The 235,533-nt window shown below is 39.9% G+C and overlaps 9 protein-coding genes and 1 long non-coding RNA gene across 44 annotated transcripts in view; 5 read left to right on the top strand and 5 right to left on the bottom strand.

Moving 5' to 3' along the window:
- The window catches only part of LOC121671040 (collagen alpha-1(III) chain-like), a 23,271-nt gene extending 1,078 nt beyond the window's left edge, over nucleotides 1-22,193 (top strand). Inside the window, exons 1-3 of one of the 3 annotated variants that reach the window (XM_042042218.1) lie at nucleotides 24-430; nucleotides 8,377-8,476; nucleotides 21,541-22,193. In XM_042042218.1, coding sequence (XP_041898152.1) covers nucleotides 94-430; nucleotides 8,377-8,476; nucleotides 21,541-21,577 — 474 coding nt within the window. In that variant the 5' untranslated portion in view covers nucleotides 24-93 and the 3' untranslated portion in view covers nucleotides 21,578-22,193. Of the gene's footprint in view, nucleotides 1-23; nucleotides 431-8,376; nucleotides 8,477-21,540 lie in introns of those variants that run through there. The other 2 variants (XR_006018366.1, XR_006018367.1) reach the window with 2 other exon arrangements.
- A 29,887-nt stretch (nucleotides 22,194-52,080) lies between these two features.
- Nucleotides 52,081-82,745, top strand: CD99 (CD99 molecule (Xg blood group)). Of its 4 annotated transcripts, none has more exons than XM_042042250.1 (11): nucleotides 52,081-52,277; nucleotides 72,073-72,111; nucleotides 72,455-72,505; nucleotides 72,984-73,016; nucleotides 73,934-73,975; nucleotides 74,128-74,160; nucleotides 75,494-75,577; nucleotides 77,078-77,119; nucleotides 77,655-77,765; nucleotides 78,585-78,641; nucleotides 81,088-82,745. In XM_042042250.1, exons 1-11 carry the CDS (start codon nucleotides 52,217-52,219, stop codon nucleotides 81,111-81,113), a joined length of 579 nt encoding a protein of 192 aa, XP_041898184.1. In that variant the 5' UTR covers nucleotides 52,081-52,216; the 3' UTR covers nucleotides 81,114-82,745. The 4 variants fall into 4 exon arrangements, with proteins under 4 accessions (XP_041898184.1, XP_041898192.1, XP_041898202.1 ...); XM_042042258.1 differs by having other exon boundaries at nucleotides 52,083-52,277; nucleotides 78,588-78,641; XM_042042268.1 differs by having other exon boundaries at nucleotides 52,084-52,277; nucleotides 75,494-75,565.
- Nucleotides 82,746-83,932: 1,187 nt separating this feature from the next.
- On the bottom strand, nucleotides 83,933-86,820 carry LOC121671066. Its single transcript, XR_006018372.1, has 3 exons — nucleotides 86,676-86,820; nucleotides 85,784-85,817; nucleotides 83,933-84,164 (listed from the first exon to the last, which is right to left on the bottom strand). It is a non-coding gene; the product is annotated as an uncharacterized LOC121671066 (long non-coding RNA).
- Nucleotides 86,821-87,103: 283 nt separating this feature from the next.
- Nucleotides 87,104-106,125, top strand: XG (Xg glycoprotein (Xg blood group)). Of its 3 annotated transcripts, none has more exons than XM_042042461.1 (10): nucleotides 87,104-87,183; nucleotides 87,270-87,476; nucleotides 95,426-95,467; nucleotides 95,803-95,859; nucleotides 99,503-99,538; nucleotides 102,054-102,119; nucleotides 103,002-103,058; nucleotides 103,702-103,740; nucleotides 104,022-104,141; nucleotides 104,339-106,125. In XM_042042461.1, the coding sequence occupies exons 2-10, from the start codon at nucleotides 87,416-87,418 to the stop codon at nucleotides 104,353-104,355; spliced, it is 495 nt and encodes a 164-aa protein (XP_041898395.1). In that variant the 5' UTR covers nucleotides 87,104-87,183; nucleotides 87,270-87,415; the 3' UTR covers nucleotides 104,356-106,125. The 3 variants fall into 3 exon arrangements, with proteins under 3 accessions (XP_041898395.1, XP_041898403.1, XP_041898389.1); XM_042042469.1 differs by having other exon boundaries at nucleotides 87,113-87,173; XM_042042455.1 differs by lacking the exon at nucleotides 87,104-87,183 and having other exon boundaries at nucleotides 87,190-87,476.
- Nucleotides 106,126-107,491: 1,366 nt separating this feature from the next.
- Nucleotides 107,492-127,759, top strand: GYG2 (glycogenin 2). 5 transcript variants are annotated; one of them, XM_042042425.1, is made up of 10 exons: nucleotides 107,621-107,705; nucleotides 108,164-108,326; nucleotides 113,911-114,052; nucleotides 115,776-115,950; nucleotides 117,203-117,365; nucleotides 117,903-118,029; nucleotides 118,937-119,159; nucleotides 121,483-121,623; nucleotides 123,329-123,439; nucleotides 125,330-127,759. In XM_042042425.1, exons 2-10 carry the CDS (start codon nucleotides 108,320-108,322, stop codon nucleotides 125,489-125,491), a joined length of 1,251 nt encoding a protein of 416 aa, XP_041898359.1. In that variant the 5' UTR covers nucleotides 107,621-107,705; nucleotides 108,164-108,319; the 3' UTR covers nucleotides 125,492-127,759. The 5 variants fall into 5 exon arrangements, with proteins under 5 accessions (XP_041898370.1, XP_041898348.1, XP_041898359.1 ...); XM_042042443.1 differs by lacking the exon at nucleotides 107,621-107,705 and adding an exon at nucleotides 113,051-113,188 and having other exon boundaries at nucleotides 108,044-108,326; XM_042042436.1 differs by lacking the exon at nucleotides 108,164-108,326 and having other exon boundaries at nucleotides 107,492-107,705; nucleotides 123,315-123,439; nucleotides 125,330-125,416.
- A 5,959-nt stretch (nucleotides 127,760-133,718) lies between these two features.
- Nucleotides 133,719-156,672, bottom strand: LOC121671070 (arylsulfatase D-like). 11 transcript variants are annotated; one of them, XM_042042317.1, is made up of 12 exons: nucleotides 156,586-156,614; nucleotides 155,683-155,730; nucleotides 149,531-149,724; nucleotides 149,056-149,196; nucleotides 148,169-148,290; nucleotides 147,146-147,268; nucleotides 144,616-145,039; nucleotides 143,593-143,729; nucleotides 140,899-141,033; nucleotides 139,310-139,472; nucleotides 138,421-138,542; nucleotides 133,719-134,630 (listed from the first exon to the last, which is right to left on the bottom strand). In XM_042042317.1, the coding sequence occupies exons 3-12, from the start codon at nucleotides 149,722-149,724 to the stop codon at nucleotides 134,260-134,262; spliced, it is 1,932 nt and encodes a 643-aa protein (XP_041898251.1). In that variant the 5' UTR covers nucleotides 155,683-155,730; nucleotides 156,586-156,614; the 3' UTR covers nucleotides 133,719-134,259. The 11 variants fall into 11 exon arrangements, with proteins under 11 accessions (XP_041898251.1, XP_041898238.1, XP_041898264.1 ...); XM_042042304.1 differs by having other exon boundaries at nucleotides 156,567-156,604; XM_042042330.1 differs by lacking the exon at nucleotides 155,683-155,730 and having other exon boundaries at nucleotides 156,586-156,672.
- Nucleotides 156,673-156,737: 65 nt separating this feature from the next.
- On the bottom strand, nucleotides 156,738-175,880 carry LOC121671127 (arylsulfatase D-like). Of its 5 annotated transcripts, none has more exons than XM_042042382.1 (12): nucleotides 175,555-175,880; nucleotides 173,163-173,212; nucleotides 172,484-172,633; nucleotides 170,465-170,586; nucleotides 168,924-169,046; nucleotides 165,440-165,863; nucleotides 164,565-164,701; nucleotides 163,188-163,322; nucleotides 162,612-162,774; nucleotides 162,197-162,318; nucleotides 161,560-161,904; nucleotides 156,738-156,847 (listed from the first exon to the last, which is right to left on the bottom strand). In XM_042042382.1, the coding sequence occupies exons 2-12, from the start codon at nucleotides 173,186-173,188 to the stop codon at nucleotides 156,738-156,740; spliced, it is 1,857 nt and encodes a 618-aa protein (XP_041898316.1). In that variant the 5' UTR covers nucleotides 173,189-173,212; nucleotides 175,555-175,880. The 5 variants fall into 5 exon arrangements, with proteins under 5 accessions (XP_041898316.1, XP_041898323.1, XP_041898308.1 ...); XM_042042389.1 differs by having other exon boundaries at nucleotides 173,163-173,260; XM_042042374.1 differs by lacking the exon at nucleotides 175,555-175,880 and adding an exon at nucleotides 175,106-175,410.
- Nucleotides 175,881-189,560: 13,680 nt separating this feature from the next.
- On the bottom strand, nucleotides 189,561-213,186 carry TNFSF13B (TNF superfamily member 13b). Of its 3 annotated transcripts, none has more exons than XM_042042586.1 (7): nucleotides 210,385-213,186; nucleotides 201,607-201,785; nucleotides 201,418-201,523; nucleotides 193,490-193,546; nucleotides 193,036-193,148; nucleotides 192,788-192,938; nucleotides 189,561-191,112 (listed from the first exon to the last, which is right to left on the bottom strand). In XM_042042586.1, the coding sequence occupies exons 1-7, from the start codon at nucleotides 210,467-210,469 to the stop codon at nucleotides 191,000-191,002; spliced, it is 804 nt and encodes a 267-aa protein (XP_041898520.1). In that variant the 5' UTR covers nucleotides 210,470-213,186; the 3' UTR covers nucleotides 189,561-190,999. The 3 variants fall into 3 exon arrangements, with proteins under 3 accessions (XP_041898520.1, XP_041898513.1, XP_041898503.1); XM_042042579.1 differs by having other exon boundaries at nucleotides 201,607-202,019; nucleotides 210,385-210,424; XM_042042569.1 differs by lacking the exon at nucleotides 210,385-213,186 and adding an exon at nucleotides 207,002-208,027 and having other exon boundaries at nucleotides 201,607-202,019.
- Nucleotides 213,187-214,470: 1,284 nt separating this feature from the next.
- ABHD13 (abhydrolase domain containing 13) lies at nucleotides 214,471-221,544 on the bottom strand. Of its 6 annotated transcripts, XM_042042527.1 has the most exons (4): nucleotides 221,041-221,357; nucleotides 219,703-219,738; nucleotides 215,897-216,052; nucleotides 214,471-215,669 (listed from the first exon to the last, which is right to left on the bottom strand). In XM_042042527.1, exon 4 carries the CDS (start codon nucleotides 215,632-215,634, stop codon nucleotides 214,621-214,623), a length of 1,014 nt encoding a protein of 337 aa, XP_041898461.1. In that variant the 5' UTR covers nucleotides 215,635-215,669; nucleotides 215,897-216,052; nucleotides 219,703-219,738; nucleotides 221,041-221,357; the 3' UTR covers nucleotides 214,471-214,620. The 6 variants fall into 6 exon arrangements, with proteins under 6 accessions (XP_041898461.1, XP_041898480.1, XP_041898443.1 ...); XM_042042546.1 differs by lacking the exons at nucleotides 215,897-216,052; nucleotides 221,041-221,357 and adding an exon at nucleotides 221,418-221,544; XM_042042509.1 differs by lacking the exons at nucleotides 215,897-216,052; nucleotides 221,041-221,357 and adding an exon at nucleotides 221,418-221,467 and having other exon boundaries at nucleotides 219,703-219,734.
- Nucleotides 221,545-221,618: 74 nt separating this feature from the next.
- On the top strand, nucleotides 221,619-225,923 carry LIG4 (DNA ligase 4). 3 transcript variants are annotated; one of them, XM_042042493.1, is made up of 2 exons: nucleotides 221,619-221,700; nucleotides 222,309-225,923. In XM_042042493.1, the coding sequence occupies exon 2, from the start codon at nucleotides 222,323-222,325 to the stop codon at nucleotides 225,059-225,061; it is 2,739 nt and encodes a 912-aa protein (XP_041898427.1). In that variant the 5' UTR covers nucleotides 221,619-221,700; nucleotides 222,309-222,322; the 3' UTR covers nucleotides 225,062-225,923. The 3 variants fall into 3 exon arrangements, with proteins under 3 accessions (XP_041898427.1, XP_041898418.1, XP_041898432.1); XM_042042484.1 differs by having other exon boundaries at nucleotides 221,636-222,179; XM_042042498.1 differs by having other exon boundaries at nucleotides 221,637-221,715.
- The last annotated feature ends 9,610 nt before the right edge of the window (nucleotides 225,924-235,533 follow it).

Here is a 235,533-nt window from a genome sequence, read left to right on the forward strand (position 1 = left end):
TGGGCTCCGCGGCCCCGCCGCGGCTTCAAGCCCGCCCTGCGGCGGCGGCGGAGTGGGGCCGGGCGCCGGCAAACTCAGGCGCGGGGGCGGCCCATGGGGGACAGGTGTCAAGCGCCCGGTTGCCCTGCAGGTCTCCGACGAAAGCCATCCACGGAGGAGGGAAAGTTGCGGGCGGGACGCGGCGGGCGCCGCCGCCCCCGGCCCCAGGGGGAGCGTGCGGGGGCAGAGGGAGCAGCGGGCAGCGCGGGCAGCCCGGCCGCGGCAGTCTGGGACCGCGCCGGCCGGCGTGTTCCGCCCAGCCGAGGTGTTCCCTCCCCTCCCAGCCGCTCGCCCCCTCCTCCCTCCTCCTCCTCCTCCGTCGCCGCCGACGCCTCCTGCGGCCCCCCCGCCTCCCGTCGCCGCCGCGTCGCGGGGGAGCCCCGCAGCCCGGGTGAGTGCTGTGGTTGTAACTGCAGAGGGGTGCGAGGGAACGGGATTTCCTTTCCCCGTCTACCCCCTCCGCCCGCACTTGGCATCTCCATCGCCCACATTCCCCATCAGAGACCGACCTGGAGCGGGGCTCGGCGGCAGGGAGGACGTTTTCTAAGCAGAAAGGTCACTCCTCCCCACCTCCGGTAAATAAAGGGGTTTTTTTAATTCAGGCAGGTCGGCATGGGTCACAGCCTGCCAAGTTTCCCCCAGCATCTCTGTGGCCTTTGGCACATGTACCAAAGGTGCACCAGGACAGATAGCGTGAAAATAGGACAGGAAGATGGAAATTGGATGAAAGATCATCGCTTGCTTATTCACCCCCAGCAGTAGCTCTGGTTTAGCTTTCAACTCACCCCCGAGTTCCGTAGCGCCAGAAGTGCCCGTGTAGCGGCACATCACATGCACACCAACCTTGGCACTCAGCGCCTGAAGTGTGCCCAGACTCCTGCCTGCCCGCCCGGCACAGCTGACCAGGACCAGGCTTTCGGGCCAGGAGCCAGGTGCCCCAAGACCAGCCCTGTGCTGGGAGACAACCAGAGATGCAGGCACCCTTCCCTCAGGTCACCCAAGCAGGTGGTTGGCGAGGGCACCCTTGGTGCAACACAGGCTGCTCACATGGTGTGAGCTGCTTCTGGTACAATGCAAGGACTTGTCACCTTTGATCTATAGTGGGGACAGACCAGGTGCATCTTCACAGAATGTGCTTGCTGGATTTCAGTTCTGAGTGCAGTTATATCAAAAATACAGAAACACAGAAGAGCGTCATTGAACCGTGTAAGAAAGGGCTTAAAGAAACCTTGAGACACCATCCCTTAAGAAGGACAAGAGCAACTTTATCAAGAGGGAGAAGGAAAGACTAAAACTTCAATATATAATAAGTGGATAAATGAAGGATAATCAAATTTGAGAGGAAGAAGGTAAGATACTGCTATACAGGCATTCCAGGCATAAATACTCTAGAGGAAAAACTGTTATTAATGCCGAGCATGGGGATTTAAGATGGAGTGGAAAGAAAGTAGGAAAGAGAAATATTAGGATCTTAAATAAGGAGGTCTCCGATACAGTGAAATGTCTAAAAGGTATGACATAATATCTCTAAAGCATGTGTTGCAGGACACATTACTCAGTTTTTCAGAAAAGCTCAGCTTTTTTGTGCAGGAGGAATGGTTGGCTCTTTAGGGATACCCACCACAGCACTTCTGTCTGTAATGCTTTAGTTCCTCATCTGCAGTATTCAGATGGCCATTTTTCCCACCTTTTTCCTTTGATATGAACACCTTCCCCTGCAAGATTTTCACTGAACCTTTTTTATCTTTTGAAATTATTACATCTTGTTTAGAGCTGTAGTGCCACCAGGGTGTCAGTACCAAGTTCATACAATGCAGCTTGGACTCCAGACACCAACTGTGCTCATTAGTTTATCATTTCCAGTTCAAAAGAGTGATAGATTCTGGAGGCAGATGGATGGGTTCTTGTGTCCAATTCTTTGAGACAAATGCTTTCTAATCCACTTGCCGGACATTAGTATTTCCTTTGTAGAAAGGTGTCATTCCACATAGAGTAGTGCTTCAGCTGATTCTCACACTCAAGCATTTGTGCATTGCCATCAACCTTCCTTGGCTTGTCAGCTCCGGATAAAGTGGTACCAAACCTGGCAGTGCCAGACACAGCAGCAGCAATGGCAAGGGATGGCTGATAACCTCCGTACTTGTCAGCATGAGAAGCAAAATAATGCACCATCATTTCTGAAACCAAAATGTGATTGATTGTATAACGCGCAATCTGTTCTGAACCGGTTTTAAAATCTGTTTGTTTAATTTGCATGTACTTACGCACGAGGGCATCCCTGAGTAATTAAAAATATATAGCATCTCCGTGTTTGATGTTCTGTCACTGGTGGAGCCTGAGCCAACACAGAAATCACAAGTTAAACAACAAATATATTGCCAAAGCTGTCCTTAGTTAAGAAAGCTGATTTAAACAAGGAAGTAAACATAAAAACCATCTTAGTTTTCAGATGTCTTATTAGTAAGCAGCAGGGAAGAAGGAAATCAATCTTTGCCAAGTGAAGAGAGATAACAGTGACAGAAAAATCATTTTAATTTCCACCTAGTAAGCTGATATTAAACAGGAATACTAATACATGCAGCTTTTAGTTTTCTCTTTCTCGATTCCCTTTGAAAATGTGCTGCAGCAAATACACATTTGCAAGGAAGAACATGCACAAAAGATGGGTAAAAAGACCCACAGCCACATCATAATACAGGCAGCTTTAAATGCCCAAATTAAATCCAGTGCTAAGGTACGGGATGCTTATGCGACGTAGATGGCACAAGGAGACCTGGCTGTTTCTCGTTAATTTCACCAGCAATCCTAGCCAAAATGAAGTTATCCTTGCTCCCTGTTGGCTCTCCAATCCTCCTGCCAGGATGTTTATTCAGACCTGCTAAAATCTGTTGGAAAGGCAGGGTCAGTTTTATATCCCCAGGCTTGGACAGTCTGTGTCACCCTAGATTCCACTAATGGGAGCAAATCCTGTCGACTCATGGTACATCCCTGGCCTGGGAGGAGATCCGAAGCCACTGGATTCCCGGGAGAGGGCTGCAGTGTTTGTGAAGGAAACAACCAGTGGTGTGTGCTGGTGGATAAGGCTTGTACAGACAGAGATTGCTGCTTGGAGAAGTTGTAACTATTAATCTTCTCTCACTGTAACCCCAAAATTGGCAGCAATGCAAAACAAATGTGTTTCCCTCTTTCTGTAAGGACAGGGGCAGATTGGGCAGGACACTGATGAGTTGAGGTTGAAATAAATCAATGAAAACATCTAACAAGCCTAATCCCTTTATTTTTTTTAGGATAGTTACTTTTGCATATAATTTCAGGGGTGTCAGTGAAAGGCTTGTGATTGACACTGGTGTTAGCTGGAGGCAATTCTGGTGCAGACAGTCAAACACAGACTGATCATTTCTTAATATGATCTCTTATTGCATGCCCAGTTTCCAATGGCTTCACGGGAGTTTTAAATGCAAGAAAAATATAAGGAGACATTTTCTGGTTTATTAAAATGATTTCCAGACTTACAGAACAATTCCTTGGAGAATGAGTGTCAGAAACATGTCTAAGATGCCCAGCGAATGCACATAGCTAACTGTTCCTGGAATGTGTCTGAATTGAAGAGGGTCCCACATGTTAGAAACACTAAAGGCAATTGTGAACAAACAGGCTTGAGAGCAGCAGTTTGTCTGGCATTGCTGCACAGTGCTCAGTGCATGTTAATTTACCCCAACTCTCAGTCTATTATCTTAAAAATGGATATATTCAGTAGTTTTTGATGTAGAAGTTTTATTACTCACTAACTTCAACAAAACCAGAATTTTACCTAGTTACAAGAAAGTACAGTTAAATTAGTGAAAAATTGAGTCTAATCTACTAAAATAATACTTGAATGTGAGCAGAAACAAAGGAAAACACATTGTTTAAGGGACTGATGTGCTTTTCAGAGCCTTCCACCTCTATAGCATCTTTCAAATCATTTCCAAGCCAGAAGTGATGGAATAACTGCCTGGCAGCTACCTCTGTAGCTTTAGTGATTTTTCTGAGTGGATATATGTCTATATCATAAAAAACACTGATGCAAGTGGCAGTAATTAGATTGGACAAATCCATAGATTACATGTCAGGCTTCAAGTATTGCTTTTTAGGCCAAAATGCTCTGTTGCCAAGACCGTATCTGTTTTGTGAATTAGAAGAGGATTATCAACCATCTCACATTTCATGATGATGGACACAACATAAAAGCCTGGGTAGACATGAACATGCAGCATGAAGAGCAAACAAACAGAACAAATCTCCCTCTCAAAAGAGTGAGTGAGAAAACAAGATCTGAGTTATCAGATACATTAATTAATGGACCTCCCTTTGGTCAGCTATTTGGATGAACCAAAGTAATGAGAAAAATCATAGGAGTTCATAACCCATATGCATTATTCAGAAGATGCAGTTTAATATAAGGGGGTGTAAGAGTTTACAGTTTGGAGAAATTCACAGCAAGGAGAGGTATGAAATAATGGTCATTTATGGGGAGAAGAAAAAGCACTTATTGGCCACAGAAAAGAACAGATTAACTGAGTATTCGTCACAACACAGTTCTGAAAAAAATTGTTCTTTATAGAATGCTTGAGAGTAGAAATGCAGGCTGGAGACAGGAGTTACATATTGTCAGGCTGCATCATGTCAGTAATACCCTCCTGGGGTACTGGAGTTCCACTTTCCAGGTTAGAGTGTTTGGGAAAAGAAAGGCAAGAAAAAGCAACTAAAATTACTCAAGGCTGTAAGAATGGAATCTTTATCAAATCAAAGCTTCAAATTGGGGCAGAAAATCAGGTAGCTCTACTTTCCCAAACTCTCTTGAAGCTACTGATACGAGCCCTCCTCTGTTTTCAGGGGACATAACAGCAGAGGATGGACAGATCTGTTTGCCTTTCGGTTTACTTAGAGGCCCTCTGGGCCTCTCTTAGGGCATCTGGCTTATGTCACAGGCAATTTCATTTGGGGTAGTGTTTGTGCTATTCCCTCACACACTACTGGCTGCTCCTGATCCAAACTCATCCCAGAAAAAGAGGGAAGATGGTTTGTGTGATGATGCAGGAACTGGCACGGCCTGGCCGTAGGGACCATACTCACTGTATTCCCCAGGCTGAATTTCATCCTGCAGCTAGCTGAGGTTGTTTTTGATGCCAGCTGGATTTATTCTTGATGCCATTGTCTGCTACAGTGACTTGGGGTTTCTGAGAGACCACGAGTGTCCCTGTGGTTATGCAGTGGGGTTGAGACTTGGGAAAGCTCAGTCCCACTCCTGCCTGTGGCACTGCTTTGCTATCCAGGTTTGGGTGATTTACTTAATTCTTCTGTCCAGGAGGAGTAGAAAGTGGATGTGATTGCGCTGCTGTATTGTTGTGAATGTAACTGTGAAATACTGCATGTTCTTGAATATCATCCTTTTTCAGATATCAGCCAACTGTTACTGCATCTTAGGGAGAGTAACATGTGATTTGACAGGTACACTTCCCTGACGAGAAAAGTCAAGCTGTTTAGAGAATGAAGGTACTCCTAAAATTGCCACTTGCACAAACCCCAGCTGCACTTTTGTTCTTCAATTTTATCAACAGGAATTTGAAAACCTGGAATAAACTCAGCAAGCAATTTAAGAAAAAGGAGGTTCAAAGGAGTTATCTCTGACCTAATTGTCCATGAATGCTTTTGATACATGTCTTTTGGATCAGAGGACAGAAGAGAGCTTATGTTAGGCACGTGTCCATCCTAAGAGGTAGCTAATATGGCTCAGCTATGTTACCATCAGATTTCAAAAGAGAAATCTGATGAAATTTTAATGCCTTCTCCTTCCTACCTGGTACAATGGTGGAGAAGTCTATAAAAATATTTGGTTTTGTTTGACTCTTTTCAAATATGCTAACCGGGTTTTTTGGTTTTTTTTTTTTTTCATTTAGTGCAGGGAGAGAGAAGTATACCAATTAATTAGACCCTTCCCTTCCCTTCCCTTCCCTTCCCTTCCCTTCCCTTCCCTTCCCTTCCCCTTAGCTCATCCTGTACACTCCTACACGAACATCTTATAAATACCTTGGATCATGGATTTTTTATTTGCACTGAACTGAAATCTGTCCTTTTATATCATATATTTGGAATGAAAAATCTCTACTGGAAACCAAACCCGAGGTGAACTATTTGGAAAACACCTAGGAGCTGCCTGACATCATACTGAGTTCAGTGGAAGAGCTGGGGGAAAAGATTTCTTTTGGTTTTGCATGTAGCTTTAGAGAATCCCTAATGAGTTAAAGATTTGGATATTGGACATTAAAACAGAATCCTTTCAACTTTAAATCATTTTCTTTAGCCAGTGACCACAGAACTGGACTTTAGGACTGATAGTTCCACTCACCCAACCATTAGATACACAATTTTGCTCTGATGGAGATTGGCTCCAACAATCAAGCTGTCATTTAAAGAGAAGAAGGATGTCCTGAAAAAGAGTGATAGCTCATGTGCAGTGTGAAAGAGATTGATATGCCTAGCAAAAGGCTCTATCCTGGGTCTGCTTGAAAGATGAGGAACAATGTATTCTGCAGGGAGTTGAACTAGTTTTCTATCTATCTCTTGATAGTAGTAAAGAGACATTAGACATGGTCACTGTTAAATGCTGTTACCCTTTAATGGCATTTGGATTTTCCTCTGTAGATTTTTCTTTCTGCAGGAGTCACGTGTTTATGTTCAACTTGCTCCTCTGTTTCCATGCCATAAGAAGTCAAACTGGCCAGCTAAGAGAAATGAATCCAAAGCTTGCCTGAGGAGCAGGTTAATACCTCTGGTTTGATGGGTGCTGGCAATATGTTGTGCTTTCTTCACTGTGTAGCAGAGTGGCGTTGGTGTCCCCTCATCAGGGCCCCCATTGCTTTGAGCATTTTTTCTAAGAGCTAGCAAAAGGCAGCCTGTGTTTGGAGTACAATCAGAGGAAAGCCAAAACGTGTGTGCAACAAATAAGGCATTGGGAAAAGTAGGTCAGGGCTGGTCATGACAGAACCACTTGTTTAAGCAAATGGGCAGGATTACCAGGTTTTGACCAGATCAGTCCTGAGTGAAACATTTAACTTGGCTGAGAAGCTTTGTTTATCACGGCATCTCAGGATCCTCTCAAAGCACCTATGTTTACTAGCAGATGCCCAGACATTGACAGGATGAAGCTTTAATGAAGTTTAGGAGGAGGTGGAGACTGTTACTAAATAGGAGACTGAATTTATTCAGAGCAAATAAAAGTTTGGTTTTAAGAAGTGTAATGAATTCAGCTAATTCAACTTATTCCCACATAACTACTAGCAGAAATTTCTAACATCCAATAACCTGTTGTGAGACTGGGAGAAAATATTTTTTTGATGGTCTAAAGAAGCCTTTCAAATTCAAGTTTGACCCAAGTATAGCACTCAGAATGCCAGATCTGTCTTTAAGGATTTTATTATTTTTCCTCTTCATTGCTATAGGCTGCACTGTGCTGCAGTAGGGGTGTGTTTTCTGAAACAGATATTAAAAAAGAAACCATATAGGGATGCACAGTACAAGTACTGAGCACTTTTCCAAAAGCATAGGCAAAGAAGTCAAGAAAAGTGGATTTATGTTCACTTCAAAGCACCATGCCTGATTATCAGGTGAAAAAAAGAAAGATAATGGTGCAGCATGATCAGTAACAGATGAGGATTTTGGCTGTGTAAATGCTATTTTCCTATCAAGATCACACTGTCTCCCTTCTGAGCCCAGAGCATGTGCACTGGCTGTCTTCTCAGGCTCTCCCTTTCAAAGGGGCAGCTCAGCTCCGGTGCATGGGTCAGATGCAAGCTGGGGAGATACATCCAGAAGGTTTGCGTGCCTGCAGCCTCCTGAGCAGTAACATCCCACCAATTCCTCACCAGCATTTTACGAAAGAAGCACAGTTTGCTGCACAGCAGAACTTATCACCTAGATTTTGACAAAGCTAGTCACAATAGCTTGGCACTTTTAATTGAACTTTATGGAAATCTCGGTAGTTAAGTTTGCCTGTCTGTCTTTTAACCATACTGTACTTTAGGGAAATACTTCATCATGGAAAAGAGAATATTCTTACCCCTTCAAGGGCATGGATGCTGGAAAGCAGGAGGGGAATTAAGGGGGCATATAGTGGATTGTTGAGAATTTTCTGCTGTAAAAACTTCCAAGGAAAAATATTAATCTGCTAAAAACAAGCTCCTGGTGGAAAAACTTCAGAACTGGAAAGAGCATTTTGGTTTACACTGGGAAAATGGGCATGTTGGTTCTGCCATCCCTAGCCAGATGAATCTTACCAGCTGTGCTCTCTGCCTACAGGATTTTATCAGAGGCTCGCTGTGGGGCTCCAGAATGCTTCAGTTCTCCACCGTCTTGACCCTTCTCCTGCTTTTTTCTCTCTGGTATCTAGCCAAGCAGGGTAAGACTACCATAACCTACATTCCCACTCTTGAAGTTTAAATCATCTCTTTTTGTAATGTCACCTTACCTTGAAGTATAGTTCAATGGGCAGAGGTGGAATGCATCAGAATTGGGTTCAGTTTCCTACTCTGCCCTGGGCTCCATGGATAATGCTAAAGAAGTCACATGGCCTGAAGACATCAAATAGGGATAATAATAACTCCCTCCATTAGAGGTAAGGGTCTCAGGATAAGCACAGTAGAGGCTATGAGTAGCCATATATGACCAAGAATGGAGCATATCAAAGCACAGATATGTATTGTCATCAGAAAGAGGAACAGCTCCAGGGACAAGAGCTTGAAAACTGCCTACCTATGCTGTAGTCATTAAAGCCATCCTGAAGGCAGGCAAGGGAAAGTTAAAAATAAGATGTGCTCCTGATGCTTTGGGGTTTTGTGCCTTCTGCATTTGAAACAAGTTGTGGAAGCTACAGCTGCAAACAGCGGAAGCAGTGTTCTTTGCCCGGTACGACCAGAACAATCGTGCTCCATGGTGTCTGTGCCAAGAAGGAAAGGCCAGATCTGACCTGTGACCCCTTTCTAATGTCAGTGGTAGGTGCCTGTGGAAAAAATTAAAAGCTTAAAAGATATTCCTTGTCAGTAAACATTCCTCTGAGGAATTGTGCAGAGCAGAATATGGAAGTGAGGGAGAAAGCTTCAGTGTTGGAGACAGACACCTTCCTACATTGCAGCAGTCCGCAATACTATGAGAAGATTTCTTTTTACACTGGTGAAGCAAATCTACAGTAGTGTGTAAAAGTAAAGCCTGCCAAATATTGAGGCCAACTGATTTCAACACAAAAATGAAGCTGCTAGTTCTCATGTCTCATGGGCACTGAATATTTTTTGTTTTAGCACAATGTGCTAAATGGTGGTTTTGGTACAATAGAGTACAGGTTTTAAAAAGTCTGAATATGGATCAGACTTTCCGACTGTTCAAGTGTCTGCAGAAGATTTTGTTGCAAAATCTGGAACCAGACATGATATTCAAACATGAAATACAAACCACCTTCCAGCATCATACCTCAGAAGTCATTAAATGATCGTATTTTTGTATCAAGGATAAATTTAGGAGATAGGCTAAACTTTACTGAAATTGTCAGTTACAAATGTATCATGTTTGCCTTCATAAAAGATAAAACTAGCAAGATTTAATCACAGTTTAATTGATTAAATTAAGTTAATCATTTCTCTTAACTAAGGTTTAGAGTCTAACAGGAAACAGTTCAGACTCTTTCCTTCCGTATATCTCTGGACAATCTCTGCTAATTTCCTTTATAACATTTCTTACATTTTTCCCATTTTGTCAAAAACAGGAATTTATTTGGCAAAAGTATTGACATTTCTAAGTTACTGCACATAACAAACAAGTGGTATGAGAGCCAAGAGTCTTGAAAATATGTATCCAACATTCTGTCCTTTGCTCATACAGTGCTTTACACAGGATTATTTTCATCCTTTCCCTAGTGTAGGAATTGGGAGACCTGCTCTGAAACTTTGCAAGATCAAAACAAGAGTAGAAGCTAGAATGGGAAAGCGGCAGAAAATCAGGTTGCAAACACTTTGCAATTTTTGTTTGATTTATGCCCTTGCATTTGCATGACAACATTTTCAGCTGAATCCTGCACCATTAATGTCAGTGAACTTCTATCATTAATGGTCAGGAACTTGCTAGAATGTTCTGATTTTTATATTTTGCTCTTAAATTCTTTATCTGCTCTTCTTCCCTGTTCCATAGCTATTTCTCTGTTGATCTGGTTGTTTATATTGAGACCAGTGATGCAGCATTCAGCTACCTCCAAAGTTTGCACCTTGATCTCGGTAATGTGTTAAGCTAATGAAAACCTAGTTGTAGAGGCAGGTTGCTGAGTAACAGTAGTTTTGAAAACATGTAATAAGATTTCTACTTGGACACTAGTGAATTCTATCAAGAAAAGAGAGATCTCGGCAGGGAAAAATACCCGCATAGTACCAGTAATTCCTAAGGGTGCCTGCTGGGTTGTTTTTTTCATTCATTTCTTCCTGTCTGAGAGCTCCACCTAATGGAATTGGAAGGAAGGTATCAGCCTTTCAGATTTCCATTAAAATCCCTCTCCTTACTTCCATGCTGTTGTTCGCGTGTTGCCAGGATGGAGTGTGGGAGGAGGTGCATCCTTTGACTTTTGGAGTAAAGTACAATTAGTGAACAGGAATTCTGTACTATGAAATCTCCTTTTTTAGTATTTCAGGGTTTGAACATACTGCAATTTCTATAAAGGCAAATTTAATATAGTTAAACTAAATGTCTCTGAATTTTTGCACTCAGTTTGCTTAGCTGCAAGATCTGTTATCTTGCACAGTCAGGGCTTCTTAACTGTGCATACCACTACTGCATAACACTGCAGCACTTTTCAGGGGTACAAAATAAATAGCTTGCAAGATCAAGGTCGGAATCTGCAGACAGAATAAATGAGACCATAGGACAACTCATATTCACACAAACTGAGGAGAGAATGCTATTGTTGCTGCTCTGAAGACATTGGTGGCAGAGTATTCCCAAAGATGGCATTTCTGCCATCAGTATTACCCCTGCAGAAATAATGAATGAGTGCCCCTTCCCTCTGCCCTCACTGAAGTCATGTATAATCATAAAAATCATGAACCTAGCTTTTATATTATATTGATTCCAGATCTTCATTTTTTTTATTTTTGCTGCAATAATGTTTTCAAGCTTTTCTTTGCAATAGGGAGGGGGGTAGATATTTTCCCTTTTTGCAGTGAAAGCTGAGATCCTCACAGTAAGCAAGATACTTTAGTATCCAAGACCTGAGGGACATGATGTAGAACATCATCAAACCTGCAACCTATAAAACCCAAGACAACTGTGTGTAATATTTTTAATATCTTAATCCCATTACTGACAAGCTGTTATTTTGCCTCAGCACAGAGAGTTAAATCAAACAGAAGATGTAACACGGTCTGCAAGAAAAGCAAAGCAGAATGAATCCTTGAAAATGCAATGAGGATGCTGTTTGTTGAGAAATACGGTTTCCTGATACCTGTCAGAAAAAGAACATTTTACTCTTCCAAGTATATAAGCCAAGGGATGCTACGTTAGAAGGAGGGCTGTGGGTGCTGACAGGTGTCCAAGGAAAGAGAGAGAAAAGGCCATCAGCAGACAGGCAGTTCTACAGATGTTGAGAGAGAGCAGCTGAGTCAGATGCTCTGTATTCAAGGTTGTAATGAATGGCTGGAGGTCAGGTAAAGGGAAATATATCCAGACAATTCTGACGCTTTAAATACCATGTCAGTATGCCAGGACTCACACAGTAGTATTATTATTGTATCGATACTGTTACAAATATTGTATTATAAGCCATGGTAAACTGCCTCAATTCAAGAAGGAAAGAAGCACTCCAATAAAATCCCTCCGTGACTTGGTAGAAAAGGTAAAGAGGGCACACTATTGCAAATTTCAACTTATGAATGGAACTACTTGATTCTGAGGATGTACGAGAGGGAATAGACTGTGGAAAATGGTAAGCTCACTGTGGGAAGATGACAACTAAAATTAGAGAAAACTGGGAAGTTGTATTTAAATTCTAATGAAAGTTATAACAGTACAGAAATTATAGGGTGAAATGCAATTGCTACTTCCTGGATGGAATGTGGTTGGCATGCATGAAACCTTTTCCACATTGACTCCCCACACATTCAACCTGCAACCTTAAGCATGTGCTGAGAGGGATGAAATGGAGGGTAGAGCATCGTGGAGACATCTCAGCCAGGCTCTGTAGTAATCCTTGCAGGGATTACTACTCGATGGTATCATGTAGCCAGTGAAGTGCACAGCACCTGCCAGCCAGGGGACACAGGAGCAGCTGTGTTGCTGCTGAACCAGCAACTGTGGCAAAATCGCTCTCCTCAGATGAACTTGGTTCATTATAATCTCATTGTAATATTAACACATACCTCCAAGGTGTGCCCACCTCCAAGGTATGATCACGCCTCACTGGGCATGTGCTGAATATTTTACTGACCATAGAGCATGGTGCTAAAAACACCAAGGCTGTGGGTTTGAGGCCTGTATGTGTAAGAGCTGGACTCGATGATCTGTCTGGATTCCAACTCAGAACATTCTGCTATTCTGGAATTTAAGAGCAAATTGAGAGAATTTTACACCAATCAGTAACAAAAGTATGTATGACTGGTGTCACTTAAGCTCCACCCAAAATGTAAAGAAATAGTTAAGAATGAGAAGAAATTATGGAAGACTCTACCATAACTTTTGAGATCAGCTGACAAGGCTGAGCCTGTCTTCTTCTCCACAGGAACGCCTATTGGATAAGAAGAAACTTACTCTATATGTGCTGAATGATTATCTCAAAATAGCTTTCACTGGTGATTACAGCTTGTCTGTCTATTGCTTTAAATTTGGTTTTTGCTATCAACTGCAATCTTCTAAACTTATCTTTTCACAATTTTCTATTATCAGATTGTTTATTGATAAAGTGTGTTATTCCATAAACTGTTCAGTGTGTGTCCTTCAAGGGTGCTAGCAGTCATACTCGATAGAAGGGGGGACATCCAGGAGGGGGTTCCCATTCCTAAATTGTTGTAAAGGATTCAGCTCTGATTCGTTGTCAGCGCATGCCCCTGAGCAAGTCAATTGAACTGTCCTCCAATACAGCACACTGATCAGTGGAGTCCCCATAATGGGACACTGGTAGACTGGGCAGGAACAAGGGTCTCAGCTTTCCTGGGGCACCCACAGACCAAAAAAACCATAGAGGGGTGAAGGAAACCCCCCTTTTATGTGACATTCACATACTTGCCCTAAAGAATGTATCATGCTGCCACTGCTGGTGTCAGAATAATGGTTGTAGGGACCGCTGGGGTGATCCACATGGGTATTTCTACATCCCTGTTAAATCCTGTGTTTGTTCCTAGGGATAAGTGCAGAAATAAGGGTTTGTTCTGGAGGCCTTCCTTATGTGTCTGTGTAAATTTGTACTGCTCTGAGAAACTCAGAAATGACACATATGGCCATGCTTACACTTTTAATGTGGTGAAGAAAAAACATAAGGGTGTGAGTTTCCCAGAACACCACTCCTCGTGATTGCTTCTTGCCTCAGGCTGGAGCTAGGAGAGGCTGCTCCCGAAAAGCTGTGAGGAAACAAAAGGCTACAGGTACTACAAGCTTTCTTCTTGGCAAGGAGGCATAGACAATTCCTAGAAACGAGCAAGCTGACACCTACTTCTAGCAATAGACAAATTTTAAGTCATCCTGTGCCTAAAGTCTATGTAACATCTCATGTTTCAGTTCTGGTACATTCTGATTTGCCAAGTGGACACTCAAGAGCAATACCACAAATAATAATATTTCATTCAACAGTGTTTCCTATATTAAATGGAAACTGAAACATGCTGTGGGAAATGGAATGCTTTTTTAAATGAAACTTTGTATCAATTCAGCTACCAGGCATCTTGGACTGTGATAGTCTTATTTCTGGATTATTTTATTCCTTACATAGAGCAACAATGACTGAGCTTCACCTCATTAACTTTATGTGTCTGCAGTATTGTGACCATGTCTGAAGCACATCTGAACTCCCTTTGCTATCCATGGAGGGAAATAAGCACTTTCTGGTGTACCACCCATTTTAGAAAGCAACTTTAGCATGAGGTGTGTTGCTTTGTAGAAAAGGCCTTTTCATTACACAATAAATGGAGTCTAGGCAGCTAATTCAGATGTTTATGTCCAGCCTTGGTCTGATGAATCATGCTCCTGATGCCTACACTAGAGTGCCATGTGCATTTGGAAGAACAGCATGACTGTTTCAGGTGGCTGACTTCCAGTTCAGTATTACTGAGAAGCCATAGAATAAAGCAGTCTCTGCTTGGGAGGAAAAAACCTGTGAGAGGTCTGGAAAGAAGCAATGGTGAATAAAATTTTCTGAGATTTACTTCTCAGTTGTTCCACTGCCCAACCCCGTGACTTCTACTGCCAACAACAGCTGCTTCATGAGGCACCACGGTCAGGCTCATCCTTCTGCCCTGGCCCAAAAGTTCCCCAAGGTGCAGTGAAGTTCTTATCCTGTCAGCTCTGTGGGGTTTCCCCCCAAGTGGAATGTGCAGAGAAATTTTTGTAGGAAAGACAGTATGGTTGACTGCAATATGAGGCTGATTCAGTGCTCCAGCTAAAGTCCCATAGGGCATATGTTAAAATTGGCAGATGATGCAGAACTCATTCCATGTGATTCCTGCCATAGCTAATACTTCAAAGTAGCTGATTTCTGCTATGTCATATGCCTTTTTTTTCATGCATGTCCTGCTTCACTCCTTTTCCCTGCTGCAGCTCCTTCTTGCCTCAATGTTTGCTTTTCTTCACTGTACTGTATCACTGCTGGGCCTATGCATCATTTATGTGGTAGCTGTGTTTTTTGGGGTTGTGCTGCAATAGAGAGACAGTATCTGAAAAATGGGATTCAGCAGCAGTGCAAAGATACAGCTTTTCATGGATCTCAAAAAAAGGATTGTATAAGATGCACTGATCTTTTTACCTGCTTTTATTCTGCCAAGGATCTAAAATCAGTAAATGCTGCAACCGTTACTTAAGAAAGAGGAAATTAATACAAATGTGAAGTCAACTGAGTTGTAAAGATCAGACTCATTCTTTCATCTTTGCAAAAATTGTTCATACACTGTTGATGGACATGAAAGTAGTTTAGCTGTACTGCTGCCTCTAAAGCTTCAGCTACACTAGTAAGTTAAATATGCAGAGGATTATTCTCTGCCAGGGGCCAACTGACCGTGAAAACCTGCACCTTTTGAGCTTGCAGACATTGACAGCAGCATGGTTACTTGCACACAGTGTATCTGGACTGATCAACAGCCTGTGCTGACCCCTGAGCCATGCATTCAAATTCTTTGGGCATCTCTCAGGCTAAAACAGTGACCTGAAACATTTTAAAAGTTTGAAAACACATTCTCAAGGTGTGTTTAGTGTGAACTGCCCACACATGGCCTCAATGTCCAGCCCAGTGTGACTGTCATCCGAGTGTTCTGCTGCAGGGTCAGGTGGTAAAGGGGTGTTTGGCAGTAAGCAATCATGGGGAAAATAAAACTGTGTGGAAACTATGCTGAATCCTGAAAGTGACTTTTATTGTTACTGTTTTAATCTTGGTATTCAGCTCATGAGTCATCATTAATTCAAAATTTATGAAAATTGAAACTTTATAAACAAGTGACACTTCAAACTGAAGAACAAATTGTTAACATTTCTTTTGTAGTGATTAATTCTATAAAATTTTAAATCTTAAAAAAACTATAAAAGTCCTGTGATAAAATTTATAAGGATATGGGAATATCTGCAAAAAACTATGAACAATTGGTAGATTGTTCTGCCAATTACTTATGGAAATATGTATTCCATAAATATGGAAGTATGTTTGGTATTATATATCTGCTCACATGAATATTTTTTGCATAAACTTAGAATTGGAAAAATCTTGTGATTAAACTGATTAAAAGTAACATTACTGCAACACACTTCTGTTAGAATAATTTCTTTTTTCTAAGTCAACAGCTTGTAGGCTGATCTATTTATTTCTTTAGGGAGTATCAACTGTGCCAAAGAAAAAAACTGTCTGCTCTGAGAAGTTAAATTATTTCCCTGGCTAAAGTCCAGAGACAATATTGTTCTGTTTGAAATACGCAGGCAGATTGGTGAGATCTATGCACCGCCCCTCTTCAACTTCACAATGTGAACATCTCTAGGGAGAAGTCCAAAGGCTTTTGTATGTGAACACAGGGAGAGAATAGTCCTACATACCATCCCATGAGGACTGAAGTGGTGATTTTGGAGCTGTATGCTGTCTCAACCTGCCAAATTTGACTTATAATACATTTCAGAAGGTCACCTGTGAAAGAGTTCAAAGTAGGAAAATGAAAACAAATCATAGTCAAAAATAAATCAATTTGGAGAAAACTGAGGATTCTCCCACTTCCTTGCCAAATTAAAAGATGAAAAAAAAAATTACTTCTGTCTGGTCAAATGAAACATCCTTCATTTAGAAGAAAAGATTTCATTTGTTTCTGTGAAATTTCTGGGGGAAACAAAGGGATTTTTATTAAAAACAGAAGTAAACATCAAAATCAGCAATCTAAGGTGCTATAATACATGCATATTAACTGGAACACAGAAGTGATTGAATGAATCAGGTGATTTGTCCTTGTGGCGGTTATTAATATGCATAAGGTCTGACATTCTTTCCATGCTGCAGTGCAGGCTACTTTGAAGTTTCTTAAATTTCCCACTGCCATGTATTTCTTAACCAGAAGCAAATCTGTTCTTTGAGATGAACCTCTATGATTCTATGAAATCGATGTTTCTTTTCCTGCCAATGTAGCACATTATGAAACACCACTGAAGAACTCACTTTACTACCATTACCTTCAGAAGCATGTCTTCCACTGACTTTACTGAGAGCAAGATGGGTATTGCTACAGAATACAATATTTTCCTATGAAACCAAGATCTGTGCTGACTTCAGTGGAAAATTTTCCTGCTAATGGAGCATAGGATTGAGTAAGATGATTGTGTTTTTCACCTCGATGAAAATAGAAATGATGGAATTGCTTTCCTTAGCTCATCTTTTGTAAATAATTTGCTATACTGCAATGATATTTACTTTGGGAGTATAATTTAGTAGGCCAGAAATTTTGAAATGTAAATATTAGAGCCTAACAATCTGATTTAGTTTGAATGTGTGACAGCAATTGGTTAAGTTCTTCCAACCCCCTGGATGCACCAGGAGTGCTTTTACTTAAACTTAGTCTAAAAAAACAAGTCTGGTTTTGTAGACACATAATTTTAGTAGCTAGAAAATTATTAGATATTATTCATACCATCATTTGAATCTTTCTTAGCTGGAGGATAAGATTATGGGTTCATATTCTGTATTTGTGCTTGAAAGTTATTTGTTAATATTTTATGTTTATTAATAGACCAATAAGAACTTCTGTACTGTGCAATATTTGTATGGTGTTCTTAGAAGAGGTTTCTAATTAGACATGATGCAAATACTTCTTGTTCCTGCCTGAACATGAAAGAGAACAGCAAAATTTGGGGAAAAAACCCCAAACAAAACACTGATAAGGGATCAACCCTACATGGTATATGGTCCTCTACTGTAGAAGCCTTCAAGAAGAGAATTTCATAGGGAAACTCATGAGATTTCACCAGTGGCTTTAATAGATTTAGAGAAAAGCCCACAGCAAACCCTGCTGGAAGACACAGAGAGAGGAGCCCAGGCAACTTTTCTGAGTCTGCCATCACATCTCTTCCTGCTCCCAGCACCTGCTGGAGGTAGAACTCCTGAGGTGCTGGTCAATCATACACAGCATCTCAAGTCACAGAGAGAAGGGAGAGCTCCAGAGCCCAGCTGCCCACTGTGGTGCTGACCTGGGTGGCACATTTCCCAGCAGCAACGGAGCCCCTTTCTCTCTCAGGGGGAACTTTGGGCCAGAGCAGCTCTTGCAGCAGAGTCCCTCGGGCTGCAGCAGCATCACTGCATAGAGCAGCTGCTGCACGTGTTGGTGGTAATTCAGTTCTGCAGAATACTCTGGTCTTAACCAAACTATTTTTGCAATCCATGCACTGGGTCTAAATGGAAGATGGCTGTGGCTTTGCTGCAGTGGATGGCAACTGCCAACATAGAGGAAGGAGGGTTTCTGTGTTTCTGGGACTGTGTTTCAGGGTCACGGGTTTTCAGCTTCAGCCCAGCTGGGCATTCTAGTTTTAATGCAAAAGCACTTAGATTCAATTAGGCCAAACTATAGGAAATCATTAAGAGCTCAAAGATTTCTAAATTAGATCTAGCTGAAGGGTGAAATGTACATTTTCACATAGCAGGCACAGCGTCTGCCAGGGGAGGTCTGGCAGGGCCGTTCCAGCTCCCTGCTATGTGACAGAGGGAAGAGAACTTTAAGCGGCTTGAGGCATTATATAAGATCAAAAATAGGGTTAGAATGAAATAACAATTACAAAGTGCTAATTGAATCGTGGGCACAGTGACTGCTGGAGCTAATTAGAAAGGGACAGGGATGTGTGTGCACCAGTCTCTCACTCAGGAAGGGATTTGCCCCAGTTCAGGTTCTTCGCATCGCTTGATTTCCACTCAAAGCAGCTACTGGCAGACAGAGAGGTGTTTGGCTAATACAATTTCCCATCTAGGCATTTTAACATAGAACACTTGAAGGAGACAAGGGCTTAACAACATGCAGTATTCTCCCATGACAGATTATTCAGTTTAAAACTGATTTATTGCAATTTAGTGCCAGGCAAATGAGAATTGTCCTGCAATTGTACATAGGCATGGCAAAGCTTGAATGCTTCTAAGACAAAAAAAACACAAAGCAAAAAGCTTGTTGGCCAAGTAAAAATTAAAGAATATTAACAACAAAATTAGATAATGTTGTCAGCTATATCCAGTATGAAGAATTAAGCTTCCCTTCTTTTTTTTATACATTTATTAGGTATTGATTCATTTCCATATAGTGTAGTATACCTTGAACAACAAAATCAAAAGCACTGCAAAACTCATTTTTACCTTTCTGAAGCTTATTATGCTTTTGTGCTTCTTATAATGTAGATACTGTAAAAGAATCATATGCTATTATGGATGATTTATTCATACTTTTCTTTAAAAAGGGAGAAAATGGCTGTGTTACCATTGAAATTTTTGGCTTTTTTTGCTATTCTTCTGTGTTGTCATTTTATCATGAAGTAGAGCAGACAAAGCCACTTGCTAAATAACAACACCTCTCTCTCCTAAAAGCAGGAAATGGGAGGAAGGAGAGCTTGCATTAGAGGGCTGGCTACTGAGGAAAAAATAAATCACAGCACAACTTCACCCACTGTTACTCAGTGTGAAATTAAAGTAAGATCCTTCACAATTTCTTGGCTTCAGAAACATGTATACCTACTTAAGTATTATGTGTACTTAGGTACGCACAAAACTGAAGCATGTGTTATGTCCCACTGCCTGAGACCTGTAGAATCAATGGATACTGACACTGACTTGGAAGGGGACAAAAGTGGGAGGAATTTTGCCCACTTGTACCATTAACTCTCTGAGTTTTCCAGTTTAGTAATGTGAAAAATGTTAGAGCAGGAACACACTACATACTTATTAACCATTTATACAATTTCTACCAATTAATTTGCTTCCAAGCATCACAGCTCTCCTTTTTTTTTTTTAGTGTATTAGCCATAATTATAATTGATTTTCATTGCCCCTTCTGTAAATCATGCTTACAAAAAAATAAGGAACTTACTGTTATCTTCATGTTGAAGCTATGTGAGTGGAGATCGCTGGTAAAAGGGGTGCTAGGAATTCATGAGAGGGATGACAAAGTGACAGAATGGCATTGATATATTTGCTAACTCAGTTTTTATTTCCATTGGTTCTTGTAAATATCAAATCTGTATAAATTGTTAAGTCAATATTGTAGAGAAAAACCACTGGGCAGCTCAAGGAAAAATGAGAACAGTTTCTATCATTTCCCGATTTAACATAGAACCAATCTATTGCAGCTCTTCCCAGGAAAAGAATATGTTATAATGATGCAAAAATGATGTCAGAGACATAAGCACAATGAAATCTTCTAGATATGTGTCTTTAACAGCACCTAGGAGCCAAGCCATAGACTGAACTGTGACTTGGGATCTGTACAGTTTGAAGACTGCTCCTAACCAAAGAATTTAGGAAGTGTATATGGTAGAGGAGATACAGCAAGGCTGTTAGACTGAAATAGGCCTTTTTATGCAATGCCTTGTGAGACAAGCATGTGTAAGACACATTTTTTTGACCATGTTAGGCCAAAAAGAGACAACAAAAGAACACACAAGTCTGAGAAGACAGGGATGGTGTAATGAACAGATGCTGCTTCGTGCAGGAGAAAGGAACCTCGTCTGCATATGGCTCCGTGCCTGAAGACTGAAGAGCAGGTCCTAAATGCACAGGCCACTCTGACTGTTTCTTACAAGAATTTTAGGAATCTTTCTAAAAGAATAAAAGTAAAGCACATTTTCTTTAGCAAGTTTATCTTAGGAAATTAAATAATGGTAGAAATTCAAGCGTCATCAAAATAGCTCAGCATAATTAGCTACCTCGAGACCTTCAGAATTTATTTGCTTGCCTATCACAATTTCCAGAAAGATAGGAGAAAAAACAGACTTCTCTAGGCTGACTCAAGCAATGCTAAGTAGAGGAAATGTTAGGCAGAAGTGCAATTACGTACATGATCATATTACTCCAAATATATATTGATTAAGAATATGTAAAGTTAGAACAGGAGATCAAACCAGGCCAACAAAATGAAACAAAAATTTGCTAATTTCCTTATATGCTTGTACGAGTTAAACATTTCCTTTCTGTCCTATCAGAGAAACAAAGAAAAATAATTTTCTTAATTGATTTAATCACTGCATTTACAGGTTAGGATTTTAAAGCTCATAATTTTTCTTACAAGCTGAACAAGGGATTGTTGATTTTATGGGCCTAGTTCATTTGTACCCTGTCATAATCTCTTGCCAATTTATTTTCCTATAATGTTAATGCCATCCTATGTACTCCAAGCAGTGAGCTCAGTAGCTGTGGCAAGATCCTGGAACATTATCCTACAGGTGAAGCATTTTCCAGTTGGATTTTTAAGGACAAACGAAGCTTCCAATCTTGGATGAGGTTTTACTGAGCTCCCCTAGATGGCACTCTGTATGGATACTACTAAAACTGCCGCAGTAAATCTTTCTCCACCTCAGCTTTATGTATTTTGCTAACCAATTACTCCAAAGTCATTGTAAAGTGAGGGTGGAAATACAATTTCCATCTTCAGAAGCAGTAAAAGATAAAGCCAAGGGGGGAAAAGTAATATTCACAGTGCTTTGTGCACCAAATGGGGTTGGAAAGTTCTGCTTCTAGGGTCATAATCACATCATCACTGATTGTTCTTTTCTTTTTTTGATCTTTGTTTTTTTTAGAGGTGATCCCTTTTGTGCCATCTTGCCACTGGCATAACTACAACATGAATGGCTCTGTTTTTGCAGCAATCTCACAAGCTGGAAGAAAGCAACTCGCTAACAGAAGTTTCATGCCACCATTGAGTGTCTTGTTTGGAACTATAATACTAACAGAGAAGGATGCTTGATTTCTTGTTTCTGACACTTCACCAGCTCCAGGAGGGATTTTTTTCTTTGGTGGTGAAGGTGCTAGACTTTTACAAATCCCCTCTTCTTCATTTTTCTACCATCTTCTGAATGCCTAGCTTGCAAGTGGCATGCCAGGACAGCATACTTCCAGTCTAAAGGATTAAAAAAGGAAGACTGTTTTTCTGTTCAGCCTGAATTTTGAGCATAACCTAGAGGAATATGTGTGGGACTGTAAATGCTTCCCCCTGACCACTTGGCTGTACCTCCTGGTGCCTGAGTGCATACCCTGAATATGCTGGCTGTTGGGGGACAGGTGGGCTGCAGGATGAGGTGCTACCCTCAAAACCCTTGCTCATAAAACTGTAGTCTGCAAAATGCTTTCATAGCTTAAAAATGCAGCTTGCTCGTGATTAAAATTTTGTAGCCAGACACAGCATGTAAAAATTCTAGGCTTATTTTCATTAATACATTCTATGAAAACAAAACTGAATGGTTATGTTCGGTGTCTGCTTTATCTTTTATTCAAAACAGGACACAGCAACTAATGAGAAAAGGAATGAAACAGAGCTACCATTTCAAGGAAAAATCTAAACAAATCCTAATTTGCAAATAACTTTCACCCAATGTCATGCTGTGAACTAGAAAGAAACACAAGAGAAGAGAAATCAACAACATACAATCACAGAATCACCAATGTTGGAAGAGACCTTTAAGATCATCAAGTTCAACCATCAACCCAGCACCACCACTGCAGCCCCTAAACCAGTAAACCATCACCCAGCACCAGACCCGGGCACCGCTCAAACACCTCCAGGAATGGTGACTCCAACACCTGCCTGGACAATGCCTGTCTCAGCCCAATGCCATTTCCTCTGTTCCTCTCACTGCAGGCACAGTAGAACAGACCGGCCCCCACCTCACCACACCCTCCATTCAGGTGGTTGTAGAGAGTGATGAGGTCCCCATGAGTCAGACCCTCCTCACAAGACATATTCTCTAATCCTTTCATGAGCCTTGCTGCCCTTTGCTGGACAGTCTCCAGCACCTCAGTGTCCTTTTTTACAGTGAGATAAAAAAGAACTGAATGCAGTATGTGAGGTGCTGCCTCACCAATGCTGAGTACAGGGGGATGATCCCTTCCTTAGTCCTGCTGGCCACATTCTTGGTACAAACAACAGTTTGTATCAGCAACAATTATTTGCCATAATCTTGAAAATAAAGGTGCTAGGAGGACAATCCCATTATGAAAGAGTGAAAGGAGTAAGAAAGTTTGAATTTTGAAGTCACTGTCAACAATTTTACCAAAACAAGAAAAAAAAAATACTGTCTCAAGGCCTGAGCAGAATCTTTAGGAGTCCAGAGAGCTGACCCACATGTCTGAGATTGGGTTCATCATGGCAAGGTGCCTTACTCCTGGTCCTCTGACCAGAACTTTTCATTGCCCAGGGGACTGTTAGTTATCATGGGTTATTCTGGGATGGATTTTTCATGGTTGTTTGCATACAACAAGGACAAGTCTTTCTAATTTCTCAAGCAATTGCTAAGTATCTTTTTAAAACTCTTCCACTTGCAGGTCCTGACACTGAGAACCACTAGGAATCATTGAAGGCTTTTGCCAAAATGGGGAAGGAATGCAACAGAAAACAATGGGGTTTAAGGTACACATAGTTACACAAGCAAGGCCCTTGAAGTCAAAGAAATGAAAAAAACCACCACATGAATAATACTGTCATTCTGTAACCCCTCCCAGATTCAAAGGTTTGCCCTCAGTTGTTTGAGTCAGTAAACAGGCTCTCAAGATCCAGCCAGTGAAAATGAAAACTAGTGCAGTGGTGTGTTTAAAAGCAGCTTGTGTATTGAACCTGATCAGCCTATTTATCCTCTTTATCACTTGCAGAAAGCCCAACTGCTGTCTCTTGAGAGGCAAATAATTTAGACTGTGTCTAGGAGAGCTGCGATCTAAGATAAATGGCTGTCATCAGAGTGATAGAGTGACACATACGAGTGGTGGAGCCTCATGATGGCAGTCTGATTGCTAGTTTGGCATCTCGTATTATCTGTGCTAGCATAAGAACAAATTTCTATAAATACGTGGTAGAAAGGGTGCAATTTGTTCTTCATATAATACCTTTTTTATGCTCTAGCGGAGCCAACTGAGTCGCTGAAGTATCAGCACACTGTTACAGTGCTTTTTAAAGAAGTATTCCCACAGAATCTGGAATTGTGTATGTCTCTAATTATTTTATCATCAACATTTGTAAGTCAGTATTAGCACCCTGCTTCTTGCAAACTGCAGCTTAAACCCAAGAGCTAATATAAGGTGCTCTCAAAAAATCAGGCTGCAGAGGATTCAGGCTGGACTTTCCAAAACAGTGGGAAGATTTTCCCAGAGTTCCTCTGCATCTCAGTTGCTTCTTTTTCAACTGTGAAGCATACAATCTCCCACTCCCATGGGAACAGTGCGATGGCAAATTCATTCAGTGTCTTGAAGCACCTATATCATGGAACAGAGAAAGCGTCATGGAGAACAGATACATCACACAAGCTGGGCTGGAGTAATGACCAGTGAACAAGGCAAGAGGCTTCCCACAGAGCAGCACTCTGACAAAGGAAATAGCTGCTCAAGAAGTGATTCCTTCCCCCCTGGGCACAGTGATATACCAGGACCAGTGGGAAAAACCCCAATCTTTTTAAGACTTACATCACACTACAGATTCCCAAATGGTACAAGACAGCATTTAACAGCTGCAAAATGTGCACCCCCTGTATATCTTTACTTTTGAGACAGTAATTGTGTAACCTTGCCGAAGTACCATTAACAATTTGATTAACATTACTGAAAACCTCTGTTGGCACAACCATGGAAAAGTAAAAACTGGAGTCTTCTTAAACTACAAAGATTACCCTGATTAAAATGAACTTTTCAGCTGTGTTTATCCTGCAAGTCCAAAACTCTGCATTTTTCCCTGCTGGAAAGAAGCTCACAGCTTTGCACTGGAAAAGCTGTGCACTGCCTTGTGCTGCTCTGTCAGTATTAATATAAGGTTATGAAGACTTGGCATACTTCTGAAGGAAAATGTGATAAACACATTGAAAATTTATTTAGCCAGCTCCCAACCCTTATCATGTGCTTTCCCACAGTTAGTGACTAAGGGTCCCTCTTCTGTCTTGTATCAAGGACCAATGGGAATTACATTTCACAAAGAAGAAGAGAAGAACCACAACTGTGAGTGCAGTACAGCAGGAGATGTGTGTTATATATAGCTCTGTCCTGGTAAGTGTGACACCAGTGTTCCTGAACACCTTCATCATGTTTTGATTGACAAGGGACTCAGAAGCACACAATCCACACCAATTCTTTGACTGCCTTTGTTGACTAAGGATATGCAAAGGAGTATCCTGCTTAGATATTCTTAAAAATGGCTCTATTAAACGGCTCTATTGAACAGTAGGGAGGGAACATCCATGCAGAGAACTGAGCATAATGCTCAGTGTTGCCTGTGTGGCTCTCCCAACAGGTCCCAACAAGTTTCAGAGAGAATAAGGCACTTTGTGGTGCCACGGATACCAGTGTTCGAAGTACAAACATAAAACAAGCTTTGTCTACAGGGAGATGCAGGCAACGTCCTAACTCTCTGTGGAATCTGCAGATAATATTTTGCTTTAGCTAGAAAGACTTTAGTTGTCTTTCAAAGAAGTGTGAGTGTAAGGTAACTCCCTTTCTTCATGGAGTCACTTATCTGATATGGAGAGAGCTCAAGTCCAAACGTCCTCTCCCCAGCACTCATATCCCAGAAGTGCATCATGTCCTGTGAGATATGCTCCTGTGAGGTTCTCTAAAACTCTTTTGTTTATTTAAAATTTCACTGGATAAAATTAAGGATCAGAGGTAGAGTAATGCAGAAGGCTGCACACTGCATCTGCAGGAGGCATGCTCTCTTTTCTGAAGACAAGGAGCTTTAATCATTTTTTATGAGGTAAAAACCCACACCAAAATTTGAAAGATGGCAATGAGAGTGTTACTATGAAAGGATAACCTCCTGCATACCAATGAGAGTTTTGCAATGCAGGTTTTAAATGTTGGTTCAGCTTTCTTTGGTCTTCTTTAGATTGCGTCATATGTAAAGTTAGAGAAGGAATTAATAGCCAGTGTTTTTTCTTGTCAGGTTTTCAGCATATGAAAAATGCTCCATTTTTGGTAAAAAGCATTTTTTTCTTTTCCTTTTTGTTTGGCCCATATTTTTTGGTTTCCTGGCATGTGCTGAAAGGCCAGAACTGCCCTTCTACTTCAGTTTCTGGATCTGTTTGATTTCATCAAACATCTGCAGATTTTCCATGCCTCAGTTCCTCCATGTAAACCACAATCTTGAGATATCATTAGCTGAAAAGTATGAAGAAAAGAATGAGGATACTGGCAGTTTGGAGAGCTGGCAGGGTTGTATTTCTGGAAATTTTATTTCAAAGCATTATTAAAAAACTTGTCAGTTTGTACAGCTTGTTGGTAGCCCAAAGGCATACTCAGGAAAAGGGAGGTTTTATTTATATGGAATATAAACTGTAAGGCCAGGTAAAGAGGTATTGTAGTGTATTCTTAACAATGACAAAGAGGGGATGGAGAAGGAAAGCACTGCTGATATGCCAGAGTATTAAATCATATTGTTTGCACTGGTCTAGGTATATTTTCTTTTTCTGCTCTAACTAGAATAACTCTTCAAAATTCACCATTATTCCAGAAGTGGGTGGAGTTGATAACAGTGGAAAAGTTAATTTTGGAAGAAAGAATTGTGAGTCTTTGGCATGAAGCCAGATACAGTTTGGAAAGCAGAGGCTGAATTATGGAGGAAGTGGTTTTTCTCTTGGTTTTGGTTGGGTTGTTTTTTGTTTTTTTAATTTAATCTCCAATGTGTAGAGCTGGACCAGAGCAGCTACCACTCAAAAATCTCCCTTAAAAGATGAACAGGACTGTATGCAGTCTTTTGCATGTTGGTATCAGCTTCCCCTGCTAAGTTTCTACTTTGCAACCTCATCATAAAATTTCACACTGGGTTAAATTTTGGCATGATTCAGAAGAAGATGAGCCAGGAATTAATGAAGAGGAAGATTCAACAATGTGATAACCAGAAGCTAATGCTGCTTGAAAAATTGGGGTAGGGGAAAAAGGAGAAAGGGAAATGCTATCAGCAGAAGCTATTTGCTCTTCTTCATTTCTTTATAGATCTATTCCTTGTAACTGCAGTTCTCCAAAGAGATAGTTTTATCACTCATTATTTTTAGCAACACCAGTTGCTTCTGTGATTTCCTTACAGTCTAGTTATCAAAAAACTTCTGGAGTTTTTGAATATCAACTGCTAACAAGAGCCAAGTTTTGCTTATAAAGCCAGTTAGATGAAAATGCCAGATTCAAAGGTTGAATACAAAAGAATTTGTATAATTGTAAGTTGAGCTCATCCATAACAAATGTTAGTAGAGCAGATCTTTTGTTTGCCCAACCGAGGCATTCACCTCTCTTAAGCTCAGTCTTGCTACATCTCTGCTACAGCTGCATAGTAAAAAAAAAAAATAAAACCTCTTGTAAAAAAATCCAGCAATGCTTTCCTTGGGAATATGCATTCATTACAGTGATTGCACAGCACTCTGACTGTGTGTCCTTTTGCTCTTTACTTGTTCTCCAAGGAGCTGGGATTAGTGTTAACATGACATCCCAGCTAGCTCAGAAGCTAGTCCCTTATTACAGGTTCTACTCTGCATCTGAGATGAGACTGCATGTCTTATTAAGCACTGGCCTTGTGATGTGTGCTAGGAAAGTCATAAGTTTTATATTCCTAAAACAAAGAACAAGCTATCTTGTCCTGGAGTTCTCTCATAACAAGATTTTGCTGCACAAAATTCTAACTAGTTTCCTTCCTCCATCACTCACCTAAAAGCCTCACCTAAAAGGCCACTAAAGTGATTTCTTAAAGGTTTGTCAACAGCTGTTCCCTTCCTATGACTTTCCCCTTGTGGCTGTTGAGTGAAATAACTTTCTGTAAGAGAAAAGCAGATGAATCATGATTATTTTCCTCTCATCTTATGAGCCATCAGTGTTTATCATGTAGACCTTACAATCACTAGGGATGACAAATGCAAAGACAATGAAGTCATCACCTAATTTTGAGGCCCATTTACCTCTTTAGCTAAAGGGAAACAGTACCTGGCTGGAAATAGAGGGATTTTTCATTTTATACGTAAGACAGGCAATTGTAACTGAAGTACAATAGAGCCTTCAGAGGGATATAACCATGGGTTCTTTGTTCCCCCCAATGATGTTCTAACAATTATGTATAAGTAACGCAAGGTAGCAAGTGAACATTTCTGCTCACCCAGTGCTGAAGCAAAAGTGTGTGCACAGCTAGTGGTTTTCATCAGAATCTTAAACACTCAGTCTCTGACTGTTCAGGTTGTTACAAACTGCTCTGTAAATGGCTGGGTTATGTGACCTCTGTACAATGGCTGGTTGCTTTTTTTCCCCAACAGAATGTGTCTGTTATCTTCAACATTCTTAAAGAGTTTTTCCTGATTAGAGATCTAACATTGCCAGCTGTATCTTCCTGATAACCTCAGCATGCTCTGGGGTCACTGAACAAGTCACATGCACATTTTACATAGCCACAGCTTACTAATAAAATTCATGCTTTTGGCAGCACTTTCTCTTAATATATATTTAATTATGGCAATGCTAATAGTGATCTCTTAAAATTTGAATTCAGAGGTAGCCATAAGTACATAGTGTGACCACAAAGGTAGGGGCTCTTCAAAATCTCCCTTGAGGAGATGTGGGAGAGAAAGGGAGACAGGTAGTCTCCTACTCTGCCCCTCCACTGCCTGATGTGCTGGAGAGGAAACTGAAGGCACCCCTCCTGTCAGTGACTTGCCATGTCCCACCACTGCATGCAAAAGTCACCCTCTGCATCTTCACCTCTAGCTCGGACACATCACATGGCTCCAAGAATGCCAGCCTCCATTGTGACCAGAGGCCTTTTCCCTCCCCACCAGAGACCCAGTAGTCGTGTATTGATTTAGCAGGGAGATCAGTGAGTGGCTTGTATGCAGATGGCTGTCATGTGAGGGTGACTTTGCTTGGGACAGGGTGTTGTGCCATAGTCAACTGTCTTCCCATTGCTACAGCAGAGATCTGAAGTGCTGGTGGGTCAGCTCCTGAACAGCTGCAATTTACAGCATGTGTTTTTCTGGTTTACAAACAAGATCTGTCACAGCTTTCAGGTCTGTAAAGGACAAGATGGGTTCAATGCACCAACTACATCCAACTGCAAGTTGTCTGATGAGAGAAAAGGACACGAGCTGATCACTAATCTTTCTCTCAGGCTTCTGCTTCCAGTATGTTCCTTCCAGTCAGATGGAAACAAGATGAAACTTTGGAAGACTCAAGTGGTATTGAAAAGAAAAACAGGGCAGGAGCAGTGCCCAGAGGAAACATGATGGAAGGAGCCCTGGAACAGGGAGATGAAGAAAAGGAACTTTGCTTAGCTTTCTTTCTCCTTTCTGAGAGGCTTCAAGAACCTCCCTCAAGATTTACATCTATTGGACAAGTTATTCTTAACAGGAAAAGTGAAGGGCCCACTCCAGGAATTAGGTCATACATTCCAACTTCCTGGCAATAAATAACGGAAAAGGATCTGAGTGAAGGTATCAGTCAACACAAAGATGTGTTTTCTTCCTTAAAGCCAGGAAGTCCAGTCTATTTTTTCTACTGCACTGCTGTCACGGCTTAACTGCAATCACTAACAAAGTACCACACAGTCACTGGCTCAGTCCCCACCCCAGTGGGATGGGGAGGAGAATCAGAAAAAGATGAAACCCATCAGTTTAAATAGAACAGTTAAATAATTTAAGTAAAATACAATTAAAAATAATCACCATAGTAGTAATAATGAAAAGGAGAGAGAGAGAGAGAAGGAAAGGGAGGAATAAAACTGAAGAAAGACAAGCAATGCACAATACAATTGCTCAGCACTCGCTGAACGATGCCCTGCCAGTCCTCAAGAAGTGATCAGCCCCTCTTGCCCAGCTCCCCCAGTTTATATACTGATGTTCTGTGGTATGGAATATCCCTTTGGCCAGTTTGCATCAGCTGTCTTTGCCATGCTCTCTCTTTGCTTCTTCTGTACCTGCCCACCGGCAGAGTATGGGAGCCTCAAAAGTCTCTGACTTAGAGTAAGCACTACTGAGCAACAAAAATCCAAACCACAGCACTGTAACTTAAATTCATTTTATCCCAGCCAAACCCAGGATGCCTGCTCTTGTGAATTGAAGTATCAATGACTCCTTCAGAAACACTGGGAGGTTATCTTTTAATTTCACTTGGCAGATCACAAACTTTATTATAAAATTTGTCTATTGAAATTGACAATTTCTTTTTTAATGAGTGTTTATTGATTATAATTTCTAATTTTTCCCCTGTTCATTCAACTCTGACATAGCTGTGCCTTTTGGTCAATATCCACTTCCTAGTAGCTAATCAACTTCTACTTGCAAAATTCAGATTTTATCAATTTATTTTAATATGGCTATTTTCAAGGAAAAAAAAGAGAATGTAAACATTTCAACAAATATTTTTAATACAAAACTAAACACTCCAAAACCAAATCCAAATTAATCTCAGCAATCCTGATCACCATGTAATATTAATTACTTGGTGGCCATTATTCTCATTTTTATCTGGACTCTGCACCTCTGCCCCATGTGCTTTTGCTCAGCCTAGAAGCCTCTTGAGGTTATGTAGCTCTACAGTACAGTTATGGATGGGAGGGCTGCCAGTACTAGTGCAAAGAGAACACTCAGCAGTACAGTAGTCCTGCAACAGAGCCACAGAAAAAATAAGAATATTAGCAGATCTCTCACAACTCTCTCTTTTCAGTATTGTGGAGTTATGCATTAGACCAGTGTAAATCTGCAGGGGTTCTATTTGAAAAAACTGAAGTCAGAAGAAAGCACACAGAAAATCAGGTTTTAAAAGAGGAAGCTTTCAGAAAAAGATATAATTCTCTAAACAAAGCCCAAGAGAAGATGCCCTGTATCTGCAAATAAATAGGAGTAGAAAATAACCTACCAGAAGTAAACCCATTCTTGGTGAAAAACCTCCTCTAGGTTATCTTGTAAAGTCAGATCAGGTTTACTTTAATAAGGCATAAAAAGCCATTTTCAAGGTCAATAGCATCTTGTTGAATAGGAACTACTAGGAGCCTTGATTGATGCCTAATGGTAGTTGGCAATATGATGTGAGATGAAGGAATTCATAGCACCCATGGGAAATTATAAAACAGTGTCAGCTTTCTCAGAAATGAGAAGTATTCTTGTAGAAAAGTTAGAGGAACAAACCTCTAAATCAATTACCCCTACTGACCCCTGCAGCCAAACCAAGCCCATCAGAGGATCTTTGAAAAAAACCCAGCCAACCAACAAATCTTCTGGCTCTACTTGTTCATTTAATTTTAAGTAACCAACCTGTTTGGATCCTTTGGAAATCCTAGGTACCTCATGCCTGTGACATTACTCACATGAGTAGGAAAGAGTCTCCCATCTCCAGGATCTTTATGGAGTACTTAAGTGAGTGAGAGTGCATGTTATTTTAAGAAACAAACAAGCAACCTCAGGGTGGGGTGGATGTAAACAAGGAGGGTGGAAGGAGAGTTATGACAAACAGGAGATGGGGATGAATCACTGAAAGTCATGTGATGGAAATGCAGATGGCATAAGAAAGAATTTCCAGAAGAGGAAAGCAAAGAATGCTTATCACCATTTTAAGATTTTGAAGATTTTACGATTTCATCAACATTTCCCTGCCTCTGCTGTTTTTGAAGCAATCAGTCCATGCCAAGAACAAGTGGACCTGCCCTCTCCCTAAGAAGTCAGGATGGTAGCTGAGATCAGCTGTGGATTATTCCTAAAACAGTTGCTAGTTTTCATCCCTGAGCTGAGCAAAGCCTGAGGAAGTTCTTGGTTATAAAATACATTATCTTCACAGTTCAGATGTTTAATTCATATCCACTGCTCTGCTCAAGGGCTGGCTGTTAGTTCTAGATTCCATGCAACTTCGTGTGGAGCCTCAAACAGATGTGACATGCTGTTAGCATAATTCAAAAATCTCTGTATATTTTTTTTGTCCTAACTTTCCTCTTGAAATCATGTGATTAAGAGTAGACCTCCTTTTGTTTTTTCAATTACAACTCTTCATTGTCATGGTTTCAGAGAAATAGTTAAAAACAGGAACCGTGAATGCTAAGTACAGAATATGGTAAGATAAAGTACATGATTCTAAGTGACTACTGTAGTTTTGTAATAATCCAGAGTTATTTGATGATCAGTATGAGGCTTGTCCTGAGCAGCCTGCTCTGGATGACCTGGCTTCAGATGGGGGGTTGGACTAGATGATTTCAAGAGATGCCTTCTGACTTCAATAATTCTGTAATTCTGTATTTGCAATGTCAGACTCTTCATTATGATTGTAAAAGGGTTCATCTTATAAACAGTAAAAAGACCTGGTTTTTTTCTGTTGCTATGTTCCAGTCATTTCCCAAATGTTTCCCCTGTAGTAGTGAGTGTGCGAGTGCAATACCCTCACATACAAACACAAAAACAGATGGTTCTTGCTCTTATCTAGCCATGAATAATGACTTGGGTATGATAAAAAGTAGAACTGGAATTTCTTTTAAATACCTGTGTCAGAATGATAATTTGAACCAATATGAAGATGACATTTCATTAATTGTGTTAAGTCAGTGACAAAGACAAAAAGTATGAATGTGCCAATCTCATAGTTCTCTCAAAAGCCTTTATTATGCACCTCTGATATGTCTTGTCTCCACCAAGGAGGTAGGGAGATCTGAGAAATAAGCCTTCACATGCCCCCCATCTCCCACAGTGATCATGCCTGTGTGTGGATGTGTGATGTTGCCTTTCCCTGGTCTTAAAACTAAGAACCAGACACGGTTTAAGGGAAAAGGGGTTTTTACTTCAGTATTTATTTAAGGATCCTTAAGGTGCACGACTGTGTCCAGGTGGAATGCACCGAAAGGCACCCCGAAAATGCACACATGCGATGGATCGCATACACAGTTTATAGACCTTGCAAAGTAGCATATCTATCAAAGATTCCCCAATGAGAAGCTTAAATGAATAGCATGATATCCCCCCATCCCAAGGAATTCCCCCCTGGATGGACTATCTCAGTTTACAGGATGTGTTTTAGAAAGGACCTTGGTTTCTCAGGATAGCATAGGGCTTTCTGGCCCCAACTGTGAGGCCTCCAGGATGTTTGGTCTCCTGGCTTAATGGAATATTAGGACTATGCTAAATTATCAGGCTTAAGGAATTACAAATATGCATGCTAAAAGCACTGAGGATACATAAACGCTATATAAAAGGGTATATAAGAGGTATATAAAAGAAAAGGCAAAAAATCACCATGGTATCAGTGAGAGTCACGGTATTTCAGAAGACTCTTAGGACACTGGCACACGCTGGCACCATTCCCAAGCAGCCATGTGTGAACATCTTTGAGTACATCACCTACAGAGCCTGAGCATTGTGAACCTGAAACACAGTAAGAAATCAGTAGAATCAATTGCACTTTGAGTTCTATGAAAAAGATAAATCATGGGGTACTACTTGCATTAAGGTAAGCAATCACACCTTGCCATTTGTTTCAAAAGGTGTCTTTCATGGAGTCCATTAAGTTGCTGAAGCCAGTGGCTTCAGAGTTCTAGTGAAACTGTAAACAATAGTCCAATATGTACCACTAGCTTTAGAGCAACTCTTTCCAGCATTTACTTTCTGCTCTGAGCACTGTAGGACTAAGGAGAGTAGTCTAATTGCCTTTCATTAGTCAGATTTCATGTATTTTACCAGGAAGACTCAAAATCTTTTGTTTTTTAAGATAAAAGCGTGGAGAATTTTTGAATGCAAACATCTCTATGAAGCACACTTGAGACTGTAATCTACTTTTGGAGGACAGTAGAAAATCTTATTAATAGACAATTTAAAAAAAAAATTCTTCCATTAAAAGCTGTTACAATTTGTTCAATATACTGACTGCCCAACAAAGAAATCCTGCAGGAGAGAGAACATTAAATCTAATTACCAAAGACTTGGAGTTCAGAATCCATAGTTATCATACCAAAATCCAAGTTCCAACAAAATATTGTGAGAGAACAGAATAGATTAATTGAAGTTGTTTGCACCCTCTCTTTACAGAAATCATAGGCTATTACAAAACTAGTCCTATTTGTAAAACAACTGAGTGCCGAGGGCACACTGAATCATCACTATGCCAGAACCACAAATGTCAGGAATGGATGTCTTGCAGGGAGGGCGAAGCAGTAGTCATGAAGCTGTGAAGATTATTTTGCACTTGCTGATCATCTTTAATAGATATATTTTACCCCTTCTCCCATTCAAAATGAAGGATGTTATTTCAAATTCTCAAGTTCAACTAAATAACACCACAGAAGGAAAGGTCACAATCTGAAAACAAATGTCAGCATCTATCAGCATTTTCACTAGCAGTTCTCTTTATCTGAAAAGCTACTCAAACTGTTTCACTCAGCTGGTTGCAGTAATAATTACTTATTTCTTTACTATGTAAATTTAAATGCTTATTCAAGTTCGCCACAAAAACCATATTTCTGTGGCTAAACAAAACAGTCCTTAGTTTATGGACTGTTTGCAAATGAATGAATCGCAACTAATATTTCCTTGATGTATTACACTGTGCATTGCAGTGCTTCAACATGGAGAGTATACGAAACTGACTCAGCTGGTACCTCAGGAGCAAGTCTGTGGCTGGAAATGCTACTTCTCTGAGCCTTCCAATAAAATTTTCATATTTAGCATCTGGAACAGCATCAACTTCATCTGGTTCTTCCAATACAAATCTGGCAACATGACTGTAGTGATCTCTTTGAAAATCACCATCTATCAAATGGTAGGTTGCTTTACTTGACATATATGGAAAGTTTTACAAAATGACATGTTCCTAATTTTCCACTCATCTAGTGGGAGTGTTCATGCATTATCATTTTACTGAAAAACAGAGCATTTTTTCTAGCTGCAAGGATAACCTTGTTCTCTAAACTGATTAAACTCTTTTTGTGTGTCCTTTTGCCTTGGGAAAACAAAGTAGTATAAATGAACAAGGACCACAACGCTAAACAGAACAACAATAACATTTGTCTCTTGTTCAATCATATTAATCAAGTGCTAATAATGCACTTGTAGTGAATATGTACAGAATGCTTTCTCTTGTGTTTTGGTAATTGCTGATACAAGCCAGGAAGTATGTCACTGGCCTTCTTGGTCATCTGGGCACACTGCAGGCTCGTATCCAGCCAGCTGCCAACATACACACAGAGCTCCTTTTCTGCTGGGCAGCTTTCCAGCCACTCTGCCCCCAGCCTGTAGCACTGCCTGGGGTTGTTGTGACTCAGGTGAAGGACCCAGCACTTTGACTTGTTGAACCTCATACCACTGGCCTTGACCCATCAGCCCAGCCTGTCCAGATCCCTCTGCAGAGCCTTCATACCTTCCTGCAGATCAACGCTCCAGCCCAGCTTGGTGTCATCCGCAAACTGGCTGAGGGTTCACTCGATCCCCTCATTCAGATCATTGATGAAGATATGAAACAGGGCTGGCCCCAGCACCAAGCCCTGGGCAACACCACTGGTGGCCGTCTGCCAGCTGGATGCAACTGCAGCCACCACCGCTCTCTGGGCCCAGCCATCCAGTTTTTACTAAGAGAACAATGCACATGTCCAAGTCATGGGCTACCAGTTTCTCCAGGAGAATCCTGTAGGAAACAACATGAAAAGTTTTAATAAATTCCAGGCAGACAACATCCACAGCCTTTCCTACATCCACTAAGTGGGTCAGACTGTCATAGCAAGAGATCAGATGGGTCAAACAGGACCTGCCTTTCCTAAACCCATGCTGGCTGGGCATGATCCTGGTTGTCCTGCATGTGCTCACGATGGCACTCAAAATGATCTGCTCCATGACCTTCCCCAGCATCAAGGTCAGGCTGGCAGGCCTGTAGCTCCCTGAGTCCTCCTTTTGACCTTTCTTGTAGATGGAGGTCACACTTGCTAAGGTCCAGTCAACGGGGAGTTCCCTGGTGAGTCAGAACTGCTGGCAAATGATCGAAAGTGGCTCAGGGAGCTCTTTCACCAGCTCCCTCAGTACCCTACATCCAGGTGGTGACCACACAGACAATGAGGAACAGCAGATATATCATGATATATCAGATATATCAATCTTACTACTCCAGAATGATTTTGGAAGCATCACAGAAGCAACATACACAAAAAGATAAAAGATAATAAAGTATGCTTTTTTACTCTGCCTTTTTACTTAACTAGTTATCCAATTTTATTTTCTCTAGAGTGAATTTTCTGCCCAGGAATCAAAATTAAGTCCAAAAGAAGGTAGCTACATTCTAATTGTAAAAACCTCTTTTTCAGGACAGGCAGGAAGCAGGATGATTTCCAGACATCTGTGAATCATAGCATGCAAAGAGAAGACAGATGGGCATACTTACTCGGCAGAACTTTTTTATAATTCGGTGTAACTACTCTCTTAGCTTTTTCCTTAATTACATTGACATGAGGTGAAAAGAATAACAGGTCCTAGGATGTTTGACTTGGATTTGCCCTGATTTGTACAACTGTAACAGACAAATAGTTCAGGATTTGTCTGATTTTAACAGAGGTTAGGACCAGATAAAGACAGAGATTTAAATAAACCCATTACTCACATATTTAGGACTCCATTTCTACGAATCACATTTACAAGACATTCCATTGAGAAGGGGACTTAGAAAAGCTTGTACTCAATGGTGTCAGTTCTAAAAATCTGCTAAAACCCTCTTTGTCATTGTAGCTTTAAAATATATTTTTAGTACCGTGTTTCACTACCCTCAACAGTATCAACCCACCAGAAAGTTATGCATGCATAGAAGACCTGGAGGCTCAGGAATAAGGTTTAAATATTATGATTTTCCATCAGCAGAAAGGATCTGACGAGTTCGACTGCAGTGGAAATGGGTTGCTATTGCCTAACCCTGCCCCAAGCACCAAGTTTTTGGCTTGCAAATGCTCCCAAGAACCTACTTACTGTTACTTAATATCCTATTATCTAAGAGCAGTATTTTTGTATTCCGCTCAGTGTGCTGCATGCTCCTCCCAGAAACACAAAACAAGCTTAGTTCCAGTTTGAGAGAAGAAAGGCCATATCATACAATCAAAAGTCCACTGGGCAACAGCTCCCCTTCCTCTCTTTGCAAGTCCTCACCTAGACACAGATGTTTTAAGATTTTCTTTTAAACCTATGGGGAATTATAAGATAGAGTTGGGTTGTGAGCTGTAAAACCTGCCTGCAGAGGCACATGGCAGCACAAAGGAGCCCTTGGCAGCACACAGAGGCTTGTCTCCACCGGGCCCTGGGGGGAGGAGGTGTCACAGGGCAGAGCCCTAAAGAGAGGAGCCTGCCCGGAGCTGACAGACGGGTGAACAGTGAGTGATCACCCCATAGAAGGACACTGAGAAAGTGTGCTGCTGATGTGGCAACACGGGATAGGTCACGCCATATAAGGAAATACTGTGCCTTAGAAAAATGTATAAAACCAACTCAATCCTTTGAATAAACGATTCAGATTCCCCTGGGTCCAGGATTCAATTGCCGACAAAACCCAATACCTAAGATTAAAAAAAAAAAAACAAACAACAGAGGCAAACCACCTATGATTGTTCTATGCTTTCAGGTGGTAATAAATTAATTTTGTTATCTGGGTGATATCTGGGAACAATGAAAATAGGAAGCCTCTGGTCTGCAGCTGTGCTGATCTTCAGCTCTCTTCAGAGACCATCTATTGCAGCAGGGCTAGAGATTTAAATAGTTAAGATTCTTCACAAACCATAGGTGCTGTAGGAGTTAGAGCTTTGCCATACATAAATACTGCAGAAGAGAAAGAAATAGTACCTGCCCCTTGGCAAGACTTTCTGGGCTAGGCTTATTTATTTGGACTTTGCTGAGTGTGCAGTCTTAAATGGATAGTCCATGAACTCCTCTTACCTGTTTTTTTAGCCTCTATGAATAAAAAAATCACAACCTGTGAAAAGATTAGCAGTGTTTTCTCATTGTTGATAAGTCAGAACCCAGTCAACCAGTGTAGTACTCCAGGTTTCTGCTGGTTAAAAGGCTCTCAGAGTCTTAATTGATAGAAATTTAAACTCTCAAAGTTTCACAATGGAGCAAATCTCCTTCTGAGGGGATGATAAACTGTAGTGCTTGGTATGGTGCCACTCAGCAGACATTTAGTCAGTACCAGCTAGGACTCAGAAAACAGTCACTCTTGACTGAAGTTTTGAGGTTTTCCTCTGAAGTATTTTACCAAATCCAGAGCATGCAGAATTTCTGTGAGAAGTGAGGTCCTCCACACTGTCAGGAGAACTTATTCCCTAAGAAGCTGCTCTATTGCTGAGTGAAGCTCTCTGGAGGAAGGGAAGAAAGTTCAATCTTTGTTCAGCCAGAAAGTTCAGACCCCTCCACAGATGCAGCTGGGGGCTGTACACTGCCCTGCACAGCTGCATCTGGCCTAAGCAGGCAGCTGGGATCTGCCAGCATAGCAGGAGAACAGAAAATGCCGATGACTAACACTTGACACTCACACCCTTGCATTACTTCCAGTTTGACTTAGACGACACTGCCCTTTCCTGATATTTTTGTCTTGCCATACTCTCAGTCACTTCCAGTGGGTAATGTATCTGACACGTTGATTTTTGTTATTTAGCATTTGATCTTTTGACAAAAGTCAGCATTTGGTGCCCAGCAGGCAGTTTTAGGACAGCTGAAGTGCTGTCTTAGCAATTACAGATGAGCTGGTTATATCACACAAAAGCCTTTTTGTGTCATGACTAATTTCAGATCCTCCCTGTTTCTTATGCAGATTCCAGCCTTGCTCCTTCACGAACAGCGAATTAAATTCTATGCCTGCATTTCCTTCTGGCTTCTCCTCTGAGACACAAACTTATTCAGAACAATCAGACAAGCTCAGGAGGCAACAGAAAGACAACACCAAGAGCACTTGCTACCCACCCTGCAAGAGTCCTTTGCATTTCAGTGCATGACTGTCCCTGGCACTGCAGGACTACAGGAGCCAACCTTCTTCACATACCTGCACCCTTGGTCAATGGCCCTCTTTTTTTTTTCCTGTTCCCAAGAAAAGTGTCCTGCTAGGACAAACTGTAGATTGCACTCTCCTGCCCACACTGAAATTTCAGCTTTCTGTGTTCCCCTGCATGTTCTGCTTTGGAAGGAGAAGCAACACCCATGTCAGGTGAGTATCTGTACAGCTCTGGTACATACAGTGGTCCTGACTAACCTCTGCAGAAGGATATTCCTCTTCACAAGTGCAGCAAGGGTTGTTACAGAATTTTATCTGGCCTTTGCACTGCTCTAGCCTCGTACATGCAAATGCCCGATACTGGCAAGAAAAATATAAGAGGAGGTAAAGGGAAAGTATGATTGCCTGCCCTATTTATATGTTTATTTATTTTCTAAATGAAACTAATGTACACACAGGTGTCCTGTTCCCAGATTCAAATATGAAAAATTAACTTATTTTACTGTGGCCAATTTGGGGCAAAACAAGGCTACAAAGAGGATATAAAAGAAAAAATAATACATAGACCCTACTGAAAAAAAGACTTCACTTCTCGTTTAATTCTGATGGGACAGCTGTCTTGCAGCTTCTGCTGCTCTGAGTAAATCTGGCAGATTTCTTCACTGACAGAGTATTGCTTTCAGAAGCAAAACTTATTTTGGTTACAGCTCATTACTCACATGTTTCTTTAAATATTTAATGAAAGCAACATCAGGTGTGTCAAAAGGCACTCCTTATGACTGCTTCTGCAATTACAAAGCAAGTCTCCTAGATTCTATTTTCTCTTTACTTGGGTAGATGAACTCCTTATGTAACAAACATGCCTTCAATTTCTGAGCGTCTGTGACTATATTTACATCAAAGGACAGACATACTCCACAGCAGGACCACAACAAATTCTGATTCCCAGTCACCCTGATTATGGGATTTCCTGAAACATCCTGCAACTATCTCGCATGCTTAACTTTTCAGGAGAGAGGTGTATCTGGGTCTCCACCTTACTCAGTACAGAAGTGGTGCAAAGTGGTACATCCAAAGCCAAGGTGTGGGAATCATTCCCAGGTTCCCCTGGTAGGAACGCAGCTTGTGCAACTGTTGATGGAACCTTTTCATCTGCTTGAGAAGAAAGAGCATGTTTTCACCACAATTCAACTATCTCTCTGTTGTGTGTGTCTCTCTATCTCCCTGCTTTCCCAAAGACAGACAGCAAGAGTACCAACATATAGCTTTGTAGTCTGAACTTGAGAAATTAATACTGCCTTTTCCAGGAACACTGGAATAAAATCTTTTGAACTCCATCTATTACATATTAAACAGTAAAGGAAAAAAATGCTGAAGAACCTCAATGTTCTCTCCCAGTGCCTTCCCTGGACTATTTTCACTTTCATCCTGTTGCCATTGCTCTAAGTTTCCTCAGACTGCAGCTCCATAAAGTGCCACTGCCAGTGTCTCTTCCAGTTCCCCATTTCTAAAGAAAGACAAAAGGTTGCCTTGGCTTCACTCACTACAACACCTTCACTCAATACAATTCCTTTCCCAGAACCTCAAGCACCAAGCACCATGCCCAAATCTCTCAGAGCCTTCTTCTAGAGTGCTCTGAAATCCAAATAAAAGCTGACATTGAATTCTTCTTCCTGATCTTTCTGCTTGTCAGCACAGGCTAACTTCACTCAGCCAATAGCAGGAACACTCCCTTAGCCCTATCCTCATCTGAGATGTATTTAAGCAACCAGTCAGCTGCTTTGAACAGCTACGCAACATTGAAAGCAGAGAAAATATTTTAAATTCTATGCTAAGCCTATAGAAATAATTATAGAAGTATAATCAACATTAAAAAATCACACTGAATATGACTGAGTATGTACTAGGGAAAGCAAAATCAAAATTATAGATATTCTAGCATAGAATTTATAAGAGAGACACAGAAACAATCCAGCCGAGCACTGTGGGACTTGCCTCCGAGCTAAAGATCTGAAAATGCTTGGTCTTTAAACTAAACATTTTGTGACCAACAGTTATTTGGGACCAGCTTTGTTAGTAAGATTCACAACAATTTAAGGAGAAAGGTGCAATAGCCTGAGGCTGGAAATCAGCAATTTTTTTTCCTACAGTTCCTTTTGCATTTAGTCAAAAGATTACAAGTCCAGTGCAGGGGAGCAAAAAAAAAAAGACAAAAATTTTCAGCTTTAGTTGCTCACAGCAACTATGCTGACCTTTTCCAGACAATTACATAAACCAGCAATGATAAGCAGTAGGGATCCCTATTAAAATACAACCCACAGCTTTTGTATGTGTGCATGCCTTCTTTTTGACCCACAGTTACTGGCTACACAAAAGAAGATTTTATGAAGAAAAACAACAGATATGACAAATTCCAAAAGAAACCAACTTCCAAATATGAGCAGCAAGCATAATCACAGCTGAATCCAGCATTTGCTTAATTCACCAGGGATGGTCTGAGGCATTTTTTATCCTTTATACTCAACTCAAACTAGGCATGCCAGTAAAACCCCATTCATCTGTTTCATGAGTCATAAGCATCTTTGTTCCGTGCGCTTTGCTGACTGTTTCCTCTACTGAGGGTGGAGAATGTGCTTTGTATAAAGTTTCAACTTGTGTGTGAGTTCTCTCCGGCAGAGTGCATGTGCCCTACCCAAAAGACCATTTTCCTTTACAACACATTGCTGCAGCTGAAATCAGCTGAAAAATCTCAAGCAGGAAATCCCATAACGTGAACTACGGAGTTGTGCTTCCAATAGATCATATTGCTCATTCATTGTGCCTGCTGGAACTCCTGTTCCTCTTTTCCCAGCCTTTGCAAAGAAAAGGAAATAGCTGAGCAGGCCTTTGGTAGCTTTCTTTTTAACATACAGTGTAGGCAGCTGTATCTAACAAAGGAAGTAACTAAACCTAGCACTAGTGTTGCTTTGTTGGATCACCGATACAGTGATTGAGGTTGGGAAATAAGTTGTGGTGGGTTTTCTTTCACAGAAATCACCTTTCTATGGAAAAAGAACAGTTCCTGCACAGTCTGGAGGAAATCAGGTATCAGATCATGGCTACTCCTCTTGATGTCTCCAGCAAGAGCAGGCATTTCTGAGACATTCCCCAAATAGTGTTTGAGGATGGCAGCATAAACGAATGAACCTTTTTTCTTGAAAACAAGCTCAAAAACACAATCAGTAAAGGCCTCATAGCAACATAAAAATGCATCCTCCTCTCAGTGCAAAAAAAAAAAAAAGTCCAACTTCTGAAGGAACATACTTCTGAGGATGTATAGCTAATTATTTTCTTCCACTCTTCCATTGTCTACTAAGGAATGTTCCTGAGCTCTAAAATAGCTCCACACAAAATGAATGCTGTTGAAATAATGAAGTGTCTGCAAGCCAGACACCTGAGAATTTGATCAAGTGATCAAGTGATGATTTTTACCTTCCATATGATAAGGATATAAACTTAATCTAAGTAAACTTATTAGATTTTGTTATATAGCAAATTATTTGTATCAATCTCATCTTTTATACTTGTAAAATCCTTTATACCATTGTACAAATGCCTCACTGAAGAAATGCTGAGTGCAGGGGAGAAGGCAATTTATGGTATACTGTGAATTACACTGGTAATTGAACATACTTGGAAACTTACAGGAAACTTAGAGTTGTATAAAAAAATTAAAAGTTATATAAATTATTATTTGTAAATAAAGGCAAAGAGGCATGTGCAAGAACAGCATAAACTTGACATTCAGCTGTTGCCAAAACTGGTGTGCTGAGCTGATGTTTTTCTTAAATCCCATTGTGTTGAGTTTAAAAAGTTCACTGCAAAAGCACTGGGTGAGAACAGAACTTGTCAGGTCAGATGCATGTTTGTCCATTGCTTCACCCTCTTAATGCATCCTCTCCTGCCCAGCATTACTTCTGAAGCAGAAAATTCATTACCAGGAGACAAATAGATAAGCAAATCTTGATTTTCCTTCTCATTAGCCAGTTTTAAGATGTGAACACTAGGGCCAGTGAGCAGAGTTAATGCAGCAGAGAAAAATGCTGTGAACCTGAAGGTGTTTCAAAATATTTTCAGCAGTGCATAAGACAGTAAAGAAGAGATTCTTCTACCTCCTCCTCAGTGCTGTCTTCAGAAAGTGGGCCAGGAATCTATTGTAGAGAATGGCTGGCAGAGAAGGGAGGAGACCTTTGTACAAAGTTAAGTCTCTGGAAATCCGTGGGTTGTTGTTGCTATGTCAGAGAAACAAAACATTCTAAACATCTGCTTTTTCCTGGTGGTATCAGTTTTGTGGTGGCAAATTCCCCCAGCACCAGAATGTAACACAGATGAGGCTCAGTGTGCTGCATGCTCCTGCTCACACAACCTCTGCAAAGATGTTGCAATAAAGCTTTGGTCAGCTTTTCAGCTGTGCTAATTTCAGCTGTGGAGGCTGAAACGTATCCTTCCTGCTTCTGTATCCAGGAAGACAGAAATTATGTTTATGCTACCTGTGGTTTGTTCAGGTCATCCAATGCATCTGCATTAGGTGTTTCCAAGGACTGCACCAGACACATTTTATCTTGTTTAAAAAATTAGAGCTAAATTTTGGAAGTTTCAAGGGTGTCAGTCCACTTGTAGAGCTTGTAGGAAAGAAATTAGAAGAAGAGATTTTAGTGTTTCAAGATCACAAACCAGGAATAGAAATAGAAATCTCAATTCGTAATCTCCGTATTTGCATCACTAAACAATCAGTGTCTTTGCTCAGAATGTGGAAAGTCCTCTTTGAACCTTTATACAAACCAAAAATAATTTTGTACATTCTGTACTCTAATATAAAGGCAGTGGAGGTCTGCAGGACTGGGCTCCTTTAATTATAAAAAGACAGCTCATTCCCCATAATCACATTGCCTCACAGAATATTCACAGAGACGCTAAGGGCACCTTTCTCTGCCTCTCTGCAGTGTTCGTCTAAACCACAGGCCACAGCTGTCCCCAGTGTCCCATTACATGGTAGTTTCCTATAGGAACCCATGCTAACAGGATGCATATGGAGGGAAGGGACTGAGGTGGTAAAAATATATATTTGGCACACAAAGCACAGATGTGAACACACATTTAGTTCTTACTAATGTGCAGGAAGAAAGTAATTATAGACTTCTGTAATATTTTGCATCTTTGAAAAGATTCTCCCTGGCACATATATCACCAGATGCTGACTAGAACTGGGGACCATCTATAATAAAATATATAATTATGGCAGAAATGCCCTTCACAGATGCATAAACTTTACTGCCCTTCTGATATATAAGCTATGATCAACTGATGTGTTCCACTTTCTTATCTGGTTTTGAAGTGCTGAAGTCTGTCACTTCACTCAACACAGTCCAGGCTGAAGCATAACAAACCATACTAGTCATTAGGGTTTGGCAACAAATGAGATGCAATGTAGTCAATAGCAATGCAAGACCCCATCAATATGCATTTGTGCTTTTGATCCCTCCTCCACATCTGATATCACTATGTAGTTTTAGCTTTTTTTAAATCTTGGCAAGCATATAGCTTCAGATTTTACATTAGAAGGCTGCAGGGGAAGGGTCTGCAGTTAATCTCTCTCCCAACATGTTCTCCTCTCTGACTTCATAGCACCAGACATAGCTGGGGGTGCTTAACATTAAAGCTGTGGTGAATTCCTTTGCTGGCTCCTGTCTAGTGCTTTCAGCTGACAGCAAGGGAAAGTCTAATTGACTCTTCCAATTACTCAGATGCAGAAGAAGGAGACAAGGCAACAAAATGAAACAGTATATGGGGAAAAGAAGGTAAAGCAATGATAAGAATGGCAAAGAATAATAACTAAGATTTTTTAACTTGGTAAAAACAAGCCCCATAAGCGAAAATCTGGCTCTATCAGTACCAGTAAGACCTCATTCCAATTCCCCACTCCACTCCCCAAAAAAAAGGCAAGAGGATTTGCTGTCATTTGTTTAAGCTTTCTGATAGCACTCTGAGCACTTAGGAAAACAGCAGCATAAAAATAAATGAGTCACAAAAATGGATGTGGGAATGACAAATGCATGAGCTATTTTTCTCAAGTGATGCCTGCTTTCCACGTTTCTTAAATTCTGTGGAGAAGTTATTCACAGCTAGTGTTCCCAAGGCAGGAACAGTTATTCTAACTTGTTTTGTGAACTCAAATTTTATGTGTTCAAATGGAAAATGCTGTATTGTTTGACTTAACAGCTTTTCCTAAATTACACAGGCAGGAAAAGGGGGTGTTCCAGCTGTGTGGTTTGTATTTCACATGCATACCATTTTGCCATTTTGCCTTGTATTTATCTTCTTTTTTTTGTTTTTAATTTTGCAATGCAGTAAAATGTAGACAATCAAGAACATTATCATTTTACTTTAGAAAGCTGCACTGTCTTTTTTTCTTTAGATAATAAGAGGAAAATATTATAAAAAAAACTGTTGTGAATGTTCTTGATCAGAATTAAAGTGTAGATCTGCCTCCCCAGATCTCAGCATTAGCAACAAAACCACATATAAATATGTATATATTTATTCATAAGATATCCTTTAAGGGGAAAAAGAAAGAGAACTTGAACTATTTAGGCTTACTAAGTGCCTTTCTGTTATATATATATGCCTTTTTTTTTTTCTTTGTGGCTGTTCAAAGGGAGACGGGCAGAAATGAAAAGGAAGCAAATAATTAGTAGAGAATTGGAGGAAAAACTATTACCCTCTGTAGTCTGGAGGAAACCCCCAACCTACAGTTTTACTCTTGGCCTTCAACTAAATTTAAATTACTAGTTTCCAAAAAAAAAAAGTCTAAATATGAATCAACTGATTAATTAATGAAATATATTATTGCTCCTTGCAAATTAAATCATGTAATAATTTTAACTGCTTTGAACTTCTTCTCAGCTGGACCACAATATCACTATCAGTAACTCCTCGACTCTCTGCTTTCTCCACACAAACATCTAGACTTCCCTATCATTACGCCCTTCTTTCCACCACTGTGGTACAGACTGCAAGGGAAAGGATACTAACAGCCCTCCTCTGGGAGCCAAACTCAGGAAATTAACTTATTTTCACCAACAAAGTGCACAGGAACAGCCATGTATTTCTGTGTCATGACCCAAAAAAAAAGCTCTCTGGGCTGAGGAGGGAACCTCATGAGCTGGCTGATCGGCATCATGGAGCACAAAGATACAGACTGTCATTTGCTCCTAAACAGGTGATGAGATAAACCACAAGAAAGATCTTAAAGCAGGAAATCCACTCCGATGCTGAAAATTATTTTCTAAATGAGAATTTAAAGTTCTCAAAGGGAAATAAGAAAAATGGTTTCCTAGCCATCTTTTGAAGCACCCACCCCATTAGGGGGACATTTGACTATTTGGATTCATTTGTTCCTCAGACCATGCATGACTAGCAATGTGTTTAGTTCTCTTGTGTGTGAGATCAGATAGATTCTGGGAATTCCCATATTTAAAGCACTGCAAGTTTCTCACAGCCATGATTTTGCATTCATGTTTATAGCTATGTCTTTTCTAGAATAGTGTCTTCCTGTCTTCATGAACAGGCACCAAATTGAGCATCTTTCCCAACGCATGCATGACTTGAGTTTCTTTTGGTCACTGAGTCCGTAGCCAGGCTGCGCAACGACAAAGACCACTGTCTTTCAAACTGTGCTAGGGCTTGAAGCATAAATTTAAAAGATTTAATCATAGAATGGTTTAGATTGGAAGTGATCTTAAAGATCATCTAGTTCCAACTCCTTGCCATGGTCAGGGACACGTGCTAAATCAGGTTCCCCTATCCTCTCACTACAGTCCCTGATGAAGAGTTCCTCCCCCTCTTTCCTATAGCCCCTTTAAGGCTAAGGCAACAACTGTACGCTTCATAACATACTGGAGCAGCTGCAACACAGGAATAAAATAGTTTATTCCTGTCAGGCTGTAGATGGCTGAAGTTGCCAACAGCATTTGCCACAGCATCTTAATGAAGGCGATCTAAGCAAGGAATACAGAGAGGTTTTTGTTTTATCAGTGGAGCTCAAAAGATTTTGCCCTGATGTGATGCATCTTGCCTGCTTTACAAAAGTCATTACGAACAAAATGCCTTCACAAATGGCTGCTAAATTCTTGCCATGATTGTCAGATCTGCTGGCCTCTTTCAAGAACCCAGCTACACCCTCACCGTGTTTACGAAACTGAGCAGTCACATAACCCATCCTACATAACAGAGGTGGAGATACAGAAGGCAACAAACCATGGAACAATAATTAGTTGTCATTAAACCTTAGCTTTATTCCCTGTTCTAAATCAGTTCTTTCGTCCCGGGTCATCAGCACAGCACATTATCTGGGATTATCTCAATGGACATTCCTAAATCCTGGTCATTTTAATGTTCATGCAGTTGGCACCAAACTAACAGCCCCTCAAAGGCCACTGATCCAGCTCACGTCTGGTGCAGGTGGCCTTGTAGCCCACACTGCAGGAGGCTTCAGCTGAATGGATCAGAGGCCATGCGAGAAAGAAAGCCCTAACAAGCCCTGGTTACACAGTGCTCCATCCCTGAGGCAGTGACATGTATGACTGCTTCCTTCCATTCTTACAGGAAAGCTGTTTTAGGAAACTTGATTCTGAAACAATGAGACATGCAGCCTTGATCTTGAATGGAAGATTTTCAAGAATAAAGGAACCTTCTCCTTTTTTTTACTGTCTAGACAATGTCAGTATTGGGAATACCACAAGCATTGCTCTGTTACTGAATATGAAGGCATTCCAACTCTGTTTCACTTCTTGTGAATATAACAGTTTATGACAGTGAGCTATTTTTCCTTTGAGGAGAAAATGCAAATTGGAACAAAAGTCTTAAATAGGAAATGTTTAGATAATATGGCAAATGGCAACGGTATCTGAGCAACTAAAACATATACTCACATGTTTCTGTTTTATAGAATAAAACACCCCTAATATATGTCAGGAGTGCCAAAATCACATTCATTTAGACTTGGAAGGATGCAGCTCAATCAAACAGTGTAAAATCAATGTGGCACTTACCTGTTTAAGAACTGCTTCAGTCAGTTTTCTCTTTCTCTCTGAAGACCAGAGACAAGCAGAACGTAGCATCAGGAGAAATAACATACAAAGCATAAAGTTATCATCTTAGTTATCATCTTAAAATTTAATTATTTTGTTCTTAAAACAAAAAGAAAGAAAAAAAATTGGACATCAGAGGTTTTTTCAAAAGGAGCAAACATTTCATTACTAAAATGTCACTTTGCCAAAAAGAGAGGAAAGGTATTACAGATTTTCTTTTCAGTAAGTTAAATATTTACATTAAAATAAAAGATGCTTAAAATATTCAAAACAAAGCTTCATGGTAACATGCAGAGGATTTTTTTTTTTTTTTGAAATGGGTTGTGCATGAAAAACAGTATCTCTCTGTTTCAGATAAAATAAAATATTAGTTAAAAAATTCTTTTAAGATAAATAAATTATTTCCCTTATGGAACTAATCTTTGATGGCATCCATGTCATAAAAGAGTGGTTACTTTATAAACAACTTTTTGCCTAATGTCTCTTCAAATGCAGATAAGTATGCAGAGAAATTATCTATAAAATCATATTTCTTTTTATGAACTGTTATGAAAAAAAAGTGTAATATACTTTGGACATAGAAAGGTATTTGGATAGTTACTGAAAGACAAAGACTGACAAAACAAAGTACAAAAATATGTGGGGAGAATCTGAAAAGGAAACAATACCCAGCTGGTATTTATAGTAGGAGAAATGGGCTGAGCTTTAAAGGAGATGGGCTCTCAGTTGCCATAGACCTTGGTGCCAAACTATGAAAGCCAGTGCTGAAAGTCATGTAAGCACACTGCAATTATTGCTGCTATTGGAGGGAACAAGAGGTACCAACAGAAAGAGGACATTTACTGCAGGAAAAGCTGAGGTGGTAAAGATCAGGTAATTAGCCTTTGTAGAAGTTATTTAGGATCACCTGCAGAAAGTCCTTTCTGAAGCAATATTTGTTATCAAGCAGCTGATTGTAGAGGAATCTAGTCTGCTTCCTTGGGAAGAAACACTTAGGCTAGAGTATCTCAATGCCTGCAAGGCAGAGAGCATTGGAAAATAGCTACCAAGAGGGGAGCCTGAAGATATTCTGGAGCCTCTTTGGACTCTTTTTTATTCTGAATATATCCTTAGAATTGGAAATACTACTGTCACTTTAAAAAACAAAACCCAAAATCCAACCAAACAAAAACCAAACAAAACTGATATAATTTTTATAATTTGTGACCAAAGATCAAATAGGGCTTAATTATGTTTTTAACACATTCTTGATACTTAACCCTTTTTAAAAATAACCATGATTGTATTGACTGACTATAACACATTGGTTTGTTTGTGGCTCTAAAACTCCATTTACTGATAAAATTACAGGAAACTTTGCTGGTGGAACTAGCCCCTTCTCACAGCTCAAGATGAAAACATTGGGAGAAAATAAAGTGTTATATTTGACTTTTAGTTAAAAATACATACTAATGTAAACATTTATATCCTCACAGCAAGAAAAAACCTAAAGATCAGAGCTCATGCTTCAGTAGATGCCATGACAGAAACCAGAGACGAAACCCTGCCCTTCAATTTGATTTCCAAATGAGTAAAAAACATGAGATACATATGGCAAATACTCTTCTAGTATGTCCTGTTAGATGGAGCTACAGCATTAACACACCCAAATATGCTCCTTGGATGTGTGTGTTCTTGGCCTCACAAAAATTGCACCTGAAATATAGTCATTACAGAGTATTGCCAAATTCTGGTGAATTGTAAAAGCAAAAAAGGCAAAATAATTTCCAGGGTTATTTTCATACCAATTTTATACTAGTAAGTGAACACAAGTATGAATCAAAACATGGTTTGCCAGTCCTGCTCATCTCCTTTCTTTTTTCCCCAGTGCTGTCTTTGTTTGTCTGCTTCACCCTCCACAGACGGTGGCTGTGGCCCTCTGATGGCAAAAGGTGTCTCTGGGGGATAGAGCAGGAAGGTTTTCACTGCTCCATGAAGATCTGTTTTTTAGCAATTAAAAATCTATTTGTCTTTCCTTTGCTTCTTTGGACATCTGGAGAGTTATGATGTTTCTGGCAAGGTTGAAAACTCATAGGTAAAAGGGGAAAAAAGTTAGGGTGAGGTAGTAAAAGAGCTACAAGGATCTTATTTCAGAAGAGGAATTGGGGGAAACTGAGAAGAAAGAACATTTACCTTCATAGCTCAGAGATAGCTCTTCAGCTGTGCACACCACAGATTGTGTTCAAGTTTGAACAGTTTCACCTGGGTTTACAACCTCCAGCCTTCATTGTGATGCTGTATAAGGCACATTTTTTCTTCAGGTCAAACCACAGACCATGCATGTCTTTTTAAGTTCCTGTTTTTTTAGAAAAAAGCCATAAGTCAACCTTGTCTCCTTCCACGGCATCTTCAGATCAGGAAAATGCCCAAGCTATCTGCAGAGACTTCCAGGTAGAGGCTATGGACAGGACAGAGACACAGTAAAAGACCTGATAGGACAACCATTGCAGGCTGGGCAAGAAAAGGATATGTGGTATTGGAAGAAGTGGGTCTCAGATTATGACTATGACTCAGACAATAAGAAAACCTGCCTTATTGCTAAATTATTTTGATTTTTACAGATGAGTTGGCTTTAGATGTGAAACAACAAACCACATAGAAGAGCTGGTAACAACAAATCAGGAACTTCATTTTCACAAAATACCAGTGAAATTTTCAGATCACAAGATTAGTAAGACTGAAAAAAAATTACCAGATATTTATAAATCTGGAAAATTTATTAGCCATAAAGTGGCTAGTACCAGCTAGTTGTGCCCCTTCTAAAGGATTGAACCAAGTGGAAAACACAAGCTCTAGTACAAGGCAGAGTTATTTCATGCCTGCTCTGACAGGAAATTGCTTTTACTTCATCTGAAGATGGCAGCTTTGATGAAGGGTGATTTTAGCAACAGGAAGCTACACGGAGGGCCCTGACCTGACATGGTAATGTCCGTGAGATAGCTAGGTTTTCTCTGTCAGCACTGCAGTTCTTGGGCAGGAGGTATGTTTTGGGATGATGTGATTAAAGAAGTGTGCAGTAGTCTGAGGAGTACCAATTCTTGTTCTTTTTGGCAAGGGACCAACTTCTTAGGTGATTCTTAACAACAACCATAAACACTCTGTTAAAGGACATCCTTTGAGCAATGCTAATAATTTCCTGTGTATGTGCACATAGCATTGATGGCAAGATCCATACTGATGGATTACACAATGCATGTGTACATATCAATCTTACCTTCTAGGCTTGGAGTCTGGCAAAAATGGTAGCTGCTAACCACAACATAATGCCAACTTCAATACTACTCCTGCAAAACTCAGATATTTTAATGAAAAAGCTTAATTTAGAACACTGTATAATTTAAAGTGTTTTTATTACTACAGTTAAACTCTTATGCCTTAGGGTAGATCTAAAAGTGGCCTGACTAGGCACTGTCAAAGAAAAAAAAGAAACCCCCATTAATTTATGAACTGGTGACAATGACTTGACATTCCACTTTTCCGGCTGGCAAGGTCTTACACATGCTAAATAACAGGTATGGACCTCTCTACGGAAAGTACCGGCCTATGACCACTGAATCCAAGTCAGCTGCGTATCACCAGCTACCTTCTAAATCATACTGTGTGTGTCGCTGTACTGTTTATCATCCAGTCAATAACCAATGCATACCTGGCAAGTGAAAAACCAGGATTTGGGGAGAGAGTATTTTTCATACATGCCCCTCAACACAGCGCAGCACAAGTGTCAATATTGTTCTGACCATGACCTGCAGCAGAAGCAGCGCTTCAGGCTGCTGCCACAACGTTTGGACACACCAGTGCTCAGCTGAAGGCATTCAATATACACACAGTACAAAAAGGCTCCTTTCGAAGCCCCGCTCGGTTCGCGGGCAGGCTGCGCGGCAGCGGTCAGGGCTCAGCAGCACCGCGGTACCCCGCTCCCTCTCCATCTCGGCCCACAGTGACAACCCAGCTCCCGGCCTCAGCCGGCGGGGCCTGGGGCTGTCCCAGCTCCGCAGCTGGAAGGAGGAGCCCCGGGGCGCGGCGGCGGGAGCGCGGTGGGGCGGTGTCCCGGCCCCGGGGCGGTGCCGCCCTCGGCGCCGCTGGAGCAGCTGCGGCGGTACCGGGAGCGTCTGTCGGGCAGCGGGCGGTGTGTGTGTGTCTGTGTGTCTGTGTGTTTGTGGGGCGGACAGCCATGCGGCGCTGGAGGCTCCTTCTCTTCCCGGTGCTCCTCGCCGTCCTGGTCTCCGTCAGAGGTGAGGAGAGGTGGGAGTTGAGGAGCGGTCCTGCCGCGGCTCGGGAAGGGAGCGCTCCCCTGCCCCGAGTCCCTGGGGCGGGGGCCGAGCGCTGCCGCTCCGCACGGTGCGGGCCGGCGACGCGGTCCCGGGACGGAGGCGGGCGGGTCCCCGCTTGGCCGTGTCTGCCCGTCTGTCCAGAGCAGGGAAACGGCGCTCTCTCTCTCCAGCCCTTCTTTTTTTTTTTTTTTTTTTTTTAAATAATCTCATTTAATCGCTGGAAAACTATTCCTGAGCTTTCCGCCCCCCTTCCGCACTGGAACTGACTGGTTTAGCATCTGCGGTCAGTACGTCGTCCTCGCCCCAGTAGGATGCAGGGGGGTCCTTGAAGTGGGTTTCAAGTCGTGGGGAGCTCGGCTGGAGTGCGGCTTCCATTTTAGGAAAGAAAGCGGAGCTACGGGAGTCCCAGGGCATCGGATAGTTACTCACCAGAAAGTCTGCCGTCACACGACAGCCTTTTAAAAAATAAATGTGGCAAAACCGCAGGGTAAAACACGCTGGTAGTTTCCCTGAGAAACTTCACATTCCTTCTGTATTTATCAGGGACGATTTTCCTGAACCCTGATCAAAAAAGTGCATATGTAATAGCACATTGGTATTTGGTAAAAAGAAACATTTGGGGGTGGGGAAAGTAGCAAAGTACGTAGTTTTTTTTTTCCAGGCGGAGGACTGCTGAACTGGAATATGCAGCCCATACTGTCATTTCCCATTTATATGACTTGTTTCTAAGACATCTCTTTCTTCTTTTACTGTGTTAGTAAGCACATTTGCTGCTATGTCTATGGTATTTTCTTTCGGGTACTTCATAAAACCAACACTTCTAATCTTATATATCTACCTTTTCACTGTAGAAGAGAAGGAAAAATGCATGTTCCTAACATTGATTGGAAGCTGTAGATAGTGCACATATGATGCCAGATAAGCAGTTTGACAGCAAGCCTGCTTGAATTCAGTTCTGCTGTGGCCCTGTTGTGGTCTTGACTTGTCGGTTAGCAAAGCTGAGCTCTTGGAAAAATAGTACCATTTTTACAGAAACCACCTTTAAAACTGACAGAGAACTCAGGCTGCTTATATTTATCATCTTAGTACTTGGTGGAAAACTTCCTCCTTACTAATGCAAGCAGTTCTCACAGTCATGGACAGCAAGATCTTTGCTGTGATGCTCTTAATAAATGGAAGTATTTTGGGCCACTGAGAAATAGTCTTTCTAAACTTTTTGCCAGGAAGTGTGGAGATGTAAAGAGATGTCTGGATTCTGCTTTACTGGAGGGAAGGGGCACAGCAACTGCCTCTAGGGGTCTTGTTTTGAATTCTGAGGAAAATGATACTACATTTTAAACAGATTATTTTAGAAAGCTAGTTAATTTATATGAGTACTGGTTAATGTCAATAATGCAACTGAGTAGATAGGTTATAATTCCTTTGGACACTTTTTCCTTAAACCAAACGTGTAAGAATTTGAGAACTGCTGAGAATGTCAGCCTGGGGAGGGTGGGGCCCTCCAGGGGAATTTCAGATTTGTGCTCGTGCAATCTTAAATGACAAAGGCAAAACCTGAATTACATGCTTTTGAAAAACTTAATTTCACTGTTGGTAGGCTGTCTGTAGCCTGAATTTGCAGAACTCCTGTAGAAAGTTAAGTGTTTTGCTTTACCAGCTGTTCAGGTGTCGTGCAACTGTGTGGAGGTGAGTGGTTTCGATTCAAGCAGAAGAATCTGTGCTCCAGACTGATAACTTCATATTGGATCATCCATTTTAGGCACAGAAAAGTTGTTAGTGTGAATAATAGTGAAACCAATATTCAACATATCAACAAGGATTTGAATGCATTATTAAGCAAGGGTGAGCTGTGTAATTTGAACTTGCTTGGAGAAAGAGCACACGGTTTTAACCTCAAAGCTGGTATTCAAGTGTTGTCTCATGTGCCAAGTATGAACTCTGCCAGTCTGGCAGAGCTGGAGTTTAGGTACCATTGGGGCTGTATCCATAGGGAGGTTGAATGCGAGTTTTTCTATCGCCAGTTTCTATAGGCAGTCTGACATCTTTCCCCTGCTGAGGAGTGGTATCTCTCTGTTTCTCTTCCTCCTTTGTTTGGTCTGGTGCCCATCGAGGCCTGCACTGAGATGATTCATCTTGGTAAATCAGCAGATGACTAATCTGCATTGAGTTTGCTCTGCAGAGTGTTTGATGGTTGTTCTTGCCAGCATAAGGGAGTGGCAGGGCCTAGCATGGGAGAGTGGAAATGAGGTGTGGGGACAGGGAAGGAAAGGGTAGGAGGCTTTCTGCTGTGGCTGGCTGTGAGGTAGGAGACCAACTCAGCCATCTTATACCTGCAAAATCATCAGGTTAGCCCACTGTCTGATTTGAGGCATGTGGTTTTCAAAATGCAATGCAAGAAAAAGCATTAGGCAGCATGACTTCTGTACAATGTGTATGAAGACCCCAGCAGATGAAGAATCAAACAAAAAACACCCTTACATGATACTCCATGTATGGACTTGATGATAAGTTATGATGATAAGATATGGTCTAAACCAACCTCAGTGATTCTCTGTAATTCTGTGCATGATGAGCAGCAAAAAACTGCTGCATTCAGACACAGGGCTGAAAAGTCTCCCTTATCTACTGGAGAAAGATCAAGGCATGTAAAGCTGTCTGCGTACTGAGGACCTGGAGTTTGGACTCTGGGATATATGGTTTAAGTATCTGTTGCAAGAATTGGGTAGAGCTTGTTGCTTGAAACACATTTGCCAAAAGGACTCCCGGAGGTGAGCAAAATACAGGCTGGAAAATGAGGCACCCATGTTGTAAGATCAGTAGCCTGGGGCGAAATGTAGGTGGAGATCCCTTCTTTCTGAGACCTCTGTAATTAGAGGGCCCTGAGCAAGGGAAGGAGCACTTGTGCTCCTGACTTCTTGATGAGGCAGGTCGGTGTTGAGAGAAATGACTAGTTGGATGAAAGATAGTGAAATGATCCCTGTCTGTAATCCAGTAGATGGAGCTTTCAGCGGGGACAGGGAGGTGCTGCGGGGACTCCTGGAGACTGAGCTCTGCTTTGTGGGCTCTGGAGTTGTTTGCCTTTGAAATCTGATTTTAAAAACCCAAACAAAACCACCACAAATCACCACATAGTTTTCATTGGAACAATTTCAGTAGCGGTGCTAGAGTGCATACATGGCAGCATGAACTTTAAAAGTGCAGCACATGTTTCTCCATCTTTCTATATTCTCTAATGTGAAATAGCTAATAATTATTTTATGTGGTGTTATATAAAATGGCTGCTGCACTGTTACGTCACTGCAGCAATCCTTAAGCTTTCCTTAGGCTGTAACTGTTGGTTACAGTGATTTAATTTGGCAAGAGTTAAGTGTGACTCAGCCTACTGCCATCCAGCCAAGACCAATTTCAGTATTTTCCTGATGTTACTCTGGTTCATATGATTGGGTCGCCTGTGCTTGAGCCTCTTGCCTGCTTTAACTCTTGCTGTCTTGAACTTCTCACTACAATCACCTTGTATTTCATCAGGTGTCATCTGTGTTAGTAAAATGCAATAATAATAGTACTCTCTGGTTAAGATCATTTTGACAGGAGTATTCCTCTTTCTTCTAGCCTTTTGCAAACTGCTTTTGCATCCTCTGGCACAGGAGCTTGCTCTTTGGAGTCTAGTAAAAATGTTTTGAGAGAACGTTACGAGAAAACCAGTCTCAACTCATGGAACTTTTACTTAAATTAGCTTTCTGTCAATTAATACAAACGTCTATTCATGGGTTTGGGAATTGAGAGAAAAAAAGTGATGCATCAAACCCTAAAGGCCCTCCCTCTTCCCTGGTTTTATTTTAAGCCCAAACAACCCTACCCACTCTGTATCAGCTTCCCTGGTTTTCATTGCAGGTTGTGCTCAGCCCATCTTCTGCTCCTTTCCTGGGGTTAAATGCAGAGCAAGAAGGTTGTAAGGAGCTTAATGGTGTCTTCCTGCTGCTCCTTCATGCTTCATGCTGATCTTCCTCTGCTCCTCTTTGCTTTTTGGTGTCCCACCCTCTATGAGGGTCACTTATGGTCCCTCAGACCTGTCACTGTTCTGGTGTGGGTGGCCCTGGCATGAGTGGCCACACTCCCTCAGGGGTATCTTTGCCACAGTACCTCCAGGAAGTCTCCTATTGGCGTGGAACCGCTACTGCCCAGAGCACATCGACAGCCACATATTCCCTCTGCAGTGTCCCTCTGTGAGTCTCTCAAACCATGTCCTCGTGTGTCTCCTGTCCCTGCTGGCTGACTCTTTATGTGTGCTCAAGCAGGAGTACTCTGTGCTCCCATGACCCATTGAAGGTTTGGTGTGCGCTGGCAGTGTCAGTGCCACCATGACACGACTGTAAGTGGCACAGGGCTGTTCATGGCCTCTTCCCGGACAGGGCAGCCTGCTGCTGAAACGCTGCCAAGCCCATGTCCTGTACTTCATTGAACCATACAACAGAATCACAGCATGGTTTGGGTTGGAAGGGACCTTAAAGATCATGTCGTTCCAATCCCCTGCCATGGGCCTGGACACCTTCCACTAGACCAGGTTGCTCAAAGCCCCTTCCAGCCATGCCATGAATACTCCGGGGATGGAACATCCATTCAACATGTTCTTGAGCAGCATGTACCCAAGAATTGTTTGGACATAAATCTTAAAATACTTACATCTTGTGTCTCCAAAACACATGGCATGGTTTTGAAGTAAATTATTTATGGTACATAACAGCACATATCTAATTTCTTTTTCATTTTCTCAGAGGCCTCCTAGTAGGTAATTCCTGGTCCTCAAATGATAAGGACTTCTTTCTTAGAGATTTCAATTGCTGCAGAAGGATAGACACAACCTTGTGTCTCAATTCTGGTGTCCCAGGGGCTGGCTGGTACTCTGTCACCCAGTTGAAATTGGGATAAATGGCTTTCTGCAGGACTGCTATGATGGGTTCCTGCGTTTTTGTTAACTGGCTCCCCCCCAGCTTCATAGAGTTGAGATTCCCTCTTCCTGGAGTGCAGTTTTGAGTGAGACATTGTACAGGTCTACCTTTCCAGATGCCAGGGGATTAGAAGGAATATGATACACCCGCTCTGCTCCACAGTCTTCCCCTCTTTCTTCGACAGCTGTGGTTTCAAGATGATTACTGCTGAGACTAGTCAGGGCTGCATTCTGTCATGCCAACACACACATATGTTTGTTGCATCTAGGGTGCCACCCACCTATGTTATCTTTCCAAGAAGACAATCTTCTAGCAGCCCTTGTCTGAGTTTGCTGCTGCATGGACACCACTCCTACTGGTATTGTGAAGATAAAGGGGGCTGATCTACTTGCCAGGCTACAGGAGGCTGTGTACATGTATTCTCAGGGCCACTGGGGCTCCCAGGCATGTTCTAAGGGGAACAAAGGCCATTGCTTCTGCAAATTCATGGCAGCCTCTTCAGCATATAACTTGTCGCATGCTGGGGCATTTTATAGCCAGAGTTCAGCCTTCTTTGTGTTGATTTACTGGCTTCAGATTAATCAGGTTGGGGAAAGACAGAGATTATCTGGTGCCCATTGCTTAGTACTGTTTTGAAGGTTTTTCCTTTAATCAATATATCATCAATACTGTGGAAAAATTCTCCAGAGATGTTGCTTTGAAGCTTTGTGGATGATGCCATGGAAGATGGTAGGGCTGCATTTCTACCCCTTGTAACAGCCAGTTCCAGATGTATTACACACCATTCCAGGTGAAGGCAGTTGGGGTCTTGTTTCTTCAGCAAGAAGGATTGAAAAGAACACTTCTACAACACCAGTTGTAATATACCAGCTATATTTTTTGGCTTCTGGTGCATGTAAGAGCTGTAGTGGGCCTGGAACTCCATCATTCAAACGTCTGCTGTTTTCTGTCACTCTCCAGTGTGCTTCTGGACAGGCTGAACAGCACTGTCGTAAGGTAAATGCATTTTTAGAGTCTCCCTCCCCTTGTTTTTCCAGGGAGTCAGCTGCTAATTACTTTTTAAATCTCATCCGAGTCCCCTTAATCAGTTCAGTACCTCTTTCAGCAGATTATTTGCATAGCTAAGGTAAGAGCAACTGAGCCTGAGTACCTGCAACATTGCTGGGGTGACTCAGTAGGAGTCCTGTAGCTGGTTCCCTCCAGGACAAAGTACACTGCCTATACCTAGAATGCCTTCATGCCTCATCTGTCCATCTGCAGTGGTCAAGAAAGCCAAGCCCAAGGAGAGTAGGGGCAGTGGCAACAAGTAGGGGCTACCAGCCTTGTCTCTTCAAACTGAGGCTCCCTTGCACTAGAGGTAGGCAGCTATCTTCCCCACTTACTCTATGAGTAACTACTCATTCATCACTACTACAGGGCAATAAGGTGCACTGAGCATCGGTATCCTTTAGGACATGGTGTAGATAGGGCCAAGTGTGTGGCCACCTTACCGAGACAGCCCAATAAATTCAGTTGTCTGCACCTGCTGGTAGTGCAGTAAATTCACATGGATTGTCAGAACAATATGTGGCCCAGAGGCTGGGGCAGGAGAAGGCAGTGGTTGAACTGAGTGCCAACTCAGCCCTCTGCTCACAACTCTGTTACCCCGACACAACTCCAGCCAGCAATGCTGCATCCCTGGAGGACCTTCCATTCAGTTTGGTCATACCCTCTCTTTTTCCGTTCAGGAGCATCTGAATGGAAAAGTAAGTCCCAGCATCCATGACAGGGGCATACAGAATTCCCATTTCCCAGAGCACTGATGGGAACTTGATATTACCCCTGGACTTGCTGCTAATCCTACAGCATGCACCCTGCAAGTTATTCCTCACACAGTGAAGCAGTGTTCCAGTTTGTGTATCTTGCCCTTTGCCTGTCTGTCTGTTTTTTATCAGCTGCTGCAGAAGGTCTCTGTGCCACCTTGCAAAAGCATATAGAGGCAGCAACAGCAGCATTGAGACAGCTTTTCTGCAGACTCAGGACCCATATTGCAAAAGCTAGTGTTTGGAAGGTTGCTTGGTATCATACAAGGTAGTTTTAGTTTACTTTTCACTGAAAAAACCCGAATTGTTTCTCTATATGTTTGTAAATTCTAGTGTGGGAAAGATTTCCCAGCTTGCTGCAGAAAATTTGTTGCTCCTTCCACAGGTACAGTTTTCACCTGAAAATAAATGCAGTGATAGTCATCATAAACTCCTTTTAAGCTGGCTTAGTCTCTGCATTTGATGTGACTGTGAAGCCCAGAATAATAAGATGCACAAGATTGTTTTTACAAAGAATTCCAAAAAGTCATAAGGCAAATTCCTATGAAAGTCCAAGAACTTATTTCTTTGTGGTGTAAGGCCTGTTTACAATAGTTTTTCTAAATATTGAACAGGTTTCTAAAATACAAGACAGTTCCTTTAAAATATATAGTTGACATGTCAAATGCAGGAGTCATTCAAACGTGTTTTGGGAAAAATATAATTTTGAAAGAAAACATTTAGATTTTAAGTCAGGTCTGATCACACAACATCATTGGCTTTATAACAAATGCATTTGGTGTACTTTGTGCACATTTCAGTCACTTGTGAAGCATCCACATACTATAAACATCTAAGAAATGGCATCTTTAACCGTACTTGTAGAATGAAGGCCTCTTGACTGGGACAATAGTTCGTTAAATGCAGATGTTAATTCTGCTCTACTTTTCTCATAGCTTGCATCCTGTAAAACTCCCACTGGATCTCTTCTTGCTTCCAAATTTTTCACAGGAAATGGTATCCATTTCTTGATGTGTGTAAAGTATCCAGAAAGCTCATTTCACTCTGAGCCAAATAGTTTTAATCATGGTAAAATAAAACTTTGGTTTTAGGATAGCAGTTGTTCTTTCATCAGTTAAAAGTAATAACTCAGTATACAAATTAATCTTTCTATGAAGTAGAAGTTCTTTTTGATTAAACACCCATCAGTTTAATTGGTAAAAATCTGATTTTAATTATAAAGCTGTCTTTGTATGCTTTTTTGCTTAATCACAGAAAAATGTTGCTTGTATATTTTCTGTTCGTAAAGAAGTCCAATATTCTGAGGAAAACATAAAGTGAAAATTTTTTCACCTCTGGTATTTCCAGGAAAGCAAATCCAAGCAATATTGGGAGGATTACTGATCTTACAACTGACACAGAAATACTACACTCTAAACCTTCTGTGTTTGGAAGAAGTGCAGTTAGAATGTTTAGACTTACATTTTACCAGTGCGTGTTTGTTCCCTGTGATTTGGAGGAAAAGACTGAACTTATGTGAAGAGGAAAGGAATTAGTGGTGATAGTAGGGGTAGTAGAAGTGAGATGTGAATAAAAAGTAAGTGAGGCGATTGTGTTGGGTAGTATACAGTGTTTATTACAGCTGATGCTATTGTTGGACAAACCGGACAGCTCTAGAGTCACACAAGTCCTTGTTAAATTTAGAAACAAGAAATTTCAGGATAAGCTTTGGGGGAGGGGCTTGGAGAAGCCTATGCAGAAAGCTTTTTTTTACATTTTATATCATTATCCTTCCATCTGCTCATTCTTCCCTCACCTTCAGCTATCCATACCTGTCTGTATTTTTTCTCCTCAACACCAGAAATGCCTTCCTGCCTACTCTGTGTTTCTCATTCCATCCAGGATGCCAGGCATCTTGCAATTGGATCCCGAATTCAGTAGTTGCTTCATCCTCTATTCCCTGCTCTCTCCTTCCCCAAGTTGCAAATGGTTATAGAGATATCTCTTCTTCACCTCAGAGCTGTCGCTGCTTGTCTTAGCCAGCAAGTTTGCAATCTGATTTACAATATTCTTCTTCTCTGTTCTCACAAAAACGTTCAGCTTTCCTTTTTTCTAATTTGGACTTCTGTAAAGGTCAGCTCTTTTCTTTGTATACTAAACAGATGTGGAACTTTTTTCCCTAAACTTCAGGCAAGGCTTGTGATTCTTGTGTGGCTGTAGTGAGCTGACAACTCCTCTGCATCCAGACTTCTCCCTCTCTCTCTCTCCTTCCTCTTCCCTGCCTGCTGTTGCTTCTACTCTATCCCTTGGACATTGCCATTGTATCTTTGTCACTGGCTCCATTGCCAGTCCTATATCTTGGTACAGCTCCTGCAGCTTGCAATTCTTACCTGTCCTGCATCCATTCCTATTGCTTTCCTGTGGTGTTCTATGAAATGATTAAATTTCTAATAAATGAGCAAATTTATAGTGCAAACTGAAGTCTGGCGTGTGTAATGGCAGCCTGCAAGTGATTAACACTGGAACATAAAATCTAGTTTGGTTTTAGGAGGTGATACAGAATCAAAGTGAAGATGATGAAATTAATTCTTAGAGTGGACATGGAGAATTCTTGTTAAAGGTTTTGTCTAAATATAACAGTAGTACTTTCACAAGATGCACTTGAACTGGAAATGCTTACAGTTCCACTGTGAACGCATTCCAGCTGTTTTTCTGAGCTCATGAACACACTGAAACTCCTAAGAACATATCCTTGGTACAAAAGGGAAGATTTGCCTTTTTCCTCAAGTACTAAAGGATAGGAAGTTGAAAGAAAACGTCTCAACCTTCTTTTAAGAAACAAAACTTACGCCATGTTTCTGGCTTGCCGTGTATTTGTGCCAACTCCTAGGATTTGAATCATTGCAAACACTGTGCTGAGTCTGGTTTCCTCAACCCACACCTTCCCCACAGGAAACCCTTGTCATAAAACCCAAAGTCTTCCTCTTCTTTTTAGCACAAGAAGTAGTAGCTTATGTCAAGTACACAGATTGAAAAGCCTGAAGAGTCTTTTTAGCCATAACTGAACAAGCCACAATGAAAATAAAGTCTGGTAAAACAAAGTCAATTTTACTGTTCAGTTAATGTTTCTGGTTAGATTACAGATTTTGTTTGGACTTTACTATTAGTATACAAACTGTATTGAATTGGTAAGGTGACACTGAACTGTGCCATAAATCAAATCCCTCCTGATGGGAGAGAATTTTCTAAGAGTCCTTGCAAGGAGTTTCAAAGATAAACTGAGACTTTTCCTGGAGTTTCAGTGCTGCCGGATAGTTGTTTATTAAGTCTTGCCAGAGGAGCAGAGCCACTAGCGTGACCCAGGCATAACATAGAGCACAGAAAGCAGAAGAAAAGTCTAATTATCAAGATTTACACAGCCTTTTAAAGATAATTTAACCAATAGTTACTAAAAACGTATATTATTTTCACTTTCTTACCAATTATTCAGTAACATGGGCAGGAACTGCACAGTTCTCTATCCAGTCGTTCCAAACTACTTTTACTGCAGAACATGGAGTAGTAGAAGAAGGAGAAGAAGGTGTAGAGAACAACAACAATCCTCCATTTTGATATTTTTTACTCTTATTTATTTACTACAAAGAGAAGCCCAAAACCTCTAAAATTTTTCACCCTGTGACAATCTTACATAGTAGTCTATCACCTAATTCACACCCCTGTATTTTCTAGTTCTTGCCTGATTGTGGGTAATTTTTTCCAAGGTTGGAGGTTAAAACAGTGTTGTTCAGGGGGGTAAGAACCCTTAAAAACAGGCAGAGAAATATTCTTGGCACTCTGGGTTCCTACACTAAGGAAGGTAAAAGAAGCAAGCTGTGAAGTTGTCAGCTTACGAGTATCAGCAGACGTAAGAGTTCTGCTTACTGTGAATCCTCACATCAATGTGCTGCTATAAAAATAACAGTATTCTTGATCTGGCTCTGTACGCATTGCAAGTGTGTATTTCAAATAAACTTTATTTTAAAGAAGGAATATATAAATGTGTTAATTGGTTAATTTGTCCATTAATTTGTTCAGCATAAATTAAAATTTAACTTTTTTTCCTTGATCAGAGTGAGGATTATTTACCAGTCCAGCAGTTGAGATTTTTGGCCCAATGCCTATACCAATTATTACCCAGTGTCTGCTAGATCACAAATTTTGGTTTCTTAGTACTTCTTCATTTCTTGTGGTAAAATTTTACTATGTTTCATCTAATGCAGGTTGCCCTCACCTTTTGCACCCTGAACCTTGCTGCTGCACTTTCTTTTTTTTCCTCTGAGCCCCCCACCACACTGGGAGTACTCTTTCTTCCATTCCTCCCTGCCCCAATCCAAGAGGTTACCAGAGAGGCAGTGTGAGGATGCAGACCGAACAAAATGCTGGTGTTTCCCGACTGTTGTGGAGTGAAGCCTTTAATCTTTCATCTTACACATCTTATCACTGTATAAAGTGTTTTACTGGTTTGGGATGAGCAGAGAAAGCATGCAGCCCTTGAAGTCATGCCCCAGACATCACACGATTGCCCTGAAAACACTTCTCCCTTTCTCTGCACTAGACTGGGCAGGGTACTGAGCTGTAGAAATGCATGTAGAGGTTTGACTGCTTGTGATGTGGCCACTGTTTTGAAGTACATGCTTCAGGCCAAGAGGTTTCACGGATGTCAGTCAGAAAGATTCTTGTCAGGAACTGCTGAAGCTGTTGCTAGATATAAGGGCAGAAAACCTCAAGTAGTAACAAGATTCTTTGAGACTGGAAGAGGGACAGGTGCTGACATACTGGCTTTGACCTTTGGAGGACGTTATGAAAATTTGCAACAGGCCCTTGCCAACTGAGGAGGGGGGCTAGGATGCAAAATGCAGAATTACAAGAGTAAGTACTTGTATGCATGAGGTATACTAGCCAAATTGGGCCGTCCTGAATGTGGTTTTATACATGGTTCTTTTAGCTTTCAAATGTTGAATATAAGACAATTAGACTAGTTGCTAGACACCCACAGTACTGTATACTAATCATATGGAAAGCACCTATATTTCTTGCTGCTTTTCAACTAATCCAGACATTCTTGGAATCAGATTCAATTCAGTTAATTATCTATGATGCCAGCCAATACTGGAAGGGTTTTGAAGAGGTGTTAGAGGGGTTAGGGTGCTGACATTATGTTGGTTGCTCAGGCATGTATTTTATTAACTCTAAGCTTCTAAGAAATAAAGTAAGTATTTACAGCATCAAGCTGTCCTTTGGTTTCCTTTACTTAAGCATCATCAATACCAAAGTGTCCAGTAAAATTCCACTACCACGTTGTGTTGTAATTTAAAATGTGAACTAATATACATTAACAAAATAATATACTTTTATCTTACAAAGACTGATATAATAGTTAGGGAAGGGAACTTATATAACAAGAGTAAATGTGAGCCTTGTGGTCAGAATGCACCTGGTTATGGAAATTCAGGCTATGTGAGTAGAAGCTGCAAGGCTTGTCAGCTTTGTGAAAGCTTAAAGTCCTGTCTGTTGAGCAGCTTAAACTTTGAAGCTGTAGACTGTAAGCAACATGTAATTAAAGAATTTTGGTATCTTAGGCTTACAAAAAGTGATCTACTGACATTTCTTATGCCAAGACAGAACTTCAAAAGTGTCTGAATGCAAAGCAGGTGTGTACTGCCTGCTTGATCTTGGTGACATTTGAGAACAGGTTTTCTAAAACTGCTTCAGAGCTCCTGATCCAACCCCATGACCACAGAGGCAGTGGTGCAGATCAGAGGGGTCTTGGCCCATTGTGAGCCTCCCTAGAGGAACAGTGGTTACACTGAGACATGGGGAGTGGGGCAGGGGTACTCCTTGCCTCTCCAGGAGGTGAAGGACTGGGCTGGCTTCAGCAGGTGCTCTGTTGATGCAAGAGAAGGCAGTGGCTCTCAGGCTGGCCTTGATGACATCAAGTAATGTCGTGTTTAATGCAAAGAGTGAAATCAGTATGGTTTAGGGTTGCTATGAGGAAGGTGCCATGAACTCAAGACCAGTTACCTAGAAGGGTGAAAATTTCAGCATGCAGGAGCAAGAACTAAACAAGCTTTAAATAACTTAGGCAAGGTGATTCAGTCAAACATCTGTGGCCTTTGTCAAGGGTATGCTGCACACAGATGCAGACAAGCCCATGCTTCTGTCTGCCAGTTGTATTTTGCTTTAGTCCCTGAATTGACACAAGAGGTAACTTAGTATTAATTAAAACGCTCACTTATTTTAGTAATGCATTTATGTTTGGTCCTTCATGAAGATGTTAAAGCCATAAATTATAACGTTCAGTCTCCGACAGCATGGAATAATACTTCAGCTCTTTCCAAGCTGCTGTTAGTGTCTTGGAAGCTCTTTTAATCTTAAGGAGAAGCTCTGGGATCTGTGGCTTTTCTGTTTGATGTTGTTTGGCCACTGAGTGCCATCACCAAACATCCCAGATGTAGTTCAGAGGGAAAGTGGTCACGTCCATTATGGGCATGAAGAGTTAAAAACTGTAAGAAATCAGACTGCAGTAGACAACTCATCCCTGGTTTGGTTGTGATTAACATGTCAAGTATTTGCTTTTATTCTTGATATTTGATTGAAGGGATTCACAGGAGTTGTTAGTTTTGCATAGCTCTCTTTTACCCCTTCTCATAAGCAGCTCAGCATTTGGCAGGACTGTTGCCATCATGTTAATTCTCTAGCTTTGCAAGTGACTCAGTTCTTCTGTGTGCTTTCTGCTGATTTAGAGCTATTTATTCTGTCCTCTTATTCCTATGTCAAATCCTGCCCCAGAAAACTCTGCTTGTAGTGCATAAGATCTCTGGGAGCTCCATTGTATTTTCCTACTTTCTATAGCTTAAAGTGGCAACAAAAGTTACCCAGTCCACAGGAAATTTTTAAGCAAGCAAAATTCCCCAAACTGTGCTTCAAAATGTGAGGTTTTTTTCTTCTCCAAATGTCTTATTTTACCCTGTTTTGTTTAAAAACTCTGAAATTGCTAGTTATTTAAGTAAATAATTTTGAATCAGAATACGGCCTTGTAGGCTTTTTAAAAATATGAAATTTCCATTTTTGGACAGAAGAAACAGTAATTTGAATATTAAAATAAATCACAAATAAGTCTAAAACCCTTTGCTAGCAGGCAGATCAGGAAAATATTAGGCCACGTAATTGCCTAACTTTTTACGTATTGTGTTTTCAAGATGGGTGCAAATAAAGTAACTTTTCAGCGAAGCAGCTTTTGGATCACTGTACAAAAAATAAATATGATCATTATTAGGTTAGTCTTACACATTTCTTTGAAGAAGAAATAAATCCTTTTATTGGTTACAGCAGAGATCTAGCTGACTTTAATCCCATTGGTTACATTAGTGAATGTTCCAGATGTGCGGAAAGCAGACACTCCCCCAGATGTAAAAAGTGATCTTTGCTTTTTTTGGCTGATTTACAGCTGTTATCCAAGTTTGGGGCACATTTATTTTAGGTAGGAAGGGGCTTCATTTGCTAAACAGATTTTTATGCAAAGTTTTTTGTTTTCCCCTGCTCTGCAGAGAAACCAAACCTGAAAAGCAGCATTGATATGTGGGTACAGAGTTTGAAACAAACAGTGGGATTTAATTTCAAGAGACTTTGGGCAGGGCTAATTATAAACTGCTGCTTAGCAGTGGGAGTAAACATCTCAACAGCATTGCCTGGCGCAGATATCTTGCCTGTAAACCTGTGCACTGGCTGAGAGGAAGGAGTACAGTTTTAAGTACTTCCACTAGCTGCCTACCTCTGTGTGCTTTTCATGTTCCAGGTTCTCCATTTAAAGCCTTAGAGGTACCGTCCTTATAGTAAGATATGGAGAACCAATTCACCCTTCTCCCAGATTTTTTGTAATTAAACTACCCCTCTTGGTTTTGCCTGCATAGGACATTGAAGCAAATAATTATCTGAATGTGAGCTGAGCAGTAGAAGTCTTCTACTGTACGTAACTAATGCCGATGGGGCAAAACCTGTATTGAAATCAAGTGCTGGTAAGCTTAAAAAACAATTGGAAGGGGTGTGATGTCTATGTTCTCTTATTTAAAGTGTTTCTTGAACAAGTTCCAATGTGTTGGCCTTTTTGTATTTTCTACAGGTTCTGTTATGGTTAGGTGTTGCATATTTCTATTCCTTGTGTTTTCAGTCCCCTGAGAAGAAAGACCACAAGATATGGGAGTATAAAATCCAGTTAGCCAGTTTTTGTTGTGGAAGTTGGAGAATTTGCTTTTTGCCTGAGTTTATGCCTTTGTGGCTACCAAGATCCTTGTCCTGCAAGAGGGCTGCCAGACCTCATGTATACTCCACAGAGATGAAAGGCCTCTTTGAGCTCAAGATTTTTGCGTAGGTCATGAAAAGAAGGGTCTAAGGAGCAGAGCAGACAGAAGTTGGGCAGTCACAGACCATATGAAATTTAACAAGAGCAAGTGCCAGGTTCCATGTCTGGGATTGGATAACCCTGGTTCTCTGTACAAACTGGAGGACGGGAAGCTGGAAAGCAACCTGCAGAAAGAGATCTGGGGGTTTGGGTTGATGGCAAGTTGAACATGAGTCAGCAGTCTGGCAGCCAGAAGGGCCACTTGTGCCCTGGGGTGCATCAAGAACAGCAGTGGTGGCTGCTCGAGGGACGTGGTTGTCCCACTTTATTCTGCTCAAGTCCTTGTGTGCAGTTTTAGGTGCCTTAATGCAATAAACAGGTTAAAACTACTAGAGTGTGTCCAGAAGAGAGTGACCAAGATGGTGAAAGGCCTCAAGGGCAAAACCTACTAGAGTGTCTGAGGTCACTTGGTTTGCTCAGCCTGGAGAAGAGAAGGCTGAGGGATGACCACACAACAGCTTCTCCAAGGCAGGCAACAGAGGGGCCCGTGCTGTTCTCCTCTCCCTGATTACCTCCAAAAGGACATAAGGAAATGGAAGGAAGCTGCCTCAGGGGAAATTCAGATTGGACATTAGGAGAGAGTTCTTACCTGAGAGGATGGTTGGTCACTGGAACAGGTAGGAAGGAATTGGACATGGAACCAAGCCTGACAGTTCAAGGAATGTCTGAATGAGGCTCTTAATTATCTGGTTTATTTATAGTTAGTCCTGTGAGGAGCAGGGTGTTGGACTTGGTGATTCTTACGGGTCCCTTCCAACTGGAGATACTCTTATGATTGTAAGTCAGCCACTGATGGAATAGCAGCTGGTAATGTCCAGCTGTGGGATGGAGACAAGATGACCACTGTCACCGGGTTCATAGGCCTACAACTGGAAGACCAGTTGCAACATGCAGACTGTGGGCACCCTGTGGTGTGCACGGCCCTAGGGAGAGGAGGGAAGGAAGCAGAAGAGCACTGGTATTTTTAGGAAAACAAAATTGAAGCAGTCTATTTCTCAAGTCAGAAAGTTATGTTTGTGGTGATTCATCACCAGTCTCCTTCTTGATGTGTCACCATGCGTATGACTAATAGAGGAACTTTCCAAAGCTCCCGTTGCCTTCTGCAACAGAATGTAAGTGTGACTTACCTAATACTGTAGCAGGAAGTATCTGGGAGCAGCAGCAGGTCTTTGCAAAAGGTCTTTGCAGTCTTACTTGCTTACTTGGATCTCTTGAATACCCTCTAGTTCTTCAGCTAATCAAAACCTATGTTTGCTCTTTTTGTTTTACCTACTGTTTTCCCCCCCAACTAACACAAACTATGTTGGTTACTAGGGACAGCCTGCTGGAGATCTGTCTCTTGAGATCCAGGTATTTGAGCTACAGACATGAAAAGAAAATAGTGTAGATACTTCTGAAGCATTCTTGAATCTGCTCATGCCCCTAGGAGCTAGAAATACCTGCTGTATTGTGCTTTATATGCAGTATAATACATACTTTACTTGTAAATATCTTTGTTTAGACTTACAAAATGTTCATAAGCTTAGTTGCTCTGGGTGTTCCTTAAATCTGTAGAGAGTGCAGCATATTCTTGCTGACTTTTCTTTCTTGGACCCTGATAGTCCTTTATTCTCGTTCTTTAGCTTTATCTCTTATTTTCTAATTACTTATTTCCTGGAACCAGCTGAATCATTACTGAGCTTTTCTCCTTTTAGGCTAAGTCACTGAACTTTTACTTCAGTTGGACCCACCCATACCAAAAGTGGAGTGAGTACATTTATAAAAGCAACTTCTTTAAAGACATAGGAAGGTTTGTCATGAACAGTGGAGAAACACGTTTCTTTGCTGGGAAAGCCAGCTTCCAGCACCTTAGTGTGCAGATTATTGTAATGAGTTCTATAAGCTAAGTTTTGACATTTTTTGCTACATTATCTCGAAAAGTAATGTATATGAGGAGCCTGATATCTTGCTGCATGCTTGGAAAGCAGAATTTTGGTTTCAGAATAGTAATTCCAGTCAATAAAGCATGATTTTTTTTAATCGACTCTCAAATTTGTTTATTCCTCTGTCAAAGCATTTTTTTATATGAGATTGGCAGTCAGCAATCTCATCCTAAATTATTTCTCTGTGAGGCTCATGTGCAAAATCCCTTAAAATAGCAATGTCACTGAAAGCACCCCCTTTTACAAAGGTTTCCTCCTCTTGAGGGAAACTGCTGCAGCTTAAGCCATTCAGAGTTCTTGGACTAAATTTTTTGTTGGCAATGGGAAACTCTTCATATGGCCTCTTTTCTGCTCCAGGTAAAATTTCAGCTGCACCAAAGCATAAAGTTGAGTGTATGCGCTTGTTTTTTCCATCTGCCTGAAGAGAAACAGGGCTCCTGAAATACACACAAACCAGAGTAACGTTCATTGTCTTAGTGATAACACCTTTGACTTTGAGACAGATGGTGTTAACAGTTTGTGATGGTCCCTCCTCTGGGTGCTACTCTGGTGGGGTGTTTTGACTAGTGTGCATCTTTAACAGATTCCTCTGCCTGCCCTCTTGGACTACCAAATTCTGATCAGGTCCTGTCTTAGGCATACGTCCCAGAGGACTGTAGCCTGAGAGGTGTATGTACTTGAGAAAACAAGCAAACTAGAATTCAGGTTTGAGGAACAGCTATGCAAATACCTCTTAAAATTTCTTATGAGTGCTTTGACCTTTTTTTGCCTGTTGATACGGAGGTTTCTTGGTGTAGTCTAACCAAAGGAGTAACTTCAGAAGTGACTGGCATTTGTGTCTTAGCGCCTGATAATTTTACGGAGGTTTATAAAATTGTATTGCAAGTTGATGTAGATTTCAGATAAATGACCTGCAAATATTTTGCATTTTTGGAAGTAGTTTCTCATGAGCTAAGTATCTAAAAGAGCTTGTGGCCTCCATCTGAAATAAAGAACACCAAGTAAAGTATCTTCTTGCTTTCTATTCAAGACCTATACCTACTTATTTTATCCAGGAGATTTTAAATGTGCTTTGCTCGTGCACCACAATAAAGCCATCAATTGCCTCTGTTTCCATGAAAGGGCTTGTCACAGACCAGGCAGGGCTGTCTCCTTTACTTGGCTGTGAGCAAGGTGGTTTTCAGTTCAAATGTTACAGTATGGGAATCACTTCTTAGACTTCAGATTTCAGTTTCTGCTGTAGCAGCTCAGTTGGCCAGACTGCACACTTTTTTTATTCCATTCCAGTTGCTTCCCTATTACAGGGGAAAAAAAAAATCTTACTCTCCTTTCTTTTCTGGGGAAAAAAAAAAAAGCATTATTAGTGCAGTTATCTGAGAAGGAAAAGGGATTTCAATTTTGACCTCAGTTATGATAAAAGATGTCACCAGGTATATGAGCATCCATCATTCCTGGTATTAGACTCATGATTTGTCTTAACTTGGTCTGTCATGTAAGTGAAAGTAGCATTCTGCTTCTGGTTTGATTTTGATGTTTATTTTTTATTCCTTTCTTCAGGCTTTGCAGTAGCCAGTTCTGATGCCTCTTGGGTAGTTACATTCTTAGAGGAAAAGCCAGACACATCAATTCTTTATTGCAGGTATCTTCTGAATTAAGGCAGTTTCAGTCTGGAAATAATTTTTTCTCTGGCTGGCTTGACACTCAGTAGGTAGAAGAAGTCTTCCAGCTTCTGTGGGGCTGAAGCAGTGTATTCAGATGTCTTTTTCTTGAATAGGTGACACCTACTTTCAGACCTTTTTCTTATTCCATGCTTCAGTGAAAGTAGCGATGATGAAAAATCAGAAACAACCCAAGCAGTTGTTTTAGCTATCTTAGAAGCCTCTGCTGCTGAGATCACACCACTGTATTCGTGCTGTGAAGCCATTTTGTGTCCTGTATGTATTGTGTTGGTGTGTTTGCAGTTGGCTGGGTAAGCAGCAGTAATTCTAGCAACTGATTTAATACAGCAAGAGACTGTTCTTTTCCTAAGGACTGAAAATAGAATCTAATCTCCCTGGAGCGGAGACCCCATAGTGTTGCCAGCTGCATTTAGCTGTGTTTTAGGAAGTGGAGAAGACTGCCCAAGATCATGTGTGCTAATATCTTAACCACCTTCATACTGCTAACCCTAGTTAGGGGGAAAGGCAAGTCCTATAAACACATGAAAATTAATTTTTAATGCCAAGATATTGAATCTATTACATAACTTTCATAATGGCCTTTGTGCCCCAAGGCTCTTTTTCACACTTGAATCTTGTATGTTCTCACACATTGGAGCTGTCCCCCAGCTTATTTTGTGGTTCAGTGGAAAGAAGGGTGGGAAAGAATATGCTGTGGATGGCACTAAGAAAGCATGCAATAGCAGTGGCAAGAATAAAGTGCGTTATTGACTGCAGGAATGTATGTTCCAACCCTTCAGGTCATTTCTATAGAGCCAATTTTTAGTGTGGTTCCTTTTTTTTTCTGAAAAAACATAATAGTTACCTGGAGAAATAGAGAAGAATGTCTGCCTCGAAATACTCTTCTAGATTGACTCAGCAAGCAGAAAACATACCTCAAGATTGATCAGAGACATGTTTATGACTTCATTAAATGTTGGGTTTGAGTAAGTGTTTCTTTTATCTTCTACAGGCCAAGATGACTTCTCCTTAGGAGATGCACTTTTGGAAGGTAGGCAGGAAAATTGTGGCTGCTCTTTTGACTTGTTTATTTCCAAGTATTACTGCATGACCAAGCATGACAACTTTGCTACATATGTTTTGTTCAAACCTCAGTGGAACAGTTCAGCCATGTGTTTGTCAAGATGCTGACCACATTGAACTCAAATTTGGCTTTGGAGCACTTAAAGATTCCACTTAGAGGCAAAGTTGTCTTGCTGTATAGATTTGATCTTGTGCATTTTGTTGTATAGACATGTACTTACATTTGTCCTTTGTCCTTCATGTAGCTTCTGAACAGTGTGTTAAATAGTATTTAATTTTTTTTTTTTTATTTCCCTAACCATACCTGACAGGAACTACAAAGAAGCCTCTTACAACTCAGAAGACACCACCATCAGATTCAGGTGAGATCTAATTGGCTTGTAATGCCTTTTACTGTAAAATCAAGTGTAGTGTGCCTACTAATTTGAGATCCTGAATTTTTCAATTCAGTGGTGCACAGGGTTGTGATATTTCTGTAATATAAAGCAGTTCCCTAACAGCAAAAGGGATTTCTTCATTTTGGAATCTGCTTTCAGAAATGTACTTTGTGATTTCACAAGCTTAAAGACCCTGCGAGAATCCCTTCTGTTGGCTTTCAGTTTGCATGTTTGGAGCTTGCTCACCTTGAGCTGGCCCTTGGCAGGTCCCATATCTCCAAAAGCAGCAAGTCACTTGGCAGGGAATGCCTGGTAACTCTGTGGAGCTTTCCTGTGAGTCACTGATGAGTGAGCACGTCATTCCATTCGTGGAGAAAACATTGTGAGGTTCATTTTGTGTAAAAAGTAGTCTGACTACTTCAGTTTTTGCATTATATGTGAAATTTCCCTTCTTTCTTTGTAGATGATTTTGACTTGGTCCATGCTCTTGGTCCTGGTAAGTATCATATTTTCCTGGATACTGCTCAAATGTACCTAGTGCAATGTCTATCCATCCTTTATGACCTAAATATAATAAGGCACTGAGTTGATTAAGATAGCAGACTGTAGATAAAAATAATTGCAGTCTAGTTATGTTTGTTAATCTTAATTTTAAGGTTCTGGATCACAAAAACTGTAGGAATTTCAATAATTGTAGCCAGCTTCTACTTGTTTCATTGCTGTGTTTTCACTAGATGGCACTAATTCCATAAACTATTACTTACGGAAGTAAATGTTAAATCCAAACTAATCTCTCCCGTTTCAGGAAGTATTTTTAGTAGCACAAGGAAACCTTGATCTGTTAGAAATAATTTGAAGGAAATTCAAATGTGAAGGCTGTGATGAAACAGTACAGAGATTATTTCTAAGATCTCTTATTTTCCTATTTTGTGGCAAGCCAAATGAAGTGTCATTGTGGGGACCATATGCCTAGTTCTATTCTGTGTATCTTGCCTATTTTTCAAGTGAGGTACCAAGCTTTTTATTTGGTTTAAACCTGGTAATTTTAAAAGAGAAAACAGCCAAGTAATTGGTACCTGGTAGAAAATGTCAAAGAAGTTTAGCCTTTGAAATCAGATGTACAAGCTAAAATGCTGCATAACACTGAATGAGTTTTTCTGTGTGTGTTCCATCCTAGCAAGGATCTGACATGCCGGTTAACGTGTAGCAGGAATACTCTTAGTTGCATCAAAACTGTGTTTAGCTAAAATAACCAAAGAAATACAGCATTAACTAATGAGAGAAATTGACATGGGGAAGTTTTGATAAAATGTTTTAGGTCAGATCATCTTTCAAGGTCACTGCATGCTCTGCTTTTGGTTTCTTCACACTAGTAATTTTGCTCAATTTATTCTAACTCTTATTTGTCTATAGATGATCCCAAGCCACCTCCTCCTACAAATCCTAGAGACACTGGTAAGACTGATCTAACAGGAATTTCTGAACTGTAGAAGAGTATTTGTTAATCTCTCCTAGTCCCTTTGAACATTACGGTACTATAGTCTGGTTTTTTTATCTTAACATTTTCTTCTGTTTTTTTTTTTCCTAAATCTCTCTTCTGTGATTAGATAACCCCAAGCGAGATCACCCTAAAGGCTCTGGTAAGGCTTCTATCACAAACTCCTGGTTTTACTGTCTCAGTTACACTTCTAATAATTGATCCTTGTTAATTGCCTGCTATGTATGTCAGGTGTGGCATACATCAAACACTGAAGACTGAGAAAAAGTTGCCTTGAAAATAAGCTTTGCACCAGTCTTGAAATTCTGTAACAGACCTGTTGAGTTGCTTTCACTTAAAAACAAGGTGGTGTGGGGAAGAGGCAGGATGGGACAGTGTGTGTGTGTGCTTGGGGCAATGCTGTTCTTGGCTGCCTATGGTAGAGCACCCATCTATTGGACTGAGTTCTTTCTTCTTTACAAAGTGAATCCCTTCTAGTCATGCTAAAAAGTGAGTAGGAACTGCCTATGATCTTTATTCTTAAAGGACCTAAATTAAAGGTAAAGCTCCAAGTTAAAGGGCTGCTTCTTTTTTTTATTTAAAGGCCCAGTTAAGAAATACAATTATTTGTGTTTGAAAGATAGGTTTAAGATACGTGTCCTTCCCTGCCTGTTCTCTCTGTCTTTGCCTAACCCAGCACAAAACAGAATCAGATGCAGACATGATAATGCCATTATTCACAAACATGGTGGTAAAGAGCCCTGAAATGCAAGCCTCAGTTCTTGTTCTTTTACCTGCCTGATTTGCAGCAGATACTTGAATTTGAGTCTTGCATGCCTCAGTACAGTGCTTTTGGCACCCAACTAAAATATCCTCTGATGCAATACTTGTAGTTTTTCTGCTCAAACACATGTGCTTTGCGTAAACTAAATATTCATTTGGCAGTAGAGGGAAGGAGGAGAAGGTACCATGAGGGAGACAGGAAGGCTCCATGAGGTAGGGCTTAGTGGAAATGGAGAGGCACTACTTCAATATCCTGCAATAAAGGGAATTACATTTGGACTGTTTGTGACTTAAAGACCTAACTCTGAAGAATCATTCACAGCTGCAGCCTTGAAAATAAATGGTCATTTTCTGTCCACGTTCTTTCTTTGCTTTCTCAGGATAGTGAGATTTGGGCTATTAGTGTTTAGCAGCTTATAGAGCTCCTTGCTTGCTTAACAGGATTTGTGCAGTACTACCTGCTCTTGGACCTGACTTCCCTCAGTTGTTTAGGAAGTCCGGAGAAAGAAGTGCTGCTGTCAAACTGTGAAGTGCTGAGCTGAAGGGACTTGACATTGTGAGGGCTTTTTAAATGTTGCGACTCTGGTGCTGAGCCTAAAACCACCACAAATTCAGTCAAATGGTCTTGAGAAAATTTCCATGTTTCAGTATGCCTTGGTGTGTCTTATTCACTGAACTTAAAGCATGGTAATGTTATTTGCATTTTTTTATAGACACATTAAGTGATTTTGATCTATTGGACGACAGTTTACCAAAAGGAGGAAGTGATGGCAGTGGCGGCAACGGTAAGATAGCAGGTTGTGCTTCATATTGTTTCTATGGCTTTGATAAAAGCTTGCCCACAGGGTGGTTAAACATGCTCTAATTTGTAGCACCTTTGGTTTTGGTATCTGAAACTTAAGAGCATACCTTCAAGTTCAAAAGTAATGTGTTCTGTCTCTGCCAAAAATACCCCCAAATATTTAAGGGGTAAAACTGGTCTAGAGCAAAAACTTTCAGTGATTTTTACTGTTACACTAAGAAAGATGGCTTCTAAAACTGAAATGTGAATGTGGTATTTATTTTAAAATTCACCATGAATATAGTTTTTAAGGTCATCCAAGTGCTATTTTTGATCTTCTGTCACATACTCTCAGTTTCTTTTAGTTCTTGTAGTCAGCAAGTCTAGGAGTGGGTCAGAAGAGGGTCCACCCTATGTTCTCAAAGATTTCCTTTGTCCCACAGGATGAACTGATCTTTACACTTCCAAGTGATCCTTAGTTTTCACTTCTTTATTGTGGTGGTGGTGAGGCAGGTGAGAGGTGAGGAGGTGAGAAGTTGTGGATGCCCCACCCCTGGAAGTGTTCAAGGCCAGCTTGGATGGAGCTCTGAGCAACCTGGTTTAGTGGAAGGTGTACCTTTCCTGTGGCAGAGGGTTTGAAATCGCTAAGATCCCTTCACCACCGTATGATTCTATGTAGGGTGTATCTACTCTGAGCAGTATAAAACTATTTCATAGCTTGCCAAACTTTGTTTGGTGATTTTCTAATTGCTATGGTGCAGCTCAGTACAAAGATGGTCATTGGAACCAAGCTGCAGTAATGATCATCCTTAGGATGGTGGTGCTGGTTGTCCTTAGGATGGGGCTGGTCATCCCTGTGTGCATTACTGCAATTTTACTATTTCCAGATCAGAGTTAGTTTAACTATCTTAATGGAGTTTGAGACGTGCTAATGGTTACTGACTTCTCTGGAGAGTTGTCCTAGATACACTTATGCTTCTTTTTTGGGTAGCTTTCCTCTTCCAAGATTCCTTTGGGGCAGTACTTGAAAATTGGAAGGGGCGAGAAACATGAGTGGAGACTTTGTGTGGTGGTTTCATCTGCACAGGTTCCTGCCTCAGTGGTACAGGTTGCATAGTGACAAATATACTTAGTATTTACAGAACTTCTGGCTTGCTTGTGGAGAGAATTGCAGTGGGTGAGGCTGGGATTTTGGGAAAGATAGTTGATTCCATGGAAATACAGCAGAATGTTACTCTGAAATTATATGAGTGCTCTGCAGTGGTGCACAAGCTTATTAAACCAGATTTCACAAATGTTCCGTGCTCATTTTGTAGAAGTGCTGAGCACTCAAGGCTGGAGTTGGCACTGCTCTAAGTCATGCTTTGAAAACAGAAAGTTTCAGTGCTGGTTTAGCACATATGGATATAATAGATGGTTTGTAATTTTGCATAATTAATATAACAAAAGGTTTGTCAATTAATATATGAGTGTTCTTTATACATATAAAATGTAAACTCTCCCTTCATTTTTACAGAACGAAAGGGCCCAACTCCAAAAAGTGGCCAAGAAAATGAGGGTAAATACATGAATTTGTGTGAATGATGGTGTTTGGATGTATGAACCTTGTTTTCTTGGGGTTTCTGTATTGCTAATCTTCTGCTAGAATGGTCACTACTGGGAGTGTCACTACTGGGAGGGTTGCAATTAAAAAGCTTTTGTGTAATCTGGAATTCTTACTTTCAGACTCTGCTTCCATAATCCTTTAAAGTTTCTATGTTGCAAATGATTCCTAAGTGTTAAGATCTCAGAGATGCTGGTGCAGTGATTGCATGCATACAAAGTAGATACAGCTATGAAAGGGTAGCTTTTTTAATTAGTGGAACTTAAAACAGGCATGCTTAAGTTCCTTAACAATGGGTATTGCTAAGAAATCACTGGTTATAAAATGAGAGGATTCACTTTTCATTATGCACAGAGTTGATTATTACATTTTCATGTAATTTCAGTTTAATGGTTTTTGGAAGTGTTCACAGGGTTTACTTTGAGACAATACAAGTTTGACATGGCTTTCAGTTCCGAAAAGTGTATACAAATGTCTCTGTTTTTCTCAGCTTCTCAGGGAGCAATAGCTGGAATTGTAAGTGCTGTGGCTGCTACTGTGATTGGAGCAGTATCTAGTTTCATTGCTTACCAGAAGAAGAAACTCTGTTTCAAGCAAAGCGGTAAGAATTCCAAATTAGTTTTGTTTCCTACTGTCTAAAGAGAGGCAGTTTGTATTTATATGTGGACTATAAATTGATCCTATGCATAAGGTAGTTGTAATAGCCTAGTGAATTAATGTTCACAGGGAGTAACCTTTCTTACTAGTCATCTCAGACTGAAGAATTGCTTGCCCCAAAATTAGAGTTTCAAAACTAGGAGGACTTGAAGCCTTACATTTCTTAACATAAAAGTACTTCTTGCTAAAAAATAAGCAGGAGAGACTGCAAAATACACTTTTTAAGGAGAATCATGTGGAGGTTGGGGATTAGAGACCTTTTCTTGCTGAAAAATACTTTGTAATTTCTAATTTTGTAAATTTTGCCTTTATGTCTTCACAAGATGCTTGCCTACTTACCAGTTTAATGACAATTTACCCCAAAGTTCATCCCCAAATGATTCTTCTGCAGTCACCTATTGCTTGCTTCCTTTCCACCTAAATAAGATATAATTTGGATCAGAGAACTTTGGGAGCACTGTGGGTGGTAGGAGGGGCAGAAACTTTGGTTTTGTCTGTTTCAGTCTTTCTGACTGTTTAGTGGAGGGACAGAGCAGCCATTCAGCGAGGCACTGCTGTTTTGTAATCTGGGAAGTTTGGAAACCTTTCAGAGTAACATCTGTACCATGCATGTTAAAATTAATGTGCAGAAAAAACAAGGGCAACTCAACTACTATCAGTAGCCCATTTTCTTCACTGCTGTTTCTTCTCTCAAATTATCTCTATTTATCAAGAACCTCAGATATAAGAGAATTTGAATGCTAAACTTCTGGTTTTTTCCCAGCAGATGAAGAGAATGTGAATATGGAAAGCCATAGAGGAGCGCAATCTGAGCCACCTGGTAAGACAAGAATTTGATGAAAGATCAGCTCTTTGGTGGGGATCCCATTAAATGCACTTTATTGACAATAGTGTAGCCAGCAGGACCAAGGCTGTGATTGTCCCCTTGTACTCGTTGCTGGTGAAGCCACATCTCGAGTGCTGTGTCCATTTCTGGGCCCCTCACTTCATCAAAGACACTGAGGTGCTGCAGCATGTCCAGAGAAGGGTAATGGAGCTGGGGAAGGATCTGGAGCACAAGTGTTGTGAGGAGCGGCTGGGGGAGTTGGAGATGTTTAGCCTGGAGAAAAGGAGGCTCAAGGGTCATCTTTTCACTCTCTACAACCACCTGTAAGGAGGTTGCAGCCAGGTGTGTGTCAGTCACTTCTCCCAGCTAACACGTGATAGGACAAGAGGAAGTGGCCTCAACTGTGCCGGAGGAGGTTTAGATTGGATATTTGGAAAAATTTCTTCTTTAAGAGGGTTGTCAAGCATTGGAATAGGTGCTCAGGAAAGCGGAGGAGTTGTCATCCCTGGAGGTATTTAAAAGATGTATAGATGTGGCACATAGGGACATGGTTTAGTGGTGGGCTTGGCAGTCCTAGGGTAAGAGTTAAAATGACTAATCTAAAAGGTCTTTTCCTACATGAACAATTCTGTAATTCTATGATTTTACCATGACAACAAACTTAGAACTGAATCAAGCATTAAGTTCTGACAATATGGCCATTCTTCTCTAGTTTTTTATTGAACAGATTGGTTTATTGCCTTGAGAAGTCGTTGAAATGTAGGAGCTTAGAGAAAGTGAATAATTGAATTTTCTCTGCAAAAATGTTATCAGAGGCAATTGTGAAAGCACAAGCCTGCTCCTTCAGTGTGATAGATAACTGCAGTTGGACGTTTGTTAGTGTATTATTTCTGATTGGAATCTGAAAAGTTTTCTAATTATAAACTGATACAGAACACTGCAAGAATGCATATTAAAAAATTTATGATATTTGGACAGAGATGAAACTACACTTGAGGCAAGGAGGACTGAACTCACTAGCATATTGTAATTAAAGCATTCTCTGTTGTGAACAGAGAATGATTCTTGTATGAAAGAACCATCACATAATTAATCTTTCTACAAAGGTGAGAGCTGTGGAAGGATCTCTTTTAAAGCAACAAACACTGACAACCTCACCCTTCCATGTATGGCTGTGTAGGGGACTTGGCTGATGGAACAGGCAATTAGCTCCAGGAATCTGTGGATAGAACTGGAGGAAATGGTGTAGGTGAAAACTTGGCCTTCTAGCCCGTGTAACTGATCAACAAGGGAAGAAGCACTATAACCTATAACCAGTGCTGAAGTTCATTGGGTGGTTTTGAAATACTGATTATTAAAATCTCAAAGAAGTGTATATTTGTAGTATGTTCTTCTGTGAGTTTAATCTAAAACCTGCAGAACTATTTCTGGGGTTCTTTTATATAATTAAAAAAATAATTATACCTTATTTCTCTCAGGTATTGCATCAGTTTTCTATAAGCTTCCATCTGGTTCAATATCTTCTTTATAAACACTTTAAGCTGTTAAATATATAAAACTCTCAAGTACAAAACATTTTCTTGTGACTGGCTGTAAGGACTGAAGAGACTCAGGTATCCTCAATTCAGCTATGCATTAGTGAAGCAAGTAGTACCATTCAAAGACCTCTACCAAAGGCAGTTAAAATATGAGCTGTAGTTGGGTTATGCTAAAATTCTCAGAACTCAAATGTGAAATGCATCAGTTGATGCATACTTTATTTTAACCAATAAAGTCACACTTGGGATGTTATCATACATGGTTCTACCTACATACTGATGTCATATTATGTCCCAAATTTCATACCTCTATTATATTTTGCAGCCAAGCATGACCATGTGTTGAGCTAAGAGACTGGACAGCCATGGTCAGCATGGTGCTGCTCCTGATATAAATTCTGGGAGTCAGCAGATGTTAGTTTTGCTTCTGGTTAGAGATGTACCTGCATGGCTTCCAGTTAGAAGCAGTCTTGCAGGTCAAATGGCATGGCATAATAGGTGTGTGTTTTTAAAATTTTGTGTAGACCTGTCTTTGACTTCCTGAAAATGTAGTTAACCTAGGAACTTCCTTTCAGTAACTTATTTTTTGTATGAGTTACGCAGCCTGTTTGCATCTGCAAGAGCTGCAAGCCTGAGCTCAGTGCTGGGTTACACTGCAACTGTAGATAGCTTCCCTGATATAGTAGGATGTGGTTATTTGAGTGAGAAATCTGGGATGTAATATCCCTTGCTATGCAGCCTATTGGCTCCACAGAATCAAGCTTCTGCTTACCTGAATTTATCACACAATGTCAAACATCTACTGAAAGTTTGTTGACTGCATAAACTACTACACAGTAATGCAGAACTTAGATTGTATGCTAGCTTAGTGCACTAATCTTGAATTGTTTTTCACTTTTCAGTTCAGCGCACACTTCTGGAGAACTAAATTAAAGAGCGATGAAGAACATATCTTTGGAACTGGATAAACAACCTGCATTCTGCCTGAAAAATAAAAAAAAGGAAACAGAAAAAGCATAACATAAACAGCAGAGTCTGAAGTTTCATGAGAAAAGAGTTCTTGTTTGAAACACCTCTGGGACTGTGACTTAGAGCTGAGTACTTCTGTATGGTTAGCCCTGTGAAGCATTGTTGCACACCAATACATGGCCTTAATGACAAGAGTGTAGAAGTATGTTGTGCCTTCACATTCTTTCCTTGACTCCTCTGACAAATGGGTGTGTCTCAAGTGCATGCAGTGTGTTTAACTTTTCCTTACCTTTCCGAAAACAATATACAATTATGGTTTTTTGTTAGTTACTGCTCTCAGGCAGTAAAAGCATTTTTTTCAAATAAGCTGTACTCAGTGAGTGGACCAACCAACCAACTTGGTGTATTTTGTGGGCACCTGAGAGCAAATGGCTCGCTGTGTATGGATGGTGGATCTGGGTGTGGGTGCTGGTGATCCAATCTGTGTAGCTGCCTGGCCAGCTGCCAGGGAAGAGATACTTGTGCGTGAGCATTCAGGAGACAAAAATTCTGTTTTGTTTTTAGATTTTTTTCGTTGCATCTGTCTGGTACAGATTGAGAAAACCCAAAGTTAATGCACACAGAGCTGTCAACCTTTCTGGCTCTTCCTGCTTAGCAAGTACTGAGCTGGTCAGTTGTGGAAAAGCCTGTTTTGCAGATCAGAACCATAATTGGACTTTGTATTTCTGGCAACATTGATGTTTGGCATTGTCTAAACAGTTGTGGATGAAGTACTTGGGAATGGGGATTAACATCTTCAGACTTCCATAGCCAAAAGCTTAAGAGAAAATAGTGCTGAATTCAGAAGGCTTATCATACATGTGTAAGGGACAGAAACAGTACTACGGTTCCAAAGTACCAACAGCAAGACTGACGAGAACAAGCCAACCTCACTCCACAGACATCCACTGAACACTAGAAATAGCAAACATGTGAGAAGTGCTTTTGGACTTGTGAAGGATTCCCCTAGGATGATGACCTGTGGTTGCAACCTGTTCCTCTGAAAGCACTTGTGACCCGTGCTGTGGTTCTTGAAAGCGACAGGAAGGTTTCAAGGATCTGTGGAAATGTGGAAAACTACAGTTCATAACAGCTAAAGGACTAAATCTGGAATAATAATTAGTTCTGTCTGGAAGGAATTGTCTGACCAGTTTTGTTGGCTTTCATTCTAATTGTTTTAAATTTTCATGCAATTTTACCGTATGTGTCTTATTAATGGGCTTCAGCCACCTGACAGAGTTTTACAGGAAGATGACATTTCATGGAACATCTTAGAACTCATTAATGAATTTGGATATTAAACCTGTAAATATATCTGTACATTCAAATATGAATGTATGCCAGGGATAATTCATTTAAGAATTTCTTGTACATGTTTCTTAGCTTGCAACAAAGCCTTACACAAATTTTAGTATTTTATTATGGAATTAATTTGTCTCTTTTTGCCCCACATCTGCTTTTAGTATACAAGTGCTAAAATCATTAAGTGTGTTTGAGAGTGCAAAACTGATGTCTATATAACCAGATACATGAATGCCAAGCATAGAGAAAACAGAAGTCAGTCAGTGTTTGTTAGGGATAGAGTGGCAGGAGGAGCTCAAACTTGCTTTTCGCTAACCAAGATTCTTGAATCCTTTTTCAGCTTTTGTGAGCCTAAAAATTATTAAAACCTCCTATCAACATTGCAATTTTTTCTAAAAATAAATTAATAAAACAAAGGTTTATGTGTTCTTCTTTGTAGTAGTTCTGAAAATAAAAAACTTGGTGCTCACACATCTAGGGAAGGATCCTTTAAATAGTTTGTCTTGCTGCTCCATCAGCAGCTCAGGTTTATTTCATACAGACATTTTAATCATTTTAGATAGAAGTTGACCAGAATCGACAAAGCTTTGAGCTGCTTTCAGGAGATGCTCACTGGTGTGAAATGCAGAGAGGGCATCTGTCTGTGTGAAGGACAGGCATGGCTTTTGAAGATTTGGTAACCCAGAATTTACTGAAAATATGCCCTTAGAAGTCTTCGTATGGGCAAACTTAACGGTGTTCAATGTTCTTCATCCAGTTATCATCAGATCCTTTAGCAGTAGATGCTTTGCAGGGCCATGTGCTGTCTCACCTTCTGATGTGAGAGGACCATAACTGAATGAGAGGGCAAGGCAGGGGTAGCCAGGTGCCTAAATAGTAACAAATTTACTGATTTTTCCTATTTACTGATCTGTGCAGTTACGACTCCACAGTCTGGAGTTGTGGAAGATGGAAGAAAGACTGGCTGCTGCTGCCTGGTTATGAAAGGTTAAACAGAAGGGTTGAAATTTCAGTCTCTTCTCTTGTTGTGAGAAGGTGCCAATTTATGGGTTTGTGTTACTTACCAGTGGATAAAATGTAGCAGTTCACTTTTAGTTATTTGGGTGATATTTGCTATGTTGCTACTTGCCATGGAAACGTTGATCTTGTTTCTTTCTTGCACAACTGGCATTTCCTTACAGAACTAAATATCCTAATTCATTGTTTCTCCCATTCATTGGGACAGGAAACATTATCAGTTAACACTTATTCATCACTCTACTGAAGTAGTTCTGCAGTCATCTCCCACAGATCAGCTGCTGCCCATCGTGGCCTTTTGAGCTGCCATTGACTTTCAGATTTGGAATTAATGTGGTTTCTGTACATGTTTCAATGACACTGTGCAGTGGAATGAAAAAATACTGTCCTTTTTAGGTCCAAACTGCAAGTTCACCCCAGTGAGGTACCTTTACCATTAAACTGAGTTAACATCGATGGCAACAAAGAGTGCTGTCCTGTTCCTGTAACACATCCTCTTCACTTCCGTTTCTTATTTCAGTCTACCTCCTTTGAGGATGAGGAGGAGTTGCCATCAATTATAGGAGGAAAAATAATCAAAGCAGGATCTTGTTGTAGAATAATATGTCACTTTAGCTTTTACAAGGTAGCTGCAGCGCCAGTTTAGTTCATCCTGTTGGTGGAAAAGACTGCTTGAAAAATGTTTTGACGGTTTTCAAAGGCAATGTTCATTTCAAATACTTACCCTGATTTATCCAAATGAATTCATTGGGCTGTGCAAATGAAAACAAGGAATTCTTAAGCATAACATTTGGCAGCTTTTTGCTGTAGCTCTTATTTGTGCTTATTTCAGTATCTCTGCAAAATTTTGAATGCTAAGAAAAACATTTTAGTCAACTTAGTTTTCAATGCATCTTGGACTGAATTACACTTCCAATACTGCTTTTCTCTGTTGTTTTGGGTTTTTTTCACTTACTCCTTTTGGAGACCACCTCAAACACACTGTTCTGTATGTGTTTTTCACTTGAGAAGATTATGAAGTAAGCCCTAACCTTTTCACAAGTTGAAAATATTACTTAATTTTTGCTCTTTTCTGTTACACAGATATAAAATGAAGTGAAGAGATTACTAGGAATGGGAAAAGAACTTAAATGGAGCAAACCCACAGTTTTCCCAAATCCCTGCATTAGGAGTACTTTAAGAACCACAAGAATAAAATACAGGTTCCTCCATCTGCTTGTGAAAAATCATTGAATCTGTAGCTAGTACATAGTAATTGTATTCTTCTGTTGTCAAGAAATTGTATCACTAATTCACTTGTGTGTTTGGCTTACATTTAAATTAATGGTTTGTATTACTGGATGGTTCAATATTTTAATTAAAATACTGCTGTTTTTATGACAAAAGATGAGTAGTGTAGGATATAAGTGGCATTCCCAAGTAGTTCTAGTGTGTAATTCAGTTCTTTCATCTCCAGTAGACACATACAGCAGGTTACCCATGCCAAAGAGGGCAGTGTCTAACCTCTGCCCACAGGAAGATGGGACTGCCACTGTGATGAGTGAACTCTTTTTCCCTTTTAGCTTGTCTCATCTAAAAGAGGCCTGGTGGGCTAAAAGTATGTGGTGTAGAGAACAGACATACGTACTGGCTCCTTTTCTACCTCCATTTGCATTTCCAAAATATTGGGGTTTTCCTTGAAAGACAAGTAAAAAAATATAGGCTATTCATCCACCTTGTCAGGTGAATAGTAGGCAGATCTTTGTTTTCCTTTACACAGAAAACAATGGGTCAATGATTTTTCAAGTGCTAAAACTGCAATTTATGGTACGGTGTTAGCCCATATATTTCTTTTTAATATACAATATTTTTTACTTGCTATCTTGGGCAAGCTGTTGCATATTTTTGACAGCACTGAGATCAAGAAGTTCCTGCAATGCCCCCAAGAACAGGAGTGGGATAAGCATTCAAGACATCCTGACTCCTACGCTAGATCCACTCCTTCCAGTGCCACCCACCTTCATATTGTTTTTATTTAGCTAGATGGGGCAATAGTTGGCTTCAGAAGAATTGAACAAGAAGTGCATCATCTTCAAACTCCCTCTGAGAATGTTCAATACCACAATGAAGTTGTATCAGCAGTGAGACCGTGCATTTTGGGAAGACTTCACTTGCAGGAACAACTGTTTTAAACTAAAGCTACTGAACATATGCGAGCTGTTTGGACTTCCCTGGGACTGGTACCTAACCTTGCCAACATTCCCATTCCCTTCAGGCAAATTCATCACTTACATGAAGATCAGCATGTGGGCGTGCTTTTGGTATTCTGGAAAAAAAAAATAAACAGTGGATTTATGGGATTGCTCCTTTCATGGTATAGTTCTTGTTTTAACTGGCTGGAAGAGTCACCTTTTCAGCCTAAATGTCCTTAATTCTTCTGAGACTGAGCAATTGGCCCTGACGTGGAGAATGATGATACCCAAATTGAACTTTAGAGCTTCTATTAGTAGCTATAAGCCAGACCTTTATAAACCATTCTGCTGTTTCAAATTTGGGCAGGGGAGAGGGAGGGAGTTGACCTACTACAACATCAAGCTTCTTGAGGATCCAGTATCACCAAGTTCTATCAGTCCATCTTATGTTGCTGCGTCTGTTTTTTGTAGTTAGCATAAAAGCATGAGTTCAGTTCTATGTTCTGGGTAACTCAACAGAAATGCAGCTGGGGGCAGCCTGTGCCCCACATCAGACTGAATCACCCAGCAACAGCACGAGTGTTCAGATTGGCCACCCATGGGAGCAGAGTCCTGAGCTATTTGCTGCCCTAGACAGAACAGCCCTGACAAAATCCCCTGCAGCTTACCCCCCAGCACAAGGGAGGATGCACACCAGTCACCCTGCTGGTGCAGGGCACCAGGGTGATGGCTGCAATCCAGTTCAAAGGACAAGCATGTTGGCACATGTGTTTGCTAGAGAGATGCTATGACAAAACTGGATTAAAATAACATCAGTAATTTAAAAGTATGTCCATGTACAGATAGATACATGACTTTTGTTCATTTTCCAAAGCTTTGTATCATCACACTCAACTCCATCTGACATATCTCCAGGCAGGATATGCATGAATATTTATATTTAAAAAAACCAAACTAGATCAATAGAAACAGTAATGATAGGCAATGTTTACCTGTGAAGATAAGCATCCACTGGGGAGCTGAGCATGCTTCAGTTCAGTAGTCCAACATCACATTTTAAGTTTATAGAACTAGATTTTTTTGTCATCCCTCTGTAGCCCAATCCAAGTTGCTGCAAAGCAGATTCTTAACCCCTTACTCGAGCCACCAAATTAATGAATCGGATGAACGTTAAAACTGAAAGGATTGCCTTTATCAGCTTTTATTGCTGAGCCAAGAAACAAGCAGGGAAGTGATGCTTTGAGGACAGAGTATGTCTGAGTGATTCTTTCAAGCAGCTTTCAGAGAAGGACAGTCTCCCCTTACAAGCTACTTGAGCTCCCACAGCACCACACCCTGCTTTGAAGGTGAGGATGTCAAACAGGTTTGCTTTCCCCTCTGGAAAGGAGGTGGATCCAGAGTGTTCTGGCACCCTCCTCATTGGGTGCTGCCGCTGCTTCCCCAGCTCCATGCTTCCTGCCTGGGCAATAAATAAGTTTCTTTGAGCACAGGTGGCACCTTGTATGCTGCTCACAGCTTGGCTCTAGCAGGGTTGCTTGCTTTTGTTACCTGTCTGGTACACAAAAAGGTTTCTCTCTCTCTTGCAGAGCTTGTGTGTGGTGGTGAGAAACCTCTTCGGACAGAGCTGCTGATTACAAGTGTTTCCCTCAAACCTTGGCACTGCAGTTGCAACATCTACCATCATTGCTTGGAAAAAACCAACCAGAGCAATCAAGACACTGCATAGAAGAGCATGAAGAAATTCAGAAATATTTTTCTTTTGTGCCTTGGCTTCCTTCTAGTCCATGTAAGAGGTAAGTGAGCGTTACCTAGGCTTATTTAAAGGGCTAGATTATTAAAAATGAAAAAAAAAAAAAGACAAAAATCCCCCAAACAACCTAAACCCCCAGCCCCTAAAAGGGATGCTTGTTTATTTGGAAATGCTTGCTAGCATTTTTTTTTTGTTGCTACTGTTTCATGAGTAGCATTCAAAAGTGTCTATATGTACTTCACGAGTTTCTAAAGAGATACATATCTCTTGGATGATTGCTAATAAGAGCTATGCTAGTTGAAGTTTGTTTATTATAATTTCTTATTTTCTCGCTAGTGTTGCTTCCCTAAAATGATTCACAAGCTTAGGCTTGAGTATAAACTTTTTTAAATGGAAGCTGTAAAATGAGAGTTTCCAGGGGAGCTTACAGTTTCTAAAGACATCCTTAATCAAATACTGACTTCATGTTTTAAAGCTTTTCTTGGTTATTGATATTTTGAAACCTATGAGTTTTATTGTAAATACGAATTCTGATTCAGTTTAAAGATCATGCTTTTATATTGGTGCATATGCTTTAATAATTATAAACTAATAGTTTATTAACCTTAGTCAATGTATTTAGGACTAATTAAGAATTGAATACATTTTGTATATATTTTTTGATGAATAAATAGCAATAGGGAAAATGTAGCATTTTTGTACTGAGTCATTTTACTGTATTCAAACATAATTTCTTTCAGCAAAATATTCTTTCAAACTTTTCTTGATGTCAAACCAAATAGAATTGTCTTTGTGTGCATCAGCCATGTGGTGTACTTGTAACCTTTTCTTTTTTGTGTATTAGCAATACTGCAGAAACTTTTAGTGCAGTGTTGGCTGCAGGAAGAAATCAGTCATTAACCGATAGCTCCAAAATAGCAGCTGCTGCTGATCCTCCCACCACCCTGTATTTAAACGAAGTCCCTAGGAGATCTTGCAGTGATGGTCAGTGAAAAAAACCTTGTCTTAACTTAGTTCAATGGTTTGATTTTAACAAATGAGGAATTATTTAGAGCTCTTCAGCAATTAGCATGGCATAGAAAGAGCAGAGCAGTAGGACTGTGCTGGCCTGCACATTCTGTTGTGAGCAGTGATGATTCATGCAGTCTGACCTCTGGCATGCAAACTTTCTTGTTCTGCAACTGTCTTATGTTGAATAGCTCAGTTCAGACAATCTGAGGCTAAGCAAGCCAATTTGCATATACTCTACTATTTTAATTACAAGGATAGTCAGCCTAATCATTCTTCATTTATACATGTGCTAATTTACAGCCAGTTCAGGCTCTGCTTTGGGGAAGAAGTCATTGCAGAAAGTTCCTGTGGGCTTTGGGCACAGTCTCATGACTCTGGAAACTATTTAATCCACTTTGACAAGCAAAATTAATTATTTTAACTCTGTTGCAACAGATGCTGAATTTTATCATCAAAGTATTCCCCGTGTTTCAGGGGATATTCACAAGAACATCTTCGCAGTCCCAATCAAGACATGATACAAGAAAGGCTTGACCATGCTGGTGAAAAGCTGGTCTAAATTCTTGTGACAGGAATGATAGGGCATGACTCACCCTTTTATAGGCAGCTTAATTATTTTCTAAATTGTAATCCTCTGTCATAGTATCTATAAACTACTGGGCCACCACAGCCAGACCAGATGACATCATTCCTCCTCATCCAGCATTTCCTTTGTGTCCAACTATCTTGAGTTAGTTGGCTAGACTACCTTGACGGACACATCTCAACAGAAGCATAGCAGAACCAAGAACTGTATTGCACAAGGAAAGTGAAATCTGATACAGGTCAGAAACATGTGCTCACTGCAGTATTCCATTTTTAGCTACACTCTCTAGCTTTTGTAATTTCTAGACTTAGATAGGTTACATGAAGGCTCCTATATATTTGAGCTTCAACAACGAATTGTCTTGAGAGGCTTTTAGCCCAATCTGAATGAAATAAACTTTACAGAAACTTCTTCCACTGAATTTCATGGTAACATCCCTCATCAGTTCCTGCAGCTTGGCTGATCTCTGGTAATTCAGGTTTGGCTGTGTCTACACTGCCCATTTAAGGTGTGCTCAGACACAAGTCACGTTGCTCCCTGTTAACAGAGATCATGCATCTGTTTGAAACACTGGTCACATTTGGGTCACAAACCTGTGTGCACACCTGCAATGGGGAAGCTATGCAACCTGGGGGCTCTCCTGTCTATGGACCTGGAAAGCAACTGAGACTCTCACTCAGACCTGACTGCTCAGAATGCTCCTCAGGTTCCCAGTATAGATATAATCTATATAATCATGGTCTTTAATGCTGACTGATAGATCACATGTTTAGCCGGTGACAAAGACAGTGCAAAGACTGATGATATCTGAGATGGTTTACATTTACTTGATCAGATATTAAATGCTACATAGGTAAAGGGAGCAGCATTTATTGCTATTCAGTAAACAACACATCTCTGTTCAGCTAAGGCTTACAAAGTTTTGACTTAAAATCAATTGTAGTCTCAGTTAATTAGCTGTGCACTTTATGGGGAAAAAATTGTAGACTTGTTTGGATTTGAGACCCTATGTGGCTTAGTTCTACGAATAATGTAGTTTTCACTGGAGTTAAAAGAGCAGGAGAGATGAAAAATACAGTCCTGTTTTTCTAACACTGCTCCATGTAGCTGCAGTCCTCACTGTTGCTCTGTGTGAGGTCTCTGTGGACGTGCTGAAGCATTTATGGATTCAGCAGGTAACAAATTCTCTTCTGCTGGCTGCCAAAACTGTTTCGCTCCCAAGACCTGAACTGCAATTATCCACAGGCATGTCAGTGCTATCAGCTAAGGGTGTGATTGCAGTTTGAAAAATCGACATACCTGAACTGGTTGAAGCACTAACAACGGCAGAGCTGTTGCAACATCAGAGCTTGGGAAGAGAAAACAACTATTGTAGTTACTCAGCTTCTCAGGTTCACTTTTTAAGCATTGCTGCCACACTGCAAGCCTGGTAGCAGTGCCCAACCTGACTGAGTATGTATTTTTAGCTTATTTGCACCAGCAATTGCCAATTCCTTTCCATCCCATTGAGGATAAAAAATAACAAATAAATGTCAGAATTCTTTCAAGATTAGAAATCAATAAAAATAGATCTTTCTGTGGCATTTTGCCTCATAGTTGGAGGAGAGAGATTCAGTTTGTTTTGATTAGAGTCTTCCTTCCTTTCCACAGGCTGACATCTATGAACGTTATGGGAAAATACTAAAAATACTTAAATATGACCTGTAGTACAATATCGCAAACACACTAGCCTATCTGAAAGAAAGGCTTGGATGGGTTATGAAAATATAACAGTCCCACTTCCACTGAATAAGCTTTGCCTGTTACCAGTAGATTTTTAATTCCTGAAGAATTTATGCAAAAGTTAAATCACAGCAATGTATTTTCAAAGGGCAACAATGCTACAGATTAAATGATAGGAAAGGCCAGAGTAAGCATTAAGATTAGCAGGCAAGTTAAAGTCCTTCCTTACATCCCTGGTCTTATTACAGCAGTGGTGAAGGAACCAGGGGCTATCCATATTGAAGGTCAAGAGGTGTTTTGCATGCATTTTACTGGTGTACTTGGTATGAAAGTGGGACGAGGAACATTAAAAGACACTCTGTGAGCAAGAGAAACAGCAAAGCCTGGCATCTCCCTGACCACCTAAATATTTGGTTCCCTCTGTTGTGTCCAAGCTACCCACCAGAGAAAGTGGGGATTAGCCAGCTGGTACTTAGGCAGAGAGTGGTCACTCAGAGAGCCCAACACAGCTGTTGCCTGTGCCACACTAAGGATTTCAGCAGGAATACTCATATAGGTCTCTTGTTTGAGTACAGTTCTCATGTAATGTGACCATCATTAAGCCTGAGACTCTCAGACCAAGTGGCTGAAAAGGGCTGGCAGTTTCATGAACCTGTAGTGACAAAGAGAAGCTTTGGATTAAGAGCCCACACCACGGGCTAAGCTCTGCTGCCTCATGACACAAAGCTGAAATTCTGAGATGCACAGGAACATGTATGGTGTTCCTTCATGGAAGATCCCATTTCTTTTGCTCTGCCTGCGATTTTACAGCACACACCAGCTTCTGAACTCACTCTGAAGCAAAATACAGAAAATTATATGTTTTATTTTAGGTTTGCAGGGCATATCATATCATAAAGAACATCAGTTACCTTTGAACAGCAAGGCAAATATCGTAGAAGATTTTCTTTTGTGTTTAGTGAAGCTATGTTGCACAGAGCTAAAGCAGTACTGCCACTCCTACTTTATTAGTGCATCTTAGTTGCTGCTGATTACTTAAATATGTTCTTGTATGAATAAGCGAGACAGTCCTTTTCATGTCCCTTGCATTTAAACTAAAACCAGAAGTGGCCTAGCAAAAAGCATGAAGTCAATAATCAGGTCCACATATTGTGGTCTATATACTGGACCTTGGATCTTAATTACAGATTTTAAAGCATACTCATTTTCCACCCCAGCGTCAAGGGGTTGTAATGGCAAACATTGCTTATGGAAACTAAAGGTCCTTGAAGGAAAAACAAGCTACAGTAACCTCATCAGCAAATATGGATCATGAGGCTATTACATGAAAGAAATAGTACCTGCTCATTGAGATTTTGTCCACAGTGTCCACTCTGGGGTGTAAACCTTTATGTTCTCCCAGAAGTGAGTAATTTCCTTTAAACAAACATAATTGCTTCCGGAATAAAGTTGGACCAGTACACGGGTATGTTCCAAATCACATGCATGGGAAAATACATCCCATTTTCTCATTATGAAGGAAATAAGTTTCTTGATTGTATTAAAATCAGAAATGGTCTGTGCAAAGAATAACTCACCATTTCAGCTTAAAAAACCCCATAAAATGAGTCTCACTAGTGATTTTGGTAACATATTATTCCCTTTTAGAAAATTTTTGTTCTCATTTTTGAGTCACTGACTTTTTTCTTGGTCTCTGCCAGCTTCATAGTGTTTTAAGCTCATTGTCTTCATGAAACAATTCCTATTTAATTACAATGAAGAAATCATACTCATTCATGCCTTTAAATACTGTAAAATCAACTTATTCTTCCTTTCTATCTTGTTCACAATTAGAAGTTAGTTACTTCTAATTTATTTGTCACACAGGTAATCTCATCCCTATCACTACTAGCAATGCACCCAAAACCAATGAATTTAATCATCTTAATGACAAAATTATTTATCTAACACACATGCACGTATATGCATTTTAGATGTGTGTCCAGAAACATGTAAAACACATACAAACACATTTTCTCATGGATTTTAACTTCCTTTTTGATATTAGATTATGCATATTAAAAGCCTGAGAAGTTAATTTCATTTGTCACACAACCTGATCCTCACTTAGCAATATTCATTACTGCTTTATTTAAATCTGCATCACTTTAAGGGCCACAAGCTGTGTTCATATGGATCTAGTCCAGGACTGAGCCTACTTATGGAGATTAAAAATTGCACAGTGATGTCGTGGTGGCCTTTTGTCAGAAAACTTCTGACTGCTGTTGTCATGACCAACTGATAACACTCACCTGCGGAATACAGCCTTGCTCCTCGTAAATTCTACTCAAACACTGTGGGACCTCAGACCCTTGTGATCAAACAGATACATGGTTAAAGGGTGGGGGATCCATTCAACATTTAGATAACAAATTAAACCATAGACAAAAGATGCTACTGTCTACATTTGTGACTAGATATTTCAGAAAACTAATGTTCAAAATTTGTGAACACCAAATGCACATGTGCCTGAGGACATGACTTTGCAAAGACTGTTTTGTGGTGTTCAGCAGGAGCTTATGGGCATTTTCTCAAATTCTCTGTTATGAGTCATTGAGAACCACCCAACATAAAAACATTACTACAGTCATTTTATTTCTATGTCAAAACAGGGATACTCCCAGAAAAAAGGTTAGAAGTAATGCCAAGAAATAGCATACTAGCTGAAAAGCAGCAATAGAAGAGATAACTGGGAGATAATACCACCTGCAGAGCTAAATCTCTTTGTAACTTTATCCACATTAAAACAAAACAAAAAAAACCAAACCAAAACAAACCAAAAAACAACAAGGCCAACAGCAACAAACACAAAACCCCCAACCAATTAAAAACCCCCAATGGAACAAAGCTGTTTCTGCCCCACTAAAATTTCTTTCATTCTCATTTTCTTCAGTATATTTCCAACTCTACTATGGAAGCTGATCTCAAGAAAAAGAGATTATGTGGAAAATTAATTTGTTTCAGTCCTTTTGTTCTGTGGGGAGCTTCACTAATTTATTTCCCTTGTCATTTATCTTCAGAGTTCTCTGAAGTGACTGCAGTTCCTATTGAGCTACGTATCCTCTGAGAATCTAATATGGTTTTGTTTTTAGACCCACCATTATGTGGATGAAGTCTGAGCTGTTCAGCTATTTAACCAACTGTTATCCTCCAAAATTAGATTCTTAAAAATGTCTAGGTACCGTCTCAGGAATGATAATGAGCATTTAAAATTCTGCTCAACAGAATCTTACTCCTTGTGGTCATTTGATGTTATTATCAGAGGAAGTTGGTATGGAAGTCCAAGCAGTATTTTGGTTTATTGCAATATAATTTACCATGCTGTACAGATGTCCTCATACAAACTGCCCATCTGTCAAGGGTTGCATTTACATGGTCAGAGATTTCACTGTGGATTCCTGTCTTAATCCCAAGCAGTCATTCTGTGTTGGTGCCCTTTTCTTTTCATTGCTTGGTTTATCGTTAGAAATAATTTTTTAAAAAATCAATACAAATAATTTCTGCAGGAGATTTTCAGTCTTCTTTTTTCTCTTCTTAAAATTTCTGTAGCTTTCTTCTATTTCTCCCTTGAAGTCTCAAAACAATACCTTTTGCCTTTTCCCACCTTTTCTATAACAGAACAGACCTACAATAGGGGAGGGAAATGTTGGTATTGTCCAGAAGGGACAGAAGGTGTTAGTAACTGTTTCAGTCTGTTGTTTTGCTTTAGTTCTCATGTAGTTGAAAGCATCTGCATCATCTTTCTTGAATTTCATATTCTGGTTAGATTCCACCTTCTATTTTTATTTTTCCTTAACTTCAAAGAAATATTACGCCTGAAACTTTTCCACAGTCTTCCTTCACAAGATGATTTTGTCACATTCTCTTTACAGCATTAGGACCTCAGTAGTTGCTTTCCATATTGTTAGTTCCTGCATGTCATGACCTGTAACAAAGCAGCTGGTTTGTCCAACAGCTCTTCAGTATTACAAAATTATTTCTGATGACCCTAGTTCTGATTATGGTTACAGAATTATTCCTGATGACTCACTCCAACAAGAAATGGTCTCAGGCACTGATGATGGTGGTATCCTGAAGCAATGGGGTTCAGGTCAGACAGCCTCCTCCAGTACTCTGGATGCTGATCAAAAATGAGGATTTTACCCGAAGACAAAATCAAAGGACAGTCAGGATTAAGTTGCTTGTACTGATGGCACTGAAGAAATGCTTCAGAAAAATAGAATTTGACCATATAAGTCAAGGCAGGAGGTCAGCCTGTGGGTAGTGTGTCTGCACGAAGATCAAAGTGTTCCATGGCTGGGGTGACAGCCCACGGGCAGCAGCTCAGGGCCCAGTAAGGAAGGGCTGGTGGTGTTTGCATAGCAGGTGAATATGATAACACAAGAGAGCAGCTTCTCCTTGGCCTATCTGAACAAACAACTTCTTTGAATTAAATGGGCCCATGTCTCACAGCCATTCAGGACTGCACTGCGCAGGGATGACAGCTGACAGCTTGTTCTCTGCCTGCTGCTGTTTGGATGGGTCTTTCTTTTGCCTCTTCCTGGTGTTCTGGCTCCATACAGAGCCATCAGGTCAGGAGGTCATGGAAACTGCCTGCTGACTGACTGTCTTTTCTTCTGACACACTCTTTCTAGGTCAAGGTGATTTTGATTTAGCTGATGCCCTTGACCACCCTGGTATGTAAATTTTCTATCTTTATTTTACTATGGTGTTTGCACCCAATAATAACTCTTAAGTCTTTTTCCTTGAGGAATAGAATGTGAAGTGTTTACTACTTAAGTTAAAGATACACAGAACTGGAAAATGCTAGATTTCAAAGTTTCTATCATGAAATGAACATTTTCTTTAAAAAAAACCAAACAAAAAATAGCTTTGAAAACACATCCCTTCATTTTTGGCTTCTGCTGTGATACATAAAGATTTATTGAAAGCAGCTCTCTACATTTGCAGATACCTGCTTTTGTTAGGTTGAAGCTGTTATTGTTTATTGACATGTCATTGTGTCCAACAGATGACATAATTACCAGGAAGCCTACAGTGATCAGAAGACCAACAAGACCTGTGCTCAGTGAGTAATAAGTAATGGGTCATAAAACTGATTTTGTATATGTGAGAAGCTTTCACATGAGGTTCTTCATCATATTTTCCCTTGTGCTTTAGCTGAGATAATGTGTGGATAATAGCTGTCTGCTTTATGTAAAATAAGTGCTCTTTTGACAGTTACCCATTACCTGTCTTCAGCTCTTCCAGTAAAGTGTTAAAGCATGGCTGGCCAGGCATGGTATTTTATCTCCTGAAGATCTTCTTCATACTTTTCTAGATTGTTCTGAACTCCCTGGGGAGTATAACAATGGGTAACTTGCTAAAAATGGCTAACTGTTCCTCTACTTTTTTTCCCTATTATCCTTACTTTTCTGTATATTTATTCATGAGGCCTGATAACAGACATGGAAAAGATCCAGAAGCAAGTTGGGGGTATCCTTTCTTCTCACCATTTATTTGATTCATATTACCTAGTACTGATTGCTGCAATCACCTGTGTCAGAAAGGAAAAAAGGTTCTGAAGAGTGAAGAGCTGTAGTCCTGAGAATGCCAAACAACAAATTCCAATGAACACTTGTTAATGTTGAAAAAACCCAAATTCCAAACAAGAACAAAATTGGATTTGTGATGGAACAATTTATGACAACATAGAGTTGTTTTCATCTAAACTACGCTGCAATAAATTTCTGTCTATCAAACAAGATGCTTTAATTGGAAAATGCTGGATAACATTAGCCCACACAACAACGTTAGGTCTTTTTCTGGACAAACTTGGCAATAAGACTTTAGGTGCATGAAAGTAGTTACATTTTCCATGCAATTCTCTGGCTCCCTCTTTGAACAAACAGGGGCAATATTTTGTGAAAGTGGTAGTTATTATATACTTTAAGGGCTGCATTCTTCCTTCCAACTTCATTTGGCAAACAAAGTTTGTGTCTGGCCTAGATTAGAAGTGTTTGTCTAATTTAAAATATTGCACTCAATGTGTATTTGTTCCTATCCTAATGCAAACATTTCAAGTAAGTTATTTGAATTGTGCCCTAAGATACTTTATCCTTGGTCATGCTTAAAGGTAGCTTAGGGATGCCAATATCGACATTGAAGCTGCCTAAGTCAGGTGAAAGGAATTTTTATTTTTAGGGACTCCTAAATCTGTTAGAGATACAAACATCAAATAAATATTTGCCCTAACCAAATCCACTTCACTAATTTTTGGGCAGGAAGAACTCCATGTTTTCCAGACTCTTTCAGAGTCTCTTTCAGCACTACAGAGGACTGCAGAGAGTTTAGAAAAAGAAATTAAAACTTCTTAAGAAAACCCAAGCCCACGGTGTTACAAATCAATTATTGGAGTCGGAAAGTGCAGAAAGATGGTACAAAAGTATGTTCTAGCATCTGCATAATGCTTCATCTTAACTTCAGGGTGTCCCCTATGTCTCATTCAGAAGTGAGGCCAGCTGAGATTTTTGTTCAGCTGAGGCCAGTTACAGGCAGTGTCCCCTGGGCATCCCATGCACCTCTGCCCAGTTGAAGGTCTCCTGTAGGCCCCTCCCTAGTGTAACAAAATTCATCACAAAATTTAATGGAAGGTTATGTTTATTTACAAATCTCAAAGTAAGTTGATGTTTACCCACTCACATTGTTCCTGCATTCTATTTAATTCAGCCATATCCTCACACCCACATGCTCATGAGCACCAAGATGTGTCTGGTGAGCATTGTGTGCAACATGAGACAAAGCTTGCCAGCTACTGAGCTCTTACCCTGTCTCTGTGCTTCTTCTTGATCAGAAATGACAAGTAGAATCCACAGATCTTTTATATCCTTTAGGAGTAATCAGGTATTATAGAGAGGTCCTTTATTAGAGACCATAATATTTCTCACTCCAGTGTCTTGGAACCCTTGGTCAGGTTGCTGCCCACTGTCTTTTTTTTTTTTCTTGCTTGTTCAGAGTACACAAGCTATGTGCACAGATTTATTTTCTAGGTGGACAATCAGGAAAAGTAGTAATATACTGCAGCCTTTGGTGTTAGAATACCTTTCTGCTTTTCCTCTGCTGACAAGTCATCTGTGCTGTCATCAGAGCACAGGCCTGCTGGTTTTGACAGAAACAACACATTCCTCAGTTTTACTGCTGGGAACAGTGACCTTTATTGTCTGTTCTTGTAACACTTCGCTGTTTTTTCTGGTCCCTACAGACACATGCATTTCCATTTTTATTAAATTCATATCAACCTTAGCATTTCTGCAACAAATCTCTGCATGAACCCTCCAGAGTGGAACTTGCAGTTCACCTGAATTCTTCATCCCAATAATAAATTGAATCCAGTTTTCAATTTATTGCTTCTTACAGTGTTAGCATTTGACAGGTAAAGGTATTTTTGAAATGCAACTCTCTGCTGGGCAGTCACAGGGAGGTTCAACACCTGACAAGAGCAAACCAAATCATGTATTATGAATTTGATTATTTTCCTGCCAGATTTCCTGGTGACATCAAAACATTTCTGAGTTGTTATGCAAATGAGACTAGATACTGTGCAAAAGCAGCTTCCCACTCCTCCTGGATATAAAGAACAGAAGAAAACAGACTTCTGCATGGTGATTTTCTTGTGTTTTGCAAATTCTGACACACATGTAATGAAAAAAAGTGTTTAATTGAGAGTCTATCTAATTGTCTGTGGTAATAAGCACTGTTACCAAAATTTAGAGAGGTTTTACTGTCCCTTTTCTTCTGATTTACTGCATCACTCCACATTTATAAGCATCAAGAAAGGGATTCTTGGAGTTATGACATCCATCTAATATATTTGTCAGAACTCACCATCATTCCATATACACCTTAAATACCACCCACATATTCATATCCACACCTGCATGTTAGAAACAGAGCTCCTCTTTATGCACCTGCAGCTCATGGAAAAAATTTTATTGGATGGAAAGGTTCCATCCCAGGTTCAGCACAACACATGTACAGCGCAGGGCAATGGTCACAGCTTGTTGATTTACTGGGTAACATGCACGTACAGACATTTAATTCTATCTAAAAACCTTTATAGCTCAGGCAAAGAAAAACAGACTGTCTCCCAACCTCAGACAGGTGCATATGATTGCCTGAAGCAAGGGGTCACCATGACCCTCACGTAGATTAGGTGATTCAATCTCTCCCCAAGTAGGTTTATTGCTCCTTGGTATTTGTTCTTGAAATGGGTATTCAGTTTTTGCAGTTCAATAAATTACACTTAAGCCAAACATACATACACCAATTTTAACCACAGACATAAATGTTAATAATTAAGTGTATTTAAGAAATGGATACAGTCACATATTTTAGCAAAGATAATTTTATTTTTTTTACTTGCACGTATATTAAAGAGGTATTGATCTTGATTCAACTGTAAGATTTATTTTGACATCATTTAAATCAGGAAAAAACCTTCATATTTTGAGTAGAAAATACTGTACTGTTTGTCAATTAGTGTGTGGGGAAATATTAGATTCTATCAGAGTTTTCGAGAAAAGTGTGGTAAGTTATTTGAATTTGTGGGACTGATCTGAAAAAGGTGCTTGTCAAACATTCAGTTGAACACATTCTAATGAAAATAACATTTCATTTCCCTCAAGAATTGTGTGTAATTCACTTTTCTACATCTTCCTCCTATTCATTTTTAGACAATGATCTACATTTAGGAGATGCTCTTGGTGGGGGTGAGTACTCTCTTATTTCCTTGACTATAAGGGGATTTTTTCTTTCATAGTCTTTTTCTGAGCTCTGCCTAATTTGGAAAAAAGAGATTTCAGTACTGCAGGAGGTGCTATGGTCATGTGAGTCATTACAACTCATGTACATGCAGCCCTTCTGCCTGAGGCTGCCACGCAGTGTCACCAGCTACCTTTGAGAGCTTCCAGCTGCCCTACCTTGCATGCACTGAAGTTAACTGGGGCTTCCTGTGCCATAGCAGACCCCCCCAGGCATGGCCCATTCACTGTGGTGGCTCAGGGTGGAGTCCTCTGACAGAGGCTTGATGATGGTGATGGCTGTAGTTTCTTCAGCTGCCAAAAATGAGCCTGCCAAAGAATTAGGAATCAGAGGTAAGACTGGATGGAGAGGTTTGAGCTTCTTGTGGCTCTGCTGATGGCAAATTAGAAATTCAGGAAGGAATGTTTCAGAGATGAGCACTGATGATACAGCCTAAGTTTGAAGCAGCCAAGCTGTTGTAACATGCTGTTAACTTCCAGATATTCCCATAACATCCAGATCTGACCTAGGAAATATTCATAGTAATGTACTGAGCTGTGCAGACATGTGAAATCCTTGAGGTTGGGAATTTGTACACCAAAGTTTATTTAGCATGTTTAGAGATGTACCAAGGATGTGAAGTACTCTAGAAAGGTTCTTGAATACTGAAGTTACCCAAAATGCAACTAGTATTGAATCAAAGCCAAGAATTCCACTTTAATCACAGCCACACAAAAGATCAATTACTTCTCAGCACAGATCAGTTACTTCAGCACAGAACCTCTGAATCAGCTGCAGAGGTCTGGTTTACTTATGTTTCAGTCTTAGAGAATGAAACCTTTTATATTGGGGTTTTTTTTTCCCATTTCCATGTTCCCCTGTGGTACTTCAGGCCTTCGTTTGAATGACATGTAAGTCCACACTTTACAAAGCTGAATATAATTTTGTTAATAATTCCCATGTTTATATTGTCATTTGTTCCTCCCTGTACTAATTGTTCCATTCCTGCAAGTTTTTAATGAGTACTGTTATGAGAGGATAGGTTAAATATATTGAGTAAATAATTAATTAATAGCTTAAGTATCTTCATTAACCAAATCTTTTCATTCCAAGGATGGCAAATTGTGCTTCCCTTGGTTTTTATTTATTTGTTCTATTTTCAGTTCAGGTTCTTAAATGACCTTCAGACATGGTATAATGAGGTTAAAGTTATGTCTCTTGTTACCAGTACTTCTGAAGACATTATTTTTTCACCAGCTATGCCATACAATATGTCTTCTTATGCTTAGAGAAACTAAGTGCAGCATCACAACAGAAATGAAAAATGGGATTGGGGGTTTTCTGCTTTTGTGCCACAGTGAGTCTTAGTTCATGACACAGAGAGCTGGAAGAGATCAAGCCCTTCCTCTACTGAATATAATTAACTGGGCAAAGTCTGATTCAGCAAAGCTTTACGACTCTACCTAAAATCCATTGACTGTAGGCTACACTCACTTGAAGTTAAGCATATACCTAAATAATTTTCTGGATCAGAACCTAAATGATGGTCAGAAACAGAAGCGTATTTAGCATTGTATTTAGCAGCTAGGCAAGAATAAAACACAGCAAAAGGGCATCTAGCATGTTTGGAAGGTGAAAGATACAAGGACGGGGAGGGAAATTGCTATTTATTTCTGTGACCTAATTTTGATTTGTGCAGAACTAAATTCACTGCCTGGCTATGAGAACAGTTAAATATGTGATTGATTGGTTGAAAAAAGGATGGCAAGAGAGGACCTACTCTATACATGCAGAGCAGCAGCCCTAGATATTAAATTTGGCAGCCCTTGATACTCCAACACTGTATATGCAGTTTGGAAAGTGCTTTTATTCATCAGATCTCCTGCTCTATCCAATGCATCTCGTTCTAATCCTTTGGAAAAAATTAAGGCTAACTGCTAACACAAAGTTCTAAACAACAACAAAGCTGAAGTCTGAGTTCATTTTGCACAGATCAAGAGCAGGAAATTCATTATGCATTAGATAAACTCAGCATCTGCTAGATGAAACCTATCTGCAGGCCTTATTAATACCTGCTGATGGCAATGAGATAACCTGTTGCCTCCTGCGCAGCCTAGAACACCAGCTTCTCTCTTGGCTCTGAGTAACTGCACCACTGACACCCACAGTGACACATGGTGCCTCCCAGCTGTCAGCTTTAAACAATGTTAGCACTTGCCAGAAATACATGAAATATTTTCCTTCAATGTTTTTGTGAATTATTCTCCTCTTTTGAAAATATTCCCTGTTCACTTCCAAGTCAGTTTTTGTTGCTAGATATTTGTTGATATAGTGCTTAAGTCTTTTAAATTACTGAGAAGGTCCTTTTACTAATTCATGGGAAGACAAGTTAGAAATAGGTATAAAATGTCAAATTATCCTACTCTTTATTTACTGTTCCCAGTTTTGCCTGTTCAACCATCTAACAATATTAATTATCAATAGGTGACATCTCAAGAAAACCTTTATACCCACCTCTACCACCACGCCCGGGAAGTTATGGTAATTCTGGTAAGACTATTTGTTCTTAAGAAAATGCAGCGCTATGAGCAGACATTTTGAATACTTTAATCTCTTATTTCTGTAGTAATAGTTTTTATCATCCTTTCCCTACATCTTCTTTGGCAGTCACTGTTTATGACCCAGTGTTTGGAAAGCTTGTTTCTGAGTTTTAGTGTTGGTACCATAAAGTTTTTCTGCCTGCTCAAAATGTGGGACACTGTGTCCTAAGTGGCACAAGACTAACATTTAATCTTGTTTGCGTTTTCATTTTGGGTGTGTATACACTGAACTATGTGAAGGCTCAAATTTGACATCTAGCCACAGGGCAGGGATAAATCTGTGTTCAAATCCATTTGAGATGTGCATCTGAGATGGCCCTGGGGCGTACAGCAGATGGGGATGGGCAGCCTGTATTGCTTTTGAGTTCGGTTCCAGACACTCACTTAAATAAAGTAAATGTGGCATATCTATTCTGGCTTTCACCCTGTACCTCTACTTACTTTGGGTGTGGCTGTAGTGGTGAGCCATGGACAGGTCCTTCTGGAGTCCTCCCTGGAAAGAACCCACTGACTATCTGCTTCAGGGATCACTGGGACTCAAGATGTCCATGTTATATAAGGATTTGTGTTACTGAGGGCCCAAGACCACGTATCTCACAACTACCCAAAACAGACACAGAATTTGTAGACACCAGCAGTGCCAGTACTTCAGCTTTCAGGTGAATTTTGGCAGGTGACCATTCAGTGCAAGACATATGACCCATCCACCATGTTGAAGCTGGGATTTCAAAGGTTCCTCACCTCTCCCTAGAACACTACAAAAGGAGTGGACAAGGGAGCTGAAGGGGTTACCATTGTAGAAAATTTTGCAGCTGGAATCTTTATCTTGCAGGGGGTTTTGATGACTCAGATCTCCTTGATGGGAAGCCTTTACCACCGGTTATAACAGGTAGCCTTTGCCAATTTCCCTTGCAACAGCTTCCTAACACCTGTAAACTGGAGCTGGTTGGTTTTGCTTTAGTGGTAATCTGCTTGTCTCTGAAGGAATAGGAAAAGACTCTGCTATTTTTATTTAGGTTAGTTATCCTTCATGAAAAAATATGGTTTGGAGCCTGAAGCTAAATCTTGAAACATGTTCCAAAGCATGCTGTAGCACTCTGGCATATGCCAGAAGCCTGCAGGTTTTATCCCTTTGAATTCAGCAAGGAAAGTCCCAAAGCAAGGGGCTTGCTGAAGTAGATGGACCAAGACTAAGATCTTGATGTAAACTACTGATGAAAGATCTGATTGTCTGGAAGTAGAGAAGAGATAGAGTATACTGGCCTCCCTGTGAAATCAGCTTGATGTAGAGTGTTACATATGATCCTTCTATTAGATGATAACATTCATGACCAAAAATGAAGTGTCAAGAGGAGGAACAGTTATTCCTCTGGCCAGCACAGCTATCAGTGAGGAGTGGAAGGGCAGCTCCTCTCTTTCAGTCCTGTTGGGCCACCCCTTTTGCCCTTTGTATGTCACACTTTGCTGAATAAAGACTTAGTTCTCAAAACATGATGACAAATATTTCGATTAAACTTCACCCTCTATTCCAGGAGAAGAGGAGCATCCTTTCAATCATGGAGGGAACACAGGTATAGTAAATAATTTACATTCTTCTACAATTGATTTCTGATCTTCATGAAATATTAAAATCATGTTGGCCCTCTAAAAGTAGCACATATACTAAATTAGGCTTTAAGACACTATTTTCACATCAGCTGTAATGTAACACAATTTCTATTCATCTGCTTAATTTTATTGTTTCACAAAACTATTTTCATAATTTGGGAAAAGCACACTTTAGTAGACAATATGCTTAAGACAAACCATCTAAGTGCCTCTGAAAAAAACCCTTCTCTTTCTTTTTCCACAGATTCAGGATTAATAGCTGGAGTTACATCTCCTGTAATTTCTTCTTTTGTAATACTGGTTGTTGGATCAATAGCAGCCTACACTGCTTACAAGAATAAGAAACTTTGTTTCAAACCACGTGGTAAGGCCCAGTTTTCCACTGATTTAGTGCTGAAGTAGATGGGAATTTGACAAATAATTGCCTCTGCCACCACAGAGGTGCCTGACTCTTGTGGCTCTGTGTGTGGAAACCAGCCCAGGTGCCCCAGATCAGCCTCAGAAAAGCTGGAAAAGATCACCCGCAGTGGAAATACTGAATGTTCAATATTCATTTTTCAGGTGGGGCTACAGTGTAAACAACTGAAAGGAGAATTGCTCTCATCACAGGTTCCTTTGGTTGGTGACATTCTACATTGCCATTTGGACAGAAGAAAATCTTCCTTAACGAACATTTTCTTGAGACATTGCAATCCTGCTCTCTCTAACCTGATGTCACTTTTGCACCTCGAGCTTTATGTCATCAAAGATATGCTTAAAACATCCAGAGATTGTATTGCACTCTCTGACCTGAATTCATAAAGGTTGGATACGGATTTGGACTCAGAAGTTATCTTAAAGAAAGAAATCAAGTTTGATATAAGCTAAAAAGGGAAAGATTTGGGTTTGTGAGGATTCAAGTCACCAAATAAATTTTTTTTCTGTTTTCAAAATTAGCCAAAAAACTTCATCCTTCTGATAGAATAGGAATAAGGAGTTTGCCGTTTCCCTTAACACTTGTTGGGTTTCTCCAGTATATTTCTGTAATGATTACTGTTTAAAGAAAATTTGTAGTTGTATAAAGGATTAAAAATTTGAATGCCTTTACTTTGTATTTATGTCTGAATTTTAGCAAAGTGAAAGGAACTATAGCTAGAAAATTCATTTTTAATTTTATAATATATTGAAAAGATTATGTATATTGACAAACCACTGTTTAAAACAAAATAGAGAGGAACACATGGTAATTTTATTTATTTATTTATTTAATTGATTAATTACTGAAATGGTATTTAGCTCTTCTTAGGAACTAGAATTTCACATATGTGTAATTTCTCTTCTTGAAAACTTAGGCCCTACTCTAAGAACCTTTGAAAGCATTCATCTAGCAAGACGGGTTTTTAAAGAAATACTTCTTATTCGTAACTTCTGAAAAGGGAAAATGGGTACAAAGCTTCTTCTGATTCATTTAGAATGAGTTTGTCATGCTTCATTCTCTAAGCTCCAAGTCACAACAACTTTTAAACTTCATGCTATGTGGAGGTGTGGTTACATAGTTTTTCTAGCAAGACTATTTCATGTCTTTCCCTCATTCCTGATCAGCCTTGCTGGGCTAACAAATGTCCTCGTGTAGACAAACCTATCACAAAAACTGACACTTTTCCTGTCTCTGCCTTCATTTAGCTAACTGAATCAAAAAAACAGCAAATGAATGAAATACAGTTGAAAGCTGGTAAAACTAGCAGTTTACTGACAAATCTGCAATACAGCCATTTTAGCTAACTTTTTAAAGCATAAGGAAATCAGTGTGGCTTTATCTTCATTTTATATGCCAAGCATGTTTTTTGTTACCAAAATTCCTTTCAGATGGAGGTAAATATGACTTTGTGTTTAGAGGAATACATATACTAAACATGTACTTTTTCATGAAATAAAATACTATTTGTCTAAATTATATTTTAAATGGGTATATATCAGTTTCTTGCTTAGATGACCACGATTTTTTTTTTTTTTGATTCTGAAAGAAATTATAATGTACATCAGCTTAAACATAGAAACATCTTGACAACATACAAACAAATGAACACCTTTGTGGCTATCACTTTTAATTTATGAATGAGAAAATATTTTTAATATGGTGTGGTTAATATGGTTTAAGGACATTTAATATTTCTTTTAAAATAATAATCTTCCATGTTAATAGTTAAAACAGATTGATATGTATTTTGTCAGGTAGGCGTAAAGATTGGATTAATGAAATGATAAGTGTTTTGCTGTTACAACTTCAGTGGTTTGTTCAGCCATGAAAATACATATTTTGCTTCTTTCTCTTCAAAATTTTCAATAAACACCTACTGTGTTTTATCTAAGATGATCTATGTTTTGTTTGTTTCGCTTGCTACTTTCTGGAACATATGAGGACTGATATGTTCTATATACAAGTTCAACTATGTCCCACTAGGATAAAGAAGGAAATGCTTCAAACTAAAGAAAAATTACAGGAATAAAAAAACCAAAGCAAACCCAAAAAAACCAAAACAGCTTAAAAAAAAAAAAATAGATAATTGTCTAGAGAAGGATCTACAGGCAAAATTTTTGCTTTTGCTATGCTATGAAAATTTATTTAAAATTGTTCATATTTTCAAAATAATTTATTACTTGTGTTGATGTTAGCCCCCAAGCAGATTTATTATGGAGAATTTGAGCAAAACACATGAATCTGAATGGATAAACCCTGACTACCCAAGTGTTTAACCCTCTGAAAATCTTTGGTCTAATTATGTCAGCATACACCCAATATACCAATATACCAGTGTGCAGCAGTGTGCACACTTTTAGGTGTTAATTTCCGTTTTGACTAGAATGATGAGATGATAACAAATTTATAGTTATTGAAATAACTATTTCTATTATTATTATTTCAGGTAATTGAGGGGTTATGTAGGGAAGCTCTAGTGTATTTAAGTCTGGAGGGGAAGGAATGAAGGAATATAACCCAGCTGTTAGAACATCAGAATTCTAGCTTGTTTTACTGGCTCACATATTTAAAATCCATTCTATAGCGTAAAAAAATTTACTGGCACACAAGTAAAACAGAAAATCACCTAAATGTAGACTTCACTTTTATTACCAAGGAAAAGCTTTTTTCAGTCCTCCAACTGAAATACAGATGCCAGTTAAATTATCTACAACAGTAATCTTGCTACTCATTAACATGCTGTTTATTTAACTTGTCAATATAAGCCAAAGGTGAACACAGATCCCGGAGAATTCTGTTTCTGTGGGATAAATAAAACTTCATTTCCTGTGTGTTTATGTCCTTCCTTCCTTTAAACACCTCACCACTACTACAGAGCAATGACAACCTCTTCTCCAGTGGACCTCTAGGATTCTCCCAGGGTGTGAGGGAACAGATGCTGCAGCTTCGAGTGGCAACAGAGATCCCTTGCAAATTGTTGGAAAAAAAGTTTTAAATAGTTGAGTGGTACCATTGGGCATTTTTTTCCAGTGGTACACTGTCTGAATTTGTTGACCTCTGCTACACAGATACTGATGTTCACAGCACATTCTGACACAAAAATGCCTCGGATGAACCACAACAGCTTAAAATTACCTTGCAAAGATATTGCATGGCTGAATTACGTCACAATTACATGGCTTCTAAACTAGTGGCAAAAGCATGCTGTGCGAATAAATGTGCATTTATGGAAATATTTATAGCCCTCTGAATAGCATAAGCTCCCTGAAAACATCTACTTGCTTATCTGGGTGACAAGTTACCAGACCGCGTGTTATCTGTAGGGAATAGGATGGCCCCCGAGAGTTAGGTGTAGACTCTCTTCACTCACGGTGAATCCCGTGTATCTGGGTGACCACATGCCACGCTGCAGTCACCCTACTCATGCTCCGAGACCTTTTCCCACGCTCTGCCACCTTCACCATCACAGAGGTTGGTGTTTCCCTCTGGGCGCTGCGCGACGGAGCCTCCCCGAGCTACGTCCCTTGCTCTCGGTTTCTGCACATACGTGTGTGTGCTGGGGAGGCTTTGTCGCAGCGGCGGAGGGCGCCCAATGCATCGGGCGGGATACGGGACGGGACGGGAAGGAACAGAAGGAAGGGGAGGCGAGGCGAGGGTCTCTCCCAGCCCGGGGTGGGCGCAGCCGGGCGGCGGGCAATGGAGGAGCCGCGCCTGGAGGGGGGCAGGTGCCGGGCCGGGGCCGGGCCGAGCCGAGCCGAGCTCCGGGCCGTGGCCGCCTCGGGAGCGGGGGCGAGCGGGGCACAGGGGCGGGCGGCAGGAGGGTGCGCCCCTCGCAGTAAAGCCAGCGCCCGGAGTGGGGACGGGGTGGGTCGTGCCAACCCCCCCGCCACGGTCTCCGCCGCTAATGCCTTTTCTCTGCTGCTGCGCAGGAGTCCCTGCGAATGTAATTCACCTGCCAGTGCCTCCAGCAGGAAGGAGGCTAATCCCCTTGCGCGGTTTAGCGGCCCCCCCGCCTGCAGGTGAGGCGGCCGCAGAGGTGGGCGCCGCGCACCGAGCCCTGCCCGGCCGGCCCCCGCCTGCCCAGCATGTCCGGTGAGTACCTCCGCCCCGCAGCCCCCCGCCCGGCTTGCCGTGAGCAGCTTCTCGGGGCTGATGGGGCCGATCGGCAGCCCAGGCTGCACCCCCCGGGGCTTTTGCCCTTCTTTCATCCCGGTGCGGGCGAGGGTCTCTGCTGTTTTCTTATCAGCGGAGTGCTGTGCTGTAATTAGCAGCTTCAGAAGAGGATTTTAACTGTCTGGGTGATGGGGCGAAATAGCTGAACTCATTTATGTATTCTGCTTGTACGTACAGCTTGGCCTGCTTGGGTCTCTGCGTGCTTTCCTGGTGGATCCCCGGGGTGACAGGCTGGGGTTGGTTGCCTCAGTCTAAGGCAGGTTCAGAGAAACCTTTCTCATGCCCCTTCTTATACAGCATTGGTATTGGTCTTAATCAGTTATCCTTAAAGCCATGAAGTTTTAGGGCTAATCACATGGGGTGGGTGCAGGTACCGTTCTGTTTCTTGAACCTACTCAACTTTTTCCTTGGTTTTGAGAGCAGCAGCTCCCACAAAGCTTGGTTTATGGAACCGTTTGAATGGTGTCAGGCATCTGGACAAATGGATCCCAAGTTTGAATTCATGTATGTGGCACTTCAGCACCAGGAGGATGCAGAAAGCAAATCTGCAAATGAAAAGATTAGAGAATTGTGGTTTTGTTTGTTTAAGGGTTTTCTTTGGTTTTGGTCTTTGGGGTTTTTTTTTTTTTTTCTTTTCTTTTTTTTTTGGTTGGAAGGAAGGTGTGGAAAGACTGGAAACATCTAACTAACTCTGGATTGCTTAAGCGATTATTACTAATAATTATTACAAATTATTACCATTTTTCAAACTCCTATATTACAGTTTTAGGTGCTACGCTTATTTGCATCTTATGATATTGTTGCATTAGAGTTTTCATGAGCATCATTTACTATCCATTGAATACCAACATTGCAGGGTCTTGAAGCAGAATGTAACAGTTCTTAACTGAAAGACACATAATAAAAGCTACACAGAATTGGAATCAAGTGCTCTTCCAACACAACAGCAGTAATCCTGTCTACTAAAATTCAGTGATGTTTTAATAAAAGATAAGAGAGAGTCTGGTTTTGGATGAGGCAGAACTTCATTAGGCCAAGAGAAATATTGTATGCCATTGAATGTCAATTTAAATTCTGTAATAAAAAGTTCTGTGTAAAGTGTTTGCTGTTTATCTTCATTAGTAACATAAATGTTTCTACTGTTAGACCTAAGAAAGCATGGGAATTAAAATTTCCAGCTGTCATTTGTTTACTAGGGCAAGAACTGCCTCTCTGCTGGAAACTTGCATAATAATTTTTGGTAGGGGTCTGACTCAGGTTATTGTCTGACACCATTGTTCATTTTATCTACTTACAACAAAACACTTCTTGACTGCTTATAAGGTCGTGGGTATCAGCAGGAGCAAACCTTGCTGTTCCAGGATATGGTTGTGCTAGGTCAGAGAAGTGAGAAGCCTATAGCTTGTGTTATCTTTTGGGTAGTCTAACACATCTTCACTGAGACATGCTTCTGGGGGAAGATCCATAGAGACCTTCGTGTGGGAGAAGGAGTAACAAAATTGTTGTCAGGGAACGTGCTGTGAGTTGGAGCTGTGTTATATCACTGTCGCTTGGGATTTGAGTGGGGTGCTTTGCCTCAGTGGCACAGATCCAGGCTGCAGCCTGCTCATCCTGCAGATTGTCTCTGGAGTAGCAGGGGGAAGGTTACAAAAGAGCAATAGATGTATCGGGGAGGGGTTTAAGAAAGCAGTTGTACAATGTTGGTTAGTATGAATGGCAGTAGGCGCTGGGGACCTAACCAGCCTGCTGCAGGCTTTCACTTATTGATTTATCTGCTCTTGGTTTTGTGCATAAGATGACAATGTGTTACTTAGAATGTTTTTACAGAAAAATCATAACGTATGAGAGTCTGGTCTCCTGTTGCCATTTTGCAGTGGGCAGCTTGGTAAAGTTGAATTGTTACTCTAGGAGCTACAGCTGGAGCACATCTCTCCTTTGTCTGTCTGAAGAAATACAAAAATATTATTTAAAAGCTATGTCTAGTGGATTATGAAAAAAACCTCCCTACTCTTCTTAAATTTGTCTTGAATTTGGCAGGTGCACTTGAGTCACTCAGAGCTTGTTATTATCAGTCACTACTGCTTCTCAAAATGGATACCTGGTGTTTGTTAATTCTCTTTTTCTCTTTGAACATCAAAGTGAGCACCACCCTGTCTGTTTGCTCTGTTTGTACTCTAAATAAACCTTTTAGGTGCCCTAGAATTAGTTTTCATGCCTGTCGAAGAATTTTGCCTCTGGCAGTGTCAGAGGTGCTACTTCTATGAGTAAGTAGCATAAAAAGTTGGTGATCTTGGCTAAAAAAGCTTTAACGAGTTCCACATAAGATCACCCTGTCTGTACTGATTCACATTACTTTTGCTGTCTTCTCTGTGTAGCTGCAGAGCAGGTTCTAGAATAACTCAACAAGTTACTTCCTTGAAAATCCCTATTTTGTTCTAAGAAACTTATTGTTAAGTAATGAAACTGAGGAGCTACTACTGATGATAATTAATTTCTTAATTTGCACTATCACGTGCTGTGTGGTAATCCAGACAAAAGAAATGAGCAGATTTATGAATTCATATGACAGGGTTTTAATGGGATTCTAGTTGTACACTTACTTTACTCATAGTTCACTGATCGTAAGTGGTATTATATTAGCCATAAGGATCTACAGCTTGAAAACAATTTGCTTGAAAACTTAATACCCCTAACAGTGGGTGTTGTCCATTAAAAATCTTATTGTCATTCAGCACAAAGAATTAATGTTATGCTTAATGGTTTCTCGACACTTAAAAAAAACCCCCCAAAACAAAAAACAAAAACCAGTTGCAATGAATTTAAATACCTACACCTCTGGCTTTCAAACTTAAAGAAGATTTGATCTTTTAAAGTCAGTGAATGAAACCCTGTGTACACTAGATTTCATGCACTGTCCTTGATTTCAGCTAAATGGAAGCTTTCAGGTAAAAAATTTACTTCCAAGAATGTATATGAAAACCTGATCCTCAGTTATAAAAATAAAATATTTACTTATAGGCTATATTCCAAAGAATTTTATAAACAAGGCAAGTCAAGTAACACTTCTTCCTTGAAAGCAAGGATTAGATGAAAGAAAAAGTAATGATAAAATATTTTGATTTTAAACCCCCTATGGATCTTTAATGAATTAGTGATAACCCTATATGGTTTTCAGATTGCTAGGATATGTTTCTCTCCTTGCACCAGAAATATTTTAATGCTAAATATTTTCAGTCAATAGTTTTATTATCTATTTAATTATCTCTATAATGATTCACTGTATTAAGAAGGCCATAACATGTATCCCACATCTGATTCTCAAAACAGACAGGTTTTTTTTTATTTTTGTGAGGTATCTGAGAGTTTCTTAGAAGCAACAATTGTTTGTCACTTTGCTTCCTTGTGGTTCTGACCACGGGGGTACAGGGCATGAAAGCATTTGGAGGATGTGGTAATTTTCCATACGAGCTTGCTGAACTATTTAATGAGTAGTTTGTGTATTTCTATATGTATTACTTAAGTAAAGATTCAGCTTCTGTAGCTAAAAGAATTTGCAAAAGCCATGTGAAGATTGTGTTCAGTTTTGTGGTTGCTGTTTAAAACAGTATTTTAAGATTGGAACTCCCACTCATTTTGCAATTTGTTTTTCATATTAACCTAACTCCCACATTCCTCTCAGTACTTGTTTTATTACTTTTCTTTGGCTGAAGATGCTTGTTGCCTAACACAAAACTGCTTTTCTTTCCTGACTTTTTGCATCTTTTCAGAGTAATTTTATTGCTGAAGTAGCCCTCAGTGGTTTTCTGGTTTACATTGATTTTTATGGATGCTTATATTTATTCCTTTAACCTTCTGGAAAATTGCAGTAGGAGCAGTTTACTTCACATCTGTCATTTTAAAGCTACTACTTATTCGTTGTTTTCTGGAAAGCGCATAACTTGCTTGAGCTGTTATTATAATGGCAGATTTGAAAACTCATTTTTTCATTTTCTTCATCTGGAAATTGTGATCAGAATTGTTACTGGAGTTTGCTTAGCTGTGGGCTTTGCATGGATGATTTGGGGTTTTTTTGGCCAAGTTTGACGCTTACTGGGATTCTCCTGAGGTGCAGGGATGTGTGGCAATGTCAGCAGATGTAAGGTATGTGTGTTTGAAATAAAGCTGGCTGGCTGGAGATGAGTGAAAGAAGGCAAAAAGTGGGGGGAAAAGGCAGCACACCAGTAGGTATGTGTTTTGCTCTGGATTTGGAGGATGTGAAAAATAAAAATACTTAGTATCTGTTAGCTTATCACAGGCATCAACCATACTTTGTTGCATACCGTGATGAAAGTTCGGGGTTAGAACTCATTCATTTTGGCAGCCGCTGGCTGAGGCAGCCATGAGGTAATTTGTTGAGTTCTCTGCAACTTGTTCTGTGAGATTCTTTCCTAGTGTTTCTCACAGACCCTGGAAACTGTATGACAGGTTGTTTATGTTGGTATTGTTTGGTTGTTTTAATTTATTTAATGCAATTGCCTGTCCCTTAAGATGATGGTGGTTCTAAACAAGTATTTCAACACAAGTGTTTATTCAAGTTCTGTAGAGCTCAGTGGAGTTCCCCTCATCTGTGTGACCTGCTCATCTTGTTCTGGTTAATTTTGCAGCCTAGAATGTATCATCCTTCTTTTCCGAGGAGGCCGTTCACCTTGCTGAGTTACAGGTTCTCCCCAGGAGAGCTTCGTTTGGTTCTGGCACAGGGCAGAGCTGAAGAAGCAGCCCCTCGTGATCCTGCCACTGGCCTGGTATCTCTCCTAAATACATTGCCTCCTGTCATGCAGGAGTTTGGTCACTTCCTTTTTTATTGTAACTTCTTTTCTCATGTGTTTCTTGATAATGAGGAACACTCCTAAATTTCCTGAAGTTACTTGACATAGGGATCCTCAGCTTCTGGGAGGTGTACTGATCTTCCTACAGGTGAACTGTAGGAATTTCTCTGTACTTGTTCAGACAGCACCAGGTACTGTACCCCAGTACAAAGAAAGCAGAGCAAAAATAATGTTGGGTTGATTCAGTGGTGTTATGGAAACAACATTTCTGGCTAGTACTCAACATCTTGTTCTTTCCCTCAGCTTTTGGCACTGCAAAAACAAGAACATTTTCCTTATTGGTTTTATTATACTACGTTTGTGAAATATAAAATCTCAATATGCACAGATCAGCTTTTTTCATTGGTATTATGTTTAGGCAATAAGACTTAGGGAATTACTTGTTTAAGGCTAACCCAAAACCTGCAATTGTGAAAATCAGGCAAACAATAATAAAAATTAGAAACATACATTCTGCTCTCACTGGATTTTCTAATCAATTGTGTCTTTTGGGGGGAGTCTGTGAGAGAAGAGAGCTCATCACAGGAGCTGCAGGTTGTTATAAGCTGCAGATTGTTGTTTATCTGGAAGAGGAGGGAGCCTGCTAAAAGGGCTTATGTTAAAACTGTAAAGTGACTCTTCTGAATATTTTTTTTCAGTAACAGATCAAGCCTTTGTGACCCTTGCTGCTGATGATGTGTACTGTCAAGGCGCTCTCGTTCTCGGACAGTCATTGAGGAACCATAAGACATCCAGAAAATTAGCAGTTCTAGTTACCCCAGAGGTTTCCAGTGGGATGAGGTAAATGTTAATGTGTATTTGAAGATTTAAATAATGGAAGAATAACCAACAGCATGGAAGATTTAAATAGGTTTCTGTGGATTTCACAGCATTATACCTAAAACTTCCCCCTTGGCTAGTGATTTCTAAGAGGAGTCTCAAATAAAATCTGTTATAAGCTCCTAGGCCTAATAAGAATTCACTTGCAGAAGTAGAGCTTGTGGCTGGAATTTGTCTCATAATTGAGAACACAAGCTGAAAATTTGGAACTAAGGTTTTAGTGTCTTGCACTACTGTTTTTTCCTCCAATTTTTCTCTCTTAGAAAGAGCAAGATACATAACCACCTGTGACATCACAACTCTTCATACACCTAAGAGCTCAGTTTCACATGACTAATCTTCTTAAAATATTGGTGGACACCTATCATGATAAGAAATTAATTTCTTTTTGCTTTTTTGTATAAATCACTTTGCAGTTTGTGTTGTGATTCTACAGGCACTGCAGAATAGCATTTACAGAAATCTTATTGAGTCTGAACTCAAGCCCTGTTATTTGGAGGACTGTGACACATGTTAAACGGCACATGCCATGCCACAGCAACTTAAACTCTTAGTTCTGCTATGTCTAAGGAAGTGTGCAAGCTCCTGTTTTCTGTATGCCATGTGAATGTATTTGCAATGCATCTGGCTCAAGAAACATATTTTTGCTGTGGCTGGATGCACAAAAATCTGTTTTTACAGACTTTTGAAGTATGGAAATTGTCAGAACACTGTAACCTTCCTCAGGGAATACAGTATCCGTTTGATGCACCTGTCAATACTAAGTCTGTAATTCTTTTCATGCCCATTCCGTGGGAAGAAAAACCTTTATAATATAGATTTTAAATAAAGGACAGCATTTTTTTTTTAAAAAGTAGATCACTGAAATATACTTCTAAAAATCTGTACTGTACCTAGTTCTTTCCCAGTTAATTCCTGTTCCTTGAAGATCAATCAGGCAAAAACTAAAGAGCCTGAAATCTGGATTTCAACTAGCACAGGCTTTTCTTTTTCTGTATTTGTGAGACAAAGAGGACTTTGATTATAATAGTGTAGGGTAAATAAATATGTTTAAAAGACTTTTTTTTCTTACTTCTTGAAGGAAAATTACCTACTTTGGTGTTACCTACAGAATTCTCATGAAATGCATGCATAGAAAAAAGATGTTTAGCTAAAAGTCTTATTTGAGATGCTATATAGTAGTGAGGAGCTATATGTGGTGAGCAAGTATATATGCACCTTATAAAAGTTGCAGTTTTGAAGCTGTGTGTACTTGGGCACAAGAGGTACAAATGAGTGTGCTGGCAGTGCATGTCTCACCCTGTAAAATGCAGAAGGAACAGTATGGTGCTGTTCTTTAGAATCAGTTGTGCAGGATGAAAGCTGCTTTAATTTCTCTTGGTGTTTCTATGGGAGAGAAGTGACTAAAATAAGAATTGTTTTCTCCTCCATAGAGCAGCTGTTGCTTTTGAGATGGGCTGGTCCCCATAGTGGAGGAGACCCTGTTTCATGGCTTGATAGCTGCCACTGCAGTAGGCTGTTTGCAAAGACTTTTCGTTTCTGACTTCTTACTCTAGCCAATCAATCTAGCTTTGGTTATTGCCATAATTAATGTGGTGCTGGGTGTCACTGTTTTCACGCCTGAAGCAAACTTTGATGAATTTGTCTAAATTCCCTTCTTTCTCTCCACTGCTCACTCTGGTAGGTCAGTCCTCAGCAGTGTATTTGATGAAGTGATCGAGGTGGATGTGCTTGACAGTGCTGACTCAGTCCATTTGGCTCTGATGCAGAGGCCAGAACTGGGTGTAACCTTCACTAAGCTTCATTGTTGGACTCTTACTCATTACAGCAAATGTGTCTTCATGGATGCAGACACTTTGGTGAGTGGAGTGGGAGCCATGGAAACATTTGTGTCTGTCTCTGTGGGATGCTTCCTTGTCAGGCAGCGCACTGGCCTGTGAAGTGACCAGATTTGCTGGCGGTCACAAGGTCGCAGGAGCTCCATCCTGGCACGTTTTAGCAATTCTCACAGTTGTGCTGGCTGCATAAAAATAAATTCAGTTTGGAGAGCAGCCTCAGGACTGTCCTCAAGAGAGATCACAAACTCTATGCACTGGGTCTTCTGACAGAAATTTAAAATAGATCTCTCTCACATACATTTGTTTGGAATTATTCTGGTCAGGAAGGCAGGATGGTTTTAAAATGGAAAAAAAATCCCAGACACATTAATTATTTTTTTTTAAGTTTTTAGATGTACAGAGGTAAAAATGGCCATAATTTTGGCAAGGACAGTCATGTCAGCCTTCCCTTGCGCTTTCATGGCTCACTTTGAAAGACTGGGATGCATTTTAATTTAACAGGATTTTATTTGAACTAGAAACCAAATTAACTAATTCTTCTTGAGGAGGAAGGCTTATGATTTCTTGCTTTACATTAAAGGAGGAAGGCAAATTTTTGTCTTTGTTTTAAATTCAATTAAGTAATCTTACTTCTAAAAAATTTTCTTCTGGTTTTCACTGGCTCAGTTGTAGGTGGGGTCCTGACTTTCAGTGACTGCACAGCTGTCTTTCCACAAACTTTAGAAGTTATCTGGACCTTAACCTGATTGATTTTCCCACTTCCTTGTGAATCTTAAAAGAAAAACGAAAAACAAATCACTGAACTTAAGTTACATTAGAAAACTGGTAGCAAGACACAGTTTTTCTACTACCCCTTTAGTCAGTCTGTTGCTTACTAAAATGATTTAGATTCCCAATTTTCATCCAGTTCTGTTGTAGTTACCAAGAATAATGGACTATGGAAAGGTGAGTTAAGAAAGAAGTAAATTGTGTGTTTCCATGGTATAACATTTAAAGGGGCCATGGATGGTCTCCAAGGTTCATAAAATAATTTCACAGGCTTTGCATTTTATCAGAGAAATCATGGAGAAACACAATTTATGTTGCCTTATTATATTAAAAATAAAGGTTCTGACCCCTAGCATATTTTACAATGCCCCTGCTTTTATGCTCTGCAAGCCGTATATATACGAGGCCAAACTAGCAATTTACTCCATTGGTACTAATTTGACAACGCATGTTCTAGACAAACATTTGCTCTAACATTTTTTTCTCTTTTCCTACTCTCCCTAAGGTACTTTGCAATGTGGATGAGTTGTTCGATCGAGAAGAGTTTTCGGCAGCTCCTGATTCTGGCTGGCCCGACTGCTTCAATAGTGGTGTATTTGTGTTCCGGCCCTCCTTGAGGACTTACAACCTCCTGCTCCGGTTTGCTGCTGAACATGGCAGCTTTGATGGTAAGGGTCAAGGCTCAAGGAATGAAGTGCAAGACAGTTTCCATGCTATCAGGCAGAATAGAGGAAGGCAGGAGTTCTCTAGGATTTATCGAATTGTACCCTACAAGAATTCAAGGTGCAGAACTTTGCCTCTTACACTGTATTTAAGGCCTGTTGTCTTGCTATGGACTGTTCTTCCCAGAAAAGAGCAGTGAAGGGACATGGTGTCTGAGTCTTGCTAGGTAAGTTTTAATTCTGCTGTCTGGCTTAGGAGAGAGAAACACAGCTGATCTTCAGTCTTCTGCTCTGAGGGACACCAAACACTACTCTTTTCTTCATATATTACAATAGAACTTCATTTACACTGAACTTGCATTGGAGGGAGTCAGGTATTATTCACTTCTACATGCTCACAGAGCCATATTTTCAAGTGCAAGTTGCAGTCCCATGAACACACCAATCTCATTCCCCAGTCTCACTGCCATCCTTGGATGTGAAATTTTGATACAAGTTTGAGTGTACACACGTTACGGTAATACTGTTCTATGTATTCTTTAGGAGGTGATCAAGGCTTGTTGAACAGCTTCTTCAGCAACTGGGCAACAGCAGATATTGGCAAACACTTGCCCTTCCTCTATAACTTAAGCAGCAGCTCTGTATACACCTATGTTCCTGCTTTCAATCAGTAAGTAATAACACTTCTGACTGACTGTAAACCTCTGGAGTTTGTTAACAAACATCCTTTCATAGGAGAGAGTAATAATGGTGAATTTGGTTTATAATAAATGGCAGTATCACAAATGATCTCATGTAGAAACCATGCAGTAGAAGCTTAAATATAAGGTGAATGTATGGACACAGGGAGAGTCCCAGAGTTGGCTACACTGTCTTTTATGTTCTTTCAAAGAAGCTTCTTTCATTTTTGACAAAATGTAATTATTTTGGCATTAGGTTCTGACAGGTTTACTTTTAAGGTTGTTCCTTTGTTCTTGAGTAATTTCTTAGGGAAACAGTTGGCATTGCTTAAATTTTTTTGAGCCATTCCTTAGGTTCTTCTATGAAATGAAATTTGTGCTACTAATTATATGACTCCAGACAATGCAGTTGAGAAACTTTTCTGGTAAAAGGCAAGTTGGATTTAGGGTGTAATGAATTTCTGTTCCAGTTGCATAATACACTCTAACGGGAAGATGAACTTAGGCTGATGTATTTATTAGTAATTTTTAATATGGGATCAGTAATAACCAATTTTGGTGATTAAATATTTGAAGTTATATATATTTGTTTGTGAATAGAGCATGAAGGAGGACTGGAAATAGTACTGCATGAGCTGGTCAGTTTTCTTCATGAACTTTTCTACTGGAATCAGTAACTGGAAGCAAATGGCAGTGCAACTTTCTGTTTTCTGTATGTTAAAACACGATGAATTAAACCAGAAAGATAGAAAAGAATATCAATATATATAATTTCAAATGTGTTGCTGTTGCAAAATGTTAAATTACCTTACCTGCAAGTAAGCATGTTTCTTCTAGGAGTTTATATCAGCTTAAAAAAATATTTTATGTGTAGACCTGTATGTTTGATCTCTACAGTTTTGGTAGAGATGCCAAAGTTGTTCACTTCTTGGGAGCAACAAAGCCCTGGAACTACAAATACAACCTTCAAACAAGGAGAGTTATGCAGGATGGCACCACCTCTGGATCTTTTCATCAACTGTCATTTCTTGCCCTCTGGTGGAATATATACAGTGCTAGTATATTGCCTTTGTTGGAAAAACATCAAAAGATGGAAGACTCAGAATCTGAGGAATGCAAGGTAACTGATAAGGGGTTAGTGGGAATATGTTGGAATCAAAATGAAAAATTCTTAAAATTCTGTGTTTGCTAGAGGAAGAAATTATATGGTGTGGTGGACTGACCCTGGCTGAATTCCAAGTGCCCACCAAAGCCACTCTATCACTCTCCTCCTAAGCTGGACAGGGAAGAGAAAATGTAAGGAAAGGCTCATGGGTCTGGATAAGGACAGGGAGAGATCTATCACCAGGTACCATCAAAGGTGAAACAGGTTCAGCTTCGGGAAATGAATCAAATTTATTACCAATCAAATCAGAGTAGAATAATGAGAAATAACCCCAAATTTGGAACACCTACCCTCATCCCTCACTTCTTCCTGGGTTCAACTTTACTCCCTATTTTCTTTAACTCCTCCCCCAAATGGCACATAGGGATGAGGAATGGGGACTGTGGTCAGTTCATCACACGTCTCTGCTGTTCATTCCTCCTCAGGGGTTGTATTCCTCACACTCTTTCCCTGCTCCAGTGTGGAGTCCCTCCCATGGGAGACAGTCCTCCATGGACTTTTCCAACATGAGTCCTTCCCATGAGCTGCAGTTCTTCATGAACTGCTCCAGTGCAGACTTCCCTTCTGTAGGATGCAGTCCTTCAGGAGCAGCCTGCCCCAGGGTGGGTCCCCCATGGGGTCACAAGTCCTGCTGGCAAACCTGCTCCAGTGCAGGCTCCTCTCTTCATGGGTCTGGTGGTCCTGCCAGGAGCCTGCTCCATCATGGGCTTCCCATGGGGTCACAGCCTCCTTCACACATCAACCAGCTGTGGTGTGGGGTCCACCACAGGGTGCAGGTCAATCTATGCTCCACCATGGACCTCCATGGGCTTCAGAAGGACATCCTGATTCACCATGGGCTGCAGGGGTATTTCTGCTCTGGCACATGGAGCACCTCCTCCCCTTCCTTCTTCAGTGATCCTGGTGTCTGCAGGGCTGTTGCTTGCACATATTCTCACTTCTCTGCCTGCAGTTGTCCAGTTGCAAGGCAACTCCTTCCTCCTTCTCAAAAGAGGAAGGAGATTTTCCTCCTCCTTAAATCTGTTATCCCAAAGGCGCTACCACCATAACTGATGGGCCAGGACTTGGCCAGGGGCAGGTGCATTTTGGTGCCAGCTGGCCTTGGCTCCATTGCACTTGGGGGAAGCTTCTGGCAGCTTCTCACAGGAGCTACTCCTGTAATCACCCTGCTACCAAAACCTTGCCATGCAATCCCAATATACGTGGGAAAACTTAGTATTTGCTGGTTGCACTGATTGCTTATAGAAGTGTCCAAAGTAGTTATTTAGGAAGGATTTGTAGTACTATTTGTCTTTCCCAAGATATCCTGCAGCCATCTTCTTAATTGATAAAGTTTTTATGGTAATGTATGTGCACGCAAAAGTATGATACAAATTAGCCAGGGAAGGGATAACCTGGAGATGAAAAAACCAGACTTTTGTTTTTCTTGAAGCTAAGTTGTTACAGACCATCAAACTAGTTCTTGAACTGTAATAAAATTTACCTTTTCAGAACTACATTATAACTTGTTCTATGAGGGTCATAACAAATAAATCAGGTTGGCAAAAGTAGTGTTAATTGCATTTAGGATGTTAAATACAGTACTCTTATGTTATCAAACATTTACTGATCTCTTCATGCTTTTTTTTTTTCTTCAAAGGAAATGCAGCAATGTGTGCTTTTCATTATTAGAATAAAAAAACCTGTTGATAAATGGATGATTTTTTACAGACCAGTAGCATAAAGAAATGTGTAGAAGTACAATTTTTAATTTTGTATCCAGACATGACAAATTAGATCCCATTTATGCATATGTAAATATTTTCTTAATGTTCTATAATATTAAATTATTAACATAATTGAACTAATTGCATAGTCCCATAAGATCAGTTGAATATTTACCATCAAAGCCTCAGAGAATAATTTGGCTTGTTAACTTCATGACAAACTGGAAAGCAGAGGAAGGAATGGGTAGTTTTTGATCTTATGCTTTAACATGCTTTAATTGTTAAGGCATTGAGTATTAAAGAAATATTTCAGCTATGGTAAATGAAGGTGGAAATACCTGTTAGATTTACCTCCTGATGATGCTGGTATACTCATGATTGCAAAACAGCAAAAGCCTAAACTGCAACATTATCTGAATCTCGGTCCATACACCTTTCTTGCATTTATTAAGTTATTCCTTTAATGATTAAATCCCTGTAAGGAAGTGCAACTTCCTGTAAGGAAGTGCAAATAAATTATTACTCCCCTGAAAAATTGTATTTCAGTGGTGGGATGTTTTTGTTTTCATTAGCATGCTTTCAATGGAGTTGAAGTTACACTGAAGAAGATCAGTCCTTGTGTGCCCAGTTCACTGCCAATGCCCGAGCTCCCAGAGCAGACAAATGAAGTAAATCCCACAGCATGCTCACCCGAGGAACTCGCCTTCAAAGCCGTGAGTGTGTTGTATATTGTTATATGCAGTAACAAAGTCAAATTATATGCTAAAAGGAGATTCTTTCATTATTCTTCTTATCTGGAAGACTGTCTCTTCAATTTAGCTGTAGCTACTGAATTTTCTCACTAGCATTAAAAATAGTCTAAAGCCTATTTATTTTCTTTAATCTTTAGTAATGCATGTATGATGTGTCTGGAAGTTGAAAGAGTTTGCTTTGCATTTTAGGAAGAGGTTATTTATTCAAAGTTGTTAAGTACTTAATCAAATGTAATATAAAAAAACCTGCTACCAAAGTAGTATTTTGAATATTAATTCTTTTGTGAATTAATATATTTAGAACTAGAATCCTTTCTATCACTCCTCTGTAGAAGTTTTTTTCCCCACAAGTGTTGACCCAGAAAACTGTTCCTCTAATTTCTGTGACTTCAGCAACAAGGAAAGTCTTGAAAGAATCTACTAATGAATATTGCAGTCTTTCTGCTTCTTTTGTCACTTTTCTTCTATTTGTGTGTTTCTGTTGCACTGAATCTCCTTATTTTATGCAGGCATTAAGTTGGACATAATAGCACAATGCCTCTGCAGGTGTAAGTCATTAGATATTGGATGATACACCATATTACCCCATGGTACAACTGCAAGAAAATTAAATTAGTGTTCTAATGTCATCTGCTATTGAAACTTGTGAACTACACTCTACAACGATGAAGACAACTCTCAAGATGTTCTTCCCTTAATTTCTTTAGACTACAGTAAATCTATAAAGTAAAACTGTAATTTCCTCTTCCCCTTCCCCCCCTTCCTTTCCCCTCCGAGTGTGAAGGGGCTGAAGGAAAATTTCAAGCCTTCCAGTTCCATAACTTAAGAATAATTTATTTGCAAAGGATGTGTTTTCTTGTGTGCCTTATGCATCTGACTCCACTGGAAAGGCTCAAACCAAATAGGGACACATGAGCAAGATGTTTGTTTGGGGTAAAAAAATCCTAATGCTCACCTAAATTAGTTTCATTAAAATTTAAATTTCTATTAGTATTTTGATAACTACGATTGGTTTATCAGAATTAATCGCAAAGTAATAGCTTGCTTCTCTCCTTACTTAGGAATGCGATCATTCCACTTTTTCTTGCTCAGCTTCAATAGACTTGTGGGATTGTTTTGGAGGAAAAGACTTTAGAATGGGGTCTGTCTACTCATTTATGTTTTGCTCTCTGTCAAAAGCAAATATTTGGGACAATATTTTTTGGGGAATCTATTTTAACTCTGTTTTGGAATGCATTGTTCTGTTTTTATTTCATGCATATAAAAAGCTTATGTGAAGCAAGCTGTTATCCTAAAATGAGATTTTTCTTGTTGAAGTTTGGCCCCATGAATGGTAAGAATCTACTGTAAGCTCCCTTCCCAGGCTGTATGTGTAGTCACTGAAGAATGACAGCCACTTTGAACCTATTTTAAGACAAGATGAGCTGCCCTCTGGAGATACTTATCCTAGATTGATTATAGTAGTAGGCATTGATTCAAAGCCATTTTTGATAGCTAAAGCTATCAAAAGCTCCTTGGTGATAATGTGCTTCCTTGCTTTCCTCCCATCCATTGCTTTACCCTACCCCAAGACTGAAAGTGATTGTATTGTATTGTATGAATTCTGACGATAAGGAAATTTTGAAAAAAATATTCTCCTAATAAAACCTCAGTGGCTGTATTTTAGCAACCTGTGTATGAAGTCGAACCAAGAGATCCTAATGTCCATCTCTCTGAGCCTGACAGACCTTCAGAACAACCGGTACCTCAACCTGTGTTTCAGGAAACCTCAGAAATGGTACATGTAGCTTTGTGCATTGAACATCTATTGATAACTGCATGTGTGTCTTTGCTGCCAATGTAATTTTGGGAAAGCTCAATTAATTATAATGCAATTTGCAAATAAATTCCTTAATCTTTTAGCTATGTAATTCCTTAATTGTTTCCAATAGTGGGGTGTGATCCCTTTCTAGTTTTCTTTTCAAAACTTTGAGGTTTTTACATGTGTATTTTCCTGTGCTAACCCCCAAGTAATCAATGCATGGTGTTAATTTTAGTTCTCCAATACTAATACAAGCAAAGCTGTTTGGGTATTTCATGTTTGTTTGTTCTGTTTTGTTTTGTTGTGGGTTTTTTTACCTGCTGAGGTGATGTTTCCAAGCAGGTGGAAAGGGAACATGCAGGAGCCTGAGTGACTAGGCTTTCCTTTCTGACCTTGCACTGCATTTATGGGCACTTGCACACGTGGGCAATGTGACAACAGGGGCAGACTTGGTGTTGATGAGGTTGACAGGGTGTCAAGGTTTTGTAAGGTACACAACACAGCCATTTTCCTAATGAGGGCTTTTGTATGATTGTGAGGCACTGTGGTGAAATACTTCAAGACTGAGAAAAACCCCTGTAGCTCCTGTGCAGCCAGGGGTGTTTGGGCCCTAGCTGAAATTCCTAATTTCTAAGAACATGATGATTCCAGTCATCTTGTTAATGGCTTCCAAAGCTGTTGATAAAACTTGCCAATGATAAAGAAAGAAATCTTCACACATTAATGCAGGCTGAAAATTAAATACCAAGTACTGTTGCATGTCTGCATGTATAGGAAGCAAGCACTCTTCTCAGAGTATTCTGCCAGGTTTAGAATCATGTACAGCGTGGGAAGCAGGTAGGGATGACACCTATGGAAGGATGCAGTTACCCAAGCATTTAGTGTCATGTTGGCTGTTTGAAATACCTTACCTTGTCTTGCACAAGTCCCGTGCCTTATCTGCCCCAAACTGGCAGATGTAATGGATATTTCAGGATGTTTAGGCAGTTTAAGACATTGATTCCTGCCCATTAAGTTCTATTTTGAAACGTTTTTACCTTGAATTTGTGAGGGCTTCACTGGGAAGTCGTTCTAATTGATTAGTTTTGTTTATAACGTGAGATGAGTTGTTTTTCTGTGAACCTCTTCGAGTAGTACTGAAAGGAGGTTTTCAGTGGCTGCCTTGATTAGTCCTTGTTATATTTAATCTTTATTACAGGTTGTAATTGTTGGGATGTCCCCTTTTTGCTGGCATTGGTGAACTGTGGACACAGTGTTTCTTTTATGTGGTAAAAATTATCACTAATAATGTCTTTCATTTGTGCACCTATGATGACTTGACTTTGAACCAGCATTTACAATTTCGGACTGTCAGTCAAAATTAACTAGCTGTTGGTATAATGAACAGTGTCCATCTTTTGAATTAATTTAATGAACAATGTGTCTCACATCTGCTAAATAATACTGATCTCACTGGAGTTCAAATAAAACAAATTACCAAAAATTCTAGAAATGTATGTTCCCATGAAAGCCTGTTGGAGACAAGATTTGAACAGATAAATCATAAATTATTGTGGCAGATATTCTACTCTAACCAGGCCATATTGTAATATTTTCATTGTATTGTTGCTGAGTATGCCAAGACCTGAGTTAAGATCAGTAAAATAAATGTTTGGTATGCTCAAAGATGCCATGGAAAGCAGTAAGAGCATGGGAAAATGAGGTCACATTATCAAAACAGGAATGAGCATGTGAATATTGGGGTTTTTTTATTGTTTTAACTGGAAGCGTACAGTGCAGAAGTTTGTCATTTAAGGTTTAACTTCACAAAATTGATATAAGAACAACCAAATGACTGTTTTCCCACTGTTCTGCTTCTTCCCACAGAACGAGGTTGCACATTCTGTTTCAGAGCTGTCTATTCACTTCAAACCAGCAAAACCAGTTCCAGAAGATGAGCGGAGAAAATGGGAGGAAGGGCGCATGGACTACATGGGGAAAGACGCTTTTGAACATATCAAAAAGAAATTGGATGCATTTTTACACTAAGACAGGATGTCCTGTTATGCCCATCATGATACATTTCTTTATAAATGCAATTCTTGAATACTTGGGTGTCTTAACCAGTTCACCTGAGGCCAGTTAGAGGTTATTATGGATCCTCATACATTCTCTGTCTTAACAGATAGAGACCCTTGGTTTTTAACTGATAAATGTGCCTCATCTTCATTGTTCTCCCATAGTGCCTTCTAAAGAATAATGAATGGTACCTCTCTGAGTGTGAGCACTCATGTACTTATCACTCTTCCCTGAGGCACCCCGTAGCATTCTGCAGAAACAGTCACGAGTAGGAAACATGTTGGAAATTGAGATTATTTTCGAAAATGAGCTTTTCCAAAACTGAGATTATTCCCAAAGTACTTTCAGAAGTTGGTATAAAGTATTTAAATAATAAAAAAAACCTTACTCTTGAAACCAAATTAACACCTTCAAGGGTGATCATGACATAGACTTCAATACAGGAAAGAAGGGAAGAGATGAAATCCTGACCTCATAGAAGTCTGCAACAAAACTTTTTAATTTAAGCATGTTTAGGATTAGAGGAACTTCAGACTTCATCCAAGATCACTAGTGGATGCTCTACCTATTTACAGGAAGCTGCTCAGCTCCATAACTAATGTGAGAAAGCGTGCTCTAAAACTCTTTAAGACACACTGATAATGCATGTTAACCTTTTAAATTGTTGCTAGAGGATACTGATGCTTTTTAAAATATTGTGAGCTTTAGTTGCATATTCTGATTTGTGTGGTCAGAAGAAATGCTGACAGCATGGTGTAAACCTTCTGGTGCTTTTATATCAATTTGTTTACAGTACATCAAACTGCAGCTGATAAAGGCTGTTTTTGGCTTAGCATTGTTGCCCCATACTGCAGGCAATTTGAGTGCAACTGAAAACAAAATTGGCACTTGTGTTAGTAAACAGGCCCTTTGAAGATCTTTTAAACAATAGCTGTGTGTGGGAACCAATAAATCTCTGAGGATAATTCCCCAAAAAATCTACTGATGAGACCGCATTATATTAAGGATACTTACAGGGGATCGTTTGCTGTATTTGGGTACTTAAATTTGATTCATCTCAGTGAGTTTGTTTTAACAAACAAGTAAAATACTTTCTTTCAAAGCAAAAAACTTTTAAAGAAAGAGTCTTGGCAGTTGTGCTAATATAATAACAGATTTGACCATTATTTGTAACCTCACTCAATATTGGAATAAGAATTCTGCAGTGATGTTGCAGGACTTGAAACGTTTTGGTCTAAACACATCACAAATTTTAGCAGAGAGATACCTAACGAAATATCTTGGGAATTCTGTCTAAAAGCAATGATGTACCATTATGCACAGATGCTAGCAGGAAAAAAAGGATAGCAGGAGGAAAGAAAATTTTATTTTTTTTTTCTCCCCAAAAATAATGAGAGGGTGAGGCAGGGAATAAATGTACAAATCAGGAAAGGAATGAAAGAGTCAAAAGGTCCCTTAAAAGAAGAAAAAAATATCTTTGTGCACCTTAGAATTACTTCCTAATATTCACATTAGTGGATTTGCTTTCACTTTTGTAGGATATTTCTGATTTTATCTAGTTCTCATTTCTCCTTAAATTCTTAAAGTGGAATGCTATTGGTGTGTCTGTTGAATACAGGCTTCTAGGTCCAGTTAGGTGTTTAGGGTCAACAGAGAAATTGAGAACAGTCTTCTGTGCATCTCTCTCTCTGGCTAACCTTGGCACCCTCCACAGCCTGTGTTCCTGGGTAGGTGACCTTCACACATCAACACAGGTAGGTGTGTTCTACCTCTTGGTGCTGTGGCCCAGTGCAGCAGCGTGGAGATGACAGCAGCTGCAGTGTACCCTTACTCACATGGCATTTGATCTTCTGATTATCCCTGCTTCTTAGTGATCCTTATGCACTTCTGAGAAAGTCCTCTGTTTCATAAACATTGTTGCTAATATAATTCTAACAGTTTTTGAAAAGTGTAGAAAGCTGTAGTCAGCAATGTGAACTCATGGTTCATGCAGCTGTACTTTTTACATTAACTGCTAGATCTTATTTGGTACATTGATTAGATTATGGGAGAAAAATTACTGGTGTGAAATCAGTAACTGAAAGGTTTTAAAAATAGGAATATGAATGTAGTAAAATGTGTCATTGAGCACATTTCAAACTGTTAATATGTATAATGGTACTCTGTGTGGCTTTTACAATGTTTTAAAAAGAATTGTAGTACATTAATGTAATGGAAATAAAAGAAATGGAAAAGACATATGAAGTCGTGCCTATCAGATGATGAAGAGCTATAAGTTGTTTACGTTGTGCCAGGGAATATTACTTGCAACTGACTAGTTACTTTAATTTCTTTTCTAATTTTATTTAATTGCTTTTGAGACATTAGCATTACCTGCTGAGCAGAATTAAAACTTGAGAGTTATAATTATTTCTACAGACATACATAATGATAATGTTTAGGATCTCTTGAATTAGCAAACAGTAGCTAGTTTACTGTATTTCATGGAAAAGTATAGCTGTTAAAAGCCCTGCCCTAATTTTTGTGTCCTGGCTTCACAAACAAAAAATTGAACAAGTTTCATATAATGTAGTGTTGTAGTGGCTTTTAGCACACAACTGTTGCCACCTGGGTGTGAAAAGGGATAATTCTGTGTATGAATCCAGTGCTGTGCTTGAGGCAGCATTCTGGGTTTTTATAGCCATCATTCTGAAATCCTGGGGTCACAGGCAGGTCTGACGGGTGTGACAGGCTGCATGAGGCCATGAACCACAGCACTGAGTTTGCTGAGTCAAAATGTGTCTTGGGAAAAAAAATTACCAAGCTTCACCTGGAATTTTTCCCCACATTAAGCTGTGGTATAGCCTCAAGTATTTTTGAGGTAAAGGAAGTCAAGAAATGTAAGCTTTTTGGTGGCACTATTCATCTTTAAACAAGGCTGGACTGTGACCTACTGTTGTGTGGCAGACTCTGTATTTAGAGAGGACAGCTTGTGCTTAAAACAAAACATGCTGATTCTTCTGTCATGTGCTTGGAGTTATTAATAGCTTGACTTAGAGGGTACTTTTATTTGCCATACAACAATTTTATTGGGTGCTCTTCATGTATAAGGAGGAGGTAGTGTGGGTGTGCCACAACGAAAATTCTTGAAAATTTTAGACATGTGGGTTAATGCACTTTCCTAGCCTACAGAAAAAGGAGACTGGTATTCTTGAAATATCGCTTTACTTACTGCCTAGTGTTTTCTGAGGACTTTTCCAGCTGGGTGTTTCTTGGGGAAAAAGTTTTCTTTGTCTCTCTATATCAGTCAGCTCACAGCAATGGTTTTTCTAAAGCAGGTACTTGAAAAAATGCTTTGTTTTGTTTGGTTTTCTTCACCTTGATTTTTCTGTCCACAGTGGGAGGCTGGGTTAGTAGCAGGTGCTTGATACTTTTGTGTACTCCTCTAAACATCTCATTGTTCCCCAGTAAGTTTGCAGTATGCCTGTTTATTCCTTAATGGATCTGATTCTGTTGCTTTCCTAATCTAAACTGTTTTGATTCCTATGACTCTGAACATGACATTAAATAGGCCTGTTTTCTTAATTCATACCTCATTAATTCAAATCTCACATTCCAATTTCCCCCCAGTCTTCTTTTCATTATTTTGGGATTTTATTTCTGTGGTTTGAATTTTTGTTCATTTGGGTCTTTTTGTTTTGTTTGTTCATTTTTTATCAACCCAATATGAGATATTAAATGCATTGTAGTAAATTCTTAAATAGCCTCCAGAAATATGTGTCAGCTAATACTGCTCATTGAAGTAGTCTGTATTGTCAGTATATTGGTTGCAAAATGTTTCAGCCAAAATTCTGTTCATCCTAAGTTGGATGGCTCATAAATAGTTTCTTTTGTGCTAAAAATTAAAAGCTGCGACACTCCAGTTATATTTTGCATCCTGGTATAAACTTTTTGTTTGTAATAACATCATACCATAATTATACCAAAGGTAGCTAAAAAAACCAGTAATATATAATTGACTTAAACTTACAATAATTGCTAGAAAAGTGACAATTATAGTAATAAAGGGAAAAAATACATTTGCAAGATTTTTTTTCTTGAATTTTACTGACTGTTGTCAGAACCTTTTCAACTCAAACAAATTGGAGGGATAAAAACCCTAAAATTCCAAGACAGCCAGCCTCTGACTTGTGATTATTTTAATACTTTTCAGGATGGCATGGCATTAACTGCCTTGGAAAAGTGTTTGTTCAATTTTAAGGCACTGTACAGCATTCTGAACAATGATAAATACATGAAACAGATAATTTGTTTGTTTTAGAGCAGTAGGATTTTCAGAGCCTTCTCATAGTATCAAATACTTGGAACAGAACTAACTGCATGTGATGGATGGGTACCTGTTTTATGTTTTGTTTAGTTGAGAGGCTTTTTTTTTTCTTTTCAAACCTCCATAAATTCTTTCTGTTTCCAAACTTTTTAGTTACAGCTTTTAGACAAATGGCAGAGCAGAAGCCAGGGTTGTTTGGATCCTGTAGTTTTTAACCCCATTTATCTCAACGTAGGCAGTTACAATTTTTTAAATATATATATTCTTTTCTTGCTTTCAAAAATCTTAGTAATGCAGTAGTATGGTAATTCAGTAAGAAACTAGGTTTTGAATAAATCTGATTTTCTTTTTTTAATGGAGTTGATGTAACATTACAATCAAAACATCCTACAAAAGTCTTCCAGTGTCTTATTGAGTTCAACACTATATATATGCCTCTGTGTGTGTATTTTAACCTACAATCTGTCATGAGAAAAAGGTTTTTAGTTACTCCTTCTTGGTCATTTATGTAAACACCTCTTAAATATATTTAGAGTTCTTGGGAATTTCAAGCTGGATAAATTTTGAGCTCAAATTACTTTTCTCAGTTTATTTGCTACACAGTTATTTTGCATCCTTAAATGATGGGATCTTGTGATCTGTGTGCTGGCACTCCCTTGAGTCCCAGCAGGGAGCAAAGCAATGTGTCTAATATTTAAACATGGTGAAGTGAGGCTTCATAGAAGCTGTTTGTCTCACTCCTGTGAGACTTGACAATTGCTCTGTTGAGTCAGCCTAACGCAACAATTCCAAATGTCATTTAATAATGATCAAATGAGTTAAGCGGAAGTCGGCTTCATACAACATGAATGTCAAACATTTACACAGTACAACCACAGCTCTTTCAGTAAAACAAACTTCATTTGTTACAGAGTAATAGTTCCCTCTCTATGGTGTCTATATTAATCCATTTGTAGGCACATTCTGGTATGGCTAAAAATGGCTTGGAGATTGGCCAGTTGGTCTCAGGTTTTCCCAAAAGGCCCTTTCATGTAGTTCTTGTGCTTTGCTTCAAAGGGAGAAACCATGAGAAAAGAAGGGAGAATGCATACGATTTAGGCTTTATTCTTATATTAATATATTTTTCAAATCATCATTATAGATGATTTTTCAAGGAAACCTATGGAACTCTAATGAGCTTCTTACTCCAATAAGGTTCTGTGACAGCTTTTTTGCCTATTAATGCATTTTATGTGAAAGGATTCATAAGGACAACTTGAGTGTGATGTTGGGTTCATCTGCTTTATGGGGAATATACAGTTGCCAGAAGATCAGAAGAACAGCTTGTGCAGAACTTACATGTTCTCAATTAAAGTGTATGTAACGATCTGCAACAACTCCATGGCTAGGATCTGCATGAAACAGGTGAAACAATTAACCTCCTTTTCATGCTTACCACTCTCTCCTCAAAATTTGTACCTTTTAAGATATACTTAGCTTTAGACAGTGAAAGGAACTTAGGACCGCAAATAGTCATCTCTCCTGACCCCATGTTTTTTGAAGTGATGTGCATCTTAGTCAGAAATTTCCCATTACTTTGCTCTTCTTGTCGCCTGCAGATCCTCTGTGTGCAGTGTCTGCCCTCTCCCTCTCAGTGTGGGAAAAGCACATTTCCCTGTGCCTGGTTGAGGTCTCTTAACAGTTGACAAAAGCTGGTTCTCCATGCTGCCAGCCCTAATTTTTCCTCATCCTGCCTGAAAGCCCCTCTGGTTTTCCACAGATGCCAGCCAAGATAAAATTATCTGTGTTTAGATGTCAGAAAGGCAACGTGGATATGTGACTCCCTAGCATCTGACTCTCTACAGCAGTTCAGCAAAATTAACTTTCAGAGGAATGAAGTGTTAGACAAATGTTTAATGTTTACATTTAGGGTGATTTTTTCACATTGTGTTTAGAGATGGAGTTCAGCGTCTTGCTGAAGTACCGGCCTTCCTAGTCTGGCTTCCTGAAGTTTGGATCTATGCTTGCATGCTGAGTGGGTGCTTGAACACCTTTCCCATCCCCTGGCAAATGCTTTCATCATGGTCTAGTGTGGGACTGGGCATGGTCTTGTGTGTAAGTCATAGAACATGCTGAGTTGGAAGGGACCCAGCAGGATCACTGAGTCTACCTCCTGGCCCTGAGCAGGACATCCCAAGACTCATGCCATGTGCCTGAGAGCATTATCCAAATTCTTTTGAACTCAGGCAGTCTTCATGCTGTGACCACTTCCATGGGGAACCTGTTCCAGTGCTCAACTACTTTCTGTGTGAAAAACTTTTTCCTGCTATCTAACCTAATGAGTGGAGGGGGTGAGTGGGGAAGCCAGTGAAGTGAACTGAGAAAAAACTTATCCTTGTACTTAATTGATAATGTAGATGCTACTGAACTGACTGGCTTGACAGCTTTTGGCTTTGTTCCCCACTGAGCAGTATGATTTGTCCTACCCTCCTATGCTCTTTTCTCCCTGCACAAATCCAGTAAAATGCAACTGCTCTGGTTTCAATCCCCCCATAGAAAAATGTCAAATCTGGCAAGTTTGTATCAATGATGGCGTGGATTTAAATGCTGTCAAGAAGTGAGAACAAACATATTTTTAGATACTTCTGTCAAATGTGACATTGAGGCATCCAAGCAGTTCATTATCATGCGTGTCCTTTGATTTATGTGGAATGTTTTCCACATTAACTTTCTTGGTGACATTTTAGAGAAAAGGTGAAATGGGAAGTAACCTGAAGAAATGCCTGGTCAGCTTTTTGGAGACTTGCACTTGGGCCTGTATCATGGTGACCACCATGCTGCTTAAACAGCAGCGACTCACCACAGCCCTGACCTAGCACACTGGAGGTGTAAGTCAGGAGGTTCTCTGAAACTGCAGCAGGTGCATAGTCCAGGCATACACTCTCTTCTGTCCTGAAGTAGGTGAAGGGGACCTGCTGTGGCACCTCAGGAGAAGAGAGAGTGACCTGCTATGGGCCTTCTTGTCTCTTCCTACTTCTAAAAGGCAAAAAATGACACACAGGCAGCCTTGGTACTGAATAGAGCTGCAGTGGTGCGGCTCCTCAAGACAGCAAGCTTTAAGTAAACAAGTCACCTGAAGTCCCTGCTCTGCAGCCCTTACCATCCCTTGTTACTTTTTAAAACCTGGCTGACCTTTAGCTTTATAGCAGGAATTGAATATACCATGTTCAGGAAGACTGAGTAGTTTGAATCTGAGTCTCGTGCCCACAATACATTTTTTTGGTGAGGAAAAATTACAGAAGCCTCCATTTGAAAATCTGATTTGACACAAAAACCCTGCAAGAGTATGGTTAGGATTGTATCTTGAGAGATTAATTTATTTAATCTAAGGGCAGCAAGAGAGGATTAGATATTTTAATTCCCTCTCTTTCCCTAATGACTGTAGAGAGTGCTGACAGGTTATCTTGGAGAAGATAACCTGAACACAGAAGTGATTAGTTTGTGAGGTGAATTTTTTTTAACACCTCCTACTGAAAACAATGTGCTTTTTCACAAAACAAAGCACGTTTTTCAGCAGGCATAATGGCACTCCTATGAAATCAGAGGCACTGTCACTCAGGTGGGACCTGCAGACTTATGAATTGGTCTCACAGACAGGTCACAAATTTCGCAATCCTCACAAGGCAGCGGGGTAATGATTTTCAGTGCTCTCACAAGTGAGACGACTTAACTGCATGGAAAACACATCAGTACGAAGTGTGGTTTAACATTTCAGAATAGCTAGGTACTTTGCTACTGATCCTGAGATGCTAACTTTGGCTATCTAATTTTTAAAACATACTTGTCAGTTCAGTTTTCCCTGAGAATTCTTACATAATAGATGAATGTACAGATGATGAAGCAAAAAATTTCTGTAAATTAGTAGGTGTTTATTTCTGAGAGGCCAATGAATTTTGGTATATTTCCAAATTAAATGTGCAATTTTATTCTTCATTATTTTTGCATTGTCATCATCCTTTCATTTTTGTGCAAAAGGTTTTTTCATTAAAAAAGATAAGGCTTGAATACGAATATACTCTTGGGTTCAGTCCTGTTGTCTTAACAAGCATATTTCACATACAAAGATCTGCTATTAAAAATTTGCTTTCTTATCAGTTATCATTTGTTTGAATTGAAAATCAGTAAGGAAAGAAATATTCTTTCATTTACTTGGTATTTAATCCTGAATTATTCACTTGAGGGATAGATTACACAGATGACCCGATTTTTTTTTTTTTAAACCACAGGCTTACTAAATTACCATGAGTAAGAGAAAAGGTTGAACAAAAACAACCACTGATGTCCCTTTCAGTTATTCCAGTGTAATTTAACCTTTAATCTCTCTATGACTGTAGTCACTTGAATGTGAAAAATTATCGATTTCTTTAAAGCTAACCATATTTTGATTGTGGTGTTAAACTATGCTATCTTCTTTGTTATTTTCTTCATGGCACCAACAGAATGGGAACATCCCACAGCATGGCTGCAGCCATGGCTTCCACATATTATTGTAAGGAGACAGCTGTTGTGGGACTGGAGTCAGAGTCTTGCGATGCTCTTCCACAGCTCTTCTTATTCTCCTCGTTACAGCGTCAAACAAGGGCTCAGTGTCAGCTGATAGAGGATTTGCCTCAGATGGATCTTGCGAGAGATTGAACAGCAGTGGAGGGTCATGATGGGTTACACCATCCCCAAAACATGGACAAATTCCTCTTCTGAAACAGGCCCCGGAGCCTTCTGGTTGAAATACTGGCGTAGCATAATGAGCTTTCCATACAGTGGCACCTGTCAGAGAAGAAGCACACTTGAGCAGCCTGATGTCATTAGGAGCTGGGGGATGGTCCTTGAAAGGTTGGTTCATGGTGAAGTGATCTGCTTTGTTCTTCGGAGGGGAAGCTTGGTGTAGCGCTGTATTTCCCCATTCCTTTTCTTACTAAACTCTCAGCCTTTCCCAGATGGTCCTCACTTCCCTGCCCCTAGCCCTGGCCACACCCTCGGGTCCTCTCTATTGGTTCCAGTACCCAACTCCGCCCATGTCCCGCCCCTGCGCCCTGAGAAAAGCCCCGGCTCCCTGACCTCTGCCTCTGGGATCCTCTGTCGTCTTGTGAATAAACGTTCCTCCGAGGTCGCCATGCAGGGACCCTTCCCGCCTCCTTCATCATCTGGTGTTGCGGAGCCCAGCTGGCCGGAGCAGGAGCGCGGGGCCGTGCGGAAGGGCTGCGGGAAGCGGAACAGCCGCTCTCCCCGCAGCAGCCCCGCTGCGCTCCCCGGGAAGGTTTGCGGCTTGCTAAACCAACGCAGGAAACCAAGCAACGCAACAGCTTGGAACAACAAAGGAGAAGACAGGACCATCCCTGTCGCATACAGGGAAAAGGTGTTGTGGAAGCTAGGGATTCAGATGGTTTTTTTGTGGCTCATGGGTGCACCCTGGCTCTGGGTACCATGTGCAGTATATGGATGGTTCGCCCAATATTTTCAGTACAGACGCAGTCTGCCACTTCCTTGTTCCCCTTTAAAACTTTTCATGCCTCTTGGAGGGAGAGAAATGGAGAATGTAGTCCCCAGTTTCTGAGTGTAAGTATTGGTAGATGGTTGTTCTGGCTCTGTACATCTGAGTGAAGAAGCATATTTATGCAGAAACTGACCACAGCTTATTTCTCTGCTCATGTTCCAGGTACACTTCCAAAAAGGGTGGTAATTGCAGGCCTTTAAAACAGTAAAATCTGGAGTCTAGTTTTTAAGTTTACATGAAGAAGGCCAATAGTATGCAGCTTTAGAGCTTGTACTTCATCAGGCTCTTGTACTGACCATGGGATAAGCACAGGTTTGTAACTTCGAGTGAAAAAGTGGTAAATTACTTGGACTACATCTGAATGCAGTTCATCAGGACATTTTACTTCTCCCTCTCTCCTCTTTTCTCTCCTATTCCTTACCCCACATTTAGAAAGCACTACACTGAACTCAGAGGCGAAGATGTGCCCAGCAAGAAGACAGCAATTAGATACTATGAAAAAGGAGACAAGAAGAAAGAGGACATTCACCACTTGGAGCCACTTCTGTGCTCAAAGCATTAAAGAGCTGACAACTCCATTGTTCCTACATGGAATATTCTTTTTGGTTCAATGGAGTCAGCTGAACTTTTCTCCCTTTCTTCTCTTGTGTCCAGAGCTGTTCTTTATGTCTGGAGCCTGCAGCTTTATGGTTCACACTCTGTCTTGTCACTACTGCTAGAACAATATTTTGTGAATAAATAAAATTTTAAAACTTCTTAGAAGGTGAAGGGGAGCACATAAAAGATATTAAGGTTTAGGTAATATCTTAGCTTAAAATATCCAGTTGCGGGCTAGCTGGCTGGCTCTGTGTCTCTTAATTTTCACCCCATAGCTTCCACATCCTGCTTCTGCACTTTTATGGAGGGATGCTGTCTCAATGGTTCTGAAATGTTTTGGTGTAAGAAAATGAAGTAAACGTTAGATACCTCCATTTCTGAAATTGTGAAAGAAAGGATAAAGAATGTGGATTTCTGAAAGAAAAAGGGTTAGAGCATGGTGGTGATAATGCCAAGCTTGTGGGTTCAATCCCTGGATGGGTCATTTCCTTAAGAGTTGAACTTGATGATCCTTATGGGTCCCTTCCAGCTCAGAATATCATGGATCTGGAAATAAAGCTGAAATCTTTCAACTTTCTGACAGCTTACTAAGGACAGACAGATACTCCTTAGGTCTGAGTATTTGCTTTGCTGCTGGCTGGATGTGCTCTGCATCCTTAAGCTTATCCCTGTCTTGTTACTAAAAAGATGTTTGTCTTGTGACAGAACTGCAAGCATCCTCTGTGATATCAGGGTGCCCAGAGCATGGGATTTGCTTCTTACGTCTGTTGGTCAGGTAGCATACATAGATATTTGTTAAAAGGAGTTAAACAAGCACTCTCTGAGTATGTGACTCTAGTTGGAGTGCTGTTGTGATATTACTAAAATAAAATATGAGATGGACAGATGGACTTACCTAGATGTACATAGGAATTTGTGATCAGTGTTCAGAAATACTGAAGTAGATAGTCATTCTTTTCCATAAATAATTGAGCTGAATTCTTTAGACCTTATATACTGTATGGCAATTTGGGGTAGTGAGTGTAGAATGTCTGGGGAGAATTGTTCTGATTCTGCTAAATTTTAGCATTCACTTTTCACAGCTGCAGATAATTACTGGAGTTGCAGAGTGGGAGACAGCCAGGTCCTTGTTAGTTCACTTTGAAGGATAGAGTGAGGCTGATTTTAATTAACCTGTGCTGGTGAGCTGAGCAGACAGCTGGGTCACAGAAGGATAAAAGAAAAAAAAAGGTAGTAGAAATCAGTGCTGATAAAGCAGTGGGGGTTTCACTCATCTCCAAGAGGCAAAGAGGGATATACAATTTGCTACTGAAGTAGCTCTGACAGAATCTGAAGTGTGCATGTGCATGTTAGGGCAGTGTGTTCATTTAATATATTCCAGGGAAAGGAAACCTGCTGCTCCAATCCAAACATCTCTCAAACCCATCTCATAACAATCAATCAGTTCACTGAGCAGAAAGAAATGGACTGTCACTAATAAGACTTATGGTGCAGAGGTAAAGGAAAGGATTCTTTTGGCTTCAGTGAAGGCCTTAAAGGATGGGTCCTGCCTGGGTGACATCAAGACACAATGGCTTCATATCTAGGCTGATCAACAGACAGATATAAACAGATAATAAATATGAAATGTGAGTGTGACATACTTGTAAACGAGCTAAAATGGACTCTAAAAAGTCTTATCAGCCCAGTCAGAAGAAACTGCAGTTGGAACAAAGAATCAAAATTTTTGGCCTGGCTGAGAGCTGAGCTACGTATTTGGCTAGCTGGTCTTTTATATGCAGAACATGGCATTGTTTTTAGGCTCCTTGCCATGAACAGTTGAGGTTCAATGGGAAAAATTGTAGAAAGGCATGCATAAGAAATCTAGATGTGCACATGGCTTCATAGGAACATGAAATGCCACAAAATCTGCCCTGCATCTGCATATTGTATGCACAGCTACTTAAGTAGAACTTACATAGCTTAGAAGAACAAGCAATCTAAGTTAGGTGAGAACAGCAGGACAACCTGAAAAGCAATTCTTCAAATGCCCCACTGGACTCAAGTATGTATTTAGCCTTTCAGTAAGGAAGTGTGGCATGACTCCTCAACAGGAATATTTTCCAGGAGTTGGGGCAGTCAGACACAGCTTTCTCTTCCCAGAAACTTTCTGTGTTCACAAAAAACGGTGTGCATCACAGAGAAACAAAGAGAGATCTCTAAGAATACTGAGAGATTCTTGAAGCTCTATGTCCCAGGAAGCAAACCCCTTCATCTCAGGCAAGGCAAGACAGCTAACAATGAGAAGAAGAACTGAGAGTTGGAAACAATGAACGTATTCCATATATAAATATATGTGTGTATACATATATATATATATAGGTGTGTGTGTATATGTGTGTATGTACATTTTTACATGATACTTTATGGGAAGCTAGAGGACATTACATCATTTCTGACCTGCAGGAGGGGGATGTTTATACTCACTGTCCTTCTGGTGCCAGCGCACTGCATGCAGAAACACACCGCAGTAGTGGAACAGGAACTCGTGCCCAGAGTGCTTCACTGTCCCCTGCAGCAGGGGCAGCAAGGTGTGCCCATCCACGACCCTGACAGAGAGGACCAGAGTCACCAGACAGTTTAAGAATTTTAAGTCTGCAGCTGGAGCATGAGCAGTACTCACTCTGTATGTGTGCAGCATTAGGATTTCAAGTGTCATCACTAAACCAAGGTACTGTTTAGCTAATGAGCCCGGAGATTTTTAATTGGGTGGACACCAATAATTAGCAGTTACTAGAAGTTTTTGCATTTACAGCTAGTTCACACATCCTGCCTGGGGAGATCAGTCACCATTACTGTAATTTTCCTGGATGTGATAACAATAGTGAAGGCACAGTTCACAGGTTTTAATTCTGCTACCTGAAATGGAAATCGCTGACAGCTCTGTGAGCTGCAGGCTCTGTAAAAATATTAAAAAAAGAAGCCACTTACTGAACTGCCTAATAGTTGGTTTAGTTACACTCTACCAGTACTTTTATGCTTTTTGCTGAAATGGCTTAGCCACCCACACTTTCATGTGTCCTTTTGAGAAGTCTCTTTTTTTTTCCACAGTCATCCTTGTGACCCAAATCAACCAAGTTGCCTTCAGTGACAGAAGGGCTGAGTTAGCTAAATGACCCTTGATAACACCTATGCTTTTTTCTTTGCCTTTTCCACATAAGCAGATGAGATGGGGAAACCTGTGCAGAAAGCAAGCTAGAGAATTGCCTGGTTTGGAAACAAAAAGAATTTAACCTGTGGCTGTTAGGATGCATGACACAGCTTCTGTCTAAATAAAGAAAGAGATGCAATATGGTTTATGAAGCCACCTCTGTACCTGTCCTGAGGCACTGCCCCTCCAGCCAGTTGCACTACTGTAGGATAGATGTCCATAAGGCTTGTAGGTTCATCGATAACTGTGCCTGCAGGCAACACTCCTGGCCATCTAACTATACCTGGAACACGGATTCCTCCTTCCCAGCCTCCCATTCCTTTTCCACCTGTTACAGAAGGGGTAGAAGTGTCAAAAAAGCTAAAAGAATAAAAGATGTCACATGTTTATTGCACATGTATAATAAACAGTTTTAAAACTTTTAGAATATTCATGTAACTTTAATGAAAACGCTCTAAATCCTGGAAAACAGTAGACTGTCATTCAGTAGTGGCTCTTCTCATTATTTGTATGTGCTGCTTATTTATCTGCTTGCTTTTTTTAATATGCAGTTTCCAATAGCAAGAGTGAGTTTTACAGATATTTATTAATTAAACTGTATTTTTTAATCTTGCTAGTTAGTTTCACTGGGATATCCCCTGTTCTGCTGTATGTGGACTTAAATAGTTATGTTTTTCTATTATTGATATCTAAATTGATATTGTATCCCCTCTTGCCTTCTTTCTAAGCAGGCATCATTTCATCTTCGTCCTCTCATACTGAATTCCCTCCCTGATCACATTTCTCTTTCCCCTCTGGACTCTCCTGTTACTAATATACTTCTGTTCAGCTAGTGGAAGTGAATTCCTTAGATCAGATTCTAAGCTACTCAAGTGAGCCTCTTGGCCTTTTTGCATTTGTTACTGGCATGGAAACTTCTTAACAAGAACTAAAGGCTAATTTTGCATTTAGGACTGTGTGTGGGTGGATCCCAGCTGTATCAAACATTGCTTGTGTGGCTCATCAAGTAACTTAGTGCTAGACAATGTGCATTGTGGTGCTGAGAAGGTCAAGGTGCACATGACTCTTCTTCTACAGGGAAACATGATGGATGCAGCTTTCAGACTTCATTATACAGTAAATGCCAGAGTGGCTTTTAAAGGCTTAGTAATCTGGAGGGAGCACATACAAGAGATACCATAGATCTTCATTTCCCTAGAGCTTATGTTGCAAGCCAGCCATAGAGAGTCTAGAAGAAACTTCTATATGGTGGGTGAGAAACTGGAACACTATATTAAGAAAATAAACATCAAGATACCTGCCAGTGTTGACATAGATAATCTGTAGAGAGGAACCTTTTGAAATTCAGTAAAGGCAAATGCAGGGTCCTGTACCTTGGGAAGAATAACCCCATGTCCCATTACAGGCTGGGTGCAGACCTGCTGGAAAGCAACTCTGCAGAGAAGGACCTGGGTATTCTGGTGGAACAACGAGCTCTCCATGAGCCAGCAGCGCCCTTGGGGCCAAGAAGGCCAAGGGAATCCTGGTGTGCATTAGTAAGAACATTGGCAGCAGGTCGAGGGAAGTGATCCTGCCTCTCTACTCAGCCCCAGCCCTATGAATAGCAGATGCCCTGATTTTTTTTCAGCCCTACAGTCCAAGATTATAATCCCATCATATAGTTTATTAAATATAGTCTGTTCGGATATATTTTTCTCTATAGTTTTTTTTTTTAAGAGGAAGTCTTATGCATGTACACACTTCTAAAATTTTACCTTTATATATCCCATTCCATCCACCCAACTGAGAATTTCCTCTGTGAGCCTCTAAGAATCCTCCATGATCAGATCCAAAATAAATGAATGTGGTATTCTTCAAGTCCTCTTTGTCAATGACATCCAGAAGCCTGCCTATAAACAAAGCAAAACACCATAATTACATCAGGAGATGCAGTCAGATTTTTTAGGTCTTGACTCCAAATTCACTGAAGACTGAGACCTTCCATTTGCCTGAATAAATTCTGTTATGATCTACCATATTCAATGCAAAGAGAGCTTGACAAATTAGAGAGATGGGCAATCACCAGCCATGCGAGGTTTAAAAAGTGAAACTGCTGGATCCTGCCCCTGGGAGACGGCAGCCTTTGCTATGTGCGTACGCTGGGGAAGGAGAGGCAGGAAAGCAGCACTGCAGAAAGACACCTGGGGGTCCTGGTCGATGCTAAGTTGAACATGAATCAGCAGTGCCCTGGCAGCCAGGAGGGCCAACCATATTCTGGGGAGCATCAGCATCGCCAACCAGACAAGGGAGGGGATTGTCCTGCTCTGCTCTGCACTGGGGCAGCCTCACCTCGAGTGCTGGGGGCAATTTTGGGCACTACAATATGAAAAAGAGAGCATCCAAAGGAGGGCCATGAGGATGATGAAGGGCTTTGAGGGGAGGCTGTATGAGGAGCAGCTGAGGTCACTTGGTCTGTTCAGCCTGGAGAAGGGGAGACTGAGGGGAGACCTGTTAGCACTTTTCAACATCCTTATGAGGGGCTAACGTAGGGGCAAGTTCTCTTCACTCTCAGGACTGGTGGCAGGACCCAAGGAAATTACAAGAAGCTGTGTTCAGGGAGGTTTGAGTAACATATCAGGAAAAAGTTTTTCACCCAGGGGGTGGTTGGGCACTGGAACAGCTCCCCAGGGAAGTGGTCACAGCACCAGCCTGACAGAGTTTAAGAACTGTTTGGACAATACTCTCAGGCACATGCTGTCATTCCTGGGGTGTCCTGCAGGGTAGGAGTTGGACTTTAATGATCCTGATTGGTCCCTTCCAACTCAGCATATTCTATGATTCTATGAAATAATAAGAGCCCAAGAGAAAGCTGATGAATGTTTATAAAACTTTTTATAAAACCAATTGGAAAATAAATGAGTGATACTTTTATTCAAGCTACTCAAAATACTCTGTCAGCTTTATTCCGTAGATTCTGCATCAAGAATTGTCTTAACTATGTAGCCTCAAACATCTTGAAAAGCTTAAATAATAGTGCTGCTCTGATTACTAACCACAGAAAACTGCTGTGTGTCATCAGGAACCGAACAAGGACTCTGAGACCAGGCTGCATACTATCAACCAAAATAATTCCTGACGTCAGTGGTAAAAACTTCACAGACTGTAATTCAAACCTAACTTCATAAGGAATCTTTTCGGTACTGATTGCATCAAATGTTTATATAGAATGTGATTTATCTTCAATTAATTCTCTTCATCATCTTCTGCATCAAAAGATATTTGCCAAGAACAGCTTCCATACCTAAAGAAGCAGCAGCAAAAGCTGAACTGCACAAGAAAAAACCACAAGCCAGTGATCAGCACTTTTGCTCAATCTCTTTTCCTTTACAGACTTCCTGTCTCTCCTTGGTGAAACTAGTTATTGACCTTACCTACAAAACCTTCTCCCAAAAAGTGTTTAGATTGAGTCTAGGCATATTGATTCTGAATTAGATCCCAAATCAAGAGCTATCCAACTCTGGAGAATTCTGTCCTCACTAACTGCTATCCAGTTTCAACTACATGTTTCTTACATCTTGACTTCTGCTATCCAGCTCTGCTTACACAGCCTGTGTCTGAAGATGACTAGTGCCAAAAGAGGAAAGAGGAGCATGGCTGAGTCCTCTGCTTCAACTGGATCTTGCAGGAGTTATCAGCCTGCCCATTGAAAGCAGTCAGGCTCCTCTCAAATTACAGTTTTGTAGATGTGGTTATTGGGGGGAAAAAAGGTTTAGGGATTGAATCATGACCTCGACAGGAGGCAATTAATTTGTTAATACGGTCTTCACTTTTGACTAAATACAAACAGTAGCTATCTCTTGCCCTCTCATAGAAAAGGAAAAACTAAGTTTAGGTTTTTAAACCTAATTAAGCCAATCAGAAACTTAACGTGATTGGTACTCAAGAGCCTAGATTATGACCTAAGTAAGTAGTCATTGACTTCACACAATTTATTAAGTGAAACTTCATAGCTTTCTAACTTGGACTTCTGGCTAGGAGAGGGTTCTGATCTATTATTCCTTTGATGAAAATGAGTAAGTACACAAAACAACCACCATATAAAGTAATATTCAGCAGCAACACTCTTTACATCTTCTAAGACCAGAGCTAGAGAAACATCATACATTTTGATTAACAACATGATCAGGCATATATCTGGTTATTTGACTGCATGTAACACTTCAGCATAGGAGCATCTCATTTAAAAAAGATAAAGAAAAAATCCTTATAAGGACAGTTTAAGCTTTCATCTTAAGAAAATTAAAAAGAGGTATTGCATGGTTATGGTATGGCAAACCCTGAAACCAACTGTGTAACCAAGGTGAGTTCACTGATTTTTACAGATGCCAAAAGGGAGTTTGGTGATCACCCCTTTAATATCTTTTCCTCATTCAACTGAATGAAGAATTTCCTTCAAGACCAACACTTACCCACCATCCAGTCCATCTCCTCTACGTTATCACCATACAGGCCATGCCTGCTTCTGCCCTGAAACTTCTCTGTGGTAATGAGAGGGGTGTGAACATGTAAAAGGGAAACAAAGAGAAGAAATGGTCTATGCTTGTTTCTGAAATAAAAGAAAACAATAGTCATTTCTCTTCAAACTGTCACACAACCCAAAATATAACAGTGGTATTGCAGTTACTATCTCAATTAATATTATTATTGTTGTGATCTAACCAAAAAGATTTTTGTTTTTTGACATCTTTCAGTGTTGAGGTTGTAGGAGACAGAGGGGATTAAAACATATCCCTCTAAGATGTTTGTTCTGTATTAAGACCAAAACAGTAATGGGCCCTTTCTTTTTCCAGTTCCAAATTAGACAGGTGTAGAACATTAAATAAAGAACTAGAAGAGGTCATAGACAAAAGATTGACACATTCTTGGAAGCAAGGAGAATAGGACTCACTTGCCTAAGCTTAAACATGGATATATGTCACTGGGCATCCGAGGTGCCCTCGTGGAGGAGGCAGATATCACTTGCAGTGGGTCATATCAGTAGGTTTCACCCACAGCGAAACTGTATCCCTTCAACATCAAGCCAGGTAGGATATCCTAGGAATCTGAAATTACTTATGCTCAAAGTTTTAGAGAAGGAATTTGTATTACCTCAAATTTCCTTTAAAAAACAAACGCACAACCCTTAAACCCTGACAGAAATATGGATATGCCCAGACTTAACACATGAATACTTTTAAAGACTTTGTGTTTTTTTTCAATTCCAGTTAAGGTTACTGATAGTAAATGAAGGGCACCTTTGGGGAAACAAAAGAAACAAAACTGCAAAACTAAACAAAACTCACTACTACTCTCCCTTTTGTAAAATATTAACTTCATAGGACACTTTCTATGATAGTCCATTCACCACCCTAGGATCATTTTTCTGTTCCTACTGGCAGAAGGCACAGTATCACTCCCTCCCCCCCGATCTGCTCCTCACCTCTGTTGATTACCTTTCAATGAATGTAATTGCCTCCTTCAGCATATTAGAAGTAGTTTTTTGTAGGTTCATTGGTTGTTCAGTGATATCATGGTTTCTCATCAGGATACAGTTCCAGTACTTGGTGAAACCATAGCTGGAGAACCAGGAGATGAAATGAAGGAGACCACAGATAGCCAGACAGATGATTATTTTCCATTTTACTGGGAATAAATTGGCAAGTTTTCCAATCACAAGAGTAAATACTGCAAGGATGATCATCTGAGTGTAAAACCAATATGTATCTTGCAAAGACTTGGCCAATTCAGGGTCGTCTGTGCCTTGACACTCATTCACAAGGGTAAAAGGCATACCATAAAAATAATCAAACCCATGATTTAAAGGATGGTGGCAGTGATCACGGTGGGTTTTGCAGTTCACACCCATATGCCACTTCCCTGGAAATAAAAAACAAAGATCTTAAATCCAATATTACAACTCTAGGGTGTGTCTGCCTGTATTTCTCAGTTAAGGTGAAGCCAAGGGCAGAGCTGGTATGGAATGGGGATGGGCTCAGGGAGCAATAGTGCATTGGCACTTTGTCTAGAACAGCTGCTTTTCCTCACCTATCTGTTTAAATTACATGCAGGGCAATGGTCCAGCTCAGACACCTCCCAGAGTAAGAACAAATATGGTTGCAAAAGTTGTTGCTTATTATTTTTCACATGATGAAGTCGCCATGCATTAATGCATAACCTGATAGGGAGAAACTGAGAAAGCTCTTTCATTTGGCACAAGGCTAAGTGCAAAAATATGAACTATTTTACACACAAGTTCTATCTGACCTTCACAATCCAGGAACAAATTTCAGGAAGAAGGTGCACAAATTATCTCTGTGTGACCATATTCACTGTACGAGTAGCAGAAATAGGCTATTACAATTATCCAGTAGAATTGGACATATTAGAATATGTTATACACTGATAATGAACCTTACTGGAGTCATATTACAGGGCAGTGTACTTATCATGACAATGAAGGACAGTCTATAGCCATGGGCTTAGGGCTATTACCTAGACAAATAACTTCTGACAAGTGCTGACCTGTCCTGTACTTCACTTGCGTATTTGAATGTGGTTTACGCTATAAGCTGCATCAGACTGCAGTGAGCAGTGTGTGAAGTCAGTACGTCACTGAGACTTGCTTCATTTTAGGAACTAAATGCACACCTCAGGGTGTGGAGTTGAGCACAGGTGTGAAAAGCACAGTAATTGCAATTAAGCACATTACAAAAGAGTATAAAGAATTTTAAAATAAGAGGTGCTTCAACGACACAGCCTTTAATCACTGTTCAGGCAAAATTAGCAATAAGTTACCAGGATTTTCTTTTTTTTTTTGGACATGTATTTTGATATAAGATCCACTGAAGTCAATGGGACTCTTTCAGCTTTTTGACAGAATACACTTTTGCAGAAATTAAGGGACATCATAACTGTGATAATCAGCAGAATGCTTAAATAACAGAAACTACAGGCACCATTGGAAGGGACCACAGTGGTCATCTGGGCCAGCCTCCCTGCTCAGGGAGGGTCGTCCCAGAGCACATGGCATAGGATTATGTCCAGACAGTTCTTGAATATCTCCAGTGAGGGAGACTCCACACCCTCTCTGAGCAATCTGTTCCGATGTCACCCACACAGTAAAGACGTTCTTCCTTATGTTCAGGTGGAGATTCCTGTGCATTAGTTTCTGCCCCTTGCCTCTTGTCCTATTGCTTGGCACCACCAAGAAGAGCCTGGCTCCACTCTCTTGGCACCCTCCCTTCAGATACTGACAGACATTGATGAGGCCCCCTCTCAGCTATCTCTTCTCAAGGCTGAATAGGGCCAGCTCCCTCAGCCTGTCCTCATAAGAGAGATGCTCCAGTCCCCTAATTATCTTCATTATTGATGAATAAGTTAAAGAATACTGGGCTCAGTGTTGGCCCTTGGGGACACCACTAGTGACAACTAGACCTTGTGCCACTGATCCCTCTGGGATCTGCTGTTCAGCCAGCTCTCAACCCACTTCCCTGTCCACTCATCCAGTCCACACTTCCAGAGTTTGCCTATGAGGATGTTGTGAGAGACAGTGTTAAAAACCTTGCTGAAGTCAATATAATTAAGACCACTGTGCTGAAATTGATATAATTAAGACCACCGTGGTGTCTTGGTGCTAACTGGCAGATGACATTTTTCTGCTCTAATGCATCAGTGAATATCTCTGTTGGCTCGTCCTAAAGCAACCTGTACTGGGCAAACAAGATTCTTTCCTATGAATTTACTTCCATTTGCAATGTGTATTTACGTATTCCATACACCTCATTTTGGATCTACCAGATATGCTGTACTGATGCTGGGAGTTGTGGGTTGTGTTCTAAAAGCCCTGCTGATTTTGAAAGCTGTGCATACAAGAAAATCTAGTTTAACCAATCTTGGACATTTTGACCAAAAAATATATATACAGAAGCAACCTAATTAGAATAACAAACAATGAAAAAGGCAACGAGTTTCTTTGTCTCATACCTACAAGTGCTGTAGAATAACCCTGCTGGTAGAGTATTCTGGCAAAAGTAGTTTCATTTGGTGGGAGCCCCCCAGAACCCCCGTTCCAGAAGAGAACCTGCCGTTGAGTGCTAGATGCCATGCCTAGAGAGGAATAATAATATTTAAAATAAAACAAGCCAGGTTTCAGATTTTCAGTCTTCTCAGACTCTGCTTTCTAATGAATGGGACTCAGCTGCCTATGACTAGTGCCTCTTCATAAACCATTTCCTATGCCCTAGGATATTCTGCTTGACCTCCAGAATGATGTGTTTTCCAAGTTCCATGTCGTTATATGCTAGTCCAATGCAGATGCCTCAGCTATGATGGGGTGTCTAAAAATGGCAGGAAGACACCTACATCTGGACATTAAGCAACCTCTTACAATCAAAGTTCTATCTAAGCATGATGTTAAAAAAAAAAAGAAAGTAAGTTTTATCTTAGAACGAAAGGCTTACAGAGTTAGGGGTACACACTTCTGAAATGTACAGTTAATGATTACATTTCTCCTTAAGCGAGTCAGAATCACATCTGAAACTATACTGATTATTACTGCTATATGCAGTGGCTGAAGTCTTCTGTCATAAATTTACATGGCTGAAGTAAATCTATTTTAAAACACAATTGCTGAGAACTATTCTACAGTCTGACACATTTCACTGTGAAAAAGTTTGCCAGGATACTAAAAATATTACATTTAATATAATCCCAGTGCCACTGAACATACAACATTTACACAATTTTCCTCTTCATTTTTCTGCCTCTGGGTGCTTTGTACTGTTTAGATTTTCATCCATTTCTGTGTTGTCATTTAGCCACATTAAATGTGTTTTATATGGGGATTTTCCCATAGAAATCAATCATTAGTCATCTCTATTTTTTGCCCATCTCACTGATACTCCAAATCCCAAGATTAACTGTTCTTTAAAGCGGTTTATTTAAGGGGATTTTTAATATCAACACTGACTAGACTAACTGTAGCAAATCATTGGCGAGAGGCCCAACCTGATCTGATAGGGTATCTGCCAGTCAGGAAAGCGGCTCTGCTTGGAGTACAGACAGCTGCTGCAGCAATGTGCTGAGTAAGTCTCACTCCCTCCTTTGCCAGGCCATCAATGTTAGGGGTCCTAAGGAGAAAAATCCCATGTCTGATAAAAGTGTATTACACAGAAATTCATGGCATACCGCTCCTCCTAGTTTTGTTGAGACTATCACCATCTAATTTACAAACTTCTGTTTACCTACAACTCAGCTAGAAAAGTTCTGTGTTTTATATATATTTTTGAGATATATATATATTGGCTCCTTAGAAATGAGTTTTCCATAGGTGTATGAGTTTTTATTAATAACTAAAAAAAAAAAAGGAGGGAAAAAAAGACAAGGTATCTCAGCCTTAACCCATACCAAAATCCTACACAGCATAGGGAAAAAGAGTCTCTTCACAACACAACATCCAAGACAATAATAGGCTAGAACAAAGACATATCATTCAATCAATCTATATACAGATTGGTAACTGCACTAGGGATAAGTGTATCACACAGACTGACTTGTCATTTCATAACTCTAGTAGAATTGTTAACTGATATTAAATTCTAATGTCATTCCTTCATATTTCAACCCTGGAATTGTGGAAATTTACTTATTATACACATGCCTGACAAGTACAGTGCACAGACACATTTGGAAGGTTCTAAGTCCCAGAAAGTTTCTCAAGCACGCCTGTATAATTATGACTCCAGTAGGAATTATTGTAGAACATTAATTTTGTACATAGTTTGAAAAGAAGTATATCTAGATAAACAAATAAATTAATAATGAATTTTAATGCTAAGTATCATCAACATTTTTTTAAAATGAGGTTCACCCAGAAGAGGTAATTAATTTCATACCTTATTGTATCATTGCCATAGCAACCCACATCTCCAATACCAAGATCATCAGCCAGTATCAGTAAAAAGTTAGGTTTGGAAGGATTTGATATGCAGGTTCTTGGAAACAAGCATAAGGTTAGCCAAACGTTTAGGCAGCTCCTAAAAGCAAAAGAAAAGAGGTAATATTACAAAAAACAACTGTAAGTTTTACAATAGACTTTAAAATACTATTCTCAAAGTTTTATGGGGACTCAGTATTAGGTGCAAACAGCAACCAAAGAGTGCCAGCAGATGGAGCTCCTGAATACGTACAGAAGTCCTTGAGTTTTATGGTACTGGTATCATTTTCTAGGGGTTTTATTCTTATTTATTATTATTATTGTTGTCGTTATTATTATTTATTCACACAGGAATTTTGTGTCTGCATTTCTTTATTGACATTTACTCTGATCTGTGCAGATATTCCCAGCAGAACGAGTGGTTGGATACTTACAAGAGTCTCAAGGCACCCCTTGGACAGGGGTATAGGATGCTCCTGTTAAGGCTCCTGGAACGAGTGGGACAGGAGCACAAAGGTGATTGGTGTGGAGTCACGCTGGTCATTATGGCAATGGCTTGACTGTGGCATTTACTGCACCCACTGCCACACACAGTGTCTGGAAAACGCTTCTTAAACCATGGCACCATCTGTAAAATCAAGGGGCAGCAACAGGCCTAAACTTGATTATCTTCCTAGAAGACCCTAAGAATATCTCTGCACGTTTTAGTTGCTCAAGGTGTTTGCAATGGAAGCTTACAGATGTAAAATACCTATGCTAGAACACATCTTCTGATTGTTATTTCATAGAAACCCCAATGTGATAAATGCATAGTGAGCATACTGTACTATGTATTATATATACTCCTAACCCTCTGTGTCTTATAAAAGCAGGGTAAAAGGTCTTGAAATACCAATAGATCCAAATTTGTATTAGCTGCTCTTAGATTCTCATTAAGTTGGGGTGGTGGTAGCAGGGAAAAAGTGAGATTATCTTCTTACATTTTCTTAAGCACAACACCTAAAATCCAGGAAAGAGCCTCAGTGAATGTCTCTCTTACCATTGTTTTCCCTGCTAAACTTCACAGTTTTCCATTTTATGAAACAGCTACATAGTTGGTCATATAAATTCTGGTGAAAAAGGAAAAAAAAAAAAAAGAAATCAGAGCCCAGCAGTTCTGGTGATTTTGCATGCAGTTTTGCAAGGTCTGGCCTGCTTCCAGCTGCTGATAACTCCAGGTGGACTTACTACTAGGATCTCAAATCTTTTTGAGATGGCAGTGTAGCGGTGTTTCACTGTCACAGCCTGGATGCAGTTCCCCCAAGGGCCCAGTGAACTCTGGTCCCATATTTCAGAGCTGGGGCAATGATGTGGCAAGTGCATGAAGCCATTAATCTGTGACAACAAACAGTGACTGATGGCTCTGGTCATCACCTATCATGGCAATATCTTCACGGTGCTTTCACAACAGAGGCAGAGCTCTGCCTTCCCAGCAACTGTTAGGCAGCATTACATTTAAAGAGCTCGTGGTACAAGATCAAGCCAGAACTATTACAGTGAAAATCTTCAGTCTACACCAAGTAGCTGAGGATCAGCCCTTGTGAGCTGTAGTGGAGCAAAAGGACGAGACAGACCTGAACATTTAAGAAACCCCTTGACTTCCCGAGGGTTGATAAGCTTTCCAAGCTCATACAACAGTTCTGCTGTCTTCCACTTTCTCCCCACAGGTTCTTGCACTACAGCCAGCTGGTCACAGCAGGCACAACAATATTTAGACAGAAACTTATGTAGAGCCCCTCAGCAAAACTGTGAACTTGAGCCAAGGAGGCATACTGGTAGTATTAAAAAGATCTTAATACCATTGGTTGTGGCACTATCTGATTTACTGCAAGCCATTTTAGGAGCACTACTCTTACTGAAGGACTACATGAATGACCACACTTATTGAAAAAACCCACCACAATTTAAATATGCATATTCACATTCCTCTGTTACGGTCTGATTCCTTCTGAAAGCAGAGCTCTCACTGACAGCACTATGATGTGATGAACCCATTACTGGGCCCTAGGGCTTGTCCAGTTTCCTCAGATGTTAAATGAGGAAACCAACATAATTTATAAATCTAACAGCAGCTGCGGTGGTCTATTTACCCACTGCTTTTCTTATTCCACATTGTTCCCCCCCTTTCCCTTGCCCCTAGACCTGGCCACTCCCTTGGGCTCTCCCTGTGGGTTCCTGTACCCCAACTCCGCCCGTGTACCACCCCGGGGCCCCTGAGAAAACCCCCCTGCACCGTGGTCAAGATGTCCCTCAGCCTCAGGAAACCACCTGGACAAGATGTAACATTAAAGATCTTCGGAAGCCACCATGAGGGTCCCTTCTCTGCCTCCTTTGCTGTCACTGTGTTACAGAGCCCAGCCAGTGGGAGCAGGAGCTCAGGGAAGTCCAAAAGGACTATGGGAAGGCGAATCAGTCGCTTTGCCCAAAGCAGCCCCGCTGTGCTTTCCGGGAAAGCTGCAGCTTGCTAAACCAGACCTAGCACTGCAACAAGCAGCCTCTAAAAATCAGCTGTATCTTACAGAAATCCAAGAATACATCAGATAGTAATTCCCTCTGTAAGCCAGTAAGCCACAATAGAATGATCATCAGGACTAATAAAAAAGACCAATCCCTTTTAAAAATGTGGAAAACAAACCCTCTTGTCAATTATTCTTGTTCGAAATCCCTCTTGCTCCTGGAGGTGCTGAGCAGTCCTGATCCTCTAAAACATGTGTGGGTGAAAGCCAGCAGTAACTTGTTCCTGTTGTTCTTGCTCTCCCTTTCCCCTCTCTCCAGCATGGACCCACTGGGATCCCTGCCAGCAACAGCCAGCAAACTGGAACAGCCATCAAATGGGAACAGCTATGCAGGTTTTACGTTAATTCCAGGCAGAGTACAAAGTCCTTATTGTTGAAATACTAGCACAACAGGGCTACTGCCTTTTATAGATTCCCTATCCAGTTAATTGTGTGAAAGTTTGTACAAAGTCTGCCACTGCTCTATTTCAGTGCTTCAGAAGAGATGCTATAAATAATAACAGGGTATGATACAAATGATTTTGTTTCCCCCACACAGCTTTTTCAGCCTTCCAGATGAGATAAAAGGACCAGAGCTTTTCTTCTGTTGTGTTGTCTCCCCATTTTCATTGCATTTTCTAGAAAGGCAGGCATACCTGTGCTGAAGACGTAAGTGTTTATTTGTAGTGTTTACTGTCCATCCCCTTCTTTCAGATCTTAATGATGGTGTAATATATTTTACAGTTCAGAAGGTCTTGAGCAGTTTCTTGGAGAAGCCCTATTTATTTGCTAACATTTTGGTTCTTTGTGTTACTTGAATACAGCAACTCCTGAATTTCAGATTATGTTCTAGAGAAGTCAGTAGGAGTCAGTGTGGTGGAAAGAGGAAGCAGCTAAAACTATCCATTTCATATAATCCAGTGGCTGGGATAACCAGCGTGGGAGACAGTTGTTTGGTTTTTTTAATCTCCTTCCACTTATGACTATATGCAGTTATTTTTATGTTTTGACATTGGGCTACTTTTATTCATATCTATTTGACTATAATACTTATTTTGTATGACTGCTTAACAGCTTGTGATGCTTCTGGCACAAAGACTTTTCTTGAAAAAATTATATTTCTCAAAAATTACATCATGCTTTGAGAAGGGCAGATCTTTGAAAACTGCCAATAACATAAGTATTAACTTTCACTGGCTTTCATCCAAATTATGACTAAACTTTTCTTTGACTATTTACATCTTTCTCACCAAGTGCTCACTACTGAAGATGGGCCCATGCTGCTGCTGGCATGACTTAAAAATGCAGACTGAGACAAATTGCACTGCCCCTGCCACCCCCACCCCACAAAAAAAAAAAACCCCAAACCAAACCAAAAAACAAACAAACAAACCCCACACCCTTACATTTATCCCTGCTAGCAAAATTCTATCTGGAAGCAAAGACCTCGCATTCTGTTTCTCACCACTACGTTAGTGACCTAATACAGAGTTAACAGCCATGATTACTTATTGTCTTCAACTAAGACACTAAATTTTAAACAAACACTTTTTCTAACAAAATAAGTAAATAAGTAATAGCAAAGGAGAAGGGAGATGAATTTTATCTCTGCAGTTTGAGCCCTGAAGTATTTCCTCCTCTTCAGCTAACCAGTTTTCCACTGCCCCTGAGCACAGAAAGCTGCTCTTTACTCCCTGCTGCAAACAGGCAAATGCTCTGCCAGCAAAACCTTTTTTTTTTGAGTCACTGTGTGTTCTATACTGCTGTTTTCTTTCTGGCTTTTTACACATGCCTGAGTACTAGAAGCACACACTGGCATTCATTTAGCTCTTTCTCCCTTTGACAAGCTGTCTGAGTGCACTTAAAGTAGTGAACGTAAATATTGAAATGACACATACAAAATTCCATAAAATCACTTCTATGTCAGACCTTGGGAAAAAAAATCCCTAAGAGATAAGAAGAAAAGTGTTCATTAACTAAACTGGCTGAGCAGATTTACTGCTTGCAGGGATATTTAATAAAGGGGAAGCAACATAGCAAACAAGCTACAATAACCTTTGTCCATTTACTACATTCAACAACCGATTTCCCTAGAGTTCTAGGAGGATGAACTCTGACCTCATCTACTACTTCAAAAATACAGCCATTAATATAGCTCAAGGCCCTAAAATCTGTGTAATTTCATTGCAAAACACAGTGCAGAGTCCTTTCTCCTTAGAAAGTCAGGCTGGAGTCACACCACTGCATGTTTTTGTTTTGTAGGTTTGGGTTTGTTTTAATTTTTTTTAAGTAGTATTAGCATGATCCCTTTATAAAAGTCATAGTTTACAAAAATACATATATTGCTACCAAATACTTTTTCTCCAATATGACTCTCAAATGGACCTTGTGTTTTTAGAACTGACATTGAAGTAGTGCAAATTATTAACTCAAACGTTTTTATTAGCTTCTTATATGCAATCAAATTGCTCTCGCCAATTTAGTATGCAGCAGGTCCGCTCTTTGAAGGGCAAATTGTTTGTCTCCTTTGTAGCTGCTGCAGAGGTATACTCCACATCAATATTTTATACCTCATATTGTCTGTGATATAGGTTATTTTTACCTAGATAAAGCTTCAGATCACAGTTCACAACTCGAGGACAATCCATCACTAAATCAGATTTGCTCCACCTCAGGTGTTGTTCAGCATCTCAACAGAGATAACAGAGCAGTACAGGAAGCCAGAAACTTGCCAACCTGAATAGAATGGCAGCAATGGCTGCAACAATGGCAACATAGTTCCCCCATCCTCCAACTATTTCACTTGTTGAATATATTCCTTGATTAAAATTAATCACTCTTGATATGTTGCAGTGAAGAAAAAAAAAAGCTAAATTTACAGAGAATAAAAAAATACAAACCTCCACTTCAACAATATCTCCTCATTACCAGAATATTTACTGTAACCAGGCATATCCCATGTTTCACCCTCATCCCCAAAAGCCTGGCAATGCCACCATTCATTGGGAATCCACCAGAGTGAAAGGAACCACTCATTCTTAAAAATGCTAAGAGCGATCCAACTCCAACAGAAAAATTTGGAATAAATTCTTGTCAGTTAAGCTAAAAACCTGTAATTACACACAACAAAAGAATTTGCCTTCTTGTTTTCTAACTTCAGATATTGAAAGAAATAATTTGCACACTGCTGCAAAACCAGAGCAAAACTCCAAATTCTTTAACACTTATTTAAATATTAAAAAAGTGAATTACAATTATTATATATAGAAATATTTAGTGGTGATGTGCAAAAGTCTCTTTCTGCTTAGCTGTTGGCTGAAAATAAATGCTTGCTTTCCACCTTGTATAAAAGCATGCTACAGAACAGCTTCATCTCAGTAAACAGTATATTAAAATGTAATTAAAAATGCTAATTTCATATTGCATTATAGCTCTGGAAGAAGCAAATTCAGCACACCACATGCCACATACTGTGCCACCTGTTGACCCCTTTCTTCCATAGCTTCTAGGTATACAGATGTTCAGGAGAGGAGAGGCAACAAGTAGGGATAGAGAGAGAGAAGAAATTAAAAACTCCCAGCTGGTGTGAGCACAGTCAGTTTCTCAGTGCTTGCAGCTGGTGAGCCAGAGGCAGGTGCTGCTCATCAACCAAAATACAAGGGATGCCCTTGGAAAAAAGATGCCAAAAGCAGGAGATTATCAATAGACCCTCTTTTATTTTTCCTTTCCATTCTGCACTCTCAGGGAACCAGCTTCAACAGTGCTCACTGAAGGGATACAGATTTTAGTGGCCTGGAAAATATCAATCCTTGCTATTTGGTACCATGATTATGTTACCACTTAGCTTTGTGCATTGTCAGTAAGTAATACTCTCGTGGCAGGTAATCCAAATTTTTAAATTTATTATGCACAGCAGCACCCTGCCTTCAGAGCAACAGCAGTAAGGGATGGTCTGGCCCTAGGCTGTACATTACCTCATGCATTTTCACATTACAATTAACACTCCCTGGTCTAAATGATCTAATTGTGCCTTCTGCCTTCAAACTACTCACCTAGGAGCACACAACTTTCCTTCCAGCCAGGACAAGAGCAGCACATAACTGGAAAATCAGAGACAGAAAGAGGGCAGAGGAATGAGATTAAAAGAGCAGCAACTAGGGGCATGTCTGCTAGAGGAAGAGTGAGGAACACAGGGAGGCAAACCGGGGGTAAATCATGCTTTGTGTTCACCCCTATGAAGTAATAATAACAACAATATTAAAATAAATAAAACCCTGGAGTTTGGCTTGAAACACTTAAAAGCGAAGGAAAGCACAGCTTGTTAATTATTGTGCTCTGCTGATCCCCCCTATCACACACTGCAACCCTGATCACAGAGTTTTTACTATTTACGAGCTGCTGGAGCAGCTCCGCCGGCAGGTGGGGGCTGAGAGCTTGCCAGGGGAGCCTTGCAGGGAGGAGAGCGCAGCTCTGAGTGTTCACTGTTCCAGCATGACTTCCCAGCGCTGCCTCCATGGGAAGTGGAGCAGAATCCGCCTGGGACAGCGCCGGCTTTGGCGGCCACTCCCACCGCGAGCCCCAGGGTCCCCGGGAGCGGCGGCACCTGATGGCAAATTCACCCCTTGCCAAAGATGGCTCAGCTCTGTTCAAAGAAGGAAAAAAAAGGTTGCCTCCAAAGGAAAAACATAGGCAAGGGTGGGGTTTTTTGGGGGGGGAGGGTTTTTTTTTCTTGTTTGGAGTTTTTTTTGTTGTTGTTGTTTTTGTTTGTTTGGTTTTTTTTTGGAAACACACAACCCAACCGAAAAAAAAAAGAAAAAAAAATAAACCCAAAAAGGAAAAAAAAAGCCAAAACCAACAACAACGACAAAAAAAAGAAAACCACAAAAATACCCCCAAACAACCCCAAATCCAAGCAGACCCCTTATTTTTTACTTACTCCATGCTCGCTCACTTACTGCTGGAGCTTTGTTCTCGCTTCCCTCTTCACCTCAGGCTTTCTGATCTTTGCTTTCAAGGAGGGCTTATCAAAACCACGGCTCATATCATCGTATCAAGAGTAATTGGCAGCGCCCGGTCTCCTTTAAGAAGGTGGGCAAAGGCATTTAGTTCATGCTGCCTGCTGCAGGGGAGGGCTTCCCTGCCTGCCCCGGGTAACACGTGTTGAGTAAGGGAGCGTTGTTCTGGAAGGAGCAGATGCTGGGAATAGAGCTGCTGGAGCTGCCAAGGCAAACGGAAGAGCTTTAGCAGTAAGTAAAGCTGAGGGAAAGCTCCTAAATCTCGGGCAGTGACACTGTCGGCTACAGCACACCGTGTGGAGAACCACCCTGGGGGTGGAAGTGGAAGAGCCCTGCCTAATGCAGAATGAGCCAACCAGCTCCCTTGAGATCAAAGAAAATGCACCACCGTATTGTCACGCTGGTGTGTGCACTCCAGTTCTGGCAGCATGCCTAATTCCTCGTATGTTATTATAGTTCGTCTCTTTGTGAGTTCTCTCCTAATACACATGTGGTTGCACAATCTGGCTTGCCATGCATCTTTCCAGTCCCATGGGGCACTGGAGCCCTCTTTTTACTGCCTGTGTGTGCTTATACTAGTTTAAAAAGAGGGTATGAAGGTATTACGCTGTAATATGCTGAATAAGGGCTTTATTCAGAGAAAGGCAGAAAACAGGAGAGAGGTTCTTGGTGTAGACATATTCTTACTCGAAGGCTAAAATAAATATCAATAAAAAATACTATGGCAAGAAGGAGAAAACAGAATTTACTGACTAGCCCTTGGTAATTACAATGGTATTTACAGCATCATCAGTGGATGTGGTGTATGAGAATCAAAAGGAGCATTCAGGTCTTAAATGTTATCAGCATATAGCAGTAGTTACTGCAACATTTTCCTGAAAAACTTCTGCCCCAAAAAGTAATAGGGAGCTGGGAAAAGGCCATGGAGTGGGGCAAAGAAATGAGAGTGCAAGGAATGAGGTTTCAGCTCAAGTTAAACACTGTTGAGGAGAGTAGGATGCTTGCATGCATTAGGGAGAAGATATTAAAGGAAAGCTTCAGAAATATGAAGAGAAAGATTTTAATTTTTTTTTCTTTTTTTGAGGGACTTGGAAAGAATTAGGTAGAAATGGTACAATTCAGGAGGCAGAGGAAGATTCCTGGATTACAAACCAAGACTCAAGGAAAGGATCCACTCTGCAAAGACCCAGTGAAAAAAGTAGGGATTTGGGTTTGGCCCTTTTACTCCAGTGCAGGTCTGATCACACCACTTCCAACTCTCTTATCGATGGGAATTCACTCTTTCCAGCTAGAAAGGCTCTTCTATCCTGTGTCTCTGGCCATCTGCCATAATGAGAAGCAGAGTATGGTGATGTGATGCTTTTAAAGCACTCTTCGTTGCCAGCATCTTTAGTTTGGCCTCCAGAGAAAGACTGAAAGAGGGTGAAATAAATCAACTTCCTTATCGCCTAGTTATCAACATTTTTTCTTGACTTCTTAACTTCTTTCATATAGATTGAACACGTATTTTTTAAAATACTTGCAATTTTGACTTTTCAATTTTGTGTTATAAATAATTCATTAATTGTAACAATTAGTAAGAAATAAATGAACTGCCTAGGGGCAGAAAGTCAACTCTGTAACTGGCTCACGTTTGACTTTTGCAAGTATCCCAGTCTTCTGCTGAGATTAGTAAAGTCCTTTATAACAAAAACCATCAACAAACCGTGAAGGATACTAAAGTGTGCAAGAGCAAAACAGTGAAGCCTCAGTGAGAAAACAATGCTAACTGAAGTGAGATCCTAAAAAGCAGGACAAGTAAGTGTTTGTTCTTTACATATTACTAGTAATTTACAATCATAACTTCAAATTGCTTCTTTTAGATAGGATACAAATGCTTAGTTGTAAAATACCATGTGATGATATGACACGTAGTGGAAATTATGAGGCCACATTGTGTCCATTCAGTTTCATGGTACTGACAGATGCTGTGTGAGTTTTTAAATTTATAATCCTGATTTTGACATTTCCAGGTACTGCCATTGATTACTTATATTTTGATTTGCCCCTGAGATGCTATTTAACAGCACAGATGGTCTTGTTTGAGATAGTATTCAAGTGTAGACATCACAGATACCAGCTTGCATGTTCAGAGACAAAACTATTAATCTGTGAAGCCTGACAAATTATCAGAATATTCTATCATGGTGTCCACAGAAGCTTAGCTTGAAATACTGAAAACTGTGATCTTTTTGATGATTACATGCTGAAGTCAAGCTGAAGCACTTGACCAGTGTGTGTCCAGGAGAGCTCAAAACCAGCTTAAAAATATTCCTTTGATTCTAATGCAAAAAACCACCAAAAAACAAATAAACCAAAAAACCATAAAAGATCTACTACTTAGAGAATTATTCCTTTTTTCTTCTTCTTCTTCTGATTCACAGATCTCCTTTCAGTAAAACAGACAAATATTTTATGTCCAATTTTTAAATGAAAAGAGGTAACTATGTTTTTAACAACTTAATTTTCATGCTCAAATGTTGCTTTCTACTGTGTTTGAAAACACTTTCAGTATCCAGGTTTAGATCTTAGGAGTTTTATAAGATGTTCTTGAAATCCTGTCTTGAACATTATCTATGTCATCTTAGGTTATGACCAGCATAAATCAATGAGATGAAAACTGTGTTGTGACTGAGCAGACAAAGTCAGTCTTAGCGAATGATTTGCACTGAAATAGTAGCCCATCAATCTTGTAGGAAAAAAAGAAAAAGAAATGTGAGCAAGCTGATTAGTATTTGCTAGTTAGGATGTTTCCAAGAATCTTACTGTCAAGGCAGCCTGTATCACTGCCTGGCATCATTCCAGGCATAATGTCCATTCTACCAAATGCTGAATGCTTGTTGATCCCCTGGCACTTTGAAGATCATCAGGGGATGATCACTGTGCTTTCATGTGCAAACACCAGTATCCATGACAAATCCTAGCTCAGATGTTTTCCAGTACCCTCTAGTCCTAATGGATATCCTACAGTGCTATGAAGTATTTCAGTGCCAGGAAAACTGGCGCGCTGATATTCACAGGTATTACATCTGTACATTTCTAAAGGTGTTGAAAAATTGAGAGGATATAAAATCCCAGATACTAAACTGGCTTGAGAATGGAAGTGATATATTGGAAAATGACTGAGAAAATTGAAAAATGCCAGTCTGAATACAGTAATTTCAGGTAAAGAAAACACTTCATACTGAATATGAAAAGACCTTTAAATCTCTCCAAGAAAGAGCCATTTAAATAGAATACACTCAGATGAGGAAAAAAAGCAGACATTCCTATCAATGCAGGAAGTAGCAGCAATCAGAACATGTGAAAGTGATGGATTTACTGAATCTCCTGAATTTTTCACAGAAAGACTGAGCACCTTTCTCATCAATAGCACTGATGGAGCATCTGGTTGAATTAGAAGAGTCTGTGAAATGCATGAAGTCACAACATAAAATAAAACTTTGCTTTTAAGCTGTAGGGCTTTGTTTACCTACAGATTTCCTGGTGACTAAATTGTGGGAAACAAGAGGAAATAAAACCAAAATAAACCAAATGTTTACCAAAGAAGATGAACAAGATAATTTGGTCCTAGCACTGTAGTTAGAAGAACAGTTAAAAACAGTGAAGTAAAACAAATGGGGAAATTATGTTCTCAGATACCTACATATTCAGATATACCAGTGTAAACATGTCTATGTGAACAGACGTATTTACAGCCCTACAAGGAAAAGCATTACCTGCAAGGCCACTTAATTAGGAACAACTATTTTAACACAAAGAAGAAAAAAACTGCAGCAAAAGAAAGTACTAAAGCAAAGAGGTAGGCCTAAGTAATTCTAGCTCTTTGGTGGAGTGAAAATGTAACTTGTGAAGCAAAAAATCCTTAATTCTGCATTTATTTTTTTCATAGAAAATTATTGGTTGTTTCCATAATTAGTGTTTGGCATCTTTCAGAGAGTCTTTTCTGAACATGCTCCTTGTCAGCAGGAAACAGTTATGACTGAGATCTGGGCAGCAGGGTAACTTTTGCAGTCCTGTGCCCCAATCACTGAACTGGACATCAGTGTGGTGCTACTGTGGCTGGCAATGCCAAAAGGCCCTTGCCAGTGCTGTTTAGGGAGCTGGGTACTAAGGGAGCTTTGGAAAAGGAAAATCCTTTCCTTTTTTTGTTCTCCATCAAGAGAGGCTGACTCCAACCGGAGGAGTCCCACCCTTCTCAGAAGGTACAGCTAGCCACTGCCCAGCTTGTCATGTTTCCAAGCCTTACTCCTTGCCAAGGCCAATCAGCTGCCATCATCACTGCCACTGGAGTAACAAGCTACAAGGAAAGAAGAAAGCCTCTCCTAAGAAAGATTCTGTGAAGAACTGCAGGCAAGATTATTTTCTAATTATTTTGGAAGCAATAGTTTGCGAAAATTTATTATAGGGTCACCTTATGCATTGCCAGGATAACAAAAGGGTAGGGAGATAAGGATAGCAAAATTAAGGGAGACCTCAGTCCAGGAATCACTTGGAAATTCAGCACAAAAACCCAAAGCAAATCTTTTGAATATACATTCAGAATCATCAAAACATAAGTTATATCATTACTTGTACAGCTCTAATCTTGGCCTGCTTCAGTGCATTTGAACTACTCATTCAGTTGTCAGCAGATGCAAGTAAAAACATGGTCTTCAAGTCATTCTATCTTGATCCCTCCCTGAGAGAGTCCAGTTTAAAGCTACCTTTACTAAGTACTGTGCCATTCACTGGAACAATTACTTTATAAAGGCTCAGTTTAGAGAAACAAATGACCAATGGATCAACATTCCCAAAGGAAACACTCTTAATCTAAATACATTTTTGAGAAACTATCAGGTTCTATCCTTTATAGGTCAGTAAGTTTATTATCACCTTCCTTATCACACCAACAGAACGGGAACATCCCACAGCATGGCTGCAGCCATGGCTTCCACACCACGTTGGACACAGAGAGCTGCTCTGGGACTGGAGTCAGTGTCCTGCGATGCCCCTCTATGGCTCTGCCAATCTTCCTTATGACAGTGTCAAAGAGGGGCTCTGTCTCAGCCGAGAGAGGTTTGGCTTCAGAGGGGTCTTGCGAGAGTTCAAACAGCAATGGAGGCTCATGATGGGTCACGCCTTCCCCAAAGCATGGGCAAAATCCTCTATCATAACAAGCCCCAGCCCCAGGAGGACTGAAGATGGGAGTCACATAATGAGCCTTCCAAACAGCTCCAGCTGGCAGGAAAGGAAGAATCACAGAAGGCTGGTTATAACACTGTCAGTTATCACAAGGAAGAGTGAACATTTTTCTAGAGTTCATTTCTGGATGTGCTTCAGCTCTATACTTTTATTAGTTAATGTAGTATTGTCATTTCTCCTGGTGCTGTACAGTACAGGCAGTGCTAAGTAAGTTCTTTACCACATCACGCCTGGTGCTACTTGGAGAGATGCAATCCCAGAACAAAATGTGTTAGAACAACGTGCCCTCCTGTAGACTGAATGTAATTGGAAAAAGCTCTGTACTCACTGTCCCTCTGGTGCCAGCGCGCAGCATGTAAGTGAACGCCGCAGTAATGGAACAGGAACTCGTGCTCCGAGTGCGGCACCGCTCCTCGCAGTAACGGCAGCAGATCCCGGCCGTCGATTACCCTGGCAGGAAAAACAGAGAGCACAGCGCTGAGGTGAGCTGGGCAGGACTGTGCTCCTCCTGCACACCTCCTGCTGGAACTGGCAGCTCTGGACAAGAGAGAGGATTACAGAAGATGGCAGGTAGGGGCTGAATCTCAAATGTAGAGAAGAGGCGACTGAGCTCCTAGACATTGATGTGTCTAGAAAAGCAGCAGGACTGAAAAAGAAAACATCAAACTCTTAGAATGTGCTTCCAATCTAGATTTTCCATTGTTTTGGGAAAGAAGGAGGAATAAAGATACTTTTGTTTGTACCTGTCCTGAGGCACTTCCCCTCCAGCCAAATGAACTACTGTAGGATAAATATCCATAAGGCTTGTAGGTTCATCAATAACTGTGCCTGCAGGTAACACTCCTGGCCATCTAAATATTCCTGGGACACGGATTCCTCCTTCCCAGCCTCCCATAGCTTTTCCACCTTTCATTAAAAAAAAAAAAAAAAAAAAAAAAATATTTTAAAAAAAAAAAAAAAAAAAAAAAAATTTTTGATTTAAAATAGAGAAATTTTACACAAATTTTATTGTATTATCATGTTACCTTGATGAGTCTTCTTTACTCTTTTGGTTTTTCTGCTTAGCTCCTACTGAGCATCAGTGAAAGTGTATTCACTAGACCAGCCCCCCGACAATTTGAGAATTTATGCTTGTAAAGGACACCTGCCCAGGTTAGAATTTACTGCATTGTTACATGACTAATTAGAATGAGACATATTTGCTTATTGGTAATAAACCAGTGTTACTCCTTCAGTGTGCAATCTTCTCTAAGCCTTAGGGGTGTCCTAGGTTCTTTACTAGTTGTTGCTGGGTTGTCACTGTCCCTGACAGCTCTTACCTTTGTATATTCCATTCCAGCCACCCAGCTGCCTTTTTCCTTCTTGTCTTTCCAGCCATCCACCATGATCTGAGGCAAAGTAAACTAGTGTAGTATCTTTCAAGCCTTCCTTGTCAATAGCATCTAGAACCTGGCCTGTAAACACAAGAATATGTGTATATTAAAAAGCAAAAATATCCCTCATATTACATAAATTTTAACCTCTAACTTGTAAACATTTACCATTGTAATTTCTAACCTAGGTAAGGCTGCTCATTAATATTTTTTAAGATTGGTATTTGTAGTTATGATATTGTTGTCTCTAAAAGCACAGAAAATTTGTGATGTGTTGTAACCACTTTATTATTGGTATTTTAACAAGGAGTGCAAGAACCACCATCACAGACAAGAAGCCTGTATTGTCAAGGGCCAAAACTACCACGTGCTGTAAAAATATGGAAAGAAATTATAATCTAAAGCCCCAAAAAGTTAGATTCTGCATCAGTGGTGGCCATCATGAAAACTACAGGAAAAACATAAGGTTACCCTTTTCTTGTGTTATCTAGATCACAACTGGGATTTGCATTACATTACTGCGTGGATATAATATGCATTAATAACAAAGTTCCTTTAAATTTAAAAGTCATTCTTGAGCTGCTTCTGACATTCTTAATTATATTTGTGGTGTTAAAGTGTTTGATGGCTAGGTTTGAAACCAAAATCTTCCTGTATGTGTACCTGACTTTTCTCTCTTGTGCAAATGTGGGTACTTTTTGTCCATTATGACTGAATGATAAATAATTCTCCTTCCCCTCCAGAAAAACAGGCTGAAAAATAACTTGAATCTTTTTTTTTTTTTTGGGGGGGGGGGGGGTAGCAACACCAGTATACATTGGTGAACATTTCTGGATTTATGATTGTGGCTGAAATTCAGTACTTTGCTTAATGCAGCAGCCACAAATAGATAGCCTGCTGTTTTTCATCTGGAATTAATTTACTTACTGATTTTATCACCTTCTGATGCATCCTGCTTAGAAATGACTGTACGAGACTGAAATGACCTAGTCTTTCCTAATCATAGAAAATGAAATAATTATCACATATTTAGTAAGAAGAACAGGAGAGCTCCTTGACAGGATCTAAGGGGACATGGTTAAAATATATGTGACCAAAAAAAAAAAAAAGAAGAGTGAACATTTGGTCCAAGACTGGAGAAAATAAAAAACCAACACTATAAATCAACAGTGCTCACACAAGATTGAAAAATGTTTATGAAAAGCTTAGGATTTTTTTGTACATGCTTTTAATTATCTTTCTCATTCTTTCAATAAAACCCTTTTATTTAGACCTAGGTAGGAGACATTGTTAGAGACATTGTTATGTGCTGTGATGACTTACCTACCATCCAGTCCATTTCCTCTACGTTGTCTCCATATAAACCGTGTCTGCTCCTCCCAAGAAACTTCTCTGTGGTGAGGAGAGGGGTGTGGGAATGCAAAAAGGAAAGAAAGAGGAGGAATGGTCTGTGCTTATTTCTACAAAACAGAAGTCAACACTGTGTTATGAGGGAGGAAGGTTCTCAGTGCATATAGAAGTCAGTTGTAATGAAAAATGGTATTATTTGCATATAGATATTTCAACAATCCCTTCAGAAACACCTTACTTTGTAGGGTATTATAACCCAGTGATTAGGATCTGTCTGATAGAATAATGTTGGGCCTTTACAAAATTATCCTTTTTCTACCCTGAACCATGTAAAACTTCCAGATTGAAGATCCACTTTCTGCTGTTGCAAAACACCACTGTGCTACTGAAGTGAAGGCAGCAAGTTCATCTCCTGCCAGCTGTTACCCACTTATCAATCCATATGATAAGGCTACATCACAGCTCTGCTTCTCTTTCCCTGGCCCACACACACATTCCTGACATCACCAGGTATTCCCTAAAGCTGCAATGTTGGTCTCATTGATAGGTATACATATTTCTTAAATATAGCCTAGAAATATTCAATAAAACCAATGGAAATTGGGAAATGGTACCAGCTTTAGTGAAGCTAGGAATAAAGGGCATCCTTAAGCAGTAGCTGTTTCTTTAATTATATGATATAATTATTGATATTATTTAAAATGAATAAAAATAATAGTACTTCTAATCCTACATAATATTGTAAAAAATAGAAAAACTTAGGAAGACATGAAACAGAAATGTGCTGTTTAAAAGTTGCAAAATGCACAAGAACCAGAAAATTTGTGATCAAAGGAAGCCCACTTCACCTTTCAATAAATGAAATGGACTCTTGCAAGACAAGGGACGTAGTTCTGTCTGTCACCATTGGCTGCTCAGTAATTCCATGGTTTCTCATCATAATGCAGTTCCAGTACCGTACAAATCCATAACTTGAGAACCAGGATACGAAGAACAGGAGACTAAACGCAGCAAGGTAGGTCAGTGTTTTCTGCTGGACTGAAATCAAGCCAGTCAGTCTTCCAAGGACAGCAGTGAGTGTAATGAGGCCAATCATTTGAGTGGAAAGCCAGAGTTTCCTTCTAAAGGCTCTGTCCATCTCCGGTGTTTCTGTTGGCTGACAGTCACTTATTAGTGTAAAAGGCATCCCGTAGAAATAGTCAAATCCATGTTTTAAAGGGTGATGGCAATGGTCATTGCGGGATTCACAGTTAACACCTTGATGCCACTTCCCTGAAAATAGAGGTTATTAAAATATAAAGAGATAATATTTTAGAAGAATGGACTTTTCCTTATACAAAACATTTCTCAAAAAATGGTTGGTTGCTTTCTGCTTGTGACAACTTCTCCATCCTACACAGAAATATATCAAGTATGTAGTTATATAAGGGGATTGATGAAAGTAAACCTCTACAATTTATAAATTTTCAACACATTCATTGGTGCTGTGTACATATATTCATGCCCTGTAGCTTTGATCAAACATTTAAAAAAATGTACTATAAAGGAAACTAGAAACTGAGAAAAATTTAGAGCTGAGCAAAAATGTACAACCTTCTTGGTGACCTGTCAAGTATCAAACAGGAGGAAGCTGTCCTTTTGTAAGCATCGGGCAAAATAACCTTGTTTTTTTTGTCATTTTACCTTCAAAGTACTATGCAGACCTCTTCCTGGAAGGTTCTGAAGTGCTTGATGTCAGGACTATGGCCACGCTCAGTGTTGGTGCCAGATTGATAAGGGGAGATGTAGATAGACTAGTCAAACTGGCAGCTCAGGTGACTGTTTGCCAGACAAACCACTGGAGCCAGAAAAACTTGAGCTCAGGAGATCAGGATTTCTCATGAAGCTGTACATTTGTAAGTAACTTTGATGATCATTATATCTCCATATACTGAATGAGAATAAAAGACTTTGTTCTATAAATATTTTTGCTGTTTATTTGTGTTTAATCAAATTTTTAAAAGTTAAAGGCTCTTTCTTTTAAATACTGAAGTCTTCGTATATCAGAAAGAACATCTCTTGGCCTTTTGCAATTTGTTCTTTGTTATCAACATACCAACTATTATGATGAATGGCACATCAAAACCATGCTTTTGCTTCCCCTCCAATCTATTCAAACAGACTGGTTAGACACTTACATGGTGACATAGCAAGTTGGCTCATTTGGTTGAAACCCTAAGGTTTGTGAATGTCTGAATCAAGTGAACAAAATCTAACAATCATCAGAGGTTTAATTGCATTTTATGCAGATCCTGGATGCCAGATAAAAATGGACATTAAGAATTTTACCTGAAAACTAATTTGAAACTAATTCTTATTGTGGAGAGAGGAACTGTGCACTTACAGGATGATGTTATCCTCAACAAATGGTTTGCTGTATTACCAGTACATGTACTAGCAGCCAACCCTGAGTAGGTTTCAAGTGAATTGCAGTGCATTACAATAGGAGCAGAAAAACTGCCTCAGAGAGGAACAATTGCTGCTTCTCGGCTGTGAATATAAAGAAAGAATGCACGTTCTGTTGTAGGTGGATGAATTGCTTTCAGCTAAAATCTCTATGCAGTTTACCTCCTGACATATTTAGAGCCAGCTATAGAACAAAACAGGTTTGTAATCAATACGTAGATGTATTGGTCATAAATACAGGGGCAGCTAAAGTATTCTTGGAATTCAGATGCACTCCAACACTAAATCTCCAGCTGAGGTCGATAAAGGTTTCTGACATGCTAGAAAAGGATCAAACCTCCAGAAGCTAAACTAAGTGTATAATTAAGATAAATTAATCTCTGAGGGCATTAGTTATACAGCACTGGTTTTCTGACTACAAAGTACCTTCAAAGCATTTCCCAACAAAAAATCTCATTATCACCTCAAGCTGCAGGTTATTAATAGGATTTAACTTTGCAATTAAACTGGTTGTGCTCAGGGCAAAACAATCACAAACAATTCAGGTGAGACTACTTAGTGCTCATTCAGCTATGGTGGCATGGGTAGATGTTATGTTAAGATTTTTTGCTTCATGACTTGAATGTAAAGTTCTTGCAGGTTTTTTTTGTGTCACTTATCATTGGTGCTCTCCGTCATCCCCCATGGTGCAATTAGTCAGGATCTGTCAATCTGGTTAATCCAAGTGATGCTTTTGGCATCTGTGATTTTAGCTGAGATGCCCACAGGGAAAATGCCTCCCCATTTTGCTTCTAGGAGGCAAGCAGCACAACTCCACTGCAGGGCAATTCCCTGGGGAGAGTGAAGACAAATCTGATTGTTTTGCTAGTGATAACATGCTGTAATCAAGATGAAGCATGCATGGTCTGTTTTATGAGCTGATTAAAACAACTAAAATAATATCACTACAAAACTAACAGGAGATGAAGCTTCAGTAATGCAGAATTTAAATGGCTTGGAAGGCTTCTTTTAGTTTTTTCCCGTGTGGTTTAGATTTATTCTGTTGAATGAATTCAAATCTATTTCTACAGGAACTTCTATTAATACATTCAGTTGGTTTGTGAAGCTAATATTTTTATGTGTCAGATACAGATTTTGGATTTTGACATTTTACATGCTCAGGTGAGGTAGGGCAAATAGCTGAAACATCAGCCAGGAATATTTGTACTTTATCAGCCTGTGGAACTATGTGACATATCTAAGATAAATAGTTATTTGAAACAAGATCATGACCAAAATTTACAACTGTAAAAAAAAATAATAGTCCTATAAAATATAAAGTAAAATGAAATTCTCATTGATGCTGAAGAAGGCAGTGTTTTTGGGCTGTATGGAAATCTTGGTGAACTACAGTGGCATGCTGTGACTGAAGAAAAAAATAATAGCTTTGGTTTTGTTTCTGAAAGGCCCAATCTTGTGACACTATTAACTGTCTCTAATGTCTTAAGTAGCAGCTGTTGCCTTTTGTGTGAATCTGCTCTGAACTGTGTAAAACATCATCATGCATATTTAAATGGCACCCATATTTTTACTTTTCTTTCAATGAAATAGTATTGGAATAAGTATCTTATACCTGGTATTCAGGAACTAATGACATTTTCTGTTATGTATTTTAACGGCTGTGCTTGAAAGTGGGTTAATGGTAAAGATTGTCCTCTTTGTCATATGCTTGTTCTTTTAAGAGTTATGCTTTTTGGTCAGAGTTTCTTTTTACATATTATTCTTGATCAGGAAATAAGAATATTACAACTGAAGTACACGCAGTTACTAACTAAAACAAATAGTTTGAGTGAGATGTGCAGGTAAAACACATTCCAGAACATCTTTAGGAGAGGAGTGCCCCCATACCTATCAGTCCTGTGCTGTAGCCTTGCTGCTGCAGTATTTTGGCAAAAGTGGTTTCATTTGGAGGAAGCCCTCCTGAGCCGGCATTCCAAAAAATAACACGGTAATCATTTACAGCATCCATCCCTAAAAATACAATAAGAAACAATCTGAGTAAGTATAAAGGGTTGAGTACTTTTATCCAACATACTTTTTTTTTCCTGATTCCATTGAAATTATATTGGTAAATATTTATCCTAATGCTGTTTGTTTGGGAAAATGAATCTAAGACCCTGGACAAGATTAAGAAAGACTTAAGACTCTCCATAGTACCTCACACTGAGACCTTTTTTTTCTCTTTAATTTAATTTCATTTGGAATGGCATGGTTGTATAGGAGATTTTACATGTCACAGTAGTACCTAGGCTGTACGAAATGCACCTGCTTAGTGTGAATGTGAGGGCAGGGAGGAGCATAGGGAGACTTCAGCCCTCTATCACTCTCAAACTCCAGCTCACTGAAGGCTGCCGGGGAGCTCAGGATTTCCTTGCACAGTGGCATGGCTGGTATCTGATCTCTGAGCCCCACAGAGTAGCTATCTTCTCTTCACCTGCAGGTTTACACCCTACCATTCAGCATTTTGTACTGGCATAACCCCATCATACAGCGCTATGTAAAGTTCAATCTGTCAGCGTAGCATTGAACGTCTCTGGCCCTGTTGTTACAGTGGGAAAGGGTCTGTACAAGCCCATGTATGTTTTCAAACTACCAGTCTCAGTGGGAGCTGTCATGATAAAAGTAGGATGATGTATCAGCTTCAAAATGCCTCTGGAATGAAGGCTCTGAAGATAATTTGCAATAGAACAAGTTACTGGTAGGAACATGTAGAGCTATTTGTTTTCCATACCTCTTCATCTCAGGGATGCAGTTTGACAGGATAGTGTTTTTTCTTCAAAAACACAACTGGGAAAAATAATATTGCTGTCAAACTGTTATCTCCTAGGACAGATTAATTTTGGCAGATACGTAAAGAAGCTTTCTGATGAATGACTCGTTCTGCACCTTGACTGAAGGGAACGGACACACATCTGCACAGACCTACTCTGCTCCCTGCAGGGCTGAGCTGCCTCTGACATCTGATGAAGAGTCACCTATGACAGAAATTAATTTAAATTGTGCTTTTATTAAGAGTGTTGTTATTGTTGTTAATGTTTTGTGTAATGACTTTTTTGAACGTAACAGTTTGCTCTAACTCCATTCTGACTGCAATCTGTACAACGGAGCTTCAAAACATAACCAAAATTGTGAGCTGGGGGAAACCAAGATGCCCTGCAGAGCTGATTTTTCTGTTCTGCTTCCCCCCTCGATCAGTTCCCTGTAGCCCACAGATACAGGTACCACCTCAAGGGTATTTAGCCTGTCTGACATCGCGTGTGTCTCAGTGAGGAGTGGCATGTCTGTGACTCCTCTATTTGCACCCTCATTTCTTCTGTGCCCATTGTATGACATTGTTCTCTCCAGCAATAAAGCAATGTTTAAAGGCTGTGTGGCTTTGCAAGGCAAACCTGATCGGAGGGGATATCTGCCAGTGAGGAAAGCTGCTCTGCTGGGGGTGCAAAGCGGAGCTGCAGCAATGTGTTGGGTCAGCTTCACTCCTTCCTTTGCCAGGCGATCAATGTTCGGGGTCCTAAAAATGCAACCAATGCCACCAGATATCGTTCAGAGAGTCTTTCAAGGGAATAAGAAATTATATACTTATCTTTATTTTTGGAAGTTTCTTCTATTTGAAGACAGCCAGGAAATATATATTTTTTAAATTTATTGTAATTTTTCTCATATGATGGGGAAATATTTCTCTTTTTCTTTCTTCATTAACAATCAGTATCTGGATTAATTTCAAGTCAACCATTCCTTCTTTTTCCCATGTCCTATGAAGAGTCTTGCAGAAATCATAGAATTGTAGAATGCTTTGGGCTGGAAGGGACCTTAAAGATCACAAAGTTCCAACCTCCCTGCCATGGGCAGGAACACTTTCCACTAGATGAGGCTGCTCAGAGCCTCATCCAGCCTGGCTTTGAACACTTCCAAGGATGGGGCATGTACAGCTTTTCCGGACAGCATGATCCAGTGCCTCGCATCAAAGACCTTTCATCCCTCCAAAACTGCATTTCCTACGCTAGCTTCTTAAAGAGCAGTGTATCAGCCTCAGTGTATCAGTGTAATGGTAATTTAGTTGCCACAGGGTGACAGTGCTTGACTAGACAAGATGCTACATGACTTACATGTACAGATACAGATAAAGGAGCAAACAAGGTACTCCTCAGGATGTTTGTAGGGAAGAGAAAAGGAGAAAAATGGAAAGAAATCCTGCATGTTTTCACACTGTAGTGGCAATCTCTCATGGCAACATGAATTATGCCACAAGGCGAGTAAGTAGGTGAGAAGAGGCTATTTTGCAAGCAACTGGCAACCAACAAAAACAAGCTTGCCTAGCACACTAGTTACAGACAAGATAATATCTTACAGTTCAAAATACAATACCCCCCCTCTTCCAGTGTGCCTACTTCTATTTTAAATTATTGAGCTTCAGTTTTACAATTTTGTTTTTGCAATTATCAGTTCAATGGTGTTCACAAGTAGACAAAACCTTCAGTAGGATTTTGAAAGATCCTGGATGTTTTGTTGCTTGGTACACTTGTGGATTCCTCCCTCAAAGACACTCTGCTAGGAAACAACATGTGCAACAAGGTTTCTTATTCTCTACAGCCTTTCCCCAGAGGTGCAGTCTGGGGTAATTTGGCAAAGAAATTGGTGTAGTTCCACCCTTCAGCACAATTGCCATCTCAGTTAGCTCATAAACATTGCTCCTCAGAGCAATGAGGAAGCAATAGGTCTGCTTCCTAAACTGCTGTTTCGAAATCCTGCCATTCTTAGCACTGCAGAGAACCAATTGCTAAGAGAGCCCAGGTACCCAGTCATCCTCCCAGTACACCCCGAGTGTAGCTCACTGCTCTTGAAAAGAAAAGCCATGCCTTGGGGATGATGCTGTGGAGGCCTGGCCTTGCAGAACCCTATCAGCTCCCTATGATCACCAGCTGCCTGTCAGGAACTTCCTGACTGAAGCCTTTCAGGGTGAGATTCCAAGAACTTTGCTGCATGAGGGGAGGGATAGTAGCAAACTTGGTTTTGTTCAAACAAGTTACAAGCCAGCAGGCAATACTGTGGCACAGTTTTCAAAGAGAAGGCAAATTCTATGTCCTTGAGGCTGAAAAGAGAAATATTTCCTGGTAGCATTGCTCATTGCAGTCATTTAACTATATTTTGATGTGAGACTGGGAAAGAATGGCAACACAGAATTAAAATGAGATAATGAGGCCTGTATGTTGAAAGAGGGGACAAAATTTCCATCTTTGGGTATAGCTATTTTTTAAGCGTTAAGCAGTTAAGGAATACGAAGCAGCTCCACATAGCAGAGCTGGCCCTGGGTATGCCCCCTAGGCTATGAGATAATCCTGGGCAGAGGATTTCAGGTTTACATTAAATACCAAACCAGCTCTGTTCACCCTTACGGCCAGTTTCCTTACCTGATAGTATCATTCCCATAGCAACCTACGTCCCCTATGCCGAGATCATCAGCCAGCAACAGGACAAAGTTTGGCTGTGTGATGGTGGAAAGCTGTGTGGGTGGTGCCTGCAGAAGCAGACCAAAAATCAGGGGTGTAGCCAGAGGAGACCTGAAACACAGAAGAAGGAAAGAAGCCAGTGACCTGGCCATTCATCACTTTCCCTGCATGTGGCCAGAGACCCTCCGATGTGAGCTTGGCTGCAGACCAGACCATGCTGTCCAGACAGAGGGTGTGCTAAGTGTTTATCATTTACCCAAACTGATGTAATGAAGAGGAAATGGCCAGGACCATAACTTTAAAATCTCCTTTCCTGATTGTTTCCAAGTTTCCTGCAAGCAGTCTCACATGGGAATTTACATGTAGCAGATGGCATACAAGTGATTTTGCTTCATGGCTTTGGATGTTTATTAAAAGTTGGTCTGGGAAGCTGAGAATGGGGTCAACTTCCTCTGACACGTTTTCTGCCCAGACTGGGATCTTTCGGTTGTGAAAAAGTTAATAACAAGAAAAACAAACAAAAATCACATTGTGAGATAAACAATGCTACTCTTCTGTAACATGGTATTGTGTCATTATTAAGTTTCACTCACTTTAGATCTAAGTATGATATAACAGAAACTCACGATTTTTTTCTTACCAATGAGATGTTAGTTGCCAAATCATTTCTACATTTGGAGTGTTCAAATCCTGCAAAACCAAGAGTACCTTGTCATAGTTACATTTTCCCAGTGGTCACTGCAATAAAAATAGATTAATAACTTAATCAAAGCCTGTTAACATTCTGTTTTATTTACGCCAGTGCACCTCAGATCAGACCCTAAATGAAGAAGAGTAAAGGCATTAATGTTATTTTTATTGCCCTTCACTTATTAGAGGAATTTTTCTTTTTGTGTAAAGAAGTTTATCTCAAAATAGCGAAATAATTCTATTTCCCTACATGAATCATCTGCATAAAAATTACTTCCTCTTCAGAAAAGATATAAGTTTTTTTAAAATCCAGTCTTCAATATAATTTATTTTTCTGTAATCATAGACAGTAGCAACATTGTGCTTTTTCACATAAGGTGCTAAGTTTCCTCTCAGGCTTGTAAGAGGTATTTTTAGTTGTAGAAATTCTAGTCATCTTTTTCCAACAATTATAATTTCTTAGAAGAATTCATGACCTCTTGTTATTTAACTCTGAGAATGAAGAGGTTTCTCTGGGGCTTTTCCTTTCACTGTGAGGACAGTGAGACAAACTAAAGACTTTGAAGTAAGGGCCAAGTAAGTTTGGTTCAAAAGCTTTAAAATAGACTTCTTTCAAATTTATCCCATGTCTGGCTGAACTGTCCCAAGCATCTCAATTTTATAAATTATGTTTGTTTGATACTTATTTTTCTTTTCTAGAAATTATGTATTAGGCAGTTTAGTTAATATCCACAGTTCTTCCATTTTATCCATCAATGCTACAAGCTTTGATGGAAAAAATTAAATTTCTGTGCTTAGAAAACTGTCATCCAAACACATGCTTACAAGCACCAGAATTGATGCAGCGTTGGTATCTAGACACTCAGTTTTCTGCATTTGAGTTTGTGCCTTTGCTGCATCCTAAGTAGTTATAGGGAAAGTACTGGAGAACACCTCAGCCATCTTTTACATTTGCATACTGTGAGCCTCCAAAACAGTTGAAGTAAAAGGGAGTTGGAAATAATCAGATTTAATTGTGCAGTTGGTTGTCACTAACCACCTGTGTTTCACAGTAGAGAGACACTGATTTAAAGCACAGCCTGGAGCTCAAGGCTGAGCTTCCCCAGAAGCTGTCTGTAAAATAGCAGGCAATATGCAGAAACCAGCTACTGTTTTATTATACTGACTGGTATTATCCCTGTCAAGCCATTTCCTCAGTGAAAGGTGATGGGAGCCCAGGCAGAGGAACTGCAAGCAGTCCCCTCTGCTATCTGAATTCAGCTTAAAGCAAAACCCTTTCCTACCTCTCCCACTGTTAATCCCTCCCCCAAATTAATTTACTTTTTGTCCCTTTCTTCATCTATTTTAATAATCCTGGGGGAAATAGCTTGCATATTTTTTATATTTTACCAACAGTTTTCCTGTATTGATTCAAAGTTTACAATCAGTCTTTACCTTTCCAACAAAATATTTACAAGATACTAAAATCCCAATTCAAGCCAGTTTTCATAAGAAAAATATTCATATTTTTAGGTGTACTCATATACACTCTTCTTAAGAACAGCATGCATTTGTGGCATCAGTTTGGCAGCAGTCAGTGAAAAGTCACACAGTTAATACCACTCAGTTTAGTACAGTTCAGTCTGTGAAAATTTCTTTTAAAACTTCCTATTTTGTTGACTTGATACAGATAAAAGAAAACACAGACTTGTAAACACGTAGCCTGCAGCTCTCACTTTGTTCGTAGTCTTGTATAAGAGTAAAGTTGTTGTAACAGGAAAAGTATTTTTAAAACTTCCTTGGGATATTTTTATCTACAGAAGCAAAAAAAAAAAAAAAAAAAAAAAAAAAATCCAAATAGGCATTAAAATTTTCCTATGTATTTCCCAACATAGTAAGGGAGGAATACAGTACCTGGTCAAGTTATGTTCAAAGCAGGCAGCTGATAGACTGGCGACTTAAAACCATTCCAAATTTTTTCAGCTCGAGGACTGCCGCTACTGTGCAGTGTTTCTGAAGGCAGTCCTGAAATGTGCCCTAGCTGCACGTCCCACAGTTCACCACAGGAAAAGCGTGTTATGCCAGAGCTTTCAAGCAGCTGGATGTTCTGGCTTATCGTGGAATCTCAAGCTGCACGTCCCCCTGCTGTTCGCACAACCCTGACATTCACACAGTGAGTAAGGGTCGGGCTGGGGAACGCCACAGATGTGGCTAAAATGCTTTCTGCCTAACCACCAGTCTCTCGAGGGATGGTAATGATCTCCTTCAAGTCTGAGACACTCCCCTGAAAGGCACTATAAATAACAGCTCCCAGTAAACCTCTCCTCACTTCCCCAAGGAAAAGAGAAAATAGCTGTACTTACGGAGCAGCAGTTCTTTGTTGTAGAAATAGAAATCGAGTTAATTTCTTCACTTTATGGCAACCGTGAGTGTCCGCTGCTGTGAGGTGGTTATCTCTGCACATGCAGGGAGAAATAGTTCTAGGGTGGGGAGGAAATGCCGGTAAGAGGCTTGAATTTGCTTTTTCAGAAAATGAGTCATTCATCTTCACTTCTGAGTGCTGCCTGTTTTCTAGTCATAGCTCAGAGGCACAAATTAAGGTTACATGCTGGCTAATGCTTATTTACTTGATTTTTTCTTATTTGAGTCCTCTTGTACTGAGTGTTTTGGGACAGCATGAGGCATTACCCAACAGCAATCTTGCTTTACTAACATAGAATGCCCTGCATTTTCGTATCTTAGAAGGGAGAGTTGGTGAGTTGGTGGTATCAATTGCAATGCTCAGGTTGGATTGCCAGTGGAGTATCTCTGAGGCAAGTTACAGCACCATGGGTATCCCTTCCCTGCTCCCTCCCACCGCAAGAATATCATGCTGGAGTGGTTATGCCAACACACGCAGAAAAAGAGCTGTGTCTGGTTTTACTTCTCTCAGTGTCTGCTTTCTGACCCCCACCTGCGTTACAGAATCCCAATCTGTACCTCTCTAGTTCCCATTCCCTTTACTGAGCCTTTAGCACTTCAAGGATTCATTAAGGTCTATAGGATTTCTTGTTGTCTGATGCCCCCTACTGCTGCATTTTTTCTAAAAGGAAACACCTTCTGAGCTGCTTCTGGGTTTTTCTGTCCAGGCTGCAATCAATCCCTGCAGGACCCTGCTGACTGAGAGAGCCTCTTTTGCAGCTGGGGCCATCTCCACAGCTCTCATATCCTTCTTGTGTTTTTTCCAGGACTTCTTGCAAATTCTGTAGAGTTTGTAACAGAGAACCACAAACTGTAACTGCTATATTATTTACCAAATTTAGAATACAGCAGAAAACTGAATGCACGTCTGCAGTTACACTGCAGGAACATGCCTTTGCTGTCTTTTACACAGCCCTCTTTAAAGGCAGAGAGAGCCAGACCAGTTTGCTGCTCTAAGTAGCACTTGTTGAAGTCTGGCTGCTGGGAATTGCCCCCCGGGCACACTTATGGTGTAATGAAGTTAAAGGAGGGAGGGTTGTGCTTGTGGTCTGAAGACTTTCAGAGTGCCAACTTGTGCCCATTTTGGTGTTTGATCTTTGAAGGAGGGAAAGGTGAATGCCCTCTCACTGGTGCTACTTAAAGAGTACATTTTTAAAGGGTCTTGACAAAGCTAATTCTCTTCCCAACCACTGCACTGAATTTGCACTAGCTGGTTTAATGAGGGGAAATATTTAAAAAGTCTGTATTTTTTCAGAATGTGGAATGAATGCCGAACTTTGCAGAAGCCTTGTATACTCCCGTCTTCTTACCCTCGTTTTCTTTACTGAGTACTGAAGGGTACTCATGACCCTGTTAAACTGCTTCAACATCCGAGAGCTGAAGGCTCGAGTTAGAGGGGTTTGCTGTAGGATATGATGATTAAGGGGCTCCCTCTAGCGACTACTACCTTGTATTTGTTTCAGACTACAGATCTTTCTAGAAGTCATTGCACAATGATGTTATCGTGTTATTTCTTGGAACTCTGATTTACACTAGGTCTTCAAGGGCTGGATGCTGGGACCAGTTGCAGAGCCTTACCTGTCGTCCTGGAGCACACAGTACAGGTTTGCGACGTTGGGAAGAAGGCTGGTTCATGTATTCCAGGACTATTCCAGCTCTGCAGTGTGAGCCAAACTGCAGGAGGTGGGGGTGAGTGGGAGAGATGCTTCAAAAGTGCTCTCCTGGTCTGGGGTAAAGCAGTAATTCAGATGCCCCAATTCCTGTCTAAGGCTCGACTTACCTAATAGCTGGTAAGTAATGCAACTAATATACTTAGAAGGCTGTAATGCAATTAATTGTCCACATGGTTTCCAATAGGAGACATAATCCAGTGCTGTGCTCTCCTGCACCACAGAATGGTTCATGTCACCTGGCTTTCACTACCAAAAAACTGGCTGTTCACATCTAAGCCTGCCATCCAGACTCCATGATTAATGGTGAAAGACAGTCACAGTGAGGGCAGTCCAGCTGTCCTATAATGCTATTCTAGGATGAGATGAAACATCCTTTGAAGGTTCCAGTCTATTTTTAATGTCTGTACAGAGAGAATTTGTATGGCTCTGTATTCAAGCTAGATTGAAATTGGTTAAAGAGATACAAAACCATACTGTTTGTCATTCTACTAACAGAACAACCAAATGAATACTACCATACAAAAAAATTTATGAAAACTATTTTTATTACAACATGTTCAATATCGTTCTGAAGGATGAGTTTGTATTTTTTAAGTTTCAGGAAAATCACCTGATATGAATTAAACAATCCTACTATTAGAACAATGCAGATGCATTTAATTTAATTTCTAAAACCTGTATACTTCTTATTCTCTTGGGATTGAAGCTGTTAAAAGTGAAGTATTTAGTTAGATTTTCAACTGGAATGGAAAAAAGCATAACGTAAAATGTCAAAATAGGAGGAAGATACGCTCTGTATTGCATTCTTGGTGTGTATTTCTCAAGACATCCAGCTGCAAGGCACAAAAAGGTGGTGACATATAAATGTTATGGGAGATCAAGGGGGTCCCAGAAAACCCATGTGAGTACTTTGAGAAACCTCGCTGTTCTTTTCTGCAGCACTTGTGAGGCCTCACCTCGAATCCTGTGTTCGGTTTTGGGCCCCTCATGACAAGAAATACACTGAGGTGGTGGAGCATGTCCAGAGAAGGGCAACAAAGCTGGAGGTGGATCTGGAGCAAAGTCTGATGAGGAGCAGCTAAGGAGCTTGGGGTGTTTAGTCTAAAGGAAAGGAGGCTCAGGGAAGACCTTATTGCTCTTTACAACTACCTGACAGGTAGGAGGCTGTAGCAAGGCAGGAGTACTTGGTCTTCTCCCAGGTATCAAGCTAAATAATCAGAGAAAATGTTGAAAATGCTTCAAGTTGTGCCAGGGGAGGTTTAAATTAAATATTACAAAAAATTTCTTCTTTGCAAGGGTTGTCAAGCATTGGAGCAGGCTGCCCAGGGAAATGGTTGAGTCACTGTCCCTGGAGGTATTTAAAAGACGTATATGTGACACTTGGGGACATGGTTTAGTGCTGGACTTGGCAGGCTGGGTTACGAGTTAGGCTCAGATGATCTTAGAGGTCTTTTCAAGCCTAAATGACCATGTGATTCTATGTCTGAGTCAGAATGTGTGGGTACCAATCTAAACAAAACAAAAATAGTTACAGTGAAAAGGGTTTCTAGAATTTACGTGAAACAGATTTAATTGGGAAATATTCTTCCTCTGATGTTTTACTATCCAAAGACAAGGAGATCAGTTTTAGGAGAAACAAAGCCCATCACAAGTGCAACATACTTATGAAATTATGATTCCCAATAGCAAAAAAATATGTGTCTACTACCAGATATGAGTTGGTTCTCATCTACATAATGTAAACATTCTCTCTTAATTTCTTCTCTGCTAGCCACTGATAGCTGTACCAGTACAAGCATTTGGAGATTGAGAGATCTGTGAAGTTCCTTAAAATAAATATTTTTCTGAATTGTACTTTGGTTGAATGAATAAATTGTAGGAAAGGTTTCTATCATAATGTTGAAAGATAAAGCAACTCATACAAAAAATATCTTATCCCCTCACCACCTGCAACTGAGAGAGGTTTGGAATCACCACAACAAAGTGCTGAGACAGACACAGGTAGGCACAGCAGAGTGAGGTCAGCAGCAGTCAGCAGTAAACACTAAGCTTTCTCACCACCATTATTATAAATTTGGGAACTATCAAACAGGATTTTGGCACTTATCTATGTCATTGTTTTTGGAATTCAGGTGAGACTGAGTTTCACCATCCCAACTTCTGTCCTCACGTCCACAGCTAAATCTTTCCTTCAGCTGTGGGGGACTGTCTTGTGCTTGCCCTGCAGAGCAAGAGTGATGAGAGAGGAGACCTGAGGCACACATTTGATTCCCCTCCCAGGCTTGTGCTTGACTCCAGGTGCCCTACTGCTTCAACAAGTGCACTAACTACCAGGCTATTATCTGTAATAAGGTCAGGACACCACTTCCTTCTCTTGTGGCCTGGTTTTGGAATGAAACTGTGTCATGCTCTGGGCTTTTCGTCAGTAGGGGTGACTAGTCCATGAATGTCAAACAGGTTTCAGCTTGAGATAAGAACTGATACGTGCCATTTAGCTGCCCTGGGGTATATGTGTTGGCAGAACATTTGACAAGAAGAAGGTTTACATATGGAGATTCAAAAGCCTACAGACTCTGCTACTGTTTAGGCTTCCTAAATAGCTGTGTGAAGTTTGGATGGATTGTGTGGGGCTAAAATTACTTGCATTTCATCTGAATCATGCCTTTGGTGGCTTTCAGTACCTTGGTAACATGTTCAGTTTTCATGGTGCTTGTGGACCTCTCTACCCAGGAGTTCACTAAAAGTGTTTTTTGGGCTAGCACATACAATTCAGAGAGTGCAGATGGAATTCCTAATGGCCTGTGAAGAGGCACTGAGTCTGCTCCCAGGGAAGCTTTTGTTGCTGGGTGATTGAGTAGTGGAAGTTGGATCAGAGTCTGTGGATTGAATAAATGCATGGCAGCTCAGCTGAGTGGAATTCAGCTGGGCTCAATTTTGCAGGAGAAAGGATTTTGTAACAGGATTAAGGAGAAGGTTCTGCCTTACTATAGCAGAGGTGAGTAGACAGACACGGGCAGAACTCGCCACTGCTGAGGATACCCCCAAACTGTACTTGAGGCCTGAACCTTTCTTGCTAAGCAGAAGGAAAGGCCCTATTTGTTTGCAAAGTCAAGGTAAAGCAGTATTATAACTATCCATGCATGTCTGACATGACTGGGGTTTTTGATTTTGTCCAGAAGGAGAAATAATAAATTAATAAAATTAAATAAAAACAAAAATGGAGAGAGAAAGAAAAAGAGAGAAACTATTGCACCTTTGGAGTTGGTCCAATATTTTAAAATAATTTAGAGTTTCAAAAAAATTAATTTTTATCTGTAAACTACTGTACAAGTAGTTGAGATTGCTTGCATACTTCCCCTCTTTACTAAACATGCTGGGTAATGTCAGCTGGTACCGCCTGTCCCTACAGGAGAGGTGCTCCATCCCTCCAACCATCCCGGTGTCTCTCCTCTGAGCTCGCTCAAACAGGTCCATGTCCTTCTTGTGCTGGGGACCCCAGAGCTGGATGCAGCACTCCAGCTGGGGTCTCACCAGAGCAGAGCAGAGGGGCAGAATTTCCTCCCTCGCCCTGCTGGCCACACTGCTTTGGATGCAGCCCAGGACACATTTGGCTTTCCGGGCCGTGAGTGCCCATTGACAGGTCAAGTCCAGCCTCCCACCCACTGCCACTCCCAAGTCCTTCTGCAGCCAGGCTGCTCTTGATCTGTTTATCCCCTTAAATGCCAAGTTACAAATCATGCCATGAAGACTATCCTCTTTCCTTTGTTTTTATATGCCATTACCTGCTTATTCTAAATTTGGATAGCTACACTGTGTGAGGCGTTGAGTGTTTTTTAGTCACAGAGAAAAAAAAGGTATTTTTCAGTATGATTCACCTCAACCATTAATCACTTACATAAGTAAAAGTCAACTGACACAGAAGTGCCTGTTTCTCCCCATGGGCTACAGTGGGGTACCAGATTGTTACCTCAAAACATGGAGGCCTCCTCATGGCAGATGCTGATGTCTTCATTAAGTCTTCATTTAAAAAAAGTCAATGTGATTGCCTATATTCATAACCATCAGGGTAAGAAAATGGAAAAATAAGGCACTGTTTAGCCACAGTGGTGCATAATGTTGCCATTCTCCCTGGCAGACCAGAAGTTTGTGCATCCCAGGGGATCAGTTTTAGTACAATTCCTTTGTGAAGTGAATTAATGAGTATATATAAGCAATCACCATCCCCAAAGGAGCAAATATTTGAGCACGCTAAAACAACATATCAGCTCTAAAGCTGTGAATTAGAGAGTAGGATCAAAGGGATGGGGTTTGCATTATTCCCAGTTTAACAGAAAAGAGGTTTTCAGCTAATAGGAAATGTGTATTAGAAACTAATGAAAATGTGAAGATAGCTACAGGCATGCAAGTAACACCTTCAAAGAGGTAGGATACTTATGGCAATACAAGTACTGCTTTTTCTTCTTGCCTCTATGCTATTAAATCAAGGTGAGGAAATGGACTTATTGAAAATTTCTCAAAGCATCACCTTCTAAATTACAGAAAAAATATTCCTCTTTCCACCCTTGTTTGTCAACTTGGTTAACAAGAAAAACAAAACAAAGCATTTGGCTGCTCAGAGGTTGGACAAGGATCCATTAATGCTGGGAAAGTATGTGTGAATAAATTACAATTTCTCATACTAGGGTGAGCTTATGTTGCAGTGCTAGGTCTGGTTTAGCAAGCTGCAGCCTTCCCAGAGAGCACAGCAGGGCTGCTTTGGGCAGGGCAGCCATACTGTCCTCCTGTAGTCCTTTTGGATGGCCCTGAGCTCCTGCTCCAGCCAGCTGGGCTCTGTAACACAGTGACAGCAAAGGAGGCAGAGAAGGGACCCTTATGGCAGCCTCAGAGGAATTTTATTGTTGCATCTTGTCCAGGTGGTTTCCTGAGGCTGAGACCTGGTGGTCAGGGTGCAGGGGGCTTTTCTCAGATCACAGGGGCGGTACACGGGCGCAGTTGGGGTACAGGAACCAATAGGGAGGACCCGAGGGAGTGGCCAGGGCTCAGGGCGAGGGAAAGGCGGGAAACAATGTGGAATAAGAAAAGCAGTGGGTAAATAGACCACCACAATGTACATTGAGAGTGTGTAGACTTAGGTGTGTGAATAGAGGGGAGTGAGAATTAATAACAAGGTGGGCCTAATCCATATCAGAATAGTGACCAAAATTCTTAAAATGTTAAAACCCACAGTTTTTCTGACATTGGGCCTAGGAGGTAAAACCCATATATGTGCTCTTCAAAATTACTAGTTTTCTCCAGGCTTTGTGTGTCAACTGCGCTTACTTTCAAATTCTTCCTCTCAGCTAAGTACTGGATTTCAAAAAATGAACCAGAAATATTTCTCTTTCCTTAGACAAACCAAAGAAAGTTCAAGGAAGCCGTTTTGTTGTGGGCTTTTTGTTTATTTTTTTGTTGTTGTTTGGGTTTTTTCCCTGCTCAAAAGCAAATGCAATGCTTTAGAGACAGCTTTGTCTCTGTTAATTAGGGCCCTGGGCAATCACAAACCATTTGAAGTTTATCAAAGACAAGTTCCAGATTCTGTCCCTGGGATGGGGCAACCCTGGTTGCGTGTACAGACCCGGCCATGATACACTGGGGAGTAGCACTGCAGATGGGGCCTGGGGGCCCTGGTCGATGGCAAGTTGAACGTGAGTCCCCAGTGTGCCCTGGCAGCCAGGAGGGCCAATCATGTCCTGGGGGGCATCAGGCAGAGCATCACCAACCAGGCAAGGGAGGGGATTGTCCTGCAGTGCAGACTCACCTTGAATATTGTGTGCAGTTTTGATCATGGCAATGTAGAAAACACAGTGAGCTGTCGGAGAGCACCCAAAGAAGGGCCATGAGGATGGTGCAGGGCCTTGAGGGGAAGCTGTATGTCAATCAGCTGAGATCACTTGGTCTGTTCAGCCTGGAGGAGACTGAGAAGAGACCTCACAGCAGTCTACAGCTTCCTTATGAAGGTAAGAGAAGTACCTATCTCTTCTCTCAGGTGTCCAGTGATGGGACCCGAGGCAATGGCCTGAAGTTGTCTCAGGGGAGGTTAGGTTGAATATTAGGGAAAGGTTTTCCACCCAGAGCGTGGTTGGGCATGGGAAGAGGCTCCCCAGGGAAGTGGTCACAGCACCAGCCTGACAGTTCTAGAAGCATTTGGACACTGCTCTCAGGCACATCGTGTGATTCTTGGGGCTGTCCTGAGCAGGCCCAGGAGCTGGATCTTGATGATCCTGGTAAATCCCTTCAAACTCACAATATTCTATGATTCTATGATTATTCATAGAACTAATCCATAATTCATCATAGAATCTGGCAGAAAAGCTTACTTCACTGGCATTGGTGCTCCAGAAGCTTTGTGTTTCTTTTTCTCTTTTCCTTTCTATTTTTCTAATTTTCCACTTGCAGTGTCAGAAGTGATACACTGAGTTTAAAGGGGAGAGGAATTTTTATTAGCAGCTTGTTGTGTGCCGAGATGGGAAGCAACGGGAGCTGTGGCTCGGTGTGTGCACTGCTGCCCTCCGGTGGGGACAGACCGGCCATACGTACCGATGGTCTGTACAAGACTCCAGCTCTCTGGGAGCAGTGATGATGATGATGACTACTTGAGGTTATCAAAAAAAACCCAACCAACCAACCAAAAAACCCCAAAAAACGATGGAGACAGTAAAATTATCTGCTTTGTTTTTTCCCGCCTTTTTTGGCATGTTCTGAGTACAGTAGTGATGAATGAAAGAGTACGGAGACAAATAAAGCTGTACAAAAGGATTCTGGATAGAAAAAGTAAAGAAAGAAAGAAAATAATTGATGGAAAAAGTATCAGACTATGTTCTTCTCCTGTTTCCACTGCTCATTGCATCCTCTGATGGTGGAAGATGTATTCCTGGCAGCCTAAGAGGTAGGAAAGTGTACTATCATCATTTTACAGACAAAGAATGTCAGACTCAACCTCATTTCTCATCAGCCTGCTCTGCTGGTTTGCATCAGCCCTGACTCACTTCCAGTGTAGCAGCCCAACAGAGCATCATCAATATGATTTTACAGGTTGAGCACTGGTGATTTTGGCTGGTATTTGTGACTGATAATTGAATAGAGACGTAAATACGACCCATCATGGACTTCCTCTCAAAAAAACTACCAGTTGCGATTAAATGCCAGACTAACACAGGACTGAAAGATTGCAGGGAACAATGGAGTCAGTGGGGGAAGACAGGCAGCAGCAGCAGCAGCAGCATGACAATCTTCCTGCTGTTGTCTCAGCTTTACACACCCCTCCCACACAGCCACATCTCAGTTACCTCTCCCACTTGCCATTGCATCAGACGTGCACTTCACCCCATCCACTCACTTTGCTCTTATTGTCCCCTTCCTGGGCTGGTGGGGAGATGGAAAATCTACTCTTTGAAAGAAAAAATAATCAACAGTGATTATTGCAAAACAGACTCATTTAGCTTTTCAAATCTCTTTCAAGTCCCTTGTGACTTTCCCATTCCAAAGACAAACAAAGCTAGGTAAGAAATCCTGAGACAGCAGTTTGCCACCAGACAGTGCTGTCCTCTGGCAAAACTTTCTCCCTTACTCTTCCCCCTTTAAAAATGCTAGGTTTGCTCTCTAGTGGTGTCAGGAATTATGAAGTGGCTTTTTTCTAGTTCCCTTAATGTCAAGACAAACACTTCCCAAGCACAGGTAGAATGTGCCCAACCCTTCCACAGCTACATGAAGTAGTTTGTCTGAGGTTTTTGGGGAGTGGAGCTTCCCTTTTTAATGGAGGAAATAGAAGGCCCCTGGATATCCTGTCTCCAACCTCCACCAAATGTTCCAATGCAAAGTTAAATGCTCATAGTGAAGATGAGCCAAAATTTTCTTTGTCATCTCAGTCCTACTACCTGTAACAGAAGTTAATTTGTATACTCTCACATCTCCCTTCCCATTAAGATCCCTATCACATTCAATGCACACAATGTCCAGTACCCAAGCAATGATTTAAGAACTTTTCCTCACACTTTTTCCAAGGCATGCCTCTTGGTTGACTGCACACTTCTAACTATGCTTGCCTTCAGATCAGAATTTATTTCCCCCTGGGCTTTTTCAGAATAATTGTTGCTGCAATATTTCCACAGCAGAATTCTAGCAGAAATATACAGCCCTCTGTGTATTCAAAGCATGCTCCTGCTAATTTCAGTTACAGCTGTGTGTTTCAACACTTCTGCAAATGAGACCACAAGGGCATCAGTCAGACAGACAGAGAATGAGGAACGTTCACTCAGTGACCACCTGTGAAAAATCTTGTTTGAGGAACTCTACAGCAAAGGCTAGGGAAGTCTGGAAATTTTCAGACAAAGAAGAGCTTTGTCAAAACCACAGTTTGTGGAGCCCAGCATGTTCTCCTAAACATTTCAGACTAAAAAACTTATGAAAGTGAAAATGATGTCTGGGGGGAACTCAGATTAACTTCCAGAAGGGCTGTTGGCTGTTGAGCCAGGGAAATTGAAAGTGGAAGTCTCTAGATTCAAAGGAACTCATCAAGGCTCCTCCCTAGGCCAAGAAGCTCTGGAAAGTAACCACCCTGACCACATCAGGAAGGAGAACTCACATACATGTTTTGATACTGGACTTCTTGCAGCCATTGGAATAACTAACATTCATCAGGATTAGAGACAAGATCTGTAGATTTGCCAAAAAAATTTTTGTAGAAATGGTTTTAAGTCAAAACTAAAACAACTCCAGCTTTAAAAGAAGAATAAAAATCAACATATGTGGCAAGTAGATGTGACTTTTCAGCCAGCTCTCACTGACAGAAAGGGAATACAATTCTGATTTAAACAGGAAATTGTAATGTCTCTTCTTGCATGTTCTGCCTCATTTACTACTTCCTTTCAATATTTCTGAAATATATTTCTGGCCTCCAGCTTAAAACACTTTCCATCGATATCCCATTTTCCGCAGGATGAAGTATCTTCTTTCTATCCACTGAGTGAACTGGTGGGGGTGGTGGGGGCAGGAAAAAAAAAAAGTCAAAGGAAACTTGTGAGAGTGAATGAAGATTATTACTTGGCCACATGGTTTGATTCAATTTACACTCTTAGGTTTGAGGTCATGCAGTACTTGATGACTACTAGCAGCTTGCTGTGCTTAACTGGAAGCTGCCCTGCTCAGTACATAAATGTTTGCTTATACTGTTGAAGAACACACTGAGGAACCCGTGTTTCATTTACACTCAGGAAATGAACACCCTTCCTTCCCCAGCTGGACCCTTTCTGACCCATCATTTTCAGTCCTTTCTCTGCCCCTCACATATCCTGCTGTCTTATCAGAGAATCAGCCGAGGGAAAGGGATCATTTAGAAGTTCTGTACTTCATCCCACTCAAAGAAGGATCACCACTGAATTCAGACTATGTTTCTCAGTGATTTATCCAAAGAAGTGTTGGAAATCTGTGAACAACCTGCTGCAGTGGCTGAATGCATTCCCCACAGTATGACTCTTCACTCCCTTCCTGCTCAGATTTTGGCTGACACACGGCACATGCTGTATGTTATCCTCCGATGCATGCTGGGGTCAGTGCTGCTAGGCCAAAGCAAAGGCAACATGAAGGCACGACACAGTGGCCAGAAAGGGCTAAAAGTCCTTATGCAGCCATGTTACCTGCAGCTTGCTGTCTCCTGCAGCCATCCTCTTTGCCTGTTGTTTGTCTGGCAATCTCTTCATAACCTGCTAACTCCTGGAAATGGTGCAGACCAAATGTCCAAGCTGGAAGGTGTCAGCTTACCCAAGCAGTTTTTGAAGTGGTTGCAACAGCAGTTGGATTGCTGACGCTTTCAGGCTTCATAGTGTGACACAGAGGACATCTGTGCCATGGCAGAGGAGGAAGAACAAGAGCTCTGCCCAGCAACTATGATTTGCTCATAGGTGCATGAGTTACGAGTTGTCAGCTATGAATAAGAGAGCTTGTGAATTAGAAATCAATCAATCAAATCCTAGCTAGGGTCTCTCCAGTTCTGCAGTCCAGCTCCAAGTCTGGTTTGTTTTCCCCATCACTGCTGAGATCTATGTAACCTGAAAACTCCATGAAAGTCTTTCTACATCAATTATTTAGCTTCCCTCTTCCCTGTATTTGCATCAACTTCCTTCTCACTGCTGTTTGGACTGATCTTGAAAACAAGCTTAGACCTTACTGATGTAATCCAGACACAAAACTGCTGGGAACATTTCCCTCTTCTTTTTGAAAGTCCCATAGAGATAGAATGTGCTTAACATGAGAAAGCATAAAATATTCTTCAAAAGCATATACCTTGTCAAAGCATGAGTCCAGAAAACAGAGAGGAAGGAAGTACAAAAACCCTGTTTAAAACAAAGCAAACCTCACATTACACACATTTCTTCTTTCAAAGCAAAGTCTTTAAACCTTGGAAGAAAAAGTAGCCAAATTGTTAAAATCCAAAGAATGCGTTTTTCCTAACCTCATCTTTAAAAGTGTAGAAATTTGAGGGCTAAAGTTATCCAAGAGAATTCAACCTAAGACATAAACCAGAGATACAGAAAATGTCAACTCCAGCAGTTTAAGCTTGGCAAAACTATGGGACCACTGAAATGGAAGTCTTAAAATGGCAAATGCTGAGCAATTTGAGGAACAGTCAGATGTAATGTAATGAATATACTCTGTGTGTTGGCAGGGTGTGTGACTGCACATTACATAAAAGAGATGAGATACAAGTTACATTAAATACATTACATTCAAAGCAGCTATATATCTGCCAACTGCACATTATTAAAAAGGAAAGAATGATACAACTTCACACTTTCTGTGAAAATGTACTGGAAAGAAAAAGTCCCTTATGTTTCCCACACTGCTGCTTAACACTGCATGAAAAAGAACCAGAGTATTCACACAGTTTGTTGCAATTGCAGAAACCTGTCTGAAATTCTAGATATCCTTGATAAAAATGTAGAATATTGTATGAACCAACTAGATACTAATTATTACCCATCACACTTATTTAAATAACATCTCCTAAATGCAGAATGCTTCACAAACTCCCACTCACTGAAGCGTAGGTGTGATGGTGGTCTGGGTGCACTTTGCTACCTTCTGTGTCCCCAGCTTGTTAGCAGAATGATCAGGGATGAAGTATTCTCCTTTTCTTTATGCTTTGATCAGGAAATGATCTGTTAAACTCAACTTTGTGCAGGAGCAGGTTAATTTTGAGAAGACAAGTTTTCTCATGAAGCCAGTAAAAAGCTAATCTGACAGCAACAAAACTGCCGGACTTGTCAGTAGAAATATCTGAACAGTCTGTCAACTTGCACTCTGCACACATGTGGGAGTTCTTGTGGTTCACAGAAACATGGTTCAAGTTTTTGGTGAAGAAACCTGAGGTTCAGTTTCATCCTTCTAAGGAAGGGAACACCTTTGAAATTTTTTCTTTCAGAAGACAAAAGTTTTCCTACAAGCCAAATCATGCCCCAGACCATTTCCAAACTTCTGCACTTTGCACATTTCTCAGCAGCAGAAGGAAGAAATACAGCCAGGGAAATGGCTTAAGCTAAGCACACACAAGCCCACCAAAACCACTGGGGAAGCTTACACAATAAAAGTTAAATTTGCAAGTTTAGCCACCAAGTCTCTGGGAAAGCAACAGTAACAACTTATTTTTTCCTATCAATGCTAAAATCAACAAACTTCTGATTAGAGATTCTGGGCATCATTAATGTATGTCACTAATAACAGACAACTCACTGCATGCTAACAGTTTTTTTACCTACATGCAGCGTTGCACAACCTTGGTTAAACTGAGGGGTCCTGTATAGGATTTAAAATGCCTTTTTGGCAAACTCAGCACATAAAAGTTTAATAACAATAATAATAAAAAAGACAAAAAAAACCAAAAACAAAAACAACAAAACAAAACACAAAAAAACCAGCTGCAGCTTTAGTTCCACAACACACAAATAAAAACATTTTAAAAAAGGGAGGACTTGCAGATATTTTGGAACTGTAGTTAAACTTCATAAAAATCCCAGTGTAAAAATCCAATACTCAAATGCTTATTGCTGAAATGTCTTCTTGAAGCCCAGAGAAGATGAATTAATTTTTTCATTAGTTTACCATGCTCTATAATTCTGAGATCCAAATCTCTTTTATTTATTGTCTATCACCATGAGAAATCAATCAAATCACAATTCATAAAAACAGACAAGGAGACTACAATATACAGAGCATCTTTTCTTTACTAAGTGAGCTTATATACCACAATTCTCAGGTCCTAAAAAATATTTTCAAATTAAGTACAATTCATTACTTGGGGTTTTACTTTTTATCTATTCCAATACCACTTCAATGCTTCTTTAAGATCAGGGGAAAAAGTACAATAGCTCCTTTGACCATACAATATTTGGGGAAAAAAAAGGCATAAATACTATCTACTGAACTAAGTGGCCAGGCAAAAGAAAGGGAAAAAGGACATCTGTTTATTTGTTCTACAGCTCTGAATATTTTTGTCAAACAGCACTATATTCAAAACTGCAGAAAAAGCCTCTGAGATACAAGTGTTTCTTAGTTGCACGGCTGGTTCCAGATCTATTGGATTTTTCTTTTTACTATATTGGATAGAATGGATCATAGCAAGAAGCAAGGGAAATACAAAAAAATATGTATGAAGTAATATTTCCATTAGATAAACTGTTCAAAAGAAGATAAAATTCTATGCCCAAATGCCCAAGACATATGTCTGTGTATATACTTTCAAATATATACAAATATATCTATATACTGTATATATATACACATCTTTATATGACTGCAGAAATTATGGAGCCAGAAATCCAATTCATGGTATTGTGTCTAATTTCACTGTGTTTCTTCCTGTGCCAGCCTTGTTTACATAGAAGTGTAGACATATTCCTTAACAAGCAGCAATGCTTTGAAGATTGAGCTGTTGAAGCATTTTACATGTCCTTTTTTTCAGTAAAATTAATTCTAATTAGTAAATGCTAACAGATTTTAGTAATTTATTCACTTTTTGTTCACACAGAAGAAGCAAGACAGTGGCTACTATTCTGTATATTTGTTTTCGTTATCCCAGACATTTAGAATTTTTCCTTTCCCAGTATTTTTGGGGAAAAAAAAAAACCCCAAAACTCAGAACCCACCTAACAATTTCATTTTGTGGTGAGAAATTTACTGTTCGATGTTTCTTCCCCACACATTATATATCAAATACTTTATTGATGAAAGAATGCAAATCTAAGATACACTTTTATTTTAGATTTCCTTTTCAATCATGGATAACAATTCGATAGTCTGCAGTCCTGCTCATGCTGTTATTTTTGGTCAACTCCTTCTTTGATTTACCATACGGACAACAAATTGTTTCAAAGCCAAAACCTCATTGCTTTATAGTTGTTATCTAGAGTCTCCTATTGTCTAAAATGAATTGGCTTTCTGGTAATCACATGGTGGCTATATCACAAGCGTGTCTGGTATGTTTCCTGTTTTGGGTTTGCTTATTAAAGTGAAGAAAATTTTTAGAAGCCTGTGATGAATTAGGAGAGGCTGAATTGGAAGCTTTATTACAATCCAATATTTTTTCTGACAAAGGCATAGGTAGAGAAGAAAATGGCATTAAGCATAATAACAGAAATGAAAGGCTTCAGAGGAGTCTTACTGCACCAAAAAAAGTACCGTCTCCATCCAAGGATATTTTAGCCCTTCTCCGTGGTATTGTAAGTTGAAGTTCATCCCCTTCTTCTAATTTTGCAATGCCTGGCAAAAGATTTGGAACATTTTTAAGTTAATATATCAAATACACTATTTTATAAATGGTATTCAAAAGTCATTATGTGTCATCTTGCAAATGGAAGCATGGCTTGTTATTTGTGATGAGTGCTTTTATCTTAAGGCATAATCTTAGAGTTTACAGCCTATCCAAAGCGGACACTTAACATCTTCTGTGAAGCTGGACTTAATTTCCACACTGCACTCGGCATAACACAGTTCACTTAAGCAAACACTGCAAAAATTTCTAACAGTGGTGTACCCAGGTTCCTCATGTTATGGTGATGAGACAGTCAAAGTCAGCATTGAGTATTACTGGCCCTAGACCACTCCATTCCCACACTTCTGGAGGAGGTCTTTATGAGCTTTACCAACCTAATGAATCAGCTTATCCACTGCAACTGCAGAGCACAAAAGTGCTTCCTGCCAGCCACACATCAGCTGATATAACCAAGAGCATCTTGCCTTCAAGCTGCAGCTGCTGAGCTGAAAACACATCTAACATCTGCTGTGACACATGCTCAACAGCATGAGAGAGAGCAGTCAGAACTGCTTTTCCAGGTGAAAACAGAACAGTGGGAATTTGGGAAGCAGGAATCATGAAGTGGCAAGATAGAGATCCTAGTTAAGAAATGGGAATAGTAATACAAGGGTAAAGTCAGAGTACACATGAAATTGAAGGTGTTTATGTTGCCGGAATGTGAGGCTGAGGGGCCAGAAAATTAAAGGAAATGTTTGGACAGCCTCAATTGCCAGGACAAAGTATCTAGTTAGTTAGTTAGTTGGAATTTAATTTTATTTGGAAAAAAATTAGCTTCCTGCCACATCCCATTTGTTTAATGCCATTTATTGCTGACAGTCAACTCCATCACTCGGTGTTGCCCACTTTTTCATAACACATTGAAAAAAGAGTGCTGGAAAATAACCAAAGAGAAAACCCTCAAATCCACCATTAAGGTGAAGTGACAGACAGATAAGAGATGATAAATGAGGTTTTATAGGCCTTGACACCAACTCCTTAAATACTACTGCAGGAATATACACATACATTGAGCATTGAGCCTGCTGGACTTGCATTAAAAATTTTAATTGTTCTTTTTTGTGGTGTTTCTAATCTGTGCAGTCATAAAGAGCACCTTATAGGAATTAACTGTTTTTCATCTAACCAAAGACTAAAAATGCAGTAGCCTTTAAAAGGAGGAGAAATATCACAGTATGGTTTGCACATATTGGATGGCTAAAATTCGTATCTGACATTTCAAAGGAAAACATAGCTCTTTAATGTAACTATTGTTATATTATTTTTATATATTATAAATATATATAATATTTAATATAACTAAATGTGGAATTCAACTCCTAAGTAAAACTGAGTTCTTCAATAAGGACAGTAGGTACTCCTCTGCCTCAGGCATCTAACTGGAAGCACCAAAATGTCTAACCATTTTACAGAGTCAATCAAGAGAGCAAAATTGTTCAGATCACCAAGTTAGATGCATAACCTCCAACTGTTGATACTTTATATAAAACCGTATCTTCTGAAAGTATTCTGTAATTTTGCAGTTAGTTCTTTATGACTGCTACAATACAATTGCCCAACACTAGAGATTCCATTTGATACAGTTTATTTGCAAACAAAGAAAAGGAAAATGCAGATATTTACCAGCAGTATAGCAAGAATTATTTGGATAAGATTGTGGCATATTTTGGATGCAGCGAAACAATGTCACCAAGCTGAGATCATCACCAAACACATGAGCCTTCTTCCTCTGTATTAGGTGTCCCATAGCAAATGTTGTATCCGTATATAAAACCTACAGATAGAGGAGGTGAAAACTTCAAACTTAATGTATGGAGGCATTGAAAAATCCTTACAAAAGTCAGATGCTGAAGTGAACTGAGCTTTCTCACCTGGCCATATATGAAAAAATAACCCGTTTCTTTGACCACTATTTTATTTCCTTGTTCTTCCAGAGCTGTTCCACGTTTAAAGCTCAGGAGCCAAGGGACAATGCTTGAATCATCTAAAAGAAAAAATAATTTTGGGTGATCAGAAAGGTTATATTCTTCCTTTTCACTGGCCAAAAATTAACAAAGCTGACTTCTAGACAAAACTTCCAGTCTTACTAGCTGGATTTCCCCACAGAAAAGATGATATTTGCAAGAGACATCCAGATATAGGGACCTTCCAGATGCAGGGACCTTGTTGTTTTTTGTTTTATTTTGTTATTGGTGGGGTTTTTTTTAATTTTTAAGTTTGTTGTCAAAACTCAGTCAAAACTTCTACTGCTTAGAAGTTAGGAAATTTTTTTGAAACAGTTATCCCATGGAATAGTTAACTATAAATCATGGCACATATTCTTACCTTTCTGTTGGATATCACTTTTGCTGTCAGCAATCAGTTGCAAGCAGGCCTGCAGCACTGCAAAGTGAAAGCATTTTGAAATCAAAGAAACATAAGTGAGTAATAGAGTAAACTTATGAAACTACTTTAAGAAAAAAAAAGGACACGAAAGAAATCTCTTAGTCTCACCACTTATTTTAAAACAGAACCTATTGGTTTTAACACAGATCTTACTCAAGTGTGCAAAACAAAAATTCCTGTCACAACACATGCTAGATGACTTTCAGAGATCATGCAGCTAAGTGGGAGGCCTCAGGTAGCAGCACAAGTAACACCCGCTTCTTTTAATATCTGGTCCTAATAAAATTATGTAGCAGTAAGTCAAATGAGCTAGAAATCATCAGGTCAATTAGCCTTGTTAATTTTCTAAGCAAAAGCTTGAAAAAAGCCCCAACCCTGCCAGCTATGATAGATAGCAGATTTTCTGTGTTTGCCATATTATTTAGAGAAATGACTTTCCAGTTATAGTGCTATAAAATATTAGTCATATATACTGGTTATATGGTACTTTCATAATAAATTCTCAAAATCCATATATATGTACTTTCAATATGTTTTCAGATACTGTCATGGTTTAGCATAGTTTGGGTTTTTAGTTAAAGAGGGCTCCATCAGCCACTACAGATATGTACACTCAGTCAACCTATATTGAGACTAAGAGGGAAAATAGAGAGATGACTCCTAGCAAATTAATGCACACATAACAGATAGCTTAGTACCTGTCAAAATGTGTTGCTCAAAACTGTAGACTGGTGACACTAATGAGAAATTAGGTGCTTGTTCAGAGAAAAATACTGAAGAATGTTAAAATACAGATTTGCAAGTGAAACGAAGATCTTATAAAAAATCCTGCTAAGCATAAGTGTCAGGCAACAGGATAAAAGGAAAAAAGAATAGCTGCATTTGCCTGGAGCAGATTTTAATCAAAACATCTGGTTCTCATGCTACTTTGAAGGATGGAAAACTGAATAGTAACATTTACTGCACTCGACAGAGACCAAATGAATTTACTAAGAGTCAAGAGAAGAAAATTCTGCCATGGATTGCTCCATTTTGTTTATCACTTTTCAGCCAAGAAGGCTGTGGGTCAGATTTGGCCACACGGATTTGGCTATAATGGGTAGTGCCATGGATCTGTGGGATCCTGTTTCTATGTCTGTCAGTGGTACCCACATGAGCAACCAAGTGTCCAGTAGCACAAACCTCTTGCTGCACAGCAGGTAGTGAGAGGATGTGGGTGGAAAGCAGACTCTTTCTAAGTTTCCTTTTTAAGGGGTCCTTCTTGAAAACAGCAGAAGAAGGCTGGTTGTTCACCAGCACTCAGCCATGCCAGCTGGCAGCGCACAAGGATTCAAGTGCACATCTGGGAATGCTCCAGTGCCAGAATGATCACAGCCTGCAAGCCCTAGTTATGTTAATAGAAATGCTATCATCCAAACTCCTGTCTCCCACACTGAAATGTGTCCTTGAGTCCTATCAATACACATCAGTAACGTGCTACAGTCTATAGATTTTTTTCAAGCCAAGAATTTAAAGGCATCTGAATTATCTGCCTTCTGGTAAGGAATAAAAACACCCAAGCCAACCAAAAATTTAAAAAGGTATTATAATTCAGACATTTTTCTATCACACTTGTGAGCAAAACACTTTTCTGGAAAATAAACTTCTAAATAAAATTAAAATGGGATTTTGTGGAGATGTACAACACAGCACATCAGTCAATTAATTTCACAAGACATTAATTCTTCTTTGGGACAAAATGCCTTCCTAGTGAATGGAATTTGCTGATTCCCTAGTATTTCAGTAAGCTAAATCAAAATTTTAATTCCTGCTTTTAAAAGAACCGACTAGTATGGCCACTGGATTTTCCACTAACCCAGTGAGAGGATTTGTGATGATTCCCACTAACCAGCTGCTATCCAGCTGGGTACCACTGAGTAGTGTCTACAAGCACTAAAACTTATGGCTACTTTAGCAACTCTTGTTAAAACTGCTCGGCAAACTTGGTGGGCATTTTTGAAACTATCCTAATTCTCACTTTGCCAGTCTGAATTTCTGTTTCAGCTGGTTGCAGCACTGAAATACTAGTCAGCATTGCTGAGAACTGCTCACAATAATTAAAATCTGCAAGATCAGAACAGTCTGAGATCAACTCCATCTTTTTAAAACACATGTTAACTCTATTCTACAGACATCAGATCTACACTTAATCTCTAAAAAAAAATTCTGTCTCTTTTCTTTTAATACATGCAGATAGGAATAAACCTCCACAGAATATAGTAAGCTTGTTTTTGGAAAAAATGGATGCAATAGTGTCCTTCATGACAATAAGGAGACAGAAACTAGCATAGTGGCCATTTTGCCTAAAGCTACAAAAGACAAACAATATCTAAAAAAGTGCTTGAGGGACTGAACAACATCATGCTTCAAAAATATGTTCTGAATCCAAAGTTGACCCATAACTATTTCCAGTATATACAAGTACTTCACTTTGACTTCAGTGGAACTACTTACATGCCTAAAATTAAGTAATTCATTGAAACAAATTCCAAGTAAACACTACTACTATTAAGGAGAAGATATGGACATACAAAGCACATTTTTTGAGTGAATTAACAGAAGTTTTCAGTAAAAAGTTAACGTTGTTAAGAAATGCTTCCAATTCTATTCCAAGAAGTACCCTAATCTTACCTTAAATACAATATGAAGAATATATGTATATCAAAATACACATTGAATAGTTGCTATTGGTACTGAGAAGAATAAATCAAAAGCTCTACCTGAATCTTTCAGCCTAGTATAAAACAAACTTGAGCAACATCTTTGTAGTCCAAAGGCTTTTTGAATAATTAATAATGAAAGCAGAATACAGGATTAATAAAATACATCTTGAAAATGTGTAAAAATATCTAGACTGAGTATCACCATGAGATCTAGCTGTATAAAAGTGTATCTAGAATGTTAAAGCGTTCCCCACCCTCTTTTGACTTTAAATAATAGCTTTGCTTTGACGTACATTCTTTTTTTCCGCTGATTTTAATTACTCTGCAGGCTGTGGGTTGGCAGAAGTTCATTTCAGAGTCTGTCTTATTCCATGAACAGAAGACCCAATTCTGAAGAAGTTAGTCAGTCCAGACGCCTTTATAAACCACAGCCGGCACACGAAGTGATGTGTTCTCTACTGGTTGAGCAATGTAGTCACAATTTAAAAAAACCTACTAGCTTTTGCTGCAGGGCAGCAACCCAGCTTTCTGCGTATCTCCATGACTTAAGACCTTGTATTGGTAAAATAAAATTTTCCCTCACATGCAAGTTTTGTTATTATCTAAATTGCATTAATAATTTTAGTATTTTGAGATCTCACTTAATGATCCATCCAAACAAAATTTCAAGTTTACTATATGTGAGCTCATGTATAAAATTTAAAGTTTTGATATCTGAGGCCTGAGACATCTGTGCCAATTTTTGCTGAAATAAAACCTAGGAAAAACCCTGACCTTGAAAAAAAACCCTCAGACCTGCTTATTTAGGTTCCTTTTTTTATCTAGATCTGTTCTCTGTAGGATTCCCAAAGCACATTTAAACACTAGACAATTTAATTTGTAAGGGACAAGCATTTTCTTGAACCATTTGTAGTTCTTCTTCCCTTAACTTCTTGATTTCTCATGACAAGAGATCTTTTTCTAGTTTTTGCTTGTCCATTTTTATAAACTGGTGTTCATGAAGTCTATCACAGCAGAAACCAGGACAACTGGTTAATTTGGTGCTTTTTAATAGAGATGTCTTTATATGGCATTAATTATGGATTCAATCAGTCCCTGCATTAAAAGGCCTTGATCATACCTTGCAGGTATGACTAAGATCTAATACATATCTTCAAAGAATTGGTAGCATTATTTTGACCTTCATAGAATTGCCAGTAACATGTTACAATCAGAAAAACAAGGGAATTGTTTACTAGGAATTCAGATTTCTATTATGAAGTATAAAGCAGAATGTTGGTTTTAAAAATTAGAGCCTATTTGGTGTATTTTTGATTGTGCAGTGTTCTGCATAATGCACAGCACTGATTTATTCACTCATCCATTCAGTGAAATTCTTCATGTGAAATTTCAGGCATTGCATTAAGTAATTTTCTATCCTTTTGCATAGAAGGGTCTATTTCCTTTTGAATTAGGCTGTTGTCAGCAGAAACAAATCAGGATAACATATATTTTCAAGAAGTAGGTCTTTCTTTTTTCTTTTTAATTTGATTTGAATTTTTATTTTATATTTGACCTCTTCAAACAATAAAATATGGAGTATTGTGAATATTTGGTAAGGGAATTTTATATGTGGCATTTGTTTAAGTTAGTAACAAAAGCTTGCATCTCAATTCAAAGATCACTAAAGTCAAGTACCACTTGTAAAACTTCTTGCTATCCCTCTGTCTCAGATATCTAAAGCAACAACATACAGAGTCAAAATACTTCCAACCAACAAATGGATTTTCCAGTACAGCAATTTTATCAAGAGGGATGGCAAAATTCTCACACCATTGTTGGAAGGCAATAGTTATTTCCCATGGACACAAATGATACTGGAGTGGAACTTGAGAATTGCTAGTAAAAAAAACAATTGCCAAGTAACATGCCAGGTTACCCTGCCTCACTGATTTGTGGAATTACATAGAAGCTCCTACATACATGCAAGGAGTTGGGCAACCTCAATACAACAAAGTAAATGTAGTCCATGGGGACTCCAATCTGATCCCAGCAGGTCACCTGCATTTGAGTTTACAGAAGACCTGATTCTCACCTCCCTAGGCCATGGGAATCAGAATCCCACAATAATCATCAGAATGAGGCACTGAGGGAGTGTGAAAATGAAATTTGATGTTTGTACATTGGCTTAGACAACGGTACATAAATCTTATTCCTGGGCTCAAGTGCACGTGCAGCTTAGAGAGAAACACACAGGCAACACAATCAATAATTATGAATAGAGTATAAAATTCAGGAGAGGTCTTTTGTTGTGGACCAGTTTTCCTCCACACACAAAATTTATAGAGAGAAAGATAAAAAGAAAAAGTGTATCTGTTGTTACATGTCCTGATCTGACATTTGCCAGAAGCGTACTTTTCAAAATCAGCCATTACCTCCTACTCATTGTATCAAGAACTCTGGTTCTGACTGCTAGCTGTGCAGCTTTATTTGGAATTGATGCTTGAAACACTTCTCTTCAACCTACCCAAGCTGGGAATTTTCACAAGACACAAAACGTGCAACTACTGATGACTAATAGTCTTATGCATCAGCACAGACAAATGCATACCCCATAAAATAAGAAACAACATTGTGTTAAATCCACTTCCATTCAGTTGTCCTTTAATCAAAATGCTAATTTGTGGCCACTTGTGTGCATTAAAATGGAAATTCAGTATGTTCAAGAAAGGCTGCGCTGAGTCTAAAAAAAGAGTGATGGGGTATCCATTCCTGGAATTTAGCAATTAAAATCTAAAAACCCCAGAACTGAACAATAACTTTATTTATAAAAAAAAATAATAGTTCTATATTTTACTTCTGCTCTCTGTTGAAGCACAAGAGAAGCAATTATATATCAGTGATGTTTTCAAATATTAACTTTCTAAGGAATCGATCCATATAAAAATAAAATGATGGGTCAACAAATAATCATGAAATCAGACTCTACTTTGAGACCTTGCTGAAGCAAACAGAAGTAGGACAAGAACAGGCACCTCACTCAATATTCTAATTTATTTGCCATTATAACAGAATGAGTGCCACACATCTGCAGGACAGTTTGGAGGCTGATTGGATTCTGGTACCCAGATATGGATGTCAAAAGATCAAAATGCAGGGCCTGTAATTCTGTGTACATGACCAAGTAGTAGACTGGATTCAGCACCATGAACAACACCATGTTCTCCTATTTAACTCACCCTGCTAAAACAAAATCTAACTTTAACTAGTAGGTTCATGGTCATCAGTGAAATCTGATCTGAGAAAATATAGTATCTTACTGAACTCTGAAAAGCTAATTTTTTTGTAATTTTTTTGCAGGCAGAAAGCTAATTCTAACAACTTTTTATATAAATGCAAGATTTGCAATTTACTTTTTTTTCTTTTTTATATATAAAAATATGAGGTTCATGTTAGAAAACATTTTTGTAATAGGTCAACTGATGTAGTTTTTCCCTTTAAAATGGATGTTCATATTCTGTGTTGTCATCCATCCTAAACAACTTTAAAGACAGCTATACCTTAAAAAATGTTTACAGAAATAAGTAGCTTAATTGAAATTTTAGTGTTAGAGGTATAATCAGAGGTGGCTACATGATGAGAAGAATCTAAAGTCTACACTGAAGCACAGCTGAGGAGCCCCGAACACTGCTCACCTCAAAGAGCAATAAGGCTAAAGATGAAAGCTATTGTCAAGGAAACTGGGTTGCTTGCAGAGTATTGATGCTCTAACATTCATTTAAAGAAAAGACATCTCTTTATTTTTTGAATTTTGTACTTTAGATCACTTGTTTTTATTTGGGAGTTCCTAGGGTGGGGAGGGCAGGGGAACTCTGTGGTTCCTGTGATAGGAAACAGGCTACAAGAAGTACAATTTAAGCAATCATGACCTCAGTCCTGTTTGCGAAATCTTTCTTAGCCAAGATCCTGAATCAAAGACTACTAATGAAATAGAATAAATCCCATATAAACCTGTAGATTTTAGGTGATGTCCTAAATTAATGGGGTTTTTTTGAATATTGGGAGTAAGTAGAGTGATTATACTCTAGAACTTAAATTTCATTTAGCTTACTTGAAGCTCAAGTGAAATACATTTCATGTTAGTTGCCCAGTGAGAAACACATTTTAAGCAAAGCTTCATCTAGTCTTTACCAATAATTTACTCCATTTCAAGTTCTCTAAATAGTTTAAGATATCAGTTAAAATAATATAAAAGTATACATAGGAAGAGTGAACTGATTTAGCAGCTCAGGAATATTTTTAGTTACTCAGTGCAATTAGAGTATGTGTGCAAACTGGTATAATAAAATTCTGTGTTTCATCTTATAAGGCCCCACTGTGTTTGGAAAAAGAAAGAAATGCAGGTATTTTATCCCCAAAGGAAACAAATATATCCCATTATTATGTCAACACTATAATATACATTGGAGACCTTTTATGGAGCACAGTCGTCAGTGTTCTTTGCAGAACCTTTTAAAAAGGAGAACCATGACCAAAAAAAAAAAAAATCTTACTGGATAGGAATTCCTTTATTAATTTTACTATTTATTGATAGGTTGTTTTAATGTAGAAATGATGCTAAACTTCTGAATTCCTTGTAGTCTGCCTCTTTTGCCAGGTACAAGCCAGCCTTTCTCCTTGAAAGCTCCTATTTCCCTGAAGTTCTCATTACTTCTCTCTTTTCTGTTTCCCAGAAAAATGAATTGGCATTTTTATTAATAGATTTCCCTCCCTACTATTATCAGAGAGAATTGAACAATCGAAAATCTGAATGATTTGAAGTTGCCTTTTTCAACTCTAACGCTTCATGCAGATTTGGGATACAACATTCAAAGTTCAACCTGCAGATAGCATAATATATCTGGTACCTTAAACAGTATGTCCCTACTCATTGCAGGACCATTAGACTACATGGCCTTTTAAAGGTCCCTTCAAAGCCAAAACACTCTGTGATTCAATATTCTATCCTTTAAGAGAATATGCCCATGGTTAACACTATTCATCCACCAATAATTTTGAAAACCAGAATGGGCTCTGGGAGCATGGATAAACTGACAGGAGAAAGAAAACATGAATCAAACACTCCTGCTTTTCTCTAGACAGGATCCAACTGCGGCATCCCAACCCACTTCATCAGCTGGTATTTACCTTTTTCTTCTGTGTTGGCAACAGACCGCCTGCCCCTGTTTCTACTCCCGTTCCAGATTTCCTTTTGGAAGCTCTCAACCGGACCAGTACCAGCAAGCCTGCTCTCCTATCAAGGAGAAGCAACAGTCAGTGAAAGCAGCCCCACATTTGCCCATGCCCTGCGAGTCAAAACCCACCCCTCCAGCTTACCTGCCTGGCGTCAGCTGCAGACACTTGCAGGAAGGAAGAAACAGGGGTACCTGCTTTATTTTCATCGGGGGACACGAGTGGCTGGTCTAGCGGAGACCGTGCCTGGACGCTGTAGATCAGCTCGCTGCGCAGAGCTTCTAGTTCTATTTTCAGGATGATAACATGGTAAAGAGACACTGCTGCAAGACAAGAGGACAGGAGCATTGCAAGCCACGGGAATGTGACAGAAAAAAGTCCCGTGGCGCCTGAAACAGCACCAGGGAGGGCAGAGGGAGAGGAGGCGGTATCCTTCTGTTGGATGACGTGCACACAGTCCACGGATTTCATCGCTGCTCTTTCCTTACTAAAGCCAGAGGGAGAGTTCAGCTGTCCCCTTCCGAGGTGCAATCCATGTTACCAGTTGCTCTCTGAAACTAAGGGCATCCAGAATAAGTGAACAAAACGCCCAGATCATTTCCTGTCATATGAAGCCGTTGATAGCACCATTAAACTTAATGTACAGAGTGAGCGTCTAAGATTCTGTCTTCCCTTTGTTTTCACCTCTCTGTGCTGCATTTTGGAAATGAATACTTTCTCACAAGCTACTTGTTCAATCTACCTTCCTCCTTTCACTTTCCACTAGTTATTTATGTGGCAGCTTGCTATAGCCATTTCTGGCACAGCCAGAACCACCAGTAATTTCGAGCCTTATCTAGAAGTGCAGAAACCATGTAAAGTTTCCTGGCAGCATTTCATCCAGTGCTCCTTAAAAGACATACATGTATGGCAGGCATGTGCCTCTGTGTGTGTGAAGGCATATAGATGTACTCTGTATATACATTATATCATCTCTATTAACACATTTATATTCATATCTAAAGTGCCAATATGCATACAGAGGAGACAAATTATTCAAAATAAGTTTTTTGTCCTTTCCTGAAAACAAAAGTGAAAAATATTCCCAGGTATGAGTCACAAATTATGGGTTTCTCAACTGTATGAAGTTGCAAATTCTGCAGTTCAGTTCATCAAACTAACTTGAAAAGGGATGACATTTTATTAAACTTTTCTAATAAATACAGTCTCTCTAAAGAATTCAAGAACCTTCATTTATGCAAAAAGGAACACAAAGAAGCAGGGAGAAGAAATTTGGCAGGGGGAACTAGAAGAGGTAAAAACTAGGGGATTGAAAAGAGTAAGAGAGGGGAAATAAGAACAAGGAGAAAGGGCAAATAATTATTTAGTGAATTTAAAAATTAAACATGACGCAAAACTTTCAACATGCATGCTGCCAACACTCAGGTGAATCCTGAGTGTCTGGTTTAAGTTCATCTTTTAAGATTTTTTAAGTCCTTTCATCTTAAAACCCTATATTAGGAATTCCTTTCTTTGCAACAGTAAGGCTACCTAGATATTCCACACACGTTCATATATTTTTTTATTCTCACACAAAATTCAACTTTTACCACTTTGTTCAAAGCTCCAGTGGTCTGGGACAGAAGAAAAAAGATAAACAGTATCACCATTATGGCTAAAATCAACAGGTTAACCCCTCTTACCATGCAAGTAAACTTTATCTTTGCAAAAGAGAAAACTTTTACAGGTCAGTCCAAATACTGTGTAATAAATCCTGAGGACGACACCTATCAGAGTAGTTCAGATCAAGTTCTTTCTGTTGGGAAGGAGAAGGAAGAAGGAACAACAATAGAGTAACAACTTTCGTAGCCTCTTCCTCTTCTGTTTAAGGCTACAAGAAATTTAGTGTGATTATAAGCTTTATCATCTTCCGTTGTGATGCAAGGCACTCTTTTCCTTATTTTGTCACCTCCTGCAACCACACCATCCTGCACAGAGAAGTAAATCTGTTCCCAAATGCAAAGGAAACAAATACACCATGTATCTTAGCTTGTATCCAGAAGCCCCATACATGCTGTCAGAAATTATACAGAAATTGGTGTGGGGTGGAAAAACCAGAATACCCATACCATTTCTGCTCCTATTTTCAAGGCTAAGTTAAGCTGTAAATGGGGCTGCATTTTGAAGTAAATTTAATGCGAACTAATGTAGGGGTTTTTTAACAGAATAAGCAATTATTAGAACTAAGCAGACATGCCTTCAAGTGTCTCTAGACATCTGAGCATTACCAGCCTAGTACTGACTGCTCCAAAAATAAAAAATAATGTGACAGTTGGAAAAGAAGTGCTATTTTAGAAAATGAAACCGAGTGAGAGAATGGAAGTTATAACTAGCTATCCAGGAATACCAAGAAACTATTGGCCAGTGAGGTCTCTGCAGTCATTAATGTATCAGAAAATAACAGATCAGTGTATAAATAGCAGTGCTCTAGCCACTTCTAGAGAAAATAGGCTGCTCCCAGCCTCCACAGCCTCTTTAAATGGGGTCATTATTTGGGCTGACAAAATAATTGTGGTGACATAGAGGACTTCTGTAAGACATCTGGCTCCGTCTTGCTTATCATTCTGATCAATGAGAATTTCAAAGGGGAGATGAGGAAAATCACAACAGCCCACAGATGGGAAATTGTTAAATTCAATAGGCATTTGTAGCTGAGCATCAAAGGGATCTCTCTGTTGGCAACCTTGTGTTCTTCTGTAGATTTATAAGCAGTTATGTGGTTTAGAAGAAAATACAACTTCAGACAACTTCTGTGATGACAAAAATGGGAACAATAAATAATGACAGTAAGACGTCAATCATGAAAACGAGCATGAGTTACCTAGAAATAGACTTGGTTGAACAACTTCTAATATAATCAAATGGAGCTTCAGTTAATTGCAGATTGCTAATTGCATTAAATTAAATCACAAAAATTACTTTAAAAAAACCCCAAAACCCCCCCAAAAAACCCCACACCAAACAAAAAACCCCATGCTAGTTGCAGAGCCTAGAACCTGAGGAGTCGATGCCTCAATGCTTGCCACTATGTCTTCTCATAACATACTCTCCTTATGATTCCTCTTGTTGGCAGAGCTGCAAAGTAGTCCTTAGCCTGCTTAAAGCAAAGTCAGTAAGATTAGCACATGCTGTTTCTACTGTGTTTTAAACCAAGGTGTGACTAAAGAGGACCAAGGAGTGCTCGGATCAGCCTCCCATTAGGAGACATGGGAAGGTGATGACTTCAGCTGAACACAAGCTCTCAGTGCAATATTCTTGTTGAAACAGAGGTATACTATTTGGATATATATGCTAGGAGAAAACAGCATCATGCTTTTATATTGGCAAACCTATTTGCATATAGCTAAGACTGACAAAACTGAACAGTGAAAAAGGTCAAAAATCCAGAATGAATACAAGAGACCTAGAGAACTAATCTCAGAAAGGGTATTCAGTTTTTGGTTAGCAGCCTGCTTCTACTGGACAGCCTTCCTGAAAATCCTTTTGCAAACATTTGTACCACATCAACAATTTTTGACTCAAGACACATGTGGGCAGAAAAACCTTAGGGGCTGCCTCAGGACCAGTTCAAAGCAGCATTTTTCAAACTATTTCTACAAAAGAAAATGTCACTGCATTAAACTGCAGAAACCTAGCCCTGGGCATCTAACTCTGCAAGCAAATAAGAATAAGCGCTCATAGAAAAGGTGTCCTGAAAATATGGTGTTTTTGCATGCACAGTACATGATCTGTGCATACACCATAGTGCCTCCTTAACCCAAAGGATGAGCTATGGTGAACACTCAGATTAACTGACCAAAAAAACCTCTTTAATTTAGCTGAGGAAAACTATAAAGAAATGCCTTGGCTAGTCAAAGAATTCTACTTAACCAAGTCTTTTACTTCCAGGGAAAAGGGCAAACATTTTAGGTAAAATTCAAAATAATAAATGAAAACCAAAATGCAACACATTACTACTGAAGACTCTTAAAGGTGAGACTGTTTCATGAAAACACAGGAAAATGAGTTCCTGAACAAAATTAAGGCTTGTTAAAATTTCCAAGATGTTACAGCAGAAACAAGCCCTGTAATTTTATGCAAGCAATTACTTTTTTCATTTCCATTATGCAGACTATCAGATGAAATTATCAAGATAGGTCCTGCTAACCTGAAAACTTATAAAAAAATCAACATTACATCTGTAGGGAACCAAGGCAGAGATAGTAACCAGTCATACAGGAAATTTGTGGTTGAACCAGAAACTGAATTCTTGATTTCCTGAAATCCAGTTATGTTCTTTAACCACAAAAGCATCTTCTTTGTGGGGGAGGAAAAACCCATAATGAAGTTTAATGTGCAAAAGAGAAGCAGTTGATATGAGTGTGAAGGCTTGGGTAAAAACCCATGAACATGAAAGTTTGCTTAAAAGCCAATGTTCTGTTTTTAAAAAGGAGTTTGTGCAGATGCTGCAACCCAGAGATCCAGGCAAGTGTGTCGAAGGCCACACTAAAAGTATGTCTCCAGTGGCAAGGGTCCAGCTTCACATACTTCTGAAGCAGCCACAAAATGGTCCCTGTGGTTATTACAAGAAAGAGACCATGATATCTTGCCTTACCACACAAGACAGTGCAGAACAGATAGAGAAGCACAGAAAAAGCAAAGGTTCCATTCTGAAATTTCCCATTTAATTTCAAGTCCTTTCTGAAGATGGACAAAATAGGAGTACTATTTTGGAAGAGATCAGAATAAATCCTGTATTATAGTTTTCTGCTATTAAAGAAATCTGTACTAAGAGTATTCACAGATATCCCTCTGAAACAGCAGACATTCCCTTCAAGAACACTTAATTAGCTCTTTCAGCCATTAACCAAAACTTATACGGTAACAAATCCTGGCAAGTTCTGCCTCACAAATGGATCCAAAAAGTAGTCATTTCTGTATACTCCACTCCTGTGACTGTATAACTTACATCTTACTATTTTAACTTCTGTAAGCTGTTGAATACCTTGCAAGTAAAGGATGTGTTATACAAACAGTTAAAGCCTTATTTGTTAAATTACCTTATTAAAAGGAAAACAAAAAATTCTATGAGATTTTTCTGAAGCGAAAAGGGTAATCTTTTCTCTTTGCCTCAAAACTGCCGAGGATAATACAAATGTCTCTGCATATTTTAGATATGCCATCCTCGATTTATTCCTTGCAATATTTTATTTCTCTAGATATCTAGACAATTTGGGTCCAAATGCATACTATACAAAGTAAACCTACAGCTCACTTGCAGCCATTGTCACTTTTTATATGGTTATTACAGTGCTTTTGAAGAGAAAAGGAAGTGACACAAAGGAAAAGCAATTATTATAGGTGTCTTTCAAAGTATGCAGCAGAGCCAGCTAGAAAATAATTTTAAAAACATACAAAATATAAAAAGACAACCCAGGATTTATATACGACAGCAGCTAAATGCCAGCCTTCTCCCCTTCACCCCCTCCCCCCCCATGATGTTACAGCAATTGCTTCTTACTGCTCAGGGAAAAAGGAGCTCTGTCATACAGCTGAAGCCCACTTCTCTTACAGTCTCACTGGCTTTGCTACCCAGCAACATGGAGAACTGCATTTCTCCACCTCTTTGACACTATGCAACTTAAGAGATTTTGCACAGATGGGCTAAAAATGCATTTGTATGGTAACAAAATAAACACGGAGCCCTGGCCCTTCATGTGGGAGTGGCCTCTCTGCTGCTGCTACAGTCTGGAGACCTTCAAGAGAGAGCACAGGACAAGGATTCAAGTATTTTCAAATCATAATGTTATTTCTTCGTAGCCGTATGTAATTGCTACACTGTCCCTGAATCCTGGAGGACAGGCAGGAAAGGGTTCTCTGCCTGACCTTTCCCGTTGAATTTTTGTAAATAATTAGCCCATACCAGACGTTAAGTGTAATTCAAACCAGCTGTAGAACTTCCTTTCTATCTGACTTCAAGCAGCACAATCCGTTCCTTAGTTACTTGTCAAAGCTAGCGGCAACATCTCTCTGAACTTGGTACATGAACATACGTACATTTCTGTCAGCCACCTTGCAGCTTTGCAGTATTCAGCTCATTGCTTCAGATTATTAAGTACGTATCTCCAGTTGGGAGTGAAACCATGTTCTTTAATACCAATAAAACCAAGCCTGCTCTTAAGCTGCACTGCCTTACAGAGAAAGAAAAACTGTTGTTTTTCCAAGCCTTACAAGCGTTACTCTACCCCCATCCAAGCTGAAGCATAACAAATTAGTCACATCAATGTTTTCAAAACAAATCCAGAAAATAATCAGTGTACCTTCCTTATCTACTTACAGAGACAGAACTCCGTACAAAGTCTAAAATTAAGACCCTGAATAGGTTCCAACAAGAGATTTAAAGCTCAGGCATGTTCAAAATCTTTGCAGCAAATAATTTTTGCTTAGACAATGGTTCAGCATTTTCTCAAAACCTTATCTACCTTGTCTTTTTAACCTTTTTAACAGACAGCAAGCCTTTGGTCTAGGTTTCATTTCATAGAGTCATAGAATGGCCTGTGTTGGAAGGGACCTTGTTCCAACACCCCTTTTGTAGGTATGGGCATCTTCTACTAGATTAAGTTGCTGAGAGCTTCATCCAGCCTGGCCTTGAACACATCCAGGGATGAGGCATCCACAACTTCTCTGGGCAACCTTTCCAGTGCCTCACCACCTTCACAGCAAAGAACTCCCTCCAAATATCTAATCTATACCTACTGTCTTTCAATTTTAAGCCTTTCCCTCTTGTGCTGTCACTACATGACTTTGTAAGAAGCCTCTCCATCTGTCTTGTATCCTCCCTCAGGTACTGTAAAGATGCAATTAGGTCACCCCAAAGCCTTTTCTTTTCCAGGCTGGACAAGCCCAATTCTCTTAGCTTTTTCTCATAGAAGAGGTGCTCCATCCCTCTATTAAGTTTGATGACCCTCCTCTAGACTCCCTCCAACACCTTAATGTCCTTCCTGTGCTGAAGAATCAAGAGCTGGATGCAGCACTGCAGGTGGGGTCTCACCAGAGCAGAGTAGAGGAGCAGAATCCCCTCCCTTGCCCTGCTGGCCATGCTGCTTTGGATGCAACCCAGGACATGTTTGGCTTTCTGGGGTGCAAACTCGCATTGCCAGGCCATTTCCAGCCTCTCATCCACCAGCACACCCCCAACTCCTTCTCGGCAGGGCTGCTCCAATTTTAGTTTAGATGTTCATATGCCCTCATGAATGTTTACTATGATTTAATCAGTACTTGCAAATTCAGACAAAATTTCAAATATGGTGGTTTGCCCGATATGAAGGCCTATGCCTGTCTACTAAGCAAATGAATATAACATCATGAGACATTCCAGGACACAGTTTATGCTGCACTTTGTAGCCCAGCTGCTTATCAATTTTCAAGTAGGAAAAAGCAAATGCAAGACTTAGGTTCTCCAGAATAGCACAGTGCAAGTAAGTTTTAGTGATATAATTCACAAGACAGCAACTTGCTTCTCATTCAGTATTCAGATGAAGTACCCAATCTGGACTTGTTCCTGTACAGTCATTTCCTTCTTTACAAAAATTACAAGTACCTTTTTTATTTTTTTTTTCATTCCAAATTAATAGGTATCTTGAACAGTGTCCAAATGTACCACACATACACCCCACACCCACAGCCCTGTTTCCTAGGTACTGGGTTAAAAATGAACTGTAAGCCTTGCAGTAATTCAGGAGAGGACACACATTTTGCAGCCTTAGAAAAGACAGCAGTAAGCCCTTATTTTCTGGGTATTTCATATTAACCATGCCGAATGGGAGCAGAGGTGATATAAGCTTAGTAATGCATTTCTCTGTAAGAAAGTAGAAATTTCTTCAGACTGAGTATCCCACTCCGGCTACATGAATTAACTATAAATCTGAGTGGCATTATAGGATTTAAAATTGACATTTCAAATATTGCCAGCATAGGTGGTAAAACTAGTCAGAAACACTTCAAAATACTTCCTAATGGACATAATATTTAGACCATCTCTCAGATCCCCAGACAACAGAAATTTTGAAATGCAAAATGTGTTAGAAAGTGATGGAAAGCTACCACATACCAGTTTTACTAACACTTCTTGAAAGTAAGGATACATGACAAAGCTTAGAAATATATTTGTAATATGCTTTTTCCTCTGCTGTAATAGCTTTCCACAAATGGCACATCTAACAATGCAGATGTCTAGCCCATGTGCTCTGGCTTTAGTAAGTGACTGAAAACAATACCTTGGGGTTGATCTGTTACCATGCAAACAAAACTACCCCTTCACAGATGCGGAAGACAGACCACAAACTAGAACAAGACATTAACAGCACTTTTAATGTATCAATTTATTGCATATGTCAGTACATAAAAATAGAAAAGTGTTTTTTGTAAAATTAACTTTATTGTAAAAACCAACTAGAATGATAATGTAAAACTTTGCCACAATTAGCACATATACAATAACATTTATGCTTTGTCTACAAAACTTAAGAATACTTTATAAGACAATTTTGCCTTAACTATATATTAAAGAAAAATCAAATAAAAAGCTTGCATCTCATAATCAGTGACTGTTTCTGAATTCAAAACACAAGTGTTATTTAGAACTTCAATATGCTATCTCTATTTACACTTCTGCGGGGTTCTACTCTAAATTATACAAGCAGGATGGCATTGCAAATTATACCTAATGGGATACATCAGGCTGATCCCACTACATGCAAGAGGCACTGATTTAATATTTGGCAGGAGTGCCCCTAGCAAAATCACCTGTCATTAACAAAAATAAAAATGTATTTTCCAATAATTGAATTATGAAATACAAATGGAGGTACATCTGCATCTTTTTGCTAACAGAAAAGACCATACCTTGGACTCTCAATTCAGTCTTGCATTCTTCACTGTGAACATCCAACGTGACCCAAATTATTAGCTTAGAGATGCTGATATGCATATTTTGTATAAATAGTTAATCCTTCTGCCCTTCAGCTGAGAGATTGTCCATAGCCTACCAAATGCATTTGTGCTCTATTTCTAATTTTACCTGAGAAATGGACATGAGGGCTGCTAAACCAGTTAATGTTTCTCCAGAAGAAAGCACAGCTTACCTCTCTGCATTTCACAGTTCAGAAACAAATCCTGGGAATGTAAACTTGGGTTAGTAGGAAGCCTCAAGTATTTCCACTAATTAAAACCATACACATGTGTGCACACACAAGGTCTTATGCTTCCTTACAAGGAACTCTACTGCTACAGCTGTTCAACTCCTGACCCCCCTCTCCTGGAACTTTGTTTTTAGTTTTGTTTTTTTTAACTTAAATTTCCTCTTACAAAAAGAGAAAATTCCTTTAATGAACATATTAACTAAGAGGCTTTCTTACAAACCTGTGAAAAGAACTCCTTCCCAAACTAGAAATTTATAAGTACAGGACAAATACTTGGGAAACATCTATACACAAATGGATAACTGTTTTGGGAAAACATATAATGGTATTAAATAAAACAAATGCAACCGTATCATAACACACCTTTTGGCAATTTAAAGTTATTATTACTATGTTGCTTGCAGTTCAGTTTTTAGCAGCAGATAACTGTGGTTTCCACCACACAGTCCATAAAATAAAAACAAGTCTTGACTTGTCAGAAGAGGTTTCTGCCCCCTCCACCCTCCCTCCCTTAAAGAACTGTATGCAGAGCAGTGGAATATTTGCATAAAAAATCACTTCCCTCCTATTTTCCTTCAGTGGATCTCATAACCAATGCAATGAAAAACAGCATGGATAACTATTCATTCACAAGTGTATGTGGCCAATCCATTAAGGGAGAAGTAAAACTGTGCAGATGTGGAAGGTGGAAGAAACTACCTAAGTGTAAAGGATGCATACATGACAATTGTGTCAACTCATACCCAGTACCTGCAAAATCAAAGTTTCATATTTATGTCCTGCAGACAATATAGTGAAAATATATGGCTTGATAATGAAAGTAATGTTTAGATACAGCCCACTTTGAAGAGTTTCAGATTGCCATAATCTAACACCACACATTTGACTTTGTCCTAGCAACTGTGTGCTCAAATAGGAATACTTCATTTGTATGCAAGTACCGCAGAATACTAGGGGTATTCTGGGGTTCAGAGTTTTGTTTTGATTGGTGGAAAGTGGGGTTAAATGCCATGTTACTTTAGAAATTGATGCTTTGTGAAACTCACCCCCAATGGTATTTAGCGGCAAGATATGACAACTTCTGAAACAATTACTTTCTCTTCATTCTGTCTCCAACAATTAATCTATTCTTTTGGCTTTATCAACTGATTTTTAGAAAAGCAGTATTTGACTGCTAATTTTCCTTCTCTCCCTCCACCTCTATTCTAAAGCAATGTAAAGTAGGTGAAACAATCTATGCAAGCAGCTCACATCTCACTGTAGAATACATCAGGGAAAAGCAGTAGTATGTCTATCAACTCCTTTCTGCTATACAAACACTGCCTCATCTCCCAACCCCCAGCCAAACTTCTCCAACATACCTTGCCCATGTGCCCCCCCTCACCAAAGGAAAAAAAAAAAAAAAATACCACCACTGTAAGCCTGAAAAGATAGTTTTGGTTTCACTCAGATTCAAAACTATGCTCTATGTTTTTATGTCTATAGATCCACAACGATGTATAGTTTTTTCAAACAACTCTAAGAAAACCTTAATAATAGGATCACAAAAGATACTTACCAGAGAAAGAAGCAACTTCTGGTATGTATATGTTTATTTAAAGATTTAAAATAAAGAAAAAAAGACATATATGAAAAGATGTATCATCCTATCTACAAACTGCTGACAACTACTACCCATGTGTATGTAAGAACTATAATTCCATTAGGAGGCATAATCATTAAGGCACCAGTTCAGGAAAGCAGTTTTATTCAACCAGAAAACTTAAGCACAAGCTTAAAATATGACTGTCCCTCAGGAAACAGATTTTAAGTGTGTGCTGAGATGCTTTTCTGAATCAGGACAACATGGCAGAAAAGTTTATTTAAAATTTTGAATCCAAAGGGCAACTTTACAGATTGTGTAGATGATTTTCCAATTTGTTCTTTCCATTAAAAAAAAAAAAAATATTTAGAAGAGGCAAACTCAGCTGCAGCGGATGAGAAATTAAACCTGCAGAAGAGATTTGAACAGCTCCCAAATGCCATTAGAGACTGAGCTAACAGCACAACTTTGATCACAGAGTCATCAAGGCTGGAAGAGACCTTCAAGGTCATCTAATATAATCATCAACCTAACACCACCATAATCACCCCTAAGCCAAATCCCCAAGTGCCACATCCAGATGTCTCTTGAACGATTCCAGAGATGGTGATCCCACTACCTCCCTGGGCAACTTAGTCCAATGCCTAACCACTCCTTCAGTGAAATTTGTTTTATAATATCTAATTTGAGCCTTCCTTGATGCAAGACCATTTCCTCTCATCCTTGCACTTGAAACATGGCAGAAGAGGCCAACCCTCACTTTGCTACAGCCTCCTTTCAAGTGGTTGTAGAGAGTGATAAGGTCTCCCCTGAGCCACCTTTTCTTCAGACTAAACACCACCAGATCCCTCAGCTGCTCCTCACAGGACTTGTGCTCCAGACCCTTCCCAGCTCCACTGCCCATCTCTGGACTCACTCCAGCACCCCAGTATCTTTCTTGTAGTGAGGGGCCCAGAACTGAGCACAGGATTTGAGATGTGGCCTCACCAGTGCCACATATAGGGGGACAATCACTGCCCTGGTCCTGCTGGCCACACTATTGCAGATACAGGCCAAAATGCCATTGGCCTTCTTGGCCACTTGGACATACTGCTGGCTTACATCCAGCTGGCTGTTGACCAGCACCTCCAAGTCTCTTTTCTGCTGACCAGCTCTCAAGCCACTCTTCCCCCAGCCTGTAGCACTGCATGGGGTTGTTGTGACCCAAGTGCAGGACCCGGCCTTGGGCCTTGCTGAACCTCATGCAGCTGGCCTTGGCTCATTGCTCCAGTCAGTCAGTATCTGCAGAGCCTTCCTACCCTCAAGGATATGGCCACCTAGGGCTTCTGCTCATTTTCATTATCCTTACTGTAACAACTGTACACATTAATCTCTAATCATGTGATCACTAGTAATTATTTGAATTTGTTTCTTTAGGAGGTATAAATAAAGGGCACAAACATTTAACTACACCAGTAGAAGTCTGAACACAAAAACCTACTTTTACCTTGTATGACCACTCATTTTGCCTTGAGAAACACCACCTCAAATGCACAAGCAGACTAATAATAACAAATAGTTTGCCTGTACATTACTGAGGAGAGCCTGAGGCAGAAAGGAGCTTAGATTGCACTGATCTCTTTTTGAAAGTTACTTCTATTTTCTATGGAAAAATTGCCTGGGTAAAATCCTGAAGTCATGATGTTAGGCACATACAACCTTCTGTGCACTATTATAATAAAAACAGTAAATGAAAACAAGGCAAGTATCTTTTCACCTTCAGCTGCAGTTTGACATACGTAATTTTGCATAACCATAAAAACCAGTAATAACCCAGGACAGTATACCTGCAAGTATACTCTATAATTTATGTTATTTTATATTATTTAGCACATTAAAGATTTCCCACTTTGCATAATATAAAATTTCAAGAAATAAAACATTAATCTCATGCATGGCACACTTTAAATAAACTCTAAGAGAAGCAACAAATCATTGTGCTAACCATGGCTGTCCAAAAAGCTCACACATACAGCAGTGAATACTGAAGAGCCTCCCGTTGTTCTAAATACATTCTGCACTACTTTTGTAGCAAGTTTCTTTAATAGCATCTGTTGTACATATCAAACAAATGGAATATATGGACAGAGATACCAAAAAAGTATGAGAAAGACATAAAATGGTTCATTTACAATGCTGCAAATGTAAAAGTTATCTGGAACACCTTAATAAAATATCAGACCTTTCCAAGTTTAATTTCACTCTTTAGGCAAGTACAGACATGACATACATTTAAAAACAGACATTCTTTTACCACTTATCACAAATCAAGGTACAGTGCAGGTACTTGCCCTACCCCACCCCAAAGAAGAATATCAACTATATTATTGTTACGTTAGATGATGTTTTCGCCATTTCTTCAGGGGAGTGACTCTTTATTACTTCTTTGATGAACTGTTCAAGTGCAGTGAAATAACCCTGGCACTGCCAAGTGTCATTGTGAGTTCCATCAGGAAATATCGCCAATCTCTTAGTCCGAGCTGGGGATAATTCATAAAGTTGCTTCATCATAACTGGTGGAATTAACTGGTCAGACAACCCAGAGATGAAGAGAGAAGGCATTCTGCACTGAGAGATTTTTCTGTAGGATAGAAATTTATTTTTGTAGCACCATAACGGAAGATACCTCATCGGAAAGAAAGAGAACAAAGTGCTGGCCATGTATGGGATGCTAAGAAAGGTGTTCTCCACCACAATGGCAGAAATCCTATGGGAGTTTTCAGAAGCTAAGTGAATAGCTACTGCTCCCCCCAAGGAACGACCAAAAAGAAAAATTTTTGTTTTATCAAGATCAGACCGAGTCATCACATAGTCTAAGACAGCCTCAGAATCTAAGTACAAGCCTTCTTCGCTTGCTTCTCCTTCGCTTTTTCCATACCCTCTATAATCGACCAGAATTAAGTTTACTTTCAGGTTTACCAGCATTAACAAAGCATTTGGCAACCTGTGGCCAATGTTGCCTGCATTCCCGTGAAAGTAAATGATGGTTGGAGAATACGCTGCATTGTCCCCAGTGTATCTCAGCAGAATAAGATTGAGAAGAACTCCATCTTTGGTTTTGATGAAAATGTTTTCATGTGGTATACCAGTAGGCATTGGAACATAAAGGCGTGATGAAGAGGGCTGTTCAGGGAAGTAAAGCAGAACATCCTGGAATTTATATAATATACCCGCTATTGATACAAATATTAATATAAGTAGTATAATGCCTCCGTACAAGTGAAAAGTCACTATCAAGGGCAAAAGACAAATACGGCAGAGACTCCAAGACCAGGAAGCCAAAGCTAGTAGCCATCTTTTAACAAAGGTCCAAAGCATCCATGATTTTTCCATTGTAGAAGTCACTGATTTTTTACTCCAAGTAAATCCTGCAAAAGAACCCAAATGTATAGATATAAATATAGGGAAAAGAAAAAGAAAGCAATTTAAGCATTTGTACTTGGAGGAGATTAATGGCAAGTCAACGTATTGGAGCATTAACATAAAATTTGGTGGCAAACTCCCTTTGAACTTTTGGAAACCATTTGACTGTGTAAAACAAGCAGAAAAGCAATCATAAGGGAAAGGCTTTAGAACTCTTCAAAATCCCACTTACAGTGTTTCTGATGGCAAAGTCCATTAACAGCACTAGAAGATTGGTTGACTGAGACCACAGTAACTTCTGCTTTCCCTCAGACTTTTTCCTTCTAGCCAAGAGAACAACCATACAGATTGTACTACCAGTTTGTCAAAGCTGCTCATGTAAGTAACTCTAGAAGTCAGAGAACACAAACAAAAATAGCCTTTATTTCTAAGTTGCTAAGTAGCACACAGTAAGCCTGTGCACGTCACCCTGCAGCCACTGGAGGCTCACCACACATCCCAGCACTGCTATGGGTTAGTGGCTGTCTTTCAGCATCTCAATCAACTGTGGTTACAGAGCAACACCTGAACTGCTTAGAAGAGAGAGACTCCTCTATACTGTATACCTCTATACCACATTCTAGTTACATTTGTGACAGATTTTTTTGCTATATTTTGATTGCTTCTGATTTATAACAATCATTTTCTATTATCAGATCAGTAATCCACATTAAGTCCTTAGCAGGATGGAAGATTTTATCATCATGCTAGACCACTGAAAACAGTCAGCTAACTACATTATTCTCTGGTCATTGAAAAGCACTGTTGAAAATACCAAACATGAAAACAGATTCATGACAAAAACATACAGCATAAAATGAGGAGAGTGATGTTAATGACAACAGATTAAACCTTCTTTCCAACCAAAAGAGATAGTTATGTCTCCCAGCATCCATACAGGATCTCACAGTATTCACTCCTGGTTCATATGTAAACAAACAAAAACTGCCAAACCTACACAAAAACTACAGTAAAAGACACAAAGTTATAACCTCCTAAAATGATATAGCACAGCAATAATCTGAATTCAAACTCCAAAGGAGTTTGACATGCAGAGATGCATCCAAGCATTTTACACCAACCATAATGGTAGGCTCGAGTGACAGAAGGTGAGCTCTGCAGCTACAGCCTTTGCATTCCACAGATATGAGCACCCAATCTGACCAGGAAAAACTGCTATCTCTAACTATTTTATGCAAAAATTAGAAATAAATCAGAAATAAAAATAACTCTGTCACATCTTAAGATTCATGTATTAACTAAAACCAGTGTGATATTAAGCTTTTATATAGTGTATCTATTTCAAATACATAAAACTGGTGAAATGTAGTCTAAAAGAGCAGTTATCCCAACTTTGTTGTCTTATATTATTTACAAGGTCATGTTTACTATCCACATCCAAGTATGCACAAATATTGTCTATATGAAAATATAATTCTTGTGATCTGTTCCCCTTAAAAAGAATTCACAACAATTAGGAGACATATAAAGTAGCTACTTCAATTTCTAAGAGAACTTCCTAAAGAAGTTAACAAACATTTCCTGCATTACATTTCAAGACTATAAGAACATTGATAAAGAGACAGTAAAACCATTCTCCTTACCAATGCTATTAAACACTTTGCTGACTTTCTTACAAAATGAAAGGAACTCTAAAATGCTTTCTCAGAAAGATATTCACAAGAGTAAGAGACCCACTGTTAAACAAAACTACTAAGAGACAAAGAAGTAATAAAAATCTCACTTGAAGTGATTGAGTTTTGCAATGGCTATCCCACATACACTAAGGACTATTATTTGGAGACTGATACCCAGAGCTGATTTTATAAGCCATGTTGGTTTCATGAGAAGTGCACCACTCCCATTTTTATTTCAGCAGGCTAGTATTATCAAAATGCTATACTACTGAGATACTACTGCTGTGTGATTACTTCTTTTATATATATATATATATATAGGTGTATATGTATATATATATATATATAGGTATATATAAATACTTTGCTACTGGAGTTGCAAAACCAGTACACCCTACAACTAAAGTTTAACATACAGCAAGTAGTTAGCAGGAAGGGCAAACTACACAGCCACAAATGTATCACACTCACTATATATTTTAATAAAGCTGACTACTCGGTAGTACTGAACAATTACATTACTATTTACTAAAGTTTTTTTCCCAGCTATGTGAAACTTCACTAGTTCAATCATTTCCAGGCCTTCACATCCTACTGCAAGACTTATTAGCTAGAGAACTAAGATAAAATTTCTCCTAGGTTCTTCCCCACCTTCCAATACCAATTAAAAGACCACTAGAGCAGAAAAAGATGGTTTCTCAAACAAGTACACAGGCTTAGAAGAGGCTCAAAACCAAATCAATACAAGCTCATTCTCAATAAAGCTACAATCCACACTTTCCTGGGAACTCAAAGCAACAGACCTTCCAAACACTATCTGGGACAGTAGAAAATGATACAAACAGAACAAAATTTCCACTTGAAGGACAGAAATAAAAAGGGTAAGCTAATATAGTAATATTCAGTGAGCAGTAAGGTCAGCACTTTCTGAATTCTGAGATTTGAGACTGTTCAACATACTGCAAGACAACACACACACACAGAGAATTCTCTTCTTGGTCTTTATTTCCCACTCCTGGTGCGCTGGATGGGAAATTACAAACCTTTCAAGCAGTTTACAATGTAACATCTTATGCTGGAAATATTCTGTCTTGAATTATGTAGAGCATGTGTTGTATTTCTCTTGTATCTCTAATTTTGTGACTAATAGGGGGCCAGAAAAATCTGGAAAAGGCATGAGAGTGGGAGAACAGTGTATTTAGACTTTGATGTGGTCAACTTGAGAAACAGAGCAGACCCACCACCTTGACAAACCTGATCCTCTCTCTAGACAAGACTGCTTCTGTTCCTAGACTACAAGAACCAGTCATGGATTTGCCCCATAACTGTCTGATGTTCCAGTTATAGCAAGAAGCATTCACCCCTTTAAGTTCTTGGAGGGCATTCTTGCTTCAATTAAAAAAATAATAATTTTTGGAAGAAATAATGTATTAGAACACTACTGTATTTCAAGTAATTGTTGCAACTTTGAAAGCAACAAGATTTTGCTGTAACAAGGAGTCACATCCCATTTTACAGCATTCACTGTATTTCATAATCACTGATTATTTAAACTAAGTTAAAGGCTAGGTAAATAAGCATAAGGACACTTTGAAAAAAAATTTTCCTCTTGTCCCTCTGGTAATGTGCATTAAAAAGGCTAACCTTTCAGAAGCCTGATACTTCCCACAAGTATTTATTTGGTGATGCTCATAAGCTTAAACGACCAGCAGAAGACAGTACTGAAATACAAAGCTTCACTGTGAAAACCATTGCCACGTAGGAACAGCAGTGCAGCCCAACTCAACGTTAAGACCTAATGAAAGTAAGACTTAGCCAGATTGCTGTTGTACCTGTGGCTTAAACTGCCTCAGAACTGTACTGTCTCTCAAAACAGAAAGGAAATTTGGAAGCTGTGAGTTTCAGCTTTGTGTTGGGATATACACGTATGTTGATATAAACACATTTCTCTATTGATGCATCTCCACTGCCAAATCCACAGCCTAGGAACTACTACAGACCTCTGTGTTCTACCAGATGAGCTACACATCCCAAAATTAGGTAATTACTGAAAATACAAATCACTCACAACAATAAAAAGTTTGAGAAAAAATAAACTCTTTATGATCAAGGCGTTTTAACAATATTCTGCTTTGCCCTAGTACTATTTTTTAAATGGTTAATGCTATTGTCGGCAAAAAAAAAAAAAATCACAAAAATTCAAGTGTATATTTAAAGTACTGGGGAACAATTATTGTTCATTTTGAATGGCAGCTGAAATTACTCCTGTATCTGCCACAGGTTCTGTTATTTTGTCTTTGTCTACATTTTTAATATTAAAAAGTACCATTTTCATACACTAATCATATCATAAAACATTTACCTTTAGATGTGATGATTTCCCAGGCTTCATCTCTGCCTGAAAAACAATTCCATTTATGAATTTTGAGTAATATTGTTTTGAATTACACATGTAATTTACTGTTTATTTTGTTACTTGAAAGAAAATTAAGAAGTGATAAGAGCCAAAGCCCCTAGAAGTTACAACTGCTTCACTAATGAAACTGTGCATCTCATGCTCCTCTTATCAAGCTGAATGCTTATTTGAAACATTTGATGAACTTCAAAATATCTTATAATGAAGTCCAAGAATCACAATAAAATGTCCTGGACTAGATACACAATACACAGTATATAACAATACTGTAATATTATAATAATATACATACATAGCTATAATGATCTTAATAATAATATAGCATATATACATAGTGCATAAAAACAAACATGACACTGTCTCCTTAAAACTAACTTCTAGTGCATAAACAGCTTTAAAGTTAGTGCTAAGAAGCACAATCAGGTGTTTAATGGCTGCTTCCTCATTAAAGAGCTTTAAAAAAAAAAAGTCTTAACACTCACTGCAATCCTTTGGATTTCAAAACAAACAGACAAAATCAATTATTTCTCTGTGTTCTTAAGAAATACCTAATGACATCTGTTTGTCTCCACTTCCTTTTCCTAGACCCTACCTCCTCCAGATACAGAGAAGATTTGCACAAGTGTTATATTTACTCATATTTATTCAGAAGACATCTGTAAGTAGAAATATTAGGTCCTCAACTGGAAAAAAGTTAAGTTTCAGAGGGGAGAAATGATCCGGAAGAAGACCTACAAGCTTAGTAAGGACAAGAAAAATACTTTTCTTAGTACTAAAATCCTACAGAGACACTCATTAGGAAAAAAAAAAAAAGAGAAAAGCAACAGCAAAGTAGCGACTCCTAACAAAGGAAAAAAGTACAGTAAGAATAACTTCAGTGTCACGCATTTAACGGCTCTGGCTTTAAAAATCAACGAGTCGCTTGTCCTACTTATTTCAAACAGCCAACATCTACAGCTCTACATCAAGTTGCATATATTCACAACTGAAAATGCTTTCCCCTGAACTCGCGTGATACTTTTCCCAACTGACAAATGTTACAAGTATCATCATAATTCAATGTCTTGAATTACGATATTACCGGGTAAAAAAACCCCCAAACAACAACAATCCAAGGTTGGCCATATTAGAACCTTCGCTTTCTAGGGACCATAGGCTCCTAAAACATAGTAATTTTCAAGCTTGCTAAATTATTTCCTTTTGACTTAAGAGAAACACCCGGTTCAGCCTTTTCAAAACAATCACTCGGCCCATTAAGAACACTACAGTTACCACTAGCCCCACCTTCTACAAGCACCCATTTGCAGGAATTGTTCCATATGGCAGTGGAGACAAACGAAACACAGGAGCAAGACCTTGCTGCCAAGAAGCTAAAGATCTCCCGGGGCTTCGCAGGAAGGCGCCTGCAGGAACTTTTATCGGCGCTGTCAAGGGAGCAGCTCCTCGGCAGCCACGTCCCGCTGTGCAGGCACAGGAGCCACACTCCGCCCGGGACAGCGTCTCGCCTGCCGCCGCTCCGGGGAAGAGCGGCGTTTAGTCTCGGCGAGACCCCAAACCCGGCGGCCGCCCCCGCTCCCACTCGCCCCGGCGCGGCCTCACGGGCCAGGGACCGCCCCTCCCGTGCCGCGGCCGCGACGGGCCCGAGGCGCCGCCAGACCCACCCGCCGCATCCTCCCGGGCGGCCGCCGGTGCCTCGGGCCAGCGCAGACCCCGACGCGCAACTTCAACCACCGCTCCTTCCTCCCGAGGCAGGAAGTCACCGCAGCCGCGGTTCCGCTTCCAGGGCACAGCCCGGCCGTTCTCCCTTCTCTCCCCGCCTTTCCCCGCCCCGGGCTCCGCCACCGTTCCCCGCCCCGGCCCGGGGGAGGAGCGCGGACCGCAGCGTCAGCAGGCCGGTCCGCCTGTTCCGGGGTGGGGGGCGGCTGGTGTTACCCCGCTCCGCAGGTAGCCGCGGTCCCCGTGAGTCTCCCCTGGCGTGGCCGTTCCTCCATCGTCCCGGCTGTCTGGTCCCGTGCGAAGCGGGAGGTGCCCCGCGGGCGGTGTCCGCTCCCCCCGCGCTGCGGCCACGGCAGCGCCGTGTGGGGGATGCGGGGTGCGCGGGTGCGGTCCCTCTCCGCGGGACGAGCACGGGAGCGGCGTCCGGCCCCGTTGGACACCGCTCCCCCCGCCGGCACGGAGCAGCCGGGGGGCAGGGGCCGAGGCGCGTGGTGTCGGGAGCAGGCTGCGTTCCCGGGGAAGGCGGAGGAGGGAATCGGTGTTTGAGCAGTGGAAGGTCCCGCCTGGGCAGCAGCGGGAGAGGAGCGCGGTGCCTTGTCCTGCTGTGCAGACCTCTGTCTAGGTGACGCCGGTGTTTCAGTGTCTCAGCCTCGCTGCTGAGTTTGATCTTCAACTGAGGACAGCGGAACCAGCTGGTGACCTTTAAGGTAGTGGTTAGATTTTAGTTAGAAAAATGAGTAAAACAGTAAATCCTAGTAAGAGATGTTTTTTTTTTTTTAGACAGAATAACGTGGTGGCGTTTTGTTTATAATTATGCAATTTTGTTTTGTTCCCAGTGAAAAACAGACTGATGGCTTCTGCACCTGTTTCGCAGCCTCCTCCCAAAAAAACGGTGGCCTCTCACGTGCCTTTTGCCGATCTGTGTTCTACACTGGAGCGAATACAGAAGTGTAAATCTCGTCCAGAGAAAACCAAGTATTTCAAGGATTTTCTGGATTCCTGGAGGAAATTCCATGATGCACTTCATAAAAAAGAGAAAGACGTCACAGATTCCTTTTACCCAGCTATGCGACTTATTCTCCCACAGTTGGAAAGAGAAAGGATGGCATATGGAATTAAAGAAACTATGCTTGCGAAACTCTATATTGAACTGCTTCATTTACCAAAAGATGGAAAGGATGCTGCAAAGCTTTTAAATTACAGAACACCTACAGGCTCACGTGGAGATGCTGGAGATTTTGCAATGATCGCATACTTTGTGCTGAAACCTAGGAGCCCAAAACAAGGCAGACTGACAATAGAACAAGTAAATGAACACTTAGATGCAATAGCTAATAATAATGCTGCTAAAAACAAGGGTCAGTTAAAGAAAAGTCTTCTTCAGTTAATTACCCAGAGCACAGCACTGGAACAAAAATGGCTTATCCGAATGATTATAAAGGATCTAAAGCTTGGTGTTAGTCAACAAACTATATTTTCTATTTTCCATCCTGATGCTGCTGAATTGCACAATGTTACTACTGATTTGGAAAAAGTTTGCAGACAACTGCATGATCCGTCTGTCTCACTTAGTGATGTTTCTATCACATTGTTTTCTGCCTTTAAACCAATGCTTGCTGCTATTGCAGATGTCCAGCAAATTGAGAAACAAATGAGTAACCAGACATTCTACATAGAAACTAAGCTGGATGGTGAACGTATGCAGATGCACAAAGATGGGGATGTGTACAAGTATTTTTCCCGAAATGGGTTTGACTATACTCAGCAGTTTGGTGCTTCACCCCTTGAAGGTTCATTAACGCCATTTATTCATAATGTATTTAAGAGCAATATAAAAAATTGCATTCTTGATGGTGAAATGATGGCTTACAATCCTGAGACACAAACCTTTATGCAAAAAGGAAACAAATTTGACATCAAAAGAATGGTGGAGGACTCTGATCTGCAGACCTGCTTCTGTGTATTTGATGTATTGATGGTTAATGATCAGAAGTTGGGGCATGAAGTACTAAGCAAAAGATATGAAATATTAAGTAGTGTGTTTACTCTGGTAAAGGGCAGGATACATGTTGTCCATAAGAGAAGTGCCAGAACAAGAAAAGAAGTAATTGATGCTTTAAATGAAGCAATAGATAACAGAGAGGAAGGGATTATGGTAAAAGATCCCATGTCTGTATACAAGCCTGACAAACGTGGGGAAGGCTGGTTAAAAATCAAGCCAGAATATGTCAATGGACTGATGGATGAACTGGACCTTTTAATTGTTGGTGGTTACTGGGGGAAGGGGTCTCGTGGTGGAATGATGTCTCATTTTCTATGTGCTATTGCCGAGACGCCCCCTCCAAATGAAAAACCGACCATTTTCCACTCCATTTGTCGTGTTGGCTCTGGCTGTACTATGAAAGAGTTGTATGATCTGGGCTTGAAACTGGCTAAATACTGGAAGCCCTACCATAGGAAGGATCCTCCTGGTAACATTTTGTGTGGAACTGAAAAACCTGAAATGTACATTGAACCTTGCAACTCTGTCATAGTTCAGATCAAGGCAGCTGAGATTGTTGACAGTGATATGTACAAAACTGACTGTACTTTGAGATTCCCCCGAATTGAGAAGATAAGGGAAGACAAAGAATGGTATGAGTGCATGACTTCAGACATGTTAGAAGACCTCAGAAGCAAAGCACAAGGAAAGCTGGCATCTAAGCACCTTCATATAGATGAGTATGATGAGCCACATGAGAAAAAAAGGAAAACTGTTTCAAAGGTGAGGAAGATAATTGGCATAGCTGAGCAATTTAAAGCTCCTGATCTTTCTAGTGTAAGCAAGGTTTCAAATGTATTTGAAGATGTCGAGTTTTGTGTTATGACAGGAATGGGAAAATACTCGAAGTCTGAGCTGGAAAGCAGAATAGCCCAATGTGGTGGCAATGTGGTGCAGAACCCAGGGCCGGAGACTTACTGTGTCATTGCAGGAGCTGAGAATGTCAGAGTGAAAAACATCATTGCTTCCAACAAATATGATGTGGTGAGGGCAGAGTGGCTCCTTCAGTGTTTTCAAACCAAAATGCTGGTGCCTTGGCAACCAGCCTTTATGATTCACATGTCTCCTGACACAAAAGAACATTTTGCTCGTGAGTATGATTGTTATGGAGACAGTTACACAGCAAACACAGATGTTGCACAGCTCAAGGAAGTGTTCTCAAGAATGAAAGACAGTAAGGCAATGCCTCTGCACTTGATTGCAGAGCTAGAAGAGCGTTACTGGTGGAACAGCTGTCAGCTCGGTATATTCAGAGGAAGCACTGTTTATGTGGACTGTTATGCTGTTGTTAATGAGCCCAAAAGCAAAATCCCTGGAAATACACTATCAATTAGAGCTTTGGAGCTCCGTTTTTATGGTGCAAAAGTAGTTTCTCAGCTCAAAGAGGGTGTCTCCCATGTTGTTATAGGAGAAGATCATTCACGGGTAGAAGAGATGAAAGCACTCAGGAGAACATTTCGGAAAAAATTTAAAATTGTATCTGAGCTGTGGGTAACACACTCAGTGGAGGAAGGAGTCACAAAGAATGAAAGTCAGTACTTGGTTTAAAGTAGTTTTTAAGATTGGAGCAAAGGCATGATTGGACTGGTATTTTGTGAGGTTATCGTAAATTCTTCATGTGTTCTCATGTCTGTTTAAAGCTGGCTCTGGCTAAAGAATAACGCTGAATTGCTGAAATCAGAGGAAGGCTTTTAATTTTATTGTTGCGGAAGCAAGAGGATGCAAAGCTATGTTGAAGAGAAAAAAAGCCACAAGATAAATAATTTAAGCCTTTAAATCCACAAACAGGTCTGAGGAGAGATCTAAAATTTAAATAAATAAAATATGTTTGAAACTGGCTAGTATTTTCTAGATTTAATAATGCTTACCTCCATTGTTCAAAGTGGAGACATTAATTTATTATTTTATGGAGATTCTGCTATTTATCTATTGTTTAATTATCAATTTGCCATCACATTCATGTTTTTGTAGACTTGTTTTGTATGTATTCCTTATGCTAGAGAATTCAGTAATTTATAAACTTAATCTGTACTATTTTAATTTGCTTACATTGGTTTTAGCATTGAGCACCACACAGCCTCAGAAGCACTTTGATTTTAGGATACTGTGTAGATTCCACGTTTCTTTGTGTAAATAGCCTTTGTACAATAGAACCTAAACTTTTCATTGAGGTGATAATGAATTAATAATGATCTATATGTGTATGAAATCCAAATCAATTACTTAAAAATTTTAATAACCTCCTGTGCTCATTACAGTTTAACTGTGAGGTGTGACAGGACTAGGCTTTTACAAGTAACCATCAGTTTATCTTTTAAAAATGCTTCTTAGTCTATTGTGGGATTAATTTCCAAATATCCAGCTCAATGTATATTTTTCCAATTACTAAATAAAATCTATTTTTAAAGTCTGCCTGGTATTTATTTTTAGTTAGCAGTAACTTTTGAAAAGCACAAAACTTAGTTTCTTGTTTTACTGTTAGATAATTCATGCATTAACTTTGAGGGGAGAAAAGTTGAGGCCTCGTTTCTTGTTATGTCAACGTTGGAATCAAACAGAAGTGAAGTTGGGCAGATCACACGGAGTCAGTTTTTAGCTGAGCTCTTTCTTCAGTGCTTTTCGTGGTCATGTTCATACAAAAGTTCCTGTAAAAAGAATTGGGAAATGTTATATGAAATGTTAATTGGGAGGAGTGTATTGATACCTCTTAGTGTATTAGCAGCTCCCTTATTATTTAAGGTGTAGTCAATAGGTAAAATGTAATAGCCACTGTCCACGTATTTCCTGTCACCAGGCCTGCTTTGCTCTTTTTCTTGGGTGCAGCTTGTGTGGTGGGACTGTGCTTTTTGTTGGTGAGGATACTGCCTTGTGCCTGTCTTACTGTTTCCTCAGCATGCTTTCCCTCGTGGAGCAGCCCAGTTGCATCCCTTGACACAGCTGGGATTTGAATGAATGAAGGAAAGCCTCACTTCTCTCTGTTATGGAAATCCTCACCTTTCTTTTGTCCCCCTGATATTCATCTGGTATTTAGTTTGGATGTGAACTCCTTTCCAGAACCAAATTTAAAAATTGTGGAAAGCTTGTCACCTTTTTACTGTAGTACATCTGTTTAGTGAAACACTTAAAAACTATATGGTTCCTGTTGCTCAGTTTCCAGTTACTCTCTTCTGAAAGAGTACATCTGTATGTTTCAAGAGTCTGTATTAATATCCTTGACAAGCAGAAGGCCCACTTACTCAGGTGAAATCAGTCAAAATCTCTCAGCTGTAGTAAATGACAGGTAAGGTGTACTATTCTCTTAATGGCATCTCAATGGTCTGGTGAGAGATTTTAAAAAGCTCTGTAGTTTGCTTATGAGGTTTTTATAATACTTGGTGTCACTCTTAAAATACAATCAAAAGTGATTTAATCTTTCCAGTCTGTATGTAATTGCAGTTTGAATTCTTTCAAAAGAGGTGCATGAAGTTATTGAATGTCATGAGAAGGATTAAAAAATGTTCATTCGAAGGTGACTAGGGAAATGCCTTTTAATGTAGTTCAACTGAGCATAAAGCATTTCCAGCTGGTAACAGCTGTTGTACCACTAAACAGTAGATGGGCCTATGAAATTTTATGGTACTATTTTTTGCTGTGAGCTTGGCTTATTATACAAACCTAGCAGTGAAGGTGGAGCTTGTAGGTATAATTAAAATGTTTCTCCATGTTGCTTTCTAGAAGCAAGGAAATTAAAAGGCATCAACCTCAAAATTATTTTCTTTCTTTGCAATTTTGCAGAAGATTATTTTGAGAGAACATATAAGGGATAATTTAAGTTCAAACTGCAAGCTTAATGTTCACAGCATATGTGGTTGTATTTGAAAACTGATGTAATAAGAATGTTTCAACATGTATAAATATCACTAGATTAGTGACAAAATATATTTAAATGTATTCTTTTGTTAAAGTTACAGGTAGAGCAGCTATGTAAAGCTATGAAACCACAGTTCATTTTTCTCCCTGTAATACATAAAGTAAAATATGTTTTTGAGGACTAAAGTTGCCAGAAATAAGATACCAGGGGAAAGACAAGGATTATTACACACAAAATGAGTGGGTATGGTGTGAGGGGTTGTGTATTCCATTCTCTCATCCTTAGTCTTTCCCAGAATAGAATGAATTTACACAGTCTGGTTCTGTATAGAGTTGTACTAGTTAGAATAAGTTAATCAGTATTACTATAGCTTTTTATGAAGTTCAAATTAGCCTTTTGAAATACATTCAGGTAGAAGGTTGTTTTTTTCATTTTTTGTAGAAGTCTTTGTTCTAATTTAAATTTTTATAATTTGTCTAGCATTTTGTGTTTTGTTATAGTAGAAGACCAGCTTGATGGAGAAAGGTAGAACACTAGATGATGTTTTTCTCAGCTTTAGGAAGCCTTCTGACACTGTCCTGTAATATTTTCATAGATAGCTAATGAAGTATGGGCTAGGTGAATGGACAGGGAAGTGGACTGAAAGCTGGTTGAAATGCCAGGCTTAAAGAGTTGTCATCAGCAGCTGAGGTACAAGACAAGAGGCAATGAGCACAAAATGAAACAGGAACTTCTGCTTAAAGCTAGGAAAATTCTTACTGTGGGGGTGATGGAACACAGGAACAGGTTGCTCAGAGGGGTTGTGGAATCTCCATCCTTGGTGACATTCAATAGGCATTCAGATACAACTTCCTCTACCTGACCCTTTAACTGGACAGTGTTTGACTAGATGATCTTGACAGATGCCATCCAGCCTCAGTTGTCCTGTGAATCAGGTCTGAACTGAATTTCCCATTCTGATTTTAGGTGTCTTGTGAATGCTCAAAGTGTCAAGTAGTAACATATACATTGCAAATTTAATGGACTTTTTTTATTATTTGCAGGGCAACAGATACTAGTATAGCTAACTCTCTTTATCAGCATGACTTTTAAAGCTAAGCATTAAACTGGAGTAAAAAACAAAGCAAACCAAGAAAACCCAAAGCATAAACCAAATTGAGTTACAGTGAACATGAACATCAAGGTTGTTCAAAGTCTCCTGAGCAGTGGAAAGAATTCTCTAAGTGGTGTGTATAAATGTTTAAATACTAGCCATATCTGAGAGAACAAAAAGCTGGTTTCCAATTTGAGGTGATACATAACTGTACCAACTGTGAAAGTGAAAACAGGCTTCAGTAATTTAACTACTTTCATCTGACTGCCCAGTCATGGTTTGGGGGTGCTAAAGTAACATCTTCTTTCTTGTTATGTAGACTTTACAAGCATAAGCATTATGGATCCCAGGAGGAGGTAAGATTTCTCCACGTTTTTGCGCATGGAAGCGTCCTCCTGCAGCTAATATGCTACAGCCTCAGCAAACTCTGCTACAGCAGCAACAACAGCAACTAGAGGCAACATGTTCTCTGAAATCCATGTTTTCAGCCTGCACATCTCACACCTGCAGTTAATGCAGTAACTGTCTGGCCTAAGGCAGTTGGATAGGGGTTCCTGTCAGTGCATAAGACAGCAATAGATGTGTAACACAGCTAGTCTCAGCTTAGGTTTTGTGGTTGCTTTTTTCTTTCTCAGTCTCCCACAGCTTCTCTCTTGAGTTGGCCTCTTTTGACTGGTGTATTACAGATTTTGTATGTCAAACCGGTGTGCTGCCGAAGTGGAATGATTTTATACGTAGAATTTAAAGCTAGATTGCATACCTCTCTATTATGCTTCAGTCTGCCCTGTAAACATGTTCACATATAATTACGCCAAACAGTTACATCCATCTTGGATTTGGGGGTTTTTTTGGGTTGTTTTTGTTTTGGTGGTTTTGTTTGTTAGGTTTTTTTTAAAATTTTTATTTTACTTAAAATCTCTGAGTGCTATTAGAGTAATAAAAAATTAAAGACTATTCAAGGTAAAAGTAAATATGAAGATGATAGGTATCACATTGTTCAGGTCTCTGAACATGGTTGTATGAAGAAAAGAGAAATAAACAGGATAGCCAGTTTTGCTGATTACATCTCTCTGTAACTGAAACACAGCAGGTGCTGGGAGTGTGCCTGGCACGCTGCTGTAGTAGCAACCGGGGCAGACCAGTGAGGTCACATGCATCAACAACATTAACAAAGTTAATAAATAAAAGACAGTTAAGAAAAAAACCATAATTTTACTGGGTTTTTTCCTCTGAATTATGTGGTAACTCTAGAATAATTTTTTACTATATGGATATATCTAAATTCTTATGCTTGATGATGAAGAGCTATATAAACAGAACAACTGCTGCGTACAGATCTCATACAGGTTCCTGGCACTCAGTAAAGGCATCAAAGGTGCAGGGCAGATAATATTTAAATTTTTAAGACTGAAATATTTAAGATTTTTTAGTGACTGAGAGATATAAATAAACATTTTACCACTAGGAAGAGATCTGGGTCTTAATATATAATGGTACTGGAGAAATATTCTACTGTATATGTTTTGGATAACCTGCCTTCCTGACCTGTATTTTTGCAACACACAGCTAATTTCACCTTTCCAAAATCATGCTAACATTTGCTTTCAGTGTAAAATGCTTTTAGAATTACATGATATTTTTCTACATGCTTTGTACTTTGTTGTACAAAGTTTGTTTATAAATTCTGGTCTGACTTACACAATTCTGTGGTTCTTTTGGGGTGCTGAACCCTTAGCCCATGTTTTGGCTGCTGCCCAGGGATGGCTGGCTCTGGACTGGATGGCTGCCCAGGACTGTGGCTCAGTCATGACACTGCTCTGGACTTCTGCAAATGCATGATTGTCTGTCCAGCATGTGAGTGAGCTCCAGGAATTGCATGGGGGGAAGGAGTTTTCTAAATCAGAGTAGCCAAAACCTGCTAGAGCATGTGTAAATGTGCACACACGTAAAAGAGTGTGTATATATGTGTGTTTGTGGACACATACATATAAATATATGTACAAATATTGAGAGGAAGAGAGATTTATGTGATACTTATGATGGCTCTCTTCTGCCCTCAATTTTTATTATTCCTTCATCTTTGGCAATGCTGAGTAATATTTTTAGAGATCCCAGAAGTGGATGGGAAGTCTAGACAACAAGAATTTGTGAGTGTTGCAGAATTTGTACCTACAGAGTGTCCCAGGCTAACACACCTACACACAGTCACTGGCATGACTGTGCCTTACACACAGACCTCTTCCTCCCCATCCAGAAAATGGACTGTGGAAGTTTTACTTGGTCAGTAGAAACAAGAAGTTCCCAGGACTCAGCGCAGACCATTTCTCGTATTCTGCTGCTTACACTAAACAGAAATGGTTCTGCAGTTCTAGTTCTTTAAACTATATTGTCAACCATCACCAGCTATTTCTCACTCCTACAGCAAATGTTCTCATTTCTTAAAATAGTCTGGTGATGTAAAAGCTCCACCCTTAGCCCTGGTTTGGTCCTTCTAGCTGGGGCTTCATCACTGTTTTGGAGAATGCTATTTGGTCCAGACCAAGCAGCATTATGGACAACAGCATGGTAGTGGCAGTCCTGCGCCACTGATCTGTGGGATGAAGAATTGAGCTGGAGTTCAGTGTCTGACATGGAGAAGAGCCTTGAGACCGTGGGAAATACATGCTATGCCCCAGATTATGTTCAGGAGCAGAGAAGAAGCATGAGGAAGTGGCTGGGTTTTGTGGTCCCTGAGTATGGGTACAGCTCTGCTGTGGGAATTTGAGCTCATGGGAAGACTTGTAAGTGTTCACGGTTTGCTATGCACTTATAGGTAATGTAAAAACAGAATGAGTGCACAGAGGCCAAGAAAACAGACCACAGCTGCCTCTTACACAGGCTGAGGAGAGATAAAGAGTGCTATGTTGACATAACCAAAGTGTTCTGTTTGCATCTCCAGCAAGGACAGTGGCAACGCTTCGCTGCTGTTCAGTTAAGCCTTCACCCACAGTTATCTGCCCTTTGGCTATATTCCAGAATTTCCATCGGGAATTTCAATACTCATTTATTACTGCACAAAGGTTTTAGCAATCAGACAACACACAAATCACATATTATCTTTTACAATTATATTAAAAGCTTACAGGAATTAAAATAAAGATTAAAATCATTTAGCAGCATTCACACAATAACGGTTCCCCGAAGATCAGCACAAGCAATCAAACATTGGCAGGAAATAAAAAGTTAGGCAGGTGGCCAGCATAGATAACTTGGCTCATCAGTATTCAAGCAGGAACAGCCTTGGCATTGTTAGTCAGCCTAATTTCCCCCTCCACACCACAACCACCTCCAGCCCCAGACTCTCTTTTATCCTCCACTTACTCCTTTTAGGTGGGGTTGCCCCCTGCAGAATCCTGTGCTAGGTCTTGTTTTAAATGCTGTTGAAAGAGGGATACAAGTTATTTCAATTAATATGTTTATCAGTATTACCTGGAAGTAAGTTAAATGCAAATAAAGAAGTTTAAGCATCAGCATTAAGCAGTATGTGCAGTGCTGAAAATGGTGTGAAATGATTTCCATGTACAAGACAAATAGGCTGAATTGGCTGTGTTACACACATGAATGTACTGTGAGCAGGTTCAAGATGATCACAAGGAAGAAATAAGTTTTGCCAATATATCCATCTAAATTAAATGTTTACCCATCAACATTATGTACATCTAGCTTCAAAGCAGAACTGCTTAAATTTGCTAAACAGCCTCTGGAGATCTGCAGAGAGAAATCAGGTCCACCTGTCTCCAGCTACTTGTACAAAAACTTCCCTCACTTCCAAGGTATCAGGCAGTTCACTGATTTGGGTGTCCAGGCTGTTCACTGCATCTGTCAGCTTAGTGCTCTGTGAAGATTTTCTAAGATAAAGTGATGCATCCTCCCAGGAGTTCTTCATCATAAAATGGTCAACATATACCCCAGAAATTCAGAGGTAGAAAGCCTGTCTTAATCTGTCCCAAAGAAATCTGTAAAAGTGAAATCTGATTCCCTTTGGCTCTTCACACCTCTTTCTCCTTGACTTTCATAATCATGCATGGATCCATGTTTTGGGAGAACAGTTAAAAGTCCTTTCACCTTTCTATATAATCCACCTACTTTAATTACAATTTGTGATTTGATTATTCTCCAGGAATAAGAGAACCATGTTATTGTTGTATTGTACTGAAACATCCTGCTGCCTGGTTCTCTGACTAATAGACCATTATCCAAGAAGGGGCCTCTAGAAACCCCACAAACTGCATGAAACACTATGTGAGAGACTGGACTGGTTAATGACTCAAACAATTGACCTCTTAACCGCCCAGGTGCAGAGGGCAGTGCACACCCATCGCAGGAGGCTGCAGCCGGGTGTTGAAGAAGATAAGGGAGAAGGCTGGGAAGAGGCAAATCCCACGAGGTGGGATAGTGCTTTTTGTCATGCCAGTGTCCTCCCTTACATAATGGTTCAGGTATGAACACTCCCCTCCACGGAAGTATCTGGACATTCACAAGTAGCCTGAAGGTATTCACTCCTTCTGACGGTTTATTGTTGACTCAGCTGTGCTGACCTGAGAGGCAGCTGTACTGTCTTAAACTGTCAGACTCCTGAAGTGTCTTGTGATCCACAGCTTTACATCCTTCAGTGTGAAATTCCAGTAATTCTACCTTCACGCCCCAGGGAAGGTACCTGGGCATTCCCACCTGAACCTGAGTACATATAAACCCAGTGGATGCTGTTCTGTCGGTTTCCCCCACCCCGGATGGATCAAGACAGTTGACCATAACTTTGAACACCAGACTTCAAAATTGCAACAATCAAGTCTTGCGGCAGGATCCAACAGGGTGTGACTGTAGACCTTTCTACTCTTATTCTTTCTCTTTCTTTTTCCTATTTCTTTCTGTCTATCTCTCTACCTCACAATTACTGTTAAATAAAAATCTGTATTATTGACTTCAGCGTATGGTCGCATTTGCACTTTAATTCAGGCAGTGGCATCTCTCTAATAATTTTAATAACTGGATCTTAACACACTGTTAAGGGCAAAGAAAAATCTTATTAACTGAAAGAAATTTACTTCTTTTTTCCTCCAAATTTAAATATCTAAGGTAAGACTGGCACAGAGCTTCAATTCTTCCTAAAATTGGGTGAACATAAACTATTCTTTGAAAAGGACTGGTAAACATCAATATTTTAGAATGGCTTTGTAACCTGGATTCGTGAATAAAGTATTTGCCATGGAAAGTTTCAGTGCCTGCTCTCAAAGCTGTTTCTTTGTTTGACATCATAGAGAAATCATGATAGGAACTGACTCAGCAATCCATATAAAAGCCCCAGCCACTGGCCCACAGGATGTAGTGAAAAGTCTGGGGCTGATGCGAATACTGTATTTCCAATAAAGTCCTCAATTAAAAGAGAAAGACTTCACATACCACAGTTCTTCTGCTGGTTGAAAACGCCTATGAGTTTCCAAAGTGTCAGGTCACAGTTTCAGTTTTGGGGAAATAGCTTACCCGTCAGCTACCATATTGCTCCTGATTGATTAGAAAGTGTTGAAAGGTACAGGGGTGTAGTCTGAAAATGGGATATATACAGTGCTGAGGAATTTTTTAGGTACCGCTAGAGTTGACTTAAACACATATGTGTGCTGAAATATAAAAGAGAAATGGTTAATGAGTAAAGCGTTGGCCAGAGTTCTACCACTATTTGCAGTTCTACGTGGAGTCTCCATAGATGCATTGTGAGCAGGTTCTTTATGAACTCTTGCATCAGCACTAATCCTCATGTAGTGGTTGCAGGTAGCACCTCAGGCCAGCTGTGGGTCCGTTCCCCAGCCCAGCTCTGCTGCCCAAAGGTCGTCCCTAAGCTTGCACCCCTGCATGCTCCCATATAAGGCAATGCTGACGTTGTTTCTCATCTCACCATCCAGGGAACTTTTATTCCCTTGCAAGAAGTCCATCTGTCTCTGGCATTCCTGCTTCCAGACAGGTTAACCCTTTCTTTCAGTTAGGCCTTCTAGCCCTCCATTCCAGATCATTAATTGGCCACAAATTACCATATCGAGCAGTTGCAATTAGACCTTCCCCTTTAACAGTCAGATTTCAAAGACTGGACCATGCAGTGGAGAGCACAGATAATTTAACTCCTTTCCTCTTAGAAGTTATACCTCAAAATTCTCTCCCTGTCCAAGCTCTGCCACCAATTGCTTTTGGTCTGTTTGGGTTTTGGTGTCATCCACAGAAACTCAGCATGGCTGAGTCATTGCCTGTTTGATGTACCCAGTTGATGTAACAGTTTGTAACACTTTGGATACCTTTAGCTATTTGCAAAGAGACCATGACAGCATAATACATACAGCTATAAAGTATATAGCAATTATTCATTGCTTGGCACGTATGGGTGTTAGCTACCTAATAAAGAGCTAAGCTAAACGTTAGTGTGCTCAGCCTTCACCCCTTCCCGTGTGACACTCACAGACTCCTTGGTAGCCAGGAATCAATAATGAAGTCAGGTCAGGAAGATCCCGAGTCAGGTAAAGGCACCAAGGTTGACCCTTGCTGCTCTCTGGATTTCATATCTTCCTGAGTTCTCTTTCACTTCCTTCTTCTTCCTTCAGAGTTTTTTCTTTTTCACCTTGGTGTTTTTTCCTTCAGAATCTTTGTACTACTCACAGACTCAGTTTCAATAATCCTACCCGTGCTGTCAACTTCACCTTTCTTATCTTGCATGGTTCCACTCTGCAGATGTTGTCACAGCTCTTTCTTCCAACTTAGCAACTTCCTCGGAAGTCTGAGCCAGGTTTCTCTACCAGAGGTAAGCCTTGGATACTTGAAACACAGTCAGCAGAAATCCTGTGAGGGAGGAAAAGTTGTATGAAGGAGATACATTCATAAAACATATATATCTATATTTAAGGGAACTTGCAAGACAACCACTTATTTTGAATTCAGGGAGAAGCTGCATGCATTATGTTCTGTGTGTAGTAAAATCATCTTTCCAGAGACTTGCTCTTTTTTCTCTTTTCTTTTCTTTTCTTTTCTTTTCTTTTCTTTTCTTTTCTTTTCTTTTCT

This window comes from Corvus kubaryi, unplaced genomic scaffold (genome assembly GCF_017639235.1).
Source record: "Corvus kubaryi isolate FWS band 111438036 unplaced genomic scaffold, C.kubaryi_AGA036_p1.0 133, whole genome shotgun sequence".
NCBI classification, from domain to species: Eukaryota; Metazoa; Chordata; class Aves; order Passeriformes; family Corvidae; genus Corvus; species Corvus kubaryi.

What these genes read in the sequence shown, in the direction of transcription:
- CD99 (XM_042042250.1), top strand. Translation starts at nt 52,217, where the DNA reads ATGCGGCGCTGGAGGCTCCTTCTCTTCCCGGTGCTCCTCGCCGTCCTG. An exon ending in AGATCACCCTAAAGGCTCTG is followed by an intron (nt 74,161 to 75,493) that starts GTAAGGCTTCTA and finishes ATTTTTTTATAG; the next exon opens with ACACATTAAGTGATTTTGAT. An exon ending in AGCGCAATCTGAGCCACCTG is followed by an intron (nt 78,642 to 81,087) that starts GTAAGACAAGAA and finishes TTCACTTTTCAG; the next exon opens with TTCAGCGCACACTTCTGGAG.
- LOC121671070 (XM_042042295.1), bottom strand. An exon ending in AGGGGTGCCTTGAGACTCTT is followed by an intron (nt 149,197 to 149,530) that starts GTAAGTATCCAA and finishes TTTTGCTTTTAG; the next exon opens with GAGCTGCCTAAACGTTTGGC. An exon ending in CAGATACCCTATCAGATCAG is followed by an intron (nt 147,269 to 148,168) that starts GTTGGGCCTCTC and finishes ATTCCTCTCTAG; the next exon opens with GCATGGCATCTAGCACTCAA.
- LOC121671127 (XM_042042382.1), bottom strand. Translation starts at nt 173,188, where the DNA reads ATGATTTGGCAACTAACATCTCATTG. An exon ending in GCGCTGGCACCAGAGGGACA is followed by an intron (nt 161,905 to 162,196) that starts GTGAGTACAGAG and finishes CTTTCCTGCCAG; the next exon opens with CTGGAGCTGTTTGGAAGGCT. An exon ending in CTGTTGGTGTGATAAGGAAG is followed by an intron (nt 156,848 to 161,559) that starts GTGATAATAAAC and finishes TTGCCTTGGCAG; the next exon opens with CTCCAGCAGCTCTATTCCCA.
- GYG2 (XM_042042414.1), top strand. Translation starts at nt 107,633, where the DNA reads ATGCCACGCTGCAGTCACCCTACTCATGCTCCGAGACCTTTTCCCACG. An exon ending in GAGGTTTCCAGTGGGATGAG is followed by an intron (nt 114,053 to 115,775) that starts GTAAATGTTAAT and finishes TCACTCTGGTAG; the next exon opens with GTCAGTCCTCAGCAGTGTAT. An exon ending in TGAACATGGCAGCTTTGATG is followed by an intron (nt 117,366 to 117,902) that starts GTAAGGGTCAAG and finishes TGTATTCTTTAG; the next exon opens with GAGGTGATCAAGGCTTGTTG.
- LIG4 (XM_042042493.1), top strand. Translation starts at nt 222,323, where the DNA reads ATGGCTTCTGCACCTGTTTCGCAGCCTCCTCCCAAAAAAACGGTGGCC.
- XG (XM_042042461.1), top strand. Translation starts at nt 87,416, where the DNA reads ATGAAGAAATTCAGAAATATTTTTCTTTTGTGCCTTGGCTTCCTTCTA. An exon ending in CCTTCTAGTCCATGTAAGAG is followed by an intron (nt 87,477 to 95,425) that starts GTAAGTGAGCGT and finishes CACTCTTTCTAG; the next exon opens with GTCAAGGTGATTTTGATTTA. An exon ending in AGGAGATGCTCTTGGTGGGG is followed by an intron (nt 99,539 to 102,053) that starts GTGAGTACTCTC and finishes AATTATCAATAG; the next exon opens with GTGACATCTCAAGAAAACCT.
- ABHD13 (XM_042042546.1), bottom strand. Translation starts at nt 215,634, where the DNA reads ATGGAAAAATCATGGATGCTTTGGACCTTTGTTAAAAGATGGCTACTA.
- TNFSF13B (XM_042042579.1), bottom strand. Translation starts at nt 201,933, where the DNA reads ATGAAATCCGTGGACTGTGTGCACGTCATCCAACAGAAGGATACCGCC. An exon ending in CTGCAGCTGACGCCAGGCAG is followed by an intron (nt 201,524 to 201,606) that starts GTAAGCTGGAGG and finishes TCTCCTTGATAG; the next exon opens with GAGAGCAGGCTTGCTGGTAC. An exon ending in TGCCAACACAGAAGAAAAAG is followed by an intron (nt 193,547 to 201,417) that starts GTAAATACCAGC and finishes TTCACTTTGCAG; the next exon opens with TGCTGCAGGCCTGCTTGCAA.